General features: G+C 49.9%; 11 protein-coding genes and 2 long non-coding RNA genes across 18 annotated transcripts; 7 read left to right on the forward strand and 6 right to left on the reverse strand.

Moving 5' to 3' along the window:
* Window positions 1–5,488: 5,488 nt before the first annotated feature.
* On the reverse strand, window positions 5,489–14,516 carry LOC122366787 (homeobox protein GBX-2-like). The gene is made up of 5 exons (XM_043339415.1): window positions 13,895–14,516; window positions 7,821–7,915; window positions 7,360–7,515; window positions 6,885–7,024; window positions 5,489–6,498 (listed from the first exon to the last, which is right to left on the reverse strand). The coding sequence occupies exons 1-5, from the start codon at window positions 14,463–14,465 to the stop codon at window positions 6,282–6,284; spliced, it is 1,179 nt and encodes a 392-aa protein (XP_043195350.1). The 5' UTR covers window positions 14,466–14,516; the 3' UTR covers window positions 5,489–6,281.
* A 3,792-nt stretch (window positions 14,517–18,308) lies between these two features.
* LOC122366856 (intraflagellar transport protein 43 homolog) lies at window positions 18,309–19,197 on the reverse strand. The gene has a single exon (XM_043339525.1). The coding sequence runs from the start codon at window positions 19,050–19,052 to the stop codon at window positions 18,438–18,440; it is 615 nt and encodes a 204-aa protein (XP_043195460.1). The 5' UTR covers window positions 19,053–19,197; the 3' UTR covers window positions 18,309–18,437.
* Window positions 19,198–26,368: 7,171 nt separating this feature from the next.
* Window positions 26,369–36,565, forward strand: LOC122366931 (E3 ubiquitin-protein ligase RMND5A-like). Its single transcript, XM_043339646.1, has 10 exons — window positions 26,369–26,703; window positions 28,495–28,632; window positions 29,294–29,439; window positions 29,731–29,871; window positions 30,228–30,365; window positions 31,945–32,077; window positions 32,476–32,665; window positions 32,956–33,058; window positions 33,420–33,574; window positions 35,237–36,565. Exons 2-10 carry the CDS (start codon window positions 28,497–28,499, stop codon window positions 35,298–35,300), a joined length of 1,206 nt encoding a protein of 401 aa, XP_043195581.1. The 5' UTR covers window positions 26,369–26,703; window positions 28,495–28,496; the 3' UTR covers window positions 35,301–36,565.
* A 1,453-nt stretch (window positions 36,566–38,018) lies between these two features.
* Window positions 38,019–39,542, reverse strand: LOC122370569 (alkaline phosphatase-like). Its single transcript, XM_043346304.1, has one exon. The coding sequence runs from the start codon at window positions 39,540–39,542 to the stop codon at window positions 38,019–38,021; it is 1,524 nt and encodes a 507-aa protein (XP_043202239.1).
* An 8,469-nt stretch (window positions 39,543–48,011) lies between these two features.
* Window positions 48,012–49,673, forward strand: LOC122370633 (alkaline phosphatase-like). Its single transcript, XM_043346432.1, has one exon. It carries the CDS (start codon window positions 48,012–48,014, stop codon window positions 49,671–49,673), a length of 1,662 nt encoding a protein of 553 aa, XP_043202367.1.
* Window positions 49,674–50,636: 963 nt separating this feature from the next.
* LOC122366995 lies at window positions 50,637–60,591 on the reverse strand. Its single transcript, XM_043339769.1, has 4 exons — window positions 60,388–60,591; window positions 59,234–59,550; window positions 53,893–58,511; window positions 50,637–53,259 (listed from the first exon to the last, which is right to left on the reverse strand). The coding sequence occupies exons 1-4, from the start codon at window positions 60,390–60,392 to the stop codon at window positions 50,845–50,847; spliced, it is 7,356 nt and encodes a 2,451-aa protein (XP_043195704.1). The 5' UTR covers window positions 60,393–60,591; the 3' UTR covers window positions 50,637–50,844.
* Window positions 60,592–64,167: 3,576 nt separating this feature from the next.
* On the forward strand, window positions 64,168–65,304 carry LOC122367070. Its single transcript, XM_043339892.1, has 2 exons — window positions 64,168–64,444; window positions 64,633–65,304. The coding sequence occupies exons 1-2, from the start codon at window positions 64,218–64,220 to the stop codon at window positions 64,997–64,999; spliced, it is 594 nt and encodes a 197-aa protein (XP_043195827.1). The 5' UTR covers window positions 64,168–64,217; the 3' UTR covers window positions 65,000–65,304.
* A 4,765-nt stretch (window positions 65,305–70,069) lies between these two features.
* LOC122367138 lies at window positions 70,070–71,491 on the reverse strand. The gene is made up of 3 exons (XM_043340007.1): window positions 71,261–71,491; window positions 70,806–71,027; window positions 70,070–70,558 (listed from the first exon to the last, which is right to left on the reverse strand). Exons 1-3 carry the CDS (start codon window positions 71,428–71,430, stop codon window positions 70,351–70,353), a joined length of 600 nt encoding a protein of 199 aa, XP_043195942.1. The 5' UTR covers window positions 71,431–71,491; the 3' UTR covers window positions 70,070–70,350.
* Window positions 71,492–74,106: 2,615 nt separating this feature from the next.
* Window positions 74,107–75,742, forward strand: LOC122367193. The gene is made up of 3 exons (XM_043340124.1): window positions 74,107–74,337; window positions 74,655–74,885; window positions 75,286–75,742. Exons 1-3 carry the CDS (start codon window positions 74,168–74,170, stop codon window positions 75,494–75,496), a joined length of 612 nt encoding a protein of 203 aa, XP_043196059.1. The 5' UTR covers window positions 74,107–74,167; the 3' UTR covers window positions 75,497–75,742.
* A 14,637-nt stretch (window positions 75,743–90,379) lies between these two features.
* LOC122367257 (protein FAM92A-like) lies at window positions 90,380–91,832 on the reverse strand. Its single transcript, XM_043340230.1, has one exon. It carries the CDS (start codon window positions 91,674–91,676, stop codon window positions 90,654–90,656), a length of 1,023 nt encoding a protein of 340 aa, XP_043196165.1. The 5' UTR covers window positions 91,677–91,832; the 3' UTR covers window positions 90,380–90,653.
* Window positions 91,833–114,321: 22,489 nt separating this feature from the next.
* On the forward strand, window positions 114,322–212,264 carry LOC122367310 (NAD(+) hydrolase sarm1-like). 5 transcript variants are annotated; one of them, XM_043340365.1, is made up of 12 exons: window positions 114,322–114,877; window positions 144,504–145,294; window positions 196,018–196,161; window positions 197,633–198,328; window positions 202,626–202,841; window positions 203,547–204,728; window positions 205,581–205,858; window positions 206,642–206,724; window positions 207,159–207,442; window positions 208,433–208,554; window positions 209,016–209,096; window positions 210,826–212,264. In XM_043340365.1, exons 1-12 carry the CDS (start codon window positions 114,814–114,816, stop codon window positions 211,733–211,735), a joined length of 4,851 nt encoding a protein of 1,616 aa, XP_043196300.1. In that variant the 5' UTR covers window positions 114,322–114,813; the 3' UTR covers window positions 211,736–212,264. The 5 variants fall into 5 exon arrangements, with proteins under 5 accessions (XP_043196300.1, XP_043196606.1, XP_043196439.1 ...); XM_043340671.1 differs by having other exon boundaries at window positions 114,686–114,877; window positions 209,016–209,201; XM_043340504.1 differs by lacking the exons at window positions 114,322–114,877; window positions 144,504–145,294 and adding an exon at window positions 148,225–148,384.
* A 3,971-nt stretch (window positions 212,265–216,235) lies between these two features.
* Window positions 216,236–233,066, forward strand: LOC122367553. 2 transcript variants are annotated; one of them, XR_006254076.1, is made up of 3 exons: window positions 216,236–216,415; window positions 230,922–231,066; window positions 231,593–233,066. It is a non-coding gene; the product is annotated as an uncharacterized LOC122367553 (long non-coding RNA). The 2 variants fall into 2 exon arrangements; XR_006254083.1 differs by lacking the exon at window positions 216,236–216,415 and adding an exon at window positions 230,210–230,449.
* A 5,397-nt stretch (window positions 233,067–238,463) lies between these two features.
* Window positions 238,464–240,138, forward strand: LOC122367617. Its single transcript, XR_006254090.1, has 3 exons — window positions 238,464–238,710; window positions 239,183–239,327; window positions 239,854–240,138. It is a non-coding gene; the product is annotated as an uncharacterized LOC122367617 (long non-coding RNA).
* Window positions 240,139–265,442: the final 25,304 nt, after the last annotated feature.

Here is a 265,442-nt window from a genome sequence, read left to right on the forward strand (position 1 = left end):
TACTGATTATACGCTTTATCACGTTAAAAGTTGAACGTCAAACGCTGCCAAACGGGGCATGTTTTCCATCTAAAGGCCGGAACACAGCTTGTCTTCAAATAACCCACAAGGAGTTGTGAGCTGTCACGTATTTACCATGTAGTTGAACCAAATTAAACCATTTCCTGACGACCCACCGTGCCAGCTGGGGCGGCGGTGAGGCACCTGGCGTTTTCTCTCGGCTGCGGGTCTTCTCACGGACTTTCGAGCGGCTTCGGTGGAGTTCCGACCGCCACCGACCGCCGCCACCCACTAATTCAACTGTTCATTGTTCTCGGCTCTGCTGCGGCGGCCTTTTTACCGGCTTTAATCAGCTCGTTTCGTCGGTAAATTATGGCGTATGCCGTTTAGTTCACACTGTCGGAAAGTTTTTCCGACAGATTGTTGGCTTTTTTGTGCTAACGGCTTGACGAGCGCGCATATCCGCTGAGTCTGGCCAGCTACTGGGCACCGATTACATACCTACAACCGGTGGGCTCACACCGGGCGGTGGACGGTGGGCGATGGACGGTGGACGATTGACGAGGAACGATGGAATAAGAGAATGCAGAAACTGACTCCAAGTGATCCAACTTGTTTTCCTAACGAGCTTGCCGACGTCGCGCGAGACACAGGCGACAAGCTCACCGGAGGAAAATTCAACACCCTGCGCTCCGCGCCAACTTCGTCGCTGTCGACGCTGCCGGTGCCAAGTTTGTCACCGTGCGCCATCTGCGCCGCGTCGGCTCGACGGAGCGGCACAGCGGTCTCCTGTTCCGCGCGCCACGCCACGCGACGCGACGCCGCTCGAATCGACGCGGCTCGTCGCCTGCTGTGCACCTCAGCGCGACACTGCCGAAACGCCGACGACACGCAAAAACGTAACGGGTTGACAATGAATCACGGCCAAACAAGGCGGTCGTTTGTATTGTGATTTATGGTCGCTCCGACGCTGTCTCGGCGCGCCTTAATTATGATTATCATGGCCGGCTGGCGACTGCCATGTTGTGTCAGGCGACAAATCCATTGCCGGTTGGTGAGTGGGTCAGCACCGGGAAACTGGCGTCATCAGACAGCTCAGTTTTCACCGCCGCCATCGCCGGTGGGTGATGACGTGAATTAGCTCAGTGAGCGGAACGCCATTGGTTGTGATGGGTGACCGCAGTAAATTAATAAAATTTGCGATACCGATTACCGAGCTATTGAAAACGACCGTCACGAGGAATAATTTCAAATTTCAAATACTATTTTCCAATAAGTCATATATTCTTTACGCATGCATGAAAATCATGAATTATGCCATAACCTGGTTAACTAATTACTCTGCCTTCGAATTAACTTTTCTCTATGAAAAAAGCGCAGTAAAAAGGCTATTTTTGACAAAACTAGGTGTTCTTTTCGATTCCCGCTTCCATATTAAATTGGTTGGACTTTACTTAGCTTCCTGTTCAGATAAGTCTGGGGCGGCATTTTCATGATTTCTTTTCTAGTATTTTCCCTTACCTACATTCCATTCCATTCATCCATTCATTCCATTCCATTATATTTTCCAAGGATTAAAATTTTAGGTAATGCGTGCCTAATGAATCAATGTTTTTTTAGATGCACACATGGCTCGTCCTCATTTCAAAATACTCCCGCTGCTGACATGCGCTTTTTTAAAGGGGAATATTTGTTTCTGGTCCCTAAAAAGCTGTTTCTGGCACCTAATTGCTGATCAGCCCCAAAATGCTTACTCGACCCTAATATCTGAATCTGGCACCTAATTGCTTCCACACAGCCTAAAGTTGCCAGATCGTCTAGTTGAACTCCGTATTTGCTGTTTGCTGATTCAGCACCAAAACCAAAACATCCAGCACCTATTTTATTCCACGTTTGCCTACCTAATTCGCGTAATCTTCCTGATTTTATGTATCCTAACAAACATGAACGTTGCATTCGGTGATGTCAAGTGCCATTTTCGCCAGTGGAGATAATGATTAATGCCATTTCTAGCCAAAAGAGAATCACTAGCCAGCTATGGTGCAGCATAGCAAGACGCTCCTATACCAGCCCGCTATGTAGAGATTATTGCACCCTCAGCCATTTTAACGTGAAAAGTTTGGATCCGTCACTTCCAGCCAGGCTCTCAGGTCATAAACTGGAGTAAAGCAAAATGTCAACTCTGAACAGACATGCCACGCAACCGGCCCTCTTTTCAATAGCTTTCTGCAATCATCGTCTGACTCCATCTCGATCAAACGCAGCATCCGGTTTCTACAGGGGCGTTTGACTGACCGGCCACACAATAACCAAAAACAAAATCAAAGCTTCATGCACACATAAGTAAGAAACGGATGAAAAAGGCACAACCACGGCACAACTCTGCGCGGCAAACAACGGACAATGTCCCACGCAAGATCTCGCGTTTCTTCAGCGGCCTTGAACGGAATGAAAACATTACATTTCTTTTTTGGAGCTATTTGATGACGTCAAAAAATGCAATACCCGTTTTAATGGTGAAAATCGAGACAATTACTCACAAAAATGTTTCCCTTTAAGCATTACAAATAAATACTTTGAAATATTTAAATGACATTGTTTTTTTCGAACAAATCAATATTATTTGCTTACTTAAACGTCATATACAATGCTGAGATCACTACGGGGCTGTCTTAGAGTGTAGCTGCACTGGCAACCTTTAGGCTAGACTCCAGGGGTCATTATACCAGAACAACATGATTCTACCAGCCACTAGTTCATTTTTCTACTAGATTGGTGCTACGCTCAGCATTTAGGTGCCAGATTCAGAAAAAAGAGTAAGGCGTACCGATGAATAGGTGCCAGAAACAGCTAATTAAGGTCATTTTCCATGATTGGTGCTGGTATCCACCAAATAGGTGCTGAGGACCAATTTTGGGGCGAGTCAGCTTTTAGGTGCCAGAAATAGCTTTTCTGGGACGCAATTAAATGGCGTCCTTTTTTAAACAGGCATACGAGTACAAGCTTCACGTCATTTCCTGTCAGATATAATTCAATTCCTCGGCATTAGGGCTAATGGATGTATGCCCTCCTGTACCAAAACAAATCAATGCTCCCGCCCAGCGCGATAAGAGACTGCCTCGGTCGGCAGGCGGGTGCAGCCGCACCTGAGCACCACCACGTCACGCAGTGTGCCAGTGATCTGACCATCTCTCCGCGGCGTTTAGGGTTGTCTCGGGTGCCGGGTGCCGACTCAGGTGTGCCCCCGGGCCGTGGCAGACGCCTCTAACTGGCGCCGGCGGCCCGGCAGAGGCGTCCGCTCGGATGCCGCCTTCCGGGCCGGCGCTCTCTGATGTGGACGACCCGAGCTGGCGCCACGAGACCGGTGTCGCCGGGGGCTTCTGATAGCCGAACCGCCGCCGCCGCCGCTACCGAGCCGCCGCCGCCGCTCGGTCAGCGCCGGCAACGTCCCCGCCCTGTGGTCACCTTACCTACCCGACTGGACCTGGATAGTGGATATACATACTTGACCATGCAAAATGCGTCAGAATTTATTATTTCTAAACTGAAAATATGAAAATTTATAACGGTCATTGGTCACATCAAAAGTACCTACTCTCTCCGCAGTCATGAAATCGCATGCGCGACTGCGAGAGCTGCGAGAGTCTATTTCAATCAAGAGTACTAGATTCCAATACATGGAAGCACGCTCGCATCAATCGCAAGCACCTCCCGCATGCGATTGGTGCGGACAGAACGAAAATGTATTTGAATAGGCTCTGAGCCCATGCGATTTCCTGAATGCGGAAAGAGTCTCTTTCTGCAGAGGCCTCTTGCACCAATGCTTGGATTATTTTGCATCGCATACCCAGTCCAAGTCTCAAATGTAACAATTTGCGTGCAAAATTTAGCAAGCACATGTAGGATTATGTATTGGGCTATTGCAAACAAATTTACCACTGTTAGATTAGCTTATTCTGAAACCGGTTTTTCGATTTTACCTAGCTAGGTAGTTTGGTGCAAGAGGCCTCAGCTTTAAGATTGCCATTTATGAGTTCTCTTCGCGCTCGTACGGATAAGTCACACCGGCGCGGCGTTCCCGGCCCGTCGCCATTGTTCCGTGACGGACGGAAAAAGATTTCTTTCCAGGCTGCTCTTAGTATCCCAATATTCTTATGGTTTTTGCATGACATCCTACTCCATAGCGTTTGGAAGCTTATTTAAGCATTCTCACTCATGCATTGGGAGGCTATCGTACATGTCCTCTGCCAATTTTCATGCGTTTTGTCCCACATGATAACAAAGCTGAAGCCTGAAAGACTTTTGTCTCGGACGGTATGGGAGGCAAATGTGGACAGGGCAGAGTGGACAGCTCCAAAGTCCATAAGTTGTTACTACTTGGACAACAAACGCTATAGATATCAAAATGTATTGTAATGCGTTTATCTCGGCCACTTCTCGGTTTCATGATTACAAAAAAAAACAATTAAATGTTTCTCAATGAATGTCCTTTCATTGTTTACCTACGGGTAAGAAGATGACAAAATAAGCATCCATCTTCATTTCAATCTTGTCACCATCAGATACTTGATAGTCGTACGTGAGGCAACTATCCGGTTTCTGATATCGGGGCAAAGAGGTCGTCGCTGTCCGCTTTGCCCGGGTTTGGGGCAAAGTGGCAAAAATGCATAGGTTTAAAGTTATCATTATCTCCCATATGTGAACGCAATTGGAACTGAAACGTAGTTGAAATTGAAGGCAGTTTAGTTAATAAGGATCATATTGGTATGAGCAACATCTTCCTATGTTTAAAAATGAAACGTCGGCATCGAAAAAAAACATGACGGTGGCCATTTTGCCCCAGTCTCCCTTACACAGCAAGCCTGCATAATTATGCCATGCAATTTATTCCGTAAGGCATATCTAATTGGTAATTTCCTATCACTGCTCACTGCTCAGTACTTAAATAAGCGAGTGCTGATGCTGTTCAGGCATTACTGTTCTCATCTTCGGACTTAAATCTTAAGTGAACAACGATTCAGTAGACCATGGACAATAGATGTCGCTGTCGGCTCCGACGAAGCACTCGCTCCCTGAACCATCTAACCGCAGGCTGTTGGCAGCCCTTTGTCGGCCGGCCGCACATGTCAGAAACTTGTGACGGCCCACCGGGGGGAGGAGGGCTCGTTTGCCGCTGGCCGAACTGACAAACTCTCTGCGTGGCTGAGTTGAGCGTTTGGTCGCCGGTCGGCTAACTCGCTGACTTATGGTCCAGTGGGCTCTGTCCCGAAAAGGTCTATTGTGTGGCATATCCCATAGGTCACGCAGTCGACTGCACTCTCAAAAGCGTTGGAGTTGACTTCATGGCAATGGGCTGCGTATCGTACTTGATTTGTTTTATGTGGAGTCACTAACTCAAGCGAAATTGTGTTGAAATCTGTCTGCAACCATTAGTTGTACGCACTTTTCAACTCACACTCACACGTCATATCTTAAAAAAAACTGCATGTAATCGTATATGCATAGGCTATATATTTCACAAGATTAAAAATCACCAGTTTTCTTGAACCAGTTTTCTACCAACGCCGCTTAATAAAACAAAGCTCATTACTTTCATTAGCTACACAGGCTCCTCTTCACTCAGATTCCTCACGTGGGGCGAGGTCATGAAATTGTAATCTGCCATGCATCAGTAACCTGCAACAGCAGACTCTCACATTGTCCGCAGACCCGCGCCTCTCACTATATTTCTAGATAGTTATATACCGACTACAGACACATGTTAGTTGGGATTGCACTCCGTTGCCACCACTCTTTCCTCGGCAAATAACAAAACAGCAGCCCTTGCCCATAGGAACAGGACCGAGGTCTTTGGCGGGTCAGGTCAAAGATCATCAACGGGTCACCGCCAGGTCACCATCCCCTCCTGTCATCCTGACCCGGTCACGTGTTACGTCATTCGACATCTGAGACAAGAGAGAGCGGACATCTTTGCAGCTCGTTTGCTGATTGGATACAGAGCAAATTCAGACTCAGCTGAACTGAATCATTACAAAGAGCCAACACCAAATCCTTCAGGAACAGCCATTTGGGATGGTGTTACAGAAAGTCGATCTACGTATTAAAACGATCAGCTGATACTGCCCGATCTGTGACGTCATTAATGTTCCCATCGGAGGTTCACGATGCGTCAGACCGTGCACGTTAGAGCGACCATCAACACAATCACTGTCGACCCTGTGATGTCCACATCAACGTCCATCACCCAGCGTCATGACTTGAGTCCGACTCGTCTGCTGACGTCACTGCTGGGCGTTCGATGACGTCACGGGCGGTCGGAGCGCGTGCAGGCCAGCCAGACCCGCGGCGAGGTGGTTGGACGCTGCCAGACCGTGCATCGGGGGCAGAGGTTGGGAGGGAGGCAGAGGGGTCCGGCCGACTCCGCCGGAGGCCGGGCCGCAGCCGGGTAGCATGTGACCCGACTTCTCAAACTGCTGGTGCTGACTGCGCACCGCGAACCTGCCGCCAGAGGTCACAGGTTAGCCGGGACAGGTCACGGGTCACAGCGGGCAGACTGGTATTGGCTGGCAGGTCGGGATGATTGAAATGGGAGCACCAGTCGCGTGGGTCAGCACAGGCAGATCAGATGGATGAGCGGGGTGTGCAAATTTGCATGAGCGGCATTAGGAACGGCTTCGCAATACCTGTCGAAATTATTTAGATTGGTTGACAAAAAAAGCACAGTTCAGCGATGTCTGACTTTTGAAAGCAGAAACAGCAAATTGTTTCCGCTTCAATCGCAACCCTCTTGGAGAACAAAATACGTTGCTTATTGCACCCCGGGGCACCGCCATACCGCTATGCTGCAGGTTACATGTCAAGGGTCGGGCCTCGGGGTCACTCACCGGTTGACGTGTACGGGGATCGGGACGACGATCTTGGTGCCGCCGCCGCCGCCTCCTGCCGCGCCAGAACGGCTGGAGGTGGTCAGGCCCGCCTTCACACGCTTCCACTTGGCTCGCCGGTTCTGGAACCAGATCTTCACCTGTCGCGAACGACAGAGAGAAGAGGATGTGACAAAGACACTCACTTACCGGAGTTGTCAGTGTACACTGTACAGAACGACGGAGAAAATGCTTTGGTGCATCGGGCAGCCAGTGCGTGCAAGACTTAACTACGGTAGCTAAGGAAAAAGTATGGAAAGTATAGATATCGCTCAAATGGACATTATCACAACGTTCAGTTTATACTTTTTAAATGAATGGATTCAATTTTTCACACCTCTTCGATGAGTTTTAAACCTGATACACACTCAACACCGTGCCAGCAGGGACGTGGCTCACGCACTCCCTGTTCGGCGTTCAGCCTGGCCGTACGTACCTGCACCTCGGAGAGTTTGAGCGTGTGCGCGATCTGGGAGCGCTCGGTGAGGCTGAGATACTTCTTGCTGTGGAACTCCTTCTCCAGCTCGAGTAGCTGCTCGGAGGTGAAGGCCGTCCGCCGCCGCCGGGCCTTGTTGCCATTCATGCCGCCCGGCTGCAGACCGGGGAAATGTTAGAATGGTAAAAAAATATATATCAGAGTAGGCGGCAGCTCATTTCGTCAGTGTTGGGTGCACGAGCATTTGCTGTGTTTCCTGTTTGTATCAAGTCTCTTATCATAATATTCTAGTCATAATTCAAGCCATTTTTTATTATTAGGTAGGTAATTCAAAATGAAATATTTTGAAGTTTTCATAGTTCGGTTATGACTCGATTTTCCTAGCGACATATGTATGTGACTGCCAAGTGCCAGCCACATAAGACCGCCGAAGAGCAGCTTCATCCATCTGTGCGTCTCACCTGATGTTCGGTGGAGCAGTCCATGCCCTCGTCACCCTCCTTATCCGAGCCACCGTCTGGTGAAGAAGCGCCGGGACTTAGCTCCCGGTCAATGTCTGAAACAAGAGAGAGAGGGTTCGAGGTCAGAGAGAACCTGGCTAGAGAGGAGGCTCCAGAACTCAGCTTCCGGTCAATGTATGGAATGCACGGAGGTCCGGAAGTCAGAGAGGTCACGAGAGGAAGTGGGAGAGTCCGGGACACAGCTTCCGGTTAATGTCTGGAATGTAGCCAAATCGGGAGGTCAGAGAGGTCAGGAGCAGATGCCCAGAAACTCATCTCGTTTCGTGTCCGGAATGTAGAGGGATGTTTGACTTCAAAGAAGTCGCTACTCGTGATGGGTGAGGCACTGCAACATAAGAGCCACGGAAGGTGCGCCTATGGAGTATGGAGAGCGAGAATGGAATAAAGCATAGCCTCAGCATTGTTGGCAAAAACGAGTATAACAAAGGCAATATCTTTAATAGTTCTAGAAAGAAATACATCAAAAACCTTATGAGCTTGGAGTGGAGTCATGGTCGGCTCCCACCAGACGCGTAAAAACAAACGCGCATTGTGCACCTAGATAAGATTAAGGGCTAGGCCAAATTTTCTGCGGTTACAGGGCAAGCGCGACAAGCTCTGAGTTCAAATGTCACCAACTAGGAACCTCTAATTGCTCTTCATCCATCTGTATGAAGGCATTGGTATAATTCAATACAAAACAATATGTTTGCTTCGTTGCGAAAATATTATCCCTAACCTACCTCAGCATCGAAGCCACTTCACTGATCCTGAATAAATAACTGAGTGCGATGGCACCAAAGCAAAGGTCGGGCACCGGTATGTATGAACGCTGCGCGGCCGCTCGTATCGGTGTCGAGCGAGGCCGCTGTGGCGCCTATCTCATTAGTCGGCATGCATAAGTGATCGTGGGTCAATACTGCGGGTGCGTCCGACGCCTCGGCACGCCCACCCCACCGACACAACCCCACCTCGCCCTGTCCCACCCCACGACACAACCCCCACCGACACTAACCGACCCCACCGACACAACCCCCACCTCGCCCTGTCCCACCCCACGACACAACCCCCACCGACACTAACCGACCCCACCGACACAACCCCCACCTCGCCCTGTCCCACCCCACGACACAACCCCCACCGACACTAACCGACCCCACCGACACAACCCCCACCTCGCCCTGTCCCACCCCACCGACACAACTCCCATCACGCCACCACGGCTCGCCCCGCCCCACCGACACAACCCTGCCTATAGCCCTGTCCCACCCCACCGACACTAACCGACCTCAGCCCGCCCCACCCCACCCTTCCGGCCCCAGCCTAACGCGCCGCCTCAGACCGTCCCACGGCTACGACGCAGCCCCACCACGGCTCGGCACATCCCAGACACAACCCCATCTACACAACCCCACCGACACATAATCAACCTCAGCCCACCCCACTCTACCGACACAACCCCACCACGTCACCACAACCCACCCCACCCACCGACAAAACCCACCACGTCGCCTAAGACCACCCCGTCCTCCTGGCGCAGCTCTTACCTTACCACCGCCTTCCCCTCTCTACCAACACCTGCCGGCAGCCTGTGCCTTTGACATCAGCTCTTTTCTTTCAATTTTAGTTTTTTTTTTCAATCCTTGCAAGTCCTGCCCCCATCGCTTCCATCTAAACTCAGCTTCCCTTTAGCCCCGGTCTAAGCTCTTTCTTTCCGGTCACACTTTTCGCCTAAGCCCCAACCGACGCTGTCCCTTCCTTTTAAAGTCCACTCAAACACCTCAGTTAAGCCCGCTCCGCCATTTTCTCAAACAGGCACTTGACGTTTCACCGATGTGACACCGTTTAGAATGCAAGTACTGGGAATTGGGATCAATGCATGTGATGATGAGGTCGATTCTAATTGCAGTCTGAAGCCTGTGGTATTGGAATTTATAATTGATAATGCAGATAATTATCATTAACTGATCAAAACTTAACGATATGGCGTGGTACCGAGCAACACTTCGATACACATCTACACGTTCGAGTAGTTAAGCTACTCGTAAACGTTTTTAAGCTATTCGTAAACGCATTAAACCAGATAGGTTCCACTTAATTTCTGCAACATATCAACAGGTAAAATTTCAACGCCGGCAATTGCTCTCGAGTGATTACCAACCTTTCCTGTGAAGTTGCTGATTTGCTGTTAATTTGCCAAAATCAGCTCCGCGGTGTGATAATTCTAGGTCTGGCCGGCCCAGCTATGCCGTGACGGCAGCTCGGTAGCTCCAGCTACCAACTGGGCCGGCGCCAGCAGCCGCCAATTAATAAACAGCAAATTACGCAGGCATTTTCCGGCGAGCCCTGTGTCTAATTGGTTGTGTATTAGCTCGTGCGCCGGTGGCGTGCGGCGGGCGGCGCGGCGCGGCGCGGCACGCTAGCGCGCGTGCGGCGGCGCGGAGGCACGGCTCGTGCCCGCGGCTCACTTCAAGCGCCGAGCGATGGTATCAAAGAGTGGCGGACGAACGGCGAACGGACGACAGACGGGCGGACGGCGGGAGTCGGGCGGGGATGGGGAACCTGGCTGGTTGGGTTATGGCTTGTGATTTCTATCGGTTAGTGGAAGATTGAATAGACTGAGATTACTGCGTTTGGCTCACTTACTTGGGTTTCATTACACCACTTGCAGTGTCAATATCAGGCATTAAATGTACGCCTCTGCCTGTGTATGCAGACTGTAGAGGTCTATATGTGCATCAGACACCTAAAACGAAATTTTTGATCAACGACTTTTATCCACCAACATCATTTAAAGGTAGTGTGCCACCTTTGAAAGATTTCCCATTTTATTTTTCCTAGGATAAGAAGCTTCTGTTTTTACCTAATATCGCAAAAAAAAAAATCAAAAATGGGCCTGGAATAGTGCCTTTTTCGCCTAAAAGTTTATCGGTTTTTAGATATGTATAACAACTGTAGTGGGCTCACCTGCAAACAGGCGTCGGGCAACAATCGCGAATGCGGCGCACTTGTGACAATAAGCAAAGGTCATTATAGTGTTACGACCATACGACGTACGGGAATGAGTTATCAGCTGTCTAATCGTAGACAACACAATGTCGAGCCTTAAACTGTAAGCCCGTATTGGTATTGTTTCTTTTATTTGGCTGTCGAACATTATTTATGGTTTGAAATATGATTTTATGTAAAATAATTGATATGAAAAAGCCGTCTTATAAGTTATGACCCCATTTCACCACACGCAAGTGGCAGAAATGACCATGATCAGCTGACGCATTTTTCTTGGCCGAAGTCAGAGCGCGCAGCCCGACGCACCACCACCGCACCACAAAGTATGAGCAGAAGCCGCGCCCAAAGCCAGGGCCCCGGTAACGTGAGGTAGCCGAGTCGGGGCAGCGTGCGCTGACCCAAGCCGGGGCCGCAGCTTTGGGCGCGGTCTACCGCATCCCCGCGGGCAGCCCCGGGCTATCACATGACACCGGGAGGCCGCGCGGCTCCGGCTTGGGTCAGCGCACGCTGCCCTGACTCGGCTACCTCACGTTACCGGGGCCCTGGCTTTGGGCGTTGTCTACCGCACCACCTAACAGGCGTGTTCGAAACCGCAGGAGCTGATGATGAACGGGTTTATCGAAACTTGATTGGATGAGCATATCGGTAATAGCGATTTCAGTGTGTGCATTTATTGTTCATAGTGGTGTGAAATGTGGTTGGGGTACGACCGACAACCCGTCGGGGCGAATTTCGCACTGGGGTACTCAAAATTTGAAGAATTTAAGACGTTTCCATGAGTTTTGAAGGTATGGATAAGTTCTAAAAATCCGGTTCTCCTTATCTGGGCCATTAACTCCATACGGTCCAAGAAAGCTGGCACACTACCTTTAAAGATGGTGATACTGCCGCCGATCATCGCAGATACAGCTCTATCCATAGACTTAACGGACGCTCTCCTGAACATACGAGTATTTTGTTGTGTCTAGCCACTGCTCTTGTTCATATAGGCGGCGGAACGGGGAGGGCATCGGGGCACCGTGCCTCCCCCCTTTGATTTTGGCTTTTAACATTAGCCCTATGGGCGTTGCATGGAAAGAATGGGACCAAAAGTCGGCAGTGCCGCCCCCCCCCTTAATTGAGGGTGTTCCGCCGCTACTGCCATTGTTGTGTTCCCCTTCAGAAACAAGTGGGCCTACTAAGGTCGGAACTCGGAAATGGAACATATTTGTTCTGTCCTCCAATTGCAATGCTACGTTGAATTATATACCGATTGCCCCGTGTTGATTGTCATTCAGGCTGGCACGACGTGAAAGAGGAGGCAGAAAAACGGTAGCAATGGCGGAAAAGTCCAAATGCAGCAAGATACCTTTTTTGCAGTTTTTGTGCTGACACACGTTGCTAGGAATGCTCGTCAAAACAGGAACTACGCCTCTTTGTCATTTTTCTTTTGCCTTAAAGGGACTATCCCACCTACTAAAATGTTGTTAAAACCAGTTAAATTGTGCCCGACTTTATAGATTGGATGACCAGGAACACGGTTCTGGCATTTATTTTTCATTAAACATCTTAGGCTTCCCATATTCCAAACACAAACTTTCAAATATGTGACGTCACAGCCCAAAATTACCTCCTTCCCCAGGCCACATTACTGTCATAAAGCTGATTCTTTTTACTCTGTAGGCACCACAACAAAGTTCAGACCAAGTTTTAAGCGATTATTCAACGAACAAACCCATTTAAATCAGAATGACTAAACGAGGTGACGTCACACTAACGGTCGCTCCATGTTGAAGATAGGGCCTTGTACAAGGCCCATTTTCAAATGAAGGGAACGAATTTCTTCAACACCAAGAGGCCGCGGGGGTTGCAACCTAGATAGATAGTGGTTTCTGAACCTCGCCGCAAACTTGGCTATCTCAACTCAACCCCCATGTTAAAGGTGGGATAGTCCCTTTAAGGTCTATAGACAAGATGCTTCGTTAAAACTCGATTGCTGGACGAGTCCCGGCGAATTGGAGCACTGCACAATGCTTTTATGAAGGTGTCTGGTCTAGAAACGAGCAACAACTGATGATTTGTTATATAATATCAGATGAGGCTTTGATGTTGAAACTATCATATCCTCCCACACAAGAGTATAAAAGATGTCATTACATATTCGCCGATCGGTATTATTTGAATTGGTAATGAGGAATAACTAACCCAATTATGGCAGCATGTTCCAAAAATGTAGAAAATAATGAATTATAAACATTTTGCGATGGGTGTTTAGGAAGCATGCATTCCTCCCCCCCCCCCCCCCAAAAAAAAAACAGACGATAGTCTAAAGAATATTCAAACTCATGCAATCTCCGGGAGCTTAGAAAACATAAAGATTCCAGTTACTCAAGCTCGCATTGAAAAATTGCCACTGCCCATTATGTAGGTAAGCGTTTCCACAGCATTAAAAAAAAACTGGCCTGACGTCCTGGGTGAACCCGCTATCAGCGCTTCTTGCCGTGCGTGTATGCTTGATTTGGGATAAAGAGGGCAAGTATGTGCATAATTAATGTTGGACACATTTGTTTGTCGATAATCAGTTCATTATAGTGCCCGGCGAATCTTCTTCATGTGCTCTCATGTGGGGAACAGAGGTTCACGCTCATGAAATCATCGCGCGGTTCCAAGACTGATTGAGTTGCTGCCAGCCGATTATGCCGGCTAACCGATTAGAGATGGGTCATATGCACCCCGGGAGTAGTAATCCAGCATTGTTGGGCTTTTCTAGAATCTACATCATGCGCTCACAATGGAAATAAATGATTTTACGTGAACAGCATATCTAAAGAATAAATGTAGTTCCTAACTCGATCTGATCATGAATTATCGGAAACGGATGTAAAAACTGATTTTTTGAATAAGCATTCACTTGATATTTCAAAAGGTTAGAAAATTGCGTACTTCCTAGCAGGTAATCGGGGCATGAACACCAAAAATCAGCATTTGCCTGCATGAGAATACACTCACATTTCCACAGACAGATTATTTAGCGGAATTCCGCTTACCGTGTGGCCGCGGTGAGTGTGCGGGTGGCTCCCTGGGCTCGGCCTGCTCGCGCGGCTCCCTGGGCGGCTCCCGCGGCTCCTCGTGCTCCTGTTTGAGCCGGAGCGCGCTCTCCACGTACTCGCGTCGCACCTCCTCCAGCTGATCAGCCAGCAGGTCCAGTTTCCGGTCGGCCTGCCACCTCCTCTCGCCGGGGTTCAGGCCGGCGGCCGGCGGCGGCGGCAGTGACGACTGCAGAGACACGGGGATAGACGTCTGCAGCGGTGGCGGCAGCGGCTCGCCCGGAGGGTAGCCGGAGGGTGGTTTCAGCTCCCCGGGACACGGGTAGCCGGGGAGGAGGCCACCCTTGAGCGGTTCGTCCCGCGGCGGCCGCAGCGCGGGGGTGAGCAGACCCATCGGGAACAGCGGGTGGGCGGCCAGGGAGAAGAGGGGCGGCCTCGGCTGCAGCAGGTAGGACGAGTACAGCAGCGGCAGCGACAGCGTCGGTACCGGCGCCGAGCCGCTGACGGCAGAGCTGCTCAGCAGAGAGTCGATCGTGAACGGCGCCGGCGGCGCGTCACGGCTGGACGTCATCGTGAGCAGCAGGCACACCCACTTTCAGCCGCGGATTTACAGACTACTGGTGCTCGCTCCGGCCGCCGCCGCCGCGGCAGCCGCTCACGTCACGTGACTCCGCAGCGAGCTCTCATTGGTCGACGGCCGATTATCATCAGCGTCCGTCGGCGGCGGTAATCGACGGACGAAGCTGATTGGTCGGCGCCGCGCTGGCTCCTCCCAGCCAACTTCGCCATAATTTGCGGGTTAATAGCGGCGGATGGTGATATCCAGTTGATTATGATGTGATGTCGGCCGCTAATCGCGTGCTGACGCGTCTCAAATGGGGCAGCAGCTCGCCGGTCAGGTCGTAGGCCGGCCCCGGGAGAAACCGGGGAGAATCGGAGGGTCAGCAAGAGCAGGAAGCTTTGCACCCGTCGTGACTCGTACGCCTAACCTTTGAAGTCGACTTAAGATATCGTTTGCTCCTAACTACTGGATAATCGGTTGAGTAAGAAATCAATAAGTTCTCAACTTGTTTTGCAGCTACATATGTCCTATTTCCATCAAACAGCTCAAAATATCGGAAAAGTAAAGCTTGTCTCCTCTTGCGTATTGAGCAATGTGCATGTCTTACCTTGATCCTATTGTATTCATAAAAAAACGCCAACAGGTATAACACGCACTTACAGGCACAGTTATAAACTGAGCTAGCCGTTCCGTCAAACTTGTCATCATTCGATTGAGTTATATAGAGCAGTCTGTAATTGAATTTATGCGACAGGCGATAGCCAATTGGCGTTAGAAAAATGTTGAAAAGCATTACGAAGTACCGCGGCCAATTTCAGGTTAGCTTAAAGGTCAAATAAAAAAGGAGCGAGGTCATTCGATGTCGGAATTCCATGGCTTTAATTTTGTTTTGCAAAACAGCTTGTCAACTAATGAGGCTACGCCTGCGTAAATTATGGTTCGACAGAGGGCTTCTCCACAGCTTTTCACTGAGCCTGCGGTCAAATTCAACATCTACCTATTAGTCAACGACTTGGCAGTCAGAGTAAAAAAAAATCAATGTAAGCACTATTGTGGAAATAGCTGGTTTTCTACAATTTCTTTGAGCCACTGAGCATAATAAGATATCAACCTACATGATATCGGTTGGCCGTAATTTTAAATCTATCGTCGAGACGCGTCCAAATTTATAATGTATAAACTTACAGGTTTACGAGAAAATGTGGCCTTATATCAAAGTAATGCATCTGAAAAGGCCTTTCTCGCTTTTCAGCGTCAGTCGATCGGTGTTTCTTAGGTGAGCGAGCACATCCCCGCCGTTCTTTCTCTCCGGGAGAGCCTCCATTTCAGGATATACTTGGCCTTGAATCCCAGTTAGAGGGTGGCATGGGCATTGGGCAATTGTCCCTGTGCCTCGATGTGGAAAAGTCTACCGCCACGGCAAGGATTAAATAAAAATTCGGACGTTTCTGAATCATATTCGGTTCCAGAGAGATGGTCTTGGACGCTGCAGTCGAAAAGATTCTCCTTTTTTCCAAAGCTCGTTAACGCTCGCCTGATCTATCGCTTTTCTACGACGCCGGGCCGAATGGGGCTGTAGTAGCGCTCGCAACTGTGAGAGCATGCCTTGTGTGAGAAGGCGCTTACAGTATGTAGTGCTGTACCGAGGTTCACGTGTAAGAAGTTACGTAGCTGCCGCTAGATGTCACCACAGTTTGCGCCTGAAGGTATACTGTACCGCGCATTCGCGTACCTATGTTGTATCGCTGCCGCTAGATGTCACTACAGTTTGCGCCTGAAGCCATACTGTACCGCACGGTGCACGTCTCCAAAGCTATGTCGTACATATCACTGCCGCTAGATGTCACTACAGTTTGTGCCTGAAGGCATACTGTACCGCACATCTCCAAAGCTATGTCGTATCGCTGCCGCTAGATGTCACCACAGTTTGCGCCTGAAGATATACTGTACCGTATTTCATGGGAGGAACCCTTCAACTAAATCTGACTGTGCAAAAAAGATGTCCGTTGTTCGAACTTGTAGATATTTCGCCAAATAAATGTGTGATCTGTAACTTTGCCATTTTGCTCCTCATTGATCATAGACCTTCACGAAAAAACGAGTGTGTGCAATAACGCTCGTTTTTTTTTGCAATAACGCTCGTAGCCATTTTGTTAGTCTCAGGTCAGTGGTCACCCAATGACTTCTGAGGAGTGAAGTCAGGTTAAGTGCCCCAAGGCATGGATTCATCAGCTTTTGGTGAATAACTTCGCCAAAAATTGCTGCATAGCCGCTTCACATAAACAATCCGATTTCCGACTGCCATTTCCAGCCGGCACAGATGTTGGCAATGAGCACCAATCGGCCATACGAGATCATCAGCGCTCAATGATGTGTCCCGACTCCCCGGCTCCCCCTTCCCCTGCCGACGGGCGGCGACCCCGTGTGACTGGGAGCACAGGGGGAGGACCAGGGGAGCCGGGAGGACGCGGCGACCATCATCGATCTCGGAGGTAATTGGCGATCATCGGTCTCACTCGCGGCCTCGGAGAGCGACGGCGACACGGCCTCGCCAGATTGGAGCACGGCTCTAATTAGCCATCAGTCTCGGCGCCGGCCGGCCACGGGCCACACTGGTGGAGACGGAGTAGAGCGGGACGGGACGGGATAGAGCGGGGAGAGACCGGGATAGAGACGGGGTGGACGGAGACGGGACGGGACGGAGATGGGACGGAGGCGGGACGGAGACGGGACGGAGACGGGACGGAGACGGGACGGAGACGGGACGGAGACGGGACGGAGACGGGACAGAGACGGGACGGAGACGGGACGGGACCAGAATGGAGACAGGACGGGACGGGAAGGAAAACGGGACGGAGCCGAATGCGGCAGCGTTACGGAACCGGTCGGTCGTTCAATGTCTATACTCATGGGAAGTCCCAGCCTCAGGGATGAGACTGATGAGTGCTGCACATACATGAAGCTAATATTGGTTGGAAAGTTTAATTAAGAATCTGGAAATTTTGAACAGTGATGATTTGAATGAGTGATGATATTTGCAGTTAGCGATATCGACTGCAAAATCTAAAACTTTTTGAGTCTTTACGGAATCGACATATTTGCGGGATAAAAGCATATTTGAAGACTACATTTACACATTTCCTACCAGCTGCTGTACAATATGCTGTTGTTCTCATCCACAATAGTCTTCTCGACTTATTGGTCTAAGCATGGGTCCATGGCGAAATAGCAGGATCGAAGGTCTCGAAGCTTGACTTCGCTATCGTCGCGTCCTGCCAGCCCGCCTAAATCCGTTCAGCGTCCCTGGTAGCGGGCCTCAGCGCCATTTCCATCTGAAAGCGGCCCGGGCCAGAGGTGCTGGCAGTAAGCTGGTGGGCGGGGCCGAGTCAGCCGAGTCGGCGCCGGTCAACAATACATGGCGCCACCTGGCTTCGACACAGTGCCGCCCCTCATTGTGCACGCCCATAGGAGTTGCCATATGGTGTGGCATTAGCACCAAAACCTTTGAAATATTCGTTTTCCAGTGCTGTCGGAGTCGGTCGCCGACAAACCCCATAAATCCAGCAGGTGAGCCGACTGATGGGGTCGGCCGAAATGCGATAGCTGAACCATGGATTGAGCTAAAACGGGACGTGTAGTGCAAAATGAAACTTGGGGCTGGGTGGCCTGTCCTCTGGACGGGCTCAGCCCCGGTGACTCACTAGGGTGCCTGCCCAGACCAATGTCTCCCCCTAATTCCTATCATCCTTCCGGCTCTGCAATGGTCTTGTCAGACCGAAAGGGCCTAACCCAACAAAACAATAAAAAATGAAAAGTAACGGGGCGTCTGTTTGGGCTGATCACACAAAAGTGTTTCATAAACTGAAGGCGTTTGTTTTGTTTTTATATAAACAAGTGAGTTTCACTTATTATTTAGCTCGTAGCCTATATCATTTCGGGATAGACATTCATGGCTTTCTCTGCACTGCTGTGGTTGCTATCTCAGGCCTTGGCGGTCGTGGTCGACCTCTTATCGACGGCGGTGGTGCTAGGCTGAGGGGTGGGATCGGCGCTGACCGCCTCTCGTGCCATCTCATCCTGCACCTCCGACATGATCTCCGTGAAGAGCACGTCCCACGCCCATGGCTTGTCGGGCTCCTCCACGTCACGGCCGTCCTGGACGCACTTTGCAATCAGCTGCAGGTCCACGCCGTCCAGCGTCATGAACGCCGGCCTCTTCTGCAGGTCCTCGTTCAGCTCCTGCATGGTGGCAACGCGATTGACGGGTGCCATGGGCGCCGGCGCCACCTGCAGCGCCAGGTCCTCCTCCATCACCTCGTCCAGGTCGGGGATCATCGGGATGGCCTCGGCGTCATCGTCGTCCCAAGTAGTCACCCGCGGCTGCAGGTCCGTCTGGCTGTCCGGGGCTTTGGCTGCCGGCTCGTCAAAGTCCGCTCTGCGACGGCGCCCGATGCCCTGAGGTGCTGCGGATGGGTCCGGCGCCGCGGGCGGTGGACCCTGCGGGGGCGGTCCGGGCGCCGGCGGGGCGCCGGCGGCGGCAGCTGCAGCAGCTGCAGCAGCTGCCTCAGCCTCCGCCTTTCGCTTCTTTTTCCCCATTTTTAAGTATCTTTAATCACAACAGGGTCAAGCTATCGATCCTTCAAGTTCTTAAAAATATAAAACTGCAAAAAAGACCGAGACACAGAATACGCTTTCGCCGCTAAGGCATCACTAGATTCTAAGTATTTTTTTTAGCACTGAACCACACGGACAATCAAGTAAAATACGATACACATTACACGTGCACAATGGTCGACAAGACTTTCTTCAAAAGTTGCATCGCACAAACTTACTTTACGCCATGCATATTTGGAAGAATGTTTTGTCGACCATTTTACACGTGTCCCTATCGTAGTTACCATGATTCATGTTCGTTTGGTGCTTCAATTGCATGGGGCAAGATATACGATTATTCACCTGGCGGATAAGCTTTCCAATATATTAATTTTGGTAGGTGCTATTGGAATACTGTGGAAAAAAAATCGAACGGAATGTCAAGATTGGAGGGCTTGGAAGTGCTGATGCTAGAAACCATACTTGCATGCTGACAGTGGCTGTAGAGTGTAGAATGGTACCGTGTCATCTTTTAACAGCTCCTGATAAGCTACTAAGCTACTGCACTGGAAATGCGCCAGCAGGTATATTATTCGGTGGTTTTGGCACGTCGGTGCTATCCCACCGCCACCACGTGCAATAATCGCGATCATCGGTCTCATACGGGAGCAGGGGGGGGGGGAGCAATATCTCGCGCAGCACCTCTCACCCATAGCCAGCCATTTCTCCCCGCCTCAACCCCGTGAATTTGTCCTGTGAAGTCAGGTATGTAATATCTTGAATAACAGCAGCCCAAATGAGTTAAAAAGTCCTGAAGAGAGCGGTGAGATGTGTCGTATCTCCACAGACACGTGCCCGAAACTACGATAAATAAACTACGCTCTGACTTGTTGCACTGTGCTGTAGCTCGCCCAATTTGTGAATATCGGTGTGGACGGGGGGACGCATTCCCCATGCTATCACGACTTCAAGGCTACTCTAAACGTGCAAACGAGAAAGGGACGTTATTTGGTAAATCCACACATTATGCGCACCTGAAACGGACGTGCGCACGTTTTGGCGGACTCTGTACGCTGCCTAGCACAAAGCGTTACATTTTGGGCTCGATAAAGCAAAGGGACTCGCTAGTCGCCCATGAAAGCGTGCAGTGAGACGATCTGATCGCACGAACGACCTCAGAAGCCCCGAAGTCGCTCTTTGCGATCGCTTCATGTCAGCCTCACGAGCCAACGAATGTAATGTGTAATATCCTGAACAAGCAGTGAGACTTATGGACCATCAGAGGCCAGTTTGCGTCTCCAAGAGTTCAGCGTGGCTGCTGAAAAGTTGTGTGCAGTTTATTACTTTCAGAAGCCCTGTGTTATTCCATAGGTTCTGTTGTGTGTTAGACCTTGCAGTTTTATCTTTCTGGGCTTATGACCACCGCGACTCGAAAGTCAAAACGCCAAATTTCCTATCGCCGATGATGAGCTCCACTCCCTCATCTAGCATATGCCGTGAGCAAAACCTCACAATCCTCGTTAACTGGGAGTGTTTGGCTGTACTGACGAGGGGAGCGGCGCGCGGCGGTGGGCGGTACCCAGACTACCACCACCGCCGCCCGCGGTCGCCGATGACGCATTCACTGCGCCGTAGCGCCAGCGACATAATAGAATCTAGATTTATGTCACGGTCCATTTGCCGGTTGCGGCCTTTTAGCCGGCATTGTGACGGATCGTGGAGGCTCCATTAGGTGACCGGCCGAGCGGGCTGGCCGCCGCGCGATCGATCATCACTTCTGCCGACCAACCGACCGACAGCAGACGCCATCCGCCGCCGCGCCGGCTCGTCATCGGCGGCTCTTAGCGCGTCATCGTGGTGTGCGGTCCGCGTCACTTCCGCTGCGGAAGTGGTGTCTTCCGCGCGTTCTCCGCGCGTCTTCCGGACGGCGGCGGGCTGAGACGTGACAAAGAGGTGATGCGGGAGGGGAGCGCGGACGTCACTCGGCGAGCCAGGAAGCTGCTCTATCTAGCGCTCTGGCGCTCACGTGCCGCCCGGGATGTGGTCCGCTGATTGTTGTGTGTCGTTATCCGGGGCAGTTAGCCGCGATAATCAGCGCTAATGTAGTGGATGAATCACCGCTGGCGGGCGGTCGATGCCTGATGGGTGAGATGGGGTGCGTTATTCTATGGTACACGGATATTTTAATCTGTTTACGCTACCTGCATGACGTGCCTGTTTCTGACTCATACAGCGTCTATCGCTCAGCGCTGTAAGATTGAAATACTGAGCAACAGCTGCCCGCTATCGCTAAAGACATCACAAACAGGATCCCATCTCTCTCCCCACTGCACTTAGATACCATCTCAGACACCATTCCAGCCAAGGTTGAAGGTAGCTCGTTGATAGCTACATAACACAACTTGCAGTTCGCCCTCCCCGCGCGCAGCAGCCAGCACCGACTCCTCACCTCTCGGTTCCCGCCCGGCCCGCTCTCAGCCTGGCAGCGTCTCCGGGTCGGACACAGCCCCCCCAGTCAGTCGTAACTCATCCACCAGACCGACAATGACCCGGGATGGAACGCGGCGACGGCCCGGCGCGGACCCCAGTGCGCCTAAACGGTAGTTAGAGCGCCACAATGACTGACATTTGCATCTGAGCGGGCGCTGCGGCCAGCCCCGAGTCGTTAGCTGGGCAGTGATAGTAATTTGTACCTCATAACCCGCGCCGGTACAGCTCACACCGTTTTACAAACGCACGCTAGGCTGAGAAGGAAACGATGCACTGAGGAGAAAACACACAGACTTCATGATGAGATCGACCTACGAAGCGCGTGCCCCCAATTACTTACAGGGTAAGTGATTCAACCTAATTACGTGCAGGGTAATGAGATGTGTACCAAAAAAAAAATGAATGCCAATATCGATAATCAGAAGCATTGAAGACCATAGACTGTAGATGTAACTATAACTTCAAACCAGCTGCATGAAATACGACAGAAAATCAAAACTGAGCGGCATGATCCGTAAGGTGAAAAGTCATACATCACAAAGACATGCATCTTGAGCACGTCATCTTTATATAACCACAAAGAAGGTCAAAAGCGGTGAAATCAGCCACCCATCCCGTGCAGCAGTTCAGTAGAGCGTTGGGATTCACGATGATTAGAGCCCGAGTTTGAGTCACTCCGGTGCAGCGTTGCACATATGGTCTGGAGACTGGCTGGGGCTGATATGTGATTCGTGCGGAGGAGCCGTGGTCTGGTGAAGGTAGTCAGCGGCATTCACTGCGTTCGGCTCTGAAGGCAAGCTAAATTTTGGCGTCAAACCTCCTCCGACAAGGGCGAGACTAAATGCTTACTTCGAAATCTAAGCTGCGTTGCGGCATTGGCGGTTATGTGCGGCGTGTATGCCGCATGATTAGTAAGCGGCGACCACTAAATTAAAAACTCAATAGCTTTGACCTGTTTTCAATGGATAACACTGCATATCAAAAATGTCCATCGCTCTCGTCATAGGATATTTAGATTTAAATAACTAACTTATCTACATCATTGTTTTGAACCAAATTAATACTCAGCCGCGAACGTATAAGGTATAACCCCTTGCCGTTTCGCTCCTGATCAAGCTACAGCTTCGCGGAAAAAACGAGCGTGTTGCCCGTGACGGGAGAAAGCCGATGATACCCAATTTTAAGGTCCTAGGTCATCGGTTGACCTTCCAGGTCAGGTCAATGACCCAAAAGGCGGGAAAATTGGGACCTGTTAGAACGTCGTAGTGTGGCTGCTATGGGGTTTTTCGGGGTGCTGATCAAGAATATCATGCTAGTTTTGATCACAGATGATGTCTTCATTCATTTAGGTCAGGTCGGGTTAGGTCAGGTCAGGTCAACCAGTAGAGGTCCTGCCAGGTATTTGTAGTAGGTGTCAACCGCCTCTGGGGTCATGAAATTTTCAGGGTGGGTGTTAAATTGATCAATGCGAGGGTACTGAAAGTTTCGTCGCGATCAGCCGCTTTTTAAGCGAGTTATTCGCGAAAAACCTTAGGGGGGTTGCATCAACCCCCCCCCCCCTCTGTGCGGGCGAGGTCATGTTTTGATAGCAAGACTGAAACAGACTTTTTTGGGTAGCCAGGAAATCGCATGCCAGAGCCTATTCAAATTCTTTTATCGGCCTTTATATGCACCAGTCGCATACAGGTACGGGATTTAGCATACGATTTCCAGACAATCGAAAGACTGTTTGTAGCCAACAAAGGAAGGAATGAGTGAGTTAAGTTGAAAGTATTAATTTGGTTCAAAATGATGATGTAGATAACCTAGTTATTTAAAGCTAAATATCTTATGACGAGAGCGGTTGGCATTTTTGGTATGCAGTGTTATTCATTGAGAACCGGTCGGAGCGTTTGAGTCTTTAATTTAGTGGTCGCCGCTTACTAATCATGCGGCATACACGCCGCACATAACCGCCAATGCCGCAACGCAGCTTAGATTTCGAAGTAAGCATTTAGTCCCACCCCTCCGACAATCCAGAATTATTTAATGATTTCCGATGTTCAGCAAGAAAGGCGAACTAAAAAATTGCATAGACTCGCGCATTAAGCATGCATAAAGATAATCTAGGTTCCTAAGACAGACAGTCATGCGCTATTGGATGATCTTAAAATGAAATTCAGCATCCTTGCAATCAGCTCATTCGTCACCCAGCATATCCATTTTTATATGTGTAGCGAATGATCGTTTAATAAAAGGGCTTTTATTAATTTCACTCATTTATGCAGACCTGTATTAAATGTTGTGAGTTAATGAGCGTGAGTAGGTACACGTATGCCGAATGCCGATTCGTTGAGCTCGTCTGGTAGTCGGTACCTACGTCATCTCAGTTGAACTATGACTCATCTAAAACATTGACAATTTTGACAAATATGAAGTGTTATTGCACTCAATGAAATGCATGAACATTCAATGTCTACCTCGAGCTGCTTATTCAATGCCGTATCAAAAATCAATAGCAATGATGAGCAGATGCTCGAAGGCATTCGGAGGACGTTAATATCACCTACCAGCTAAGTATGATAGTGCAATAATTGTTACCTATACACTTAACTGCATGGTTCACTACACGATGCACCCAAAGGGCTCCCGCAGTGATGTAGGGGCAAACATTGAATCCCAATGAAGCATTCCCATTGTCCAACAGCCAAAGTATGTTTGCATATTTGCATGGTGAGCAAATGCCAACGAGGCTCATTCAGAATCAGGTCGGTCACAACATAATGCTGACCACTGATAGAGAAAAGTGTGTAATTCAACGCCCGAATAAACACTGTCCAGTGAATGCATCGCTAGTCCGAATCGCTACTACCACTAATCATTCAGGGTATCAATTGGCTGCCATCGCGGCTGTTAGGTCGTTGTGACACATGAAGCATTTATAATCGCCATGACCATACCGCAAGACACCGTCCTTTCGTCCGGCTCACGGCTGCCCCATTGAGCGCTGGTAGTTTAGGTAGCGCTGGTCGCTGGAGCAGGTCGGCAGACTGTACAGTTGGTTTGGCGGCGTGGTGGACCGTGGACTATAGGTATACGCCAAGGCCGTATACCTTTAGCATGACGCCCTCCCCTCGCCTGTAGCTCCCGCCGCTCCCGCCATTGTCATGGACCTCTGTTGTGCTCCCGTCCGATCCCCTACCTCCGGCTGGTCGACCCCAAGATTACTTTATAGTCGAGTCGACCCAAGGCTATGGGTCGACCGGTCACCGGGGGAGCGGCCCTGCCTCCCGCTCCGTTTTAACCCTTTCGAATGAAAAAGTTTTATGTAGGAAATGTATTCCTCACTTTTGTCAAGTTTCCTTTGTAAGCATGTTTTTACACTAGATGCCGGCAGCGCTCGTGCGTTGCCTTGGGCCAGAATTGGAGGGTATGGACTGCAAAACCAACTGAAACATCCATGAAATGCTTGAAAGCACGTGAGATTCGTGTGGAGATCTACCTACAGTAAGATATGAATTAACTGCACGTGCATAGTTCATGTCCCAGGCACCACATTGCAGGCATTTTCATAACATCCTGTAGCGTGTGTCTAGTTCTATCAGTGTACCGACTTTTGTGTCGCTAGCTCGACGTTTCCCGGGATCAGAGGATCCATCGTCAAAACCGTTATCCGCCCCCCGCACGCGCAGCTTGCACCCCTCGGATATTATCTCGCCGGAATGTCATGATCAAATGTATTCTTCTTATGACCTGCAAGTTTTGAACCAGTTAGAGCTGCCGTTTACCCTGCAGGCGTGGCAACGTACGAGGGGGTGCAATCGGCTTGCACGTGCATAGCTCATGCACCACAGAGTTTAGCTCAACCAAATGTGCATTATTTTGAAGGCCTTGCCTGGGACTACCATTGAACCGATTTTGAGGTTGATAGCTTAAAATTTCTTTGAGCCAGAGGACCTCACGTCAAAACGGTTTTCCGACCCCAGCACGTGCAGCCTGCACCCCTCGCAGACGGTGACCCCCCTGGAAACTGGTTCAAGGTGTTACCGATGTGTCCCGCCAGTATGGCTTTGCCCGTGACCTCGGGTTGTCCTGTAGCCTTGACAAAAAATTTCGTGTCACCGAAACTTTGAAGCGGAATAGCATGTGCCACGAAGCACCGAGCGAGCCGAGGCCAGCACCAAAAGTTTACCTCGCCGGAGACGAGTCGAACGGTCCCACTTTCGTCCCGATCGGTCCACCCATTTTGACTCCAGGTCCAAAAAAGCTTGGACAAACTCACTCACATACTCACTCACATACTCACTCACATACTGACAAACAGGCTTGGCCGAACTTTTCTTCAGCGACCCACCAATGGGAATTTCCGGATGCAAAAGCATGCTATCGCATGCTTTTGGTCCTCCAATTCTGGATCACTCACATACTGACAAACAGGCTTGGCCGAACTTTTCTTCAGCGACCCACCAATGGGAATTTCCGGATGCAAAAGCATGCTATCGCATGCTTTTGGTCCTCCAATTCTGGATTAGGTCTTCTCAGGCATATTTAAAGTGTAGGTTTTTAGATGACGTTGTCGCGTGTTTTGTATTGTATGTGATTGTCGAACTACGAACCGAAACTTTGTGCGCCATTTCACCGATGAAGGTACCACAACGAGTACCGAAATATCTGAATAAATGTAATATTTGTACTTATACTCTTGAACAACTCCGAAAAAACATAAACATTAATTACATATAGTCCTGAGGAAAAGTTTTTTAATCATGACACTCAAGTCATATCTCAATATACTTGTCATTTCGTACGGTAGAAAATATAAGTATTGTCTCAAGAGCGTCACTTATGTCAACAATGCTTGGTTTATTGCGTTGTGGTGTCTTGTGAGTTATATTGGTTTATTTATAGTCACCGTGTTGCAGACGACTCACGATTGTTGCAGAAAGAGCGAAAATACGTTGCATTGCACGCAGTTGTCGAATTTGTATGTTATCACCAAGCTATCACTAAAACTTTGCTGGCCTACAGAGTGGGAAAGTGAAAGAGAGAAGTAAGATAAAACGTCAACATATAGGTGTAAGGTGCGCACTGCGCATGGTGCAATATAAATTGAAATTGAAGTAGGGGGCGGCTACTCAAGACAAAGAGGGCCTACTTGGGCGGGCAGCTTCTGCCAACATCAGAGGTGAGTGCTCATGCTTTGGTTTGTTCATACTATCCAAGGCTTAAGAGCTCCATAATGCATTTCATGCTCAAAACAACTGCCGCACTCGGCACTCTCCACACATGGCGCATAAGCTTAACCCGGCAGTTGCTGGGGTATTTCGCCACCCACCGTTTGCTGGGGTATTTCGCCACCCACCGTTTGCTGGGGGGGGGCGTTAAATGCCCCCAGCCGATAACTCGAGAACCAATAGGTGCAGGGAAACGCACACGGCAAATGAAAGAACGCGACGAGACGCTTCAGATGAGTACTTTAAAGTTGAATTTTGAGGTCACAGGTCGGGTCAAGGTCAGGTCAAACACCTGAAATCGGGCTTTCAGTAGCACGGACTTCAGGACTTCGTAATGGGCGCCTCTCGTCATTAAATCTGTCAAAACGGTGCACAATCCATCATATAAGGCCTAAAATAGTGTCAGCTCCATGTAGGGGTCAGTCAAGCATAGGTCAGGGTCAAGGTAAGGTCAACCGGGTAGGCAAATATCCCTGAAAATCAAAACTGATATTTGCAGCCTGTTACACATGTTTTGTGGGTAATTTGGGGCGTAGAACACGATGGTGACATTCATGTTATCATATGTTTACGTGTTTGGCTCAAAAAGTTCAATTTAAGAAATGCATGTAGGTATCATGGTCGTGAAGTAGTCACGAGAAATTGCCCAGATTCAGTAAAAGATTTTGGAAAATGCGGAACGATAATCAATAATCGAAGATAGCCATTTGATTGTTCATGGTATTGGGAGTCTAATGGCGTTTACAGCGTGTCTGTATGTCTATTCTGTGATTTTATATGATTTTTTGAACATATGCCGTTTTTGGTCGAAAACTCAGAAATCATGACATCACCAAAACCTCGATATCTCAAAAAATTTCCGGCCGATTTTTTTGAAACTTTGTCACAATAAACTTCGATCAATTTCCTACAGGTACTCAAAATTTGGCGCGCCTGCGGCATGCCGTTTTTATGCTATGGCCCGGCGAAAAAGTGGGGGTGTTTAAGCCCCCCCCCAGCAACTCGCGGGTTAAACGTGGCGTCGTTCCTGTAGTTTCCTTGTTGGAAATACAGTTGATATAATTGTGAAAATTGAAAATAATTGTCCATTTCAATATTTTGATTTTCATAATGGTTTCCACATCATTTAGCATGGAGAAGTAGATTTTGACTGTAGAAAATGCCTTAGGTACCTAATGTAACATAATAATGTGTGGTTGGGTGTTAATTTTTTCAGTTTTTAAAGGTTGCAAAAGGAGGAATCATGGTAGTAGTAAAGCTGGCTAACCAATGCAATGGTGATAGGCTGCAGGTCAGCCAATGCTTAAAATCACTGCTTAGTTAGTGCTTAATATAGTTAGGAAGTGGTAAACTGCAAAAGTGGTAATAATTGGGAATGATCATACCTTTCCTCCACAATTTTGCAACTGGAACAGCCCTTTGCAACATAAGAAATGTTCGTCCCAGATTAAAAGATATGTTTCGTTAAAAATTGTTGATACAAATCTTGTTTTTGGACAGCTGACGTGCTCAATTATAAAGCTACCACCATTTGATGCCCAACATGCCTATTGCTTAGATTCACTGCCATTCATTATTCATATGCTCCTTTTGTGCCCAATTTTGGTTATGTTCAATTTCATTTTCTGTTTCAATCAGCAGCTTGTTGTTTGTTGCTCCATTTATAGCAATTTTACCATGCAATTTTGTGAGTTGATATTCGTTTTTGCAATTTAAGCTTATGTCCACTGCAATGTTTGCAGCAATGGAGGCCTGCACAGCTGTAGAGAAGGAGCTAGACAAGGTCTTTGAGAAGTTCAGAGACCTCGATAAAGAAAATCAACGAAAGGTGGAAGAGATCATCAACAAAATCGAAGAATATGTGGCCACCCTGAATGACAGTAAGTACCTACCTTGTTGGTGTGTAATCAGGGATGCGGAGCCGTGGAAATTTCAGACGGCTCCGGCTCCGGGTGAAATGTCATGGCGGCTTTGGCTCCGGCTCCGGCTCCGACTCAGTGCATCCCCTATGCGATCAAGTAAATACGGATGGAAGTCGCAGTCCACTGCACTGGCTTCAAAACAATTACCGTCACCTGATAACCGGTCCTTAGGTTATGGGGTTGCAGTAGACGTGGGGAGGGAGGAGCAGACAGGATGTTAATTGCGTACTGTGGGTCGTAGGACGCTGGGGATACGTATTCAGCTTTTTTCATTCACGTCGTGATGACCCATGTCTTACCCACTACATGTTTTACTGCCTTATACTGTCAAAACCAACTAGGTCAATTAACTTTTTTCCTCTTCAAAAAAAAAAGAACCAGAGTCTTCTTTGACGTTTTCTTTGACCCTTTCTTCGCCCCTTTCTTTGACTTCTTTGACGTTCTGGGACGTTTTTAAGTTTCACGGAGAGTTCCTGAAAATGCACATGGTACACCCCTTTTAGACGTGTGTAATGATTTTCTCCGAACGTCCCACCTGCCCGATATCCGTGTTTGGTGACGGCGACTGTCAGATCAGTGCCGTAATGTGCCTGGTGTATGCTTTTCCTCGCTGTTACAGGTGACGGTGACGGTCAGATCAGTGCCGCCAAGGCCGTGAAGATTATGGAACTGCTGGCCGAGGCCCGGGCTATCGCCACAAAGGCCTCCACAGGCCACAGAGAGCTGCACAGCACCGTCTCCAAAGTCGGAAAGGCCATCGACAAGGTGTGCTCAGTAAAAATATATCTGTGAATAAAAGCTATGTGTCAGGCTTTTATTTTCTTTTGCCGTATTTTTTTGTGAAATCTCTGGCTTCTTAGTAGCCAAGCTATGGAGAATATTAACTATGAATTGAGAATGTTGAGTGTTGTAAAGAGAGCACAAGAAGACGACACTTAAGTACATCTAAGCTCTTCCTGCAACTTTTACTCTTTGTCATCGTGTCGTTGACTTCACAGGATATATTCACGGCCTATTATTCGTATTACCCCATGCAACCCTTCTCACGTGTTTCAGAATTTCGCGGCCGACTACTCGGTAGCCGCTCTGAACCCCGACTTCGCTACCTCCGAGCGAGACGCCAAGCTGGTGAACGAGGTGATCTGCCGGCACTTTTACCGCACCGGTCTGCCGGAACTGGGCGCCCTCCTAGTCCAGGTGAGGTGATATGACCGTGTGCTGTTCAAGGTAGGGCGGCGCGATACGGGTGGGGCTGATGGGTGTGTGTGTGTGGGGGGGGGGGGGGGGGCTGGGAACAGAGCTTGTAGCTCAATGAGTCGGATTTGTGAGGCATTTGTAGCTAGACGCACTCTTTCGGTTTATGCTCAAATTTGTAGTGAGATAGGTACTCGAAAGTCGCGACGTCCTCATACAATAAAGTGGTATTTGACAAAGATCGAGCTGTTTAGTTAGGAGCTGAGCTCAGTTCTCAATGGATATCTGTCATATATGTACCTAAAAGTACTTCCTGACGTGGCCTGACCTGACCTGACCTGTGCCTCTCTGACCGTCAGTCGGCCCAGCTGGAGAACACAGAGTCGGTGGTGGAGCCCTACATGGTGATCAACAGTATCGTGGAGGCTCTGCGGCGCAGGGACCTGGGCCCAGCGCTCTCCTGGGCCGAACAGCGCACCGACCAGCTCCATCAGATAGTGAGTATTTGAGTTCCTTGTAATACCTGGGGTAGCGTCAAAGAGGCGTACGTCGAGATACGTCGAGATAGCTGACGCATGTGGGATGGAAATGTGAGAAACATAAACTAATAATTGGTCGGTGAACGTAATAGTGAAGTTGAAAGATGGACAGACACTAGAAATGCCAGAGATAGAGAGGACGGGAGATGAATAAGAGCCTTAGTTTATGGGTAGAGTGGACTGAGGCTGTTAGTCCTCGTTAAAGGCTTTTGAAGCAGAAGGCTAGAAAGGGCTGTTAACCCGCGCCCCGCTGGGCTATTCAGCCATACGCGCCCTGCTGGGGGGGGGGGGGGGGGCAGATTCTGCCCCCCCCCCTGTCTAACTTCCGAACCGATGGTCGTAGAAAGACGGGGAAAACGGCAATCGAAAGCTCTCAACAAGGCGGATCTTAAGAGCCCAAATTTTTTTGCTTAAGTAGGTCAGAGGTCAGGTCAAGGTCAGGTCAAGGGTACAAAATGCAAGTTTCTACAGTATCGGCCTTGCACCGTAGTTGCCGAAGAATAGACTGAGACTGATTGCCCAAAACGTGTTCTTAGACTACCAAGACAATATTCGTTGCACACAATGTCATTCAAAGGTCAAGGTCAAGGTCAGGTCAGGTCAGGTCACAAAAAACAAAATATAGAAAAGGGCATGTGCGACACATGTTTTATGGGTCATTTTACTCATGGAATTCAATAGGCACACTCAATAAGTGATATGGACCACCTCTGGATGAATTTCAGGTCGAGGTCAGGTCAAGGTCAGGTCAAGTGAGGTCAAATTTTGAAGTTGGTTGTTAAGGCCTAAAAAGGTGTCTATCCGATGCAGTTTTTCACGGCGAATCGAATGATGCTATTTTTGTTTCCGTACGAGGTCTAGAACTTCCAAAAAAATCATTTTTCAAAAAAATTGTGTGTCGTGACGTCATAAAATTTTGAATAACTCCCACATTTTTGAACCGATTCTTCTCAAAATTGGTATGTAGGTGCACATTGACCACTTCTTTGACATATATTCCGGTTTTTTCGATAAACTCAAAATTTTGGATTTTATAAATATTTTCCCAAAAAAGTCAGTTTTTTTGAAAAATTTTGGCCAAAATCCAAAATTTTCAAAAAACCGAGATAGCCATTTGATAGACAAAGTAGAATCACGTATAACCTTTTTTGTTACGTCTTGATTCCTTTGAAAATGAAGAAGTTAGCGGCATTTGAAATTTTGCCGTTTTTGAGGCGAAAATGGCGAACATGACGTCACTAAAACGTCAATTTCTCAAAAATTTTCCGACGGATTTCGCTCAAATTTTCAGGGAACGTGTCAAATTGATGTATGATAAGGTACTGAAAGTTTGACGTCGCTGGCGTAACGCGTTTAGAAGTTATTGGCGAAAAACGGGAGGGGGGGGGGCAGATTCTGCCCCCCCCCCCAGCGGGGCGCGGGTTAATTGGTTATTCAATCTAGGAGGTAGTCTTAGCGTCTCGTTTGATAAATAACTCGGAACAAGGATCACAACCCGTCCAGTTGTAACGTCCCCTCCCGCTCGTGTGCTCCCCAGGGCAGTTTCCTGCTGTTCCGTCTACAGAAGCTGCAGTACACCACGCTCCTGCAACAGGGGAGGGTGAAGGAGGGTATCCTGTACGCCCGACTCCACTTTGGCCGCGTGCTGCAGGCCTACATCGACAGAGAGGGTGAGATATGTGAAATGAGTACATTGATAGAGGGGATGAGTTCTATGAAATGAGTACATTGACAGGGAGTGAGAACTGGCCTACATTGACAGAGAGGGTGAGTGGGCAGGGGGAGGGCAAACTGGCGTAGTTACGGGAAGGGCGAGCACTGCCGGTGCGGGTACAGGGTGGGTGAGCATTGCCGGCGCAGTTACAAAGATAGTGAGCAGTTCAGCACTGCCAGCGGAGTTTCAGCTGGTGGGCGAGGCCCGCTCGCTGACCCGCCCCCTCCAATTCCAGAGATCCACACGTTGGTTAATTTCGCTCAGTGATCTTCCCTCCCTCTCCCTCCAGAGATCCACACGCGGCTTGTCGGCGAGATGCGCTCCCCTGATGTTCCCTCCCCTCTCTCCCTCCAGAGATCCACTCTCAGCTAGTCGGCGAAGTCCGCTCCCTGATGGGCGCTCTGGCGTACGTACACGTCGGCCTGGAGAAGTCGCCGTACGCGCCTCTGACCAGCGACAGTCTGTGGATCGAGATCTGTGACCTGTTCACCAGGGATGCCTGCGCGCTGCTCGGTCTGAGCGTCGACAGCCCGCTGCTGGTCGTGTGAGTATGGGAAGTCTGTGCTTCGGTTCTGTTTTGCATTCTATTAAAAGCTGACATTTTGTTAGTCGTGTTTGGGCTATTAGTCAGGTGTCTAATAATTCAACACTCGACTTCAATGCGTGTGCAATATTGCGTTAGCATGGAAGAGTGTGTGGCGGGGATGCTCGTTTCCCTTGAGTGTTGCTTGCAACTATCCCTAATCCACAACTGTTGTCACTCACTTGTCTTTCATTCTTCCTTCCTGCGCGCTCCCTCAGTGTTTCACCATGTTCTCTGTGACCTGTCCTCAGAGTGAACGCCGGCGCTAAGGCGGTGCCGCTGCTGATGAACATGAAGCAGGTGATGCAGCAGCGTCAGGTGGGCGGCATGTGGAGCTCCAACGACGATCTGCCGGTGAGTGCTCGTTAAAGTGCGTCGGTCCGGGGGAGCTGGTCCGCAAGGACGCGCCGCTGTGGTTACGGGTGAACTGTTTTAGTCACTGCCTGCTGACAGAGACCCGATTGTTTATCGACGTTTGGTTCGATTATGCGGGCAGTTTTGTGTAGTTAAATGGCAGCCTCTTTCGTATTGATTTGTCTAGCCTTGTAAGATTTGCTTCATCCCACTAGGCTGCTTTTCATCGGGAAATAATGTTTTACCATTCCGAGAATCTGTATCCACTTATTGCAACTAACTCAAAGAAACTATCGTTATTGCCATAACAAATCCGCTTGTTCATCTGACCGTCCCTACCGCCGTTCTCTCTCTGCGACAGATCGAGATAGACGTGGACCGCGAGTTCCGCTTCCACAGCGTGTTCGCCTGTCCGATTCTGAAGCAGCAGGCCACCGAACAGAACCCCCCAGTGCGACTGGTGTGCGGTCACTGCATCTCCAAAGACGCCCTGCACAAACTCAGCCACGGAAACAAGTGAGTAGAGGGACTGGACGGGGGAGGGGAGCCGTGTTTGTGATGGGCGCTGTGGTAGTGTTCACGGAAGGCGAAAGGGGAGAATGGTATCACATTAAGTGTGGCGACTGGGGATGTTTATTTTGATATTGTGTCATGGCCTAGCTATTAAATGGTATTGCGAACTGCTGCTTCCACGGAAATCATGCTTGGAGATGATTTTCTTGTTTGTCGTAGGGTAGGTTGGGGTAATTTGAACATGTGGGGCAATTTGAACATAGTGTGAAAAACACAAAATTACGGAAAATCCATAAGTGGCATGACAATAAGATGAGGGAAATCATCGTAAATAAAAGGGCTATCATATGAACGGGGTTTAAGGTTTCAGGGAATGAAGATGTTGACGCACACTGTAAAAAATCAATTTCGGAAGTAAAAACACCTAAAAACACGTCATTGCAACTTCATTGCAGCGCTCTTGCATTGCTAGCGCCTAATACGCAACGGCTTTTGTTGTACAATGACCTAATCAGTGCCTTCAATCCAATAAATTTGCTTTTGAAACCTGTTTTTAAATATGACAAAATAACTTTTAGCGTGAACATAGTGTAAGAATTTCAGTGAAGACAGGGATAGCTCCGAAAAAACAACGCTCGCAGGTTTTTTTTTTGCCAATATTTTCGACCCAAAGCAGTAGCAGATTAGTGATGCCAGTTTTATAAAATTTACGTCTAATACCCGTCTAATGTCCGGCATTTTCGTTGATTTCCGTTTAAAAATATTAAAGTCAGCCATTTGTCCAAATATGTCCGAAACTTACGGATTAATTAACACTCAAAACTGTCATTTAAATTGCTTATAATGTAATATTACCAGCGGAAAAGTGTTCATTATATTGAGAGCTTAACAAGCTTTCCATTCGCCAATCAATGCTATGCACGATTACTTTATAAAAAGCGCTGAAGTGTAGCAAGCCATCGTCCAATGTTGTCCAGTCTGCTACCTTTGTCCAACCGATTCCGAATTGGACATTGTACAAAATCAGAACTCCAAATGTCCAGGTTTCGATTGGCACCAATAACAGATGCAGTAAGGTTGGGAGAGTTTTTATCGAACAAAAAAGATAGCCGTTCTGTTAATTGAAGAGAGGCGAATTCTGTCAACTGACCGGTGTGCAGCGTGCAGATATTGATACTCTGCAACTGTTATTTTTGTTGTTGTGTTGATTTTTCAAGTGAAGGTTTGTTTAGAATTGTTCTGCCTATTTGTTTATGGGTCAAACAACATCGGTGCCGGCGAGACTATCGTTTTTATGCCAGGTAAAGGCAGTATGTTCAAATTACCCCACAGTGGGGCAATTTGAACACACCGTGACTTGGTGGAGAAGTTAGGCTATGCTATTCAAGGTATGCTCGGCTCGTCCAAAAATGAGGCTTGCATGGTGAAAGCAAGTGACACTTGCGCTTTTTTCTTCATCCAAGGTTGAGCTGGAATTTGGTACAACGGAGAAGACGTAAAAATATGTTCAAATTGCCCCACACTACCCTATAATGTGAAACACTTATTTAACGTGGTTTGTCGTTTTTTGAACTTTTCTATCCCAAGTCCGCATGTATTTTGTCGGATATCTTTAAAAGTAATGCGTATATCCCGTAGCTCATACCCGTCTTATCTGCATTTCAGGCTGAAGTGTCCCTACTGCCCCATGGAGATGAACACAGCAGACGTCAAGCAGATCTTCTTCTGAGCGCCGCTCTCTTCGCGATCTCATCATCTACATCCAGTAGGCGCCGTCTCTCTTATCCATCGCTTCACGCCTCCCTCCCATCATCAGTCGTCACTACGAACCCCGCTGGCTAGTAGTGCCCGCTAGTGCCCGCGTAGTGAGTGCGCCAGCGCGCAGTAGTGCTCCGCGGTTTAGAACGGCCTACTATACACGCTCAGGCATGCTGTGTGGGCTTTGGGTGCCTTTCAGTAGACTAGTGCGTATTAGTGGGCTTTATGTGGGGCAGTACGGTGCTATGTAGTTTGTCAGATAACATTAGTCATGCTATAGATTCATGTTATCTATGATTCTGCATAAGCCGTGCTGAGCACCATAGCACACTAAACGCACCGTAGCACGTTGTACTACAATGTCGCTGTGCTACGCAAAGAACTAGCTACTGTAAGAAAGGCCTGAAACATGCAAGATATGATACAATAAGCACCATACAGTACTCTAAGCTGGGGCGAACCGCACCGGCCTTCGCTACACGAATGACTACTGCGCTGCCCTCTGGTGGCCGTCGGACACAGCTCTCACTCGTCCCACTGGCTATAGGTGACGCGCAGATCGCGGTCGGCTTTGTGTTGAGAGCAGAGTAGCTCTGTCATGTGGCGGAGTCTGGTATGGTTGACCAGCTGTGGCTTTGCGGCTGAGGATGTGAATCCGGTCAGGGCCGTGGCTGGTTCGCAGCAGGGTCATCTTGCTGTCCGAAGCGGTGCCAGAAGGCAAGGTCGGTGTTGGAAGTGTCCGGTCTAGCGAAGGCTTGCATCCTCTGGGTCTGAAACTGTTCAGACACTGCATTCGGTATTCATGGCAGGCGTTATAAGGCAGGAAAGGTCCAGGCAGCAAAGGTCCTAGGTAATTTCTAATGTGAGCTGTGGGAGCATTGCACGTTAACCGTGGAAGCTCTGCCGATCTGGCGGTCAGGTGCGCCCAACTACTCGCTTTCATGTGTATGATAATATCTGTACAGTATCTTCACTTCACCCATGAGGAGCGCACGACTCGGAGTGTTGGTTGGGTTGCCCCGATCCCCAGGGGTCGTGACGCGTGAGCTGTACTTATTTAACCTGGCGGGGTTATCCATGGGTAGATCCATAACCGAAACTACGCCGAGGACGCTTTATCGAGCGAGAAGTGTGAATTGCCCTAGGACAGACGGCAGAGTCCGTGGAATGTGTTGTCATTGTTCTGTACATGCGCTATCGGGTTCAATTTGTAATAAACCAGTATTGAATATCCGACATTAGATAATGTTTGCGTTGCGATGTTACCAGGTCACGGCTACTGTATGAAACGAAACGTTTCAATGAATGTCATGTGCGGACGCCTACTAAAGCGGTACATAACTTCTACCCTTGCAAGACAGATGCACTTTGTGCCTAAGCATAAAGGTGTAAATGCTTTTGCTGACCCAATCATGAACTGAGTCATGGCTGAAAGGAGGCCTATCATACGCAACACCACGCATTTCTCTTGTGTCTACAACAAAGTGTTATTGATTCTTTCCCGTAATTCTCAATTGGCCGTAACCCTTCGATCATTATGCAGAAGACGACACAGATGAGAGCACTCAACGTACAGCAATGCCCAGGTGGTTCTCATATGTGAAAGATAAAGATGATCCACGTGTCCTGAGTCCCTGACTTGCGATGCCGCATAAGTGGGAATTGTTGAGAATTAAACTTCCATCGACGGAAGAGCTAACCTCGTTCATTGTCGTTCTTCTACGGCACGGCTAATTATTTTACACCGATATAAGTGTGGGACGACTGTTTGCGATTTGTCTGAAAACCAATGATGTCGTGAGGTGCTATAAACCAATGCTCGTGTTTCTTTCAAGCGGACGTGAAATAATTTTGACATGGCTCTGGCTTGTGTTGAGTGCGTTGATAACCTTTTCAGTTTTTGGTTGTCAACTTATTGTTGGTCTCAGCGTCGTCCTAACCCACAATGACCCTTCTTATAGACTTATATGTGGGCATTGGTGTCACTTAGGTACTAGTTAGTTACTAATACGTATTAGCTTATTTTGATTACATCCTGGGACACGTATTCAGGATTTGTTGTCGTTACTGCCTAGTAGTGATGTCAATCGGAACTTGAATCTTCGTAATTCCGAATTTGTCCAATGTCCAATTCGGAATTCGGTTGGACAATGACAGCAGGCTTTGGACAACTTTGGACAATCGCTTGCTACACCTCAATTTTTTTTTAAATAAAGTAATCGTGTTTTACATTGATTGGCTATAAGAAAGCTCAGCTTTCGATATGATTATCACTTTTGAGCTGGTAACGGTACATTAAAAGCAAATTAATTAACAGTGTTGAGTGTAAACTATTGCGTAGGTGTCGGATTTCTGTTTGGACAAATGGCTGGCTTGGACATTTTTGGACGGACAGTCAACGTAAGCATTGGACATTGGACGGACATTGGACATACGTTTTTTGAAATTGACACCACTACTGCCTAGTGCTCTGCTTTTGTGGTTTGAATGCTGTTTGACACTGTTACTATTCATCTTCTGCTGTTCTGCAACATTCAAGCTGCGCTCCAGACATAAAACATTGAGTGCAGCCGGAAAAGTATATTTTATTACAACATGAAACTAAACATAAGCATGCCGAAAGCTGAGAGTTGAAGAGAGCTGAATTATTCAAGAGAAGTCCTCTTACAGCTGGATGGAGCCTCAAGTTTTACTCGTCGCAGACGGTGAGGTAGTCTCCCTGGCAGAGGGCCCAGTTGATGACGTGGTGGATGTAGTTCTCCTCCAGACTCCCACGCAGCAGGTGGGCGCCCGGACCGCGCGCGAAGATGCCCACGTCGTCTCCGCCGTGGGTCTCCTTGGGCAGGTAGATGCCGGCGAACTGTTTGTAGTGCGGGTCGCGCCACTCGGCGTCGGGGCCGGTCTCGGTGAGGGCGGCGCGCTTGGCGTCCTGCTCCTCCTTGCTGCGGGTGCCGCCCGGACCGTTAGCGTACTGCAGGATCGGGTACGGCAGGCTGGGCGGCGGGCCGCCCTTCTGCATACCGCCGGCCAGGAACGAGGCGGGTCCGTACATGTCCAGGCCGCGCTCCGGGTAGCCGTTGATCTTGAAGGTGTGAGCGTGATCGGAGGAGACGACGATGAGGGTGTCCGACTCGTCGGTGTTGTCCACGGCGTACTGGACGACCTCCTCGAGCTCGATGGTCTCGTCGATGGCCGTGTACGCGTTGCCGTAGTGGTGGCCGTGGTCGATCTTGGCACCCTCCACGAACATAACGAAGCCGTTAGGTCCGCGCTTCAGGATCTCCAGAGCCTTCTTCACCATCTCGGTCAGGTTGACGTCGTCGGGAGTCTGGAAGGCGCGATACTGCATGTGGCTGCGGCTGAACAGACCCAGCACGTAGTCGGCAGAGGTGGCGTCGAAGTTGTTCAGCTCATCCTTGGTGGTGAGGTAGGCATAGCTGCGTCCCAGGGAGGCCTGTTTGTCCTTCCACTCCTGGATCAGGTCACGGCCATCCAGACGGGAGCCACCCTCGACCTCCTTCGGCGTGAACTTGCCCCAGCCGCCACCGAAAGCGACGTTGATGTCGATTCCCTCACGCTCGACGAACTGGGTAGACAGATCCTTCATGGCGTTCTTGCACGAGTCCTTGACGGGTCCGGTCATCCATTCCATGGCGACGAAGTCGGCGTCCGACTCCCAGGTACGGTAGGCGGTGTGGCCGAAAGTGGCAGCGGGAGAGGCGTGCGTGATACGGGCGGTGGACACCAGACCGACCCACTTACCGGCCTCCACTCCGTAGCGGAGGATCGACTTAGGCGAGGAGGCCTCGTTGACAGCATCGCAGTTCCAGATGAGGACGGAGCAGTCGACACCGACCGTGAGGAAGTTGCCCTTGGCGCCGGTCAGGTAGGCGGTGGCCGTGGAGGCGGAGTCGGCCGTCCAGCGGTCGCAGTTGTACGTCTTGGAGAGGCCGGTGTACGGGAATTTTTCCCAGGACAGCGTGGTGTGCTCGGGAATATCAGCTCCGTGCAGCAGACCCTTCTGCTTCCTGGCGGCGGCAAGGGTGTGGATCGACATGCCGTCACCGATGAACAGGATGGCGTTCTTGGCCTGGTGGTGGTACACCTTGTCGTTCAGCTTGGTCTGGATGATTTCCTGGGCGATGCTCTTCCAGAAGACCGAGTCCAGCACCTGACCGGAACGGGAGAGCGAGGCGCCGTTGTTGAGGCCCATCTTCTCCTGCACCTCCTTGTAGGAGCCTCGTGCATCTCCAGCTCATCCTGGTCCTCGACCTGGGAGTCGAGCGGCACAGAGGCCACCAGGGCCAGGAGGGCGGCGGCCACGAACACCTTCATCCTGAGGTGGTGATGTCTGCCCGGCTGCAGACGCTGATGCCAATCGCTCGGCTCGTCTGTCTTTTATACCCCGTGTAATGGCGCGCATGTGTTCTCGGAGGACAGACAAGTGTGGACGCGACGGAATAGTCGGACAATTGCCGACTGTGGCCGATCTGTGGTTTAGTTTGATAATTGTTCATGGGTCAGATGTATTCGATTAAGGACAAGTGTTCATAGTTTGGAAAATCTTCGGCCCCATCAAGTGCGCTGATGGTTTGCGCTATTAATACAGATAAGTTTGTACGTAATAGGAATAAAATGATTGGAAAATAGTAAGAATTGAGAGAAACAAGGAATTATGGCTGGAGCGCATAGTCATATCAATTACTGTGCGACACCCGTTTATGTTACTCAGGAGGTCTCTTCTCTACTCAAGGGTCAGGATCTGACCCTGGGATTCAGCTTATGTGAACTAATACTCGAGACACCTATACATCTCGCGCATCCTCTTGACTTTATTATGTCTTTCGGTAGCTTTTTCTGTCTGTTGTACACTATCGATTGTCTTTTTCTGCGCCATCCTGGCTCTTTCCGTTTATCATTTACGGCGTTGGGTATTGACACTACTGACTACGGTCGGGACTCGGGAAAACGCAAAATTTGAGTTTCGATTACCCGAAGAGGCCTGAGGCCTCATTATTGACCCGGGGAAATGATGTCTATAAAACCTCTTGCAAATACTCTTTCAGGTAGGTACCTCGGATGTTTCTTCATCGTCTTTACTCGTTCTGGTTTAATGTCAAGGTGTGGCCAATTGCAATGTCCCGCCCTCCCACGGCCATGGCGAATTTGCTGAGACCCACAGGCCACAGCCGGGTGCGGTAAGGTGATTTTGTGACGGTAGGGTAGACCGGGGCAAAGCGCACCCCTTAAAGGGACTATCCCACCTTTAACATGGGGTTTGAGTTGAGATAGCCAAGTTTGCGGCGAGGTTCAGAAACCACTATCTATCTAGGTTGCAACCCCCGCGGCCTCTTGGTGTTGAAGAAATTCGTTCCCTTCATTTGAAAATGGGCCTTGTACAAGGCCCTATCTTCAACATGGAGCGACCGTTAGTGTGACGTCACCTCGTTTAGTCATTCTGATTTAAATGGGTTTGTTCGTTGAAAAATCGCTTAAAACTTGGTCTGAACTTTGTTGTGGTGCCTACAGAGTAAAAAGAATCAGCTTTATGACAGTAATGTGGCCTGGGGAAGGAGGTAATTTTGGGCTGTGACGTCACATATTTGAAAGTTTGTGTTTGGAATATGGGAAGCCTAAGATGTTTAATGAAAAATAAATGCCAGAACCGTGTTCCTGGTCATCCAATCTATAAAGTCGGGCACAATTTAACTGGTTTTAACAACATTTTAGAAGGTGGGATAGTCCCTTTAACGTTTGACTCGTAATAGGGAGGGGAATACATTAGGGGACAACGAAGGGCAGCTTAGCGCTTAATGTAAGCCGCTGGACATTTCAGTAGGCGGAACTATGGTCAAGCGTACCCATTTTCGGGAACGCATTTTCGTTCCCATGTTTGGGAACGGTAAACCCAAATATGGGAACGCCATGTAGGAATTATTTAAAACAAGAAAAAGAACCGTTAAATGACGTCAAAAAAATATAAAACGATCGTGAACCGCCTGATATTTGTCTCAATATTGTTGGGAAAGAGTTTGATATTGTAAGGCCCATCGTAGTTTCAAATCGTTCCCCTATTTCTAAAGCAGTCCATCATCCGGGCCGCGAACCCAAATTTGGGAACGCTCTCGTACACTGGCGCTGCAAGCGTTCCTTATTATGGGAACGGCGTACCCAAAATTGGGAACGATTTCACCGACGCCTTTCAGGGGCTCTTTTCATTAACAAGCATCATGTCCAACGCCGCAAATTATTGTTAAGCAACAATCATCAGATGACCTTTCCGGCAAGACCGTCGCATGTTTCGCCCGGTCTTCTGCGCTTTTATTCCCGTCGATCTCGCAGCGGGCACGCCCCCCTCTGCAGGATTACGTAATTCACAACGCTCAGCGATGTTCAACAAGGTCTTCCATACCTATATCCACCGTCCGCGCCGAGGGTGGAGACATGTCAAGCACCTGTCTGTTTATCACCGATAGTTGACGAGCACAAGGAAGTATCCAAAAATGGGAACGCTGAATATGTTACACCCTCAAAACACCTAGTCCCATGGAAAATCTAGTTTTTTCCTTTCTTAATGAGTGTAAGTGGCAAAAGGCCTGGTAGGATGGGCACGAGGAATGATCGAAATCAGCATGAAAATTATAAATAAGCCACACAGAGCGACCTATATAAGAGAAATTCCCCCAAAACGATCATGCCTAGAAACACGGAAGACAAAAACCACGCTCATGACGCTCCTTATAAAACAATGCTAAACAGCTAGCATCCAAATAAAATATGTCTTTCCGGGCTGATAAAATACAGCTGAATAATTTTAAACCACTGAAACTGAGTTTACAACAGTAGTTCGGTAAAATCACTGACGTTCCACGCGGTCGTGCGCCCCGAGACCAAAAGTCAACAATATTACCTCGGGACTGTCCGCGTGTTCGCTTGCATATGTCAGCATCTGGTGTCGCTAGTATGAAACTTCATAACCAGGCGAAAATTATTATACTTGACCTCAAAATGTAAAAAACGTTTCATTTTCCTTTAAATTGCATGTTAAATGTAGTATAACCCATGTTTTCACCATTCCGTCATTTCAAAAAAATCATTAAAAATATCATTCGACGGTCAATTTCCTTGTTCAACGGTCAGATTAAAGATAATTTTATAGAGATTCAGTAGATACTTAAATTAGCGTGCACTTTTTTGAGACGTGATGCACTAATGAGTTTTAGTGGGCGAACGGCCGAAAAATTACCTTCCGTTCCCGTAAATGGGAACGCCCGTTCCCATATTTGGGAACTCCGTTCCCAAAAATGGGAACGTTCCTATATTTGGGTACTCATGACCATAGTTCCACCTACTGATTTGTCCTCATAATCCCACGGACGAAATTCATGACTCATTCACTGGCAACATGTCAAAGGGGAAAGGTGATATAAGTCAAAATGGGTATTTTGCCCCGGTACCGGGGCAAGGCGCCATCATCCGAGGTTTAAAGCGCATCACATAAAGTACTTAGCATAGGCCCGGTCACACATGCATGACGTACGGCCGGCGCATTGCAAAAAGACCAGTGCGTCGTCGTGCGTTGTTGTGTGACCACCTTTTGTCAGGAGTTCGCAGGAAATGGCAAGTTGACAACGAATGCACAACGCGCTACGAACGCGTTGCCAGCGCGCCGGGCACTTGCACAGCGAATGCGAAGCGCATAAAGGGCGCACACACAACGGATGCACAGCGGCTTGCTAGCGCACGGGACGCATGGACTGCGCGTGCACCGCGCATTCAACGCACAGCCAGCGAACTGCTTTTGGCAGCGGTGCAGTAGCCCGTCTTGCCTGCTGTCATATCAGAGTAGGACCCCAAGGAGGGCACATCCTCATGTTTTCAGATGGTTCAACAGCTCCTGAGATAAACAATGACAATGACAAATAATGTATGATTAAAATGACTTATAAATTCTGACATCAAGAGCAGGAAGAATTGAAGAGGAACCCATGCACTATGCACTTGCAGCAATAACGCAGGAGAGTCGCCCATGAGGGTAGAATGAGCAATGAGGAGGTAGGACCTTGTTATGGTTACGATTAGACATACGCCAGACGAACGCTGTGCGCGCTACAGACTCGCTCAGCTCTGGTTTACCACGTCTTTATCCCGCGCCCCAGTGGCGGTCTCCGCCAACTTCGCCCTAGTGAGGGGGGGCATATGTTACCACCCACGTCTAACTCAAAAACTAAGAGGGCTAGAAAGACGCGGTGAAAAGCAGTCGATAGCTCTTGATGCGTACGTTTGAAAGTATTTCGGTCATTTTTCATCTTAGAGCAATATTAGGGTCACCAGAGGTCATCAAAGGTCAAAATTTGCGAATTGTCATTATATTTTTCAGAAAACATGCCATTATCTCAGGAACTATGATAGCTAGAAAAACGCTGGGAAAAGCAATCGATAGCTTTTGAACTCTTCTTTTGATAAGGTCATCATCAAAAATGACCTCAGGTCAACGGTTTAGCCTCCAGAAGGCAAAAACTCCAAAAATAGCTGTTTTTAAGAAAAGTGTTTTTCGACAATAACTTTTGACTAAAAAAAGCTAGGTCATTTCTAATGCCAGAATCGTGTTCCTCTCGCCGAGACGCTTCGAATGAACTATAATTTGACCTTGAAAGGTCAACTTCAAAATTTGACCTCAGGTCAAGGTCATGACCTGACCGGAAAAGGTCATGTTGCATATCAGTCGATGCGTCTCGGCAAGACAAACACAATGAGGCCAACCCCGGCGTTCTATCTCTTTCCAATCGAGAGTTATTGGCAAAAAACTGTTTGTAGCCTCAAATGACCTCGGATGACCTTTCAAGAGGCTATCAGCAAAAAAGACACCTTGGTCGTCACGGGTGGTCCAAATCATTGTTATCCTGAAATATTTGGACTGTTCCAATGCGTACACACGGATCTAGAGGCATTTTCGTTTTTCTCCATTGACTTATAATGGAAAGGTCATGCCACTGACCTGACCTTAGGTCACGCATATAAAAAATCCGAGATATACAAATTGTAGGCATCCGTAACATCATGTAATCCACCAAGTTTGAAACCTCTCTGACAAACACTGCAGGCTGGACATGATTGCAAACTTTTTTTTAGGCTTGGTCAGTTAACTTGACCTAGTGACCTGACCTGACATGACCTGGGGTCAAAAATTTCACACATTGTCCAAAATTGATGTACCAAAAGCTACCCCAAGCGGCGCGGCGCTACGCGCCGCGGTTTTTTATTTATACGAAAAAAACGCGACAGGGTGGTAACATATGCCCCCCCCCCCCACTGGGGCGAAGGTTAATAGTCTATGCGAATCCGTTAGACATGCGTTAGAGGCACGCTATGTCTGCGCTGGGTGTACGCGATGCATCAACCGACGAGAATACAACGATTACCTAGCGTATACAGGGTGCGGAAAAAGTTTTGTCATATGCATGCTAATCTCGCCTACGAGCGCTGCGGTTGAGTTCTGGGCAGCGAATAGCCGCAGGCGTGACCTTCGGTGACCTAGCCACCTGGCCGGAGGGCAGAAACTACCAGCCATTCACGGTCAGTCATGAAAAGTCAGGCTAAACGACGCCTCGTCGCTGGGTGCCTGCGCGCGGCGGCCAAATCGGGCATGACCGATAAGCAGGTTACGGCAAAATGTGGAGTCACCTGGCGAACAGTCATGCGCATTAAAGCCAAAATACGAGCAGGGGAGACCAAGGGGGAGACTGTCGATCCGATGGTTCGATTCAATCCGGTGAATAAACATCCACAGAAAGTGATGGTGCTCGGCGTGGTGGGTTCGGACGGCAAGAAGTGCCCGATGCTCTTCATTGACGCCAATGAGAAGGTGAAGAGGGTGGTGTGCGAACGTCTCCTGAACAATGACGTCATCCCATGGATCCTGAAGACCTATCCACTCGGCAATTTTGTGCTCCAGCAGGACGGAGCACCCGCGCACACTGCAAGTTCCACCCAGCAGAAGCTGACGGAAGAGCTCGGGGGAGGCCCATTTCTGACGCAGGGAGATGTGGCCTCCTCAGTCACCCGACCTGAACTCCCTCGACTACGGCATCTGGAGCGTATTGCAGGAGGAGGTCCAGGGAGTGTCCCATCCTAATGTGGAGGCTCTCAAGGCGCACATCGTGAAGACGTGGGAGGCGATGGACCCCGCCTACATCTTCAAGACATGCCAGTCTTTTCACCCCTGTGTGGAGAAGGTCATCACCGCTGAGGGGGGTTATATTGAGTGAGGGGGGAGTGAAAGCATGTGGTAAGATGTGGCGAACCAGTGTTTGGTGGTTTTATTAAATATAGCTGCTCAGGTTGCATTTGTTTGTGGAAATGCGGAGATATGACAGAACTTTTTCCGCACCCTGTATTCCGCGTGTATCTGGCGCTGGTCCAACGCGCTCCGCGCGTGTCTGGCGTCCGCCTTCGCGCGTCGAGCTCAACGCACATTTTTGAGCATGCACAAAAATTGTCGACGCACGCGACGAATGACGACGCATGATTCCGTTCGCCCAGCGCGCTCGACGAACGAGTAACGAATGCATAGCGCAGGACGACGCACTGGCCAGAATGAATGAATTTTTGGTGCGCGGGCCGTGCGTCGTGTATGTGTGACCGGGGCTATAACAAGCATTCCTGGATAAAAAAGCCTCTGCTGTAGCTTTAGCACTTCGGTACGTAGCTAAAAATTGTTGCTCGTGATTGTAAGCCATAAATCAAGTTTGAGCTAGCCATATGATTGGCAGCATTGGGAATGATCCACTTGTCAACTGCAGTCACGATAAATAAATCAAACTCATGGCAGTTAGGAAATGTTGATATCTGTCCCTGGCTGAGTGACTGCAGTGAAATGGCCCGGCCCATGCCCCTCCCCTTTCCCCTCCTACGCGACGGTTACATAAAGGTGATTTTATGGCATGCTTTGTTACAGTGTAACTGGGGCAAAGCGCCCCCTGGGGCTGATCTTCTTGCCCCTGCTACGCTGTGCCCCATTACCCGCGCGTCAACTAAATCATACTTTGTCACCTGACGCACCCACGGCGTAAGTGACGCAAACTATGTTTGGCAGAAATAAACAAGTATCTCCCATGAAAACTATGGCAGTATGAGTACGTTTGCATGCATCTTTAAACATTAAGTCACGAACTCACTAGTTAAAATGTCGTGAATATTGCATGAAAACCACATAAAAAAACTTACCTTAGAGCAGCTCCACCCTCCGATCAATCTTGTCAAAAAAATATTGGCACAGCAGAAATAATAGTCGAGCTTTCTGGAGCGCTTGTTCATTGGTCGGCAGGATCTTAAAAAATATGAGATATTGACGTGGGGCGCATTACCTCGAGGGTGCGCGTTGCCCCGGTCTACCCTACCTCAAGGGCCAAAAGCTGACATAACACCGTGGTGCGAAACGATGAGGTAGGAGGTTTGTTTGATGAGGAATGCTAAAATGATGCTGAAAGTAGGCTGAATGTAGCTGGCTGAATATAGTAAAAATGTAGTAAATGTAGCTAGCTGGATGAATGTAACAGGGCTAAACAAGGTTAGAAAACAACGTTCACTTCCTTTGGCTTCAGCATTTCTATCGATTGCGTCTTTCTATCGGTTGGACTATGGGTTGCCGTTATTCGGCTATTGTATATTGAAAGAAATAGTAGAAAAACACGGAACGAATAGTGCATAGACGTGTTTCGATTATTAAACCCTCATCAGCATGACATAAGCACAAAGAAAACAAGATGTTTGATGATTTCGGCTAAAGTAATGGGTGGTGGCTGGCGAAAATCCTTCGCTGTTGCTATTTGAACGCTCCGACGGCCGTGCCCTCGGGACACGGGTTGGTACGAAATGGTTTATGAAGCTGCGATTTATTGCTTTGCCTTTCTCAATATCCTGCAGTGTTGTCAACTTGTCATTGTTGCGGATATTATGACCTAACACCCCGCATAACTACATTGATTTTGACATGCTGACTATCACAATTTGTCTATGTTCTAAGGGGCTAAAGGGGAAATGTCAACTTCTTGAAGCGTAAATGTTTAAGAAACTAAGTTTTTTTTTCTAAACGATGAAGCGGTGTCAGCCGTCGGGCCTGTGTTTTTGAAGTGGCTACAATATGCTTTATCTAAATAACATGATGCGTAGCTTTTTTTGTTTAAGTTCCAGGTCACGGCATCGATTGCTTCTTGCCGAGTGCTAGTCGATCTTATTTTTTTTTACAAGGAAATGTGGATGTGACATTCTTGAAAAGGAAAAACTTAAATGAGGAATATTCCTGCTTCTTACAAAACTAAAAAAACTCCCTTTTGCCTAGCTTTATTTCTCAAGTGGAAGCTTCGAACAACATGAATAATATAACAGTCTTTAAAACAGCGAGACATAATTGAAGCCACATCTGTGATGGTGAGACTGGGCTACAGATGTGGTGGTCTGGTTGGACTAATCACTGTCAACTATCCCACCACACAATTATCGACGCACACGCCGTGTTGATGCTAATTAAACCTGTTACCGTGAAGCTAGTTTAACCACCATTGGCTCGTTATACAAGTGCATCCCGTCATTGCCCGGGGGTATAAAACCACCTACAGTGGGAAGGAGGACACACACTCACTGGAGACAGTGAGACTGAGTCATACCACAAGCCAACCCGACAATGAAGCTGCTGGTGGTCGCCGCCTGCGTGGCGGCCATGGCCGTGGCCGTGCCTCTGGACTCCCGGGTCGAGGACCAGGACGAGCTGGAGATGCACGAGATGAACGCGCCCACCTACCAGGAGGTGCAGCAGAAGATGGGCCTCGGTGACGGCGCCTCCCTCTCCCGCTCCGGTAAGGTGCTGGACTCGGTATTCTGGAAGGAGATCGCCCAGGACATCCTGAGGACCAAGCTGGCCGATCCCGTGTACGATCACCAGGCCAAGAACGCCGTGCTCTTCATCGGAGACGGTATGTCTATCGCTACGCTGGCGGCCGCCAGGAAGCGCAAGGGTCTCCTTAGCGGCGCTGATGTGCCCGAGCACACCATGCTCTCCTGGGAGACTTTCCCCTACCTGGGACTGTCCAAGACGTACAACTGCGACCGCTGGACGGCCGACTCCGCCTCCACGGCCACCGCCTACCTGACCGGCGCCAAGGGTAACTTCCTCACGGTCGGTGTCGACTGCTCCGTCCTCATCTGGAACTGCGATGCTGTCAACGAGGCCTCGTCGCCCAAGTCGATCCTCCGCTACGGTGTGGAGGCCGGTAAGTGGGTTGGTCTGGTGTCCACCGCCCGCATCACGCACGCCTCTCCCGCTGCCACTTTCGGCCACACTGCTTACCGTACCTGGGAGTCGGACGCCGACTTCGTCGCCATGGAATGGATGACCGGACCCGTCAAGGACTCGTGCAAGAACGCCATGAAGGATCTGTCGACCCAGTTCGTCGAGCGTGAGGGCATCGACATCAACGTCGCCTTCGGCGGCGGCTGGGGCAAGTTCACGCCGAAGGAGGTCGAGGGTGGCTCCCGTCTGGATGGTCGTGACCTGATCCAGGAGTGGAAGGACAAGCAGGCCTCCCTGGGACGCAGCTACGCCTACCTCACCACCAAGGATGAGCTGAACAACTTCGACGCCACCTCTGCCGACTACGTGCTGGGTCTGTTCAGCCGCAGCCACATGCAGTACCGTGCCTTCCAGACCCCCGACGACGTCAACCTGACCGAGATGGTGAAGAAAGCTCTTGAGATCCTTAAGCGTGGACCTAATGGATTCGTTCTGTTCGTTGAGGGCGCCAAGATCGACCACGGCCATCACTACGGTAATGCCTACACGGCCATCGACGAGACCATCGAGCTGGAGGAGGTCGTCCAGCACGTCATGGACAACACTGACGAGTCGGAGACGCTGATCGTGGTCTCCTCGGATCACTCGCACACCTTCGGTATCAACGGCTACCCGGAGCGCGGCCTGGACATGTTCGGCCCGTCCTCCTTCCTGGCCGGCGGCATGCAGAAGGGAGGCCCGCCGCCCAGCCTGCCGTACCCGATCCTGCAGTACGCCAACGGTCCGGGAGGCACCGAGGACTGGGCTGAGTTCGAGGCCAAGCGCGCTCGTCTGACCGACATGAGCGAGACGGCCGAGTGGCGCGACCCGCACTACAAGCAGATCGCCGGCATCTACCTGCCCAAGGAGACTCACGGTGGAGAGGATGTGGGCATCTTCGCCCGCGGTCCGGGCGCCCACCTCCTGCGCGGCAGTCTGGAGGAGAACGTGATCCACCACGTCATCAACTACGCCCTCTGCCAGGGAGACTTCGCCACTGTGTGCGATAAGAAATAAGTTGGCCCTAGAGTTTGCTCGATGATAGCTCGTTAGTAGATCCGCGTGCAGAAAATGTTACGGATAACCCAAAACATCTGCATAGTGCACTCAGTTGTCAATAAATGATTCCCAGCAGGATTTCTCTCATTATATTGCGGTAGCTACATAACTACTCTCGTTATCAAGCTGTTCACTCAGGCCTGAGGCCATATCCTTTTTTGTGTGACCATCAAAGTGAAGTGAATTTAGTGTGCTAACCTTTGTTAGAACTCATATTGTAGCAATTATTTCCCCTACGAACAAGTAAATTCGTATTACAAATGCGTGTTTTTTTAACAGTTATTTCCAGAATCTGACGTATGTGTATGGAACTCTGTGCATGAAAACATTCTTGAAAGGTATGGGTCCTTGGATGCAAAATTCTAAGGCACAAAAAAAAATCGATTCGCTCGTGTTGAGAATACGTTTCGTTCGAAGCATACGCGGTTAATCTTCTCCCATTCACTTAGAATGGTGGCGTATTTAACCTTTTTTGGGTGACTGATATAAAACAAAATTGAGATTGTTTGCTTTGAACACGTCTGTTACATCATGTCACCCTGATCAATAGCTGAGTCTCAAAGCAGCCGTTTTGTCGGTCTAGCTGGGGTTAACGTGTTTTCTTGAGATGAATTCACTTCTGTGAACTAGTGACTAGGCCCTAGGACCTAGCTAACCCAGAGCTAAAATTTCACAAACACTGTGCGGAAGAAATTATGACAATTGGTGCTAAAAACTTACGAGTAAGCTAAAACCATAATGTGGCGTGTTCGAATTCCCTGCACCTCCTCCACCTGAGGCTGGGGTAGGACAGTCATTACCGACCATCTTGATGATGGTCGGATAATAGTTAGCACGCACTACTGCACACTTTCCCCTTCCCCACACTGAGGGCTAGGATCAACATACCGTTATACTAATGGACCTATGAAAATCACGATATACAAAAGGACATTTTATTTGGTCACTCCTTCCAACGTTAAGACTTCTTTGTACTAACAAATAGATAAAAGAAATTGCAAACGAACTTAAAAGGTGTCAGGGAAATGAAGCTCGAACAAAACGTCACGGCTCAAAGAAAATAATAATCAACCAAACTCTTCTTGACGATTTTGAATATCGAAAGTGAATATAAACAGGACAACTCTTGCTATTTTCTGCAGTCGGTCTTGATTGTTATTTTCTTCCGTGTCTTCGACTCCCTGCCCATCTTGCCGGGCCGACCGGATGGCGAGTCTTTCGGAGACTGGGACAGGTAAGTGTCGATGAACCGCTTACTAATGTCGTCGTCCTGTGGTGTCGAGCGGCTGGGGCGGACCCGCGGCGCAGACCTCACAGACAGTCCGCTGCACGACTTGGGCGTGCGGATTTTGACGTCCTGATAGTTAACGGTGCGTCCGCCGACCATCGTTTCACCCTTGGATATCTCCATCTGCAGCGTGCTGCCGGCAGATACGCGCGATTTGGTCGCCGCCAGGCAGTCGGTCATCGAGCTGGGGTGTCGCGAGATGCGCGTCACCTTGGTCTGGATGCGGCCGTCGGACACCAGGTCGTTCTTGAGCACTACTTGACGGATGCATTCGCGACGCATGAACTCGTCGGTGGCCTGTTTCAGCCACCGTTTGGGATGCCTCATTCGTCGCGCGTACGAGTCGCCTCCGTCGACGCTGGATGCTGTGCAGGTGCTGCTGACTGCCGTTGACGAAGTGTCGTCGAGCAGGTCTCCGACAGAGCGTGTCGGGCTCGTCCACGGTCGCTGCCGCGCTCTCCGCGGCTGCTCCTTTGACTGCGTCGATCGCCGACGCACAGCGCCAGTTCCCGTCAAATCTTCGCTGCCCGAAACCACTCTCTTCATGGCCATGCAGCAGGGACACGAGCCGCATGGCTTGGAGCGGGCAGCTCCCGGTCGCTTCCTCGCTCCGCCGCGCGCTCCGTCCCCTTCGTCATCCTGCTTGACGTCTGTCTGTGTGGACGACTGTCGAATGCGGTAACTCGTGTCCAGAGACAAGGACGACTCGTGATACATACCGGTGTCGGAGTAGGCAACTTTCGGGCTTACCAGGTCGGGCAGCTCTTCGGGAACCTCGTCGTCCGTGTCCCCTTCTTTCATTTCGGCGTTGGATGGAGCCATTACTATCGGTTTCTTGGTGTCTTCGCCGTACATCTCCTTGAGCTTGTCAGTGATACCCATTTCGTCCATCTGTGTGGAGACACGCCTCAGCCAGTCGAACACATTGTCCTTGCTGGTCGCACCTTCATCATCCTTGATGGTCTCCTGAGAGCCGCTGCTGGACTCCGTTGCAGTCGTCTCCTCTTCCGTCTCACCGCTGCTCTCCAGATCCATGTCGTTTGCGTACTGTGCCAAAATGTCGTCAGCGTCTTCGTCATCCTTTGCTCGCGCTCCGTCTGAGGGGCCGAGGTCTAATTCTGTGTCCGTAGCTATTCGCTCAGCGAAAGCCTCTCTTTCCTCTACGGTGCTCCCAGACTTAGTCATTGAGAGCAAGTGAGGTGCAACAATATCCTTGGCCAGGAATGAAGACTTTGTTCGTAGTGACATTTTAGGCACAAGTGCATCACTTTCGTATGCTGGTAAATTAATCAGATCAGGATCTACCGGGTCGTGAGGCTCATCGGCATGCATAACGGATACCTTCACGCCGTCATCTTCGATTCCGCGCCCGTATTCTCCCTGCATGTCTTGCATCTGGTCCGCGGCATCTTGCTCATCGCTGCCAATCTGTGCATCGTCGGCTAACAGATCTTTATCCACATTTTCAGAATCGTCCTGGTCTTCCGCTGCCGCCATCTCGGTGTCCTCCAGCATTTCATCCGCACCTTCCCCGGCCACTTCTGTTCCGACCATGACGGCACCGTCCTCGGGCTCGCCAGCCAGCATATCTTCCGTGATGCCGTCGGTTGATGTGACATTCTGTGTTTGGTCACGAATCTCGCCCGTCTGGTAGCGGATGCGATTCGAATCCATCGTGTCTTGACCCTCATCCATCATCTCATCAGACTCTTCGGAGGATGATAGCGAGCCCAGCACCGGCCCTTCGTCCTCATCCTCTTCTGCCGAGTCGGGCTCGACCGGCGGCTCGGGCTCGGCGGGAGGCTCCGGCTCCACTGGTTCAGGCTCCGGCTCCGGCTCGGCTGGCTCCGGCTCCGGTTCCAGCTCGGCCGGCTCCGACTCCGGTTCGGCTGGCTCCGGCTGCGGTTCGGGCTCGGCGAGGGGCTGCTCGACGCCGGCCGCCTCATCAGACGATTCGGCCGGCGCCTCGTCCGGACTGGGTCCGTCGTCGATTGTTAGCTCGGCGGCCTCCTGCTGGGCTGCGTCGACGACCTCTGTGTCACCATCAGCCGCGGGCTCGTCCACTGGCGACTCCTCGAGGGACGCGTCAGCATCTTCGGCAGCTTCGGCTGCGGCGGCGTCCAGTGGAATGGCTTCGGTGTCCTGACTGTCATCAGGAGAGGCCTCTTCAAAGTTGTCGTCATCCTGATTCGTCTCTGACGTCACCTCAGATTCTTCATCCATGCTAGATTTATGATCCTTTCCGTCTCGTGAACCCTGGAAACGCGATAGTTTTGTCACGTCGATGAAACATCCTAGGAGTTGTAGAGGTGAATTAGCATGCAGGTACTGTGATTGTGCAGTTTTCGAACATCAATTCAAGTAAAAATAAATGTTTGTTTCCTATCTTGGTTTTATTATTGACAAAGCAAGTGGGCTGTTAAACTACGGTATGCAGAAATGCATATCTGAGTAAGCTGCTCCTACTAATTGTCAACATCTAATACTTAAAAGGGGCTCTTTCAAACGCTGAGTAGAGTTAGAGAGAATCTTATCCTTCTCTCTTGCAAATTATGACATTACTAAACGTATGGGTATGAAAATGATGCTGCAACAAAAAGTTTGAGTAACTAATTGAAAATTTACATTTGTACTCTTTGAAATGCTCACAACATGCACGCTCAAAGTTTCGGGCGCGGTCTTTTTTAGAGTTTGGATTACAGAGATCTGATGCATATCGATACGAGTAATTCCACTAAGCATCAACCGTACCTAAATTCATCTTTGATATTTGAATAGGTCTCACATTGCGTAGCATTAAAAAGTAATTGTTAAATGAAGTCATCATCATCGGGCGTGACTAGTTGAAAGGTAACGTCATGTGAAAAGCAAAGCGATATTTGTTCATACCTGTGGAGAGTGGCTGATCGACTGTCTTATGCGAAGTCTTCGAGCAGCCGTCTCTTCATCCTCAACTATGTTAGACGCTTCTCCCAAAACCGATTGGGTGATTGCGACTGCGATGGCAGCGATATCCTGTGATGACGGTCCTATCTTTACTTCATTATCTGCAGACTGCTCAATGCTTGTTTCGTCCAGAGTAGCGGTTTCGTAACTTGCTTTTGTAATCAGTTCATACGTTTCATTTTCATGTAAGAATGGCTTCTCTTCCGGCTGTATGCCATGTGATTCCTCGCTTACATTTTCGTTGATTGTGCTATTTGATTCGTGAATATCCTCGTGTGCTGGATATACTTGAATATTATTGTTTGAATTAACAGGCAAATTTGTGTACACGTCTAATATTTTGTCGTTTACTGCCAAAGTAATTTGTTCTGAACCTGACTCATTTCCAGGATTAATTGCTCCGTAATTACTTTCCTCACTACGATCAGCCTCGTGCCCTGATGAATAAGAGACTCCTCCATGTAGTGTTTGCTTTATGAAGCTTATAACCTTATTCGCTGCAAAAAAGATTTGATCTTCAGCTGCTTCAATCACCCCTTTCACTCTAGCTCCGTGGATTGCTTTTAGTTCTGCTATTGAAGTATCGTGCATTTCTGCTTGTTCTTTAATTTGTTCGTATATTATATCCGATATTGTTTTATCTGAAGCCCCGTCTTCAATATTGGCATAACATTCTTCAGATTGTTCATTTTGACTGATTGTATCTGTATATTTGGTCTCCGCTGAGGCTAAGATTTCTTTCACTTTGTAGCGATGAAGTTCTTTAAGTTTTTCGATTAACTGAGCCCTACTTTCGTCGTCGGGTGAGATTTGAGTCGGTTGTTCAATTTCCTCTTTGTTTTGTTGGTTAAATTCATCAATGCTGGTGTCATGTTTTATTTTTTCTTCACGCTCATTTTCCTTCTGTTTTTGCTGAACAATTTGCCTAGAATTTGTGTTAAGCCGCAGCTCGGAACCTTGCACCTGGTCAACAATGCCGCTAGCCATTGCTATCAAGCTCCATACTAACTTTCTGGCGCCAGTAGTACTTGATTCAATGCCTAACTTGGTGGTAGTTTCCGTTCCGAAAATTTCATCATCATCAAGCGTAGCCGTGCTCTCTCCGTCACTCGCGAGCCGAAGTCTGTACCTGCGATATTCGTCTTCATCCATCTCACTTCCCGTTGTGTATTCAGAGACCTCGGAGCGCAGGTCGGAAAACATCGATGAACGGCTATCCGACTCTTTTAGTACGTCTGTGCTGCCAGTGGACATATAGGATTCACCTTCATCAGATACCACATCCCACTTCCCTGTCCTGGACATGGCGTCCTCCTCCTGAGTGTGCGTCCTTGCAGTACCTTCAGCGCTGGACGCATTTGTTCTTTCACTGTCAAGAAGGGCTAACGCTTCCAGACGAGCCTTTTCATCGTCATCTTGAGACTTAACGTCTGTTGTTGCTTCGTTTGGAACTTCTTTGACACTTGCATGTTCTGAATCATCTTCCGATTTTTGTTCGTCATCGTCAGTATCCGAATCAAATGACTCTTGTCTGGAAATGTCCGATGTAACGGCGCCCAAACCATCAATGTCTAGCGTCAGTCTGGTGGAGGTCTGTGTTGCAATATTCGGTGCTCCTTCTGTCATACTGGTGCTTCCTTCAGGTGCCTTTGGTGCCGAATGATCTATGGCATCTGGTTCAGCGTCGGTAATATCCGATGTGGGACTGATTTCACTTGTACTGTCAGCTGTAATTCGTGGTTCCACGTATTGCCGCGTGCCATCGCTCTCAACCATGACCTGAGTGACTGGAGCGGAGGACTCTTCATCAGGTGCGCCGCCTTCCTTTCGCTCAGATACATTTTCTGTATTTATTTGCCCATCATTTTCGTTCACTGAAGTTTCTTCATCAACATCAATTTTATTAGTGCCGTCTGCTTCGTCCTTTTCATGCATATTTTCTTCATCACTTGTCTCCAATGACGCCTCCTCCAGCTTTTCCACTGCTTCAGTCTCTACCTTTCTGATCACTTCTTTGGCCTCAGTTGTAAGCGCTGTGCTCTCTTCTTCGGATCCAGTGGCATTGTCATCAATGTTTTCTGCACCGTTTTCGATTTGCGTCGTCCCAGCTTCAATGATATTTTCCTGGCGTCCAACTTCAGCTTTTCCAGCCCCGTGAACCTCAGTGTCCTCCTGCGCCTCTCCCTTCTCCTCCCTTTCCGCATGCCCTGTCTCTGTCGTGTGCTGCTCCAGGTCTCCGTGCATGATGATGCTGTGCAACTCTGTTTCTTCGTCAGCCTCGTCTGCCGGTCCAGCCGCATCGGCAGGCTCTGCCGGATTGTGGTCGGTCAGCAGTTGCCCAGAAATGGCCGCCATCGAGTTAGCCGGTCCGACGCCGGAGGGTACCGCGCGGGGCGCATCCTCTTCAGAGCCGTCCCGCAGCAGGCGATCGGCAATGGACGCGAACGAGCGCACCGGCTCGTGGTGCGACATCTCGCTCTCGGAGATTGCCCCGGAGGCTCCGCCGGAGTCAACCGGCGTGGGCACTTGCGACACCTCGCCCGGCGACTTGGCCATCATCTCCATGCTGCCGGTCTGGCCGGGCGATCGCGCCTGCATGTCGGCAGCGGGCGGCAGCAGCTCGCCAGCGGTACCGGTAACCAGGGAGGTGCGTCGCTCCCTCAGTGTGTCCGTGTCCGAGTGGGAGCCGAGCACCTCGACGGCGGGCAGCGAGGCGCGCAACATGCTGCGCAGGGCGGCCGAGTCGCGCCGGCCTCCCTCTGCGCTCGACACGCGACTGGATTGTTCTGATCCTCCTGGAGAAGGGTCAGCTGAAGGAGGCTTTTGGTCTGGAGCGCCGGGAACGTTATCGTCAGCCGGGGGAGGCGGGCGAATGGGCGCTGGACTGGAGTCTCGCTCGCCCTCACTGCTGGCTTGGATGGTCTCGGACGAAGCGGTCTGATGTATTGTCTCGTCTGGATTGGATGACTTTTCTTTATCGTGTACTTCTTTGTCAGCACCATCGGCTGCTTGTTGGCTGTTGCTGGTGTCTGATGAATTGTTGGCTGAAGAAGGAGACGGAGTGGTCGCTTCTGAACTTGGATGGTTGTTTGACATTGCGTTTGGCTCAATATTTTTGTTCTCACTTTGGAAATTACGACTCCCGGCATTGGTCTCAATACTGTCTTCTTCCCTAGAATGTTGTTGCTGATTTTCTGTTTGTCCTGTATCATTTGTGTGATATGTTTCGTCTTGAGCTTCAATATCCTGTTCCTCTGGTGCAGGTTCCACTTCACTGCCACCAGGCTCGTTTGTCGCCACCTTGTCCTCGTCCCGTCCCGAACCATCCTCCTCGCCGTCGGTGAGTGGTGGCGGACTGGTCGGCGGACTGGTCGCCAGTCCCGAGTCCACCTCAGTGGGCACGCTCCCTGCCTCGCTGACGGAGTCGGCGATCTCTGAGTTGGTCTCCGACCAGGCGCTGTCTCCGGCCTCACTGGTCGCATCCGACCCGTCCGCCGGCAGCGGCTCCTCGTCCAGCAGCATCAGCGCCTCCTGGTGCGCCTTGTGGTCCTCGGTGATCACCTGTAGGTACTGCAGGAACTCGTCGATGGTGTCAGCGAAACTGGTGCGCCGCTGTCCGGGTGTAGGCTCACTGGGAAACGCGTGGCGACGCTCCTCGCGGAACGGATAAACCTCGCCCTCCTGGATGTCAGATTCGTCGTCGTCCACCGTCTGCCTGCCTTGTTGCTCGCGAAGGTACCGAGCGACGTGACCGCTCGGATCGATGGCCGAATGTCCGCTGGACTCGCCCTCTTCGTCACTGTAGCTGCCGACCGGTTGAAGGCTGCGCTCCCGCAGCATCTCCAGAAGACGCTGGAAGCTGTCGCCCGGCGTCTCCTCGCTGTCGCTGTCAGTGCTGGCCGTCGCCACGCTGCCTTCATCATCACTACCACGACCACCGCCGCCCGGCTCCGGAGTGAATAACAGAGTATCGGGGGCGTTCTCATCGAACGTCACCCGTCGGCTGCTTCTTGGACTTGCCATTGACACGCTATCATCTTCTCCGTCAGTCGTCGCCACCGTCGAAGTGGGCTGCTGCCTGATGGCCTCCTCGTCATCGTCAGGACCCGAGGAGAATGGCTCGCTGTTGACCGATGTCCGATCTTCGTCTGTGCTCGCTCGATCCCGAGGCAGCTTCTTTGCTGCGGTGTCCGACATCTCTTCTGACTGCTGACTTGAACTCTGCTCGGACGCTTGGGCCGACGTCTCACCGGTTAACTGTTCTTTTGCGCTGCCTTCCGTTTGCTCTTGTCTCGCGACTAGCTGGGTACGGTCAGATGCGTCATTCTCCTGTGTGGCTGGCGGACTGCCCTGCTCCGTCTGCTGTTCTCCGGTCCTCTCTGCCGACTGCTCCGCGGATCCCCCGGCTGCTGATCCCGTCCCGCTGGTGGTGATTGCCTCCCTGCTGGCCGGCTGTCGCGGCGAGTCGCCGTCGCTGACCGTTCGTGCTGTCCGTCGTGGTGAGTTGATTCCGGTACCCGACTGTGTCCTCGGCCGCGCTGGCTGCGCCGCCTTCCGTTTGCCTGTGGGATCAATAATTGTGTTGCTTTATGCGGCGCGAGCCATTCCTGTCATTTTTCGCCATGCGATAAGATTTTGCCCTCGGTCCTGTAAAACGATGCCGTATACATTACTTCAGATCAATTTTACCCGCATAATTCTAAATGGGTCGTCAGTTCAAGAACTGTACCTAAACAGTTTCGATCTTGAATTTGTTGAATTTCAGCAGAAATAGTGTTTCAATGTGCAAATTTAAGTCAGAAATAAGATTGAACTAAGATTGACCTTATCATCATGCACAATAACAACAAATTTGTAGTGATTCTGCTTTATGATAATTTTCAAATATTTCAAATGAAAGTATTCCCGGGGAAAAAACATCTACAAATATCTTCTCTTCTGTGTTTTTATTTGCGATTCCAATGTCAAATTTTATTTCGAGATAGGCCATGGATGTGATCGAGAAATACAGTCACTCTGCTGCCGAAACTGGTGAGTAGTTAGCCACAAAATTAGCAACAACTTTTGCCTAGCAATATCAAGCAGTATATCTCCGATACTATGAAACAGGAAAATAAGACTTTACGTCATATCGGACAGATGGTTGTTTAAAACAGTGTGCAGAGGGGGTTTTCGCCTACCCCCACCCCTCCTTCCCCGCCTCAGCCAATGGAGGCTGAAGCGGCTGTGTCTATGTAGCGAATCTTACCTATAGAGATGTAATATAAGATCTCTATGATCTTACCTTTATTGGGCGTCGACGCGGACCTGGTCCTCTTCACATCTCCGGACCGTTTGGGACCAGCGAACAGCGACGAGACGGCGCTGACGCCGGACCGAATGAACGACAGACTCCGGGAGCCCAGAGACGGCTTCTCCGACGATGTAGAGGCGGCTGCTCTCGGCGTGCCAGTAGCGGAGGAGGTGGAGGCGACCGCTCTCGGCGCGGAGGACCGGCGTCCAGTGGACGTGGAGGGCAGTGAGGCGGTGGCCTGCACCCTGTCCTCGGTCGGCGCCGACCCGCCGGCCGTCGGCTCCGGGTACAGGTCACTGAGCACCGACCTGAAACGGGTAGACCGCCAGAGGTCATCGAGCGTAAATAATAATAAGAATCAAGATACAACAAAGTAAGAATAGTTATGATCATCACCGCACATGTCGTTGATCTCTTATAGGTATCCCGCTGTTGTCTGATTGCCTTCATGCGGCACGAAAAAGGGTATATGATTTAATGGACATTTTTATTCATTGAGTTTACTCTGATGTCATTTGCTTGATAGGACTTCAGAGCATGAATGGGTGATAAGCTCGTCTAAATTTATTTTTATGTGACACGACACCGTTGATACATAATATTCATTAACATTTTAAGTGCCCAATAAAATATCTATCGAAGTATCCGACCGCGTTTGATTTTAGACACTTTCCCGGGCATCAGAATGGCGTTGAACAGTTTGACAAAATATTGACATTTGCTCCATACCCTTTTCCTATATGTGCCTTGCTACAGGAAAAGGGCATTTTATTATTTATTTTACGAATAGATCCGTTCAGCCAGACACTGGCGGATCCACAAAGACAGTCTTGGATGCTAAGGGGGGCTTATACCCCCAAAAGATAGAAAATCCAAAAGCTCAAATATCGATTTTTACGCCCTGCTGCTCAATGTTCAGTTTAAAGCAAACTTTTCCTCATAAAAGATGATAAGGTAACTTTATCATCGATTTCGTGCGCTGTGGGGTGGAGGGAGTGCTTCCCGCCTCAAAGTCAAATGCAGGACAAAAAAAAAAAAATGCAGGACAGGCTCTTCCGTTTGTGCATGTAACTTTTAACATAAGGCATTCAATGTCTCTTAATTGGCGTTAGGTGCCTTACTTTTGATTTGAACGTACTGCTTACCTCATTGAATAATTCCTCTTGTACGCCGATCTTTGCTACATCTCGATCTTCATTCAATTCGAATCATCCCGTAAATGCCTCCATAGCTGTTTAGTTCATGACTACTAAAAATTTATAGGAAAATAAAGCACCATTCATAATTTGTAAAATGTAAGACAAAGTTATTTTCAGGATTCATTTCTAACGCGCCATATGCGCCATATCGTCTTTTTGGTCATTCGTTGACCTTATCCTATTACACGTGCAAAACTTATTCAATCGACCTCTCATACGTACTTTTGAATACGTGCCAGAAACATTCGGATTCGTATGACTCATCAATGGATACTCACTCAGTGGGTACCGGAAATGTACCAATGAAGTTGAATCCATACATTAGTCATAGTCGATGGCCATTTCGCAGAATTTGTCTATCCACGGTCAAATGTTGTTGACTTTAACACTAACAGTAAAACGTTGTACGTAAACGGCACTGGCTACAACCGTTAGCTTTGACAGCTTTTTTACAGTGATACCATGTTTCACTCTCGTATCAATAGTTAACAGTCGTTTTTTTTTTCTTTATGAACTTGATTTGCAGCTTCGTTGAAAAATTAAAGTATTTCTGGTGAAGTTAATTTATTGTTTTTATTGTTGCTGCGATGCTTGTGACATTTTCGTTAATATGCAATGTTTAGGACTGTTCGATGATTTCCTTCCGTTTTCTCGAAGTGATATTTAGCATTCTTATATTACATTTATAATTCTGGTTAACATTGAGTTTACCAAGGCCCGCATAACATGACCCGTATACACCGGCATTTTCTTTTCTTTTTTGTCATCTGTATCTACCCCTCCCTCCGTGCGTATGCGGGTATGCCTCTGCGGTTTCCTGCTCGATACGCTGCTAGACTTCTTTGTTTGACACGATCTGACTCCATAATATAAATAATAACGGGCCATTACCGGACCATACCGGTGTGTCCCCACGTTTAGTGGCGGCGTGCAGTGCAAAATCGTGCGGCCGTCCCTGGCGCGCTGAGGCGAACCATGACCAAGGGCCCATTAGGATGTGCGCCAGATCGCGGCGGCTCGGCCAGCACTGGCGGATCAGGAGCGCGCCGCGGGCGCACGAGCTGCTTCCTGGTGTGACGCCAAGGTCGGCATGCAGACGATCATTGCAGCACCCTCGGGGCCCTGCCCCCCCCCCCCCCCTCTGTCCCCCTCCCCCCCCCGACCCTGCGGCAAAATACTCCACCGGCCGCGTCACGGCCTGGCTTCGTTCCAATTCACGGCCGTAGTCGCAGGCAAATGGCTTTCGTGAGTTTGTGGCCGTAAGTTACGAGTTGTTGTTTTAGGGTTATTGTGGGCTGGTCTTGAGGTAGGTCATGATAAAGAAACCGGCCATTACGTCGTGTTTACGCTACTGATTTCTGCACTGTCACTGTCATTCAACCGCAACAAACTGGAGCATCAACCTGCAGCAGTCTGATTTATTTGAACCCGGCATGGCCGGTTGTGTCTGTAACTCACCTCCCCCATACGGTGCCTTCCGGGGGTAGTCTGGGCTATATGTTCCGGTGCGATTTTATTCGATGGATCAAATTACCATACAAGAAAACCGTGAACATCAGAACCAGGTGAAAACGCAGCGATTGTAGTAGGCCTTAGATGTAGATGAATTAAAAAAAAAGATGAAGTTTCGAATGTGCTTTTTGTTGCTACGTTTTCCAAAGGTAAAGATCGAAACACTTCACTGCACACTGCACAGCACATTTCATTCTCGCAGTCGCCTCCATCTCTAATTGCGAAATTATCATTTTGGCATCGCACGGGGCACGATCCTCCGCCCCTCCTCTCCCCTCTCCCTCCCTGTCACCCCTCCCTCCCCTGAAGGGGTCAGTATCGCAGCGTCATGCCGCGTTGCCGTCCGTCCATTACGGGCCGCAGCCTCCAGAAGCATCACCAGCCGCCAGCCAAGCCGCTTTGTCTGCTCAAAAGTGCACTCGCCAGGAAAATGCCTGATTGAAGGACACGTTGTAATTGCACATCAGATGTAGTCGACCATGCAGTATGGCAATTATTGTGAAGGATTATGTTTCCAAAGTTGATGGAGTTTAAAGTTTAGGACCGCACGTTGCGAAATGCGAATGAAAATGCATCAATGAAGGACAGGTGCGTCGTTTTGGTGATGGCGAGTGCAAGTGCCTGAGTTTTGTAGGCATTTGTTGTAACTGTTTCCTACTCTTGTGTATGCTGTTGTAAATGATGCTTGTCTTGACTGGTGAGCCTGTTATCTCATTTTCAGACGACATTGCATATTTGTGATTTGCTTTCTTGAATCCAGATGACGTGTTGCTAGAGGGTTTTGTGTGGCGTGCTCCTGGCAGAAATGTATCTCCATTGGTCCATCGGCGGCCGTCATGGGCTTCTTGCGGTACTTGTCTTTGAACCGAATATAGGTAATCAAATTTCCTGTGTCCAAATGTTCGGATGAGGCCAGCTAAACTGAGTTCAGGTTCATTGAATAGGCCGTTCGTGATCTAACATGCACCACATTTTGTCAGACAAAGCCTTGAATTCTGTGACGTAATTTTCGCGAGTCACTATTTCATGACTCAGGTGACATGAATCGAGAGTCCCTCGTGCCGCTTCCAGCTCTATCCCAGGCATGGATGGCCGCTTCCAGCTAGCCAACACACTCTGTGACCACTCGACTGGACCTCTTTGGCCTCTGGTGAGGCAACGACGTGACTCGTGGAAATAAATCATCCTGGCAATGGGCCTCGAGAGTTTATCGGTTAGTTTCGTGACTTCCTAGTGGCACTGCTTATCTCGGCCATGGCTCTGCACGAGGTGGTCATCTTCATTTCAAAGCTGTGTCACATCACAAGGTCGTCTGAAGGGAGAAAATTTTATTCTAAGTAGTCACCGGAATTTCCGGCTTAGCTTGTGATGATGGGATAATTTTTTATACTTACCTACGGAAATGAATAATGATGTTAGTGAAGAAGCTGAGTTTAAGCAGTTTTTCACCAGGTTTAACACGCTGAGCTTAAAGGTTAAGGTTAAGCTATCTGTTGTGCTTACTGGGCTGACTCTACGCCAGGACGTCGAACAAACAGTGCCAAGAACACTCCGCAGAGCACCTGACCTGACTAAGCCAATGCCGACCAGGAAATGTGCTGATGACACGAACATGGCTGTGTGCCAGCAACCTCCAGTTGCTTCGTTGGACGTATGAAGGCAATATGGCTGGCCATTGCCTTTTTTGGAGGGTGGTGTTGCAATACGTATAATGCTTGTGCTTATCTTACTTTGCTGACAACCAATTCGATCGACAAAGCTATTTGTTTATATGGAGATATGAAATACAACCGAAGCACTTACACACTGAAATTACTCTTGTTCCATGAATTATATATTGCGTTGAACAAGTTGTTCTAAGTAGCAAGCAGCCTACAGCAGGTGTAACATTGTATTCACAATTGCACATTCTGGTGCACTTCGTGCATTGCACAGGTAGTACGAACCCTTTTGCTCTAAATATTTTTTTTTCATCTTCTGGTTTTCATTTCCGGTTTCTGATTCAATTATGCCGAGAGCACACACTCCCGGGAAATCAGTTTCAGCACTGATGCGGATGACGCTGCCACTCGTCGCCGCCGGCGATGGCCATAACTCTCGTGTCCTCGACAGCGCCGGCCGCGCAGGCGGGGGCGCCCCGCGCTGACCAGAGGCTATGGGTGCGCCGCGCGCCGCCACCCCTATATAACCAGCACGGTCCGCGGCCACGGCAGCACACGCCAGCCGCAGGTCCAGCAGGTCGAAGTGAGACACGTACAGCAGACATGCGGTCCGGGTACATTTTGCTTAGTCTCCTGCTGGCCTGCGTGCTGGACGCCAGCACGGCCACAGTTTTTATCGGCACCTCGGCCGGCGTGGCTACGGCCGCGGCCGTGGCCATCGGTGCCGCGGCCGTGCTCGGTTTGGGCGCCCTCGGCGTCGGAGCCGCCGTAGCCGCGGGTCGCGGCCGTCGCGGACGTGGACGCAGATTCCGAGGAGGACGGAGGTTCAGGTAAGGACGCTAGCGATAGCGTAGACGTGTGAATAGCTGGAATTTTTAACAACTAAAATACAGAGTATTCTGACCGTGTTTATATGCATATTGCCTACGCCAATGGCATTGTTATTGCGTTAGAAACGTTGCATTCCTCGACGATGCACATGCAGAGCCGCACATGACTCGGCCGTCGTGTTTGACAGGGGCCGTCGTGACGCCACCCTGGAGGAGCTGGATGAGGAGGAGGACTCCAACATGTGGGACATGGTCAGCACCAACGATCAGGCCGGCTGCGCGCGCAAGCTCATCTGCCTGCTGGAGGCGGCCGAGGGCCGGGTGGACCAGGACGAGCAGGTGGTGCTGGCCTTCCTGGGCGACCTCAAGGACCTGGCCAAGGCGCAGCGCGCCTCCAAGGTGCCTTACGAGGCGGCCGGCTGGCTGGGCCGCCAGCGCGGCGCCAAGGCCTGCGAGGCGGCGTTCGGCACCAGCTGCCCCTACAGCCGCGAGAACATGATGACCGTGGTGAAGACCATCTGGAGCACCGCGCTGCCGGCCGTCGACCAGGCCTGAGTCTGACCCCCGGCCCCTCTCTTTCCCTCCCGTTCATTGCACTCATCCGTAGACTAGTCCGTGTTACGTGTATGTGCTCATGTCGCTCATATGTGTCACTCACTGTGGCAAAGTACAGTTTTAAAGATGATATCACAAGTGATTGTTTAGAGATGACGTTGTTAAACATCATCCACCAAAAGTGAGGTATCGCCTCTATACCACTTCGTAACAGCTGTGGTAACACTAATCGTTTCGGTGCAGGATATGCTGTGTTGATATGGTCAATGCGTCAATATGAAATACAGTACGTCACACTGATATAATGTTTTTGTAGCTCGAGATGCCGACAAATGTGTGGAGAAGGTAACAGAAAAAGGATTGGTTGAGAAGTAGGGAAGTCAGATGGATATATGGTCGTGCCACGTCATGCTGCACGTAAATAACAAGTAAATAACTAAATTAAAATGAAATCGGACTTACTCCACAAGAGTTCGTTGGGTCAAAAAAAAAAGTAAATAACTAGTTAGTTAGCAAGTTTTAGCCACTCTTTCATGCAAGCAGTGTTAAAGGGACCCTCCCACCTTAACATTAGATTTGAGTTGAGATAGCCAAATTGGTGGCCATGGCCTGAAAATACCGGTTTGGGCACTCACAACATCGAAAAATGCTTTAATTCGGAGATATCGAATTTCAAACCTGCAGTTTTCGGATTCTAAGGGGCTAATGCATTGGTATGCCCCCTTAGAATTTGTGACGTCAGCGGAGATCTAACGATTTTAAATCTTTTACTAAAACGTTTGGTAGCACGCGGTGGTATATGCTGCTTTGCGCGCAACAAATGCCGCACTTTCAAATAAAGTCGCTAGGAACAGCGGAGATCCCAAAAAGTAAACAAAAGTAAAAGTCTAATATCTTGAAAACCGGTGAATATTTTTCGATGAAATTTGGTAGCTATTCGTTTTTGCTCTTTCTGAACCGAGCGACATCACTTTCATGCCAATTCATTAACTTTTTTGAAGGTGGGAGGGTCCCTTTAAGCCATATCATGCCATATCTATCTGCGGATTACGGAATAACATTTCATTAGCCATTAGCCATTTCATTAGCCTCTTTTGCATGCCCCCTGCTCGTCACGTGTGTCGTGTTACACGGCACACGTCACCTTCTACGTCCTCCTTCAGGCTTCCTCCTCTACGACGCCTGGTAAGCTGCACGACTTGTGTGTTTTCAAGTTGGACATTGTCGTACTGAGTTGCGAAATCGCATAAAATGACATTCGATGACTTTGAGTGACCTTAGAATTGGCCGGAGCGAAGCGTGACCTTCATGCATTCAACGTCACTCATGACAGGTCACCGGCAGGGGGTGATCTCATCGCTCGTGGCATGAGAGCCATCGAAAGTTTTTTTTTTTTCTGGGTCCCCTTGTATCTTTCAGCTTTTGGGATGGTCGTTCCGGCCATCCCCTCCCCCTCCGATGACGCCTATGCTGGCTGAAACTCCATCTGAACGGGGATGGTCATGACAAGTGCCTTACTACACTGATACGCGGGCTGCTACACTGATTGACTGAGGCTTTGAAACAATGATCGACTGATCAGAGTGACAGGATGTACAAAAGGTATATCTATCTCTGATTGTCGATATCTGTGACCTACGGTCAAGTAAATTTTGCAACTTCTATCAGATTTATAAGTCAGTGAGAGAAATTAAAACAACGACCCTTTTGGACGATACACTCTAAAATCGACTGGTATGCATCATGCCCTCTCCTGATCACGTTAATCAATTTAAGTTCAAATTATAGTTCATTTCACGCGCCTGAACAAGAGAAGCACGACGCCGTTAAATAAAATGAAAGCATAACTGTCAAAAGCTATTCCGGAGCTTTTTTTGCAAACAATAGGTCAGCTTGAGAGTTGTTGGAATCTCGAAGCTTAACCATTGATAGCTCTCTAGTTCGTTCCCGAGCAATGCGCCGATTTGTCAATAATTGTTGAAGCAGGCGGAATTTGATGTCTGATGACCTCTGGTAACTTAACCTTCCAGGCGGTGGGGGGATTTTTTGTCCCCCCTTTGTTTTTTTTTCTATATATATCTCCAGAACCGCTGCTCCGATCCTCACCAAACTTTTGGTACCCTCCCGTAAACAGCTATTGCACATTGTGACCAAAATTTTTCCAAAGGCTATGATAGGTTGGCCGCTAATGACGTCAGAGCGACGTCATTTCTGCCATTTTCGACAAAAAAAGGTTTCGTGGAAAGAGCTGTCAGGCCTACAACTTAAGAGATACAGAAAAATGTTTCAAGACATAAAAGATGTAGAATTAATTGACAGGGCTATGTTGTGTCCCGCTTCTGTCCACCTCGTCACACGCCCGGGAGACCCCAGAGTGCGGGTTTATTGCAGAAAAGCCAAAGGAAAGCACAACAGAACCGATTGTTTACATTTTCCCAATACCACGTTTCCGGAAGAGAATGAAACTGTAGTGATGGGGGTCCTCCTCACTCGTCATCACTGACCGCGTAAACTACAACTACTACACCTTAGTCTCTTATCAGGGCTCGACGTTAAATCTACGGAGACCCAAAGAACTCGATCCGACATTACAGATATAGGATCGCTTCTTCAACAAGAAACTAAATATACGTAATACAGTCACAGAAATCCAGCACTAAACAGAGTAATAAATAAATACAACTTCGGCGCGCCTGAGACATATTCGGCGCACAAACAAACTCCAACAGGCTACAAAACTGCTATCTCGGATTTTTGAAATGTTTCGATTTTGACCCCCAAAAATAAAAAAATAGATTTTTTAATATGATAGCCGAAAAATCCAAAAAGTTTCTTGAATTTCGAAAAAACGGAATATATGTGATAGTCCCTACCGTTTTCTATCTACATACCAAATTCGAGATCGATACCTCTTTTTGGCCAAGTTATAGCGAAAAAAACTGCTCAAAATTGATGTTGTCAAATTTTCAAACTCAATTTTTAGCAATTCTAGACCTCGTAGCGCAAAACGAAGACCACCATAAGACTTCCCGTGACGAGCTGCATCGAATCAATACCCATTTTATGCAAAACTATCAACTTAAAAATTTTTACCTTTTTTGACCTGACCTTTACCTGACCTCCACTAGAAAGTGACCTTAACTGTACCTGATGGTCTTATAACCAACACCATTGAGTTGGAAATGAAAAATTGGCCATAAAACATGCATCGCACAACCTTAGTAAAGTTGGGTTTATGTGGTGACCCTTGGTGACCTGACCTGTGACCTGACCTGGTATGACCAGTGACCTCTAATAGCAACATATGTACTAGACAACTGACGCCCTATCGCTGATTTTCGACAAAATACGTTTTCCTCGGTGTTATAGCGCTTTCCCTAGAAGACCCGTGAACGGTGAAACATTTTATCTTTGACCTGACCTGTGACGTCATCGGTGACCCCGAGGTCAATGAAATTTGATTTTCTTCGACAAATTTGACAGGGCTATCGAACGCCGTTTGAATTTTCCGGATCCGTCCAGTAGTTTCGGAGATACGGGGGGAGGGCAAAAACAAAATGCCCCCCCCCCCCACCACCGCGCAGAAGGTGGCCGGGAGGCCCACCGCCTGCCGGGTTAACCCTCGCCCGTATAGGGGAGGGGTCGAACGAACCCCCCTCGGTTTTTTCGCGAATTGCTCGCGTAAAAAGTGGCCGATTGCGACGAAACTTTCAGTACCCTCGCGTTGATCAATTTTACACCAACCCTGAAAATTTCATGACCCTGACCAAAATGACCTTTGACCTGTGACCTACTTTTTGAGACCATGTTTGGCCGGAATCGTGATTCGGCGTATGTCCGCTCGCATTAGCCGGGCGTTTGCAGTCTTTTCGTGGTTTCAAGCGTTCAAACATGTGATATGATGTTGCTTCCGTGCATTAGGGTGGGTGTCAAGGTCACCTGAAGGTCAGGTCAGGTCATTGACCCATGCTGACCTCGGCTCACTTTTTTAGATTTACATGTTTCTAAGCTAGTTTTGGGAGCTGAATTCGAATTTAGCAAACATATGAACATTTATGAAGTAGTTTTGGTGTCTTCGTAACATGTTACGAAGCTGTCAGAGGCGGTTGACACCTACTACGAATATCCGGCAGGACCCCTACTGGTTGACCTGACCTGACCTGACCCGACCTGGCCTAAATGCGTAAAGACAGCATCTGTGATCAGAGCTTACACGATATTCGTGATCACCAGCACCCCGAAAAAAATCATTGCAGCCACACTTTACGACGTTTTAATAGCTTCCGATTTTCCCGACTTTAGGGTCATTGACCTGACCTGGAAGGTCAACCAATGACCTATGACCTTAAACTTGGGTATCATCGGCTTTCTCTCGTCACGGGCAGCACGCTCGTTTTTTCCGTGAAGCTCTAGCTCGATCAGGGGCGAAACGGCAAGGGGAGGGGGGTCCAACGAACCCCCCCCCCCCCCACTATGCGTTCGCGGCTGGAAAAAACACCAATACGGGCGAGGGTTAAATTTTGACCTTGGATAAAATCTTTCTTCATGCTTTTTGACGCTCTTTTCAACGCAGTTTATTGTGTGTCGCCAAGTGGCCCAGGAGCCGAGTGAGAAAAGCAAACGTCACAGGGAAAATCCACGCCCGCAACGCAGGAAGTGGGAGGTGCATGGCAATGTGTACCCATGATCAGTCTCTGGTGAGATTTGAGCAAGATTGATCTGAAATAAATGGCAACAGAGGAAGGCAACTTAGCGAGAAGATAAACGTGGACAAAAGTGTTGAAGTGATCAATCAGTGAAGGATGGACCTGCAACGAGACTTAATGACCTCAGAGAATGGAGAAAAAACGCATAGCGCCGTCGAGGCACAACAGAAGAGATAAGGAGCGAGTAGTGCGGAGACCAGAGACCCAGCTGACTGCTGAATCTTCCAACAAAATGTACGGACAGGTGAAATTACGTAGTGCTTCCTTCGAGTCGCAAGCTTGTTTAGCCATTTACTGGGAAGGAAAGCTGCTGAACCTGTGCTATTTAACCTCCAACTTCGGAATGTCGCTCAACATAGATACACACATTTTAGTTCGTTGTATTGTGCACTCATTTTCTATAAAATACCTATGTTGTTATGATAAATCGAGGGATACGTCACTGTGTGTTTGAGAATCAATCGGGTTTTCATCACTTTGTATTGACAGTGCCGATGTTAATGTAAATATGGCTACCGGCTACCACTCCAATGTCCAAATCCCTGTGGTCGTAGTGATGTGCTGCTCAGGTACATCTTTTTATGTCGCTGGATACATTTCCCATGGCATCAGCAATATTGTTTCTAAACATTTTCAACTGCTGCCTCAGGCGGTGAGCGTCTTGTTGACCTCCTTATTGGTGTTGTCTGCCCAGACACTGGAGACGAGCTGCATCATCTCGTCCTTGCCGAACGGACACGAGGCGCCGTAGAGCACCTCGCAGGCCTCGGCGCCGCGGTGCTGACCCAGCCAGCCGGCCGCCTCGTAAGGCAGCTTCGAGGCCGCCACAGTCTTCTTGGTGGCGTCCAGGTCGCTGCGAACGGGACGTGTTAGGTCAGCGAGGGGTCTCCACGCGACACCCACCTCTCCCACAGCTTTGGAAAAAAAATGTATAAATGAACGAGCAGTGTTAAAACGAAGTACAACGAATTATGCCAAGGGAAAATCAACCAAGTGCTAGCTGGGTTCGCCTACAAATGCTGTTACATACGATTCACGGAGCAAATCAGGATTATTGAAGATCCCGTTTCTGTGTTTTATTTGTGGAAGACACCACTGACCCGAAGAAGGTGAGGACGGTCCGTTCGTCGTCGCTGGCCTCCTTTTCGGCGGCCTCCAGCAGGCAGATGAGTTTGAGGGCGCAGCCGTCCTGGTCGGCGGCGGCCACGGAGCCCCAGATGACGCTCTGCTCCTCGACATCCTCAACATCGTCGGCCTGGTCCAGCGCCGCCCGCCGGCCGCGGCCCCGCCTGCGGCCGGCGGAAAAGCGGCGACTGCCACCCCTGGGGGACGCAAAAGGTCACATAGTTGGCACGGGCAGTACACGCGGAGCGGGCCACACCACGAGGACCGAGGCTGGAGGTGAGATAACTTTGCCATAAGAATTGTTATAAGAGAAATGTTATTTTGATGCAACCAACACCGAGGTCATGTCAAGTCAAACACCTACATAATGGCCTCTTTTGAAGAAAGGTCTTTTTATGCTTTATGTAATTTTATGCGTTGCTGTACTTACCTCCTACCCCTTCCGGCGATGGCGGCGCCCAGCACGCCGAGGGCCGCTCCGCCGACGACCGCGGCGCCGAGAGCAGCGGCGCCTGCTCCCAGTCCTACTCCCACCCCGAACTGAGCCTGGCTGACGCCGGCCAGCAGCAGCAGACTGAGGACCACAGACCCGTACTGCATCTTGTCTCAGCTCTCTGTCTGTCTGTCTCTCACTTCTGCTGCCGCCAGAGCCGACCTGCCCTACTGCCAGCCGACGCCGACATTATATACCGACCGGCAGCCCCTGGGGCCGATATTTGGCCCCAGGCGGGGGCGGTGACTGCTCCGTTAGACCTCCCACTGCACCAGGAACTCCCTTGGTGGGTCCGCCAGGGCAGGTGTGGACGTGAAGCGAAGTATGACAGGGACATAATCCACGCCATCTGCTCTCGCCAATAGGAGGCTGGCGCTGTAAAAAGCCTTGTGCTGGGGCCACTGGCATGTGGCATGACAGGCAAATATGATTCTGTCATCAATTAGTCGCTGAGTGTGCAGAACACTCAACCAGAACCAAATCAAGGTAACACAGACGTCTGGCTATTTCAGACGCTAGTGAAATAGCTGGGTAAGGTTGGCAGATGGGCATCGCAGCTGCATGAACATTGATCAAGCAAATCCGTATGTCAAACAAATGTTGTGTTGAACATCGGCCTTATTCAGCCGTGCCTAAGCCTTACCTACATGTTCATTGTCCGTGTCTATGCGTTTTTCCTTTTTGTACCTACCTATGTAATCTCGGTAAATGGCTCTAAATTAGCCCAGAAATAACAAACGGATTGATTTACTAGAATGAGCAATAAGTTGCGGTAGAGTAGCAAGCTTCCGTAACAATTCAGCAGCGGAGGTGAAAATAGGCCCATTTTCCACCAAACAGCATCGTGACTATTCGCAATTAGCCATATCGTTTTCGATCGCATGCCGTCTACGAGTTTGGACCCGCTCGCTGGCCACTGGAGTAAGACAGTCACGATGACGGGGAAGGTAGCCCGCCCAGTGTTTGTCACTCGGGGCGGGCTGCGGACGTGGCCGAAATTTCGATCACCGCGGGGTCACCGGAGTCCGAGAGGTCACCACAGGCGGTGATCTCATCATTCGTGGCATTGGGCGGTGATACGCCGAATTGGACCGGACGCGAGCCGTCTGGTCGGCTGTCCTGGGGCTGTTTGCCGTGCCGACCGGTCAGCGTTCGCTCTTAGCTCGGAGACTGCCTTCGGGCGCTGTGTGGGATTTCATTCGTCATCTTGGAGGGCAAAGAACGTCTAGGCTGGACTGAACGGTGATTTGCGAGGCTGTTTGCGGGAAAACTAGAATAACTGGGTAGGATTTGATATGCGTGGGAATTGCACGCAAGCACATCACGACATCACGCGTCAAAAGATGCTGTCTGGCCCCTGGGTTTTGAACCTGTTGGCTCTTAGTCAGCTGTCGGAGACACTTCCGATGTGTGGTACAACCCAGTTGCGTGGTAATACGTCGTCCAAAAGCGCCTCAGTGCGTTCTGCACCATGACTGGCCTCTTGGGTAACCAAAGCCGAAAACTACCGCCATTTGTCTCGTCTGAAATCCGCAAACGTTCCGGCGGAAACTCGAATTGGCGACGTCATTTCGGCGTGACGATATCTGATGACGTCATGCGTTGTGATGACGTAGGCCGCGTCTACCGCAGTGCTAGCCAACATCACTGTTGACGGGCTACAGCGAAATATATTTTTACTACTCTTTCACCGTTAAGTGATGTGATTTCGGTCTTTAATGTGCGTTTTTTTCGTAATCAATTCATTACCTACCTATCTACATTAGGTAATGTGGAGATAGATGACTAGTAACTAAAAAATTGTACGAAATTTTGTAAAAGTGCCTGGCACCTTCGGATTACTGTGTTGTGCGGTCTGCACCAAAGCAAACTTTTGTAGATGAACATTCATGCAAATCTTTGAAACTTGCAAACTACTATCAACTCCTGTCTCCTCATCAATGACCACCATCGTCAATATGAGGGTTACCTATATTTTGCATAAGTCATGGGCCGCTAGCAACCCCCAGATCAAAAGGTTTCTTGGGACCTGGCTAACCGGGAGGGTACGGGGACCCGCAGTTCCTACTGTACAGCGACCCTGAGTAAATTGTTCCAGCACTATCAGAGGGAACAACGATAAGCTGTCAGAGGGCACGCACAGAAAACCTCAGCTGCTCTTGTACAGGGACCGGCAGTCGATATCAATGTTATCGGTTGTTACTGGACAGGACAGACGGCTAGAGTTGGGGTTCGTGTACAGTAGCAACTGCGGGTCCCCGTACCTGCTGAGTGCTGAAGCCATTGCTAGTTGCTACCTATTTAGGGAACCATCAAAAACGGACGGCGAATTTTGCTGTAACTTCATATTGTAAGTGGGAGGTAGAGAACGGTCCGTATACCTAAGATCTTATTTTTTTGCTCTGAACGTCGAAATACCCTGGTCATGTGTCATTACTCGTCCGCTTCTTTGCCTCTTATCCGTTGATTGATAATGGTTACATGATAAGCTTAATGGGAATCGATTAAATTCGATGACCATAAGGTGTGAAAGACAACTCAGGGCCGTCATGTTCCATATCAGTGATTCCATTCCGAGGTGTCTGCTGTCTAGCCTCTGACTCGTAAGATCAAAAGGCGTGAATAATGCCCCCGTGCCATACGCCACTACACCCTTACACCTGCCCAAGGGTTTCCCTGCTGGTATGCGGTCCAGTAAAGAGTAGTCACCGCCCCCGCCTGGGGCCAAATATCGGCCCCAGGTGCTGCCGGTCGGTATATAATGTCGGCGCCTGCTGGCAGTGAGGCAGGTCGGCTCTGGCGGCAGCAGAAGTGAGAGACAGACAGACAGAGAGCTGAGACAGAATGCAGTACGGGTCTGTGGTCCTCAGTCTGCTGCTGCTGGCCGGCGTCAGCCAGGCTCAGTTCGGGGTGGGAGTAGGACTGGGAGCTGGCGTCGCCGCTCTTGGCGCTGCGGCCGTCGGCGGAGCGGCCCTCGGCGTGCTGGGCGCCGCCATCGCCGGAAGGGGTAGGAGGTAAGTACATCGATATATAGGTAAATAAAACGATGTGTGAACTTTGTCAGTAGGTCATCAATTTGAAATCTTGAGAACAAAGTTTTATCATGAAATTGAGCTTTCGTTTTCAAATTGTATTCCACAATGCATCAGTTCAACGGAACGTAGTCGCGTCTAACGGTGGAGATTATGCAAGTGTCTCATGAATTGTGAGTGATCATTATCAAATCCACCTCTTCACAAATCCCTCAAAACATCTCTCGATGGCAAGATTCATGGCCCGCTCCGTGTAACATGACCCGTGTCGTCTGTGTCACCTAACCGGCGTGCCCCAGGGGGCGCGGCCGCTCGTTCCGCGGCAGGCGGTTCCGTGGCAGACGGTTCCGCGGCCGGCGGGCGGCGCTGGACCAGGCCGACGATGTTGAGGATGTCGAGGAGCAGAGCGTCATCTGGGGCTCCGTGGCCGCCGCCGACCAGGACGGCTGCGCCCTCAAGCTCATCTGCCTGCTGGAGGCCGCCGAAAAGGAGGCCAGCGACGACGAACGGACCGTGCTCACCTTCTTCGGGTCAGTGGTGCTAGTCAACAATGCTATCGAAAAATGTTTATGCCTACCAGGAGATTTATCTGTGGGTTTCTTTAAGTAACTGTTAATTCTGGATTGGTTCGTGACAACTTCAAACATTTATGAGCGAACTCTAAAAGCAGTTCTTTGGTCAACTTGCTGTTGTAAAATGCACCGTTATCGATGTGAGGCAGACGCATCTTCCAACAAAGCAGACTTTCCCGCTCACTTCAATATGATAAGTTATTTTACGACACTTTTTACTCATCATGCCTTATTGACCTGCAATTACCTACGCAAAACGAGAAGGATGGCAGTGGCACGCCCTCCATCAGTCATCAGTTCATTGCAAGCATGACACTCGGACCCATACACTTTCTAACCGTGCCTTTCCCGTCTACAGCAACCTGACCGACACCGACAAGACTGTGGCGGCCTCGAAGCTTCCTTACGAGGCGGCCGGCTGGCTGGGTCAGCACCGCGGCGCCGAGGCCTGCGAGATGCTCTACGGCGCCTCGTGTCCGTTCGGCAAGGACGAGATGATGCAGCTCGTCTCCAGCGTCTGGGAAGACATGGACGAGGAGAAAGAGGTCGACAACACCGTCAACGCCTGAGCTGACATTCAACCTGAAAACGTGTGTTCATGGATATTTCCTCTGCGTTGTCATCGGCTCTAAGTCACAGCTAATAGAGGCGTGAAAAAACCTTTCTTAGTGAGACGTAGCCGCTTGCTCTATGATCAGAAACCATGGAGTATTTTAGATAATTCACCAATAGCTGCGTGGATTTCCAAACATTATTGAAGCTGCACTGCCTGCGTGGTCGAATTCGTGTTGATGACAATACAAAATGTGATTGGATTTTATTGTTTTAGCTGGTTGTTGCAACAATGCACGAAGCAAGATCGTCTGTTTAGTACGTTTAGTATTGGAACGTTTGACTGCAGACATGCTACAAGTCCTCTCGCAGGACATTCTTTCATCCTGCTTCGGTTGGCTTTCTAATCAAAATAGCATGCCATCAAGAGCATGTTAAGAACTTTGGTTAACTGCGCTTTAATTAATTTGCAGCTGAAGTTCCTGAATTTAGGTAGGGGAGAGTGGGGTAATTTGGCCGCTTTTTTTAGAAAACGATGTAACTAAAAATCGACAACACATTTTTGCATTTTCTCAACGCTGACAGGTGTGGCATACATTTTACTTTCTTGGACAGTAAACTTGAAATGATTGAGTAACTACTTATATTGAAATTGTGGCGTATTACAAAGGTCTGCAAAGCGGCCAAATTGCCCCACTAGCAGGGTTATTTGGCCGGGGGGTGTGGGGCAATTCGGCCGGTGTTAGTTTGAGGTCATGATTTTTGTTATAGGCGAGTCAGCTTCACATTCAGCAATGACGCGTGTCCTACGACGCATTTGAAGCATTTTGGAGGTTGACTCAGCCGTCACAGGGGTCGAAAATAGTCAAAATAGCGACTCTAGATGCCATGACAGTTTTTTTTACGAATAACTTTTGAAGTAATCAAGTTAGGCCAAAACTAAAATTACCATCGTAATTCTCTCGTCATTCCGCATCGAAACATGTATGTGTTGACCTCGAGAGATCAAGGTCAAGGTCATAGTCAAGGTTGGCTTCAGGTCACGTTACCTCAGGTCGCTTGACCTCAAGGTTACGTGAGTTCAAGGTCATCATGCATATCATTCGATGCGCCTTGACGAGCTGAACACAATGAGACCATTTGCGCGGCTGTATCTTTTTTCTGTAAGTATTTATTAGCAAAAAGAGCGTTAGGTAACCTTTGATGACGTCACATGCCCTTACAGCTGTCCAATAGGAAATATAGCATCAAGGTAGTCAAAGTTGGTCATGAATTATGTCCTTTATGGTATAATTGACCATGACAACTCGGCCGTCCCAGCATAGTGACTCTGAGCGCACCGGCCAAGTTGCCCCGCTAGTCCCGGCCGAATAACCCCACATTGCCATTCTGAAATTTTTTGTCTATAAAGTCGTCATGGCTGTACAGAACTAGATGACATTGCTCTTGGAACCGCTGAACATCCTAAAAAATGGCGCTATAATGTTGAAATTCGTTTACAGCCCAAATACTACATGTTATACAAATTTTTAAACGGAAGTAAAAGTTACCATTTTCTAACGTAATTCACCTTATATTAATTTTGAATAAAACTAAGAGGGGGAAAGTTTTGACATTTGTTCTCGAGTTAGTTCTGCCGATGACAAATGAATAGAGACTAAAAATATTTCATTCAGTTTTATCAGCTTTCGTACAGGTGGGGGCGGCCAATTTACACCACCGGCCAAATTACCCCACTCTCCCCTACCTTTTTGTTTTTCAATCAAAACCGACATGGAGTCGAAGGTCAAAGAGAAAGCAACAGGTCGATGTGACGGCTGTGAATGTGATTAGACGATAGCTCGCATATGAGTGAAAATGGCTGCCTGGATGCCGCTCCTCTTTTAGTCGCATCAAGTTTGTTCTGTCAATATCAAACACGGCGCATTATAGGTACTGTTTGTTCTGCGTATATAAAGTATACTAGCCATGCCTATTTCTAGATGGACAGCTACTGTTCTTTTCTCTCACCAAGTTGATATTTTTTGCACAATAGTCCATAAGGCCAGCTGTAAACCGCCCGTCAAAACGCCAGGCTCTTTACGCGTCGCACATAAAATGTGTTAACTAACCTAAACAAACCACAGCGCCCATTGCCAATCCTCGTTGAGTCATGCGATACCGCTTCCAGGATACCGCCTTTGAAGGCCGCTTTTCAAGCATGGCGGCTTTACGATCTGTCACCCAACATGACACTTTTCACAGTGGCGCGACGAAGGGCGTTTCGCCCAATTTAGCGCAGACAAGCGTTGGCTTCTCAGCGCTATGTTGCACGATTCTAATTGTTTAACCACGTGTTTGAGTTCCGTGCCACGGTCATAACTTACACAGCTATTGCATTTATGCTACAGCACGCATCAGTTACAGTAGATAAAGTAGACATGCAATCATTTACAGTAAAGCTAGCACATACGTCGCATGTTTTTTAAGGAAAATTGTGTGATAGTTTTATATGCGTGCAGATCAAGATAAGAACCCGTAAGTTTGATAATACATACCTGAAACGTCAGCATTTAGAATGACTGAAATACAGGTCTGCATTGTCGGATATGCCGTAGCTCGGCCACCGACCTCCTATGACCTGCTGTATGACCACTAAACACCGTCATAAATTGTAGTTCATATCCTTCGGTAGGAAATATCCGCGGGGTAACGCCTCGAACAGGGGTCTCACCGCCGCGCCGATAAGCGCAGCAGAGTGTTTTTTACTTGTTCTGTTTTGATAGCTAAAGGGGTGGTTGTGGATCGTGTTGCTTACATAATGCCTATGAGAAGGTAGTGTAAAGTGTAGCAGCAGCTGTGCTGCGGGCCCTCCAGCACCAGCAGTCAGCACGGGACTGTCGGGTCGGTTCGCAAGGTCGCTCGCTCATGGCGCGACCTTCGCTGGACCGAGGCTGCACATGAGCTGGACACAAAGCCGGGGAGGTCGCCCGCCGGGCATTGCAGAGTGCAGATAAAACGGCGCAGCGCGGTGTGGCCAACTAAGGAGAGTTTAAAGTACCGGGGTGGTACAGTCGTGTACAGGTTGATGGTCCTCTACTCTTTATCCACCGGGTTCCTATGGCTCAGCGTTGGCAGCAGCCGCCTGGTACCGGTAGGCTGTGCCGCATGACCCGAGAGTGAAGCGGCACAGCCTACCTGCACACTGTATGACACCGGCTCGGGTCGCCTGGTAAAGCGATTTGACCGGACGCTGCGTTACACCGGCTGGGGGGAGGGGGGGGGGGGGTAAGGGTCAGGCTTGTCAATTTGGCTCGGCTCGGTGGATGAGGCGGGCTGGAGTGTGGTGTGGGGCGGGGGTGATGTGGGGAGGGAGTGAGCGGACCTGGGGCTGGGTGTGTGTGCTCACTTGTCGCATAGAACCGATCGTAATCCACCCTCCAAAAATTCGCTTTATAGATATTCACAAAACCCAGGGAGGTTCAAACACCCATCTCCCAATTAGGGTGCGGAAAGACAGGTAAGGGTCCATACGGTCTCCTCATGAATTGCAGCAAAGAAAGAAAACAGGTCAGTCACCAAATATTCTTTCTGAAAAGTGGACTAATCGCAAAGCCTCCCACACAGAAATAAACATCCAGCACGCGAAGCGTCTCGAACCGGGCCTCTCACTACCGGTCAGTTTGACAGTCTATCACTCCTACACTGAGCTACACCGGATCGCGGATCAGGCCGGGGCAAAGTCCGGCTGGGCGGGCGGCGGGGCAGGGCGGTCGGCAGCAAAGTCAATGAATGTTTTTGTATTAGGTCGTTCAATAAGTAACGAACAATCGGTCATAACTTCTTTATTTCTTTATGTAACACTTTCAAACTTTCACAGATTATAGATCAAATGTTTCTGAATGTATCCTTTGCCTCAAACCAGTCGCCGCCCGCCTGCACACACTTCTCCCAGCGTTCCGGCCAACGCCGGAATTCCGCCCTGAAAAACGCGTTTTCCGTCTTTTTCACCCAGTTCATGACAGCGCACCTGACTTCAGCGTCGGTCTCGAAGTGTTCACCACGGAGGCCATCCTTCAGGGGACCAAATGGTGAAAATCTGAATGAGCCAGGTTCGGATTGTAGGGCGGCTGGGGCATGATATTCAGCCCTGTCTCGCGATCTCCTCGCGTGTGGCGTGAGACATGTGCGGACGAGCGTTGTCATGGTGTCATCCTGGTGGGCTTTCTTGAACCTGGGCGGACTATGGACAGCGGGCCACTACATCACAGTCCCGCAGGAGACTGAGAAAAGCAATCCTGAAGAAGAGGCGCGGCTCGGATGTCAACAACATCACCATACACCATGACAACGCCCGACCGCACTTGTCTCACGCCACGCGCGAGGAGATCGCGTGACAGGGCTGAATATCATGCCCCAGCCGCCCTACAGTCCGGACCTGACTCCTTCAGATTTTCACCTCTGGTCCCCTAAAGGATGGCCTCCGTGGTGAACACTTCGAGACCGACGCTGAAGTCAGGTGCGCTGTCATGAACTGGGTGAAAAAGACGGAAAACGCGTTTTTTTTCCGGGCGGAATTCCGGCGTTGGCCGGAACGCTGGGAGAAGTGCGTGCAGGCGGGCGGCAACTGGTTTGAGGCATAGGCTGCATTCAGAAATGTCTGATCTATAATATGTGAATGTTTGAAAGTGTTAAATAAAGAAATAAAGAAGTTATGACCGATTGTTCGTTACTTATTGAACGACCTAATAGGTTCGGGTGCCGGTCGCTCTAGCTTGGTGGAATGATGATGGATCATTGGCAAAACTTTCAACGTGGAGTCCCGGTTCGAGCCTCATCGGGGCTCCGGCTACTTTTCCGAGTTAGGATCTGGTTTGATTTTAGTGGTTGCGAACCATTTATACGGTTTTATACCTACATGTCGATTGTCGATTGACTGATTGATTCATTCATTCGTTCATTTAATACATGTCGACATTTAGCATACGAATTGACATCCATGATCAATCTACCATTTTCATAAACGTATTGCCTAAATATCATGCATATATGTGGCACAAGACCTATGGTTGCCTCGATACCGTGCCAAATCACGTTTTGCAATATGCACAAGTAAAGTAAATTATATTCGCTGGGTCTTCCGTCCATTGTGCTTAGCAAAAATAGGAATGCAATTGTTAAGCGACGTAAAATGTGCAAGGCAGAAAGTGACCACACACACCCGCCCAGCCCCCATGGTCCACCAACACGCCCCTCACCACTCGCCAGCCCACGCCAACCACCGAGACGAGCCCCTCCCCCCGCGCTGGTCTGACGCAACAGCTGGTCTACAAAGCGCTCCACCCGGCGACCCGAGCCGATGTCAAACGGCGTGGGTAGACTGTGCCGCTTCACTCTCGGGTCATGCGGCACAGCCTACCGGTACCAGGCGGCTGCTGCCAATGCTGAGCCATAGGAACCCGGTGGATAAAGAGTAGAGGACCATCAACCTGTACACGACTGTACCGACCTGTCTGTGGACCACTGAGCAATTCTTTTCAGGTTAAGAGCAATCAACACCTCATTCAAACATGACGATGACACTACAAGGTGGTGTTCTGCACCATTCGATTCGGCTGCTCACTCTGAGCTCATCGGTACTTTTTCTCATTACGGAGCGAGCGAAGCGAGCGGAGTCTTACGTAGAATAACGGAAATTTCTGAGTATGAGCGGCCGGCCGGCCGTGCGGACGCTTTTGCGAGGCTTATATCTCAGCAACCACTTGACCGATTTACATGCGGTAATTTTTGTAGGGTAGCTTCATTCCTTCTACCAAGTATTGGACTATTCCCGATGCATGTGGGTGACCCCTTATGCACGTGCCACGTGCAAAACGAAGAGGTGTCACTTTTGTAATTGTTGCAATATCTCGGTAACTACTTGGCCGATTGCGCTGAAAGTTGGCATGTAGGTAGGCACCCACTAGGCACTGCATATCCATGTGCCAGAGTTGGGGTGCCGCTGCACGTGCGCACGTGCAGGGGTCGTTTCCAGATCTCGAGAACGGCTCGACCGATTGCGCTCAAATTTGGTACACAGTTAGGGACCGGTTACTAGGGTGCCGTGCACAAGTCAGTTGGGACCCATTTTGCACGTGCGCACGTGCAGGGTGCCGCTTCCAGATCTCGAGAACGGCTGGGCCGATTGTGCCCAAATTTGGCACATCGCTAGAGACCAGTCAGTAGGGTGCCGTGCACAAGTCAGTTGGAGGTACCCCCTCGAAATTTCGCACGTGCAAGACTCACCCCCTCGCTCGCTCCGTTAGTCGCCCCAAAAGGCGCTATACTGGTTCAAAATGATCGGGAGCTGCTGACGCAGAAAATCACATGAAGTGCAATGATTTCAGAGACTTCATAAATGAGCTTTATCATGACGTTATGATCATGATCATTAATGATCATGACGTTATCATGATCCCAAATGCAGAAAAGTAGTGTCGTACATACCATGTAAACAGCATACTACCGTTATGATCAGTGTCTGTGAAACGATAACAATATTTTCCTATTCCAAATAAGCAGCCCCCCCCCTCCCACCCATAGTTTTCTGATGGAGAGGTCACCTGTCACGTGACTAACCTGACCTCCGGTGAACCGTGCCATTCGGCTGGGGACGGATGATGCATATTACATTTATAACTCCCTAGTCCCTATCTCTGTATTATGTAACCCAATATTTGAAGCAATGTGTTTTAGATCAACAAACGATAAACCACTTTCTTACAGAGGGAACATAGCGACAAAGGTGGAGCGGCGCCCGAGCCCAAATTGATCAGCTCCCTGCAGTATTCATGAGGCCATGAAGCTGACGTTGCACGCCGACCCTGGACTTGAACCTGCCACAGGCCAGGCATGACGGTGCTGATTGCCTGATTGATGCAAACCCTATCGGTAGGCCATCCTTCATTGTTCGGACGTCAGACTAGCGGCCAACGCTACAGGTTCAAGTTCACGGCAACGTTCCTGATGTGTTGTGTCATTCATGCACATAATGCATCTTGCGATGCAAGATAAATATTTTCAGCTTCTTGATTGATGCTGCTATGGGGAAGCGCGTGATCTGTTGAGAATCAGCCGTCTGAAACACAGTGTAGATAAGGTTATACGGACAATGTGTATTTATAAGGTGGAGAATGTGATTTGTAGCGCAAATTTGGTTCTATGAGTAGATGAAACATGCTAGAAATATAGCATTAGTTGTGACCGTCACATCTGAGAGGGTAAAGACGGGGCCAAAATTACGTAAAATCCACACGTTAATAGGAAGAAATTGTCTATCAACGATTCCAACTGACCACTCCCCCATTTAATACAAACACATCTTCGCTTTTTTGCTAGCCATGCTGTTGTACCAACTGACCAACCGACAAGTCGCCAGCAAAACACCTGCAGCGGTAGCCGGGCAGCGCCCTCCACATCGAGTCGAGTCCTGCATGACGCAGCCGGCTCTCAGCTCGGCCGGTGGGCCTGCATGGAGGAGACCTCACCCTCCCAAACGGCCCCACTGGAAAACCGTCTGAAGGGCCACTCAAGTGTACTGGAAAACACTGAGTGGACTGATCACCGTCATCATCTCTGGACACCGGTCACGAGCTGAGGGGAGCGCTGGAAGACCGAGAGAGATTGGTGCGAGATACCGCAATACAGGATGTGCCGTGTATCGTTTACTACAGATTTATGTACCCCACATATGCACTGATCAGGAACGAGCTGCCATCGAAGCATCAGTGGGTCGTTTGATGTGCTGGTGGAGAGTGAAGAGGGGGTGGGAACGTCTCCACAGAAAACAGCAGGACATGTTGAGAGACCATAACGTGAGCGATTATTTCTGGATTGAATTAATTTCGGGTAACCGTTAACCCTCGCCCGCACATGGGGGCATCCCCCAGGTAGTTTTTCTGCTCTGCACTCCATTTTTAGAGCTAGAAGCCTGATTTTTTGTATAGCTGCTCCTCTATTCCTCCTTGATGTCCACTGAAAATTTCAAGTTTCTGTGGTTTTGGTTTTGGAGATATGATCTTGTTCTTCAGGTCATGTCATGACCCAAATGACAAATATTCAATATCTTGCGTTGGCTATTGGTCTTGTGAGCTTTTGACACCTTGATTTCGGCCTTTTTTGTCAGTCTTACCTCCCACCTATCATGAAACATGTTGTTCGACGATGTACAGATGTCAAGTCAAGGTCAGGGTCAAGGTCAACCTAGGTCATCTAAAAACATTGCGTTTTAAGCAAGCTAAATTTACTTTTCTTGAAGTTTCTTTGACTGTATTTTTGATAAAAGCTTCTCATTTTATGATCTCATGTAATATGGACACATAATAATCGGTGCACACATCAGTATACACACAGACACACACAGACATACAAACACATATTGACCTTGACCTAACTTGACCTGAAATGACCTCAGCAGCAAAAACCTGGTCGGATAGCGTGAAAATGAGGTTCTAGCTGGCTTGGCACCACAATTCGGCATCGTCTTCGTTGTATGATGAGCAGCGCACTTGATATCCAACGGTGACCCAAAACAGCAACATTTTTTAGTTTGACCTGACCTGGAAGGTCAATGACTAACCTGAGGAGGTAAAACTGGGTATCATTGGATTCGTCTCTTCCCAAAGAATCTTTTTGGTTTTTACCGCGAAGCTCTTATCTCCAACAGGAACGAAATGGCGCGGGGGGTGGCACCCCCCCCCCCCCCATGTGCGTTCTAGGATGGGAAAATGGCATGTGCAGGCGAGGGTTAAACTTCCAGGTGCAAATGGTATTGGTATTGCGGACATTGGACGGGGAGTGAAACATTTGCTTCAGGTGCCCGCCGAGGCCAACATCTTGATAAGCTGCCCGCTGCCCCCCACTACTATATCTTGTCCCATGCGCCCCCCCCCCCGACCTTGTCTCTCCGTGCAATGCCAGTCGGGCGGTGGCCGTGGCTTTGACTCGGCCCGACCTCGGCGGCGGCCGGTCTGACCTTCGCAGGCTGCACTCCTGCTGAAACATGTGGTGGATAGCCGCCTCCGCGTCACCTGCCCAGTCTCTGGAGCGTGACGGGCCGCCCCACTTCAAATGGCGTGCCGATAAAGGGATGCAAATGGCAGTGGGACCGAAAATAGACGGGATGGGGAGCTATTTTAGGTCGCGTAGTGCTGGATAAATTGTGAGGACTTTTTTCGTCGTCAACCAATGACGTTCAAGGTGCTTGTAGGTATACACGACATACGTCTATGTGACCATGTCAAGCAAAGTAATTCCGAACGAATTTTGACCCTCGCTGGCACAGGACATTCTGCATTCTGCTACGGGCTTAGGGCACTGGAGGATCTACGACCCCCTCTGGCTCCGTATTTGTCCGCCATTGAGCTGGAGCTGCAAGCGAAAAAATCACTGTTCTCCACGTGTGGAAGCCTATCCAAATCCTGTTTTGAGGCCCCAAGCCAATTCACTTCTCAAGCATGTCGTATTGCATATCAGTAAATGCAGCTTTGCGAGAAAAATTCATCGAGAGTCGAGACCATTCACGAGCCCTGTTTTATCAAAAGTTATTGGTAGAACTGGCAAACTCTGGTGACCTCAGTGGCCCCTCAAATAACGGCTCGCCATCAGTTGCACCCAAACAATTGTGGGTGGTTTGATGCTTTAATCAAATGTCATGAAAGCATTCCATGTTTTGGCACATTTTTACAAAACTTCTCATTGTCAAATAATGGCGAGTTCATCAATCGCATCTGACCTCAGGTGACCTTGACCTAGGTCGCAGATACATCAACAACATTCGAGGCACCCGAATTAGCTATAGCGAGTTTTGTATAAAGTTTTGTTGTTGATGAGTCCTCAATCTCATGCAATAACTATGTACATATGCAAAGTTTCAAACCTTTTGTGGACACGATCGCTAACATTTTTGGAGGCCTTTAATGTCCTCGTCCTGGGGTCGAAATTTGTTGACCGGTTGCTAAAGTGATGCATCATAAGGTCTGGGTGGCCATCCATTGGACAGGCGACACAGCCCCCTGACACTGCACCCGGCTACGGGCGTGCTCCTAGGGGTTAGGGGAGCTTCCCGCATGGGATAAAGTTGCCCATCAAGCCCGTTGGAGGCGTGTAGGCCCGTAGGGGGATTCGTCTGTCCTGAAGATGGCAATGACGGAACGGTGCGCCGTCCCCCCATCCCTCATTCGCTTTCATCCATGCGAGTCCGGGCCTATGGTCGACTACACTGACATCTGTCGTCGAGCCAACGGTGGCTGCAGCGCCACCTTGAGCACTTCGTGACTGGGGCATGTTGCACAGACTAGACGGCATGTTGATGTTGACGTTTCCAAAGTCTCATCAATACGCAAACAAACCAACTTTTATTATTTTTAAAACATGCTTGCTAAACTTAGTGGTAGGAACTGTTTGGTTGCGGAATGAGGTAAGACGACGCGTGTTGAGGTCACCGATTGACCAGTCACCTGAGGGGTTCAAGTCGCGTAGGAACGGCATCTTCTCATGGAACAGCTTGCAGCATCAGCAACAAGTTTTATCCGAAGCTCCAGCTCAAATAACTGTCAAAGGTGAAGATGGATTCGTATTATTTTCCTTCTCTTTCAAATAGTTTTAATAGTTTGAAAAAATAACTTTCAAAAATAAAATTCAGATGTTTTTCCTGTGCTAACTAGCAGAACTCTGTTCAATCAATGTTAGTTTATAGCAACAGTTTTGAGCCGATCGGTCAGAAAAAAATAGGAATAATTTGCCGTTTTGAGCCAGTCGGTCAGATAAAAAATCGGAACGATTCAACGTTTAATGACTTATGACTTGACCATTTGACTCACCTTTAACCCGGCCGGGCCCGGGGGTAACCCTAACCACCGCAGCCTGGGGGGGGGGCGTTTTTCGCCACCCCCCCTTTCTTCCTGGCAGGATTCGTAAAACCGACTAAAATGCATGTGAAACGAAAGAAGAGAATATGAGGATTCCGATGATGCGCTCAACATTCAATGTCAGTGTTAGGGTCATGCTGAAAATTGACCTCAAACTTGGCACTTTTTCGTATATCTTGTATACTAAATTCCGTGTTGTTTTGAAATGTTTTGAGGCTTATCAGACCCCTATTTGTATTTCATCCTACGATACAAGGCTGCTCCAAGGTCAACGTTACGAAGGGATGATCCTTGCATAGAGGCTATTTCACTTAATTCGACGCGGCTCGACAAGACAAATGCGTTGGTACCACTGCCGAAGCTCTAGGGCCATTTTTGTTGGTTATTTGCAAAAAAAAAAAACTAAAGCCCCAGCTCGGGACTGTTGACCTCATACTACCCCAGTAAACATGCCGACGTCGGCCCGACGTCGGGGTGACGTCGGCAACTCGGCATCGGCATGCCGACGTCGGCCCGACGTCGGTCCAACCTCGGCACGACGTCGGCTGGATGTGATGTGTGGATGGTGGATGCTGGATGTGTGATGATATGCCCGCATGTACCGCGATGTCCAGCCGAGGTCCAGCCGACGTCGGGCCGACGTCGGACCGAGATCAATTGCTGAGGTCCAGCCGACGTCGGGCCGACGTCGGGGCGACGTCGGACCGACATCGGCCGCTGTTTTGACCGTTAAAATAATATAAAATATGTACATGATTCATGTTTCATAAAGAGCTTCTGTATTCAAAATATCCTCAGGAAACTCAAATCTTCCTCCACGCCGCAACCCCCTGATCCGGACTGAACGGGAAACTTTATCCCATTTGGGATTGCCCGTAAGCCGAGCTCGCCCGTAGCCGGGTGCGGTGAGTGCTTGGGGGCTGCTCGGCTATCCTTTGGTCAGGCTCAGCCCCGGCAACTCACCAGGGCCGGGCCCAGTTCATATAGAAAGGCCAGTCGGCAAGTGTCACTTTGCCAAAGTGCCACTTATCAAAGGGACACCTTGGGAAACGTTGGTGCAGGTGTGTAAGAGTGGCTATATGAATCCATTGTGGGGTCGCCCTTTCCAATAAGTGTCACGTAACAGCAATGGGACCAGGGACTCTATATGAACTGGACCCAGCGTGCTCGCCAAGAAGACCAATGTCTCCTCTCCCCATCCTATCATCCTTCCGGCTCTGAAATGGTCTTGTCAGACCGAAAGGGCATAACCCAACAAAACAAACGAAATTCGCTATCTGGCTGCGTGGTGTAGTGGTTAGCGCACTAGCCTCGCGTTCAAATGACACGGGGTTCGGATCCCAACGCCGGGTGATGCTTTTGGCGTGTTGTCCCAGTAAACATGCCGACGTCGGCGACTGGGGGCTCGAATCTCGTCGCCGGTTGATATTTTTGGCGCGTTGTCCCAATAAACATGCCGACGTCGGCCCCGTCGGTCCAACGACAAACGATCTCGTCAACCTCGGCAAACGACCTCGGCCCGACGTCGGCTCGACGTCGGCTGGACTTCGGCTGGACGTCGGAACATGCGGGCATATCCGACGTCCAGCCGATGTCGGGCCGAGGTTGAACCGACGTTGGGCCGACGTCGGGCCGAGCCTCGGCATGTTTACTGGGACAGGTCACCAACACTATTTTTATATTCTTCCCTAGGTCTTGACGAAAACTTCAGATAGAACAATGCTAGATCGCTGAAAACACCATGACCATGTGTTTAGCTCAACAATGCGAATCGAATGGCATGCAACATAACCTTTTCCGTGACTTTGACCTGAGATAAAATTTTAAAGCTTTAATTTTTCAGGTCAACTTATTGTTCATTCGACGCGTCTCGACGAGACAAACGCGATGCCGGTAAAATCAGCGTAATACAAGCTTGGAGTCAAAAGTCATGCAAAAACCTTTTCGGCAAATGCGTCAAATTTTGACTTTTTGCCCTCTGGAGGCTAAACCGTGAAACTTATGTCAAATATGAGAATGATACTAAGAAAGACCTTTGAAAGAGCTATCGAATGTGCTTTTTCGCAGCGCTATAGCTCTATAATAGAGCTACAGCGCTGCGGAAAAGCGCATTCGCTCTTACCCAAAATTCGTAAAAATTTGACCTTTGGTGACCTCGGGTGACCTCAGTAATGACCTGATCGAAAAAAAACCTATGTAATTATAAAATATCTTATAGCGAACTACCTTTTCCTTTTTACCGCGTCTTTCTAGCTTTTATACTTTCCTAGATAAGCTGATATGGGCAAAAAGCCCCCCCCCCCACCCACCCACCACCACCACCACCACCACCACCACCACCACCACCACCACCATGGCGAAGTTGGCTGAGATGCCCATCCGGGCACGGGTTAAACCCTCGCCGAACCCACCGGATTTTTACATCGAGGGGGCTGGGATTGGAAACTGAAAACCCCTCGCCGTTTCGCCCCTAATTGAGCAAGAGTTTTGACGAAAAGACGAGCGTCCAACTGGCGACCCCCGAGGTCAGGTCAAATGTCCTGTGGTACGGGCTCGGTTTTGAGTGAATAACTTCGTTAAAAATGGACACAAAGCTTCGATGTAGGTGGCATCATGTTGTTGCCGAGCGAGTGGAGTGAGCAAAGCCTATGTACGTAAGAAGAGCAGAAATCTTTGAGTATGAGCGGCCGGCCGTGGTCACTGGTCACGCTTTTGCTAAGCTTATTTCCGCAAACACTCGACCGATTTACTTGGAGTAATTTTTATAGGGTAGCTTTATACCCTCTATCAAGTATGAAACTATTACCGATGCAACTGGATGACCCCTTACGCACGTGCCACGTGCAAAACGAAGAGGTGTCAGTTTTGCAACAAGTGCAATATCTCGGTAATTACTCGGCCGATTGCACTGAAACTTGCCGTGTATGTAGGTAGGCATCCACCAGGCAATGCATTCCCATGTGTCACAGTTGCGTTGCTGCTGCACGTGCGCACGACTACTGCGTACAGGTGTCGTTTCCAGATCTCAAGACGGCCGAACCGATTTAATCGGGAATCATTCATTGGCGACTCCGATGACCTTAGTGACGTCATAGATAACGTCAGGCAGGGTCAACAATGTAAAATAAACCATGGCAGCTTTCAGAGAGTGTTTGAAATCACTTTTCCATACGCTTGAGATAGTCTTAGACAGTTTCCAGCGCCAAAGTAGCAGCTTTCACATTTACCGAAGTGACTTACAATAATGAGGTCGCTTGACCGACCTGACCTCGGGTGATCTTCATTAAAAAAATCCGAGATATACAAATTGTGAGTGTAAATGCGCCATCCCGGGTCCCAGGCAAAACCTTGGGCAAAACGGCTGGATGCATGTAATTAGTAATGACTAGTGAGCTAACTACTCCCTGTACTTTTCATCTCCTTCAAAAAGACACTGAAGGCGTTCGGATGTTGCGAGATTTTAGCCGGTCCCGTAGCTCAATTGGTAGAGCGTTGGACTCCGCGTGGTGAGAGCACGCGTTCCCGGTTATAACAGTCCGGGTTCGAAGCGCGACGGGCGCTTGACATTTATGGGCCTCCTGACAGGGATGGTTGCGGTTCGTGGCAGGCCGTAGCCAGGCGAAGTCAGTGAGGGGACCGGCCGTGCGCGGCTATGTGCGCACGTTAAACTTTGGACTCTAAATTCTGCCATAGAACTGGAATTGCGCGATCGGAGGGTAGAGGGCAGGGTCACCGCAACAAGCTTCGCTTAGCGGTGGTTCTGTCCTTGTGACTCCTTCCTATCAAAAGGTTCGGACTAAATTTATTAATAAAAATTAGTACGGTGTAAGATTCACTTACGTTATAGGTCAGTGACCTGACCTGACCTGAAAATATTGTTGGTGTCACAAAATCTGGCTCGAATCAGCATCAGGTAAGCCACCTTTCATTGCTTTATCGCCAACTCTTTCTGAGAAATCGTGAAAAGAAGTGTAAGGTTGCATTAACCCCTTCCCCCTGCACCCGCGCGGAAAGTTTAATGAAAAGAAGCGCCCATAGGGTTTATTTCTCGCTTACGTATTCACACGGAGTGACCACACAATCATCACACAACAAGCACTCGTTTCGTTTTGTGCATTCGTGGAGATGGCTTCTTCAGCAACTCCGATACAAATGTCATGGGTTCATGGATACCTCACAATGTCATGTTACATGTTTCAAGCAAACCTATTTTCTTAGCGAACTGTTACCAGCCTGCATGCACTGAAGTCAAGAACGAAAATCGGAACCGTTCTTGAAGAGCCGCTTCTCATGTGGAACGACTCCTAGACCCTCGGAGGCCCACACCGTACCCATAGCCGAAGGATGACGTGGACTGCACTGGGTATGACATAAAACTTGGTGAGAAGTATGTCTGCGAGCCCACCGGCACCCGCAGTCTTGATCCGTCGTAGCCTCTGTCCAGTGACTGTGACCTGTTCGACCGAAGGTCATTCGCTGATGGGCCACCTGGTCCTAGCTGCCGGCTGCTTGCGGCGCCCATCCGCCCGGTGCTCGCTGACCTGCCTGAGTTTTTCCCTCCGCCAAGTGTGAAGTTGGTCAGGCTTCGACTAATCATATCCGGAGTCCGGTACTGCAAGTTTCCAGTTGGGAACATCAATGCTTTTTTGAACTCCTCGACATCAGCTTCTACCTGAATGTCCTCTACCGTGTTATACGCACGGGTGAACAGCTCCAGGCTTCGTGCATGGAAGGTGAGTTGAGAATGGCAAAATCCGATTAATATTTTCCTCAAGTCTCGTAGCTTCTTCATTTCGAAAAATTCGATGCTTTCCTCCAATGCTGCGTGTGTCCTGGCGACATCGAAAGATGCTCGCTGAAGTTTGGATTCAGCTTGTGAAAGTTGTCTGATATCACCTGGGGCCTTTTCTTTCACCAATTCTAGTTGTTGGCCGGCCTTGGCTTCTCTACCTTGAGTTTTGAAATTCGTATCGAGATCCTCTCTGGCGTTCTTGCATGACTCTTCATACACAGCAAAACCTCCCACCACCTTAATCTCTATACTTTGTACCAAAGTCTGCTGCAAATCGGCAATGCCACATAGCGTATCGGCCAAGTGAGTAACTTGCGCTCTCATGGTGCGATTTAACGTTTCCTTGTCGGCGAATGCCACAACTGTCCTAGCAAAATCATCCAAAGCATCGCGACATTTGGCGTTCTTCCTTGCAACTGACGCGAATCCATCACACATCAAACCAAAATGTTCCTCAACAGTGTCAATTCGACTGTGAATGAACTTCGCTTGTGTTGCACTTACTGAATGAGAAGTCATTGCTTGCACTTCCAATGCATATTGCTGGTCACCCTTACCGCTCACACATCATATTATCGAAACGTAGCACTTCTAGTCCATTCATGTGATTTTTAATTAAATTATGACCAAAATTAATAAATTGACAGCCTGCGCGTCCAAACTCCAGAGACGTTTATTTTCCAGTCGATTTTTATATCCTCGCGCTATGTGCCACCTATAAGCACTCGCGATTATTTGGACGTTCAAGATTAGGTGGTTCATATGTGAAAGGGGAAAGCTGTTAAAACAGCGCTTAATGTAGCATTACAAAATTGCGTTATTTCTTTCAAATATGATTGCTATTGCTCTGCTATGGTTTTTGCGTTACTTAACTCCTCTTGCATTTCCTTTTATTTCAACAATTATGTTCTGTTTTCCAATGCAGAGGGCATTCAAATGCTATTGTGGGTTCTAAAAATGTTGAATTTTGAGCATGCATGTTTAATTAAGTTTGAAAAGAAATGTACGGCTCTCCAGTAAAAGTCTTGTTGGTTTTGCTTTTTCGGACATATCTGGTCCTATATAATGTTTAAATGCATAAGTATCAACCCGGATTATGTGTATGCACATTTACCACGAGACTGTGAAATTTCATCGTTGTATGCCAAATACTTTCCGAGATATCCACCAAAAACCTCATTTTCTGCCGTTTGGGGTATTCTGGCCGCAATCTTCCTGGGATCGCCTATGACATCCATGGTGCCACCTAGCGAGAGGGACGCGGAAACACAGAATCATGAATGAATCGAGCGCGTAGTAAACGGTGTATGGAAGGGAGACTCGGCAGAGGCTATCCGGGTGGCCGGCGCGCGGCGCGCCCTTAGGCATCGGCCGACCCTTCGGACCGCGTGGGGTCAGAGGTCGCGCTCGGGAAGTCTCGGCTCTGGGTTTTAGCGCTGTGCAGTCAGGAAGGGAGGGGAGGATAGCGCTAGTCCGACTGACTAGTATCTCGGCTGATTCGTGTGGGGTGGAACGGATCACAGAACGGGATGGTGGCTAGTGGTGGATGATATGATGTTGGTTAGGTTAGTGCGTACTGCGTAGAACGTAGCTGAACATGCTTTTTTCATGGCAAACAACATGCAGCGCGGGATTATGCCAGAACTCATACAAAAAGGAGCTAATATTTCGGCCGAGGGAGTGGATGAGTGCCGTGACAAAGCATGACGATGCTGCCAAAATCGGGATGCTTGTTTGCTCCCATTTTTTATTAAGTTTTAACCCTAACATGCAGCGCTTGATCCAAACTTAGAGGTCCCCGACTGACCTTGGACCTTAAAATCGCACCCGTCCGGTGCGCCACCTTTTCTTCAGGGGCGCTCTTCTTGGTTGTATCTGTTCTTACCAATAACTAAAGCAAATCGAATGTGTAATAAAAAAGGCATACCTCAAACACAGTTTAATTCACATCCGCTCGTGTGCATACCTACTTGTTTTTGCCTATACCTTCTCGCATCATAATATATCACTTCAGTGCTTAACCTTCAACGGAATTTTGGGTTTTCTGCATATACCCCGGCCGAGGGGGGGGGGCGATTACGACCCCTCTCCGTCTTTTTGCCCCTAATTGAGCTAGCGCCTTGCGGATAAAACTGAGCGCGTGCGTCGTATGAGATGCAGTAACTGGTACCCGAGTTGAATGTCTCAGGTCCACCGATAAACTCTGAGGTCAGTATAAGTGCTTCAAGTCGCGGGATCGGTTTTTGGTAAACAGTTTCACCTTAAGTGGTTACAGAGCCAAGAGTTTTGCATGCTCAAACGCGTCGAATAGTTTACGCTTTGTTTTTGTTGAGGTCAATTTAAGGTGTTTACCTCAGGTCATGTCAGTGCAGAGCCACTCAGGCCACGAGGCTGACTCAAGGAGGTCATATCGCTTCTTCGATGCGGTAGGTCCTTACAAGTCCACTGGTGGCTTCCCGACTCGCTAGCTCAATTTGATCGGGACTTTTTGGTGAAATCTCCTGTGACCTTAGTGACGTCATAAATGAAGTCGCCTAACTTTAAGAATGGAAAAGTGAATGCTGGGGCTTGCAAAAATTGTATAGAATCGCGAATTCATGCGCTTGAGACAGCTTTAGATGGCTCCCGGCGCCAAAATAACAGTTTTCATATTTCCCAATTGATTAATAATCGTGAGGTTGCGTGACCGACCTGACTTCAGGTGACTCTTAAGAAAAATACGAGATAGCTACATACAAGTTGTAAGGCCTCTGGGAGATAGTACTAGATCATATAAGCTTCATTCCCCGTTGAAAAGTCCCCTGGCACGAAGGGTGCTGCGACGTCGCGACATTTTGGGGCCTTACAGAGGTTCACTTTTGACGCCATTGGTCAACGGCCTGACCTTAACCTTCGCACTTGTAGGAGGGTGTCGAACAGACCTCCTACCCTCAGTTTTTCGCAAATAACTCGCGCAAAAAGCGGCTGATTGCGGCGAAACTTTCAGTATCCTCGAGTTATTCAATATTACGCCTACCCTATAATTTGCATGACCCTAACTCAAAAGACCTTTGACTTGTGACCTGTTTTCCGAGACCATGTTTGGCCGGAATCGCGTTTTGGCGTATTTCGAGTGGAACGCGTTTTATTGTCTTTTTGTGGCTTTAAGCGATCAAACATGTGAAAGGATGTTGATCGCATGGATTCTAGTGGGTATCAAGGTCACGTGAAGATCAGTCAGGTCACTGACCTTTGATGACCTTTGTTCACTCTTTCGAGTTCTACATGTTTCTAGGGTAGATTTTGAAGTTGATTTCGCATTTAGAAACCGTTTGAACATTTAAGAAGTAGTTTTGGTTCACTCGTAACATGTGACCTGACCTGACCTGACCCGACCTGGCCTAAATGCACGAAAACATCATAAATGATTAAAACTAACTTGAATTTCGTGATCAGCACCCCGCAAAACCCTATAACAGCTTCACTTTACGAAGCTCTAACAGGTCCCGATTCCCCGACTTTTGAGTTATATTGACCTGTCAACCAATGACGTAGGACCTTAACCCTCGCCGGCACAGGCCATTTTGCGTCCTTCGACGGCACAAGGGGGGTTGGTACGACCCCCCTCGCGTTTGGCCCCTGATCGAGCTAGAGCTTCGCGGAAAAAAACGAGCGTGTTGCCCGTCACGAGAGGAAGCCGATGATACCCAATTTTAAGGTCCTAGGTCATCGGGTGACCTTCCAGGTCAGGTCAATGACCCAAAAACCGGGAAAATCGGGACCTGTTAGAAAGTCGTAAAGTGTGGCTGCTATGAGGTTTTCCGGGGTGCTGATCACGAATATCGTATTAGTTTTGATCAGACATGATGTCTTTAAGCATTTAGACCAGGTCGGGTCAGGTCAACCGGTAGGGGTTGTGACGGGTATTCGTAATACGTGTCAACCACCTCTGACAGCTTCGTAACATGTTACGAAGGCACCAAAACTACTTCTTAAATGTTCAAATGGTTGCTAAATTCGAATTCAGCTCCAAAAACTAGCCTAGAAGCATGTAAAACTCGAAAAAGTGAACCGAGGTCACCCGAGGTCACCAAAGGTCAACAACCTGACCTGACCTTCAGCTGACCTTGAAACCCACCCTAATGTATGAAAGCAACATCAAATCACATGTTTGAACGTTTGAAACCACGAAAAGCTTGCAAACGCGCGGCTAATGCGAGCCGACATACGCCGAATCGCGATTCCGGCCAAACATGGTCTCGGAAAAGAGGTCACAGGTCAAAGGTCATTTGGGTCAGGGTAAAAAAAAAATCAGGGTAGGTGTAAAATTGATCAATGCGAGGGTACTGAAAGTTTCGTTGCGATCGGCCGCTTTTTACGCGAGTTATTCGCGAAAAACCTTAGGGGGGGGGGGGGGTTGCATCAACCCCCCCCTGTGCCGGCGAGGGTTAAAATTGGGTATCATCGGCCTCCTCTTGTCACGGGCAATACGCTCTTTTTCCGCGAAGCTCTAGCTCGATTAGGGGCTGAACGGCAAAGGGGTCCAACGGACCCTCCTCCCCCTCTTTACGATAGACGCTGGCAAAACACCAATATGGGCGAGGGTGAAAATACAGCTGCTGTCATAAAAATTCAGCTTGAATCAAAGGTCAGGCTTGCCAAATTTCAGCTCTCGCAGCTATCAACAAAAATAAACATGTGGAAGCGGCAACCGCCTCCCCCCCCCCTCTCCTCTCGGCCACTGCCAGCTAGGTTTTAAGCGTATCATACACGTTACAAAGCATCATATCAAGAGGACACGCCCCAGCAGTCATATGCACTGAACACAAACTTATTACCCACGCTAGTGTATCGGCACCATAGCACATGGTCGAGACTGTCGTCAGCCACGGACTCGCACTCGACCAACCCTCTGAGCCCGTTGACTGCGGGTGACCTTGACATGTCAAGCCTGATCGGCGGCCGGCCGCTGTCGTGCGGTCGTTACACACGGAGGGGAGGGAGACACAAAGCTCTACGTTAAAGCTGACCTCTGACCTTTCCCTGCGCCCTGGTCACTGACCCCGCTCCATGTCGCTGGGCGGTGGCATGGCGGTGGAAACCGGTTCTAGCCTCTACACATGCCACCATTCTAACCCTCCCCTCCCCACGCTACTACGCTGCGTGGAGTACGATCGTGCGTAACTGGGCGGAGCAAGGGGTCACGCGATACAGGGGCGGAACTGGTTGCCCTCCCGCTCGCCGAGCGACCAACGACTAATACCCTGGAGAACCGTAGGTACAGGGACCCGCAGTTGCTTCTGTACACACTAGTATTTCAGCGTATTCTTGGCCTGTGACACCGTTGGAGGCGAATTGGGAAATGATTGTGTGCTTATTTAAACCACCATCTGAAGGGCTTTAAACTGATGTGCTGCTCTCCTAATTCAGTGAACTTTTTATGGCTATACCAGCAAAACATTGTTTTCAGCGCTTTTTCCTGCCCCATTCCTTCTGAAACCTGGAACCGCTTATTCCATTTACTCCTGCCATCTGACGACGGTCGTGCTGACTACTAGTTCCGGCGCTAGTTACTGCTCCAGTTTTGCACCCGGCACAAATTCAGGCGGCACCGTGGCTCGACCAGTGAGGGTCGGACCGAGCCGACTGCCTGGGGCGCGGTTAAATCGGAAGCCCTGCTGGGGAAGGGGACGGGAGTGAGGGGGAGGGGAGGAGGTGGTCACGTGACCCGTCCAAGCTCGCAGACGACCTGTCCCGCGCCCAGCCATGTTCCGTGATCCGAAATGGCACGAGAGCTGTGGAATGCCTGGAGGAGACGCTTCGAAAGCGAAGTTCAGTAGCATTAATTTACCATATTGTGTGGAGATAAATGAATATTATCTTAATGCAGAAAAAATTGTATGCCTAAGCTGTATAAGCTGTATCTTTTTAAAAGCAGTAAATAGGATTATTTTTAGGGAATTATAGGTTTCGTATACACAGTGAATTGTGTTACATTAAGCCGTTTCGCTCTTATGGTTAGTGGTTACTAACTGAAGAGTTAGGGTAGACCGGGGCAAGTCGCCCCGCCGAGGTAAAACGCCTCACCGATGTTTCTCGGAACTGGCAGAGTTCTGGGGAAACATCCTCTCTTCTATAAAACGTGCACTATATGAACATTATATGAGCAGACTGGAAAGACATTGTGATGACTCTTTCGGGAGATATAGCCAAAAATGTGTTTTTTGAGTGATTTTTATGTTTTGTTGTCAGATTATGCATCATAGCGTTCTTTTATGGTCCACATCAGGTTAACGACTTTTATGTATTTTGAACAACTATTGTCTAACGCTTATCATGCCGGGTTGGTTCGTGTTAAATTATGTCTTGCTGGAGTGCAAAGCGTTGTTCTCTGACCGAACTACGTGATGGGGTAAAACGCCCCAGTAGGTCGTGGGGCAAAAAGCCCCATGGGGCGTTTTACCTCATGTGTTGTTCGGGCTACCCACTTTCTAATGTTCGGTAGCTGGCGAACAGTAAGTTTCTATGCCTTTATGTGTATTTTTCTCAGCAACTGGATGGCAAAGGAAGTATTCTGTAAACATTTGCATTGCAATAATTTATTATTTGGTCTTATGAGGCAGGTGAAAAACCTGCTCATACAATAGGTAGTGTCATAGCTGAACACCTGACAGGATGGAATGTGCTAACTTCAGAGCCGTGCCTCCAGAGGTCTAACGGACCTCTCACATAAGATTAAGCCAACTACCATGTTAAATCTGTAATCTTAAGTATGGGGCTAATTGCCCCAGGCCGTGGGGCGTTTTGCCCTGGGGTTGGGGCAAAATGCCCCATTTGCAGTTGCTTCACAAATCACTTCCTAGCTTGGAGTCCGATCATAAGTGAATGAATTTGAGGGGTGCAATTTAAAGTAAAATGTCCAAAGAACGCATTGAGCACAGCTTTGGCCTTCCAGGTGATGTGGGACAAAATTTATGTAGCAAAATAAATTATCTGGGGCGTCTTGCCCCAGGCTACCCTATCCTTTTTTTTCTCACAGGGAATGACAATACAATAACAATACGAATAAAACCAGACGTTTCGCACAAAAAAAGTGCCTCCGTCAGTGGCAAGAAATAAGTAATTAGGCATACATGTTTTCTTTCGATAAAATCGACGAAGTAGTTATCTTTATTTTTTAAGATATATTTTCAACAGTTTTTTAAGCACATCATGAAGCTTATAAACATTTGTGTATTTTATCGGCAACCCGGCTGGCCAGACCGAGACGGTGCCGCATATAGTTCTCATTGATGTTAAACCTACATATATACTTATTTTTCTCCACTGACGAAGGCACGTTGTTGTCCGAAACGTTTAGTTTTATTCGCATTGTTTTTATATTGTCATTGTCCGTGAGAAAAATATACTCATGTGGACTGGTCTCAGTTCATGTAGAAATTGTTGCACATTCATCAACACAGATAAAATGAATATTAACCCTCACCACACATATACGTAGAGGTAAGTAGACCGCACCCCCTGTTTTTCACCAATAAATCGCGGCAAAGCGAAGGATTGCGACGATTCTTTGGTGCCCTGGAGTTAATCAATTTTACAACTTCCCGGAAAATTAAATAGCCTTTATCATTTTTGCATCTTGTCTGAGAATTTTATATCCCTGAATCAAATTACCTTTAACCTGTGATTATTTTTCTCAAGATCATGTCAGGCCAGAATAGCAATTGAAAGTCAGCGCACATCTACTGTGTGTTTCCATAGTCGTTTCGTGATTAGCAACGTGACAACATGTGAAATATACTATCTTATGTTTGTCTCATTGATTGTTGTGGGTGTCAAGGTCACATGAAACTCAGGTTAACCCTCGCCCGCACATGCCATTTTCCCATCCTAGAACGCACATGGGGGGGGGGGGGTTGCCACCCCCCGCGCCGTTTTTAGTTCCTGTTGGAGATAGAGCTTAGCGGTAAAGACCAAAAAGATTTTTTGGGAAGAGACGAATCCAATGATACCCAATTTTACCTTCTCAGGTCAGTCATTGACCTTCCAGGTCAGGTCAAACTAAAAAATGTTGCTGTTTTGGGTCACCGCTGGATATCAAGTGCGCTGCGTATCATATACCGATGACGATGCCGTTTTCTGGTGCCAAGCCAGCTAGAACCTCTTTGTCACACTACCCGACCAGATTTTTGCTGCTGAGGTCATTTCAGGTCAAGTTAGGTCAAGGTCAGTTATATGTGTTTGTATGTCTGTGTGTGTGTCTGTGTGTATACTGATATGTGCACCGATTGTTTTTGTGTCCATATTACATGAAATCATGATCTGAGAAGCTTTTACCAAAAATGCAGGCAAAAAAAATTCACAAAAAAGTAAATTCAGCTTGCCTAAAACGCAATTATCTTAGATGACCTAGGTTGACCTTGACCCTGACCTTGACCCCTGTACATCGTCGAACAACATGTTCCATGATAGGTGAGGGGTAAGACTGGCAAAAAAGGCCGAAATCAAGGTGTCAAAAGCTCACAAGGCCCATGGCAAACGCAAGATGTTGAGAATTGGCCATTTGGGTCATGACATGACCTGGAAAACAAGGTCATATCTCGGAAACCAAAAATCACAGAAACTTGAAATTTTCAGTGGACATCAAGAAAGGATAGAGGAGCAGCTATACCAAAAATCAGCTCTCTACCTCTAAAAATGTTGAGTGCAGAGCAGAAAGACTACCTGGGGGGGGGTGGCAACCCCCCCCCCATGTGCGGGCGAGGGTTAAGGTCATTTACTTGAAATGATCTCGGTTAACTTCCTTAAATTTATACCTTTTTACTGTGTTTTTTTAAGGAAGTGTTGGTTTGAAATTAAGCACCAATTTTAGCATTTGAAAACTAGGCATACTTAGGTATCAGCTATAGTGCCTATTTAATATGTTGCAAGGCTGTAAGTGCTGGTTAACATTCTATGGATAGCCGGCAGAACGCCTAATGGGTGACCTGGCGTGACCCGTCCTACCCCAATTGCTTTGATACATCATCTTTGATCAAAGCAAGTGCAAATTCGGAGTCAGAAGCAAGCCAAGTCCCAGCAAACTTCACTTGTAGAAATTCTAGCAGGACCCAATTTTCCGTGCTTTTGGATTATTAACCTGATCTGGGAGGTCAACCAGTGACCTAGGATCTCAGCATTGACCAGGACATAAAATTACTTGGCTTTCTCTCGTCAGCGATGAACAGGACCCTCAAATCATCGGATTTCTCTCGTCACGAGCAGTTCGCTCTTTTTTTATTTTTCAGCGAAGCTCTGGCTCTTTTTATCAAGGGCCGAATGGCTGAGAGTTTCTACGCCCCTCCGCTACATGTAAGACGCTGAAAAGAAATGCCTAAATGGGTGAGGGTAAAATATCGATTGGTTTTTATGTGCCGAAGCCCGAAGCACTTTAATTTACTTCGATAGCAGTTTTTAAGACCAACGAGCTCGAATACTATAACTTCTTGAACAATGTAAGCACCACATAAAATGAATCGTGAGAGAAGCGGCTCAAGATTAAGGAGCTATGAGACACTTAATAAAAAACGGCATAGATTAGAAACTGCACCTAACTTGCACTGGTTTTTAAACCTTTTCGTTGCAGACTGGTAGATTAAATTTTAGGATTGATTTCAGCTGATGCTCAAATGTAGCTATTCATTCGTTCATTCATGCGACCATCCAATTCCATTCATAAAAGAAGCCAGTGACAAAATTGTTCATTTTCGATAAGTGTGAAATACAAACTCAAGAAAAGTTTAATGATACGGCAAATTTGACAGCTTTTATAATGAACAGACAAATAACTTTAACAAATCAAAGTTGAGAGCCCCAAATGGGGAGAGTGAGGTAAGATGAGCCAAGGGGCAAGTTTAGCCACCCCATGTTTCTCAGCTCCTATGGCGCTAATTGACTTGAGCTTCCATGTGCCGTACGCTTACGATGCTGCAGTCTTTCACGTGAGACGGCAACGTTCTCACGCTCAGCACCCGGTAACATGTGGTATCGCCCCTGATAACTAAGACATGTTTTGCCTTTAAAATGAGATGGTTGTTATTTGCGGTGCATGGTTATTTTCCTTAGCGGGTGTCATTAATCGAAAATGGCCACGGGTGGGGCAAGATGAGCCATTTTCACCTGGGGGAAGATGAGCCGGATAAGCCATTGTTGTCTCCGCTGTCGAAAACCAAACTGAGCTGCGCTTGTTTCTGCTGAATAAAAATGGTAGGAAATTGTTTTTCTTTGTTGATTACACAAGTTGTAAGTAATTTGCAGATTATCTGAAGGATAAAATGATTTCTTCCGTGATAGAAAACTTGACGAGTTATTGGAAGGCTTAAAACAGTCACTTTTTGATGGAGGAATTTTTTTTTTGCCATAAGTATGTATGCTATGGAGTAAATAAAAGAGCCCACTTTTCGCCGCGCCCGGGAAAAGAAGAGGTTCGCTTTTTCTATCCATGCTCAACTTTCCCCACCACGTGTCTCAACTTACCCCGCCCATGGGGTAAGATGAGCAGCATGCAAAATGATTTTTGACGTAGCCTTTTCAGTACAAAAATAAGCGGTATGAAACATTTCTGGCCACCATTACATGCGCAAATGACCACTCTGTCCGTCCAACCCGTAAACGCAGAAAAATGATCAGTAAGTTAGCCTGTAGCTTACGAAAAACAAAAAGCGGCTCAACTTACCTCATTCTCCCCTACGTAACACAATTGAGGGCATTTTTAGGCCATCACAGTATTTGTCAACAATTGTTGTTTGGGGGACTGGGGAGTGTGGTTACCGGCTCAAAAACTGTCCCCACCCCCAAAAAAAGAAAGAAAACGAAACCGATCATCCGCGAAAAGAACTATTGAGCTCGAACCAAGGTGACGAATCGATTTATAGGTATGCAGGATGACTAACGATGCCACTTTTTGACTTCTTGTGTCAAATAACTTCCATCATCTCAGGATAGCACGTCATATTTGACATTTTGCAACAAGCGTATACTATTTGGCGCGACTAGCCTCATAAATGTTCTGAAACTAAAACCATTTCTTCACAATTAACTTGGACCACGTCATCCCAGCTTATGCACGACAAAAATAGAATAATGCTTCAGGATCACTGGCCTGAATTCCAATGCTTAAAGTTTACTCAAAACCGGTGTGACTGAGGCACTCTTCGCTACATCTCGTGACGGCCACCATTGTGTTGCATTTTTTCGGTAAGCTATAAGTTAATAAGGAAAGGATTGGTGAGTGAGTTGAAAACAGCCCTCACCCTCCACCCCCCCCCCTCCTTCTTCTGGAAACATAAGTAACCGAAAGATCTGGCGATGGTTTATCCACCTCCTCTGCTGCCGCGCTGCGAGGCCTCGATTCGTTCGGTATGTGGCTTCCTGAGCGGTCCTCCCCGGAGGCAAGGTGAAAGGTCATGGCCTGTATCAGAAATTTATACGTTGCTGAATATGTTTTATAGTTCTTCCAAGGCCTTGGACACCGTTTTATTATATCGGATAAGCATTGCACTTTCTTGTCAATCAATACATTTAAAGAAAACTTGATCATAATCTTATACTGCGGCAATTGTAGTTCTGCTTACGGTTGCCTCTTTATGATACGGGCCACCACCACCTCCACTGCGCTGGAGCTCTGGCGTTCTACCCCTCCCCGCTACGGACCGGCCCTCGGGCTAGGTGTGTTAGTACTGAGCGCAAACCTGTAGTAGTCACGTGACTTTCATTCACGTAGCGGGATCGGAAGCTATAGGCGATACCAAGGACGGGCTCTGGGGAGGCAACCGGCGCGGAAAAATAGCACGATTGTAGTTTTGGAAGAATATCTGTTGCGGTAAGAGGAATTATACAAAGTATACGTCCTAGGAGCAAACATGTGTTATTCCTCCATACTTTGCGCTACATTTCCTTTCTCCAATGGCCAGCACTTAGCAAATAATAGCGCAATTCTAAATTGGTAATATATGTGTACAGTAGCAACTGCGGGTCCCTGTACCTATTTGATTTTCATTTATATCTTTTTAGATAGGAATGTATATCCAGTGGAATCCGCTTAACCCTATTACTGGTGGGCTCTCTGGATTACGCTAACTGGTGGAGGGGGCCGATTCAGTGGCGGATCCAGCTCAGAGTTTTTTTTTGGGGGGGGGGAACCATAACAATTTATCGGTTCTTTCCATGCCTCGTCCATAGGCGTAATGTTAAAATTATGCCGTTTGGGAGGGGCAAATGCCCATTTTGCCCCCCCCCCCCTGGATCCGCCACTGCACTGGGCCGATTCGGCCCCCCTTGATATCACGAAAACTAAATGTCCGATCTTAATGGGACGAACGCCATTCGGTTGCTCTCATCGTGAACTTTCAGATTGACTTTTAAAAGTAAAAAAAGTTCAAAATTGTGGGTCCTGGAAGCGAAAATTTTCGAGAAAAAAATCGCGTTTTACACCTCATCACTAAAAAGGCTATAACTTTTGTCTTTTTTGACCGATTTTGATGAAACTTCAGGGAACTTTTCTTCATGAACTGGGCCTTCATATATATTTCGGTATTTTGGATATTTCAAAAATCATAGGCGGATTCAGTTAGGCTAACTTGGGATGATGTTTTGAGTTTTTGTCATGACATATCATGTGTCTTATGACATGATGTGTCATATATCATGTAAAATATGCAACGTGAGCACAAAATACACGTTTTCGTTAAGCATAGGCGGATTCAGGCACGCTAAGACGGGGGGGGCAGTACATTGATATTACCCCCTTTCTTAGGTACCTGGATCCGCCTATTCCAATATTTTCATTGTAAAATGACGTCACATAGTCTTAAGGCGCATACATATGACGGGTGGTGCCACTGGTCACCAGTATAAACCTAAGTAAGTCGCTGCTTAACGGCAAATGTCGAAACAGTCAAATCTGGGCCCAAACTACCCCCGAGAAACTCGTCTTGGAGACGCCTCTGCGCAAGCTAGAAACTCAAAAAATTGACACAACGTGCCCAATGAATAGCAAGGAAAAGTCACTAAATTTCGAGCCCCTAGCTTAAGTCGTTTTCCGTCGAAAGCAAAAAAAAAAAACTGCAGGTGGGGGCCGATTCGCCCCCCCCCCCCCCCCCACCAGTAATAGGGTTAACCCTCGCAGGCAATGGCCATTTTGCGTCCTTCGACGGCACGATGGGGGTTTGGTACGACCCTCTCGCGTTTGGCCCCTGATCGAGCTAGAACTTCGAGGAAAAAATGAGCGTGCTGCCCGTCACGAGAGGAAGCCGATTATATGCAATTTTAACCCTCGCCGGCACAGGGGGGTTGATGCAACCCCCCTAAGGTTTTTCGCGAATAACTCGCGTAAAAAGCGGCCGATCGCGACGAAACTTTCAGTACCCTCGCATTGATCGATTTTACACGTTCCCTTAAAATTTCATGACCCTGACCCCAATGACCTTTGACCTGTGACCTCTTTTCCGTGACCATGTTTGGCCAAATCGCGATTCGGCGTATGTCGGCTAGCATTAGCCGCGCGTTTGCAAGCTTTTCGTGGTTTCAAACGTTCAAACGTGCGATTTGATGTTGCTTCCATGCATTAGGGTGGGTGTCAAGGTCACCTGAAGTTCAGGTCAGGTCATTGACCTTTGGTGACCTTGGGTGACCTCGGTTCACTTTTTCGAGTTTTACATGTTTCCAGGCTAGTTTTTGGAGCTGAATTCGAATTTAGCAACCATTTGAACATTTACGAAGTAGTTTTGGTGCCTTCGTAAAATGTTACGAAGCTGTCAGAGGCGGTTGACACGTATTACGAATACCCGTCACAACCCCTACCGGTTGACCTGACCTGACCTGACCCGACCTGGTCTAAATGCTTAAAAACATCATCTCTGATCAAAACTAACACGATATTCGTGATCAGCACCCCGGAAAACCATATAGCAGCCACACTTTACGACTTTCTAACAGGTCCCGATTTTCCCGGTTTTCGGGTCATTGACCTGACCTGGAAGGTCACCCGATGACCTAGGACTTTAACCCTCGCATGTGTAGGGGGGGGGTCGGATGGACCCCCCCATGGTTTTTCGCGAATAACTCGCGTAAAAAGCGGCCGATCGCGACGAAACTTTCAGTACCCTCGCATTGATCAATTTGACACCTACCCTGAAAATTTCATGACCCTGACCCAAATGACCTTTGACCTGTGACCTCTTTTCCGAGACCATGTTCGGCCGGAATCGCGATTCGGCGTACGTCGGCTCGCATTAGCCGCGCGTTTGCAAGCATTTCGTGGTTTCAAACGTTCAAACATGTGATTTGATGTTGCTCCCATGCATTAGGGTGGGTGTCAAGGTCACCTGAAGGTCAGGTCAGGTCATTGACCTTTGGTGACCTCGGGTGACCTCGGTTCACTTTTTCGAGTTTTACATGTTTCTAGGCTAGTTTTTGGAGCTGAATTCGAATTTAGCAACCATTTGAACATTTACGAAGTAGTTTTGGTGCCTTCGTAACATGTTACGAAGCTGTCAGAGGCGGTTGACACGTACTACGAATACCCGTCACGACGCCTACTGATTGACCTGACCTGACCTGACCCGACCTGGTCTAAATGCTTAATGATATCATCTGTGATCAAAACTAACACGATATTCGTGATCAGCACCCCGAAAAACCCCTTAGCAGCCACACTTTACGACTTTCTAATAGGTCCCGATTTTCCCGACTTTGGGTCATTGACCTGACCTGGAAGGTCAACCAATGACCTAGGACCTTAAAATTGGGTATCATCGGCTTCCTCTCGTCACGGGCAACACGCTCGTTTTTTCCGCGAAGCTCTAGCTCGATCAGAGGCCAAACGGCAAGGGGGGGTCCAACCGACCCCCCCCCCCTACACATTAGAAGCTGGAAAACGCCGCACACATGCGAGGGCTAAAATTGGGTATCATCGGCTTCCTCTCGTGACGGGCAACACGCTCGTTTTTTTTCCGCGAAGCTCTAGCTCGATGAGGGACCAAATGCGAGGGGGGGTCGTACCACCACCCCCCCCCCCCCCCTTGTGCCGTCGAAGGATGCAAAATGGCCTGTGCCGGCGAGGGTTAAGGTCCAAGATCATCGGTTGACCTTGCAGGTCAGGTCAATGACCCAAAAGTCGGGAAACCCGGAACCTGTTAGAACGGCGTAAAGATTGGCTGCTTTGGGTTTTTAGGCGTGCTGATCACGAATATAATGTTAGTACTGATCACAGATGATGTCTTTATGCATTTAGGCTAGTTTGGGTCAGGTCAGGTCAGGTCAGGTCAACCAGTAGAGGTCCTGCCGGGTATTCGTAGTAGGTGTCAACCGCCTCTGACAGCTTCGTAACATGTTACGAAGGCACCAAAACGGCTAAAGTTTTCATTTTCCTCATTGGCTTAAAATGGTGAGGTCACGTGACCGACCTGACCTCATGTGTCCTTTAGGAAAAATCTGAGAGGCAAGCTGTGAGACCTCTAAAAGATACTACATCCTGCAAGTTTCATCTCCTTCTGAAAGCTCCTCTGGCACTAAGGGCGCCGCGAAGTTGTGACATCTGAAGACCGTGCAGAGGTTCACTTATGACGTCATATGTCATTGACCTGACCTGACCTAAAAATGCAATTGGTGTCACAAGATCCGCCTTGGATTGGATCAAAGGTCAGGTATGCCAAGTTTCAACTCTCTATCGCCGGCGTATTCGGAGCTATTGCGAAAAAAAAACCTTGGGGGGGGGGGGGGCGGCACCCGATCCCCCTCGGCCGGCGAGGGTTAAAGCATTTCTCGATGTTGTGCGTGCTCAAACCGGTAATTGCGTAATTTGCCGCCCTCTTTAGTTTTTTTTTTCGCATTACCTCGGAGCACGAGCACGGCAGTGCTAGAGAGCTGAAGCTTGACATACCTGATTATTGATTCAAGCCAGAGCTTGTGACACCAACCGCATTTTCAGGTGAGGTCAGATCACTGACCTGGCTATGACGTCATAAGTATGCCTCTGCACGGTCCTAAAATATTGCAACTTCGCGACGCCGTCGGTGCCAAGAGGGATTCCACAGAGAGATAAAACTTACAGGGCCTAGTACTCTCTAGAGGTCTCACAACTTGTATGCATATTCCAGATTTTTCCGAAGGGTCACCGGAGGTCAAGTCGGTCGCGTGACCTCACCATTATAAGTCAATAGTGGGGAAATGTGGAAGCTAGTACTTTGGCGCCGGCGGAATGATAGCTTAACCCTCGCCCCGTTGGGAGGGGGGGGGGGCAATTTGACCCTCCCTTGTGGTTTTTCCTGAATAGCAAGAAAACGGCGGCGCGTTCCTTCCCGGGCATCAATTTGACACCTTCACACAAAAGTTCAAGTCTTAGTTCACCTTAGGTCAGGAGTTATTGAGGTCAAACTGAGGTCATGTTCGAGCAAAAATGAGCAAAAAGTATGCAATCTTGAAACGCTCACCAAATATACAGTTACCAAGCAAGTTCAAAGTTTGTTTAGGCATGTAGACAAAAAGCGGCGCTACAAAACTGCTATCTCGGATTTTCGAAATTTTGAGTTTTTGATCCTCCAAATTTCAAAAAATATTTTTTTTTAAAGAAAAACTAAAAAAAATCCAAAAATTTTCCGAATTTCGAAAAAAACGGAATAGGTGTGATAGTTCCTATATGTGATAGTTCCTGCGCTCTTCTATATACATATTAAATTTCAGATCGATATCTCGTCTTTTGGCCAAGTTATGGCAAAAAAAACTGTTCAAAAATGATGACGTCAAATTTTTGAACCAATTTTTAGCGATTATAGACCACATAGGGCAAAACAAAGACCGCCATTGAACTCCCCGTGCCGAGCTGCATCGAATCAATACCCATTTTGTGCAAAAATATCAACTTTGAAATTTGACCTAATTTGACCTGACCTTGACCTGACCTTGACCTGACCTTGACCTGACCTTCACCTGAACATAATCTAAACTGCCCCCAAAGGCTGCCTGACCCACATAATCGTATTTGGCATATAAAATGGACCATAATACATGCATCACATGATATTTTCATATTGTGACCCCCAGTGACCTGACCTCTGTGACCTGACCTGGTATCAGTGACCTCAAAATGCAAAATATGTGTTTGAAGAACATTTACCCATCGGTGATTTTCAATGAAATGCATTTTACTCGATTTTACAACGCATTTCTTGAAATGCCTGTAAACGGTGAAAATTCGACCTTTGACCTGACCTGTGACGTTATCGCTTTGACCTAGGTCAATGAAATTGGGTCACAAGGCAGTTCCCTGATGGGGCTATCCAACACCGTTTGCCGCTTGTCGCTAGGTTGCGTGGTTCTCGAGATCTTAGGGGGCCAAATTTGCCCCCCAACAGGGCGCGTTGCTCGGCAGAGCCAAACAGGGCGCGGGTTAAGCACGCGGCATCGTGATTTCATGCACTCCTTGCAAGGTCCGATGCCTCACTTAAAATTACTGATCTTGTGTGACGTCATCTATGACGTTAATAAGGTCATTTGAGTTTTTCGTTAATAACTCCCGATCAAATTGAGCTAGCGAGTCGTGAAAGCCACAGTGGACTCTGAAAGACCTGCCGAATCGAATTTTATGCGATATATGACCTCCTTCCATCAACTTCATGACCGACTTGAGGGACCCGAGGTCAGCACCTTAGGTTGACCTGACCCGAACAAAAAGCGTACCAGTCGATGCACCTGAGCTGGACAAACACGATGACGCCAAAATCGCGGTCCTGCGACCATTTTTGACGAAGCTATTTACGAAAAACCAAACCCGTGTCTTGGGCCACTTGACCTGACCTCAGAAGTCACCAGTTGACCTGAGACCTTAAAATCGGGTATCAATCGCTGCATCTCGTAACGTCGCAGTTCGCACACGCTCGCGAGGCTATCTCCATCAGAGGCGAAACCGCGAGGGGATCGTAAGTGTAACCCTCCCCCCCCCTCTGCCTGTATGTAGAAAACCAACTGGTCGGGTGAGGGTAAAAAATAAAACTAAAGATGATAGAGGCCTTTGAACTTTTGCAGTCTTTAAGCGAATATGCGTGACAATACGTCACTAACACGTAATTTTCTAAAAAAAAAACCGCAACGTTATTTGTATAGATTTTCCAGGAGCACATCAAATTGATGTATGATGAGGTAATGAGGTATATGCTGTACCTAAGTTTCAGGTAACTGACATGACGCGTTTTTAAGCTGTCGACAAAAACGTGAGGGAGTCGTTTTTATTTTTAACTTTGATAATTTTAATCACTGTATGAACCGAAGGCGAAGGTCAAACATGTGTGAATCAACCTGAGCGTAGCTGACGGTGTGCTCACTGCTCATGAGTCAACGCGTTTGGGCGGACATCGGCCATGCCAGTATATCGCGGCAGCGTCAATGTAGGTACGGTTCTCCAGGGTATTAGTCGTTGGTCGCTCGGCGGGCGGGAGGGCAACCAGTTCCGCCCCTGTATCGTGTGACCCCTTGCTCCGCCCAGTTACGCACGAGCGTACTCCACGCCGCGTAGTAGCGTGGGGAGGGGAGGGTTAGAATGGTGGCATGTGTAGAGGCTAGAACCGGTTTCCACCGCCATGCCACCGCCCAGCGACATGGAGCGGGGTCAGTGACCAGGGCGCAGGGAAAGGTCAGAGGTCGGCTATAACGTAGAGCTTTGTGTCTCCCTCCCCTCCGCGTGTAACGACCGCACGACAGCGGCCGGCCGCCGATCAGGCTTGACATGTCAAGGTCACCCGCAGTCAACGGGCTCAGATGGTTGGTCGAGTGCGCGTCCGTGGCTGACGACAGTCTCGACCATGTGCTATGGCGCCGATAGACTAGCGTGCGTAATAAGTTTTTGTTCAGTGCATATGGCTGCTGGCGTGTGTCATCTTGATATGATGCTTTGTAACGTCTATGATAGGCTTAAAACCTCGCTGGCAGTGGCCGAGAGGGGGGGAGGCGGGTGCCGCCTCCACATATCTATTTTTGTTGATAGCTGCGACAGCTGAAATTTGGCAAGCATTTGATTCAAGCTGAAACCTTTGATTCAAGCTGAATTTTTATGACAGCAGCTGTATTTTCACCCTCGCCCATATTGGTGTTTTGCCAGCGTCTATCGTAAAGGGGGAGGAGGGTCCGTTGGACCCCTTTGCCGTTCAACCCCTGATCGAGCTAGAGTTTCGCGGAAAAAGTGCGTGTTGCCCGTGACGAGAGGAGGCCGATGATACCCAATTTTAATATCCTAGGTCATTGGTTGACAGGTCAAAAGCCAGTCAAAAGTCAAAAGTCTTGTCAAAGTTGACAGTTCAACAGCTCAAAAGTCGGGGAATCGGGACCTGTTAGAGCTTCGTAAAGTGAAGCTGTTATAGGGTTTTGCGGGGTGCTCATCACGAATTTCAAGTTAGTTTTGATCACAGATGATGTTTTCGTGCATTTAGGCCAGGTCAGGTTAGGTCAGGTCAGGTCAGGTCACATGTTACGAGGGAACCAAAACTACTTCTTAAATGTTCAAACGGTTTCTAAATGCGAAATTAACTCCAAAATCTACCCCAGAAACATGTAGAACTCGAAAGAGTGAACAAAGGTCATCAAAGGTCAGTGACCTGACTGACCTTCACGTGACCTTGATACCCACTAGAATCCATGGGATCAACATCCTTTCACATGATTGATCGCTTAAAGCCACAAAAAGACAATAAAACGCGCTCTACTCGAAATACGCCAAAACGCGATTCCGGCCAAACATGGTCTCGGAAAACAGGTCACAAGTCAAAGGTCTTTCAAGCCAGGGTCATACAAATTATAGGGTAGGCGTAATATTGATTAACTCGAGGGTACTGGAAGTTTCGTCGCAATCAGCCGCCTTTTTTGCGCGAGTTATTTGCGAAAAACTGAGGGTAGGAGGTCTGTTCGACACCCTCCTACAAGTGCGAAGGTTAAGGTCTGGCCGTTGACCAATGACGTCAAAAGTGAACCTCTGTAAGGTCCCAAAATGTCGCGAGTCGCGACGTCGCAGCACCCTTCGTGCCAGGGGACTTTTCAACGGGGAATGAAGCTTATACGATCTAGTACTATCTCCCAGAGGCCTCACAACTTGTATGTAGCTATCTCGTATTTTTCTTAAGAGTCACCTGAAGTCAGGTCGGTCACGCAACCTCACGATTAATAGTCAATTGGGAAATATGAAAGCTGTTATTTTGGCGCCGGGAGCCATCTAAAGCTGTCGCAAGCGCATTAATTCGCGATTTTCTTAGCAAGCCCCAGCATTCACTTTTCCATTCTTAGAGTTAGGCGACTTCATTTATGACGTCACTAAGGTCACAGGAGTTTTCACCAAAAAGTCTCGATCAAATTGAGCCAGCGAGTCGTGAAGCCACCATTGGACTTGTGAGGACCTAGCGAATCGAAGAAGCGATATGACCTCCTTGAACCAGCCTCGTGGCCTGAGTGGCTCTGCCCTGACATGACCTGAGGTGAATACCTTAAATTGACCTCAACAAAAACAATGCGAGTATACTATTCGACGAGCTTGAGCATGCAAAACTCGATGGTGCCATTGTCTTGGCTCTGTAACCACTTATGGTAAAGTTGTTTACCAAAACCGATCCCGCGACTTGGCCAGCACTTATACTGACCTCAGAGTTAATCGGTTGACCTGAGACATTCAACTCGGGTACCAGTTGCTGCATCTCATACGACGCACCCGCTCAGTTTCATCCGCAAGGCGCTAGCTCAATTAGAGGCAAAAAGACGGAGAGGGGTCGTAATCGCCCCCCCCCCCTTGGCCGGGGTATATCTAGAAAATCCAAAATTCCGTTGAGGATTAACCCGCGCCCCGTTGGGCTCTGCCGAGCAACGCGCCCCGTTGGGGGGGGGCCATTTTGCCCCCCCCCCCTAAGATCTCGAGAACCACGAAACGTAGCGAAGAGCGGCAAACGGTGTTGGATAGCCCTATCAGGGAACTACCTTGTGACCCAATTTTATTGACCTAGGTCAAACCGATGACGTCACAGGTCAGGTCAAAGGTCCAATTTTCACCGTTTACAGGCATTTCAAGAAATGCGTTGTAAAATCGAGTAAAATGCATTTCATTGAAAATCATCGATGGGGAAATGTTCTTCAAACACATATTTTGCTAGTTGAGGTCACTGATACCAGGTCAGGTCACTGAGGTCAGGTCACTGGGGGGTCACAATATGAAAGTGTCGTGTGATACATGTTTTATGGTCCATTTTACATGACAAATGCGATTATGTGGGTCAGGCAGCCTTGGGGGCCAGCTTAGGTCACGTTTTGGTCAAGGTCAGGTCAAGGTCAGGTCAAGGTCAGGTCAAATAAGGTCAAATTTCAAAGTTGATATTTTGCATAAAATGGGTATCGAATCGATGCAGCTCGTCACGGGGAGTTCAATAGTGGTCTTTGTTTTGCCGTACGAGGTCTGGAATCGCTAAAAATTGAGTTCAAAAAATTGACGTCATCATTTTTGAACAGTTTTTTTCGCTATAACTTGGCCAAAAAACGAGATATCGATCTGAAATTTGGTATGTATATAGAAGAGCGCAGGGACTATCACATATATTCCGGTTTTTTGGAAATTCGGAAAAATTTTGGATTTTTTTTAGTTTTTCTTAAAAAATCAATTTTTTGAAATTTTTTGGGTCAAAAACCCAAAATTTTGAAAATCCGAGATAGCATTTTTGTAGCGCCGCTTTTTGTCTATTAGACCATATAAAGAACTTTGAAATTGCTTGATAACTGTAGATTTGGTGAGCGTTTCAAGATTGCATGTTTTTTGCTCATTTTTGCTCGAACATGACCTCAGTTTGACCTCAATAACTCCTGACCTAAGGTGACCTAAGACTTGAAATTTGGTGTGAAGGTGTCAAATTGATGCCCGGAAAGGTACTGAAAATTTGGCGGCGCTGCGCGCCGCCGCTTCCTTGCTATTCAGGAAAAACCACAGGGGGGGGGGCCAAAATGCCCCCCCCAACGGGGCGAGGGTTAAGCACTGAAGTGATCTATTATGATGCGAGAAGGTATAGTTCAAAACAAGTATGCACACGAGAGGATGTGAATAAAACTGTGTTTGAAGTATGCCTTTTTTATTATACATTCGATTTGCTTTAGTTATTGGTAAGAACAGATACAACCAAGAAGAGCGATCCTGAAGAAAAGGTGGCGCACCGGCCGGGTGCGATTTTAAGGTCTAAGGTCAGTCGGGGACCTCTAAGTTCGGATCAAGCGCTGCATGTTAGGGGTAAAAAAAATGGGGGCAAAAAAGCATCCCGATTTTGGCAGCATCGCCATGCTTTGTCACGGCACTTATCCACTCCCTCGGCCGAAATGTTATTTCCTTTTTGTATGAGTTCTGGCATAATCCCGCACATTATGCTGCATGTTGTTTGCGATGAAAAAATGCATGTTCAGCTACGTTCTACGCAGTACGCACTAACCTAACCACCATCCCATCATCCACCACTACTCACTAGCCACCATCCCGTTCTGTGCTCCCTTCACCCCACACGAATCAGCCGAGATACTAGTCAGTCGGGCTAGCGCTATCCTATGCTCCCTTCCTGACTGCACAGCGCTAAAATCCAGAGCCGAGACTTCCCGAGCGCGACCTCTGACCCCACGCGGTCCGAAGGGTCGGCCGATGCCCGAGGGCGCGCCGCGCGCCGGCCACCCGGATAGCCTCTGCCGAGTCTCCCTTTCATACACCGTTTACTACGCACTCGATTCATTCATGATTCTGTGTTTCCGCGTTCCTCTCGTTAGATGGCTCTACTGATGTCATAGGCGACCCCAGGAAGATTGCGGCCAGAATACCCCAAACGGCAGAAAATGAGGTTTTTTGTGAATATCTCGGAAAGTATTTGGCATACAACGATGCAATTTCACAGTCTCGTGGTAAATGTGCATACACATAATTCGGGTTGATACTTATGCATTTGAACATTATATAGGACCAGATATATCCGAAAAAGCAAAACCAACAAGACTTTTACTGGAGAGCCGTACGCACCCTCCACATATGACATAACACAATGTCCTCGAATTGACGACAAGCTCACAGCTGGTGCATCACGTGACGACTCGGCTCGTTTCCATGGCGACCGAGCACCGGGTGACCCGGAAACGCCTCCGCTGTGCTGGGAAGTGCCGCGCCGGTCGGTGGGTGCGCAGTCCGTGACCTTCGCCGTCCCAGCTGCACATGTGTCCGCAGCCGGTAGCGGGGTTCGTCGATCCGCACGTGCGTCGGTAACGCCGATCGTCGGTTTAGCAGTGTTGACAGTGTCGGTGTCACGCTCACGGGCGATTGTCGGCGGAACGGACGCTTCCGTGAATCTCCGTCCTGATTCTGTCGAGACGGGCATACACATCTGCACGCTTCCTCTGCAGTCTACGCGCGCTGGGCCGCTGCGATTCGGTGGCCTCAGGCCCGCCGCTCGCGCTCGCGGTCCGCTTCCTGTGCGCCTGCGCGCTGCGTCGCGGCGCCGGCTCCACGTGCGGCAGCCGGGCGCCGATTGGTGGCGGTGGCTCCGCCCCGGGCCGCGCGGCGCTCGGCCCGGGTGGAGGTAAACAGGTCCGGTATTCGCGGCGTGGTCAGTGCGCGAGTGCCGCCGAGTGTGGGCGTGTGATGTGTTAGTGGAGCAGAATGGGAGAGACCCGTCAGGACGCGGTGGCCACGGCGCCGCCCGAGCACGAGGACGCTGATCCAAGTAGGTTTGGTGACCGGGGTGGGCTGGTGATTCGATGGGTCGTGTTGGTGTACCCCGTGGTGTGAGGTGGCACGGCAAAACACACAGTGCTGATGACTGCTTGTTTTTGTAACTCTCGTCTCGGCTGTGATGGATTGTGCGCCCGGTCCCTCCGGGTGAGGTTCCGTGTCGTTAACATGGGCCTACGGCTGTGAGAATTGTTTCAGTTGTGAACGGATTTCGCTTGTAATGACTCCCTTTCAGCTGGACTAGCGTGAAGGTGGACTGAAAGCACTTACCATTGCACGTCTACTGAATTAATTGTGATGTTACCGAGTAGCGTCTTCAGTGGTGCAGTAATGTAGAATGAATCCCTACTGCCTACTGGATACTGGATGATTGGATCCTTCAGCGGCGTATTTAGAAAATCGCGAAGGGGGGGGCCAAGGGTTTGGAGGGCGCCACCTCACCCAAGGAGGGCGCCATACGGTCGCGAGATAAAAAATCACTCAACGGGGGGGGGGGGGGGGTTGGGAGGCGTTTTTTACCATGCCACCAGTTTTTTTTTTGCGTAACCTCGTATAGGTCGTGCTGCATTGATTTTGCATCGTGTGTATTCTTTATACTCCAGGTCACAAAAGGTCAAGTGGTCTTGAAATGCTGCGCCGAAGGCGCGCGAAATTTTTGAAAACAACCTTTTCCTCCGCTTTTTAGGCACGCCTTTTATACGATCACTGTTCAAAGCTCCTCTCGCTCTTTTACCAAATTTGAAGGTATAAAAATACCTAAGGTTTGGTCGGGCCGCTGCCACACAAACTGTATAGAAAGCTTGGCTCATGGGTGTCGATGTATAAAAGTTTATTGGCGGTGGCATATCTACGCACCAGATCACCGTATCGGATTGATACCGGAGCGCGAGATGCGTAAACATCATCCAAATTACCTCAGACCAGCCTTCATAGCCTTCTCACAGGTGCATACAGTGTACCCACATAACCAGTTTCAATCACCGAAACTTCAGATGCCTGCTGTTGCGGCCGAACCTGTTGACAATACTTAATCGTAATACATATAGATGCCATGATGCACGTAAAGTAGGATCAATCCGTGTTTTATCCACGTAAAGTAATCCGTATAGATGTGTTTGTTTAGTGACCAAAGACGTGTTTTATGCATCGTAGAGCGTAGATAGTTTTGGTAGGTATAGGTACTTCATTCATTGTGCTGAATGCACGTTCATTTGTGGCAGTTTTCACAGGCAAGACATCAACTATGTGCGATAGAACGACTAAGTTGAAGAACATGCCAAAGGAGTAAATAAATGATAGGAGGGCAGCGATCAACGGATGTTGCCAATAGGTAGAAGGGCTGCGATCCACAGGAGGGCGCTAATAGGTAGAAGAGCCCCGATCAACATCCCGAGTTTCGACAGTAGGGCACCGATAGGTAGGAAGTTGGCGAGCAGCAGGAGGGCGCCAATGGATAGAAGGGCAGCGATCAACAGGAGGGCACCAATAGGTAGGAGGGCCCCGATCAACAATCAACAGGAGGGCGCCACCAGGTAAGAGGGTGGCGAGGAACAGGAGAGCACCAATAGGAGGGTGGCGATCAACAAGAGGTCGCCAATAGGTGGGAGGGCGGTCATCAACTGCAAGTCGCCAATGAGCGGAAGGGTGACGATTAAAATGGGGGTGGCAATGGTGAGGAGGGCGCCTTTGCTCAAGAGGATGACACGAACAGGAGGGCGTCTGTGCGGAGGGCGCTGGTCAACAGGAAGGTGCCAGTATATAGGAGGGCGGTGATCAACAGGAGGGTGCCAGTGGTTAGGAGGGCGGCGATCAACACGAGGGCGCCAATAGGAGAAGGGCCCCGATTAGCATTCAACAGGAAGGACTAGGGAACCAATAGGTAGGAGGGCGGCACTGAACAAGAGGGTGCCAAAAGGAAGAAAGGCGGCCTTCAAAATTTCACATGAGGGCGCAATAGGTAGAAGAGCGCCAATAATTATGAGGACGCCGATCAGCAGAAGGGCGGCAATGTGTAGCAGGGTGGCGACCTACAGGAGGGCGCCTTCGGGTGAGAGGGCGCTTATTTACAGGACAGCGGCTTACATAGGCGACCACCGTTACGCTTAGGCTGGGGGGATCCATGTGATCGCAAGGCACCTCGCAGTTGCGATCAAACGTAAGTTGAATCGGAACAGATATTGGAGGGATCCATCACATCGTAGGCTAAGTAGATACGCAAGTTGTATCGCAAATGGTGAAGATACGAACTAACTTTACGAATCTTCTCGGTCGATCGGAAGGCCGATCGTAGCGAAGCTTTACCTCTTTCTCAAGAGAAAAATATAAGAAATTTTCAAAATTTTCACAAAACCGAAATATATGTTAAACAAATATGGTTGATGAACACGTGTGCAAAATTTGAAGTCGATTTCTTCAAAAATGGCTGCGCTAGAGCGTTTTAAATTTACACGTTGAAAACGGTCACTTTCACGTCATTTTTGTAATCACTTTTTTCAATTTTGAAAATTAAAAAGTGTTTTGGGCAATTTTTCGCGTTAATTGCGAAAATCTGACCAAAACATGTATCGCACCATCAATGATCCGATACGCCATCAGAGGCCGCGCCGCGGACAGGTGGGCGCGGCGATACCTAGGCCGCGTGGGGGTTACACTGGTGTTCGGGAAGGGCTATGTCAACGCGAGGCAGGCCGCGGGGGAGCCGGTTGCGGCGCCGGTCCGTATTTGTCGGCGCCTAACAGTGCAGCGGTGCGTTTATGGCGGAGGGAGGGGAAGCGGTGTAGTGTCGGCAAGGCCGCACACAGGAGAGGGCACACGGGCCTCCCCCCATTCGAGTTGGGGCCCCTAATCTTTAGACCGCCGAAGACCATGTAAAATGAACTGAAATAATGATTGAAAAGACCGGGAGGGCCCATCTCGTTCCCCAGCAGGCCCATACGAGTCCATAAATGCCCAGTAGCGCAGCCAGGGGTATTGTGGTGAAATTTCAATGGCCCTCAAAAGACCTCAAAGGGCCCACAGATGGGGTCACCGGGTCCTCAAATGGTCTCGAAGGGCCCTCGGTTAGCGTCAAATGGCCCTCATCTGGTGTCAAAGGGCCCTCAGATGGCCAAATGAAGGGCCACAAGATGGCCTCAAAGGGCCCTCAGATGGGTTCAAAGGGCTCTCAGCCAACGTTAAACCTACCTCAGAAGACCTTAAAGGGCGTCAAAGGGCCCTAAACCTGCGTCAGAGGGCCCTGAGCTCGCGTCAAACGACCCTCCGAAGGCCTTAAAGAGTCCTTAGCTTGTGTCAGAGGGCCCCCAGCTGGTGTCAGTGAGCCCTCCTCAGCTGGCGCCAAAAGTCCATCTGAAGGCCTCAAACGGTCGTCAGCTGGAGTACAACGGTCCTCAGATGCCGTCACGCGGCCCTCAAAAGTCTCAAGGAGCCCTTATAAGGTCTCAAAGGGCCCTCATTTGGCCTCAAAAGGCCCTCCGCTAGCGTTAACCGGACTTCAGAAGGCCTTAAAGGGCCCTTATCTGGTGTCAGAGGGCCCCCACCTAGTGTCAGAGGGCCCTCAGTTGGCGCAAAATGGCCATCAGAAGGCCTCAAACGGTCCGTAACTGGAGTCCAACCGCAACGGTCCTCAGGTGGCGTCAAGCGGCCCTCAAAAAGCCTCAAAGGCCGCTTAGAAGGCAGCAAAGGGCCCTCATATGACCCCAAAGGGTCCTCTGCTGGCGTCAAACGGACCGCAGAAGGTCTGAAAGGGCGTCAAAGGGCCCTGAGCTCGTGTCAAATATAAAAGCGCCCTTAGCTGGTGTCAGGAGGCCCCCAGTTGGTGTCAGCGTGCCCTCAGCTGGTGTCAGAGAGCCCTCAGTTGGCATCTACTGGCCATCAGAAGGCACCAAACGGTCCTCAGATGGCGTCCAACGGTCCTCAGCTGACGTTAAGAGGCCCTCAAAAAGGCCTCAAAGACCCCTCGGCTGCTGAAGAGGCCCTTAGCCTCAAAGGAAACTCAAGAGACGTTAAACGGCCCTAAAAAGGCTTGAAAGGGCCCTCTGCTGGTGGCAAAGGGCTCGCATATGACGTCAATAACAGCTTTGTCAAAAACGGACCTGAGAGACCTTGCCGGTCCCTGGTTATAAGGGACTCCTGTCTCTTCGTCCTAAATTCCGTCCTAAATTCGTCCTTTTTGTACTTGTAACTGACGTGAAAGAGTGAAAAGCCATGGTGAGTGGACTTCTTTTGAATAAATCTGAATTCTGAATTCTTGCAGTAACCTGAGTGGCCCACGTTTACTGAGGGGCCCCTGGTTATTGAAGGAGTCCCTGGTTACTGGAAGGACCCCTGGTTATCAGAGGGTTCCCTGGTCACCTGGTGGGTCCCTGATCAATTGAAACCTCCCGATCATCTGAGCGCCCCCTGATTGCCTTGGTCTTGGCGTTGGCGTACAGTTTAAAGTCGTCGGCACACTGCGGCCTCCTCTTTCTCAACAAGTCCCTCTATTTCTTCTGCAGCGAGGGCGATTTCGTTAAAATATTCCTCCATCGCGAACCCTCGTTCGCAGACGCAGTCTTCGGGGCGCTCGCTGCGCCAACTCTTGACGCCAACTGACGGGCTCCAAATGGAACAGATGGACTCCGAAACGAACATGGGAATGCCGACACATGATCCCTTCAAATTTACAGAGGAGGAGATGTCCCTGACAGCCTATTTGCAATAAGGGTCACTTTTACACTATAGACGTATGGGGAATTCGACCTTATCGACATGGTACTACGAGGTCAGCTGATCTGCTTGGCATTTAAATCGTAGTAAAACTGGCATTTAAACGCTGCGAAACAACTTACGTACAACGTAGCTCCGATTTGCCGCTCTTTCTTTTTCATCCCTCCGATTTTCTTCCGATCAAGAGAAGTTTCGTACCGAGAGAAGTTTCGCAGCCACGTCCGATATAACTTACGATAGCACGGATCCCCCCAGCCTTAGAGAGCTACAGCCTACAAATGTGGTTGGAGGGCGCCCGAGGGAGCCCTCCAACCGTATTTGGAGGGCGTATTTGGAATGGGCGTCCTCCGAGGGCGCCCTCCATCCGTATTTTCCCTGTAAACACATTCGCGATTGGAGGGCGCCCTCCAGTCGCGATTGTTTTTCGATTCGATTATATCACAATTGCATTTGCGATTGGAGGGCGCCTTCGGCGCCCTCCAATCGCAAAGGGCGCCTTCGGCGCCCAAGGGGGGGGCCATGGCCCAGTGGCCCCCCCCCTGCCTACGCCCCTGGGATCCTTACTCTTTCAATATCTCGATCTACATTGAATGAATATTGTATCGGTTTTTGTATTTCTCTTGCGCTCATGCTGTTACTTGTGCTTTTAGGCCGCTTAACAGCCTACCATAGATATTATTTCACTGATAAGTTCCAGTTTGAATGCGGGTTTGCCATGGAAGAAACCGATCATATTATTATGACTCAGTGTGTTCGTCATACGAAATAGGAAACATTCGCTTATGAGTCAGTCATCTATTTATAATAATATGGAGCATTGAGTTATCAGTCCATCAAAGTTGTTTCAGTCAATGAAGTCATCTTGACGTTAGCTATAGTTTCCAAGAAGTCTTCCGTAATAGCATCGATGTTCCTCAGGAAATACAAGGCAAATGATTTTCCAAGCCTCTCGCATCGTTCCCTTCCTGTTCAATGTGTATCGCTAACATAAAAATTTACTGACACGGAAGTCATTTGATTGGAATCATTTACATTTTGCTTCCTTCCATGACAAAACTTAAGGAAAATTATTAAATGTCAGCGCCATATTTAGCTGCTCTGCGCCAATGCAACATAATACTAGCCGTTTTTTTTTTTCGTTAAAAATGTTGCACTACGAGGTCTGACTATCTCCATCGGCAACCTCTACATATACCGCTGCGGTAGGTTAGCTTTGGTTCCGCCGGCAGGTCCGCTTTGGTTCCGCCGAGAAGGTCCGCTTTCTTCCGCACGCAAGCGGATGTGGTTCCGTTCTCTGATAACCAGTGCACGTGCACTCTGTTGTACGATTTTCCATCTTATGTCCCCGCAGTCGCCGTGCAGGCTAGATCTGAGCTCGGTCAGACAGCCTATGATTGTATATTGTATATAATAGTAATATAATGTATATTGTAAATAATAGTTATTACTTAGTTAGTAACATTGTATATGATAGTTCACCAATCCTGTGCTGGTGATATGACCATTGTAGTGTCATAATCGTTCATGATGACATTTAATAACCAACAACGCCCAACACACTTGGCATGTCGTTGGGTTATCTATTTTGACCGGAGACGCTAACGATGTGAAAACATGCACACAGAGTGATCGCCCTGCCTCTGCGCAGGTGCCCCTGGCGTATAGCGCTTCTATGATTTTCATACAAGTAACATACCCCGGACAGCGACACACAGTGGAGTTGAAAATGATTTTTTTCTTAACGGGTTAGTGATTTTCAAAATCACATTACCTGAAAACGACAGTCTGGTAAGCTTTAAAATGGTCCTTTCTCTCTGACAATGTAGTTACGTGGAAGACGTCCAATTTCGTACGCTCCACACACAACATAGCCTGCTACTCCTTTGGCTATTCCTTCCGCTGCAACGTAGGCGGCTCCTTCCCCTTCCGCCAACATAGACGGCTCCTTCCGCCAACATAGGCGGCTCCTTCCGCCCCGCCGGCGCCAATCCAACACTTTCTAGTCCACATAGTTGCCTGTAAGATAGCTGGCCGAGGTTTGGTCGACAACAGAGCTAATGACGTCAACAGGAAGCATTTCACCCTCTCCTTTGGACCGATTCCTCGCTCTGGAACCGTCCTGAACGACGCACCACACGACGGCCGATAATGGTGACCGATAGCGGAACGACCGGGCAACTTCCTCGTCCTATTCGGGTCACTGAAACCACGACGGTGTCACGAATCCCCGACGGGTGACGGGTGACTGGTGAGTGGTGAAGCTCAGTGTGGTGACCACCTGGTGACATCGGCTCGACGGCTGCCGTCCGCTCATCTATGCATTATGCTCTGATATGCATCCGAGCAAACTGGGTTTGGGCTTTTAGTGCACTCCATTAGGCTCTGAATGCTGCAGCGCAGTCGCAGAATTGCTTCCTGGACCTGGGGTGGATCTGCCGAAGATCGCGGACCTGTTGGTGGGTCCGCCCGTCGCCCACGCAGCTCCGCTCCAAAACTGTGCGATTCCTGTAACGTCGTGCGATGCATTTGCCGTCCTTGGCGAGGACCATATTGGGCACAGTCTGCAGAGTGCACGCGCACGTTTCCCTCGGTTTGTTTCTGCGGTGATACATTTTGTACAAATTCACATGCTATTTGATGAATGCTGACACCATAGTTTTGCAATCCTTCAGCGTCTGCAGTGTAATGGAACTCTATCTCCGTAGGAAGGACCTTGAAGGCCTCCGAGCTATCCGTCCGCCCACACTGCCCGCCCACGCGTCTGCTCCGTCCCCGGCAGACCCCAACCTCCCCTCCGCGTCCGCCCTTCAGCTCCTGCCCTTGCAACCCCCCCCCCCCCCTTAGTACCCGCTGCCGCCCCTGCCAACCCGCGCCGCCCCCGCCTCCCGTCGGCCGTCGTCTCAAAGTCTGCAACTCAGCACTGGCCGGCATGGGCAATAATAGGATCTCAATTGACGGACGTCTCCAGCTGATTGACCTCTGCTGTCGTCGGTGACCTCTGCTGTCGCTCCAGGTGGTGGTGCATTTGTTGGGCTTATTTGAGACCAATATCCGTCTCTAATCCCAAACACTCTGAAGTGCTTTCTTGACGACTTCCTACATTGTTGATTAGCCAATACCCATTCCATTCAACTTCGTTGCTGAAGGTTGTTGAAAATTATACGTATTTGAATACTTTTAGTCGGAGTTTCGAGCATCTGCTTGTTCACTTGCCACGTCGCATAGGCCTCGCTTCGTTTCCTGCCACGGGCGCCACGCCTTTGAGCCGGGTCTGGCACGGCTCGTGGTAAGGTATCCGGTGGCATTTCGCTAACATCAGTGATGCGTCTGTTGTGCTAAATGCCGTGCCTCTGTGCCAAGCACGCAACAAGCAGCTGTCCAGGGGTGAATGACCGGCACGAGATAAAGCGAGCACCTGCCACAGTCAGCAGATACCCACGCCTGATATCTACGTCTGTCGTACTTGTTTTTATGTAGCTCATTTGAGCCGTGAGGGATCTTTCGAGTCATAGATGGCGTATTTTCGTGAATCTGCCTGTCTTTTTTCAGGTCTGTCCGTTGACGTTCGGGGGTTGTTGGACCATTACAATGCCTTAGAACAGTTCATACATTTTGTGAAATTTTTCATTTTGGTGATTCTGATTCTTTTCCAAAATTTTCCAAAAATTGGAAAAATTTCTTTTCCAAAATTTGCGTAACATAATGACTTCACCCGGACAACGGAACATGCATACGACCATAGGTCCAAATACCGCTTTAAACGGTATTTAATCCTATCTACCATCAGTGTGATTGATGTTGACCTACATAGATATTAGAATGGTGAGGAATTAATGGTTGGAATGAAATCATTGTCTCGTCATGTCCGTTTTCCTTGCATTATCGCGGGTTTCTACAACGGCGATTTGGTGTTAAATGCACCCGTGTGTTCCGGTTCAATTGGGAAACGGTTGCGTGATTTCTAAGTAAATTATTTCATCATGCGGAGGATAATTATTGCACGGTTATGTGCACTTTCAATTTTCAAAACAAACTCTAAAATCCCGACTTCTTGCTGTTTTTGTCTGAATGTTCTTGTTTCTGTCTGAATCTGCTCAATATGGTACTTACCACCAGACTTTGATACTTTAGCCAGGAGTCTCGTTTTTACAGTCTCCTGTTTACTCGATCCTAATATGTACATTGGTGAGCCTTTTTAGATTCTTTCCAAATGTGGACCTTAGTCCGCTACGGTCCCAGAGCTCTTCTCTCGTCAGTCTCTTCTCTCAGCGCTACCCAAACCCGTCCTTAGCGAGCTCGGCGGCAGAGCCTCCAGCCTCCAGCGGCCCCGGCTCGGAGCTCGAAGGCCAGGGGTGGCACGGCTATCTTCCGTCACGGACACGGACTGTCCGTGTCCGTGACGGACATGGACAGGGCAGCAGCGGTCCGGGACTGCTCAACCGTGACAGTGCTGCCGCGCCATCGGTGTCGGATCAGCGCACCTGCAGAGTCAGGGTGCCCCTGAATGCTGCTCTCCGCTGCCAAGCACCGCTATCGCCTGGCGCCTACCTCTGCTGTCTAGGCCGCTCTCTGCTGTTACACGCTGCCACGACCGCTGCCAGGGTCGCCACAGCCACAGCAGCCGTCAGAGCGATCGTGACAGGAACGAACGGCAACTCATGCTCGGAACGGGCCGAGCGTCCGGCGGCTATTTGGAAGGCGTGGGAACCGGCCGGCCGAGCCAGAAGCTCAGCTATGCACGGAGCGCTGTCATTAGCGCGGTAATCCCGCTGATAAAGGTTGATGATGTGCCGAGGTGGGATTTACGAGACGTAATGACATGTCCAGAACACCAGCCTGGCGACTTTTCGCATCGCTAGCATTCCATGGTTGACCACCAAAACGGGCGATGCCTGAGCCTGCCAGTGTTAGCTAACATGTCTGCTGATAAAGTTCCTTTGCATTTTTGTGGCTGATTTTTTGTCGTCCACATTTCAAGCTCACGTGCTCCATCCCACTCAACTGACCGGCATATGAATACAACAGACGACTGATTGCCTGATGCTCAACACTCTTCCGTAACTCCCTCCCCCACCATTAGGGTGTCCCAAATTTCACGAAGTTTTCCAATGCACTTAGGATACACCGGGATCCCGTTCCTTGGTTCATTTGAACCTCACACACCAATTTATAGAGTAAACTACCGGTAAACAAGGTTGCCGCTAGTGCTCTGAAGTTTTATTTGCATTTTGGTGTTATATGATAATGCAGCGTTGTAGTCTCCAAATGCAAAACGGGACATCTGTGTAAGCAACGTAGCAATTTTACCTTCTCCGATGCTCAGTGATGCTCAGATCTCACGCACATTGCACACTGATGAAGATCCGGGTATATGTACGCATACATACGTGTGTAACTGTGTGTGTGCGTGCCCGTACGCGTCCGTATGTGTGTATGTGTGTGTGTGCGCGCGCGACTGCGTGCGTGCCTACCGGAGAGAAGGCAATGCCCGTTTTAATCTTGGTGTGAGTGATTTCATGCGCCGATGATTTTGTTCAGGAGTAAGTGATCAAATACAGGTCTCAGGTTGGTACTTCAAATGTCTCGCTTCAGATCGAACCGTCTGCGGCAATGGCACACCACATAGACGCAGATTGAACGGAATCAAATTTATATTGAAGCTATGGGCATTAACTTCGCCGTACCCTGCTCTGAGACCGTCTACGCGTAACATCACTGTATCATGCTCCGAGATTTGTATAAACAAATATGATACCCTGCTCTGAAAACTGTCTGAAACATCGTACCCTATTCTGAGATGCGTCTAAAACATCGTACCCCATTCTGAGATCCGTCTTAAACATCGTACTCTGCTCTGAGATCCGTCTAAAACATCGTACCCTGTTCTGAGATCCATCTTAAACGTCGTACACTGCTCTGCAATAAATGTAAAACATCCTACGCTGTTCTAAGGTCCATCTACACTCTAGTCTAGTCTACACGTAACGTCATCGCACCTTGCTATAATATCTGTCTAACCACTACAGACCCATGTAGTCCTTCTTCGTGTGACCGTAAAGCGACCTGTGCCATGTCACCACCTGGGCCAGCGCCTGCGGCTAGTCCTCGTCTTCCGTTCTGTCCATCAACTCCTGTGCCGGCTTCACTCCGCGATCCGCTCCATCATTCACAACTGCCAGACTGTTGATGTATTTGTGAACTGCGTTGTAACCTGAGATACTTTTGCATTTTTGATAGGCTCTTGCAACCATTCGAGGGCGCACTCATCCAGAATCTTGATGAGTGCCCCCTCGAATGGTTGCACCCGGCTATGAGAATCATAGTCACTCATCCAGAATCTGGACGAGTGCGCGCTCGAATGGTTGCAAGAGCCTGTCAAAAAAATGGGAAAATATCTCAGGTTACAACGCAGTTCACAAACACGTCAATTCTTTTCCATTATTCACAACAGTCTGGCAGTTGTGAATGATGGAGCGGATGGCGGAGTGAAGCTGGCACAGGAGTTGATGGACAGAACGGAAGACGAGGACTAGCCGCGGGCGCTGGCCGAGGTGGTGGCATGGCACAGGTCGCTTTACGGTCACACGAAGAAGGACTACATGGGTCAGTGGTAGACAGATATTATAACAGGGTGCGATGAGGTTACGTGTAGACTGTAGAGTGCAGATAGATCTTAGAGCAGCATAGGATGTTTTAGATGGATCTCAGCACAGGGTACGATGTTTTAGACGGATCTCAGAGCAGAGTACGATGTTTAAGACGGATCTCAGAATAGGGTACGATGTTTTGGACGGATCTCAGAGCAGGGTACGATGTTTTAGACAGTTTTCAGAGCAGGGAATGATGTTTGTTTATACAAATCTCGGAGCAGGATACAGTGATGTTACGCGTAGACGGTCTCAGAGCAGGGTACGGCTAAGTTAATACCCATAGGTTCAATATAAATTTGATTCCGTTCAATCTGCGTCTATGTGGTGTGCCATTGCCGCTGACGGTTCGATCTGAAGCGAGACATTTGAAGTACCAACCTGAGACCTGTATTTGATCACTTACTCCTGAACAAAATCATCGGCGCATGAAATCACTCACACCAAGATTAAAACGGGCATTGCCTTCTCTCCGGTTGGCACGCACGCAGTCGCGCGCGCGCGCGCACACACACATACACACATACGGACGCGTACGGGCACGCACACACACAGTTACACACGTATGTATGCGTACATATACCCGGATCTTCATCAGTGTGCAATGCGCGTGAGATCTGAGCATCACTGAGCATCGGAGAAGGTAAAATTGCTACGTTGCTTACACATATGTCCCATTTTGCATTCGGAGACTACAACGCTGCATTAGCATATAACACCAAAATACAAATAAAACTTCAGAGCACTAGCGGCAACCTTGTTTACCGGTAGTTTACTCTATAAATTGGTGTGTGAGGTTCAAATGAACCAAGGAACGGGATCCCGGTGTATCCTAAGTGAATTGGAAAACTTCGTGAAATTTGGGACACCCTACCCACCATGCACGTGTTCTATGGGTCCCCGGTAGCCTTCGCCGGCCTCTGCAGAGCGAGTCTCGTGGTCCACGGATAAACAGGCCATCAACTGCGGGTCCATGAGTGCTGACGGGGTCAGCGCTCGTGTCTGCACTATCTGCTGCCGGTTTACGATGCGGGGATAGCGCTGTGGATAGGCCGGCGTCCTCGATGGAAGCTGGGGAGACCATAAACCACGCACGGTCGACCGCGGACGGTTATGTTTCATAGGGACTACGGACGGATCATAGGACTATATTGCACGTAAAAAGCAGGTGTGAGTTGGTGATGTTGCTTAGGGCGTTGTCGAAAGCTCACTCTCAATAATTATTGACAACAATGAGTGATGACTGATGGCTGGTGGTGTAGGATATTTGGAAATGCTTGCAATATTTACTAACTATGTGCTGCCATAAAATAACTAGTCCTACACGGTACAAAAAGCTCCACTGTTTCATGTTTCATAGGTACCTATCCAAAGACAACTGCTCCTTTGGACAGCAGTACCGCCCAAAGCCACATGGCTGCTGCTACGTATGTAGAAAGCGGCGCCCCAGTTTTGCCAGGTAAGGAGCGCCTAATGGACTCCGTAATGAGCCGTCGGCGTGGCGGCCGCCGGCAGTCGCCGCGTTGAGCCGCTTTGGGGATTACCCGTAACGGTCTGCTCAAGGTCTGTACGAACGGAACCAAGCAGCTCTACTCGTACACAAGTCTGGCACAGCGGGTTGGAGCAGACCAAACAACTTCCATAATAAACAGCGCCGAGTAGAGCTGAGCCGTTTCGGAGACACGGTGTGGTTTCGGAGACACGACGTCCATGTCTATCAGACTGCACAGACTGCGCAGCAGGCTGGTCTGGCGGTCAGTCACCTTCAGCCTGTCGGGGCCCTGCACTGGCGCGGCTAACACCACACAATGGACGGCCCGTCCACCGTCCGCCGTCCGCCGTCTGATCAACCTCTGCAGTCGGTGCAGAGCCCGCCGCCGCCGGTGGATCGCTCGTCAGCCTCTAACCCGCTCGCTCAGACGAGATGGAACAAGCTGATGGCTGTGTGGTCTGCACGTGCGGTTCCTACCGCTGAGGGTCGGTTCAGGCGCAGGCAGCCGTCCTGCCGGCTTCGTTAGGCTCGGTTTGGGCCGGCGCTGGTGCGTTTACAGGAGTTGTTCTGGAGCGTTCGGTCCGGGCCGGCCGGCCGGGCGCGTCCAGGCCCGCTCCGGTGTCGCGTGGGAGCCCTCTGAGCCATGAGCCGGTGCTGTGATTCAGACGCGGTGCATATATGTACCGGGACGGCTGAGCGCGGGACGGTGGCACGCGCGCCAGCCGCCGCCACTCCAAATAAAGCTAGGTCACTGTCTGCCCTCCCTCCCTCTCCCATTGTCTCTCCCCCAGTCCACGACAGTGCCGCTCACGACTAAACCAGTCTCACCCGACCCCATGCTGACCTCCGGACCCGGGACCGCGGCCCTGACCGCCCCCCGGGCCCACCCAGTACCGACCGGTATCAGCCGGGCCCGGAAGCAGCGGGCTCCTCCGAGCGCCCGGCGCGGCAGCGGACAAGGCCGGGCAGGGTGGCAGGGCCGCGCGGTGCCACCCGAGACACCCGAGCCGCCGCCGCCGCCGCCAGAGACGGCTGATGAAAGCGCACAAAAAGAGGTCATTCGCCCGCTGGCTGGTCTCGGCGCGGAGTCGCGAGGAGAGAGGGAGAGCGACAGGGCACGGAGAGAGGCTGGGAGAAAGGCTCTCATACCACCAGCCGAGGGCTTGGCTGAGGTTACTTATTTAGCGATTATTTCAGTGTTTCACTTCGTCGAGATCAAATGGGGCACTTTCGAGCGGTCAGCCAGAAGCCTTTGTTGCTGTCACTGTGTTTGTTTGAGCCATCTGTGTCTGACCTTTGACCTCTGGCGGTCACGGTCGGCGCGGGGGCCGGGGCGGTGTCTGACGGACGGACGAGCGCCGGGCAGCCTGCCAGCCGGCTGCTGTGGGCACCTGTCACTCGACTGGCCGAGGCGGCGCCTGCTGTCCCTTCTGACCGTCTGCCTGACTCTTCTGGGACCGAGCGGCTAGTGAGAGTCGCGATAGGCCGCTCTGCAACGGTCACACGGCGCCATGTCCGGGTCACATGGCGCTATGTCCGGGTCAGCATGGCGCTATGTCCGGGTCACATGGCGCCACGCTCACTGCTCAGGTTACACGGCGCTCTGTGAGTCGCTTGGCGCTTACGGGCTGGTCACACGGTGTCTCGGATTGTTCATCCGACGTTTCAAATGGGATACAGGAAGCTTCAAGATGGCGCATTTGACGCCCCAGACGAAATCGGACTGTTCACACGGTGTCGTTAAGTGACCCGCAATGTTTCGGTTCAGTTTTCGCGGCGTCACTTGGTTCGTACTGCGAACATGTGTCGAGAACTGCCGACTACGATGTCTTAGGCATTCGACCAGAACAGGAAACTTCTTTTGCCGTTTAGTCAGGTTCGTGGGGCTGCAAGTGCGGTGTTGGTACAGCGATCGAAATAGCGGGTCGGTTGCTATGGCCGGCCGGGTCGTTGTCAGTTGGCAATACAGTGCTGTGGCTCGCTGCAGCCTTGAACCTGCTATGCTGTCTGATTGCTGCCCTCGACACCTGACGTCCGACAGACAGCATCCGACAGCTGGTGGTGATGGCCGACAGCTGACAACCGACAGCTGATGACCGACAGCTGATGGGTGACGTCCCAGCTCTGTGATGTGCAATCAGCGAGACCCATCACATTCATACGTCCGTTTAGATGGCCATCCGGCTGGTATCACGCTGAGTCCTGACAGTTTCCCAGCAGGCAAATAGCTGACAATGTTCTTTGATGCTGGAAAATTATTGCTGCATTGTGTAGCTCAATCGCCTTTGTGTGCCGTGAAATGTGACTCTGCAATATGAACAGAAGGGTGCATGAGTGGAATGGCAGCATGACTTTGCTTTGTGGCCATTGTCGGGCACAGTTAGCATCTGGCGCCAGGTATCTTTATAAAGGGACGGCTCTGTCAGGTGGCATCCCGTGCCGCCCATCCGGTCCATGTTTGTTGGTTCACGGCAGCAGAGACGAGGCTGATGGGGTGACATGCAGTACCGCATACCGCTTCACGTGCGCCGCTTCCATGGCACAATGGCGGGCTTTAGGGATACGGGAACTGACCCTCGCAGATAGCGCGTACAAGCGACGAATTCTATAGCGACAGACTAAACGATGGTCCCCGCGGCCCGAGCTGGATTATATATTCCCGACCGGGGCTGGGAAAATGCGTTTTATTCACCGAGGTTTTTGTGCGGAGGACCGAGTGCCGGTAGGCACGAGGTCCGTAGCCAAAAACCGAGGTGAATAAAATTGCATTTTCACAGCCCAAGGTTGGGAAGAGATTTACCACATGCCGTACCGGCGCAACAGTTAATATCATATTCATTTGATATATATTATTATATTCTTAATATTGTGTTAATATTATATTAATACTATGATCATATTTATAGTCACCGTGATTATCTTTTTGTGTTTTTCATTATTGGGCTGCGTTGATTATGAAAGATGAAATTTCCTACTTCCCCCTTATTTAGGGTTTGAAAAGGCTGAGGAGGAAGATTGTGAAGCGTCAGAAGTTAGAATAAAGATATGGAGTCCACTTCCAGCAGGAGTGAGGAAACCGTGAGGAAAACTGAAAATTGGGTGAACCGATTAATCAAACGCGTCTTGGATCCCAGCTGGAGCAATATCAAATGTTTCATTGTGGCTTGTTAAGATGCTTCGCGCATTTAAAGTGTTCGTTTTTTGCGTGCATTATGTTGTAATAAGTGTAATAATCAGTTCGCTGACCATTTTCTGCAGCAATAAATACATTGGCATTTGAACGATACCTATACCACTGCCTTGCCTATACCCTTGTTTAGTTGAATTACGTTGACAGCAAAAGTAAGTGAAAACGCAGTCTTAATTTTGCTCACTTCTGCTGTTGCTGTTAGTGAACACACAATCCGTAAATATCTTTGTAGCGTGACGCAAGGATGAATGTGAGCCGTATAAGTGTGAGTCAGCTTCAGCGTCGAGCTGTGAACCGGTGACCCAGCGTTGGTCATAGCCGCCGGCATCTGATGCCGGCAGGGCCGAGTTACACCCTGCAAGTAGCTGGGCCGGGCATGACGTATGGGAGCATGATTGGCTGGTTATGATGTGAGATATATGACGTATGACAGCGCGATTGGTTGGCGATGATGTGAGATGTGTGTCTGCGAGCTGTGGATGTGCCAGGAGGGGGATTGTGAGTTTAGTTGGCTGGAAGATGTAGAGGAGAGCAGAATAGATCTTCTTCTTGTGCTGGACGGTGACTTTTAAGTCAGTACGACAAGCTATTTCGGCCTTCTCGACTAAGTGTTGTGATTATGTCTGACGTAGAAGAGGGCAGTGGTGCACCGGTAGCTGGTACCAATACCATGGAACCAGAGTTTCCTGCGCCTGCATTCGATCTGCGGGCAATACCGGAGTTCGACGGCAGCGGTGACGTCGTCAGATGGCTGGAGCAGGCGACACAGCTGTGTGCCCTGCGTCGTGTGTCACTGGCCGCTGTCATACCCACACGCCTGAGGGACCAGGCGTACGAGGTGTGGGCCACCCTCTCCTCCACCGAGCAGCGGGATGCTGCAATCGTCCGCCAAAAACTGCATCGTGCATTTGCATTGGGACCCGACGCGGCTATGTATGAGCTGTATCACCGACGTCTACAACCGGGCGAGTCTGTGGATGCCTACCTGGGATCAGTCAAGCGGCTGATATCCCTCATAGGTTCAGTGTCCAACGAAGTGATGACGACGCACTTCCTGCAAGGTCTGCCGCCGGAGGTGCGGCTAACAGTACGTAACAGTGCTGGAGATGAAACTCTCTCCTTGGAGCGAGCCGTCGCCGTCGCTAGGTCAACGTTGGCGATGGCGGCCAGGGAGAGAGCGACTGCATCGGTGGCTGTCGTCCAGCCGCCGCCATCATATGTACAGCAGCAGCGGGGAGCCAGAGGGACGGGTCGCCGTCCACCACTGCGGTGTTGGACCTGTAACCAGGTAGGCCACATCGCCCGGCTCTGCCCAAACGGGCACGGCGACGGCGCTACATCAGCGCCACGGGCTCCGCCGTCGCCAGCTGCCGCAGTGACCCAAGAGCCCCCATCATCGACATCAATGTAAATGGGCGCAAGTGCCGAGCACTCGTCGACACAGGGTGCAGCGAGACAGTGGTGTGGAAGGGCATGGTGTCCTGCTGGGAGCGGAGTGACGCCAGCTTGGTCGCTGTCAACGACAGCCCGGTGCTGTGCTGTGGGCGGGCTGTGGTCAGCCTTGGAGTGCGCGGGGCGACAGTGAGTGTGCGGGCGGTCGTCGTACCGGCCCGGTTGCTGGGCGTAGACGTGTTGCTGGGCATGACCGGCATTGACGCCCTGCAGGGCGTGAGTGTAAGTGGAGGATCCGTTCGCTTCGGGAGCGACAACCCAGTTGCGAGCGTCGACACGGCTGCTGTGGTGCAGCGTGAGGCCCCGCCGGAGCGGGAGGTGTGTCGAGCGGTCGACACGGCTGCGGTGGTGCAGCGTGAGGCCCCGCCGGAGCGGGAGGTGTGTCGAGCGGTTGACACGGCTGCTGTGGTGCAGCGTGAGGTCCCGCCGGAGCGGGAGGTGTGTCGAGCGGTCGACACGGCTACTGTGGTGCAGCGTGAGGCCCCGCCGGAGCGGGAGGTGTGTCGCGCGGTCGACACGGCTGCTGTGGTGCAGCGTGAGGTCCCGCCGGAGCGGGAGGTGTGTCGAGCGGTCGACACGGAGCCGGAGCTAAGGATTGACGAGACTGACTTCACGGCTGTGTTCGATGATGTGTGGACAGTCCGTTGGAAATGGGCCGGTGGCGTGGCTCCGCCCCCGCTTGGAAACTCGATAGCTCAGTACGGTGTGCCGAGTTGTGCGCGTGAAAAATTCGATGCAGAGCTGGCGCTGTGGATTAGTGAGGGCTGGCTGCGCGAATACGATGAGACGATGTACGGTCCCGCACAGGGATTGATCCCGTTGATGGTGGTTACTCAGGCAGCGAAGGACAAGGTGCGGCCGGTGTTAGATTATCGGGAACTCAATCAACACCTGACACGTCACACAGCCGACGCTGACGTCTGCGTGGAAGAGCTGCGAAGGTGGCGACGTCACGGACGCCGGGTCGCTGTCCTGGATCTGAAGAAAGCTTTTCTTCAGCTTCGTGTGGACCCGGCCCTGTGGCCGTACCAGACAGTCATCGTGCAAGGGCGGCGGTACTGCCTGACCAGGGTCGGCTTTGGGCTCAGTATCGCGCCTCTGATCATGAAGGCTGTGGTCAGGAAGGTGCTCGCACAGAGCCCCGGGTTGGCAGAGGCAGTGCTGCCTTACGCCGATGATCTGCTGGTCAACGAAGCGGTGGTCTCGGCTGATGAGGTTGCCGAGCACTTCGCTCGATTCGGGCTCACATGCAAGCCGCCGGAGCGGGTCGCGACCGGTGCACGTATGCTGGGCCTTCGTGTCGCCGAGAGCGACGGGCCGGCACTCCAGTGGAGTAGGGACGGGGAGTCACCAACGCAGGCTCCATCCGTGCTAACGCGGCGATCTGTCTTCGCGTGGGCCGGCCAGCTGACATCTCATGTGCCGGTCGCAGGCTGGCTGCGGCCGGCCGCTGCATGGATGAAGCGGACTGCCAACCGCCTCAGCCCGGACTGGGACACTCCGATCGTCAGCGAGGAACTACAACGTGAGGTGGATGAGGTGTCACGGCGGTTTCGAGCATGTGACCCGGCACGCGGCCAGTGGTGTGTGACAGGGACGAGCGTCGTGGTGTGGACCGACGCCAGCTCCATCGCCCGCGGTGTCGTGCTCACTGACCCTGACACGGGCGCCATCATCGAGGACGCGTCCTGGCTGCGTGCCGAATCGGAGAGGGACGTGCACATCAATATCTCAGAACTGGATGCCGCTCTCAACGGTGTCAACCTGGCGGTAGCATGGGGCTTCCGTCGCCTGACGCTCCGGACAGACTCGGTGACGGTGCACCGCTGGCTGAGTGACGCGCTGTCGGGTAAGGCAAGGCTGCGAACCAAGGCGCAGTCCGAAATGCTTATCCGACGGCGCGTGGCTGTTTTCCGTCAGCTCGTCATCGAGTACGAACTGGAGGTCACTATCGAGCTGGTCGCGTCAGCGGTCAACCGTGCTGATGAGGTGACGCGGGTGCCCAACGCCTGGCTGCAGACTGCCGACCAGCCAACCACTGATTCGTCCAAAGCACAACCGGTGGCTGTCGCTGCCATCACAAGTGCCTCAGCGAGTGACATCCGCACCATCCACGAAAACATCGGTCACCAAGGAGTGAGGAGAACGTTGTGGTACGCCCGACGTGAGCTGGGGGTGAGGCGGGTGTCAAAACCAGCTGTGCGAGACGTGGTCAGACGATGCCAGACGTGTGCCTCGATTGACCCGGCGCCGGAGCGCTGGCCCGGTGGGTCACTCGGAACAGAACGCACGTGGGATCGCCTGGCCATGGATGTCACCCACGTGCACGGCCACCCATACCTGACGCTGGTGGACTGCGGGCCGTCGAGGTACGTCATATGGCGACGGCTTCGCCGGGCAGGAGCTCTGGAGATTGTGAGTGAGCTGGAGAACGTGTTTCTAGAGCGTGGAGCCCCGGCGGAAATACTCACGGACAATGCGACAGAGTTCCGTGGCCGGGTCATGTTAGCGTTCGCGGCTCGCTGGGACGTATCCATCCGGTTCCGCGCTGCCTACGAGCCCGGCGGGAACGGCATCGTCGAGCGCCATCATCGTACCATCAAAGTGATGGTGGCCCGGCAGTCCTGCTCCGTTGCTGAAGCAGTCCATCGATACAACGTGACACCGAAGGATGGCAGTGACCCGGCCACAGCTCCAATCAACGGGGTGCTTCGACACCCTGGCCGAGACGTTGACGTGACGCCCCGCAGAACCTCAGACGAGCCTGGTGACGCCCTGCCGCTGAAGAAACCCGGTGTATACCAGGTAGGGGACAAGGTGTGGGTTCGGCGGCGGGGCGACCGATGTTTTGTAAAGTCAGACGAGGGTATTGTGACAGGCGTCGTTTCGGCCCAGACAATCGAAGTCGATAATGTCCCACGACATGTGCGAAACCTCCGACATCGGTTGACCGTCCCTGAATGTCCGAGGCCAGGGGCTCTGCGAGCGCCAACGGTGGAGTGGTCTGATGACAGCGAGTGTGATGGCGTGTGTGTGTCGCCAGCTCCGAGTGATGTGACGGAGTCGGACACGCGGCCGCCCAGCGTCGCTCAGTCCCCGGACCCCGATCCACCGACTGGGTCCGATGTGTCCGCAGACGAGAGTGAAACGTTCGTGCCTGCGACGCTGCGGCGTGGTACGCGTGTTCGAAGAGAGCCGGAAAGATATGGCGATGGTGTGCCAGAGGATGTAGTTGATGCGTTGATTGAATGACATGTAACATGTAGAGTAATGTGGTTCTTCAGAACCAGGGGGTGATGTAGCGTGACGCAAGGATGAATGTGAGCCGTATAAGTGTGAGTCAGCTTCAGCGTCGAGCTGTGAACCGGTGACCCAGCGTTGGTCATAGCCGCCGGCATCTGATGCCGGCAGGGCCGAGTTACACCCTGCAAGTAGCTGGGCCGGGCATGACGTATGGGAGCATGATTGGCTGGTTATGATGTGAGATATATGACGTATGACAGCGCGATTGGTTGGCGATGATGTGAGATGTGTGTCTGCGAGCTGTGGATGTGCCAGGAGGGGGATTGTGAGTTTAGTTGGCTGGAAGATGTAGAGGAGAGCAGAATAGATCTTCTTCTTGTGCTGGACGGTGACTTTTAAGTCAGTACGACAATCTTCTTTGGAATTGGTTCTTCCGCTTAGAATATTCAGTAAAATTTTGTCTGGGAAAATCAAAAAGCCCTAGGGCCGAATCGTTTCCCAAATACCTTCAACATTAGCCGAGGCGGGCCGAAGCCAGCCCCCGTTCACGAGCTTCAGAATTCCTTTACCGTGACGTCATCACGGCGCATGAATTTTCCTTCACCCATAGAAATGCATGCAAAGCATGGTGTGTTTCAGGCGGGCTAAGGAGAAATCTAAGGCCTACATGTGTTCAAAAGACGTACCACTAAGCCAATGGATTCGTCTCATTACGATAAATGGGGTTGAAATCGAAACATTCGGCCTATATTTATCTAAAATGGGCCAATCAAATGGTCCCTGCAACTCATAATGAAGGATTTCCTCTGCGTTGAAAAATTTGTTTCAAGTGTTTTTTCATCAGCGACAGGGGAAATCCTTCATAATTGCTACCAGATTACTACCATATTCCCTCGCATTTCTGTTGCGCATTGCCTCACAAATCAGAGTTTTGTGAAGTTTATATTAATTTAATTGTCATATTTTGACTGATTTTGGCGATTTTCAATTATTTCAACGCAGCATGGATCAGATAGCTCTCATAGTTTGCTGAAGAATGTGGCTTTTGCTTGGTTATTTTCAAGTTATCTGTGATTTGGTGCGCCGTGATCGTAGCATTATACAACTTTAAAAATTGAATCAACTTTTGAAGTGAAGTTCACATGAAAAATCAAAAGTTCAAGCATAATAATTGTTTAAACATAATGATGCAACATGTGTCTCCCAAATGGAACTTATATTTCAATTGAAATTTGAAAATGGAAAACAGAAGATGGATCTGCGGAGTTACTGAGATCACAAGGTGCTCTTGATTGTTGGTAATTGAAGATGTTGATAGAACTTGTGAATCTGCATACCAGTCCTGACTTGCTTGATTGTTTAAAACTATTTTAATTCTCATAATTGTGTAATGTGTAGTGACTGTGCACACTGCGCAGCACATGTGCGCAGAAATGTGCAGGTGGCTGGTAGGTGGGTTAAACTTCGGAGATGCGAATTTGGATGTCAGTTATGAAATTAATGCTTATGCCTTGTAGAGTAAGCTCTGCTGTTTTTTTGTAATTGTCTTTTTTTATAATTGTAACCTACAATGCTGTTAGTATTATTTTTATTTAAATGCTCGACCAGAATTTGCGCTTGTTCATGCATGGGGGAAAGTGGGGTAAGACGGGCACCTTAACTTTGGAGCCATTTTTCGGCCGGTTAGAAACATCATAGAAACGGGAAACTGGGTGAAAACCTTTTTCAGACATTTTACTTTCATTTGCCAGAAGATGAGACTTAGACCTGATTCAACAAATAAACTGCAGCTATTTTTGCAAAACCTTGCAAAAACCCGTCTTACCCCACCCCATGGGGTAAGACGGTCACATGGGTAGGGCAAGACGGCCAGCTTCTTTCACCGATCAGCGCAGCTCGCAACAAATGCCCGAGATTAGCCGCATTTATACAGTCGCTCGTTGGTCTCAAGTGCTTCGGAAATGGCAGTATACGAGATTCGTGCAGAAGGCGTATGCTCCTATATAGGCCCTAGTTCAGAAGCCATGTAGAACCGTTTTTCACATTCATTATTCGAGAATAAACTGTGCCGAAGGAATATTGCTAACATGTCTGTGAGTATCGGAATCGAACATATTCTTATTAGAAATGCTTCTTTTTTCCTACAGCAACAAAAATATTTTCACCATTACAGACCCATTGGGTTCATAGTTGCCCGTCTTACCCCAAACTCAATGTCAGAAGTTCAGCACGATTTTTCGCTGTGGACAATTTGATGCAGACAAAGCAAATCCGCCGTAAATGAACACTGTTGGCATATGAGTGTACCACAAGTGATTGCGAGTTTTTAACTCTATAGTGCTGTACACAAAAGCTTGCACAATACATTATGGATGTTTTCAATGAAATGAGTGTTTTAAAGAAATCAAAATAAAAGATTATCGACTGAACACAAATTCACCAGACTTGAATGGTGGTGTGTAGTGGGAAAGGCAATTCTGGTCCTAACTTTTCTTGCTCGTAGCGCTATTGGTTTGGTCTGCAGAAGGGGTGCCCGTCTTACCTACCCTGACCGTCTTACCCCACTTTCCCCTGAATGGCTAAGTTTGGGGTGTTTATTCAACCCTGACTATTCAAGTTTTTCAAAGGCACATGACACAGCACGGCTAGATCAGCTGGTACCTACCTGTTGACTATTTTTGTTTTTGGTGGTGATGTGTTTGCTGTTTGTCTTTTGCAAGGTGGTCAATGAAATAAAATAATGCATTATTTTGGAATGTTTCCTTGACAGAAGCCAGGAGCCGGATTGATGTGTGCTGGTGAATGAGATGGTTCAAAAGCATTATCTGATGTTTTTCAATGTGCATAAGCCATAACATCCCTTTCATACGCTGAAGTTTTAATAGCTTCTCAGTCTCTGTCATTTTCCTGAAATATTGGTGTAGATAAGAGATATCAGTACCTTGTCAGAGGTACCTGCCTTCTGCTGGATGAATATTTAATTGGTTGGACGAAATGGACAGGTAGCCTTATGATAATGTAATGTGAAATCTTATTTCTATAAAACTTTGAAAATGAAGTTCTAATTATTCATATGTGCATACATTTTTGATGACTAAGAAAGTTTTCCACAAGAGTAGAAAATGTGGGAAAGTCTATCAAATAACACATTCTGAAGGCTCAATGCTGACAGAGTGCTGCCTCAAAGAATAACTGACTTGCTGGGTTACGGATATTTCTTTATTTTAATTTTCAAATGTAATGTAAAATACATTGCAGTGAAATAACAAAATAGTGCAGTAAAATAGTATTGGCGACGATCAAACAACACGTGCGCCATTGATGTCTGCAAAAATTGCTACCAGATTGCTACCAAATCCGTGACGTAGCTACGGCGCCTTTATTTCCCTAGTGAACCAACCTGAGTAGTAAAGTAATCTTGGGCCGAAGCCATTTCCCAAATGCACGTGCTAATGTTAAAGGGATATCTCGGCATGTGGTAATGATTATAATGTGACATTACGGTCGGTAGCTAACGTCATTCACCTTGTACACCGTTTTAACTAGAAGCTGAAATAGGTATATTGCTCGTAAAATGCTGCACCTGTTTTGAAGTTCACGAAAACAAGGTCTGCCTTGACCTTCACCACAGGTTAAAATGTGTAATGATTGCATGTCTTCATCAGTCAACCTCCAGGCTAGACATGTTGTACCGTAACCGACATAACCACCCCGCATCATCTTCCCACAGAAGTTTCAGTAGCAAATTAATCCCAGTGTTGTGGTAGTTCGACGTTAGTGACGCAAAAGGTCTGGCGGCTCGCCTTCGAGACTATCGGGTGTTTTGAGTTTTTGTCGGTTTTTCGGTCTTCCGACCCATCCATTTGGAGAGGAAAACAAACCGGCTTAACCAAACACCAGCAAACATTTCTGACATCTTGGGAGACATTGCATTTTATACTGAGTGTTATTCTGGATTTGTTTGTTTGTTTGGGTGTCTGGTTGTCTTTATTTGTCTGGTTTGTTTACCAGAAATAAATTGCAACTACTAAGCAACTTTGTGATTTGTTGGTAAATGTAGGCACTAGACATGCATCATTCAATATTCATGCATTTCATGATTACGCCAATGCTACTATCCGATCGTTTAATGGAATCTGAATCCATTGAAATGTGGGCGAACGGTGAAGAGGCTGCAGCATAAAACCATATATCAGTAATTATATCCACATAACATTCTCAAATCAAACATGAACTTGAAGACGTCGACCTAGCCGCTGTCCTCCGTTATCAACGAGAGTCAGCATGTAGATGCTCCCGGCTCCAGTGCGGTCTGGCCCCTGTCGCCCCGATCCTGCCGAGGTGATCATGTTGTTACTCCTGAGCCGTCCATTCATAGCCGACAACAGGAAACTCGGCCATTGACTGGGTCCTGTCTCCAGGCATACACTATACACAGCCACGTGAACGCTGCAGACATTCTAAACACTCAGCGATGCACCTAAAGAGGCCTTTGGGTGCACGACGCACGTCCGGTTGCTGGCTGGAGGGGTAGGGATTCAGGGCGTCCTGCTGATGCTAAGATGTTTGGGCCGAAGCGCCCTGCTGATGCGGAGGTGTTTGGGTCGGCACGCCCGCTCGTGTGAGGGGGCGGTGTGAGTCAGAGGGTCCTCCAGAAGCTGGAGATGAATGGGCCATCCTGTGGGAGTTGTTGTGGGCGGGAGGCGTGGGAGGCGGCCGGCGGGATGCTGATCTCCGGCGACGGAGTGTGGGCGGTCGATGCATCGAGGTTGACTACATCAGGTCGCCCACGAGTCTGATGATGGCACTATGGATGAGTTAGGGGTGCTGTCTACGATACAGTCATAGCGCTACTCGTGGGCGCAGAGATGCCAGGATTGGAGCGTTTCGTGTTTGTTCAGACGCCAGAAAGCGACGTAAGCCGTGTGGTAAGTAGGTGAATTACTTATTATGGAAGGGATTAGGCAGCAGCTACCATGTCTCACCATCCATTCTGGCCTTCTTAGGAGATTTGTCTGAGGGAGTGTCTGACTAGAGTTCCTCGGATTAAACACAACTCAGACATATGTCCGCTGAAATGCACAAGATGAACAGCAGATGTCAGATGACATCATGAAACCGCGTAGCTTGCGGGGCCAGGTGATGTCAAGACCTTGGCAGTCGACTCAAACCCCCACTTTCAGTTAGATGTCAACGCCTTCTTCTCCAGGTTCATTGCTACTTCGCCTGACACGGCGCATTCCCACCGATGGCTTTGATGCAGGTCAGAACCGACATTAATCTGCTCACAAATCTCCAAAGTACTCTGAATCACCATCACGAACAGGACTCTCCTCGGAGAGGTGCCAGCTGCTCGGCCAAACACAGTCGTATACACACTCAGTCACGCCAGTCGTGCAGTCTGAGTCACCATTTAGTGACACGGTGCTGAGCGTCTCGCCGCTGAGAGCACGAGCGTGACGCCGCGGTGACAGTGTGTGACGCCGCCGATCAGCACCGCGCCGGGTGGCGAGTTACCTAAGTGTGGAACTACAAGTCGATTCTAGGGCTCTGATTGGTGACTTTGGTCGGAGGATGACGCTTATAGCATGACGTCACTCGCGTACTTGGCCGGACCAACGGCGCGGCGCAGGCGCGCCGAGCCAACACAGAGGCTCTCAAACTCAATTGTACAGATCCTGCGCATTGAATGGCGAAACTTCGGCGAGTTCGCTTGAGTTTGGAAGCCCCTGCTAGAGAACTGGAGACGGCCGGATTATTTGCTGGACAGTGGGCAGCGCAGATGGCGATTGACGGTGCCAAAAAGATGATAGGGAAAAAGGGGTTGAGACTTGAGCAGTGAATTATAAGCCTGTTGCATAGCTGAGTGGTAAATTGTAAAATACCTAAGGTTTGAAGAGATGCAGTGTAGTTTAGCCGACTCAGGGGCATTCTGCCGAGTTATGTAAGGCGGAAGGGTCGCAACTCGCAAGTCGTTTCTTTACATGATTGCCTGATTAAAATGTAAAGCGTACCTAATGTTTAGTTGATAATACAGCAAGGTTGGGCATCTGCTCAATCCATTTCTTCTCTGCAATAGTGCATTCGCCACTGTAATTCATTGTAAGAGGCACTGGGCTGCGCCGCCTGTTAATTATTCCGAAACCACCAGTGAATTGTCACAGTCACTCACAACAATACGAATCGTTCAGTCGTGCGCTGGGGGTCCGCCAAGTTTGAGTGTGCTGCAGAATGCAGACTGGAATCTGGACCGCCGAGAATATAACTCTTCCGTCTCCCTGGGCGAGCGGCGCCCGAAGTTTTTTTGTGGGGAAGATACCCATGTTTGAAAATTATGTTCTGGAATGATGCGATGAGGAAAAGGACGGTTTCTTGAATTGAGGGCTGTGGAGAAGAAGCAGATTTTCTCATTTGCTACCCGATACAACGCGAAAAGACGCAAATGTTGCACATTGGCGCAAATGTTGCACATTGGGCTTTGCACATTGGGTCTAATAAAAGATAAGGGACTTCGTGAATCATGCCTAACTGACCGCGACCCAGTTATTTGCCACTGCAGGTAGGTACTAGGTAGGTAGATACTCATTTGTAAACAGAGCGTTCTACCAACCCTCGCCAGAAATTCAATCAGCAGTTGCTTATCTTAAAACGTTTGCGTGCACCTAACAACCTTTAAAAATGACGTCCTCCCCTTCAATGGTTCGTTCGAAGACACAAAGCCAGAATCAGCCAAGCAATATCGGAATCCATTGCGCAGTGTGTCGACTGTCGGATGTGCCCATCCACATAGCATAGCACACACTGCTAAATGCAGGTACGCTCACCTACACATTAGGTATTCATAGTTCATAGTTCATAGTTTATTCGTGGTTGCATCCATTCTCTCATGTCATCCACATCCATATTCGAAGGACTTGATAGCTCATACACATGGAAGAAACGCATGAAATGTGATTAATAGCTGCAGCAGAAGTTTGGCGTCCGATGCCTCTTCGCCAAGTTAAGACCATGCCAATCTCGGCCAGTCTGCCGCCGCGCCGGCACTGGCCGTGGTGTGACGTCATCCGGCCGGCTCGGCGCTGGGTAGTTCCACACTTAGGTAACTCGCCGCCGGGTGGGCGGCAGACGAGAATAGTCGCCCGGCTCGATGACCTGGACTCGTGGGAGGACTGGAGCCTGCTGGACTCACAGAGCTCTGACTCTCGCTGAGTCAGTCACGGAACCCATTGATCGCTGTGGTGAGACACCTGATCTGGTAAGCGGTACCACCACCTGATGCAACAGCTGCCCTTCACAGCCACGAAAGGTATCGTTCACGGCATTTGATCAACGATTTCCGATGAGAATGCGTCGTTTGGTTTCGCCCCGCAGGACGTCTCCAAATATGGAGGGGTCGATATGATGTTGAAAACCCTCGACCGCTTTTGACTGTCAGTGGCGTCGGTTAACCAATCTACACCGAATTGTTTTTCCTGAAATTCGACCTCCTTTCAAACCCAGCGCCCCGAGCCCATTCAGACGTCATCGCAGCAGGCTCGGACGTCAATCCTGGCCTCCATTCAGACCATGCAGTTTGCCGGGCCTCCGAACCCTCCCCCTCCGCGGGGGTAGGTCACCTGGCGCGGCAGTCGGCGCCGACAGCTGACCGTCGCTCTCGGCGCTCCGACGACCTTCGGCGGGCGTCGGCAGCGGCGTCGGCCGGGCTGTTTACCCTAGGGGCGTCGCGTCGCTCATGCCGCCCCCGCAGATGCCGCTCCCGCCGCCCTTCGCGGGCCCTTGCGCAGTCTCGGAGTCTGTGTTTGTCTTACAGGCCGGGTGGGCCGCGGTTGGCGGCGACGGGCCGCGGGGGGCAACACTCCCAGTGCGGCTCGGGCGCTGACCAGAATAGCGTCTGGCCACCAGTCGGCTGAGCCGCTCCAGAGCTGGTGACGGGGTCAGGGGCCAAGTCGGCTCCGGCGCCGATTCTGTGTCAGTGGCACGCGCGTCGGCCGCCCGAGGAGCGACCATGGGCGCCTGCTGGAGTCGGCCAGGTGCGACAGCTCGTGTGTCAGTGAGTGGTGTCGGTGGTGTGCTTTGAGGACGCTGCATGAGGTCACGTGAGGTCACACGAGTCGCCACGACCCGTACTGTTACTGTCTGGCTGTGTGCGTCTGGTGTGTGGGTTCTGCGCTGTGTCAAAACCCCGAGTGTGCGGACCGAGGCGGGTGCTGGTCTCGAGTAGGATGTGTCGCCATGTGGATTTGTCGTGTCTTGTGAGGGCTTTATGAGATTACCTGGGTCTCTGCAGGACTGTCGCCGATTTATGGCCTGCTGTATGCCGGGTCTGGTCTGCACTGTGAGTAGTTTTGAAGTCTGATCCCCCGAGGTCAGCTGGGGGTCACGCTCGTTAATTCCGGTCATGTTCGGAGCCGGGCAGCCGGTCGGGTTGAGACTGGGCTCAGGTCCGATGGTGTCTCGGTGTCGGTGTCGGGTGGGTGCGGCGGTGCGCCGTACCGCGCCACCCGACGGGCCCGGATGTGTCTGCAGGTGCGGCGCAGGGCCGTGTCGGGCTATCAGAAATCACCGTACACCGCCGTGGTGCCAATGGCGCCACTGTCCGCCATAGCGACCTCGGCAGACCGGCCGGCAGTCGGCCCGCTGTTCGGAGCGCGCCCGCTGCGGCACTGAGAGCTGTGCAGTGCAGAGCTGGTGTGTGGTGTGTGAGTGACGAACTGTGACAAGCCACGACAGCCGTGACAGTCCTTGTGTGACAAGCTGTGACGAACCGTAACGCAGTCTGACATGTTGTGATCCTCCGTGTCTCGATGTAACGTGCTGTGATAGAAGGTGTTCTGAGGCGTTGTGAAGTCTCTGACTGTTTCGTGACGTGTGTCTCCTCTGCGTGTTGCAGTGGCCGGGCAGCCGCCGTCTCCGCCACCCCCTGCCCACGCTGCCGACACGGAGTCCCCGCCGGCGGCCGGCGATCAGGCGAGCACCACCAGTGCGCCGAGAGCCGGTAGCGAGGGCCGTGCTGCTAGTGAGGGGCGCCCGAGCACAGCTACAGGTCTGCGGCGTGCAGGTAGTGAAACGAAGAGCAACCTTCCCGTCCCCATTGGTTCCACCATGCCCGGCAAAGAGCGTCCTAAGAAGGACGACAAGAAACTCCTCAAAGGCCTCCAGATCTTCAAGCGGTCCAAGAGCAAGCCGTCGCTGCACCCGACGCCGTCGATCACCGCTGCGGTGGACGCTGACGCTCCCGCAGCTCCCGGTGCGAGTACCCCGGTGTTCACCCCCGCCTCCCCCACGGTGACCAGCGCCGCCAGTCTGGACCCGTTGATCGGCTCCGAGTCGCCGCCGGCGCCGGCTCCGACGCGGCGCAGCAGTGTCACCCCCATCTCGCTCTCGAGGATCGTGGGCGACGTGCCGGAGCCAGAGCCGGTGACCTGCGACGCGGCGTCGGTCGACGGCTCCTCCGCGACCCCGAGCACGGACACTGAGCTCAACGGCTTCCACGGCGCCATCAACGGCGAACTGGCCGAAAAGCTGCGCAAGGTGGAGGAACTCGAGCGAAAGATCAAACGCATGAAGGAGGACGTGGATCGCGCGACCGAGCGCAAGCGGCGTCAGGAGGAACTCGACAGCAAGATCATCGAGGCGCTCATCTTGGAGAAAATGCAAGGCATGGGACTACTCAAAAGTCAGGTGAGTCCGAGCCTGCGTGGCTCGCAGCTGCTTGTTTGTTTCGTTAGTGTATGGTTTCTTGTTGGTCTCTTAGGAATGGTTGGTATTCTAGCGTCTGGGTACCTACCGAAAGGTTGGTAGTGATGGCTAACTGGAAGACGACAGAAGAAAACACAGAGGCGTGGCCAAATTTAAGGAGTTGCGGGAGGTGTTTTTGTAAGGGCAAGAAAAGCAATCTTAGAATAGTTTATTTCTCTTTTCCTCGTATTTCATCTCAAAAGCTCACAGCTCTTACGGATAAACAAACATCATTCGTCCTCTCTGTATGCCTACTCAAATTCATTTCAGTTGATCAAGGCCACGAACTGCGCTGGCAGGGTAAAGTGGGACAAGGTAGCTGACCGAGCGGACGGCCTTCCATGAACCCGGTGCTGGCCAATGGCCATGCACGGGAGGCCGCTCCCAAATGCGTGGGCGTCCATTAAACACGGCTACCCTGCCGCGTGTTCGGATATTCTGCACGAGCTGGCGTGTGGCTAATCGTTGAGCAATGCTGGCAGTGGGTACTGAGCTAATTGGGTAATCTTCTTTGAAAATGCAGCTAAAAATAATCAAGCTTTATCTAAAGGCTAAGTACTTCTTTGAAAATGCAGCTAAAAACCAGTATAACGCCTTTTGGGGCGACTAACGGAGCGAGCGAGAGGGTGGGCCTTGCACGTGCGAAGTTGCGAGGGGGTAGGTACCTCCAACTGACTTGTGCACGGCACCCTACCAACCGGTCTCTAGCGATATGCCAACTTTAAGCACAATCGGCCCAGCCGTTCTCGAGATCTGGAAGCGGCACCCTGCACGTGCGCACGTGCAAAATGGGTCCCAACTGACTTGTGCACGGCACCCTACTAACTGGTCCCTAACCGTGTACCAAATTTGAGCGCAATCGGTCCAGCCGTTCTCGAGATCTGGAAACGACCCCTGCACGTGCGCATGTGCATTAGCACCCCAACTCTGGCACATGGATATGCATTGCCTAGTGCAGTGGTCGGCAGGTCATTCGGGGTCGTGCCCCCTTTTTGGGCGCCAGGCAGGGCCATTACCCCCACCTACCAGACCCCATTGCTGACACAACTATGTTTACTGAAATTCCATACCGTCCTGGAACTCTTTGGGTATTTGTGCATTTCCAATGCATCAAATTTAAAACATGACACTTCCTCCACAAAACATTCAATGCCTATATCCCAGTAGCGGCGGAACACCTTCAATTAAGGGGGAGGGGGGAGCACTGCCGACTTTTGGTCCCATTCTTTCCATGCAACGCCCATAGGGCTAATGTTAAAATGCAAAAATCAAAGGGTGCACGGTGCCCCGGTGCCCTCCCCGTTCCGCCGCCTATGCTATATCCCATTTAACCCTTGTACGTATAGGGGCGGCGGGTGGTTTTTCGTTAAAAGCTCACGTAAAAGGCATTGGATCACGACCAAATTGTACCCTCGAGCCCATCTTTTTTTCACCAGCCCGGAAAATATCATGACCTGAGACCAGTTTTACCAACAGAAAAATAACCGCCTGCCGGAATTTTTGCCTCAAGACCGCTTCACATACGGAGCGTAAACGCGATGGGCTCGTAAGCGGATAGGGCTTTACCGTTTACGCTCCATATGTGAAACGATCTTTAGGCAAAAATTCCGGCAGGCGGCTTTTTTTTCTGTTGGTAAAACTGGCCTCTGGACCCATAATGACCGTTGGCTTATGAGCTTTTTCTGGAGATCATCTTGAGCCATAAAATCTCACTTCAAGAAGTTATAGCGGGTCCCGATTTTCTCGACACTTTTCATTGCCCTCTTGAATGAGACGGAATGACCAAGGACCTTAAAAATGGGCAGCAGCGGCTTCCTATGGTCACGGGTAGCACGCTCGTCTTTTTTATGCACAGCTCCATATCAGAGTCCGAGAGGCCGCGGGGGTCCGATCGACTCCTCCCCCTTACGTTAGCGGCTGTTGAAACTCCAACAGACGGGCGACGGTTAAAAGTTGCAGCTGCTTTTGAACGACTGTACGGAGGGGTGAGATGGTGAGGCGAGCAGGTACGTGAAAATTGGTATCTAATCAATAGTGTGCTGTGCCTTTGGCCTGGGCTAATCTTTGAACCCTGGGATGCAACAGTCACGATGGCTCCATCACTGGAGCTACAAACTCTAAAAAGATAGGCTTTCTCAGAATCCCTCATTACCCCCACCGAAAGGGCTCCATTACCCCCAAAGGGGGCATGCCCCACCATTTGCCGACCCCTGGCCTAGTGGGTGCTTACCTACATGCCAACTTTCAGCGCAATCGGCCCAGAAGTTACCGAGATATTGCAGCTATTACAAAAGTGACACCTCTTCGTTTTGCACGTGGCACGTGCATAAGGGGTCACCCACATGCATCGGGAATAGTCCAATACTTGGTAGAAGGAATGAAGCTACCCTACAAAAATTACCGCATGTAAATCGGTCAAGTGGTTGCTGAGATATAAGCATCGCAGAATCGTGACCACGGCCGGCCGGCCGGCCGCTCATACTCAGAAATTTCCGTTATTCTACGTAAGACTCCGCTCGCTTCGCTCGTTCCGTAAATAACCAATCTTTATCTAAAGGCTACTATGCTATAGATTTAGAGCTTAGAAGTATTTCTCCACAAGACACAACAATGCACGCTCATTGTTTGTGATGGAGCCGTCAACAGATCCCTCCACAATCACGGAGCCGTGTTGGTCACGGGGTCTCTATGGCAGCCGTATGGGTCCTCAACTTCTGGCGTTGCGTCAGGCGGGTCGCTGAGGGCCGGTTGTGCCAGTGACCTGACCAGCTCATCACCGGTGGCTGGCCAGCTCATCACCTGCGGCGGAGAGTTGGGCTCCGGTGGCGCCGGTCTGGCACGGGCTCCTCCCCACGCAGCGCGGCCGCCGGCAGTGGAGCTGCGCCAGCCATGTGGGTCGCCTGGCTGGCGCGCCTCCTGCGCGCGATCCTCGATATGGTGGAGCGCTGGTGGGTGGGAGTGCAGCACGCCTGGGTCGAGCGAACCCGACTGACATGGATCGTCCTCGACAGCCGGACGTGCGCCCTCATGACCGTGAGTGTCCCGTGGAAGGGTTGTCTTGGTCATTATAATGGACATTACCTCTTAAATCTTCTGGAGACGAGCCAAGCGGTGTTTCTCTGTAAATAGCGTGTCGTGTTGGGGCTTGCTGACGTCTATCATGCAAGTTTTCATGCTAATAAGTTGGCTGCCGATCCGTCCAGTGTCGTGTAAAAGTATAGCAAAAGTATCGGTCGTGCAAAAGCATCGACGGACGTCACAATATGTCGTGCCATCGAGCTGTGGTCGTGGCTATAGGTGTCTACAGATAGCCGGGCCTGTGACTGCATTGATCGCTATATACTGAGCCAAAAATGAAAACACTTTCCTCATGCATTGGTCGTTTTTTCACTAAGCTAGATTGCTTTTTTGAAACAATTCACCAACCACCTAACTGATCAATAAAAAGCAGGAGTATGTAAAGCAAATAATACTCGTACCCTTAAAAATACCGAATTCACCCAGATGCCTAGCAACTGTATGTACCGTTATGTTACATCATAGCGGAATGGGGAAGGTTACATCAGTCGATGTATTTACTCCGGTAGCTTTTAGCATTCGCCGCCTCGCTACGTCAGCGCGCCTGCCATTCTTTCTTGAACTTCGAAGAAATGTTTGCCTTCGTAAGCATGACATTGCAAGCGTAGTTATATGAAACGGGCATTTTTCGCCGGTGGGGCTTACTCCTATAAACATTAACCTTGTTCCGGTGTGGCTGGGTGACCAGCATTGCATCACCGCATTGTCAGTTTGCCGCATTTACAGCATTCCCGACCGCATTATATGAATGCCCCGCCCCCTACTTGTTTGACACTTCAAAGGGCACATGGAATTCATGGCAGAGCTAGAGACGGCGACTCACAAAATTGTCATGATGATGCTTGAACTGTTGGATACCACTGCCCTCTGATAACCAACGAGACATGTTTGGGAAGTTCGCATGTTGTTGTGCTTTAACTGAGTCCCTAAAATTTTCAATGAATTTCCACGATATTACGAATGGAAGCATAAAAGTTTCAGACTGCAGGCCAGACCTGCAAAGTTGTGTCACCTGTGCCACCTCCAAGTCACATAACTTTGAAGCATGAAGAGGAATACGTGACGGTGGCACAGAATTGTCGTCACGCAACATTTATTCAACATATGACCTACTCTGTAGACTGGCAATTTCAGTGTGACATCACGTGACCTGAAGGACAGTGGTCACAGAGCACGTGACCATCTGGCGGCATTTCCGGCGCGTGCCGTGCCGCCGCTGCTGGCGTCCTATCAGATCCTGTGAGGCGCCTCCTGGCATGTCGGCTGTCTGTCGTCTGATCGGAGAATTCTGGTCTCTCTCGGTCGGACCTTAGATGGACCTCGGCTTGATGCTGATGACCGAGATGAAAGGGGCCTTGAGGGGTACGATGCTCCTCGTCCTTGCAGGATAGAAGCTGCTTCGTCCTTGCAGGGTCCAGTGAATGTCGACGTTGTATGAGTGCAGTAAAGTTAATACCGACATCTGTCTACAGATCACTAGGGGAGAGTTTGCCTCTCGTCCAGACCTCATCCACAAATCGCTTAGAACTCACGACCCTAGTCCTTCCTGGCCCCGAACTCTCCTCGGCTCTGTTCAGTCGCCATGCGATGTGGTTGGCTGCCCTGATTCGGTTATCAGGGCGAGACCACCGTACCTCGATCGCATCCCTTATAGAGCGTCTGATGCGCACATTTGGCACCATATCACGGTCTTTGATCCCCAAAACTGGGCATACAGAGACAGAGTTTTATCACGCTGCTTTTTCGCTGCGCCCAAAAACAGCCACGCGGTGACGGTGTGACCCAAGCTGAAAACCTGGTAAAAACGCTGGTCTTAGTCGCATACCGGGACGGTCTGCGGCTGGCGAGAAGGGCCGTCTACCGTTGTGTGCTTCCTGGTCTACCGTTGTGTGCCTTCTGTAGGTTCGGCGAACTCAGCTTCTTGGTTCGACGTCTAAGAACGAGGCCCGGCTCTATAAATGAAGCACGCTCCTTCATCTGAACTGTCAGTGGCGCTGCCAAAGGCCGGTTTATTTAGTCTTGGTCTGAATAACAGCTGATTTCTTTTCGGACGTCGCCAATAGCGTCTGCTAAACGGACAGGAACAGCGCCGTCCGCGTCTGGGTCAACTGCCGTGAACGATAAACAACTTTGCTATGTAAATTGTGGTCGCATGCGAGCTTCTTTTCCTGGGCAGGGTTTGGAACTAAGTATTTACATTTCTACGAAGCCAACGTACCGGATGTCCCTTGGAAGTACAGTTGTTCCTTTTTCCGCCGCCCATCAAAACAACATCATGTGTGGCGTGACCAATGTCGCGACATTCTACATTCTTTACTGTAAGCTCGGCAGAGCTTCAAAAGCTGAGAACTGTCAACTGGAGCTGTTGACCCTTTTGTTGCTGTTGACCACTGATGCCTATCTAGGAACTACGACCGACCCGACATTCAAAACTCACATTCTTACCGCACAGCGCCGACGAATTTTTCACATGTTCTATAGTAACCAGTGAAAATTCTCAATGACACAATGTTACATGACGTAGTGAACCATTCTTACGAGCAGCAGTCATTCGTAAAGTTTGTAAACCGATTAGAGTGCCAGCCAATGACGAGCCGCACGTTGTGTGCCGTGCCAGCAGGGAATTTCAAAGGTCCCAAAACATTTGATTTAATAGAACCTGCAGCCGTCCACTGGTCAGTGGTCAGAGCGAGAGCCCGCCATCCTTTCCCAGCGCCCAGAGTTTATTGGGTGAAGAGCCCAGCGCCCACCTCTGGCCGGTCGTGGCAGGTCTCGTCCCGTGCCGCACGACACACCTCCCTGCCAGCCGACCGACGTTCCTCACATTCCCCGCTCGCCACCGCCGACAGTCGCTCTCCCCTCCCCCCTCCGCTAGGTGCGTCATCCCTTCAATGGGCCACAGCGTCCACACTCCACAGGTCACCTGAAGGTCGTGTGCACAGTAGTCGCGCGGCTACCTCTCTATCTGGCTGGCTTGTCTCTCTGGCTGCCTAAATGCCTAGCTGTCTGGCTTTACCTTCCTGTCTGTCTGGCTGGCTTGTCTCCCTGGCTGCCTAATTGCCTAGCTGTCTGACTTACTTTTGCTGGATGGCTAGGTGGATGTGTGTGTGATGTGTCTGGGTAGTTAGCTGCTTTTTGCGTTTGTCTGTCTCTCTCTGATCCTGTTTTGTCCCTTCTGTCTTCTATTTTTGTGCCTGCTATCTGTATAAAGATTTCCTCCCGCTGAGTCACCCTTTCCTCTTTGGGCGTTGATTGGAACACAGCCTTACAGAACGTTGACCGCTTCTCCCTCGCCCCCGGGGCGGGCCAGTTTGTGCGTGTGCGTGGCCTTGCATACCTGCGTGTGCTTGGGCGTGCTTGTTTGGCGCCCCGGTGCGGCATTTTACATGCACGCATACATACACGTCCGTCGTTCTTTGCACTTACCTGACAGTGTATGCCGCACGCCGGAGTAGGTATGCCTTATGCAATATGCATGCATTACTGGCCAGTGTGCACAACAGTGCTGAAATGTTTTCGTTCCGTTGATTTCCACTAGCCCGTTAGTTAACTAACCCCTCCCCGGGTCACTGGTGGCTTTAAGAAGAAAATCAACCTGCGTGACTTGGTCTGGACATTTGTTGCTGAAAAATGGCGGCTATGTTTTGACTTGAATGCCCTCTGGTGTGTAGATATGTATGGCATATGGCTAGATATTTTTCGTTGGGTTTTCCACGCCGCTTTATGTGTCCATTGATTTACGATCGTACCTTTTGTGGAAGTCATGAACAGTTGGCTTTGCACAGCATCGTTCCATGGAATTCCTCTGGCATTTAAGTTGGTAGAACCTGGCAAGGCAGTTAATCATCGAGTTCGATTTCTTGTAACCGTTCACTGTAAAAAATATTGACGAGCTATGTGTCAAAACAAGGGTCTCGAAACAGTCACCAGGTTGTCAATGCTTCCGGTACCTATCACTTGACTAGTTACCGCTTAGTTAGCTTACAGGCTGAGAACTATCCAGATCGTTATGATCCGGTTTTGTAATGATACCCTAGGTGTACCTTTGTTTTGAAGTGCTGAATTAACTATCAAGGTTGTTTGACGTTTGTTTTCGCCTCAATCCGAAACGAGGAAGACCCTCATCAAATTATTAGGTGAAAGCCAGCCTCAGGATGATCAAAATACTAGGGGTAGTTTTGTCATAGTAATCTGTGAAGGGTGAGGAACAAGCCGTAGCAATGCACTCGTCACTAAACCAGCCTGAGATTATTCGCCTGGTAGCTGCTGCGTTTCCCTACTTGCTGAATCATGTTTGCAACTTTCCATTTCCAGACACTTTTTACGGCAAATAAATTGTTGGGTTATTTGGAAGGTGAATGACAATTTTATTTCTATAAGTCAATACATTTGTATTTCCGATTGCCCTAAAACTTTTTTTTTAATCGTTTGCGGTAGGTTTTTATTGTTCGCAATAAAGTTGCGCATCTGTGAATCCTTCACTTAATGCGTTCCCGGCTTCCCGGCGCCAGTTGCGCTGTGCCGTGCCGCGTTCGGTCGGGGGTGCGAGTGTCTGTGAAGTGCGAGTGTTTATCACTGGGCAAACCTGTATCGTTTCCATTTGTGCAGTGTCTAGTTATGAAGAATTGCTTGCCGATATATGACCTGCAGTGATCGACGTTCTGATTCAATATACCTTGCCATAAGCCATTATTCTCAACCAAATCGCGCAGAGACGTTTGCAAAGTTGTCGAGGGGGGGAGGGGGAACAAGAGCGATTTTAAATGAATTGCTCTCCATGCAGTGCAATAGGACTTAGGTTTAATTTTTCGAAAGTTGTGGAGCCGCCCCCGGTGTCCGGCCTGGCCAACTCTCTCAAGAACCGACAGCTAACGGAACACTGAAGTTTCACTACGACGATTTCCGCCAAAGTTATGAAGAAAAGGCAAGTGCAAGAAGTACAAAACTTCTCTTGGTAATCAAAATTTAGGTTTGGCAAATTCCAAACCCTAAGTCACTACAACTGTGGATATAAATAAGCTGGTTATTGACGGCCAAGCTCTGGCCAATCTGAGGTTCAGACCTATCATCAAGTTCATGAGGCAGCTGCGGTTGGGCGGCTCACGGGCTCCACTGCATAGGCTCAGACAGGTACATACTCTACAAAATGTCTTCTGTGTTCTTAGGTTCAGATCTATCGATAGGTATGTGCATGCTTCTGATTCGATTGATAACTGTAAACGGGCGCTGGAAGTGAAAGGTTCGCTTGATATACGAAAGGTGCATTGCAAGAAAGCACATTATTTCCGAAATACACTTTCATTTTATCTTGAGCGTTTTTGGAATGGGCCGGATGAATTCGTCATCAAACTGGTAAGGGATTTCGTTTGAAGACCACCGATATTTAATAATATGATGGTCTTCAAACGAATTCGCTGGCAAATTCGATGACTGGATTGGGCGGTGTAGGATCTGCTGGTCATCTGACTATGGGTTGATTAGGGCCTAGTTGGGCCCCTAGTTTTGACCTAGTTTGAGCTTCATTCGTTAAGTAGGAACAAGACGATGCTTCTTTTGAACATCGTCACTAAACAAGCCGCCCTCGTTTTGACATTGTTTTTCGTTATTATTGTTACTAGGTACTTTGTTATCATACACAGCATTAACGAGGACCTGCTTCCAAAACAAGGCAGAAACGCTCCAGCTATTTTTGGGACGTGGTAAAAACTAACCGACACCTGGTAACTGTCATCTGACGAACACAAAACAAGCCAGGGGCTTGCAGCGTGTGTCAAAAGTAGGATGCAAAACTAGTCTGTACCCCCGACATTTAGCGTTGAGAATCATTTGACGAGGGGCTAGTCAATATTTTTTACAGTGTTGCTTCAGACATCTGTATAACGGAATCTCACTCTCCTAATAATATTAACGAAGGTACTCCAATGCTTTTGCTGATTTGGTTGATGTTCTTCCTTGTCCTCCGGTGATTAGTTGTCAAATATGTGCACAGGTGGCACACAACCCGCAAACTACCGTAAAGAAGAGAAAGTGGACGTGACATGACATCCAAAAGCCAATAGCCTGCAGAAGTGTCTGGTTACGGAGAGGAAAAGAGCAAAGTGCTTCCATCATACGGTGCTGAATTTGTAGATGTACATGTTCGCTGTCCACATTTTCCCATCTACATGGCTATAAGATGCCCCAAAGTTAAGTTATCGAAGTCAAGTTATCGACGGCCGTATATGCATTTAGGCATATGCAGCCAACCGGCTGTTGGTAGTTGTTTCTCGCAGATACAGCAGAAGTTAGTTCTCTGTTTCTGTGAACTCTTGAAATGTGCGTTCAGAAGAAAACATCCGGGTCATAGCAGATCTATTGCATTTTTAGCTCACTAGGAATGTCTCCCTTCGTTTCGAATCAGTCTGGTCACTACTGGAGAAAACTACTATGGGGTAAGAAAGAGCCAAAGGAAAGCGTCCCCATTTAGGTACTGAGTGAGTTTGCTGGCTTCTTTGCTATGTTAAATTTCACTTAATACCTAGATAAATTTCCTATTTCATCAATTTCTATCCATTAATGAGTGGGCTCACCTCCCATCTTTTCCTGTCACAAAACTATCCTCAGCTTGGAGTAGAAGCCGTCCTTCTCCATTCGGAAGCCTCTGACAGTCATAGACAATCAATTACGATCGCGCGATACCGCATAGCAACCGGATCCTTATCTGCTTTCTTGTAAGAGCCGAAAGCAGGCGGCTCCAGCCTCGCATTTAATCATTCCCAGAAGTCCTTTGTGCGTCTCGGGTCCGCCATGGGTCAGCTACTGATCCTTATGGCAACATGGATATCGAGATAGGCACCTGGCACTTGACTTAGGTAATAAGGAACACCAACATAGGTGACAGGCAGGTGACCTCGCTTCATTTACTCTTAGATACTATACTCGACTAAATAATTCGCAATTTGTTAGCTGGGCCGTTGTGTACTGATGTCTTGAAACGAGAGATTGCAATAAATGCTAAACGGATTGGTCTTTAAAGTCAGGTGAAACCGACTGTATCGCGGCACTGTAAAAGAAGATGATTTTGTTCAAGGCATGTTTTGTTCCGACAGTCACCTTTTGTGATTAAATTGTCGTTCTATGGAGCTTGTCTCAACGAGGAAAATCAATTAGCTATCGTGAATGCAGTTGGTAGCTCGATATGAATCGGTTCGCTGTTTACTTCATTGTTGAAGTCTGAATTCGAGCGTCATAGTGATTTTGTGCCGGTTCCATGTGCGGCAGTTTGCGTCATACACTGCCGATGATAAGAGGTGTTTTAAATCTTTATCGGTTTAATTGTTATCGGACGATCGATGCGCCTCTAGCAAACCGCTACGGTCTCTGGCGCATAAACATGAATGCTCGAGGGTTGGGGCCTACAGCGAACATGGACAAAGCTCACAATCCTGGCATCAGTTTCATACCGACACGGCTGCAGACGTGTAGAAGCAAAATACACAGAAGCGACAGAGCCACGACCGCATCCCGCTCTGCTGCGCTTTGCTCGTGCCCGTGTGCGGTCACACCAGGAAGCCGATGTGCCAAATACGGCGGCAGTCGTGACGGGGCGCCCCGCTGCCCTCCGGAGCTATCTCGGCAAAGGCGGAGCCCGTTCCCTCTACGTCGCACATGAGTGAATTCAGCCGCTGGTTCCAACCCGGAATCTGTGACTGAGCGGCCTCCATCCACAGCAGGCGTCCTGGCTCGTGGGGCCATTCTAGATCCTACAGCCTGCCTGGAGATGCAGCAGACTGTCTGTCTGGATCCCTGCCCGGCCTGCAGACTCGGCCGTTAGCATGCCGGTGCCTCCGCAGTCCGCATTAGAATTCAAAGGCGCCCGCCCATGTGTCGTGGCTTATCTCCGAGACGCGGACCCACACCGTCTGAGGACGCTGCAGTGAGATGTTCAACAGGCCTATGAACATGCAACACTTAATAAATGTGTTAAGTAATGTCTTTTAGCTCAGAGAGTTTCTTTAGGGTAATGTAAAGGTTTCAACTGAAACTTGTGTGAACGACTTTCGACTACGAGCGGTTCGAATCATGTTTATGTTTAGGTCCCGATGGACTGCTCGTTGCCTTACCATTGCTGCTAAATGCGGCTATTTGCTTTTCCAACAACCCTGGCGATAGTGACACTCGTCACAGTCGGCTACTTTGAGTTCACTGCGCTTACTTAATGCTATCGTTGCTCCTACGTGATAACATTCGCTCATTAATTCAGCGAATTCAAAATCACCCAGCGATCCTTCCTTTAATGATAGCCATTTTCCCTTCATCTGATACCTATCTTAGCGTGGGGCCATCAGCTCAGGAAAGTTTGTGCGATGCGGATGTCCGCCTGGAGGTGGTGCGTTCTTTCCGAGCGAGTCACTGGACGCTAGATCCAGACTGGAGCGAACGGGTGGTCAATACCCCAGATCCGGCACACGCAGCGCGAGCAGGTCAATGGAGGGCAGTCGTGACTGCCGACCGCCCCACCCTGACCCCCAACCCACCCAGCACACCTCTACACATAACGGCCTGCTCCACACCCACCCTGCCGGGCCCACATCCGGAGCACATACGCCCACCGAGCGAGCACAGCCGCTCCGCTCCACCCCCACTGTCAAACAGGCTCCGCGCTGTGGCCCGCACCTACCGCAGAACGATGACCGCGGTGCACCGACCGTGGTGGGCTGAACTCAGCAGGTGACCGCAACTGAGACCGCAGTGGGATGACCCGTGACCGCAGGGTGACGGGCGCAGCTGCAGTGCACCGTTCACAGCCCATGAGGGTATCGATGGACCGTGTCCGCAGGCAATGTCCCTCATGATCAGACCGTTACGGTGGTGAACGAGTCGCCGTGCGGACGACTGAAACGGACCGTGACCACGGCTGTCCTGCTCCAACTCCTGCGGTCGTGTTTAGGGTTGTGTGTTTAGAGAAGGGTGGCTGCGTTGATTGCTGACGATTTAGCTCATGACGATGACTCATTGATGTGCAGACTGCAGAGGTGTCCAGGCTTCAGACTTCTTCCGGCGCTGGTTGCATCAGCGATTGCGGTAACCGGAAAGATAGCGGAAGTTACCGGAAGGGTAGCGGAAGTTACCGGAACAGCTGCCGGAAACATCTGAATAGCCCGGATATTGCAGGATTCCGTTTGTTTTAGGAAGATCGACGAATCGGCGACAGTGTGGCGCAATCATAACTTCTGAACACTTCCTTACGGAAAGTGAACTTGGTGAAGGAGTGGTAGGCATAGACGATATGGTTATGAGGTGAACATGCAGTCGGGTAAGCCCCGATTGGCAGCGATTCAGATTGTTTAAAATGTAACAGCAAAAAGTTACGCTTGTATCCAATGCTCACACCCTCCGGTATTGAATTCATTTCGCAATCTCTTTCATTGCACACGACTCCACCATGCTTGCTCGCAACTGCACGGTGTTCGGGCACGTCGATATGCCACGCTGCCAACTGGCTGCTCCACCGGCTTGTTTTTACAGCGCGTTTGATCAGTTTTGCTTGGAGTTCCGCCATCGCTTCGATCAGAAGTCAGATGCCCAGCCGTCATTTCGGTCACAACAGTGCTGCTCTGGTTGAAGCGGAGCGAACATTCCTGTTGCCACCGTTCTCGGGTGCTGGACTTGCTCCTGTCGAAATGTGGCGGCGCTTTGTCGTGAGTCATTGCGTCGGGAAGTTTTTGGGACAGCGCTGTGGACGTGCTCCATTGTAGTACCTGCACGTTCCGGTGTTGTTCGTGACGTTGGTGCATGTTTTTCGGTTCCCTTTTGTCGTGCAACATGTCAAACATGACATCGCCAATAGGTTTATGTGATTGGTGACAAGGTTTTGAACGTTTAACATTGAGGAAATCTTAGCTTTCCAATCTGACCGCAGTACCATGTTTACCCTATTTATACCCAACCACAAATTATCACGTTCGTAAGCAAAACCACTACATGATGACTCTGCCGGATGCGTGACAACAGCTTGGGACTCGGGTCTTCCCTGGGTGCTGACCCGTCTTTGTGGTTCCCCTCCAATTCCATTGTTTTACCTGACCAAGTGTCCCTCTCCTTCCCTCCCAATGAACTCACTCAGTAGCTATCTGTAGAGCCCGCCTCCGGACCGGATCTCCCCCTCCCCGGGGACCGGTGACCCTGCCCGAGAGATAGTCCCCCCCCCCCCCCCCCGAACCGATGATAGCTCCCTGACCTGTGGATGAGAGGGCCCGCCGTGCGGCTGTTCTCTGTCAGCAGATATCCGGTCGTTGATGGCCTGCCACACCGTACGAGGCTGAAAATAAACACGCCTCCCGACGTGTACCGTCCACGTGCGCCGTGCACCGTGCAGGCCCCTCCTGACCGGCGTGCACTGACCGGTCCGGTCCGGCCTGGACCCAGCTCGGCTCTGTCGGGCCATGTGGCGTACGGATCAACACAGAGAGACAGGCCGGCTGGGAGAGACCCAGGAGCCAGCGCCGGAGAGGCTTTGCTTTAGCCCGAGTGGCTTTAGTAACAGACTGCGCAGCTGTGACATTAGTCGCTGTGATGTGGCTGCAAGACAGCGTGCATTAGTGACTCGAGAATCTTTGACGTTACCAAAGGCTGACGTACGAGTATGTAAGTCTACTTTGCATTCAGACAGCGTCCCAGGACCTGAGCGCACGTCCGTTCAAGTCTGGCCCGCCCTCCCGTTGCCTTTCAGTTCAACCTTCAGGCTCCGCGTCGGACTGGGGACATCGGGCACTGGGCTCGCTGCTCGGCGCTGATTATAGGGCTGATAATCCCGGGACTTTTTGGCAATCCCGGGATCCCGGGATTTTAGAAATGCAATCCCGGGATATCCCGGGATCCCGGGATTGAGCAGTTTTTGTTTTAACCTGTCTACAAAGCAGAATTTTCTTGCAATATCGTATGTATATGGCGCATCCTTACCATCATGAACACAATACCAGGCATACACCTTCACCCCGAACAAATATAAGAGCATGAATGACATTGATCATTGTATTTCTTGTTTATATTTCGAGTCAGGATACAGTAGACGTGCCTACGGATTGTGGTCGTCTGACCAGCAGCATGTCCTGGTCACATTCACTTGTTACGGTAGTAGCACTTGAGGAAGCAAAGTGCATCAACGACTTCGTCGCCGAGACTCGACCGCACTTTTGTGACGATATTCCCGACAGTGGAAAACACTCGTTCCGATTCAACGCTCGTAGGAACCAGGCGCGGATACAAGGGGGGGGGGGCCATGGGGGCCATGGCCCCCCCCCCTTGGCCGATTTTTTTCAAAAATAAAATAAAAAGTTAAAAACTTAAAAAGCTGAAAAGGGGGCCTCCTGAAAATAAAGTGGCCGAAATCCGATGAGTTTTTTTTTACCTACCCACTTAGTTATTTCTTAGAAGACTAGCTGAGAAGACTTCTTTGTTAGAAGATTGGTAAAGCTTTTCATAACTTGGAGGTCTCTTATACTCACAGAGATGACCACTTTTACAGGGCCTCCTAACCTGCACAGAGGGCCTCCAAGCCTGCACAGATGTTGAGATGTTGCCTGAACAGCTAGATAAGCTCAATAGACGCAGTTTTTTTTGGGGGGGGGGGCCAACAAGTGGGAAGATGGGGCCTCCAACAGGTGGGATTATGGGGGGGGCCTCCTGGTTTCTAATGGCCCCTCCCTTGGAGATTTTCTGGATCCGCCCCTGGTAGGAACTATGCCCTTCAGCCAGTTGTAGGACAGCGCTACCATGCCTGTCCTTCCTGAGATAGGTAAATTTTCCAATTCTTTCCTTATGGCCTTCGTCATCATCAGAGAAGATTGCGAAAAGTTAACCCCAGACGGGCATGAACTGGTGCCTTGCTCTGGAGCTCTAACCTCATCTAGAGCTTGTTGAAGCATCGACTGAAGAGACGGCGCTGATTCAGGATCATCAGCGTCCATCACTTCTGTATCTACACCTACTTCGGTATCATGCATCTGTTCTCCCAATCTTTCCATCATGTGGACAACTAAGTCCTGTGCTTCCTTGCGAGAGGCACTAGGAAAAATATCTTTCCAGTCTCTGTCTGCCGACATTTTGTTATGGAGCGATTGTAGGACTTTAGCCGCACGTGACCGTCTCTGTCGGATGCGCTGTTTCAACGCATCAGACAGTTTACATGCAATCGCGCAGTCCTCCTTGTCAAGCGCGCTTAAAGGGACTATCCCACCTTCTAAAATGTTGTTAAAACCAGTTAAATTGTGCCCGACTTTATAGATTGGATGACCAGGAACACGGTTCTGGCATTTATTTTTCATTAAACATCTTAGGCTTCCCATATTCCAAACACAAACTTTCAAATATGTGACGTCACAGCCCAAAATTACCTCCTTCCCCAGGCCACATTACTGTCATAAAGCTGATTCTTTTTACTCTGTAGGCACCACAACAAAGTTCAGACCAAGTTTTAAGCGATTTTTCAACGAACAAACCCATTTAAATCAGAATGACTAAACGAGGTGACGTCACACTAACGGTCGCTCCATGTTGAAGATAGGGCCTTGTACAAGGCCCATTTTCAAATGAAGGGAGCGAATTTCTTCAACACCAAGAGGCCGCGGGGGTTGCAACCTAGATAGATAGTGGTTTCTGAACCTCGCCGCAAACTTGGCTATCTCAACTCAAACCCCATGTTAAAGGTGGGATAGTCCCTTTAACATAAACTTTAGAGCAGCTTCAGCCTCCAATAGTCCACTTTCTCTCCTGCATAGCGCTTCTGCTCCGAGTTTCATGATTCTCAGGCAGCGAATGAGCGCAGGTATGGCGGCGTATTCATAATCATCGATCATTTTCATACGTTTGTCTCCTATGTCAATGAGTGCTTTGTGGACAGCTGCTTTGAGGTTATCAAATCGTTCTAGCATGTCATACAAACTATTCCATCGGGTTTTACAGTCTAGCACTAGCATCAGTTCCTGCCCACGCTCCTCTCTGACGTATTTCTGAAGGACTTCATTTCGTACGGGCGATTTTCTAAACCAGCGGACAATGTTTCTAATGCTTTTAACGACTGGAGAGAGCGAACTATGTAGTTCGTGGTGACCAGTAGCACCAGTAGTGTTTTCTTCCACGTTGTCGTCCTCATCCTCGTCATCACCGTCGGATTCATCTGACGAGTTCACCTGCAAGGCGACAATATCCTTACCTTATTAATCTATATAAGATGTACATATATTAAGGGGTCATCCTGCTGTGTTGGCTCCTCGGATTATTTGTAGATGAAGATTTACGACTCTTTATGCTTTAAGGAGAGTAATTGCGCGATGCGGATGAAACTGAGCTCGATGCTCTTAAGCCTTGTTCTCTGGGTGAAATGTTGTTTGTTCTTTGACTCTTATGAAGTGAAATCGCACAGTAAATGATACGAACTTTGGTGCACAATTTTCTACCATTTCGTCACTGTTATTCTATTTTCACGCTAGGTGCCTATATCAGATGTATGCATAATTGTATACTAAGCTCACCTGGTTAGGTCCACCACCACCACGGTCGTCATCTGCTTGTTCAGAGGTCTGCCCGGCGTCACCCGAGTACAGAGCGTCGACAACGGCGAGGTGAACACCGTGTGCGAAGCAGAGTTGGTGCTCACATGGCAGTGACTTCCCGAATTTCACCATCACCGAAGCTCCGTCGGTTGTGACGCAGGTGACGTGCTTACTGAGTTCAAGGCCAAATTCTGCCAGCTTGCCCTGCAGAAGATCCAAACCAAGGCCATAGAAACCAAGATTACTTTACTACTCAGGTTCGTTCACTAGGGAAATAAAGGCGCCGTAGCTACGTCACGGATTTGGTAGCAATCTGGTAGCAATTTTTGCGGACATCAATGGCGCACGTGTTGTTTGATCGTCGCCAATACTATTTTACTGCACTATTTTGTTATTTCACTGCAATGTATTGTGCATTACATTTGAAAATTAAAATAAAGAAATATTCGTAACCCAGCAAGTCAGTTATTCTTTGAGGCAGCACTCTATCAGCATTGAGCCTTCAGAATGTGTTATTTGATAGACTTTCCCACATTTTCTACTATTGTGGAAAACTTTCGTAGTCATCAAAAATGTATGCACATATGAATAATTAGAACTTCATTTTCAAAGTTTTATAGAAATAAGATTTCACATTACATTATCATAAGGCTACCTGTCCATTTCGTCCAACCAATTAAATATTCATCCAGCAGAAGGCAGGTACCTCTGAGAAGGTACTGATATCTCTTATCTACACCAATATTTCAGGAAAATGACAGAGACTGAGAAGCTATTAAAACTTCAGCGTATGAAAAGGATGTTATGGCTTATGCACATTGAAAAACATCAGATAATGCTTTTGAACCATCTCATTGACCAGCACACATTAATCCGGCTCCTGGCTTCTGTCAAGGAAACATTCCAAAATAATGCATTATTTTATTTCATTGACCACCTTGCAAAAGACACAGCAAACACATCACCACCAAAAACAAAAATAGTCAACAGGTAGGTACCAGCTGATCTAGCCGTGCTGTGTCATGTGCCTTTGAAAAACTTGAGCAGTCAGGGTTGAATAAACACCCCAAACTTAGCCATTCATGCATGAACAAGTGCAAATTCTGGTCGAGCATTTTAATAAAAATGAAACTAACAGCATTGTAGGTTACAATTATAAAAAAGACAATTACAAAAAAACAGCAGAGCTTACTCTACAAGGCATAACCATTAATTTTATAACCGACATCCAAATTCACATCTCCAAAGTTTAACCCACCTACCAGCCACCTGCACATTTCTGCGCACATGTGCTGCGCAGTGTGCACAGTCACTACACATTACACAATTATGAGAATTAAAATAGTTTTAAACAATCAAGCAAGGCAGGACTGGTATGCAGATTCACAAGTTCTCTCAACATCTTCAATTACCAACAATCAAGAGCACCTTGTGATCTCAGTAACTCCGCAGATCCATCTTCTGTTTTCCATTTTCAGTTTTCAATTGAAATATAAGTTCCATCTGGGAGACACATGTTGCATCATTATGTTTAAACAATTATTATGCTTGAACTTTTGATTTTTCATGTGAACTTCACTTCAAAAGTTGATTCAATTTTTAAAGTTGATATAATTTGTATAATGCTACGATCACGGCGCACCAAATCACAGATAACTTGAAAATAACCAAGCAAAAGCCACATTCTTCAGCAAACTATGAGAGCTATCTGATCCATGCTGCGTTGAAATAATTGAAAATCGCCAAAATCAGTCAAAATATGACAATTAAATTAATATAAACTTCACAAAACTCTGATTTGTGAGGCAATGCGCAACAGAAATGCGAGGGAATATGGTAGTAATCTGGTAGCAATTATGAAGGATTTCCCCTGTCGCTGATGAAAAAACACTTGAAACAAATTTTTCAACGCAGAGGAAATCCTTCATTATGAGTTGCAGGGACCATTTGATTGGCCCCTTTTAGATAAATATAGGCCGAATGTTTCGATTTCAACCCCATTTATCGTAATGAGACGAATCCATTGGCTTAGTGGTACGTCTTTTGAACACATGTAGGCCTTAGATTTCTCCTTAGCCCGCCTGAAACACACCATGCTTTGCATGCATTTCTATGGGTGAAGGAAAATTCATGCGCCGTGATGACGTCACGGTAAAGGAATTCTGAAGCTCGTGAACGGGGGCTGATAGAAACTACATCCAGACATTTCTCTGCTGGCATCGATCCGTGACAACGCGCGACACCGAGACCCCACATGTTACCTTCGCAGTGGACAGTCACGCTCATATAGCGACGGTTTTTCAGGGACGTATACTCGTCGATCGTAAGTGAGAACCGTTTGCCATTTGACAATTCTTCGGCCAGCTTCGCCTTCACGTCACACTTCAGGCGAGCACAGTGTTTGAGGACACGCCGGCGGATCGTGTTGTGATGGGTTGGAAGGTTTTTATATCCTTTAGCAGCCAAAAGTCCGCGTAGGTCCGGTGAGGTACAGAAAACTGTAAAAGGTATCCCATCACTCGCGCACATTCTAGCTAGGATAGCATCCAGGTCGTCGTCCGTTTTGGGAACATAGTAGCAATCTAAGATCTTCATTCCTTTTAGATGCGGTGCCGTGGTTTTAGCGCTCTCACCTTGACCTTCGCCGGACACGTTTTGCGGCGTCTCTCCGGATCGGGATGGTCCAGCAACACTCATACCACCATGCTTGCTCCTGAGGTGGACGTGAAGTCCTTTGGTGGAACCTCCAGATATTTTCAGTACCTTTTTACAAAGACGACACTTTGCTGTGTGGCCATCTTGACTTCTTAGATAATGTTCCCACACCGCACTGCCTTTAAATTCAGCAAAATCCGACATTTTGGCAAAGTTAGCTATAGCTTATCACAAAGGCACGTAATTAATAATTATTCACTAACGGTAACCATGCCCAGGGCGCCCGGCCAGCCTCATGGATCGTCCAGCCACGGGGCACTGACAGTAACTGAGCCACCAGACGTGCTCCCACAGTCACACAGAGAAGACGGCCGACCTCCTCCCACTCGATGGACTCGAATTCGATAGTCGGCATAGTATGTCATCGTGCAAAATGATCTGTTAAACCGAGTACGCGAGGGACGTCGCGGGGAGCGAGAGATGAGCCGAGAGAGAGCTCGTCTCTCGCCACATTGTGAAGGCTGAGACGGTGTGAAACAATGTCAATTAGGTATATATGTAACCAATACTTGTGCATAACGACTTTGCACGGCGTAAGTAAGATCTTTGGACATAAAACTGCACTGTAATGCGTTGTTACTCACTTACCTTTTTTACATACCTACTATCAGCTACACTTTATGAACGATGTTTCTGTACGGAAAATATCGGGATCCCGAAATCCCGATGCTTCTAATCCCGGGATTCGGGATTAATACAATCCCGGGATCCCGGGATCCCGATCCCGGGATTATCAGCCCTAGCGCTGAACTCTCAGCCCCGTACTCGGCTCATCTGCGTCGGACGATGGCCCCGGCCACACACGTGCTCCTCTGGGCCTGACAACTGAACTTGGACGCAGTACTACCAGCCGGTCGGCCAGCCAAGGTCATACACCGCCGGGCGACGATTGGGGGAGGTGGGGATGGGGCAGTGGCGAACGTTGGGCGACGGAAGACGGCCGGTTGGGGCTGTCGGTGAGTAGCGGGTTATGGCGGTTTGGGTATTGGACACTCAGCACTGATTGTTGGCTGTCGGCGGGCTCCGGGGGCGAGATCAGACGAGGGGAGGGTGCAGCCCGTGTGTTCAAGAGCTGCAGCACGCCTCCAGAGGCTTCCTTCTGCGCAATGCCGCTGAGGCTCGGCGCGCGAGCCGTTACGACACGCAGTTGAATCAGACGATAAAATCGCTGCCACCTTCGGCCCGATTGACCGGTTCCGGCCCCCAAGCCAGACTCGGCGGCGAGGAGCAGAGATGACACGCGATCGACACATTCCCGGACAGTTCAATTATCCTATATGCAACTAGGCCGACGGGGCCGTTCCAGGCAGCCTTGGCACGCCGGGCCGGTGCACAGGAATGCGCATCCGGCTTTTATCGCACTCAGCACGTGCGGAATGCAGTGACGAGGACGGTCAGAGGTGCCCGGTGGTGGGACACGGTGTGGGTGTGCTACCCGGCGGCGGGGTGCGAGGTGCAGAGAACAAACACCCTCCACAGTGGAGCTGGGGCGGACGATTTAGCACGCCCTTCAGCCGGAAAGCTGCTCGGACGGGCGTTATTGAGCCAGTACCGAGTTAATGTGCCACGTAAAATGCTAATCCAGGCTGGAGAGGGTGAATGTTGATTAGATGGGAGCATAAATGAACTAGCGGCTTGTGGTTTATACAAGGTCACTGAGGTTTTTGATGTGATGTTCGATTCTAATTGCGTTGCATGTTCGTAAAACGTCACACGCTGTTTACAATGCAGTGGTGTTTTGTTACTTTTTCCGGGCGGATTTAGATTTCATTAAAGTGTTTGTGGTTTTCATGCATGCAGCTATCTCGTCATGGCTTCTTAGCTTTCACAAAAATGAAAACAACCTACCACGATACCTCTCTGTTTTACGACACTCGTAATCCGATGGCTGGTTTACGCCGGAGACGCTTGTCGGTCGGAAAGGAGCGCTCGCCGGCTGGACGCCCAGCTGGGAGCGTGGGAAGGAAGGTCTGGCGGAGACGCGGAAGGTCAGGGGTCGGGGTGGGACCGGGAGTCGGTCGTTTCCGGGTGCCGGGTGTGAGTGGACCTGACCCGCTGCTACCACTGCCCACCGCTACTGCCACGCCTTCGAAACGCGCGAAATTCTCGTGATTCGTGAACTGTAGGACAGTGTCACTTGGCACCAAGACTGCGCGCTGCGTGTAGGTGGTGTAGGTACTATGCCGTTGGAAGCAAAACAGTACAGGTAATTTACGTGTGTAACACGTCATCTGGGCGCCACTGTGACTGGCTTCTGCATTACGTCACTTGGGCACCTTCACGGGTAACCACCGTGGTCCTCTGAGTTTATTTGGAGTGAGTACCGAATGTTGACTCACCCACCGGAGCCGGTGTTGATTTGTTATCGGTTAGCTCGTGCGTGACCGCCTCACTCGACCGGGGGTCTGTCGCGGGCCTCACCCCTTCTGAGACAGCACCAAGACGGCGTGCATCATCTGTTTGACACTGCAATCGGCCCGTGGCCGTGACAAACAGATACGGTGTGACGCGGTCTCCCTTTGAAGTTAGCAACCCTGCCTCGCGGGTGGCTTCAGCTGCTCTGGCTCTTCTTCCTCACCGTCTCAATGTTTCCCAGTCGGCCCATGTGATGCCCACTATATGTGTGGAATAAAAAACGCCGCTTTCCACCCACGCCAGCTCTCTCTCTCTCTCTCTCTCTCTCTCTCTCTCTCTCTCTCTCTCTCTCTCTCTCTCTCTCTCTCTCTCTCTCTCTCTCTCTCTCTCTCTCTCTCTCTCTCTCTCTCTCTCTCTCTCTCTCTCTCTCTCTCTCTCTCTCTCTCTCTCTCTCTCTCTCTCTCTCTCTCTCTCTCTCTCTCTCTCTCTCTCTCTCTCTCTCTCTCTCTCTCTCTCTCTCTCTCTCTCTCTCTCTCTCTGCCATCACCACCACTCTGCCGGCTCCGTCCTACCGGGCACAGCTGGCGCGTCGTTTGTTCCCACGGTCGCAGACACGTGGGGTCGGTCGGAGTGTCGACAGCGACGGCGGCAGGTGGGCGGTCGTCGGCGGCGACGCTGCCCCGACAAGCTGTCTGGTGTGCAGCGCTATCACGTGCAGTGTGCACTGCACACATACCAGGCTTTGGGGAGCTGTGCAGGGCGGGCGACATGGGCGCGGTAGACGAGGTACGATGGTTTGTGTATTAGTTCCAGATGTGGTTGAAAGACATGATGTTTTTCTCTGTTGTTCTTACACTACACTGCACGGTAGCCTACGAGTGCACTGAAACGAGAAACCAGCGATGCGGGAGGCACAAGCTCTCCACGTAGGAGGCCGGTGTGAGGCAGATCTCTTTCATACAGCATTCCAGCAGATCTTCAATGGTGCACGCTGCATTGTGCAGTTTGCATACGCCGTGAGAAGGATTGTTGCAGGCTGCATTTCTATTATTACTGTTTGGTTGAACAGCTTGGCAGCGGATGTCACGTTCTGCGTTGTGGATATTGCGCTGTTGCGATAATGTATGCTTAAATTTGTACTTTAATACGCACATTTTGAAATCTTAGAAATAACTTAAATAAATAAACGTAAAAACAGTCCTTGAGATGAATATTTTAATTCAACATCAACATTTTCCATTCAAAGTTAAAGGTGCTGCATTCTATCAATATTTAAGAAATGACAAATTCAAACATTGAACCTTTCGAATAAACGCCCAATCCATGCTCGAGATCATTCCTGGAACAAATGTTAGCAATGTCTCTTTTCATTTTCATGCGGCGTCGCAGAAGCTCCACTGCCGGGTTTTCCATTGTGTTCAGCGTGGTCCCACGTGACCGCTACACCATGCTGCTTTCCATACTGTCCAGACCAGACACACATGCCCTTTCGTCTGGCCCGTCTGGCCTCCTGTGCGCCGGCTGGATCCGACCTTTGACCCCAAGGTCACCGGTCGCCGCCCAGGGTCGCCCCCGCTCAGTTTCCCCGCCCCCGGCCCCTCCCCCGGCGCGGACAGCCAGGCAGCAGAGACGCGAGGGCGACAAAAGTGGTGGTGAAACGGTGTAATTTGTATCTGTTCAGTCATTGCGTATTGTGTGGTCCGACAGTCATCATGATGGCTGTTTTTTATCATCCATTTAGTATACGGCATACACGTACAATATACTACATATGGACAATTCGCTTGTTAGTGAGGCTTCATTGTTGGCGTATTAGACATATAAGACACTCGACTAGCTTGATAATAACTATTCTACCCAGGCCTTTGAGGCGCATGAACCGCCACTTTCACTCCGCCGTCAGATGTTGGGTATGCGGTACGCGCTGAAACTGCGCCAATTTCCTATGCACCCGACGTACCCATACGTTTTTTCACGGCATGCCACCCGATGTAACGGAAGGTTACGACCCTCGTTCGGAGTGCGCATGAAAGAACTGTTTTCAATAGCTGACATAGCATTGCGTAACGTTCGTCGTACCTGGGCTGCGCCCCCTCCACCGTGGAAAAGTGTCAGCCCACAGGTGGATCTTTCGCTTTCTGCAGTTCCAAAGGGCAAGTTGCTGGCTGCAGAGGCACGAGTCCGAGCCTTGGAACACCTTGCCTCTTACGATGGTTTTATTCCTGTATTCACAGACGGCTCTAAAACACCTGAGGGAGCGGGCTGTTCTTTCGTCGCTGGCGACGATACCCGTTCATTTTCGTTGCCATCTTTCGCCTCGGTGTTTTCATCGGAACTTGTTGCCATCGAGAAGGCTTCATGTTTTATTGAGGTATCGGACGGACCTTTTTACTTGATTTTATCGGACTCCCTAAGCAGCCTGTTGGCCCTACGGAGTTTTAATCCAGCCGACCCGATCGTTCAAGACATTTTAGCTCGGCTTCAGTCAGTAGAACAATCGGGTAAATCTGTTCAGTTCTGCTGGATTCCCAGTCATGTTGGCGTTCATGGCAATGAGCTGGCAGACGCGGCTGCAAGGCGTGCTGCTGCAGCACCCTGCACTCGTCGGTTGCCATTGCCGGCGCGTGATTTTTACCCTGCTGTACGATCTTTTATTCTTACGGAGTGGCAGGCAGAGTGGCGCCTGCGTGGAGGCAGGAAGCTCCGAGAGGTGAAGCCGACTCTGGAGCATTGGAGGTCTTGCTCGCAAGACAACAGGTCAAACGAAGTGATTTTATGCAGGCTCCGCATCGGTCATACGTATGCGACGCATGGCCACCTTCTCCGCGGAGATGAGCAGCCCGTTTGCGGCGGGTGCGCCGTGCCTCTCACCGTCGCCCACGTGCTTTTATCTTGTCGACGCTTGGAACCGGACCGGACTCGCTACCTGGGCCGCATCGCTCCGGATATCACCGTCCGCCACTTGCTGGGTGACGAGTCACCCTGGGTTTTATCTGGCAACATCTTTTCCTTTATCCGTTCAATCAAATTCCAAGTAATCTACTCGATCTGATACCAAACCAACTAGTCCATACGTCTATTCTAATCTAGTCCTTACGCCTAGTCAGCTGTCTTTTACGATACGCTTGGAGTATTTTACCCTTCTTTGCTCTTTTTAACCAGCTTTTAGGCTTTTTTAAGCCTTTTATCACGTCGGTTTTCTTGTGACACACTTGCTTTACTTGTATATAGTTATGGGCGCAAAATGACCTTGTAGTCGGCGCGCCCTTAAGCCCCAATAAACAAACAAACAAACAACACGGCTTCTATAGATAGGGAAAGGCCCGTTACCTCTTTACTTCGAAAGGTGATCGAGCATGTCAAGCAATGTAAGACAAGAGTCGGTCTCAGAAAAGCGCTGTTCGGGCCAGCGGGGCCCATCGGTGACATGAGTCGGTGGTCAGACGTTTACATTTAATGTCCTTCGCTAGTGGTCTCTGTGTATCTCATGTCCTTGGCTGCGGTCATATCGGGTGATAACCAAAACAGACCCGTCAATTTATTTATATTCATTGTAAATGTCATCGTTACCTTGCCTGACGATGAAATATTACCTTTTCTGGTGTTATTTTGTGTGACAAACAAATAACGGTTGTGTTGTATGACTAGCGTAATGGGAGCGATTATGTGCCGTTCGCATTGCTTACACATGCTAAGTAAATCTGTCAGCACCTCATCTGTCGTCTGTCGGTAAAGAAACATCCGTTTGAGGTCGTAGCTCTCTACGTGATGCAGCTACGACCTCACGTCTTACATACACTTCCACTGGCCTACGTAAACATTATCGGCTCACTATAGGTTGTCACGTGTGATTTTTTTTTAATGAATGCGTTTTAAATGCAGTAATGATGTTTCGGTCGTCTTATAGTCCCCATGAATATCGTCATATGGTCCGTGTCTTTTACTTATACGTCTTGGCTGATGCTTCATGGTTTGAGCCCAATTATCGGTTGTTTATCATGACGAATGATATGAACATTTAGACATGCAACGATGCACTTGAGCGCACTTTTGCAACTTTCAAAGGAGTGATGTTCTTCACGTGTGGGCCACTCATTCGCAATTTTATGTTGACTGCTGTCTTATACGGTTTCATTGCATTGCAATGAAACCTTTTCCCCATCGGTAAGCATCATAATCTCAATCGTCTTACCGTTTAGCCGGTTATACGAGCAATGACTTACTGCCTTCAGCTGCCTTTTTAATGTGTTTACGTCGATAACCAGCAAGGCGTCAGCATGGCGCTATTTTTAGCCTATTTATTGGCCACTGCACTGGTTTGAAGATCGTCCTTCATGAATCCCGGCCATGCTTACTCAGCTGTTTAGTAGTTGTGGTCATGCAACTGGGCCCTGGTTCAACGTTGGGCGTTTCGGAGCTGGAATGCCGTTGCTTGGGGCTCTCCTGCCTCTTGCGGCCTCTAATTGTAGCTTTTCAAACTCAGGCGCGCCACATTAACGGCAAGGTTACCTGGCTGACTGATCTATGCACATTGCACACCGGTGAGGGGACCAGTGCGACTGATGACATTCGCGATATTGAATGTCATTGTCATTATTCATAGCCCGAGGACTAAATATTTATTTTCCATAAGGTAACTATTTTGTTACAAGATCATGGATGCTTCAGGGTTGGTTTAGTGTGCTGATATTTGTTTCTTTGCTTAGCCGGCTGGGAGCCTCTAGTCTATACTCTGACGCCATGACGGACCGCTTTGAACATCTCCATAAGACCGCGGCGTGTTTCGCGTGTGTGATACGAGCGCGGCGGTTTGTCGCCGGCCCGGTGCAGGTGATGGGATCTGCCCAACACCTGTGCGGCACCGGTCCGTCCCGGTCCGGCTCCATACAGTCTGAGTAGGCGGTGCAGCCAGCTCCATGCCATGGCTTAGCTGCAGCAGCTCCACACCCGGCAGCCGGCGATGGGCAGTGACCTCCGCACCCAGTCCCCGCTGCACGCTGCACAGTCCCGACGTACTCCACCCAAAACCCAAGCTCAGAGCGGCCACTTTGCTGTCCCTTAATTTGGACGGCACGGCGCGCGCCGCCAGGTCGCCGCCGATGCGTCATCGGGGGGTCACCGCCGCGCCCGTGACGCCAGCGCCTCCTCCGCCGGTGCTCCGCCGCCGCCGCCGCCGCCGCTCGCCCCCGCGTGAGCCACCAACATAACGCGCCGCCAACTGGCCGGCGGGCCAGAGCGCAGTGCGGCCCCCGGGCAGGCGAGCGCTGCTAGTCGCTGCCAGCACGGAAGGCGGTGCGCGTATTTTCGGCGGAGGCTGGCCCGCCGACCGCGACGAGTGGTATTTTTAGCTCCTGTGACCGGTCGGGGCGGCGCGCCGGGTGCCCCGGGCAGTTCTAGGGCAAGGTCGAGCGGTGGTGATTGTGACCGGTGCGGAGGGAGCTCAGTGGGACGGCGGGTGGCGGCCGCCGGCCAGACGCGTCATGCCGGAGATCGTGGAGCTGTTCGAGCCCCTGATGTGCACGCAGCCCCTGCACGCGGTGAGTGTTGGGGGATGATTGGCTGGGATATAGATGTGCTGGGAGTTGGTTTCAGGCCGACCGTCCCGACGCCCGCCTGTCCTGAGTGATCTATCGGTATCATCTGTCTTTGTGGGGCTGTGTTGTAGCTCGGTTTACCTGCCACAGATGTCGTAGGGTTGCCAAAACATTACCAGCTTATTAAAGCTACACTGCCTTTGGCTGTGCTAGTTTCTTATTCTGTGGTCGTTTTGTGGTGTGTTACTTTCACAGCCATCCACTAATTGGGATGTTTATTACAAAAACTCGGGAAGTTTGAATGTCCAACAAGGTCCGTTATATAAACCAGTGCTACTGGTGTGCCCAACTCGGGAACTCGTGTGTTTGGCTTTGATAAGAAGCCGATGAAGTAGGATCTCAGCTGGATGGCTCATACATACACAGTCGCAACTGCGTACGAACTTCGTCAGCACCTGTGTGCAATTGAAGTTGACCTGTGTGCCTGAACACGTGTCCAGTGCACACAATGAGTTCATCATATTGACACAACAGCTGGCACTGTTCTGCTGACGAAACTGGCACCCTGGACACCCCCACCTAATCTGACAAATCAGCACGCGGAATGCGTGCTTCAAGGAAAGTCACCGCGCGGTCGCTGCCGCTTGGGCTATGCCGCATTTTCCATCAAGGACATGCACGCTGCCAGACTTGCGAAACGCGCGAGCAGCGCTCATTTGCGCTGCTCTGTGGCGCCGTCTGATTGAAAGGAATTATCGCGAGGCATTCGGCCACCCGGTTTGGCCGCATATCAGTCGCTCGTTTGTTCGGCGGCATGTCCGCTGGCCACTGGACCACCGCAGTCGTCCCCTGGCGACCGGTGCGACGCTACGCGGACCGCTCTGCCACGTGGGCGCGACGCACGCCCACCTGGAAGCTCGACGCCTAGAGTGACGTCTGCAACGCGCACCTGGCGCTCAAATTTGGCACTTTACTGCCGCGTCGCGTCGCGACCTGGCGTGCCTGGCTCGTGCGATGGGACATGCGCTTGGCCTTACGTGCAACGCCTCCGCGCGTGGTGCCGGGTCGCGTGATGGCGTGTGCCCAGACAGGGGCGGCGGCACCTTCCACGGGTCGTGGGCCTCAGTGCGGCGAGTGACCTGGGCCGGTGGAAGCACGGCTGGAGCTCTTGAGAGGCGTGGAAGGAGGTCGTGGTATGGGCCGGAGATGTGACTCTGTGGTGGGTGTGTTCAGAACGGTGAAGGAGGAGACTGTGTGGACTGTAGTGATCAGAGTGAGAAGAGGCCGAAGGGGGCCAGGACGACAGGACGTGGTGGTGCTGGAGCCAGCTGGACGAGTTCGTGGTTCGGGGAGGTCTTGTAACAGAGGCCACAGTGTGGTAGGTGGACCGCGCGGGCAAATGCGGACGAAGTTAGAAAAAGTAACAATCGCATACAGCAGAAGTACTAAACATCGTGATTAGTGGTAAAGAGAAACGTTACTCGCATCTGTAGTGGGATTGCCAACGCTATTTAAAAGATTCTGAATGTTTCAAACCATGGTGAACTTGATGCCCAAGGTGGAAAAAGTTCCAACGGGGCCACGGTGCATCTTCATTCATACAGTCTCCTTATAATCCGTACAATCCAAAGCCGTCGCTTTGGCCATGCATCCATCAAGTTCATAGTCAACATCCCCATGACGTTATCGCACACGTGTGGTCGGCTTTCCATGATATATCAGTGGGGCTTTCTCCAGATAAGCGATCTCTGATGTTTCCACCGGTAGTGCGTTACGTCATTGTCATGATTTCCAGTTTCCTGCCTCCTCTATCTAGGGACCTTTCGGAAAACGACCGCAGACAAGTGCGTTCAACAACTGCAGTGTCCCAAGTCGGGTGGTTTGCCTTACGTGGGAATCCCTCTATTTTGCACGATTCAGCGCTGGGTTTGCCCTTCAGATTAATACGATATCGAAGTGCGCGCTGAGCAATCTTACTGGGATCGAACATTTGGTACTGTTGTTCGTCCAAACAAAAAGACATATAGATGCTTGTGTTTACTTGTGTTTAATTGTGTCCTTTACTTTGTGTCCTACTCGTGTTTAAACAATAGAAAGCAGTACGACTCTCCGATGTTGATGTCCAACTTTTAAATGCCCCAGCCCATCTGTGTTTTTTTTTTTTGCATGTAAACGCCTGATTGGTGGAGTCGGTAATTCTAAATAAAAATTATCTCGCCCTCTCCATCTGTTTGAAATCTTTGCAATCAACTGCCTCTCATTGCAACTTTAAAAAGAAAGATGCGCATTGCTTCATATGCTGATGGCCACCGCGAAGTCGCTGATCAACGGCGGCTGTACGGCGTGCTCCGTGGGTGAAGTAAAATGGTGCTTTGAGTCGGGCATCAAGCGCCGTTGCTTCGTCCTTGATTGCTTCATATGCATCACCAGCTCTTCAATCACTCGTAAGACGGGCTGTTGCCCCAGCCCATGACACTTTGATGACCAAGATGAGCAATAGCATAAACGAATGGTGCTCCATGAAATCGTGTTGCCTGTAAGTTGTTTAGGCTGTTGAACACACCCGATGGGACTGTCGTTACGATAGGACATCTACTGATGCTGCTTACAAGATCTGCTCTGCTTTCGGTTCCGGCGGCTGCTGGTCACATGTTGAAGAAGGTGCAATTTGTCCTTAGTTGGGGGTGCACTGCTTCGTTTCCTCTGATCATGATTTTGCGAGTCATTGGTTGCGCCATATACGTTTTCTGCAGGATTAGACCGAATGCGTCGTGCATGTCGTTTTATACAAGCCTGGTTTTATGTAGGCCCGAGCCCCACCACTAATTTTGGAGTAATTTCATCATTGGTTCTATGGCATTGCATGGCATTCTTAAATTATCCATAATGAAAATACCCTTCCAAAATGAAAATGTCAGAAAGTTACGTCTATGTATATACTATTGCGGTATTTCCGCCTGGGCTTATATTATACAGGGTGATCCAAAAAAATTGGAACCCCTAACTTAAAATGTCCGTAAGTCCGAAAGTTTTCACATTATTGACAAATTGCATACAACATTAGAAAGAGCGTTCAATTTTCTATAAAACCAAGCTGATTGAACTTAACCATTATTACAAATATTGCCCTAGTTATATGCCTATAAAATTTGTGTCACGAAACTCACTGAAACGGTTTCGAACATTATGCGCAAATCAGTGATTTGCGGTTGGCTGTTCTGACCATGTCGCATGTTGGATGTTCATGAATAAGAATAGCTCATTCACGTGCTACTGTAAGGAATTCAAATTTCAACAGTGCAGGAGCAAAATAAATAGTCATTCGGTGCTCCGTGCCACACGGCCCACTCAGTGGTCGAGTTTCTGGAACAGGCCTGCCCGGCCTTCATCGAGCCAGATGCCTGGCCACCGAAGAGTCCTGACCTCAACCCTTTGGACTTCTTCGTGTGAAACGAACTGGAGCGAATTATGTATAGAGGTCAGAGGATCAGCAGTCAGCACCATAGAGGAGCTGAAGGAAAGGCTGACGGCCTGCTGGGATCAGTTGTCCCAGAGACTGCTGGCCTGCGCCGTCGGAGCCGTCCCGAAGCGACTGCAGGCCTGCGTGACGGCCAACGGAGCTCGGTTTGAGCACATGCTGTGATGAACAGCGGAAGCTAGGACGCGTGTATCTGTTCTATTGTGTGCTTCTGTGTAAGCTTTTATGTAATAAAATTGAAATTGGATGTGGTGTTATTCGCAAAAAAACAACAGATGGAGTGCTAACGAACTTCAGTGCATTGTTAACAATTGGCGATTTCGTTTCACCCAGTTTTCTGACGCTCATTCCAAAAGGTAATAGTGTGTCAATGCTTTACAACATACATTAACTAATTTGACGTGATTTTACAGAGGATTTAATGCTCTTTCTAATGGTGTTTGCAATTTGTCAATTAAGTGAATACTTTCGGACTTACAGACATTTTAAGTTAGGGGTTCCAATTTTTTTGGATCACCCTGTATGTGTTGTCATTCTCCTAGATTTTCAAACTAATAATCTTTTTAATGGAGCGTCCTCCAACTAAGACCTTTAATCTTTTTCCGTTGGAACTATAATTGCGGCGAAAGATGTTCAGAGGTCATGATGGGCTCCCGCGCCGGGTTCTGTCACGATTGGCTGATTGCGAGTTGTTGGTTTGGAGACGACCTTGCCTCTCACCACTAAGCTGAACGAGGTCACAGCGACTCAATCAGCATGGCTCGCAGTCGGTCAGATCCGGCTACCACTCGGCTGACCCACTGACCGCCAGACTAGGCGGCGGGGACGGGAATTAATTAATTTTTATTTGAATAGTGGTGAGTTCCTGTAGTATTTGTGAATGGGTAATGACTAATGGCATTACTTCATTTATTTTTTCTGCAATATTTATGGTCAGTAACTGATATTTAATTGTTGCTTTGCAAAACACTTAAGCTCATTCAAATTTTCATCGTGCAGGCAAAAAAATTATTACACATATTAAGGTTTTAGGACCACAAAACACGTCTTTCAATTCGATTACCGTTACCCTCCTATACCCAATTTGCATAGTTCATAGCTCTGGTACACTTCTTACTCTTGACTGAAGCTCTAGAACTTTCTCACGCGACGGATTCGTGATTGGGCTCGAACACCCACTCCATTTTTGGACCTAGAAGCTAGTCAGTGCGACCATATCGGCAAATTAACCAAACACTCCGCCCGCGTTTAGACTCCATGACATCATACATGATTTCGTCACTCAGTGCTATCTGGAACGCACATTCATATGCAGACCTGTCCCGGCTCTCAATGGGGCGTGGATCATTCGAATGGATCGATTAGGACCATTTATGTCCCGGTGGCCGGTATCGTGTGGGATAATACCCAGCAAAGGTGTGGCAGAAACGGCTGAGTGATGTTTCGTCACAACTCAGATACCGGGGGTGAGGGTGGGTGGGGGGGGGGGGGGAAGCGAGCTGAGCTTACGCTCGTCACCATAGGCGCGGGTGTCCCAACGCTGCCCTTGGACTCCTGAACTCTGCGCTGCTCACTGACTTCCTGTTCTGCTGAGGACACCTGTGTGACTGCACCTGTTACAGAACATGTGTCCGCGCTGTAGCGTACAACACTGAGCCGAGTGTTAATGTCCCGAAACTCCCATTGAGGCTGCAGAATGGGGATAACGACCGGGCTACTGTATGGGCGCTGTCCGAATGGATCATGTCTTGTACAAACAAACATGAGCCTATTTGACTTTGCAGGGTGCTGTGATAGCAACTCGGACTTATTCCTTGGCCTTTAAAACGAGCCCCAATATCTTCAGGCTGAACGCTCTCAGGCGTAAACACATCTTGGCTCATTCTCATATCAGCATGTGTCGTCTCCATCAGCACAGTTCTGCAATGTTACTCTTTCATGTATAGATTGTAGAGTATGTAGACAACACTCCCGGGAGGCATTTCAATATTTTGAGCCGGTTATCAATGCATCGTTCCATTTGATCTTGCATTTGATGACCAAACACCGGAGTTCGAGGACATGCTCTATGATAATAGGTGGTCGGCACGAGCTAGTCCACGTCGACAATTTTAAAAGCAACTCCGATAGCAAGGAAAGTGATAGATGTGCAATGTGCATTAATGGCTTAAGCTTGGTGTGTGCACTGTGCAACCATGCAGTGAAGTTACGAGGAAGTTATGCATATGTTATGCATAACTGCATATGTTATGCATAACAGGAAGTTATGAATATGCCAAAAAAGCTCTTTCCTTGCTTATTTATCTGCAAAGTTTAGTGGTTATGATGAGTAGCAACCTAATTGCCATGCGCTCTTAGAGACATAATATTTGGCCATGTTCTAGAACATCATCCATGACAGCGCATGTGGTTCATTCAAATAGCATTCCTTTTAAACATGCGTGGGCCTCGCCTATAACACGATCAAAGCGTCTAACATCGTCGTTACACGAGTGTGCCAACTGCCATGTAATATGACGTGTGACATACGGCCTCCCTTCAAAGGCGCGCAGGCCGATCGGTTACATGTAGAGATTGCAATCCCGGGATCGGGATCCCGGAATCCCGGCGGGATTTTAATCCCGATCCCGATCCCGAAATTCCGCCAATCCCGGGATCCCGAAAAAAAATCAGTTTTTCGCCATAAAAAGAATGCAGCCGCTGCACGAGTCTTGTTTACATTGTTCATGGTGCTTAGTGACATAAAGCAGAGAAACTATTTAGCTGGCACCCCGTACCGGCCGTCCACAATTGACCGTGTTGGTAGCTCCCGGGTATCACCCACAGCGGATAAGCCGCTTAAATGTGTACGAAAAAGGGTCCCGAACGTTAAAGAATTGCAGCATCAGTGCAGCAACATCTCAATCAGGATCACGGATCGTGGAGTTAAGCGATTCTGACTTGTCCGTCCGTGGCCGGAACAAAAGAGGTCATCAAGACAGTGTTTGAGCTCGTGTCGCAGAAAGATGCCACAGATGTCACGCAAGTGACGGCAGAGCTCACTGATTCAAACGTTGAAGACGGTAGAGTGGAACTCTCCCAGTCAGTGACTCTGCCCTCAAAGCGACTTTAGAGCAAAATCTGAGAGACATTAGTGATGAAAGCGGAACCGGAAGGTGAAGTGACCAATCGACGTCTTGAAAACATTGTGAAATAGGGAGCTGCCAAATTTTGCGTACACTGGTCGCGAGTTTTAAAATAGACAGACCTACCAGCAATGGCTTAAAACTGTCGCGTTAATACGAGTAGCGTAGACGAAGAGTGAGTGTGGCGTGGATGTGCTGGAACCCGTCTGAATGACGAGATAGTAAACGCGCTGGTCGGCGCACAGTTTTATTAAGGCCAATTGGGGTAATACTAATCAAATCGAAACGTTTCTTTCGCAAATTCAATCGTGTTTATTGCAAATGACATGGTCTAAGGATGGCTTTTGGTTGCCTCTTTGTTTGTGGTAAGCTAAAAGACAGACATGTGCTTGGATCCGAGAGCTGGATCTATGATCTCAGTGGATCTCTCGACAAAATAGAGGGGTTGGATCTATGATCCGAGTGGATCTCTCGACAAAATTCAGGGGTTGGATCTATGATCCGAATGGATCTCTCGACAAAATTTAGGGGTCGGATCTATGATCTCTGTGGATCCAGCGGGCAAAAATTTGTGGAGGACCTATGATCTGTATGGATCTCACGACAACATGTAGCCAATGAAACTCTTATCCTACATAATTGTACACCTTACAGTGCAATACAATTGAGAATTATCACTTGTGGACATGGTTATTGGTTAAGACCACTTGTAATCATTAGGTATCATCATTAAATTTGAATTTAAATAAACAACATTTGTACTACATTTAAAATAATCCAAGAACATGCATATTGCTACTTTTTGTGACCAATTGTAACTTTTTCACAACAGCACTGATGACAATCTTATCAACAAGCTACAGCCACTTAAATTCAATGAACAAACAGTACAGACAGATCAAGATGCAGTGACAGCAGGGCACTGCAGATTTTCATTTTGGTCCCATTCTTTCCATGCAACGCCAGTAGGGCTAATGGTAAAATGCCAAAATCTATGGGGGGCACTGTACCCTGGTGCCACCCCCCCCCCTGTTCTGCCGCCTATGGACAGATGTTAGGAAATCAAACCTGGAAGCCAAATAGGTCAGTTTTGTTAAAAATAATCCAGCAATCCACTTCTGCCAGGTATGAAATCCCAATCCAGAATGTTCGTATGAGCTATTAGTATGTGCAACACAATTTCGATTTAGTAAGAATAGCAACCAACCTCTAATACTTTCCTAATAAAATTACAAGTTCAAAAATGGCATCAACTTTACCTACTTTTGGCACCGTGCCACGTGGATTGGTGCCATGCTGTGCGTTTGTTATGAGAGAGCCTCCCAAAAAAGACAAACGAAATTCACAGCTCACCTTTTGGTAATATGGTTTTATTACGTCATTATCGTTTGACCAATGAAAAATCTTAATTTGACCAAAACCGTAATGATTCCAAAAAATTCCCCGTAATAGACCCTTAAAACTAATAACGTAAGATATTGTTTTTCTTTTGAAAAGTGAATAAAATGAAGATGCAAGGCGCACACCGTTCAAGGCCATGTAAAACCATTTCAGCTTACGTTTACGTCATTAAATTCAACGCTACAAAGATGATATTCACAAACAATCGTATCGTAAAATTATGTGAGGCAGATAAAATAAACATACTTGAAAGAAAAACTCCAGACTTTTGAATTTCCAGTTTGATTTTTCATTTATTTTCATTATACTCGAAGGTAGAACGCCTAGCTCATTTGTTATTTGAAATGACGTCACGAGTTCTATTTAGATACTGAATAATCATTTTACGGTAAATATCCAAGGCCATTACAATTGATATTTCGCTTCATATCGCTTCCCCGCAGGCTGTTGAATATTTTTATACTTTTGTTTATATCTCAGTTTATTTTATCAAATATTTCTTTCGATAGATTGAAATACCTTAACCTAACCAAGCCACATGTGTCAGTATCATCTTTTATTGTTTATCAATCAATTGTGGTAGCTGGAAACTGGAAAGCCTCATGGTTGTCTAATGCAAGATTGTCTTATCAATATCATTATGTAGATTCTAACATGAATTGTGATGTGGTAGGTACCTAGTTATGTATTGTTCATTAGTCATTACTTTGACTTAGAGGTGTCTCAACGAGTTTCGATGGTTTCAACTATTTACTTTGACTTACCTCTATGTTAATTGTTAATGCAAACTTTTCTGTTGGTATGTGAACTGTGAACAATCTTCATGTCACTCAATTCTCTCAAGTTGTGACCGTCATGAGCCTCCTTTATTTTGTATTCTGTATAATGTAACTGGATGTCTTTACTAATATGGCCTTTGTATAAGATTGTTTGTTTCTAACCATACTTTGGTATTCATAACTTCTTATGAAAGAAAGTTGTTAACATTTTGAGCACCTATGAGCTATGATCCCAATGGATCTCACGACAAAATTGGGGAGCCAGATCTATGATCCGAGTGGATCTAGCGACAAAATTGAAGGGTCAGATCTATGATCCCAGTAGATCTCTCGACAAAATTGAGGGGTTGGATCTATGATCTGAATGGATCTCGGATCGGGATCCATGGGATCGGATCTCAGATCCATTTTTCCGGATCCAAGCACATGTCTGCTAAAAGACGCAAAACATGTCAGTAGGAAATTATTCTTACGACCTATAGTGACAAGACCGGGATCCCGGGATCCCGAAATAAAAACTTTCGGGATCCCGGGATTGTCAAAACGTTCCGGGATTGCAATCTCTAGTTACATGGTAATGCCTTGCGCCGGGGCCCGCCCCACACACTCGAGAAGCCACCAGTTGACGCTCGGGACTCGGGGCTCGCTTGAGTGGCCTGTTACGTAACGATGGATGACAGTGTTGTGATGTGCATTGCAGTTCTATGGCTTCAATTAGGGCACAGGATGTCAAATCAACACAAGAGCAAAGTGAGGCAGTATGAAGAATAATGATCGTGTTGTGTGTGCTATGATGCTGGTAGTAATAATTGTTAGCGAGTGCTGAGGGCTCGTCTCTTAGCGAACTGATAATGAAATTACTTATCTAAAATTGGTGGCCTCGGGTGCCTCATAAGTAGAGCTTGTCGCGGAGCTCCACGGACCGACCATCCGAACCCCAAGCGCCAACCGCCGCGCCGGGGCAGAGACAGCGTCGTGCGTGGCAGGGGCGGATCCAGAAAATCTCCAAGGGAGGGGCCATTAGAAACCAGGAGGCCCCCCCCCCATAATCCCACCTGTTGGAGGCCCCATCTTCCCACTTGTTGGCCCCCCCAAAAAAACTGCGTCTATTGAGATTATCTAGTTGTTCAGGCAACATCTCAACATCTGTGCAGGCTTGGAGGCCCTCTGTGCAGGTTAGGAGGCCCTGTAAAAGTGGTCATCTCTGTGAGTATAAGAGACCTCCAAGTTATGAAAAGCTTTACCAATCTTCTAACAAAGAAGTCTTCTCAGCTAGTCTTCTAAGAAATAACTAAGTGGGTAGGTTAAAAAAAAAACTCATCGGATTTCGGCCACTTTATTTTCAGGAGGCCCCCTTTTCAGCTTTTTAACTTTTTAACTTTTTAGGTATTTTATTTTTGAAAAAAATCGGCCAAGGGGGGGGGCCATGGCCCCCATGGCCCCCCCCCTTGTATCCGCGCCTGGTGCGTGGTCATGAGTCCATCTCCTTCTGTCTGACTCGAGGCCAATGCGTCGCCCACCGCTCAGTCGCTCTTCCGCGACCATTCACAATGTGCGTCCTTCACGGCCTGTGCTGCTAATTGTGACACCACCAGACACCCTGCGGCGGGCTGAGTAACCACTAGTTGCCGAACTGGTCTCTGGGCGGCGCCACTGCTGCTTCTCACCCTGACGCCCTGACTGACGAACGTCCGATGGAGGGTAACGAAACCGTCCGTCCTTGTTCTTCTGAACCATTATGTGTAATATGACGTGCACCTCCGTTCCGTCGCTTCCATCCTCAAGATGCAGTCAAATCCTTCTCCACACCTCAACCCCCTGTTCCGGACTGGACGGGCAACATCCTAGGAGCAGGTCCATGGCCAGGTGCGGTGACCGTTAGTGGCGCTTGGTGGCCTGTCCGTGTGATGGGCTGGGCCCGGTGGAGCACCAGGATGCCCGCCCAGACAAATGTCGCCCCCCCCCCAATTCCTACAATCTTTCCAGCTCTGAAAAGGTCTCGTCAGACCGGGAGAGTCCAGCGCAAGAAAACAAATATGAAGCGGGCATATCTAGGGAATGATTGCTCTGCTTACCGAACAAAATGCATCAATTCTGTGGACCGTGTTGTGTTCTTAAACATCCCATTCCATTATGGGTAACCTGAAATTTTTGGATATCAATTCCTATTTATACCTACTCACAAGCTCCATATGTATGCTGATTCTTTTGTATGTAGAGCTATAAAAGTCTTGAACATCTTGTCTTTTCCGGGACAATTACCAAACATTTGGCGAATTTCTTTTTGCGGCTCATAACTCCAGCGTTAACGTTTACATAACTCCAACATTCACCGAATCTTTCTTCTTTCCTTCGAGCAAAATGTCACGTCTAAAATATAATCTGCCGGACGTGCCACGGCCTTTCCCCGCTGTGCTGTCCTGTTTCTGAACTCCGTCAACCGCTCGGGACTCTCCCCTCACTAACCGCGCCTGGTCCTCTCACAAACCGCGCCTGGCCGCCTCGCTAACCGCGCCTGGCCGCATCCTTCCGCCAGGGACAGTCCTCCCGACGCACCCCTTCCCGACCCCGTCACACCCCGTCACGAAGCGTCACGGAGTGTTTCACCATGACCGTTGTGTCCCGGAGACGCGTCCGGAGGGTTCGTACCGTCCGTCCGCTGAGGGCCGTAAGGGGTCTGGCGTCATTCACCGGTGACTATTTCCGACCGATTGATAAGCAGTTGATAGGCAGAGCGAGGGCTTGTTGGTCAGAGAGCCGGGGTGTGGGTGGGTGTGGTTGCTGGTCGTGGTTTGTCCCATGACGCCAGGTTGGGAAGGGGTGAACGTTGTTTTGAGATGACGATAGATGGCGGTTGCTGAGTTTGGATGACGGCTGTCGGCCGATGACGGTTCAAGTGACGGTTCGTGGTGTAGGGTGACGTTAGATGACGGATGGTGATGCCTGACGACAATTGTTTGGCGATTGATGGCGTTGAGTGATGTTTAATGGATTGGAATGCCGTTCGGTGATGTGAAGCGAGGATTGCTGACGGCTGCTGACGGAACATTGCGTCGGATGGTGGTGAATGCCGTACATGTACCCGAGGATGGTGGTATGGAGGGGTTGATAATTGAGAGTCTGAGACCCTAGCCTAACTGGTTACCAGGCGCTGGTCGTGACACGTTGACAAAAATCGTGAGTTCGTGACATCCGTGACGTAGGAGAACGGGGTGGTGCTGCCTGTTCGTGACCCAATGACGCAGGAGACGGCTATCTTCTGAAGCTATTATGACGGCTCAGAGAGGAGAATGCCTGAGAGCCTGTGTGGGTGGGTCATCACTTTGGATTCCTATTACAGTAAAACAGTATGGTGATCCCTTACGACCCGTAAAAAATCATGTGAAGTTTTTTTTTGTACGGTTGTCCCAGTACAAAAAGCTGTTTTAAATCCCTTCCGGGACAGGCTTTTATATTGTTATAATTGTACCTATTGGTAGCGCTTTTTGAATTACGCCTTAGTTCAATTTGGATCCGTTGAAATACAAATTCATGGAACACATTTTCTGACCGTTGGTATCTTTTCAATCGGAACGATTTGGCTATTCTATCCAGCTCGCGAGTCAGATATTGCTCGGTCTCTCCCGGAAAACGGAAACATTTTCCCTTTCTTCGAAGTTCGATTCCAGGCACAGCTAATTTTATCCATCCGAGCTGCTCGCTCATCCGCCTTTCGCTAGTCCTTTACACGACTCATCTCAATACAATTTCCATTATCGGCTTTCATCCGTCTGCCTTTAGCGCTACAAGATGTGACCTGACGCCCGATTAACATCGCGTGAGGTGCATTGCGCAAATTGAGGATGTGGTGAATCGGTTTCGTTTGTAGCCGCGGCTGGTAAAAAGGAAGAGCGCCTGCAGGTACTACCCTGCTCGCTAAGCACGTTTATCTCGGAGCGGTTCCCAGGACAGGTGTGGACGAGCCGTCCGGGTCAGTTATCTACGCTAAAATATCGTGGGACGAACGGGATCAAACGATAACACTCCATGATCGGAAGCGGCCGTGGGAACTGCTTCTCTGAACGGGGGTATTAGCGAGGCGGCGGGCCCAACTGCCCCGGGAACCCATCCGTCTCTGCATCCCCCTGCCAGCGGCCCGTTCCGAGGGTGGTGCTAAAAATGGGGACCGCAGTGCTTGACTGACAGCCAGCGCCGCTCCCTGCCAGGCCGACCCGTTTGGGCTGAAAGGATCGCCAATGGTATTGGCTGTCGTTACACGGATACGACGCTCGATTGAGGATTAACCGATCACTATGTCCCGGATATCGAAAGCGGCTCGATCAGCTCGTGTGGTTCCTGATGTATGTTTTTGTTTTATTTATGTACCTTTGTGAGTGCCCATACATTTTATGTAATCTAAGAGCAGAGCCAGAGGGGCGAATTAGGGCAGTTTTTTGTTAGTGCCTTTTGTTGAGTGCTCACTGTTGAGTGTGACTGTATGAGTGCTTACGTAACGCATGCTCCACTTTAATTTGTACTGCTTATGATTTTTTTGGACTTATGCCTGCTGATAGAGTTTGTAAGCAGTAACACTGCATTCAGCATTCTTCATATGACGTTAGGAAATTGCTCACCAGCTATATGTGCAACATTCGTGACTTTTAACGACAAAGCTATATGCGAGGCGATTTCGGTTTCTTTGATGCTCGCGATGCATTAGCCGATGGTCACGGACAATATTCACTTAGTCTGGAGGACTTAGCACGATCTCAACGCTGCCTTTTATGGCACTCTAAACAGCTTCCAACTGAGCGGTTTCCGCCCAGTCACTCCAGCCGAGCGGCGAACATACCCAGGCGCAACCACGTCCGGTGGCAGCCCCTTCTGCAATCAGCCCGTGAGTCAAACGGGCACAGGGCGGTCCTAACCCGACAGCACTGTGTCGCGACAGTCAGAGAACAAACACTCTGCCACCGTCAGACGCCGGGCAGCAGGGCAATCAACCTGTGCGGCCCAGACCGTTCTCAGCTCCTTCTGGGTCAGCCCGGTCACCCGGCTCCTGAGAAATGTCCGCACTGTTCGGGGTCATCTGACGACAGTTCCAGGACGGTGTCGTTAGGGACACCGTTTCACCATCGGCACACGTGGCGGCTTCCGTAACGCCCCGCTCACTGGACGCATCTGACGTCACTGGGGCGGGGCGGCGGTGACGTCACCTTTCTGACATAACCGGCTGACGTCATTGGCGAGAGCCGCCGCTGAATGGAGTGACTCAACGAGGCGCCGCGAGGTCACGGGTCATTGTTCGCGGAGGATGACCCGCTCCGCGCGACAGCCAATGGCCTGCTCCGCACGTCGGCGAATCACTGGAAGTGTGACCGTCTTTCCAGGTAAACGGGGCGGCGGTATTTGTGTAAGCTTTCGTGATGCAGTCACAGAAGTAGCCGCCGACTTCCGCTGCAGTCCGCTATCAGGGGCTATCAAAGTGTTGCAGCTCACCGCCGGTGGACTTTGGTGGCCCGGCCAGGTGACGTAGGCGTCTCTATGTGCTCTCTGACGTCGGCAGGACTGGGCAGCGTGGAAGCAAACACTGCATTGTGGTGTCGCAATGATAGCGATTTTGGCACCCGAAGTCAATTAGGTGATTTTTATTTAATCGTAAGTCACCCTCGGGATGGGTTTCCCCTACAGATTACATTGAAGCAAGTGACGTGCCCAAGGCAGAGCAGCCCTGCAGAACGCATTGCTTCTTCTTCCCAATGGATAATTATTGCCGTTCTTCATGATTCATCCTCCTAGTTATAGCTAAAGGCTAAAGCTCATCTGCAAAAGCAAATGCAAATAATGAACTGTTTTTAGGGTCACCCTATCCGGTTCCCCTGCAATGTTAAATGGTGAGGGCCTCGATGGAAACTCGTGTTCACGAACTTGATAAAAAAGTTCACGAACCGTTGTCGGCGTTTTACATGAGCTGCAGTGAACGTCTGTAAGTCAAACACTGCAAAGGTCATTGCAATGTCATGAAAATCAACAACAGTGTTCTGAAATTAGTTGGGCACAAATCATGACCTTTTATGACACCTGAGGACCGCATTGCAGGCACTGCATCTCGGATGGATGTCGGGTCATGGACCTTTCTGACCAGGTCGGGTCAGGTCAGGTCACACAGATCAGGACCGTGGATGCTGACCATGTGATCTGTGACGTCACATATCGTTGGTCCCGGTGGAGTGGGTGGGCGGCGGGGGCGGCGGGCCGGTCCCGTCGTGCCGCCCCCTGGCGGACCGCCGCCCGCCGCGCGCCGCCTGCCGTCCGTCGGCCAGTCAGCAGTGGACGGTGACGGTGTGCGGCCGGCCGCGCGCCGAGACGTCAGTGCTCCGTGCCGCGTGTCCGTCCAGTCGCGTACAGCCGAGTGTGTGCCGCCGGAGGACTCCGCTGCCGCCGCCGTGGAGACGCGCACAGCGGGCCCCCTGCGGTGGGAGCCGCAGGTGGGCGCCATGGCCGGACCGCAGCCCCGGCCTCACCAGCCGCTCAGCAAGCGGCTCAGCAACTCACTCGACTCGATCCTCACCTGGGTGGCGCAGGTCAACTTCAGCATGAACGTGCTCACCACGACGAGAACGATGCGCCCGGGTCTCAGCCATAACGCCCTGGATACGGTACTGACACACTGGGGCCGCCTGTGGTCTCCCGCGGCTGTCCTATCTTATCGCGCTGATGTCGCGAGGTCAGGTCGCTATAAGATCTCTGCTAACGCACTATCGGGATTCATTTGGTGGGTGGTCCTTGGACTGACTGGGCCCAGTGTTTTCGACGCACTGCGCTGTGCTCAGTCCCTATCTGGTAGGTACGGACTTGCTGATAGTGTTGTAGCTCGACTGACCTTGACAAGCGCTAACTTCATTCATGGTTTTGGCTGGGCTGACCTTCGCCGTAGCTAGCACGCCGTCGTTCTTGTGAGCCTGTTTGACCTCTAACCTTTGGAGCTGTCATGTCATTGTCACAGTGGTGTTTGGTTACTATATTCCCGGGTTGCATGTGGAGAGTCCAGTACCTATGGTGACCTCAGTACTGCAGGAGAGAGGGAGGAGGGGGGAATAGAGAGTTATCAAATGGAATGTGACCGGTTTTGTGGGTGGATCTTGAGCCCCTGTCCTCGCCTTTTGTCTGAGTCAGCTTATACCGGCAATCCACGCTAAGGCAGGGTGAGGTTGGGGCATTAATTTGCGAGGTCATGCGCGGGCGTTGGCCCCAGGCGATGCCGGGGGCTGGTCCGTGGAGATGATGGCGACTGCGGGGGCGGGAGACGGCGCCGTCAGCCTTCACAGTGACGTCTAAATGGCTGCGCCGACGGCCTGTCGGGCCTCAAAACCGCGGCGTTACCGCAGCGCGTTCAGTGCTCACGCTCCCGGATAGCGTTAGGTGGGTACACACTACACAGCGACCACCGCTCGATCTCCGAGTGTGTGCTCGTTGTCTGAGGAGAAACAGGATGAACTTTCACGGGGAGCTGCTGCCACTGGGCAGACGGCTGCATCCGTGCGGCTTCTCCGTCCATCAGAGCGCTCAGCTCAGCTCAGCTACTGCCGTGCTCCAGAGTACACCCAATTGAGCTAATCAGACGCCTGGCTGACGTGGGGCAGCGGGCTGCAACGAGATGCAGCAGCATGCATGGGCCTTATCCTTCATAGCAGCGCCCGTACTCCCGAATCGGCCCACACCCATGACCTTGAAGAGCAGCACGTGTTGCCGGCTTTCCATTTTGGTGTTCGACAGACAAATACTGCGCTCAAAAACGTCATGAATTGCACGAACTTTTACCTACACTGCAACTGGATGGATGTTGGCGATGATATTCGACTAGATAGTTTTCATGTTGGTGCCAGGTCGTAGCTGTTTTATTTCGAATAATGGAATGCATGGCATGTCCAGGGTTCGGCTCAATGTACATAGGTACTCGGGTTTATTCAAGACTTGTAATGTTTATTGATGGCTGAATGTCATACGGTTTAAACTAAACTTAAAGTACCCAAGAACTTCAGTATGATTGAATTGAACTCTGCATTTGAATAATTGGCGATAGTAATCCTCATCATGAGCGTTAACCTGCGGGTAAATTGTTGGCTTTTTAAGTTTTAGTTTCACTCCTTTCCCACCTATGTTAGTTTTTGTAATTGCTTTACTGAGCCATACCAATTCGGTGCAAAAAGTCTACCTCAAAGCGCCTTGGTCAATGCATGATGCCAGTCTAGTTCGAAAGGATTGTACCCAATTCATTCCCATGAAGCGCTTTACCTCGATAAGACTTACATATAAGTCTTATTCTATCTGGTACGGGAGCATCTCTTCTCAGCGGTTCATTTTCTGGATCGCTGCTAATGCCGATTTATCGCAAACGTGCACCTCTGACTTTTGCGTCGCAGACGGCGGGTTTTCCAATCATCCGATCGGGCCCGAACCGGACACCCGAATCGCAGTCGGCCGTCTGTTGACTCGACGGCTCCCAGTGGCCTCGGACCGGCGAGTCATGACTCGACTCGGGCTCTCTCCACCCGGACCTGACTCGAGTCCTACCGGAGCTGACTCGAGTCAACACAGGCGGCCTCTGGGTCGGTTTCTCCGGAGGGGCGCGGACGAGCGAAAATCCGCGGCGCTGACTCACACGGACCCATTGTGGTGTCGGTTTTTGCGTCGTGTCTCCCCGCTGAGCGGCCGTGGGCGCTCACGGTAATATTTATCCCCACGGGGGGATCTTGAGGCGGAGCCTGGCACCGACCTGGCGGCGGCGACGGGCGGATGTGCTTCCAAAGGCTAGCTACCGCGCCTGCCGCCGCCGCCGGAATTGATAGGCTGGTGATCCCACTCGCTACTATACCCGCCGCATCCCACTCCAGTGTTTGAATCGTCATGGCATCGACAGCAACGCCAGATTGTCGTGCCGAAGAGTCTGCACGGTGACCAAACCGTTTGACTGATTTGAAACTTCCGTTCACTCTCTGGTACATTCTCGGTTTTCGTCATTGATAGCTTCACAACCACATCAATGACACCTTATCAGCTGACTTGCAGAACCATGACGATTGTCGACCGTAAGTCTTATCTAGTTTTGACTCTCAATGACTCTGTGTTAGTAGACTCCCTCCTATCCGCCCTCTCAGAAGAGCTAGAGCTAATTTTAGCTGGCGTCGCCGAGCATGATAAACACTGGACTAATTGTGATTCATTGGTTGATATTAGTTGGTCTGATTCACTTCCGCTTCTGTTGCGAAAGTGTGCATTTCCGCGTGTGCAGCAATGTGTCACCTCGTTCTCCAGCTCGTTTATTTGCTTAGGCGCTGCAACAGAAGACGTATCTCCTTTCGGGTCGCCCTGTTCGGTGCAGCTTCCGCACAGTTCCGGTGACATAAGTTTCAAGAAAACACTGCGTACCTAGCGTCTGGACATGTGACCTTGGATATTCCGGCAGAGTACATATTCATGGAAGATGTCCTGTCTGCTTGATGATGACAGAGGAGGTCGCTAGAAACGTCCGCATGAGTTTAAAAACAGACAGCTCCTGCTTCTTGTGGGTTTCCATTAATAAGTTCTGAATATAAACTGACAGGATCTCCCCAGAGACGTTTCTACATGGGGTACGGGTGTCTGTAGTTAACCGGCACGTCATGCGCCATGGCTTGTGGGGGTGACTCAGTGGGGATCTTTAACGCACGGGTCGCCCGCGGAACTCCCATCCGTTTGTTCCCGAGGCACGCCTCTGGCCCTAACCGCTAGTCCACCGGGATGTGGTCGGTCTAAGTAATAAATTGCCAGTTAGCGGCCGTCAAGGATAACGTGTTTTCCCGCTCACTGCACCCTTCATTGGTCAAACCGACCGCCAAGATATGCGTGCATAAGAACTGCAGGAACGCCACGGCTCCTACGTAGCTGCATACTTCTCAGACAGCGCTATTCCTTGCACTGCAGTGGTGCACAAAAGCGCATATCGACCCCTTCGCAGTTGGCATATCTGAAACACCCCGCTGCGCTATCGGGGAGCATTGCTACACCTTTCCGCTGTACCGTCGGCGCCACCTCACCTTAGTAGCACCTACCGCACCCTCCGTATCGGCTGTCTGTCCCGCTGACGATCGGCGGCGAGCCGTGTGTTGCATACTCGCGTGATAGTGCGCTATCTGCCCGCCCCCTCGCGACGGAGGCCAGACTTGATAGCGCGCCACTCCACTCTTCAATCCGCCCGCCCGCGCCGGTCGACCCGACGACGCCCGAAGCCCGTGGATTCGTCCGAGGCAGGGCGGGAACGGGACGGTGAAATGTTTACGACATCTAGCCGGGGGCGCCTAAACTCGTGAGGTACGATTACCAGACATGAGTAACAGTGATCCGCAGTGGCGGAATTGTGGCTTACATTGACGGTCGGCAGATTTGAAGCACTGCAGTACGACGTGATGGTCTGAAACACGCCCATTTTCGTGATCTGGGTTTTAACCTGGAGCCCTTGAGAGACACTCCGTTGTACGTGGTACGTGAACGTGGGCCGCTCGTGTGTTGGGTGAAAACATAGGACGTGATAGGTGAACCGCACGTCTGTCTGATGGGGACGTGCAGGGCGTGAAGTGCACGTGTGTCCGGTGAGGGTTGGACGTGAACTGCACGTCTGTCTGGTGGGGACGTGGAGCGTGGACCGCACGTGCGTCCGGTGAGGGCTGGACGTGGACCGCACGTCTGTCTGGTGGGGACGTGGGGCGTGGACCGCACGTGCGTCCGATGAGGACGTGAGGCGTGTCCGGGCCGTCGCCGTCGGAGACGTGAGACCGGTGGCTGTCGGGAGACCGGATGTGTCGGTACGATCAGAGCCGACCTCCATCAGGATGTGGCCATGTGTGATATCCGCCAGCGCGCGGCGGCTCGGACCGAAGCCCGCCTACCCGGCCCTACTGTCCGATTTGATCTAGGTTATGGGTCCGTTTTTGTGGGTTTGCGAGATACTGATCCGGCCAGCTGCCCCGTTTGGTGGGACCGGAATGTGCGAGAGAGAACTCGGTTCGCTGAGCTCCGTTATCCGGGGAGGGATGTCTCCGTTCGTAGGTGACTCAGACTGCGGTTTGAAATTATCCCACACTCGCCATACGGGTGGTTAGTGGTGCGCCAAGGTCGACGTCAAGGATATGTGGTGATGCCAAGGTCCATTTACACCAGTGAAGCCAAAGTTAATCGCATCTTATGCTGTCACTCCACCAGAAACGCTCCGATTCTGGTAAAACCGCCCAAGTTTCGCCGACGTTGCATCACAGTATGAACCTGTAAATAGCCTAAGTGGGGGTGGAATGTGGCTCACTGCGGGTGGAGTGTGGCACGCTGCGCATTCCCGCGCTTCCACAGGTTTTCCGGCGGGAAGCACGCCGTCGATAAGCAGTCTGTCCGGCTGGGTTCCGGCGAGTGGTCATGCTGAGTCGACTGGTTTCGATAGGCCCGTCGAGGGGCCATTGGTGAAACACTGGGGAGATGGGAAAGGAACGACGGTGACCCACAAATGTGGCGCAATCTGGAGACGGTGGGGGGGGGATGTGCAATGCGAGACCATCGCCTTATTCGACAGTCGGCCACGTCTGTGGCAGTTGCACGCTGTCTGATCGACGTCTGCTGTCCACTATCCACCATCCGCCATCCGCCGTCTTTCGCTCTCCGTCCACTTTCCACCGTCCACCACCCATTGTCTTCCTCCGCTCTGGCCACTTCCTACTGTCAACCGTCTACCGTCCAAAGCTCTCCATCTAACCTATCGCCTTCCGCCTGCCTCCATCCATCCCCAAGCGTCCACGGCGTTCACCTGTGAGCCTGAATGACCCCTCGGTGGAAGGAGCTGGGGAGGCAGACAGGGATGATGTCACTGTTCAGGCACGCTACCTCGGCACGCGGGCCCACCGATGACGTGATACGTGACCGGCGAATGGCCGCCAGCTGATTTCTCCGAAAAACGCCCCTGAGCCTGTGAACAGGTGTCATCCACGGGCCTAGGTCATCGATGCCGGAAAACCCACGCCCGGGGCGGGCAGGGCATCCTGCGCAATATTCTCAAACGCGGCGGTTCGGCGCGGCGGGGCCAGTACGGCAAGGCACGGCACGGCGAGTTGATAGGTAGACACGCCTCACCGGTGTGTGGCGATTGTTGTAGGATAGTGATGTTATCTGCCGGCTTCTGGTCACGTCTGGACTGAGGCGGTAGCAGGAACAGACCGAGGGGCGACTGACAGCAGCTGTCAGACCGGCCTCACGCAGCCGACAGTCAGGAGGAAACTCGGCAGAGCTGCATGGCGTCCGGGTGCATTGCCCCGTGTGGCCAAGGTCGACAGCCGCCGCTACTGCCGCTGTCGGGAGCGCTGGCCGGCAGTGCCAGGCGACGACTGTGGTGGCCACCGCGTTTAGAAGTTTGGACAGGCGCGTTGGGTTACGGTCATGGCAAACAGTGACACTGCCGGGTCGCTGGGTGGTGTGCGGCGGTGCAGTTTTGCTGCGCAGTTTCAGACTGCTGGTAAGGTATACCGTTGGTTGCTGGGCGCTGCAGTTGCGCCGCAGTAGTGTCAAGGAAGTGGGACATGTTGTGGTAACAGTCAACTCCCATGCCAGGCGCGGCGGATTTGATCCAGTATCATCTTTCCGAGCTGGTGCACCCAGTTACTAACCTCTGGTCACGAATAATGGCACACATGCATCGGGTCCTGACTTTGGTGACCTTAGTCCGTACATGAACTGAACCAGACCTGCCTGGAATTCTGCTCAGTCGAGCGGCAGCCGTGGCGGAATTCTCTCGAAATTCGCCCGATTGCGCTGCGACGCCGGCCGCTTTCACAGTCACGTCATATAGTGGCGTCACACCACAGCGCGTGTCCGTTCTGTCCGTGTCCGGATCCGTTACCATGTCCGTTTGTGCGCGGACAAATCCGGCGTCGAGGTCACGCTTTCAGCCCGCTGTTCGGAATATTCGGTATCCGTTGAGGTATGCGTTGACCTTGCGCGACCAGTGTGGGTCACGCGCACGGAGCGGTGATAGGGGAGGGGTAGCGGAGGGGCAGGTGGGTTTTCCCGTGTCACGTGCTCCCCCGGGACGGTGGAGGGTGTTTACCTATCCGTCCCGAGCCGGCCTGTCACTGCAGTGTCAGACAGACTACTGAAGGTCGCCTCGCCGCGCCGCGCCGTGGTAACAGAGCCGTACGGAGGCGCCGGCATGTCGCGCGGACTCGAATTGGCGCGGCCGTCATGTTTGGTTAAATTATGTCATCGTTACCGCCATGTTGATTGTCGTGTCTGGTTTTGGAGTTGGAGTATTGCCAGTTCAGTGTGTCGTGTCGGCTGACTGGCATGCTGCCTGCCGTGTCGGCTAATCGTGAAAAATCGTTTACCTAATTGTCAATTGTTTTGTTATGTGTGGGCTCTTCCAGTTAGGTCCAAATTGGTGGTGCTCTACTTTTCTGACAGTTGTTCTTGCCATCACAAATTGGTTTCACTTTGTGCTTTTGAAATGAAATAGGTTGTAGATGTTATCATTCGCACGTATTTCGGTTCCGTGCCGTGCGGTACAGTCTACCTTCAGGCGCGCACTACTAGTGACATCTAGGGACGAAACTATACAACACCCTCCGGCTTCTGTAAAACTGGGAAAGCCTCCCTGAAGTAAATTATCTGCCTATTTTGTTTTGTGAAATTATATACCGATTAAGTTGCGAAGAAAATTAAATGATGGGAATCAAGGGAATTACGTTTTTGCCATTTGCCGTGGTCAGATATGACAATAACAGTGGCGTTCCAAATAGCGTTAGCATTGCACTTTTCAACTGGTTTTATTCTAAAAATGAAAAATAGTCTTACACCAATATAAAAAAATGCAGATGATTATTGTTCAAGGAAGATCGCGGTAAATTTGTTGAAAAGATCCGTCCACTGTAGGTAGCGTGCTGCTCCATACCTGTCATTGCCATTGCGTGCCAATCTTTTCCCGGATGGCAGTGTTGCATGGAAGAGCTACCAAACTAGCAGAGAACCGGCGGAGTATAAATTCCGCATTGTTGATAATCTGGATACCACTTGCCAGCATATGACATCTCGCGCAATCGTCAACGGCCAAACGAGCAAAATAAACATACGAGCTTAAAGTAACTTCGACGTAATTGACTCGTGATACATTTTTTGTGTTCTTCCTGGGTTTGAATAAGTCAACTGATATCTGCTATATTTATTATAGTTTGTACCACGACTTCTTATATCTCAGGGACATCAGTGATGGACTTTCATAATGTGTTTGCAATGTTACATAATTTGGCCGAATGAGTGGCGCACCTGTTTCATTTCCGTGGGCTATGTGCGCCTTCAGCCTGATTACATAGGTACCTGTAGTGGTCATAAGATCTATACCAGATTAGGTACGACGTATCTGTTTCATGTGCCTTGAGTACCGACTTAAAAGCGCAGTCGAGCACCTTCCGTAGTGCTTAAAGGTAGGTGCAAGTAGCCGGGTCAAACCCTATCAACTCTGACCTTATGTAACATCACGCTATTGCTCCTGTTGTATGATATCAAAGCTTCAACCCATCACCCAAATTCTGTTTCACTTAGAGCACATGGTCTCTGATCTTACCCGCGTGCATGACCCTATTGGTGACCCTGTGACCTGACCTTTATCTGTTTCTCTCTGACAGATGACGGACGTTGAGCCAGAGATTACTCAGCCGGAGACTCCGACCCCGCCTAACGGCCTCTCCACTACAGACGGCAAGCTGGGACCGCTGGCCAAGCTGGGCCACCTGACCAGCGCCGCCGACACCCTCAGCGCCAATACTCAGGTCAGGGGTCAGACGGAAGGTCACCGCGTGAGGGAGGGGTAGGGTTATAGTGATTTGTCGGGAAATGCCTGCGGAGTATTCGCCGACATTGATAGATGTCTCGCTGGCTTTGTTATGGCGGTGAGGTTTGGTTTGTTGTCACTTTGTCACGGTGTTTTGCTGTGGGCTGTGAGTTTGTTGTGGTGCTGCAGAGCACACTGTGCTGTGAGTTTGTTGTGGTACTGCAGAGCACACTGTGAGAGAACCCCTCTGTCCAATGTCTGCCGGCACAGTGCCGAGGCTCGGTGCGGTTTAGAAAGTGTCCGGTACGCGCGATGGGGCACTGCATGGCCGATGTCTATCACCGGTATCAGCGTGGGAACGCTGCGGTCTCCGCCGGTCGGCCGGTCCGCCGCGACCGTCGGCTGCAGAAGTCCTCCCGGGACCGCGGTTATCCTCCCGGGACGGTCACCTGGCACTGGGGCACCCATCCAACCTTCCCCTCTTCCCGATCACCCTCTCTGCCTCAGCTCCGTAACATACCTTTGGAGAATCCCACCTGTTACTTTCCACCTCCCCTGCGACCATTCTGCCGGCCACACTACCGCTCCCACCTGTGGGGCGTGCTCCATACGGCTGCAGGCCGGCCGACGGCGCCGGTATAGAGCGTATTTTCCCGTCTGACGGGGGTGTGTCGACCCGCACCAAGGTGCAGACTTGCGCCGCACCGTGGTGTTGTTTCACATGGCTATGACTCAGTCAGTTGTGGTCGGGCAGGCTCTAGCGGTTAACGGCGGGACCTGCCCGCCAGTGTAACGCCAGGTGATCTAGTTTTTGTGTGTTGACAAGGGTGTTGCTGGTTAACCGCTGTCAACAGGTGTTCATTTTTCGTGCTTTGATGTGTTTGATGGTTTCGATATCAAATACCCGCTATGATCCGCGCATCATACGTTTGTTATCAGCTGATCTTTTGGTGTTAAACGGAACTAGATTTAATCAGCTAGCTGCTAGAACAAGATAATTCAGTGCCGGACCTAAAGAACGTGTTCGGGGGAACACCGCTTGGTGTAGGGTTTGTGTGAGCTAATGATGTCGACATTCTTGCGTTATCGTGATTTTACCTGGCCCAAACTGTCAGATAACCACTCATCATGCCAAGATTTGGTCAAAAATGCTTATCTCCGGTGAAAGCTCACAGACTGAACAATTGAGCTCTTCAAGGCAGTCATCAACAGCTGAAATTTTGACATCTACTTACAACTTAAAATCATGTTATACCTATTATGATACGTACTGCTTGGTATTAGTTATGGACTTTGGCATCGATCTTGAGTTTGTTTTCGACCAACAGATTAAAGATCTAATCACCATATTGACTTCGTACTTCGTCCTATTGTAACCTGATTCCGTTCTACTCATTTTACAGAAAAGCAATGCAACCAGACAGGAGTTTCAGTTTCGGTCCTTTTACACCTTGTCTCTCTTCCCGCAGATTTCTTCCGCGAACGCCGCCAACGCGTCGGCGCGGATCGCCAAGCGATCCAACATGGTGGCGCGCGCGACGGCTGCCTCCACCTCAGAGCTGACGGCTCAGCTGGGCGGCCAGCTGACTCAGGCGCTCACCACGCAGAGTGAGCAGCAGAACTTCAACCGCAAGGTCTCCCAGTCGAGCATCGCCAACGGAGCCATCAGCGACGCCTCGCGGCTGGCGGCCACCACCACCAAGGCGGTGGTGGCGCCGGTGACCACCGCCCTGGAGGCGCAGGCGCAGGCCGTCAAGGCGCTCCAGAGTAAGGCGTCCGCCACCTCCATGGCCATCTCGGCCGACGCCCGGCAGCTGGCCGACAGCTTCGACTCGCTGAAGAAGCTGTCCGACCGGCTCCCGGACTCGCTATCCATGGAGAAGCTGAACGATCGCGACCTCCTCAACATCAACCTGACCAGCGGCGACAACGCGCCGCGCGACCCCAACGTCAAGGTGTTTGAGCACAACCAGACCTTCTCCTCCAGTAACAAGAAGCTGGTGACGAACGACTTTAGCACCGAGGAGGCGACGGCGAACCGGGAGGAGACCACCCACTTGCAGGAGGGCGACAACTCGTACAGCGAGAAGCAGGCCAGCTCCGACATGCGTGCCAAGCTCGAGATCAACGGCATCACGGCCGAGAAGGGCCTCTCCACTAGACAGGTGAGGACTGAGGATCACGGCCCGCCGGTCGCGGATTCCCCGCTCGCGTGTCGCGGTGATGCAGGCTCAGATTTAGTGTGGTATTTCCGTCGACAAGTGGCTATCCCGTGCTGTTCCGTGGCGTCGTTCTGAATGGAGCGACCTCCACCGGGATTCCCGCAGCGGTGGGACACCCGGGCGACTCTCTGATTCAGAGCTCGATATTACATAATCGCCACTGTAAATGGCAAAACAGGCTGACGTCTGTGATACGAAGCGTAGCTAATGTCCCCTTTCAGTATCGAAATTCGTGTTGTTTCGTGGGGCGGTGCATTTTTCACCACACCGCGTCACAGACTGCCCGGATAGACACGTGAGCAGCTCAGCTGTGGGCAGTCGAGCGGTAGTGGCCGCGAGTGGATCCCCTCTGCCGTGACGGCAGCCGCAACCTGCACGAACACGTTGGGGTCAAGGAGGCCCCGAAATCACGCCCAGTAATGATGACTGGGCTAGCCCGACACCAGAACTGGCTGCGCGTTTGGCTTGCATAATGCATAGGCCTATGCCGTTGGGAAGTTTGGACGGGATGCCCAGGAATGCGCCTCTCGGTCAGTGACTTCCTTCGTGCAGGTGGTGCAAGTGTTGGAGGTGGTGGAAGTGATGCGAACTGGGAGGTGAGGTAGGTGGTCGAAATCTGCTTCAAACGAAAACCAGTGAAGGGCGCCTTGTGATGAGCTGTGATGAAGTTAGTGAAGGTTCAGGCTCAGTGAAAACATGCTGGCCAACGTACGTTTTAATGAGGGAGATACCATTCTAATTGATGGCTTAATCGGTATTCCACGGTCGTATTCCTATGGGCATGTGACCATAATTTCCCGATTATGTGTCATGAAGGTCGGCTCTCACGAACCAAGCGGACGGCGCTCACGGAATGGCTAGCCCCGCCTTCGGTCGATGGTTACGGGGCGTGGACACCGGACACCTTCGGCGTGGCTGGAACAAAGAGTTGTTCACGTGGAGTGGTCACCAAACAGGTGTAACTCCTTCGGTCACAAACTGCAGCAAGATGGCCAAACTGGATGACGTGATTCGATATCAGTGGTTTTGGATCATATTGTGATTCGTGATTTAATGACCGGCTTCTTTCTGCATGTGAAACATTCAGACGCCGTTATGGAGGCATGGGTGCTTCAGCTGTCCGTGGTAAGTCAATTCCCGGACACCCACTCGTCACTCACACTAACGTTCACTCCACAACTACGGAACTCTCCAGCGTGAGATGGCTCACAATGTCACGGCAGAGATGACAGTGCGATTGGTGGGCTCTTTCAGCCAGCCGCGTCGGTGTGGCCTGGGCCTGGGAATAAAAACGCCACCTCCGGCTAATGCGGCAATCATGCACGGAGAGTCGTGAAGGCTCGCGGCCGCCGGCCGTGTAGCCCTGCCTCCGTGAGTAGATGAGGCGATTGTCGCCCGAGCATCTCCCAATGTGCGTCATTGGGACGGAGACCCTTGGTGCGCCGTTCGGAGTTAGCCCTCTCCCGGCCGGGTCCGGCCCGTCTCGGCCCGGCTCGGCACGGGGTAGGTACCAGCTCTGTGCCGTGCCTGCCGATCCCAGTAATGGACGGTGCGGTTCCGCCTCAGCGGTTTTCATCCGCCTTTTCATCGCCGCGTGCTCCGTCCGGGTTCTGACGCCTCTGACGTGGTGGCACATAGTTCCGTCCCTCATGTTTTGAGGCTTTTCAGCGACCGTGTCCGGTTCCGGGCCCTCCCCTTTTCCTATTTTCACGGCTCGGTTATTTACCTCTTGCCTGGCGCTGGCTTTTTACCAGCGAGTCCCAATATCATTCTAAGTCCCCTGGTCCCATGCTATGCTATAACTTAGTCGAATGCAGTACCGTCGCACCGGGTCGATCCCCTGCAGCCTCAGTCATAGTGCGACGAATGCTCCTTCCGGTGGGCCGTCTGGACTGCGACTGTTTGCATATGGTTCCCGGCCCCAAGGTCGCAGCCTGTCATCCTAACACACGGCAGACTGCTGAGTGGCCGGCCTGTGAGTCCCATGCCAACGAACCGTCCGTGATGCACCGAGTGGCCTGCCATGGTCGTTCATCTGGGTTTTCTCATCGGAGTGTTGAAAGCAGTGTTTGCGCGAGGAGGAAATTTCCTCTCCCGCTGGCTACCTACAGTCATGGCTGTGCTATTTTTGCACACGTTGTCAGATAGGGTGTGTTGTGACTACTACTGTTCCATCTTGGTGCCGGTAAAACACCGTCTCAATAACGGGGCAATTCTGCTCCGATTTGAGGACTCAAATGGATGAGCGATTTGTCCGCGTTGGTGCCTTGTGATGAACTGATATCGTCATCATATACCTCGCCCGATTGTCATTTTAATCATTACTGCAGGTGCGGAAAGCATGCAATAATGCATGATATTTGGTATAAGTCGTTCAGAAGATCAAATTATTCACCGGCTTCTCCTTGGCTACAGCTGCAGATCGCTCACCCAAAACGCCCCACAATAGCGCATCACCAGACTGGAACGCCACGCCGGGACCGCAGCATTACAACATCGGCGCGCGACCGGGCGCGACCACCACACATTGCGACCGGGCCTCGGCCCGTCAGCGATAAATATAGGCCATGCAACCACTGGCGAGAGGCGACTTTGGTTTGGACGGGCCCCAGGCGGCGGGCTGGAAGGGCTGGGGCCGTTCTGCTTACTCGGTCTGAGCCCACGGTGCTGGGCGGGTCGCTGATGGAGGCCGGGTTCAGGTCGGGTCAGGTCACCTCAGGCTCGGACAAGTGACTGAGTGGTGTTGTAGGCGAAAAGGCTTGATGCGAGTGACGTGCGTGTGAGGTTCACATTGGACGCGTCATGAGTTCTGCATCTTCATGCTCTTTGTAGCGACATCAGAATGCAGGTGAGACGTTAGTCGTCTGACGTTGAAGGATCAGTTGAAAGTGTGCTGTGTATCGTGTGTCTCGATATCTGTGCGATAAGTAAGACCACTGAGCTGAGTTTTGAGAGTTAAGTCGAGTTTATCATCTGGATGAGTCCCAGTGGGGTGTTTACCAGCTTCTTCGGTAGACAGTGCTGCGTGCCAACAATGCTTCCGAGCCGTAGAACCGAACTGTCATCGGCAAGGCAAAGTCGCGCTCACAAGAAACAATAACAGTGTCCGTTCCGAGAAGACTGAGCGCTCTCGTAACAAACGGAACCTTTAAACTCGTGTTCTCCGAAGGAGCTCATTACTATCGGTATCCAACCACAACAATTCTCTCCAGTCCCTTGATTGTTCTCTTCATTGGAGCAGACTTACAGTTTCACTGTTAAAATCCAGCCACAGCCACAGTAGGTATCCACTGTTGAAATCACACCACTGCTGTGGGCCTCTCTCGTTCCATGGCGGTCCAGTGTCGGCGATGCGTGTCGTGTTGCTTCCAACCCCACTCGGTAACCTCTGGCACCGCCTGGCGACTCGTGATTAGCCCGCTCGTGGGACGGGGAACAGACGTCAGCATTAATCTCCATAAATGTTTACGTTTTCAGCTCCTGAGTCATAAGTTGTCGGGTTTGGCCGTGTTGATGACATACGCAAACTGAGCGAGTCGGTTTCTATGGTTTTTACTTCTGTGATTTATGTAGTGCTGGACATCCTCGACCTTGGTGATTTGGTCTGATGTCAAAAGCTCAAATGATCTCATGGCTAATGAACTGTCACGTCAATGAATGTCACATCTTGACGGCCTATTAGGTTTAGAGGAAGACGTGACTCTTCTTCACTATTATACCTACAGCTTGTGCCAGTTCAGTGAATTTGAACCACCCCAATGTGAAGTGACAAATCACCTGATCTCCCGGGTCCCTCGCACCTCTAAGAGAAGAAGCGGCACATTGCCACCGGTGACCTGACCTCTGACCCCCCCCCCCCACAGGAGGAGCGGCACATTGCCACCGGCGACCTCTCCCCTCCCCTTCTTCAGGAGGAACGGCACATTGCCACCGGTGACCTGACCCCTGACCTCCCCCTCCCCCACAGGAGGAGCGGCACATTGCCACCGGTGACCTGACCTCTGACCTCCCCCCCCCCCCCACAGGAGGAGCGGCACATTGCCACCGGTGACCTGACCTCTGACCTCCCTCACAGGAGGAGCGGCACATTGCCACCGGTGACCTGACCCCTGACCCCTGACCCCCCTCACAGGAGGAGTGGCACATTGCCACCGGTGACCTGACCTCTGACCTCCCCCACAGAAGGAGCGGCACATTGCCACCGGTGACCTGACCTCTGACCCCCCCCCCCTCCCCACAGGAGGAGCGGCACATTGCCACCGGTGACGTGACACACGACGAGTCGCGCTCGGCGGCCGTGGCCGGCGCCAAGATATCGACGGGCGGCTTCAGTGCCGAGAAGGTGTCGATGGCGGACGACCAGCAGAGTCAGACGGTCACCTCCGTGGGTGTAGTCAACAAGGAGCAGCGCAGCACGGCCGCCACCCGCTCCCGAATCACCATCAGCAAACAACAGGTGGGAGAGGGAGGGATAGCCGAGGTCGAAAGGTGCTACCGAGTGCGGGGCCGGGGACCACGCCGGTGATACTATATATTTTTGTGTCGTTGAGTGTAAGGTGAGTGAGTCAAGTCAAGGTGATGAATCAAGAAAGGTCAGGATTAATTGATAGGGTTGCTTTTACTGTTTCCATTACATTGATGGGCAAATGATCTTGAGTCGGCTGATTTTGTAGGCATTGTAATCGTGCAGCCTAATCCCTATGTGCAAGGAAATCGTTGACAATTTATCTCACGCTGAAATGCGTGACCAATTACCTGTCGCTACCAACTCATCACCACCGTGTGCGTCTACCCTCGATTCACCAGTGCTCCCTGGCGACCAGTGACGTCACCGGCCCTGCTGACGTCACCGTGTGTCTGACTTGGCACCCGTCACCCGGCCGAGGACGGTTCTCTGTAGTACCGGTCGCCCAAACGGCGGCCGGGGATGTTTCGAGACGTCCTTCGGCCTTTGCCAGCGTGTTTCCCAGGGAGGGTAGCTGTTGGCCGGGTGCGGGGGTGACGACCGCCTTCCGCCCGCGCCAACCATGTCGGTGGCCCACCGTGCGTTTGGGGCGGCAGTCTGACCGGCGGGCGCCGGGGAGGGCGGAACGCTCGCACCCCCTTGCTGCAGACCCTCGAGTGACCTGTGTGACCTGACCCGCCCTGACCTGACCGGCAGGGAGTGACGACGCCGACCAGCCCGGCGGTGGCGCAGGCAGTCGAGGAGCTGGAGTGTCTGGAGCGCAGCACCGACCCGCTGGAGGCGGCGCGGGTGCTGAACCGCTGCTCGCAGCAGGTGTCGCAGATGCTGCGCGGCGTGAAGGCGTTCTCGGCGTCCCAGCCGCAGCAGAAGGCCAGTGTGATCGATCAGATGGACGCGGTGATGACCCGCGCCTGGACGGTGCCCTCGTACGGCCAGGAGCTGGGCAACTCGCTATGTAACGTCATTCGCGACAGCGGCGGCCTGGACGTGCTCATCAGCTCGGTGAACACGGGTGTCAAGGAGATGGACCTGAAGAGTGCGCGCGTTCTCGGCCAGTGTCTGACGACCGAGAACCGGCGGTACGTGGTCGAGCGAGGACTGGACAGCGTCGTGCAGACGGCGTGTCGCACCTGCTCGGAAAAGTCGGACAATGAGGAGTCGCGCGTGGGCTCGAATCTCCTCGAGAACCTGTTTAGGCACAGTGAGGACACGTGTAGTGCTGTGGTGCGGATGGGCGGTCTGGACGCCGTCATCACGCAGTGCAAGAACAAAGACGTGGAGACGTTGCGGCACTGCGCGTCGGCGCTGGCCAACCTGGCGCTGTACGGCGGGCCCGAGAACCAGCAGGCCATGATGAAGCGCGAGGTGCCCACCTGGCTGTTCCCGCTCGCCTTCCACAATGACGATAACATCAAGTACTACGCGTGTCTGGCCATCACCTCGATGGTGGCCAACAAACAGCTCGAGGCGGCCGTGCTCAAATCGGGTACACTGGGGCTGGTCGACCCGTTTGTCACATCACACGACCCCAGCGAGTTCTCCAAATCAGCCGTGTCGCAGCTCAAGGGCCAGGGCCAGTCCAAGAACTGGCTCCGCCGCCTGGTGCCCGTCCTCTTCTCCAAGCGGGAGGAGGCCCGCAAGCTGGCCGCCTTCCACTTCTGCATGGAGGCCGGCGTCAAGGTGCAGCAGGGCTGTCCGGAGATCTTTGACGAAATCGGCGCCATCGAGCCACTGAAGCAGGTGGCGAGCTCGCCGAACGCTGTGGCCAGCAAGTACGCCGCCCAGGCGCTGCGCACGCTGGGCAAGGAGGTGCCGCACAAGCTGAGCCAGCAGGTGCCACTATGGAGCGTCCAGGACGTCAAGGAGTGGGTCAAACAGGTCAGTGACGCACGAGGCTGCACGACCGTTCGGGTTCCGTGGGAGAGCGTGCTCTATCTTTTTGTCGGTGCTCCCTTCTGCGTCAGAGATGGAACGTTAACACCCATTGTTGTCCCGGTTTCAAGGACAGCATAGCTCTCTCTCTCTCTCTCTCTCTGTCTCTGTGAATGTCGGTAGCGTTTGCGATCTGCTACCGCGATGAAACTTCATTTTATTTGTCCTTTCATAAAAAAATGTTGCGTCGTTCTACGGCCTCCTCAAGATTGTAAATATTGTTCATATAAATGTCCAATATGTTGCTAGTGCAGTAGGTTTGATAATTGAAAAAACGTTTTAAACAGTGTTTGCGTTCATTCATTCACCAGTGCCGCGTTGTAGGGCTCATGACTAGTGTGATTGTACGGTTTATCGGGCGGTTTTTACGTGTTGGCTGGGTGACGCCGGTGGTCCTTAGCGGCACGGCTGATACGGCGTGCACCATCGCACGTATACCGGCGGCATGGTCCCAAAGACAAACACCGCGAGTGACTGATAATCGCGGCACAATCGGCCCTTGCACCTGACTGCAAAGGCGGCGCATGACTGTTCTATGTGAAAAGCACGACGCCACAACGGGCTTTGGCGCTGGTCCGAAACCGCAGCTCGATTCCAGATTTCTTTGATGGACATTGACAATGGATAACGACCTTTGAGTTCATGACTAGGGATTGCGGTACTCGATGGCCTTACCTTTCGGCCCGCTATAATTTTTGATGTTCACAAACCAGTTTAAGTGTTTTACGTGAGTTTCAACACGACCAACCCGACGCAGTGTGCTGCTACACATGTAACACAATGCTGCATACCTTCCAGATCGACTACGCCTCCTTCTCCGACGCTTTTGAAGAGTCCCGTGTCGACGGCGATCTTCTCCTGCGCATGTCGGAGAACATGCTGACCAACGACATCGGCATCTCCAACAGCATCTTGTGCAAGCGCTTCATGCGCGAGCTCAACAACCTAAAGAAGATGGCCGACTACGCCAGTTGCGACTCCACCAAGCTGAACGACTTTCTGCGGGAGATTAACCCCGAGTTCAGCACATACACGTACCCCATGCTGTCGGCAGGAGTTGACAGGGACTACCTCAGGTGAGTGACGCCTCTTGGAGACACGTGACAGCTTAATGACAGCATTGTGACAGCAGGGGACTGTTGGGTGACATTCATTGACACTTGTGTCTACCCCATGAGCATTAGTGCGGACTGTGTGAACAACCGGTGTCTGACTTTGCCAACATGTCGAAGGTCAGGTGACACTGTTGACACGCTGTTGACACGTTGTTGACACCGGAGCAAACCCCGGTGACATCAGAGCGCACCATGACTCCGTACCGGTGACACGGGACACACAATGACACACATCCGGTGGTGGCGTGGTCCCCGGCTCGCTCGGCGGGCCGCCGCTGTTGTCGGTCTGTGCTCTGTGATAGGCCGACGGGGGTGTAAGAGCTACAAACACACAGCTCAGACGGGTGAACAGCGCCGCAGGCTCGGTCGACTCACTATTTCCGGGCGCCGGAAGGACTATGTCGTAATGGTGACACCGGAAAGCCACTGTGTGGGTGGTGGGAAGTCCGTAGAGCCAGATGCTTCTTATTTTCTTAGGGCACTTTCGATTGCCCAATGTGTTCAGATATAAGCTTCTGTTCATGTTTAGTTAGCCAAGAAGCTGCAATAATAGATGTGATATGCCTGGCGTATTGTGCGATGACCTGCTGTGAATGTCTGGTGTGAAGTTAGCCATCACATGAATCATGCACCCTTGTCATTAGTGGTTTAATCTGTTATCCTGGTGCTCCCTGTTATCCTGATGTTATGCATGTTTGTGAGTAGGGCAATTTCCTTTCTAATATCCATTTGTGCTTGCTGCAGGTATATCACGGATGATCAGCTGCTCCATGAATGCAGTATAGCCAACTCAATACACCGAAAGCAAATACAGCAGGCCATCTTAAGTGAGTACCCCTGGCGTGACAAGCGTTTGTCGTTGCTTCCGGCTTCACATGAGTGTCGATGGAAGGGGCTTAGAATTAAGATCTGAGAGATGAAGAGACAATGTCCTTTATTATATAACGAACTGCAATGGCCTGACGAAGTGTAGCAGTGTAGTACACGAGTCATTGTGTTCATGATCGGTTAGGTACGGAATCACAAGCAGAAAGGATTGTCCTGATTGACAGGCGGTAGCTAAATGCACACAATCTTACGCCTGTGAGTTAGTACCTAAGCAATACTAAACTGCAGTCCATTCTTTGTGATGTCGGAATTAACAATCAGTGTGTTGATAATTTGTTAGTTACCGCGGTACTGCTCCGTTACAATGCATCCGTTTGGTGACACCTCTCCAAACTCACCACTCGACCCTAACTCCCCTGTTCTCTACCCCCAGACGAGAGCGCGCCTCCGGAAACCGAGGGCGACATGAGCAAAACGCTCGACTGTTTCATCTCGTACCGTCGCTCGAACGGCTCGCAGCTGGCCTCGCTGCTGAAGGTGCACCTCAACCTGCGCGGCTTCTCCGTCTTCATCGACGTGGAGCGGCTGGAGGCGGGCAAGTTCGATAACAACCTGCTCAACTCGATCCGACAGGCCAAGAACTTCATCTTGGTGCTGACTCCGTCGGCGCTGGATCGGTGCATACAGGATTACGACCAGAAGGACTGGGTGCACAAGGTGGGTGGACAGAGCAGCTTCTTAATTTTCCAGACTAGTTTATGAGATGGGTTTTGTTGGTTGTCGTTTATCAGCTGGATCACCAGCGGCAGGGACAAGCCCCACTGACAGCGAATTCCATCCATTTTTATTTGGCATTGACGAGCTGGCATAGTGGCATGCTAGCTATGGTATACCTGGAAGGATGGGAATACAACTGGGAAATTTCATTCGACACGGACATTGTGGAATAATTGGCGCAGTCGTGCTCAAAGCGCTGCATTTCTTCGCTTACGTGCTTATTCTCTGTATGGCGATAACCAGCCTTTTTATACCTATAACTGACGCCCTTCTGTTAAATTGGATCAAAAACCTTTGAATTCTTACCTGTAGCAAATGACGTGTTAGCGGTATAGCATGGGCTTTCACGTAAAATGCGTTTGCCTCTTTTGTTTGGGGATTCGGCCTTGACTTTTGTCGGCTTTTCCAGTGACATGGCTGGCTGTAGTAAAGACAATGAGCTATTGGCCAAACGTTTGCGTGACTAGGAAACTTTAGAGCAGAAATACGGGCCCAATGTCTGTTTGTGCGCTGTTCAAACCTTTTTAAGTCGTTTAATGTTATGTTTGTCATCGCATTTTGTGATGTGAGGTCATGTTCGTTGTGTTGATTTTCATGCTCCATAAACAACAGTGGTTATTGGTTAGTCGCACTGAGTCACGATGTTCTTCAGCTTAGCCTGAGGCGTGGTTTGTAACCATTACTGGTTAACAAGGCATTTTGTTACCATGTCCGTAGCTCGTTCTCAATCTAGCTTGCTCAATTCGCGTTGTTTGAACGATTGCTGATCCGAAGATGTAACATTGATGTGCATATCGTAGGCTTGGTGGATGCGGCTACCCGATATTAATCAAAGACCATCACCGGATCCTTCCCATGAAAACTCGCCATCGTGTTGTGGGTAGTCGATGCCAACTCCGTTATAACCCTGTTCGGCTTTCTGTTCAACAGGAAGTATGCGCAGCGCTACAGTCCAAGTGCAATATCATTCCAATAATCGACAACTTCCAGTGGCCTGAAGCGGAGGAGCTGCCGGAGGACATGCGGTCCATCGTCACCTTCAACGGCGTCAGGTAGATGAGAGGCTCCCCTTGCGCCAGCCACAGAGTTTGTACTCATTTCATTTTGGGATGGCGGCAGTCTGGACTTCGCACGATGAAGCTGGGAAGTGTGTTGTCAGTAACGGATGTCTCGTCTTTGTTATGTGAACTTGTGTTGGAAATGCCTGGTGCAATTTAAAATTAATGAGACAAAAGCAATTCGTTAGTTCTTTTGTCGGAAAATCATGCGATTCATTTTAAAGTTTTCCTGATTTGAGCGGTATTGCTGCTTGCTAGTCGTTGTACTTACATACACCTGGGTGAGGCTACAAGCAGTAGCCAGTAAGCACGTTTGGACGATTTCTACAAGAAATGTTTAGTGCTAAAACTAGCCTCCACCGATCGATGGCCGCTGTATGGTTGTTGGTGCCCTGCTCCACGCACGCCATCTACCCACCCTCCTCTAACCCTCCCATCTCTCTGTCCGCCGCCAGCTGGATCCACGACTACCAGGACGCCTGCGTCGACAAGCTGGAGCGCTTCATCCGCGGCGAAGTGGACCGACCCGACGGCCGGTACGTGAGCACCGCGGCGGGGCCGGCCACGCCGTCGGGCCGCCCTCTGGCGCACGCCTTCCAGCGTACACAGAGCGCCGACTCGGCGCGAGACTCGTAACGCAGGTATGCTGCGTGGGCCGCGCGCGGCCGGCCGGCCGGCCGGAGGGGCGCGCGAGCCGCCCGGCAGCCGCCGCGCCGCCGCCGCCGGCCGCGCCACTCTGTGCCGTGCAGTTGCACCTCACATAGATCGCATGCCGACTCACGTCTCGTTGAGTTCCGGTTGGTTTTCAGTTGCACTCACGCATTGAACAGAGTTTCACGGTAGTGGGTAGTGTACAGCGCTTGCTGTTAAGCTGCATGGTGGTTGTAGTTAGTGTTCTTTGGCGCCTGCCGACGGTTGTTCGGTGAGGAGTTGCGCGCGATAGCTGCTCTCACGCCCTAACACCTTGGCCATATCAAGCTGAGCGGGCGCGCAGGGCTGGCTGACTAACTCAAAACACACGCCCACGGTAGATAAGACTCTTCCCAAACTGCGCAACTGAGGTACCGCTCGCATCAGGGTCAGATTCTAGGCAGACTCCGTCTTGCTCGCACGAACCATCGCTTGGTGTTTTGGTCGACAATCGGTGGAAGCTCCACGCAGGCAGGGTCTTATAAATTATCGCTCAAAGATGCTGCAGTTTGTAACATCGTCAGCTCCAGTCCTCCAGAAGATGACGGTCGGTAGCACTAGCCGTTGAATCCACGAACTCCTGCTAGCAGCCGATGCCAGTTGTCTGCGTCGTTGGGTGCCTCTAGCAGTTCGCATCAACCGTCAGGCGCTAGCATCTGCCTAGGCGGACGGCAGCTGTCATCAGCAGCTATCGACCATTTCCAGCGGCTCCTAGCAGCTAGGAGCAGCTCTCAGAAGCTTACAGCAGCAGCTGCCATCCACAGCAGCTGCCATCAGGACACTGCCACGGTTGACTTCGGGTTGCAGCTGCATGGGGTGCGACAGCCCCTGCAAAAAACCTCAACCGACTCCCAAGAAGAAGAATGAACTTCTGAGCAATTTTCTTTGAGGATCTTCATCAAACTATCCTTGTATACCAACTCTCCCTCTATTTCAAGGGTTTGTACTATACTAATTATAATTTTCATCTCAACGGCACATGGGTTTCTTAGGTATTTCATGGCGCTAGTGATCATATACTGGGTAGCAAATGGGTGACTGGCTTCATACAATTTCTTAATGTGTGTGGACCTAGTTTGTTTCATGCTTGCCAAACTCATTGTATATGCTTGGTTTTGTTTGGGTTGTAGTTGGCTGACCTATTTTTGTTGGTATTGCTAACATTGGGAGCACGCTTGGTGTTGGACCTGCAAATACATTGGCAATTGATTATGCTATATAGAGTAGAATGACCCCTTGGCAATGCACGATTCCGTTCAGAATGTCCTGTGCCGTGCCGATTTCGTGTGCTTACGTAGTTGTTTTGTCCTCTTACTTCTTGTCTTCGTGTTGCTGGTAACAAGGTTGCAATGGTAAGCTTCATGTGACTAGTTAAAAAACCCAGCCTTTGAGCGTGCCTCGATCATGTGGCGCACATCCCAGCGATGCCATAGTCTTGCCTTGTGCTCAGGTCAGCGGGGCTTTCGGTGTTGGCCGTAGTCTGTGCCCTGCCGCTGTGTGTGCGCTGTGACCCTGCGCCTCGCTCTGCCCGGCCTCCACTGTCCGCTCTGACGTGGCGCGTCTCTCCGCCCGCAGGGGACTGAGGTCACCGCGGCCGCTGCGCCACAGCCCGCTGCTGAGCGGCCTGCAGCACCCGAGCCGGCCCGGCTCCCGCTGCCAGAGCCCGGCGCGCCTCACACCGGCGCCGTCGCCGCTGCCGCGCCGGCCGCGCCGCTATCAGAACCGGCTGGACGTCACTGCGGCCGCCATGGCGCGCAGCAGGAGCGTGGACGCCATCCTGGACTCTGACCGGCGCGGGCGGCGGCCGCCGGCGCGCGGCGAGTCGGAGGAGAGCTACCAGGGCAGCGGCGGCGGCAGCCCCGCCCAGAGCCGCGAGGGCACGCCGCCGAGCGTCACCGACGGCCTCTCCTCCGAGGACGGACTGGACGAGGTGGACCTGCCCTCCATGAACGGACGCTCCTCGGGAGAGGAGTCTGAGGAGGGGCGCCGCCTGCCGCGCGCCGCCCCGCAGGAGGAGGAGTCGCCGCCGCGCCGCCTCAGCCAGCGGCGCTCCACCTCCCTGGCGTCTCACGAGGACGTGCTACGTGCCGAACTGACCGACAGGCGCGCCTCGGAGGACAGCCCGCGGCTCGTGGAGGCGGTCGGACCGGCCGCCAAGCCGGCCAACGGGCTGCGCCTGTCGGTGCCGGCCGCCGGCGGGGCCCAGCAGCGTCCCGCGCAGCCGCGCACCCTGCCCCGCTCGACGCGGCTCGGTCGCAGCCGGCAGCCGCCCAAACTGACCCTCAGCGCGCCGTCGCCCGACTCGCCCAAGTCGCTGCCGTCGTCGTCGCCGTCGCTGTCTACCGGCTCGGGAAGAGCGCCATCTACCGGCTCGCGCGGCAGTAGAAGTTCGGACATTTTTCGCCAGAACCGGCTGCGTAAGTCGAACCTGGTCGAGCGTGCGTTCGATAAGGTGCGTTCCAAGATTACCAAAGAGAACAAATAGCCAGATGGGTGTTGCAGCTGCTCGCCCCGCCCCTCAATTCCACTCCTCAACACCGCTCGTAACTTTTGCACGGAGCGGTCCGCGCCGGCCGCTGCCTCTTCAGCGCACTGGCCATTTTAATCGTGTATGTTTTGGTGTTAGCGTTACCTGGCAAAGCGCTAGACCGAATGGCAATCGTAAAGCAATGATGCTTGTTAACGCGCGGGTCGCAGGCTGCGAACGAGAACGCTGTGCCCCTGCGCGGCTGTACAGTGGTGATTGCGATTATTATATGACGTTTATATTTAAACTCATCCGACTCGGCGAAATGCGCGGCCACTCAGTGCGAAAAACAAACGCCGTGTGTGTTGGCGCCGCTCCGAATCACGGAGTCATGTGCCGCCGCAGTGTCGGCCGCCGCGGCCCTCCTCACTCATTCGTCGTCGTGCCGCGCATCCATGCCTTTCACCGTGTGACCTGTCATGTTCATCCCACTCGCATGCATAGACCGTGCCTGTATATCATCGTGAGAATTAAATCGTAATGTGTACGATGATTTTTCGGTGATTTGTGTTTTGATTGTGGGGAGATGTGTACTGTGCTCAGAAGTGAGTCACGTGGGGATGAAAAGGCCAAAAGACGGCATTCGCGTGCTAGTGAATAGAGGGCACATTCACTCAAGCAATAAGTTCATTTTGCACTGGTTGTGTATTCACTATTCCATGACGTTCATTGTTCAAATTAGTGTTGCATCGAATATTGATTTCTATCATAACTTCTTTTAACTCATGATGAAGCTGATCAAAAGCCGTTGAGGTAGAAGCGCATATATTTATTGCCGTTCAAGATGCATGTGGCAGTTTTTATAACGCCTTTGTGACAGAAATCAGTAGCTTATCACTAGTGTTTATTTACGGAATGTATTATGCATTTATAATATACCGAATTAAAAAAAAAATCGATACTTCTGTAGGTAAGCTTTGCATTATCAGCCCGCAATGATTCCTAAGTCTGTCAATGCGGTAGCAAGTTATTTTGCAATTCCGTATACTATTCTCGTTTGGTATTAAATTAATATCTGGTAGATACCACGCTCATATGCCTCAAAATTCAAACGGCAAATTTCAGTGCGGTACTGCCTATATGACATTTTGCGTCTTTTAAGTTCGAGGTCTCGGTTACTATCCTGAGAAACTGGAGCTTTCCCAATCCCACCTGGTGGAAGCTGAAACTATCCGCCTGTCGGTGACACATCTCCTCTCCTTCCTGAACGCTGATTGGTCGGACGGTGGGTCATCTCCGGGGGGAGGGGAGGAGCGACGGCGGGAGGTGGGGTGATTCTCACGGGAAGGAGAGGCCGCAGCTCCGGCCTATGCCTCTTGATGGTAAGCACACTAGGGAAGCGCCCTATAGACATAGATTTTTAGATACCGAAAGTTATTTGCCATTGGGTCTACACTCTACAGGGCTTGTTATCTTTACGGACTTGCATGGATGTGGTGTGAGCCACTCCCAAACGTCTGCGCTAACTGATGAATTTAGTAAGCATATACGGAGATGCAGGCGGGTTGAGGACGAACTTTTGCACTTTCCGCGGGTAGCGTGTCGAAGTTAGAGCTGCTAATTGGTGACTGCGGATTTCGTCAGCAGCCGGTTCACGATGCCCATCATAGGCGGCGGAACGGGGAGGGCACCGGGGCACCGTGCCCCCCTTTGATTTTGGCATTTTAACATTAGCCCCATGGCCATTGCATGTAAAGAATGGGACCAAAAGTCGGCAGTGCCCCCCTTAATTGAAAATGTTCCGCCACTAGGTACTGATGCCCATTGTCCAGGTCAAAGTCTGCCGCCGCACTCATGGGGAGCCAGAATCACAGCAAAAAACGTCCACGGTGGGTACCTCATCATCACGCCTCCCCGGCTGACGGCTCGGACCCAGCCGCAAGGAAGGAATCATAGCTGGTGCTTGCGAGCCGGCGGTGTTTAGCTGGACGGTCGTATCAGATCGGGGTGCTGTCCATGAGACGAGATGCAGGGATAAAGTCTCGAGGGTGTGATAAACTCTCGTGAATCAAAAACAAACTATTCTACATCTATTTTTTTTAATAAATATATTTGAATATACAGGGTGATCCAAAAAAATTGGAACCCCTAACTTAAAATGTATATGTTGCAGGTACTTTAGAAAATCAGTCATTTTGTAAAATTATATAAGTCCGAAAGTATTCACTTTATTGACAAATTGCGAACACCATTAGAAAGAGCATTAAATCTTCTAAACAATCACGTCAAATTGGTGCATGTATGTTGTAAAGCATTGGCACACTATTAGCTTTTGGAATGAGCGTCAGAAAACTGAGGGGGCATTCCACGTCAAATCGAACAAAAATCGGCTGTTTTGCACCTTACCATCAGCGATTTTATTATAAATTTGTGAGCGAGTTCATGTGTCGCCCCGAACATTTCATTGATGTTTTTTTGCACATTCTGACCACAGGTCTTCTAAATATGTATAGGGCATCGAATTTTTACGAAATGTTGCATCTTTATATTTTTGAACGACCATAACTTTGGTTGTACTTGTTTGATTTGAATGAAATAAACCTTACTGTTTAGGTAATTTCTTAAGCATTTGTTTAGAATTGCACCTACTTAAATATATGACCTTGAAATTTGCTTAACTCTGTTCTTAAGCACATAAATTGAAATAGCAAAAAACACGTCACCTTCGATTTGGCTAATTTTCATATATTTTATTGCCTACCATATTCTTAACAACCTGTGAAAAAATTAGAGTGGGCCATTCATAAGTTTTGAAGAAAATGGCACATATGCAAACGTAGGGTAGACCGGGGCAAGTCGCCCCGGCGAGGTAAAACGCCTCACCGATGTTTCTCGGAACTGGCAAGGTTCTGGGGAAACATCATATCTTCTATAAAACGTCCACTATATGATCATTATATGAGCAAACTGGAAAGAAATTGTGATAACTCTTTAGGGAGATATAGCCAAAAATTTGTTTTTGGAGTGATGTTTATGTTTTGCAGTCAGATTATGCATCATGGCGTTCTTTTATTGTCCACATCAGGTTAACGACTTTTATGTATTTTGAACAACTAGTGTCTAACGCTTATAATAATGGGTTGGTCCGTTTTAAATTATCTCTTGCTGGAGTGCAAGGCGTTGTTCTCTGACCGAACTACGTGATGGGGTAAAACGCCCCAGTAGGTCGCGGGGCAAAAAGCCCCATGGGGCGTTTTACCTCATGTGTTGTTCCGAATACCCACTTCCTAATGTTCGGTAACTGGCGAACAGTAAGTTTCTATGCAATTTTATGTGCTTTTCTCAGCAAATTAATGGCAAAGGAAGTATTTTGTTAACATTTGCATTGCAATAATTTATTATTTGGCCTTATGAGCCAGGTGAAAAACCTGCTCATACAATAGTGTCATAGCTGAACACCTGACAGGATGGAATGTGCTAACTTCAGAGCCGTGCCTCCCAAGGTCTAACGGGCCTCTCATATAAGATTTAGTCAATTAGCATGTTTAATCTTTAATCTAGAGTATGGGGCTTCTTGCCCCAGGCCGTGGGGCGTTTTGCCCTGGGGTTGGGGCAAAATGCCCCATTTTCAGTTGCTTCACAAATCACTTCCTAGCTGGGAGTTCGATCATAAGTGAATGAATTTGACGGGTGGAATTTAAAGTAAAATGTCCAAAGAACGCATTGAGCACAAATTTGGCCTTCCAGGTGATGTGGGGCAAAAGTTATGTAGCAAAATAAATTATCTGGGGCGTCTTGCCCCAGGCTACCCTATGTTAGCACGCGCAGTGGAGGGGGAAGAGTGAATTTCGCCCCACCCCTCCTGTTTTTCGCCAATATCTCATAGTATTAATGCGAAATTAATTATAGCTACCTGTCCAAAATTGAATTGCACATCTCATCGTGCAAGCAAGAAGAAAATCGGTTCACAACTGGTCTAGTAATAGCGGTGTAAAGTGAACATCCTGTCGCCGCGGCGACGCGGCGGCTCGGCAGCCGGCGCCGACCGCTAGCCGCCGCCTGAATTGTAGACTGTGCCGGGACAGAACGGAACGGTTCCGTCTTTACATCGCGCTCCTTACCGCTGATTACGTTCGATTCGCGTCAAATTTTGTGAGAAGACTGAAAAATGTACAGGCAATCTTATGGTGTAAGAATTTTGAAAATCGGTTGGTAAACAATTAAAATATGAACGTGTAAACACAAAATTGTGATTGCTGCGTTTCCCGCGTCGGCCGATCCCGCCTCAGCCGGCGACATGTTACTCTTAGCCATAGATATAAAGACATATCTATGCTCTTAGCAGGTCTCCAACTGCCATATTTATTATTGGATTAACTAGAAATGGGGATGTTCGGCTTATTTCCTCACCAGGTGGCAGCACTGCCTTCTTTGGACACAGAAACTGTGGCGGGCGGCGGCGAATGCGCCACTGTGTTTTGCACTGTGTGGAGTCCGTGGGGTGTCGGGCTTAGGGACTGAATTTCGGTGAATTTGATAGCAATTGATTTGAATTTTGCTCAGATGGGTTGTGAATTTATATTCAGCAAGTGTCACAAACATGGAAAGGCAAGTTTACAAAGGACAGGAGACTTAGAAAGGCTTCAATTGACGTAGCCGAAGAGAGGCGAGAAGCCGAAGATAGACCGACTCCAAACGGTAATTCCATCGATGTAACACGTTTCCAGACATTTTTTCATAGGCGTAGGAACAGGGGGGGCCGGGGGGGCCATGGCCCCCCCACTTTCGGAGGTGGGGGGGCCAGCAATGTTAACTGGCCCCCCCACTTTTTGCTGACTTAAGTGTCTGTCTGTACCTAGGTACCAGTGCTACCACCCGGTAACTTGACAACAATTCAGCTTGCCCTTTAATGAAGATTCCCTTTTGTTTCTACAGCGTTATTGACCGCAATTTCCTTCACTCAATGAAGGAAACCATATCAGAGACAAGACTGTGGGTCCTGGTGACAGCATTTTGTTGAATACGAGGCACGGGACAGCGAGCACTGAAAAGGTATAAGACAATACTAGCACGGTGCAGGAGAATGCGTATACAAACGACCAACGCTTGACCGGATCTGCTTGGGGTCGGCATAGTTCGTCAAAGGCGTACTAGCTGGGGGCCAGGGTGACCATGCCCCCGTCTCGGCTCAAACAGGCTGGGGGCCAGCAATGTCTGTATCTGCCCCTTCCCTTCCACTTTCAGTGCAGTGGCGGTCGCAGAGGGGGATCAGGGCCATGCCCTTCCCCCTCCAAAGGCTAATCAGGGGGCCATCATATCATTTGCCCCCCCCCCAACAACCAATGGGCCCCCATGGGCGTATGGGGCTCTGGCCCTTATTCGATTGTCACGAGGCTCAAGAATCCCACGCTAGCTATTAACAGCTCCCAAGCCAGTCTTTGAGGGTCCTACACTGACCTTGGAGGGCACTTCAGTGGCGGTCAAGCGCCGACATTGACCGCTGAGAACCCACATTGACCTCATTTGAGGGCCCCTAAACCGGCCTCAAGGGCCCAGTCGGCGTCTGAGGGCCTCACACCGGCCTCTGGTGGCCTCATTTCTGTCTCTGGGGTCCCAAGACTAACCTTTAGGTGCCTCTGAGGGTCCTGCACTGAATTCTGATTTCTGAAGACCCTATGCCGGCCTCTAAGGTCCGCATCGGCCTCGGAGGGTCCATCTTGACCTTAGAGGTTCAACGCCGGCCCATGCCGGTCTTTTAGGGCCCCACACTGACCTCTAAGGGCCCATGCTGGCCTGTAAGGACCCGTCATTAGCCTATGAGGGCATTGTACGGGATTCTGAAGACCTGATGCCGGCCTCTGAGGCCCATCTTTGTTTTTGAGGGTCTTCTGCTGGTCTCTGGGGTCCAACACCGGCCCATGCTGGTATTTTAGGGTCCCACATTGACCTCTAAGGGCCCCGCACTGGATTCTGAAGATCCTATGCCGATCTCTAAGGGTCCGCATCGGCCTCTGAGGGCCCACCTTGGCCTATGAGGGCCTTCCGCTGGTCTCTAGGTTCCAGGTCCCGCCCATGCCGGTCTGTTACGGCCCCACACTGACCTCTAAGGGCCCATGCTGGCCTGTAAGGACCCGCATTAGCCTCTGAGGGCCTTGCACTGGATTCTGAAGACCCGATGCTGGCCTCTGAGGCCCATCTTGGTTTTTGAGGGCGGCCTTCTGCTGGCCTCTGGGGTCCAACACCGGCCCATGCCGGCATTTTAGGGTCCCACACTGACCTCTGAGGGCCCATGCTGGCCTGTAAGGGCCCACATTAACCTCTGATGGCCCAAGTCGGCATCTAAATGTCTCATCCTGCCCTTTGCAGGCCCTGTACTGGTCTCTGAGGGCCTCAACCCTCACCGGCCGATGGGGGGGGGGGGCGGGTGCCGCCCCTCCATAGTTTTTTTTTTCGCGATAGCTCCGAACACGCCGGTGATAGAGAGCTGAAGCTTTGCATACCTGACCTTTGAATCAAGCCGGATCCTTTGACACCAACCGCATTTTCGGGTCAGATCAGGTCACTGACCCATGAGGTCATAAGTGAACCTCTGCACGGTCTTCAGATGTCGCAACTTCGCAACGCCCTCACTGCCAGAGGAGATTTCACAGGGAAATGAACCTTGGAGGACCTAGTATCCATTAGGAGTCTCACAACTTGTACATCTCGGATTTTTCCTAAGGTCATTTTCGTGACCTCACCATTAGGTATAAGTCAATGGGGATAAACTGAAAACTTTTTCTGGCGCCGTAAACGATCTTCAACTATCTCAAGCACACTGAATCTTTCATGCACTCCTTGCAAGGTTCGATGCGTCACTTTTGCAATGTTGACCTTGCGCGACGTCATTTATGAAGTTATAAGGGTCATATAAGTTTGTCGTCAATAACTACCGATCAAATTGAGCTAGCGAGTCGGGGAAGCCATCAATGGACTCAGGAAGACCTGCCAAATCGAATGATATGCGACATGACCTCCTTTGACCAATTTCGTGACCTGGGGGCGCTGACCTGACCGTGACCCGTGGTCAACACCCTCAGTTTACCTCACCCAAACAAAAAGTACATCATTCGACGCGCCTGAGAGAGGCGAACACGATGCTGGCAAAATCGCGGCTCTGCGGCCGTTTTTTGCGAAGTTATTCACCAAAAACGGAACCGTGCCTTGAGGCACTTGACCTGACCTCAGAGGTCACCGGTTGACCTAGAACCTTAAAATCGGGTATCGATCTCTGCGTCTTGTAACGGCGCATACGCTCGCTTTTCCGCGACGCGCTAGCTCAACCTGGGGCGCAACGGCGAGGGGGGTCGTACCCGCCCCCCGCCCCCTCGACCGGCGCGTATGTAGAAAACCTATAGGTCCGGTCCGGCGAGGGTTAAACTGGCCTCTGATGGCCCAGACCGACCTCTAAAAGTCCCACACCGGCCTCAGATAGTCAATCAGCCCCGTTGCAGTGGTCGCTGATGTAAAACCTCTTAAAAACGTTATAGGTCTGGCTGAGCCTAGCTGGGCCGTTCATGCTGATTTTTATAGGTATATTGAAAAGACTCGCTTTGCACGTTTCACGCTTGCTCGTAATGAAAAAGTTGCTGGATGCCTCTGGAATTTGCATGGGTGCCAACGGCTGCGGAGGACAGGGGAACGCGTCCATCAGTTTGAGTTTATGGACGGGAGTCTCCCTGAAATTTTAACCAATTTTGTTTTTGTTTTTGTCTCGATTTTTTTATCTCTGATCATGTTTGCGAAAACAAAGTGGCCGAAATCCGAGGAGAAATCGGATTTTGGGGGTAGGTTAGGTTTTGGACCTCTGGGACCTTGGCCCCCCCACTTTCGAAAACGTTCCTACGCCTATGCATTTTTTTATGGCGAGCATAACTAAGAGTATAAAATAGTCTAACTTAACTCATAGCTGGATCTTGTATTGCCCATATGCAGTGGCGTATCCAAGGGGGGACCCTGGGGGTCCTAGGATCCCCCCTGGAGCAAAAAAAAATATTTTTTTTTACTCGAAAAAAAATTGAAAACACTTTGAGGGCCCTTTTCACCACTTACATTTTTTTACATAATTAAAAGTATCAATTACATTTTTAGGGACCCTTTTAGGACTATCAGAGGACCCCTTTAGGCCAACGAGGGACCTTGTAGAGTAAATTAAGGGCCCTTTACAACGATCAGGACCTTCTCAGGCACATAGAGGGCCCTCTCAGGCTTTCAGAGGGCCCTCTCAGGCACTCAGATGGCCCTCTCAGGCACTCAGAGGGCCCTCTCAAGCACTCAGAGGGCCCTCTCAGGCCCGAGGTCCGTCTCAGACATCTCGAAGAGGTCGAAAAGAGCCCTCTGAGCTCACAGAGGGCCCTCTGAGATAAAAAAGGGCCCTCGGAGGCAACAGAGGGCCCTACAATGCAACAATAGAGCCCACTGTGGTCACCAAAGGGCCCTCTGAGGCGAATAGGGGGTCCTTTTAGGCAAACAGAGGGCCCTTTGAGGCAAACAGAGGGCCCTTTGAGGCAAAGGGCCCTCTGAAGGGGCGAATAAAGGAACCCTCTGAAACGAACGGGGGCCAGAGCCCAGAGGGCCCTCTCAGGCACTCAGAGGGCCCCCTCAGACACTCAGAGGGCCCTCTCAAGCACTCAGAGCCCAGAGGGCCCTCTCAGGCACTCAGAAGGCCCTCTCAGGCACTCAGAGGGCCCTCTCAAGCACTCAGAGGGCCCTCTCAGACATCTCGAATAGGTCGAAAAGAGCCCTCTGAGGTCAAAGAGGGTCCTCTGAGATAAAAAGGGCCCTCGGAGGCAACAGAGGGTCCTCCAATGCAACAATAGAGCCCCCTGTGGTCACCAAAGGGCCCTCTGAGGCGAATAGGGGGTCCTTTTAGGCAAACAGAGGGCCCTTTGAGGCAAACAGAGGGCCCTCTGAAGGGGCGAATAAAGGGACTCTCTGAGACGAACGGGGGACAGAGCCCAGAGGGCCCTCTCAGGCACTCAGAGGGCCCTCTCAGGCACTCAGAGGGCCCTCGCAGACCCCGAGGGCCCTCTCAGACATCTCGAATAGGTCGAAAAGAGCCCTCTGAGGTCAAAGAGGGCCCTCTGAGATAAAAAAAGGCCCTCGGAGGCCACAGAGGGCCCTCCGATGCAACAATAGGGCCCCCTGAGGTCACCAGAGGGCCCTCTGAGGCGAACAGAGGGTCCCCTGAGGCGAATAGGGGGTTCTTTTAGGAAAACAGAGGGCCCTTTGAGGCAAACAGAGGTCACTGGGCCCCCTCAGACACCTCAAAGATGTCAAAAAAGCCCTCTGAGGTCAAAAAGGGCACTCTGAGATAAAAACGGCCCCCTCAGGCACCTCGAACATGTCAAAAAAGCCCTCTGAGGTCAAAGAGGGCCCTCTGAGATCAAAAAGGGCCCTCGGTGGCCACAGAGGGCTCTTTCATGCAACAATAGAGCCCCTGAGGTCACCAGAGGGCCCTCTGAGGCGAACAGAGGGCCCTCTCAGCCACCTCAAAGATGGCCCTCTGAGATCGAAGAGGGTTCTCGGAGGCCACAGAGGGACCTCTGATGCAAAAATAGGGTCCGCTGAGGTCACCAGAGGGCCCTCGGAGTCGAACAGAGGGCCCTCTGAGGCGAATAGAGGGCCCTTTTAGGCAAACAGAGGCCAGAGGGCCCCCTCAGACAGCTCGAAAGGGTCAAAAAAGCCCTCTGAGATCAAAGAGGGCCCTCTGAGATCAAAAAGGGCCCTCGGAAGCCACAGAGAGCCCTCTAATGCAAAAACAGGACCCTTTGAGCCCACTGGAGGGCCTGCTGAGGTGATTTCAGGCCACCACATGAGCCCTACGAGGTCATCAGGCCATCTCAGATCAAAGAGGGCCCTCTCAGCCATCTCAAAGAGGGCTCTCCGAGGACTCAAAGAGGTGTAATGATGCAAGTATAGGGCCCTCTGAGGGCATTGGAGGGCCCTCAGAAGTGAAATGAAGGCTATTTCAGACCACCTTGGTCCTTGAGCCGTATGACAGGCCCTCTGAGGACAAAGAGTGCCCTCGGAGGCCACTGAATGGCCCTCTTAGGCTGACTCAGGGCCTTTAAGGAGAATAGAAGGCCCCTTGGGACTATTGGAGGGCCCTTTCAGGCTAACGGAGACCTTATGACGCCAGCAAAGGTCCATCTGAGGTCGATTGAGGCCTGAGGGTTCTTTAAGACCACCAGAAGGGCCCTCTGAGGGCAGGCTATGAAATAAGCATGCTTATTTTGTTTAAAGCTCAATTTTATAGCACAAAGCGATCTGCTAAGCCTTTAATGGGCTATCAGGAGCCCATTAAAGGCATAGCAAGGCTATTTTGAATACCACATGTTTTACTGCCTTGTACTGTCAAACCGAACTAGGTCAATCCTCTTAACCCGCGCCCCGTTGGGCTCTGCCGAGCAACGCGCCCTGTTGGGGGGTGGGGGCATTTTGGCCCCCACCCTAAGATCTCGAGAACCACGCAACCTAGCGACAAGCGGCAAACGGTGTTGGATAGCCCTATCAGGGAACTACCTTGTGACCCAATTTTATTGACCTAGGTCAAACTGATGACGTCACAGGTCAGGTCAAAGGTCCAATTTTCATCGTTTACAGGCATTTCAAGAAATGCGTTGTAAAATCGAGTAAAATGCATTTCATTGAAAATCATCGATGGGGAAATGTTCTTCAAACACATATTTTACTATTTGAGGTCACTGATACCAGGTCAGGTCACAGAGGTCAGGTCACTGGGGGGTCACAATATGAAAGTGTCGTGTGATACATGTTTTATGGTCTATCTTACATGACAAATGCGATTATGTGGGTCAGGCAGCCTTTGGGGCCAGCTTAGGTCACGTTTTGGTCAAGGTCAGGTCAAGGTCAGGTCAAGGTCAGGTCAAATTAGGTCAAATTTCAAAGTAAATATTTTTGCATATAATGGGTATCGAATCGATGCAGCTCGTCACGGGGAGTTCAATGGTGGTCTTTGTTTTGCCGTACGTAGTCTAGAATCGCTAAAAATTGAGTTCAAAAATTTGACGTCATAATTTTTGAACAGTGTTTTCTCTATAACTTGGCCAAAAAACGAGATATCGATTTGAAATTTGGTATGTACATAGAAGAGCGCAGGGACTATCACATATGTTCCGGCTTTTTTGAAATTCGGAAACATTTTGGATTTTTTTTAGTTTTTCTAAAAAAATCAATTTTTTGATTTTTTTTTGTTCAAAAACCCAAAATTTAGAAAATCCGAGAAAGCTGTTTTGTAGCGCCGCTTTTTGTCTACTAGACCATATAAAGAACTTTGAAATTGCTTGATAACTGTAGATTTGGTAAACGTTTCAAGATTGCATGTTTTTTGCTCATTTTTGCTCGAACATGACCTCAGTTTGACCTCAATAACTCCTGACCTAAGGTGACCTAAGACTTGAAATTTGGTGTGAAGGTGTCAAATTGATGCCCGGGAAGGTACTGAAAATTTTTCAGGAAAAACCACAGGGGGGGGGCAAAATGCCCCCCCCCCAACGGTGCGAGGGTTAAAAAAGCAGCCGGAGTCGCCGCCTTTTTTTAACCCTCGCCCCGTTGGGGGGGGGCCATTTTGGCCCCCCCCCTGTGGTTTTTCCTGAATAGCAGGAAAACGGCGGCGCGCAGCGCCGCCAAATTTTCAGTACCTTCCCGGGCATCAATTTGACACCTTCACACCAAATTTCAAGTCTTAGGTCACCTTAGGTCAGGAGTTATTGAGGTCAAACTGAGGTCATGTTCGAGCAAAAATGAGCAAAAAACATGCAATCTTGAAACGCTCACCAAATCTACAGTTATCAAGCAATTTCAAAGTTCTTTATATGGTCTAGTAGACAAAAAACGGCGCTACAAAACTGCTATCTCGGATTTTCAAAATTTTTGGTTTTTGACCGAAAAAAATTCAAAAAATTGATTTTTTTAGAAAAACTTTGAAAAAATCCAAAAATTTTCCGAATTTCGAAAAAACCGGAATATATGTGATAGTCCCAGCGCTCTTCTATATACATACCAAATTTCAGATCGATATCTCGTTTTTTGGCGAAGTTATAGCGAAAAAACTGTTCAAAAATGATGACGTCAAATTTTTGAACTCAATTTTTAGCAATTCTAGACCACGTACGGCAAAACAAAGACCACCATTGAACTCCCCGTGACGAGCTGCATCGATTCGATACCCATTTTATGCAAAAATATTAACTTTGAAATTTGACCTAATTTGACCTGACCTTGACCTGACCTTGACCTGACCTTGACCAAAACGTGATCTAAGCTGGCCCCAAAGGCTGCCTGACCCATATAATCGCATTTGTCATGTAAAATGGACCATAAAACATGTATCACACGACACTTTCATATTGTGACCCCCCCTTGACCTGACCTCTGTGACCTGACCTGGTATCAGTGACCTCAAATAGCAAAATATGTGTTTGAAGAACATTTCCCCATCGATGATTTTCAATGAAATGCATTTTACTCGATTTTACAACGCATTTCTTGAAGTGCCTGTAAACGGTGAAAATTGGACCTTTGACCTGACCTGTGACGTCATCGGTTTGACCTAGGTCAATAAAATTGGGTCACAAGGTAGTTCCCCGTTGGGGCTATCCAACGCCGTTTACCGCTTGTCGCTATGTTGCGTGGTTCTCGAGATCTTAGGGGGGGGGGCCAAAATGGCCCCCCCCCCCAACCGGGCGCGTTGCTCGGCAGAGCCCAACGGGGCGCGGGTTAATGCTCCGGCTCTGGCTCCGGCTCCGGGCTATATTCTTTCACGGCTCCGGCTCCGGGCAAAATATGCCGGCTCCGGCGGCTCTGCAGCTCCAGCTCCGCACCCCTGCTTCTAACTCGGCTTCTGAGCCACGACACGCCAAAGGCAGCGTTTGAAGGGACGCAAACAATAATGACGAAATTACTCTGGTCACTTTTTAGATCAGGTCAAAGGTCAGTTCACATAGGTCATCCAAGGTCAAATTTCGCCAATTTTCAGATCCAATTTCGACAATTTTCAACAAACCATCGCATGACTCGGAAATGAGGAGCTACAGTGCCGGGGAAAAGCGTAGTTAATAGCTCTTTCAACACCCGTTTCGCCGTTTCCATCCTCATGACATTCAAATCCTTCTCCTCCATGCCGCAACCCCTGATCCGGGCTGGACCTGGACGGGCAACTTTATTCCATGCGGGCGGCTCCCATTGGAGCGCACTGCAGCTCCTAATCAAGCACGCTCGTAACCGGGTGCAGTGAGCACTTGGGGGGCTAGTCGGCCTGTCCTGTTGGACAGGCTCAGCCCCGGTGGGCGGTGACTCACCAAGGTGCCCGCCCAGACCAATGTCTCCCTCAATTCCTTTCCTATCATCCTTCCGGCCCTGAGCTCTGTTCGCACCCCGTTCATTTATCAGCACGCTGTGAGCATGCTGCTCATAGGCGTAGGAACGTTTTTGAAAGTGGGGGGGCCAGGGTCCCAGAGGTCCAAAACCTAACCTACCCCCAAAATCCGATTTCTCCTCGGATTTCGGCCACTTTGTTTTCGCAAACATGCTCAGAGGTAAAAAAAATCGAGACAAAAAAAAAGAAAAAAATGGTTGAAATTTCAGGGAGTCTCCCGTCCATAAACTCAAACTGATGGACGCGTTGCCCCCCCCCCCTCCGCAGCCGTTGGCACCCATGCAAATTCCAGAGGCATCCAGCAATTTTTTCATTACGAGCAAGCGTGAAACGTGCAAAGCGAGTCTTTTCAATATAACTATAAAAATCAGCATGAACGGCCCAGCTAGGCTCAGCCAGGCCTATAACGTTTTTAACCCTCGCCGGACCTATTGGTTTTCTACATACGCGCCGGCCGAGGGGGGGGGGGCGGGTACGACCCCCCCCCCTCGCCGTTTCGCCCCTGGTGGAGCTAGCGCGTCGCGGAAAAAACGAGCGTGTGCGCCGTTACGAGACGCAGAGATTGGTACCCGATTTTAAGGTCCTAGGTCAACCGGTGACCTCTGAGGTCAGGTCAAGTGCCCCGAGGTACGGTTCAGTTTTTGGTGAATAACGTCGCAAAAAAACGGCCGCAGAGCCGCGATTTTGGCAGCATCGTGTTCGCCTCGCTCAGGCGCGTCGAATGATATACTTTTTGTTCAGGTCAGGTCAACTTGGGGTATTGACCTCAGGTCAAGGTCAGGTCAGCACCCTAAGGTCACGAAGTTGGTCGAAAGGGGTCATGTCGCATATCATTCGATTCGGCAGGTCTTTCTGAGTCCATTGGTGGCTTTCCCGACTCGCTAGCTCAATTTGATCAAGAGTTATTGACGAAAAACCAATATGACCTTGATGACGTCATAAATGACGTCACGCAAGGTCAACATTGCAAAAGTGACGCATCTAACCTTGCAAGGAGTGCATCAAATCACGATTCTGTGTGCTTGAGATAGTTGGAGATCGTTCCCGGCGCCAGAATAGCAGTTTTCATTTTTCCCCATTGACTTATAATGGTGAGGTCACGAAAATGACCTGACCTCATATGACCTTTAGGAAAAATCCGAGATATACAAGTTGTGACACTCATAATGGATACTAGATCCTGCAAGTTTCATTTCCCTGTGACATCTCCTCTGGCAGTGAGGGCGTTGCGAAGTTGCGACATCTGAAGACCGTGCAGAGGTTCACTTATGACGTCATAGGTCAGTGACCTGACCTGACCCAAAAATGCGGTTGGTGTCAAAAGATGCGGCTTGGATCAAAGGTCAGGTATGCCAAGTTTCAGCTGTCTATCGCCAGCGTGTTCGGAGCTATCGCGAAAAAACCCTATGGGGGGGGCGGCACCCGCCCCCCCCCTCGGCCGGCGAGGGTTAAGAGGTTTTATATCAGCGACCACTGCAACTGGGCTGATTGACTATCACTTATCAGAGGCCGGTGTGGGACTTTTAGACGGTCTGGGCCTTCAGAGGCCAGTTTAACCCTCCACGGCCCGGTCCTATAGGTTTTCTACATACGCGCTGGCCGAGGGGGCGGGGGGCGGGTACGACCCCCCTCGCCGTTTCGCCCCAGGTGGAGCTAGCGCGTCGCGGTAAAACGAGCGTGTGCGCCGTTACGAGACGCAGAGATCGATACCCGATTTTATGGTCCTGGGTCAACCGGTGACCTCTGACACCGTTCCGTGCTTCTATCCTCAGGATACTGAAATCCTTCTCCTCCACACCGCAACCCCCTCCGGGCTGGACAGGCAACTTTATCTCATGCGGGCTGCTCCCTTGGAGCGGCACCGCTGCTCCCGAGGGAGCGCACCCCGTAGCCGGGTGCAGTGAGTGCCTTGGGGCTGGGTGGCCTGTCCTCTGGACGGGCTCAGCCCCGGCGACTCACTAGGGTGCCTGCCCAGACCAATGTCTCCCCCTATATCCTATCATCCTTCCGGCTCTGAAATGGTCTCATTGGACCGAAAGGGCCTAACCCAACAAAACAAACAAAAACCGGTGACCTCTGAGGTCAGGTCAAGTGCCTCAAGGCACGGTTCCGTTTTTGGTGAATAACTTCGCAAAAAATGGCCGCAAAGCCGCGATTTTGCTAGCATCGTGTTCGCCTCTCTCAGGCGCGTCGAATGATATACTTTTTGTTTGGGTGAGGTAAACTTAGGGTGTTGACCTCGGGTCACGGTCAGGTCGGCGTCCCCAGGTCACGAAATTGGTCGAAGGAGGTCATGTCGCATATCATTCGATTCGGCAGGTCTTCTTGAGTCCATAGGTGGCTTTCCCGACTCGCTAGCTCAATTTGATCGGTACCTAGTTATAGACGAAAAACTAATAAGACCCTTATAACTTCATAAATGACGTCGCGCAAGGTCAACACTGCAAAAGTGACGCATCGAACCTTGCAAGGAGTGCATGAAATCACGATTCGGTGTGCTTGAGATAGTTGGAGATCAATCGTTCCCGGCGCCAGAAAAAGTTTCCAGTTTATCCCCATTGACATCACCTAATGGTGAGGTCACGAAAATGACCTGACCTCATATGAACTTTAGGAAAAATCCGAGATATACATTATACAAGTTGAGAGACTCCTATTGGATACTAGGTCCTCCAAGGTTCATTTCCCTGTGAAATCTCCCCTGGCAGTGAGGGCGTTGCGAAGTTGCGACATCTGAAGACCGTGCAGAGGTTCACTTATGACCACATGGGTCAGTGACCTGATCTGACCCGAAAATGCGGTTGGTGTCAAAAGATCCCGTTTGATTCAAAGGTCAGGTATGCCAAGCTTCAGCTCTCTATCGCCGGCGTGTTCGGAGCTATCGCGAAAAAAAAAACTACGGAGGGGCGGCACCCGCCCCCCCCCCCGGCCGGCGAGGGTTAAGGCCCTCAGAGACTAGTACAGGGCCTGCAAAGGGCAGGATGAGACCTTAAGATGCCGACTTGGGCCATCAGAGGCTAATGTGGGTCCTTACAGGCCAGTATGGGCCCTCAGAGGTCAGTGTGGGACCCTAAAATGCCGGCATGGGCCGGTGTTGGACCCCAGAGGCCAGCAGAAGACCCTCAAAAACCAAGATGGGCCTCAGAGGCCAGCATCGGGTCTTCAGAATCCAGTGCAAGGCCCTCAGAGACTAATGCGTGTCCTTACAGGCCAGCATGGGCCCTTAGAGGTCAGTGTGGGGCCGTAACAGACCGGCATGGGCGGGACTTGGAACCTAGAGACCAGCGGAGGGCCCTCATAGGCCAAGGTGGGCCCTCAGAGGCCGATGCGGACCCTTGGAGACCGGCATCGGAACTCCGGAATCCAGTGCGGGGCCCTTAGAGGTCAATGTGGGACCCTAAAATACCGGCATGGGCCGGTGTTGGAACCCAGAGACCAGCAGAAGGCCCTCAAAAACCAAGATGGGCCTCAGAGGCCGGCATCAGGTCTTCAGAATCCCGTACAAGGCCTCATAGGCTAATGTGGGTCCTTACAGGTCAGCATGGGCCCTTAGAGGTCAGTGTGGGGCCCTAAAAGACCGGCATGGGCCGGCGTTGGACCCCTCAGGCCAAGGTGGACCCTCAGAGGCCGATGCGGACCCTTAGAGGCCGGCATCGGGTCTTCAGAATTCAGTGCGGGGCCCTCAAAGGCACCTAAGGGCTAGTCTTGGGACCCCAGAGACAGAAATGAGGCCACCAGAGGCCGGTGTGAGGCCCTCAGACGCCGGCTGGGCCCTTGAGGCCGGTTTAGGGGCCCTCAAATGAGGTCAATGTGGGCTCTCAGCGGTCAATGTGGTCGCTTGACCGCCACTGAAGGGCCCTCCGAGATCAGTGTAGGACCCTCAAAGACTGGTTTGGGAGCTGTTAATAGCTAACGTGGGATTCTTGAGTCTCGTGACAATCAATAAGGGCCAGAGCCCCATACGCCCATGGGGGCCCATTCAGAGGCGGATCCAGCACAGAGGTTTGGGGGGGGGGGGCAAACCATAAAAATTTATCGATTCTTTCCATGCATCGTCCATAGGCGTAATGTTAAAATCATGCCGTTTGGGGGGGGGGGCAAATGCCCATTTTGCCCCCCCCCCCCCTGGATCCGCCACTGGGCCCATTGGTTGTTTGGGGGGGCAAATGATATGATGGCCCCCTGATTAGCCTTTGGAGGGGGGAAGGGCATGGCCCTGATCCCCTCTGCGACCGCCACTGCACTGAAAGTGGAAGGGGGAGGGGCAGAATTCAGAAACAGACATTGCTGGCCCCCAGCCTGTTTGAACCGAGGCTGAGGCACGGTCACCCTGGCCCCCAGCTAGAACGCCTTTGACGAACTATGCCGACCCCAAGCAGATAAGGTCAAGCGTTGGTCGTTTGTATACGCATTCTCCTGCACCGTGCTAGTATTGTCTTAGTATTGCCTATACCTTTTTAGTGCTCGCTGTCCCGCGCCTCGTATTCAACAAAATGCTGTCACCAGGACTCACAGTCTTGTCTCTGATATGGTTTCCTTCATTGAGTGAAGGAAATTGCGGTCAATAACGCTGTAGAAACAAAAAGGAATCCTCATTAAAGGGCAAGCTGAATAGTTGTCAAGTTACCGGGTGGTAGGTTAGGTACAGACAGACACTTAAGTCAGCAAAAAGTGGGGGGGGCCAGTTAACATTGCTGGCCCCCCCACCTCCGAAAGTGGGGGGGGCCATGGCCCCCCCGGCCCCCCCTGTTCCTACGCCTATGAATTGCTGCTACTTCTTGGTTCCTCATTGGTCGAATTCAAGTGGTCTATTCGTTAGAGGCCAAGAGAGAGGCCAAGAAGCGCCAGCAATAAGTTCCTTATATGGGGAAAATCGACAGCACGCTGATGGACACGTCAGACCGAAAGGGCCTGGGCCCAACCCAACAAAACAATCAAAGCTCTTTTAATGCTCTTTCTGTAAACTGTGCTCAGATTTGACCTAGGCCTGTTAATGGGGATGTTCGGCTTATTTCCTCGCCAGGTGGCAGCACTGCCTTCTTTGGACACAGTAACTGTGGCGGCGAATGCGCCACTGTGTTTTGCACTGTGTGGATTCCGTGCGGTGTCGGTCCGAGGGGCTGAATTTCGGTGAATTTGATAGCAATTGATTTGAATTTTGCTCAGATGGGTTGTGAATTTATATTCAGCAAGTGTCACAAACATGGAAAGGCAAGTTTACAAAGGGCAGGAGACTTAGAAAGGCTTCAATTGACATAGCCGAAGAGAGGCGAGAAGCCGACCGACTCCAAACGGTAATTCCATGGATGTAACACGTTTCCAGACATTTTTTTATGGCGAACTTAACTAAGAGTATAAAATAGTCTAACTTAACTCATAGCTGGATCTTGTATTACCCATATGAGGTAATTTACCTGTATAAGTTTATGGGCATATCAATGTAGGAAATTGACCTGCCCTTTGAGAAAGGCATTAAAAGATGATACATGCTGCTGAGAATGATTATATAAATTCAATGCATTTTTATAAGATTCATTGCAAGCATTTTAGCAGTGTTCTACTTGATTCATTGCAAGCATTTTAGCAGTGTTCTACTTTGTCTGGTACCAAAGATATTGCATGCAGATAAAGGTTATGATGGAAAAAGACAAATTGAAATAGGATCTATTTTGACACCAGCAACCAGGAGGTATATGTAATAGAACACTAAGCTACCTACTATTTATGAATTGTTACAAGTATTGATCATCCTACGTGGTGTTACAGATGCCCAGTGCAATCATGCTTCTGGTGCGGAGTTGTCAGGATGGAGTCCGAGGAATCAAAGAAGGCAGAGGACCTGCGTATGAAGGAACCAGCCCTGCGGATGAAGTTCTGAGGTGCATACAGAGGGATCCCACTGAAAGACCAGGTAGGAGTTGGTGAACAGCTTGTGCACTGCAGTATATCATCCAGAAGTAACTGATAGCCTTTCTTGCAAAATGTTTTTTTTAACTCATCACCCGTCTAAAGCTACTTATTATTGATATAATATCTTCATTTCATCAGGTCAATAATTGTTTACTCTAATTTTTGATTCACACTGAAGTGAACACTATTTTAGAATATTCACTCAGCTTTTTAGCAACTAAATACGGGCAAGTTTTTTGTTGTTTTTTAAAATAAATTTTCACCTTCTAGAATATTTGTATAGGTACCTAACTGCAATAAAAGTGCATTTCAAAATTGCAAATACTTTGTGTAAAGTTCATGGGTCTTGATGATGTCACTGTATCCAGTTCATCATATCAGATTTCAACTGTGCTTAAACTGCAATGTTTTGCTAATTGCTTCAGTATATAATGTCCTTTTATCCATGCATGTTAAACATACGTATCTCATTATGACTTGCCAAGATATTTCCCTACTGTCATATGCCATTTTTCATTTATTCACAGGTGCAATGCTGCATTGATAAGATCCAGATTCAAGAGCATGGATGCTACGAGATCCTGTGATTTGAAGTTACCAGTGTCACTGCTGCTACAAATGACATCAGCAACACTTCCTTTGGTGAAAGTTTAGAGGAGCAAACAGTTGATGCTCTGTGTAGTCAAGCAGTGGAGTTTTGCCACAATCATGAAGCTGATTAAAGGGACCCTCCCACCTTAACATTAGATTTGAGTTGAGATAGCCAAAATGGGGTCCCTGGCTCACAATTTTCGGTTTCGGCACTCACAACATCGAGAAATGCCTTAAATCGGAAATATTGAATTTCAAAATTGCAGCATTTTGATTCAGAGGGGCTAATGCTTAGGAATACCCCTCTGAATGTGTGACGTCAGCGCAAATATCTAACGATTTTTAAATGTTTGACTAAAACGTTTTGTAGCACGCGGTGGTATATGCTATTTGCGCGCAACATCTGCCGCAAACGCCGCACTTCTAAAATAAAGTCGCTAGAAACAGCGGAGATCCCAAAAAAGTAAACAAAAGTAAAAGTCTAATATCTTGAAAACCGGTGAATATTTTTCGGTGAAATTTGGTAGATATTCGTTTTCGCTCTTTCTGAACCGAGCGACATCACTTTCATGCCAATTCATAAACTTTTTTGAAGGTGGGAGGGTCCCTTTAAGGTGTCAATATTTTGCTCTGGCTTCTGGGACACCTTGGATCTACATTGCAACCTATGCTAGTGTTCAACATTTCGTGTCATAGTATCACTGATGCAAAGCGTGTTGCATCATACACAAATGAGAGCTAACAAATTGTCAGATATTTTCTAGTGATGAGAACTGAATGCCTTAAGCAATTGTTGAAGGTGATAAGTGGTGAATGGTAGGGCTCAGCCACTCAGCTCCTTCCTTCAAAAGCTATCAATCAGCTCTAGAAGAGTAGTCATAGCAATGCTTCATATGTGAAGGCTACTTGCCTGAACAGAACATTGTGGATTTGTTAATTAAGTACCTCTTTATTACAAGTTTGTGCCCATTACAAGCCGAGCTTAGTTTACTTAGTTTGTTGTAAGTTTTCCAGGCAGCCTTCACACTTGTGTCGCTGAATATTAAACTTTAACTGATAGACCGACGAGATATTGTCCCTCATCAGATTGTAATCAGTCAGTCGTGTTGGTAGAAGGTACATCTGTCTTAAAAGTACCGCGGAAAGTGACGGTGGATCCATCAAGCCTGACCGAGGATGTCATATAGAGCCACGCAGAAATGGCCGGTGATTCTTTGCCCATCATTACAGAATGAACGCACGCCGGATGAAGGGTTAAGTCAATAGTCTACAAACTACAGGGATGTGATTGACTTATCTGACAGTGACGGGCGCTAGAGGTCAACTTAAGTCCGTAGGTATGCGTTCTTGTCATGGAATGTGTGCTGTAAATCGATTGTTTCATGCGTGTGAATATATGTCTGAATGTAATAGGGTTTTTAATTTCAACTGTGTAAGTTAAAATATGTGATAACATCGTATCTTTCGTACTCCGTAGCTTTTGGTGACCATTCGATCAGCTCCCTTTCCTTCCGCTCAATGACGATGTAGTAGTTTGCCTTTCACACGCGTCATTGTCTTCCTAATATCGAAATCAACTGTAGCTACTCGTTTTAGCAGAATGATGAACCTGAAAAAGACATGAAACGCAGTTTCCGTTCGCGGCGCGTCGGCCGCCGTCGCCGCCCGCAGTGTTATCCCCGGCCCGGCCGGCGCCCGGCCGGCGCGTTGTGTCCAAAGCATACCGTGCTGCCACCTGGCGAGACTTTTCGGAACTCTTAGCGCGAACATCCCCAAATGGGGATGTTCGGCTTATTTCCTCACCAGGTGGCAGCACTGCCTTCTTTGGACACAGAAACTGTGGCGGGCGGCGGCGAATGCGCCACTGTGTTTTGCACTGTGTGGAGTCCGTGGGGTGTCGGGCCTAGGGACTGAATTTCGGTGAATTTGATAGCAATTGATTTGAATTTTGCTCAGATGGGTTGTGAATTTATATTCAGCAAGTGTCACAAACATGGAAAGGCAAGTTTACAAAGGACAGGAGACTTAGAAAGGCTTCAATTGACGTAGCCGAAGAGAGGCGAGAAGCCGAAGATAGACCGACTCCAAACGGTAATTCCATCGATGTAACACGTTTCCAGACATTTTTTTATGGCGAGCATAACTAAGAGTATAAAATAGTCTAACTTAACTCATAGCTGGATCTTGTATTGCCCATATGCAGTGGCGTATCCAAGGGGGGACCCTGGGGGTCCTAGGATCCCCCCTGGAGCAAAAAAAAATATTTTTTTTTTACTCGAAAAAAAAAATTGAAAACACTTTGAGGGCCCTTTTCACCACTTACATTTTTTTACATAATTAAAAGTATCAATTACATTTTTAGGGACCCTTTTAGGACTATCAGAGGACCCCTTTAGGCCAACGAGGGACCTTGTAGAGTAAATTAAGGGCCCTTTACAACGATCAGGACCTTCTCAGGCACATAGAGGGCCCTCTCAGGCTTTCAGAGGGCCCTCTCAGGCACTCAGATGGCCCTCTCAGGCACTCAGAGGGCCCTCTCAAGCACTCAGAGGGCCCTCTCAGGCCCGAGGTCCGTCTCAGACATCTCGAAGAGGTCGAAAAGAGCCCTCTGAGCTCACAGAGGGCCCTCTGAGATAAAAAAGGGCCCTCGGAGGCAACAGAGGGCCCTACAATGCAACAATAGAGCCCACTGTGGTCACCAAAGGGCCCTCTGAGGCGAATAGGGGGTCCTTTTAGGCAAACAGAGGGCCCTTTGAGGCAAACAGAGGGCCCTTTGAGGCAAAGGGCCCTCTGAAGGGGCGAATAAAGGAACCCTCTGAAACGAACGGGGGCCAGAGCCCAGAGGGCCCTCTCAGGCACTCAGAGGGCCCCCTCAGACACTCAGAGGGCCCTCTCAAGCACTCAGAGCCCAGAGGGCCCTCTCAGGCACTCAGAAGGCCCTCTCAGGCACTCAGAGGGCCCTCTCAAGCACTCAGAGGGCCCTCTCAGACATCTCGAATAGGTCGAAAAGAGCCCTCTGAGGTCAAAGAGGGTCCTCTGAGATAAAAAGGGCCCTCGGAGGCAACAGAGGGTCCTCCAATGCAACAATAGAGCCCCCTGTGGTCACCAAAGGGCCCTCTGAGGCGAATAGGGGGTCCTTTTAGGCAAACAGAGGGCCCTTTGAGGCAAACAGAGGGCCCTCTGAAGGGGCGAATAAAGGGACTCTCTGAGACGAACGGGGGACAGAGCCCAGAGGGCCCTCTCAGGCACTCAGAGGGCCCTCTCAGGCACTCAGAGGGCCCTCGCAGACCCCGAGGGCCCTCTCAGACATCTCGAATAGGTCGAAAAGAGCCCTCTGAGGTCAAAGAGGGCCCTCTGAGATAAAAAAAGGCCCTCGGAGGCCACAGAGGGCCCTCCGATGCAACAATAGGGCCCCCTGAGGTCACCAGAGGGCCCTCTGAGGCGAACAGAGGGTCCCCTGAGGCGAATAGGGGGTTCTTTTAGGAAAACAGAGGGCCCTTTGAGGCAAACAGAGGTCACTGGGCCCCCTCAGACACCTCAAAGATGTCAAAAAAGCCCTCTGAGGTCAAAAAGGGCACTCTGAGATAAAAACGGCCCCCTCAGGCACCTCGAACATGTCAAAAAAGCCCTCTGAGGTCAAAGAGGGCCCTCTGAGATCAAAAAGGGCCCTCGGTGGCCACAGAGGGCTCTTTCATGCAACAATAGAGCCCCTGAGGTCACCAGAGGGCCCTCTGAGGCGAACAGAGGGCCCTCTCAGCCACCTCAAAGATGGCCCTCTGAGATCGAAGAGGGTTCTCGGAGGCCACAGAGGGACCTCTGATGCAAAAATAGGGTCCGCTGAGGTCACCAGAGGGCCCTCGGAGTCGAACAGAGGGCCCTCTGAGGCGAATAGAGGGCCCTTTTAGGCAAACAGAGGCCAGAGGGCCCCCTCAGACAGCTCGAAAGGGTCAAAAAAGCCCTCTGAGATCAAAGAGGGCCCTCTGAGATCAAAAAGGGCCCTCGGAAGCCACAGAGAGCCCTCTAATGCAAAAACAGGACCCTTTGAGCCCACTGGAGGGCCTGCTGAGGTGATTTCAGGCCACCACATGAGCCCTACGAGGTCATCAGGCCATCTCAGATCAAAGAGGGCCCTCTCAGCCATCTCAAAGAGGGCTCTCCGAGGACTCAAAGAGGTGTAATGATGCAAGTATAGGGCCCTCTGAGGGCATTGGAGGGCCCTCAGAAGTGAAATGAAGGCTATTTCAGACCACCTTGGTCCTTGAGCCGTATGACAGGCCCTCTGAGGACAAAGAGTGCCCTCGGAGGCCACTGAATGGCCCTCTTAGGCTGACTCAGGGCCTTTAAGGAGAATAGAAGGCCCCTTGGGACTATTGGAGGGCCCTTTCAGGCTAACGGAGACCTTATGACGCCAGCAAAGGTCCATCTGAGGTCGATTGAGGCCTGAGGGTTCTTTAAGACCACCAGAAGGGCCCTCTGAGGGCAGGCTATGAAATAAGCATGCTTACCTATTTTGTTTAAAGCTCAATTTTATAGCACAAAGCGATCTGCTAAGCCTTTAATGGGCTATCAGGAGCCCATTAAAGGCATAGCAAGGCTATTTTGAATACCACATGTTTTACTGCCTTGTACTGTCAAACCGAACTAGGTCAATCCTCTTAACCCGCGCCCCGTTGGGCTCTGCCGAGCAACGCGCCCTGTTGGGGGGTGGGGGCATTTTGGCCCCCACCCTAAGATCTCGAGAACCACGCAACCTAGCGACAAGCGGCAAACGGTGTTGGATAGCCCTATCAGGGAACTACCTTGTGACCCAATTTTATTGACCTAGGTCAAACTGATGACGTCACAGGTCAGGTCAAAGGTCCAATTTTCATCGTTTACAGGCATTTCAAGAAATGCGTTGTAAAATCGAGTAAAATGCATTTCATTGAAAATCATCGATGGGGAAATGTTCTTCAAACACATATTTTACTATTTGAGGTCACTGATACCAGGTCAGGTCACAGAGGTCAGGTCACTGGGGGGTCACAATATGAAAGTGTCGTGTGATACATGTTTTATGGTCTATCTTACATGACAAATGCGATTATGTGGGTCAGGCAGCCTTTGGGGCCAGCTTAGGTCACGTTTTGGTCAAGGTCAGGTCAAGGTCAGGTCAAGGTCAGGTCAAATTAGGTCAAATTTCAAAGTAAATATTTTTGCATATAATGGGTATCGAATCGATGCAGCTCGTCACGGGGAGTTCAATGGTGGTCTTTGTTTTGCCGTACGTAGTCTAGAATCGCTAAAAATTGAGTTCAAAAATTTGACGTCATAATTTTTGAACAGTGTTTTCTCTATAACTTGGCCAAAAAACGAGATATCGATTTGAAATTTGGTATGTACATAGAAGAGCGCAGGGACTATCACATATGTTCCGGCTTTTTTGAAATTCGGAAACATTTTGGATTTTTTTTAGTTTTTCTAAAAAAAATCAATTTTTTGATTTTTTTTGGTTCAAAAACCCAAAATTTAGAAAATCCGAGAAAGCTGTTTTGTAGCGCCGCTTTTTGTCTACTAGACCATATAAAGAACTTTGAAATTGCTTGATAACTGTAGATTTGGTAAACGTTTCAAGATTGCATGTTTTTTGCTCATTTTTGCTCGAACATGACCTCAGTTTGACCTCAATAACTCCTGACCTAAGGTGACCTAAGACTTGAAATTTGGTGTGAAGGTGTCAAATTGATGCCCGGGAAGGTACTGAAAATTTTTCAGGAAAAACCACAGGGGGGGGCAAAATGCCCCCCCCCCAACGGTGCGAGGGTTAAAAAAGCAGCCGGAGTCGCCGCCTTTTTTTAATGCTCCGGCTCTGGCTCCGGCTCCGGGCTATATTCTTTCACGGCTCCGGCTCCGGGCAAAATATGCCGGCTCCGGCGGCTCTGCAGCTCCAGCTCCGCACCCCTGCTTCTAACTCGGCTTCTGAGCCACGACACGCCAAAGGCAGCGTTTGAAGGGACGCAAACAATAATGACGAAATTACTCTGGTCACTTTTTAGATCAGGTCAAAGGTCAGTTCACATAGGTCATCCAAGGTCAAATTTCGCCAATTTTCAGATCCAATTTCGACAATTTTCAACAAACCATCGCATGACTCGGAAATGAGGAGCTACAGTGCCGGGGAAAAGCGTAGTTAATAGCTCTTTCAACACCCGTTTCGCCGTTTCCATCCTCATGACATTCAAATCCTTCTCCTCCATGCCGCAACCCCTGATCCGGGCTGGACCTGGACGGGCAACTTTATTCCATGCGGGCGGCTCCCATTGGAGCGCACTGCAGCTCCTAATCAAGCACGCTCGTAACCGGGTGCAGTGAGCACTTGGGGGGCTAGTCGGCCTGTCCTGTTGGACAGGCTCAGCCCCGGTGGGCGGTGACTCACCAAGGTGCCCGCCCAGACCAATGTCTCCCTCAATTCCTTTCCTATCATCCTTCCGGCCCTGAGCTCTGTTCGCACCCCGTTCATTTATCAGCACGCTGTGAGCATGCTGCTACTTCTTGGTTCCTCATTGGTCGAATTCAAGTGGTCTATTCGTTAGAGGCCAAGAGAGAGGCCAAGAAGCGCCAGCAATAAGTTCCTTATATGGGGAAAATCGACAGCACGCTGATGGACACGTCAGACCGAAAGGGCCTGGGCCCAACCCAACAAAACAATCAAAGCTCTTTTAATGCTCTTTCTGTAAACTGTGCTCAGATTTGACCTAGGCCTGTTAATGGGGATGTTCGGCTTATTTCCTCGCCAGGTGGCAGCACTGCCTTCTTTGGACACAGTAACTGTGGCGGCGAATGCGCCACTGTGTTTTGCACTGTGTGGATTCCGTGCGGTGTCGGTCCGAGGGGCTGAATTTCGGTGAATTTGATAGCAATTGATTTGAATTTTGCTCAGATGGGTTGTGAATTTATATTCAGCAAGTGTCACAAACATGGAAAGGCAAGTTTACAAAGGGCAGGAGACTTAGAAAGGCTTCAATTGACATAGCCGAAGAGAGGCGAGAAGCCGAAGATAGACCGACTCCAAACGGTAATTCCATGGATGTAACACGTTTCCAGACATTTTTTTATGGCGAACTTAACTAAGAGTATAAAATAGTCTAACTTAACTCATAGCTGGATCTTGTATTACCCATATGAGGTAATTTACCTGTATAAGTTTATGGGCATATCAATGTAGGAAATTGACCTGCCCTTTGAGAAAGGCATTAAAAGATGATACATGCTGCTGAGAATGATTATATAAATTCAATGCATTTTTATAAGATTCATTGCAAGCATTTTAGCAGTGTTCTACTTGATTCATTGCAAGCATTTTAGCAGTGTTCTACTTTGTCTGGTACCAAAGATATTGCATGCAGATAAAGGTTATGATGGAAAAAGACAAATTGAAATAGGATCTATTTTGACACCAGCAACCAGGAGGTATATGTAATAGAACACTAAGCTACCTACTATTTATGAATTGTTACAAGTATTGATCATCCTACGTGGTGTTACAGATGCCCAGTGCAATCATGCTTCTGGTGCGGAGTTGTCAGGATGGAGTCCGAGGAATCAAAGAAGGCAGAGGACCTGCGTATGAAGGAACCAGCCCTGCGGATGAAGTTCTGAGGTGCATACAGAGGGATCCCACTGAAAGACCAGGTAGGAGTTGGTGAACAGCTTGTGCACTGCAGTATATCATCCAGAAGTAACTGATAGCCTTTCTTGCAAAATGTTTTTTTTAACTCATCACCCGTCTAAAGCTACTTATTATTGATATAATATCTTCATTTCATCAGGTCAATAATTGTTTACTCTAATTTTTGATTCACACTGAAGTGAACACTATTTTAGAATATTCACTCAGCTTTTTAGCAACTAAATACGGGCAAGTTTTTTGTTGTTTTTTAAAATAAATTTTCACCTTCTAGAATATTTGTATAGGTACCTAACTGCAATAAAAGTGCATTTCAAAATTGCAAATACTTTGTGTAAAGTTCATGGGTCTTGATGATGTCACTGTATCCAGTTCATCATATCAGATTTCAACTGTGCTTAAACTGCAATGTTTTGCTAATTGCTTCAGTATATAATGTCCTTTTATCCATGCATGTTAAACATACGTATCTCATTATGACTTGCCAAGATATTTCCCTACTGTCATATGCCATTTTTCATTTATTCACAGGTGCAATGCTGCATTGATAAGATCCAGATTCAAGAGCATGGATGCTACGAGATCCTGTGATTTGAAGTTACCAGTGTCACTGCTGCTACAAATGACATCAGCAACACTTCCTTTGGTGAAAGTTTAGAGGAGCAAACAGTTGATGCTCTGTGTAGTCAAGCAGTGGAGTTTTGCCACAATCATGAAGCTGATTAAAGGGACCCTCCCACCTTAACATTAGATTTGAGTTGAGATAGCCAAAATGGGGTCCCTGGCTCACAATTTTCGGTTTCGGCACTCACAACATCGAGAAATGCCTTAAATCGGAAATATTGAATTTCAAAATTGCAGCATTTTGATTCAGAGGGGCTAATGCTTAGGAATACCCCTCTGAATGTGTGACGTCAGCGCAAATATCTAACGATTTTTAAATGTTTGACTAAAACGTTTTGTAGCACGCGGTGGTATATGCTATTTGCGCGCAACATCTGCCGCAAACGCCGCACTTCTAAAATAAAGTCGCTAGAAACAGCGGAGATCCCAAAAAAGTAAACAAAAGTAAAAGTCTAATATCTTGAAAACCGGTGAATATTTTTCGGTGAAATTTGGTAGATATTCGTTTTCGCTCTTTCTGAACCGAGCGACATCACTTTCATGCCAATTCATAAACTTTTTTGAAGGTGGGAGGGTCCCTTTAAGGTGTCAATATTTTGCTCTGGCTTCTGGGACACCTTGGATCTACATTGCAACCTATGCTAGTGTTCAACATTTCGTGTCATAGTATCACTGATGCAAAGCGTGTTGCATCATACACAAATGAGAGCTAACAAATTGTCAGATATTTTCTAGTGATGAGAACTGAATGCCTTAAAGGGACCCTCCCACCTTCAAAGAAGTTAATGAATTGGCATGAAAGTGATGTCGCTCGGTTTAGAAAGAGCAAAAACGAATATCTACCAAATTTCATCGAAAAATATTCACCGGTTTTCAAGATATTAGACTTTTACTTTTGTTTACTTTTTGGGATCTCCGCTGTTCCTAGCGACTTTATTTGAAAGTGCGGCATTTGTTGCGCGCAAAGCAGCATATTCCATCGCGTCCTACAAAACGTTTTAGTCAAACATTTAACGGACGTTCGAAAGCCTGATGACGTCATCAGATTCCCGTAATGGTTAAGAGATAGGGACCACGCTGGTCCCACCCTGCAAGTAAAGGGAAGAAATTTCTTGAACACCATAAAGCTGCGGGGGTTGCGACCAGGATAAATGGTGGTTTCTGAGCCTGGCCGCAAACTTGGCTATCTCAACTCAAAACTAATGTTAAGGTGGGAGGGTCCCTTTAAGCAATTGTTGAAGGTGATAAGTGGTGAATGGTAGGGCTCAGCCACTCAGCTCCTTCCTTCAAAAGCTATCAATCAGCTCTAGAAGAGTAGTCATAGCAATGCTTCATATGTGAAGGCTACTTGCCTGAACAGAACATTGTGGATTTGTTAATTAAGTACCTCTTTATTACAAGTTTGTGCCCATTACAAGCCGAGCTTAGTTTACTTAGTTTGTTGTAAGTTTTCCAGGCAGCCTTCACACTTGTGTCGCTGAATATTAAACTTTAACTGATAGACCGACGAGATATTGTCCCTCATCAGATTGTAATCAGTCAGTCGTGTTGGTAGAAGGTACATCTGTCTTAAAAGTACCGCGGAAAGTGACGGTGGATCCATCAAGCCTGACCGAGGATGTCATATAGAGCCACGCAGAAATGGCCGGTGATTCTTTGCCCATCATTACAGAATGAACGCACGCCGGATGAAGGGTTAAGTCAATAGTCTACAAACTACAGGGATGTGATTGACTTATCTGACAGTGACGGGCGCTAGAGGTCAACTTAAGTCCGTAGGTATGCGTTCTTGTCATGGAATGTGTGCTGTAAATCGATTGTTTCATGCGTGTGAATATATGTCTGAATGTAATAGGGTTTTTAATTTCAACTGTGTAAGTTAAAATATGTGATAACATCGTATCTTTCGTACTCCGTAGCTTTTGGTGACCATTCGATCAGCTCCCTTTCCTTCCGCTCAATGACGATGTAGTAGTTTGCCTTTCACACGCGTCATTGTCTTCCTAATATCGAAATCAACTGTAGCTACTCGTTTTAGCAGAATGATGAACCTGAAAAAGACATGAAACGCAGTTTCCGTTCGCGGCGCGTCGGCCGCCGTCGCCGCCCGCAGTGTTATCCCCGGCCCGGCCGGCGCCCGGCCGGCGCGTTGTGTCCAAAGCATACCGTGCTGCCACCTGGCGAGACTTTTCGGAACTCTTAGCGCGAACATCCCCATTCTACACATTTTAAGTCGGAACATTTTTATGTTTCTACAGCTCTGTAGGCCTGGGGCTTTTCCTGCGAAACCTTTTTTTGTCGAAAATGGCAGAACATGACGTCATTCTGACGTCATTTGCGGCCAACCTATCATAGCCTCTGGAAAAAAATTGGTCACAATGTGTAAAATGGATGCCCAGAGAGCTCCTGAAAGTTTGGTGGCGATATTTGCAGTCATTTAGGAGATAGCTACGGAAGAGGACAGGGGCCGTTTTGCCTCCCCCCTCTCCCTACGGGGCGCGGGTTAACGCCCTTTCAACTCAGGCTACAAGGGCCCTTTTGCCACTTAAGGGCCCTTTCAACAAAGTCAGGCAAGGGCCCTTTTGACTGCGGATCCCCCCTGAGAGAAATCCTAGATACGCCACTGCCCATATGAGGTAATTTACCTGTATAAGTTTATGGGCATATCAATGTAGGAAATTGACCTGCCCTTTGAGAAAGGCATTAAAAGATGATACATGCTGCTGAGAATGATTTTATAAATTCAATGCATTTTTATAGGATTCATTGCAAGCATTTTAGCAGTGTTCTGCTTTGTCTGGTACCAAAGATATTGCATGCAGATAAAGGTTATGATGGAAAAAGACGAATAGGATCTATTTTGTACCAGCAACCAGGAGGTATATGTAATAGAACACTAAGCTACCTACTATTTATGAATTGTTACAAGTATTGATCATCCTACATGTTGTTACAGGTGCCCAGTGCAATCCTGCTTCTGGTGCGGAGTTGTCAGGATGGAGTCCGAGGAATCAAGGAAGACAGAGGACCTGCGTATGAAGGAACCAGCCTTGCAGATGAAGTTCTGAGGTGCATACAGAGGGATCCCAGAGGGAAAGACCAGGTAGGAGTTGGTGAACAGCTTGTGCACTGCAGTATATCATCCAGAAGTAACTGATAGCCTTTCTTGCAAAATGTTTTTTTAAAGTCATCACTTTCTAAAGCTACTCATTATTGATATAATATCTTCATTTCATCAGGTAAATATTTGTTTACTCTAAGTTTTGATTCACACTGAAGTGAACACTATTTTAGAATATTCACTCAGCTTTTTTAGCAACTAAATACGGGCAAGTTTTTTGTTATTTTTTTAAAAATAAATTTTCACCTTCTAGAATATTTGTATAGGTAACTGCAATAAAAGTGCATTTCAAAATTGCAAATACTTTGTGTAAAGTTCAGTTCATGGGTCTTGATGATGTCACTGTATCCAGTTCATCATATCAGATTTCAACTGTGCTTAAACTGCAATGTTTTGCTAACTGCTTCAGTATATAATGTCCTTTATCCACGCATGTTAAACATATGTATCTCATTATGACTTGCCAAGATCTTTCCCTGCTGTCTTATGCCATTTTTCACTTATTCACAGGTGCAATGCTGCATTGATAAGATCCAGATTCAAGAGCATGGATGCTACCAGAATATCCTGTGATTTGAAGTTACCAGTGTCACTGCTGATATATACAAATGACATCAGCAACACTTCTTTTGGTGAAAGTTTAGAGGAGCAAACAGTTGGTGCTCTGTGTAGTCAAGCAGTGGAGTTTTGCCACTATCATGAAGTTGATTAAGGTGTCAATTTTTGCTCTGGCTTCTGGGACACCTTGGATCTACATTGCAACCTATGCTAGTGTTCAACATTTCGTGTCATAGTATCACTGATGCAAAGCGTGTTGCATCATACACAAATGAGAGCCAGCAAATTGTCAGATATTTTCTAGTGATAAAGAACGGCATGCCTTAAGCATTTGTTGAAGGTGATAAGTGGTGAATGGTAGGGCTCAGCCACTCAGCTCCTTCCTTCAAAAGCTATCAATCAGCTATAGAAGAGTAGTCATAGCAATGCTTCATATGTGAAGGCTACTTGCCTGCAGGGTTGTGCTCGACTCAAAAAAAATTTGCCGACTCGACTCATCATTCAACTTCAGAATGCCCTGACTCAACTCTGACTCAAACAAGGAGCTGATTTTTTCCCTTGACTCGACTCATGACTCAAGCGGCTCAATGAAAATATGAGTTGACTCAAACTTGACTCAAATTTTTTGCTGAGTTAAGTGTGTTGACTCAAAATTGACTCAGATAAAAAAGTTGTTGAGGGGGGGGGGGGTGAAAACATCCGGCAGCCAGCCCAGGCCTAAGTTGTTAAGCGGGGGGAGAATGAAAAACTTATACTATATATTGTTTCTAGAAAGTTGAGTCAGCTGACTCATGTTCCTAAATGTTTTTGACTCAACTCAAAGTCAAAAGTTATTTTACTGACTCAACTCTGACTCAACTCAACACCTTCATATTTTTATCCGACTCAACTCTGACTCAACTCAACAGCTCAACATTTTATCCGACTCGACTCAAATCTGACTCATTTGAGTCAGAGTTGAGTCAAATTTCTGACTCGACTCATGAGTCAAGCACAACCCTGCTTGCCTGAACAGAACATTGTGGATTTGTTAATTAAGTACCTCTGTAGCGGACTGAGCCGGAGCGGGTTGGCCTGTGCGTTGCTCGACAGGTGGCGCTAGTTGTGGACACAGGGGGCGACGATGTTCGTACTGACCATTGGATGGTGGCGCCACCCTAAGCCAGTGGTGGCGCAGAAAGTCCAGTGCGCCGCCCATCGACGTGGCGTTTTTTATGTAACGGAAGTTGGCACAGATTCAGCACAGATTCAGCACAGCACAGATTCGGTAGGGGAAAAAAGGCCCCGGTAGAGGGAAACCTTTATGACCCGTTTTCCCCTAGAAATGACGTCACAAACGGGTAAAAAACCACACCAATCGAAAGCTCTCGTTTACCCAGACACAGTCCTGCATGAAAATTTCACTTTTTCCCCATAGGAAAGTTTTTATGGGAAAATCAAAATTTTGGGTCAATGGGGGGTCCCCCCCGATTTCGTTCAAAATCGGCACACAGGTGCCCCACCACCAGCCGAGAAACTTTCCCCAAAACGGTCCCCGTTGCATTGACGTTTAAGGCCCGTAAAGCCCCCTAGACTCGTAAAATATCCGTAAATTCGCCCTTGTACGGCCAAAAAAGTGGTGCTATGGTAAAAATGGGTATCAATCGAAAGCTCTTGTTTACCCAGACACAGTCCTGCAGGAAAATTTCACTTTTTCCCCATAGGAAAGTTTTTACGGGAAAATCAAAATTTTGGGTCAATGGGGGTCCCCCCCGATTTCGTTCAAAATCGGCACACAGGTGCCCCACCACCAGCCGAGAAACTTTCCCCAAAACGGTCCCCGTTGCATTGACGTTTAAGGCCCGTAAAGCCCCCTAGACTCGTAAAATATCCGTAAATTCGCCCTTGTACGGCCAAAAAAGTGGTGCTATGGTAAAAATGGGTATCAATCGAAAGCTCTCGTTTACCCAGACACAGTCCTGCAGGAAAATTTCACTTTTTCCCCATAGGAAAGTTTTTACGGGAAAATCAAAATTTTGGGTCAATGGGGGGTCCCCCCCGATTTCGTTCAAAATCGGCACACAGGTGCCCCACCACCAGCCGAGAAACTTTCCCCAAAACGGTCCCCGTTGCATTGACGTTTAAGGCCCGTAAAGCCCCCTAGACTCGTAAAATATCCGTAAATTCGCCCTTGTACGGCCAAAAAAGTGGTGCTATGGTAAAAATGGGTATCAATCGAAAGCTCTCGTTTACCCAGACACAGTCCTGCAGGAAAATTTCACTTTTTCCCCATAGGAAAGTTTTTACGGGAAAATCAAAATTTTGGGTCAATAGGGGTCCCCCCCGATTTCGTTCAAAATCGGCACACAGGTGCCCCACCACCAGCCGAGAAACTTTCCCCAAAACGGTCCCCGTTGCATTGACGTTTAAGGCCCGTAAAGCCCCCTAGACTCGTAAAATATCCGTAAATTCGCCCTTGTACGGCCAAAAAAGTGGTGCTATGGTAAAAATGGGTATCAATCGAAAGCTCTCATTTACCCAGACACAGTCCTGCAGGAAAATTTCACTTTTTCCCCATAGGAAAGTTTTTACGGGAAAATCAAAATTTTGGGTCAATGGGGGGTCCCCCCCGATTTCGTTCAAAATCGGCACACAGGTGCCCCACCACCAGCCGAGAAACTTTCCCCAAAACGGTCCCCGTTGCATTGACGTTTAAGGCCCGTAAAGCCCCCTAGACTCGTAAAATATCCGTAAGTTCGCCCTTGTACGGCCAAAAAAGTGGTGCTATGGTAAAAATGGGTATCAATCGAAAGCTCTCGTTTACCCAGACACAGTCCTGCAGGAAAATTTCACTTTTTCCCCATAGGAAAGTTTTTACGGGAAAATCAAAATTTTGGGTCAATGGGGGGTCCCCCCCCCCGATTTCGTTCAAAATCGGCACACAGGTGCCCCACCACCAGCCGAGAAACTTTCCCCAAAACGGTCCCCGTTGCATTGACGTTTAAGGCCCGTAAAGCCCCCTAGACTCGTAAAATATCCGTAAATTCGCCCTTGTACGGCCAAAAAAGTGGTGCTATGGTAAAAATGGGTATCAATCGAAAGCTCTCGTTTACCCAGACACAGTCCTGCAGGAAAATTTCACTTTTTCCCCATAGGAAAGTTTTTACGGGAAAATCAAAATTTTGGGTCAATGGGGGGTCCCCCCCGATTTCGTTCAAAATCGGCACACAGGTGCCCCACCACCAGCCGAGAAACTTTCCCCAAAACGGTGCCCCGTTGCATTGACGTTTAAGGCCCGTAAAGCCCCCTAGACTCGTAAAATATCCGTAAATTCGCCCTTGTACGGCCAAAAAAGTGGTGCTATGGTAAAAATGGGTATCAATCGAAAGCTCTCATTTACCCAGACACAGTCCTGCAGGAAAATTTCACTTTTTCCCCATAGGAAAGTTTTTACGGGAAAATCAAAATTTTGGGTCAATGGGGGGGTCCCCCCCGATTTCGTTCAAAATCGGCACACAGGTGTCCCACCACCAGCCGAGAAACTTTCCCCAAAACGGTCCCCGTTGCATTGACGTTTAAGGCCCGTAAAGCCCCCTAGACTCGTAAAATATCCGTAAATTCGCCCTTGTACGGCCAAAAAAGTGGTGCTATGGTAAAAATGTGTATCAATCGAAAGCTCTCGTTTACCCAGACACAGTCCTGCAGGAAAATTTCACTTTTTCCCCATAGGAAAGTTTTTACGGGAAAATCAAAATTTTGGGTCAATGGGGGGTCCCCCCGATTTCGTTCCAAATCGGCACACAGGTGCCCCACCACCAGCCGAGAAACTTTCCCCAAAACGGTCCCCGTTGCATTGACGTTTAAGGCCCGTAAAGCCCCCTAGACTCGTAAAATATCCGTAAATTCGCCCTTGTACGGCCAAAAAAGTGGTGCTATGGTAAAAATGGGTATCAATCGAAAGCTCTCGTTTACCCAGACACAGTCCTGCAGGAAAATTTCACTTTTTCCCCATAGGAAAGTTTTTACGGGAAAATCAAAATTTTGGGTCAATGGGGGGTCCCCCCGATTTCGTTCAAAATCGGCACACAGGTGCCCCACCACCAGCCGAGAAACTTTCCCCAAAACGGTCCCGTTGCATTGACGTTTAAGGCCCGTAAAGCCCCCTAGACTCGTAAAATATCCGTAAATTCGCCCTTGTACGGCTAAAAAAGTGGTGCTATGGTAAAAATGGGTATCAATCGAAAGCTCTCGTTTACCCAGACACAGTCCTGCAGGAAAATTTCACTTTTTTCCCCATAGGAAAGTTTTTACGGGAAAATCAAAATTTTGGGTCAATGGAGGGTCCCCCCCGATTTCGTTCAAAATCAGCACACAGGTGCCCCACCACCAGCCGAGAAACTTTCCCCAAAACGGTCCCCGTTGCATTGACGTTTAAGGCCCGTAAAGCCCCCTAGACCCGTAAAATATCCGTAAATTCGCCCTTGTACGGCCAAAAAAGTGGTGCTATGGTAAAAATGGGTATCAATCGAAAGCTCTCGTTTACCCAGACACAGTCCTGCCGTAAAATTTCACTTTTTCCCCATAGGAAAGTTTTTACGGGAAAATCAAAATTTTGGGTCAATGGGGGGTCCCCCCCGATTTCGTTCAAAATCGGCACACAGGTGCCCCACCACCAGCCGAGAAACTTTCCCCAAAACGGTCCCCATTGCATTGACGTTTAAGGCCCGTAAAGCCCCCTAGACTCGTAAAATATCCGTAAATTCGCCCTTGTACGGCCAAAAAAGTGGTGCTATGGTAAAAATGGGTATCAATCAAAAGCTCTCGTTTACCCAGACACAGTCCTGCAGGAAAATTTCACTTTTTCCCCATAGGAAAGTTTTTACGGGAAAATCAAAATTTTGGGTTAATGGGGGTCCCCCCCGATTTCGTTCAAAATCGGCACACAGGTGCCCCACCACCAGCCGAGAAACTTTCCCCAAAACGGTCCCCGTTGCATTGACGTTTAAGGCCCGTAAAGCCCCCTAGACTCGTAAAATATCCGTAAATTCGCCCTTGTACGGCCAAAAAAGTAGTGCTATAGTAAAAATGGGTATCAATCGAAAGCTCTCGTTTACCCAGACACAGTCCTGCAGGAAAATTTCACTTTTTCCCCATAGGGAAGTTTTTACGGGAAAATCAAAATTTTGGGTCAATAAGGGGGTCCCCCCGATTTCGTTCAAAATCGGCACACAGGTGCCCCACCACCAGCCGAGAAACTTTCCCCAAAACGGTCCCCGTTGCATTGACGTTTAAGGCCCGTAAAGCCCCCTAGACTCGTAAAATATCCGTGAATTCGCCCTTGTACGGCCAAAAACGGGGTGCTATGGTAAAAATGGGTATCAATCGAGAGCTCTCGTTTACCCAGACACAGTCCTGCAGGAACTGTGTCTGGGTAAACGTACAAGGGCCGTACAAGGGCGAATTTACGGATTTTTACAAGTTTACGGGGCTTTACGGGCCTTAAACGTCAATGCAACGGGGACCGTTTTGGGGAAAGTTTCTCGTCTGGTGGTGGGGCACCCGTGTGCCGATTTTGAACGAAATCGAAGGGGACCCCCCATTGACCCAAAATTTTGATTTTCCCGTAAAAACTTTCCTATGGGGAAAAAGTGAAATTTTCCTGCAGGACTGTGTCTGGGTAAACGAGAGCTTTCGATTGATACCCATTTTTACCCTAGCACCACTTTTTGGACCGTACAAAGGCGATTTTACGGATATTTCACGAGTCTAGGGGGCTTTACGGGCCTTAAACGTCAATGCAACGGGGACAGTTTTGGGGAAAGTTTCTCGTCTGGTGGTGGGGCACCCGTGTGCCGATTTTGAACGAAATCGGAGGGGACCCCCCATTGACCCAAAATTTTGATTTTCCCGTAAAAACTTTCCTATGGGGAAAAAGTGAAATTTTCCTGCAGGACTGTGTCTGGGTAAACGAGAGCTTTCGATTGATACCCATTTTTACCCTAGCACCACTTTTTGGTCCGTACAAAGGCGATTTTACGGATATTTTACGAGTCTAGGGGGCTTTACGGGCCTTAAACGTCAATGCAACGGGGACCGTTTTGGGGAAAGTTTCTCGTCTGGTGGTGGGGCACCCGTGTGCCGATTTTGAACGAAATCGGAGGGGACCCCCCATTGACCCAAAATTTTGATTTTCCCGTAAAAACTTCCCTATGGAGAAAAAGTGAAATTTTCCTGCAGGACTGTGTCTGGGTAAACGAGAGCTTTCGATTGATACCCATTTTTACCCTGGCACCACTTTTTGGTCCGTACAAAGGCGATTTTACGGATATTTTACGAGTCTAGGGGGCTTTTCGGGCCTAAAACGTCAATGCAACGGGGACCGTTTTGGGGAAAGTTTCTCGGCTGGTGGTGGGGCACCTGTGTGCCGATTTGGAACGAAATCGGGGGGGACCCCCCATTGACCCAAAATTTTGATTTTCCCGTAAAAACTTCCCTATGGGGAAAAAGTGAAATTTTCCTGCAGGACTGTGTCTGGGTAAACGAGAGCTTTCGATTGATACCCATTGTACCATAGCACCACTTTTTTGGCCGTACAAGGGCGAATTTACGGATATTTTACGAGTCTAGGGGGCTTTACGGGCCTTAAACGTCAATGCAACGGGGACCGTTTTGGGGAAAGTTTCTCGGCTGGTGGTGGGGCACCTGTGTGCCGATTTTGAACGAAATCGGGGGGGACCCCCCGTTGACCCAAAATTTTGATTTTCCCGTAAAAACTTTCCTATGGGGAAAAAGTGAAATTTTCCTGCAGGACTGTGTCTGGGTAAACGAGAGCTTTCGATTGATACCCATTTTTACCATAGCACCACTTTTTTGGCCGTACAAGGGCGAATTTACGGATATTTTACGAGTCTAGGGGGCCTTACGGGCCTTAAACGTCAATGCAACGGGACCGTTTTGGGGAAAGTTTCTCGGCTGGTGGTGGGGCACCTGTGTGCCGATTTTGAACGAAATCGGGGGGGGGACCCCCCATTGACCCAAAATTTTGATTTTCCCGTAAAAACTTTCCTATGGGGAAAAAGTGAAATTTTCCTGCAGGACTGTGTCTGGGTAAACGAGAACTTTCGATTGATACCCATTTTTACCATAGCACCACTTTTTTGGCCGTACAAGGGCGAATTTACGGATATTTTACGAGTCTAGGGGGCTTTACGGGCCTTAAACGTCAATGCAACGGGGACCGTTTTGGGGAAAGTTTCTCGGCTGGTGGTGGGGCACCTGTGTGCCGATTTGGAACGAAATCGGATGGACCCCCCATTGACCCAAAATTTTGATTTTCCCGTAAAAACTTTCCTATGGGGAAAAAATGAAATTTTCCTGCAGGACTGTGTCTGGGTAAACGAGAGCTTTCGATTGATACCCATTTTTACCATAGCACCACTTTTTTGGCCGTACAAGGGCGAATTTACGGATATTTTACGAGTCTAGGGGGCTTTACGGGCCTTAAACGTCAATGCAACGGGGACCGTTTTGGGGAAAGTTTCTCGGCTGGTGGTGGGGCACCTGTGTGCCGATTTTGAACGAAATCGGGGGGGACCCCCCATTGACCCAAAATTTTGATTTTCCCGTAAAAACTTTCCTATGGGGAAAAAGTGAAATTTTCCTGCAGGACTGTGTCTGGGTAAACGAGAGCTTTCGATTGATACCCATTTTTACCATAGCACCACTTTTTTGGCCGTACAAGGGCGAATTTACGGATATTTTACGAGTCTAGGGGGCTTTACGGGCCTTAAACGTCAATGCAACGGGGACCGTTTTGGGGAAAGTTTCTCGGCTGGTGGTGGGGCACCTGTGTGCCGATTTTGAACGAAATCGGGGGGGACCCCCCCATTGACCCAAAATTTTGATTTTCCCGTAAAAACTTTCCTATGGGGAAAAAGTGAAATTTTCATGCAGGACTGTGTCTGGGTAAACGAGAGCTTTCGATTGGTGTGGTTTTTTACCCGTTTGTGACGTCATTTCTAGGGGAAAACGGGTCATAAAGGTTTCCCTCTACCGGGGCCTTTTTTCCCCTACCGAATCTGTGCTGTGCTGAATCTGTGCTGAATCTGTGCCAACTTCCGTTACATGCGTTTTTTGGCTGTGTGGCGCCGGCGTGAGACGCATGAGCCCTGATCGGCGGCCGGCTAGTACTCTTGCCCGCGCTCACATACGTGCACGTTACCCCGGCAACGGGCTATTGACCAATGAGAAGCGAGAAAAGTGTTACGTCACTGCGATTTTTCATATACCTGTGCCCCCCGGACGTGACGTAGTGTGCTCGCGCGCGTGCAGGGTCTGTGCGATCGAAAAAGAGCGCTAGCAGCGCGCCACTCGACCATGGATTAGGACTCGCTCAATATGCTACTCCGCGGTTTATGCCCCGAGGGTGTCCGAGGGTTCCCGTTAGTTTGTCGTTGGCGCTCGGCTCGCGCGCGAGCCGACGTCACCGCCTGTGACGTCGGCTCGCGAAATACGTCATACCCTGCACACAAAATAGCCGGCTGCCGAACAGCGCTATGGAGTTTGTGCGCCGCCGTTCGCCACAATGTGATTCGGTGGAAAAACTGGACGCCGGTGAAAACAGGGCGCCGGAGGGCATATTAGTCACGTGACATTTGGAGCTTCTCCCCCCTCCGTGGGGCCTTCTACATGCAAAACGTCACGTGTGAATTTCACGAACCTTGATCAAATCGCCCCAGGCGCCCTGTTTTCACCGTCGTCCGAAAAACTTTGGTATGTTCTTTCATTATTTTATATTATTTGCCGTTTCTATTGCATTGTTAATGTGATATGAGCCTGATATGATATTAGAGATATTTCGGCGATAGGTAGACCCATGTCTATCGGATAGAGAGTGAAAATGCGTTTCTGGCTGATTTCAGAAACCTACCTACATTCTACATTCTACATTCTACGTTGCTACACTGCTACTACTTCTATCTACGGTCCGCATTTCTCCGCTATGCCGCTGTCTTATTTGTCCGTTCCTACCACCAATTGTTCACCTAAACAACTTCGCCTTACCATATTGTTTTCGCCGTTGGCACGCTGCCAGATGACCCTTTTGCCATGAAAGCCTGAATATATTATTTATTTGTTTTTATTTGTAGTGTCTCAAAGCCCTAACCGTTTCCCACAACAGTTTCAAAGTTTCCACAGCCTAGTGATATGGTTGTAGGTCTATGCAAAAGTTTGTCGGAATGCCCAAGGACTTTCCGAACATGATGCTGTTGTTATGAGTGTATCTCATTTGAAGATTCTGTCTTGATCGCCCGAAGAGGCTTCTCAGGGTGTAGGTCGTGTAAATGACAGTTTCTTGTGGCGAGAAGTTTTGTACTTGCTGCTGAGAATTGCAATTGTGACTCAGTTCCTGATTGGTGTTGTGCTGTTAAATCCAGAACATGTCTGTAGCACAATTGAAACAGAAGCGAGGCAGATTGTTAGCTGCACTGACCAGGGTCAGGAGGAGGGCTTTCGTCTTGATTGATACCAGAGGTAGTCGGACTCAGCTAGCGTCAATCGTCCATGAGCTTGATCAGGCACTCGAGCAGTTGGAGGAGATGACAGATAGTTTAGTTTCTGTGCTGACATCTCAAGAGGAAGTTGACCAGGCAAGAGTGTATCAAGCAGAAGCAGACAGGCAGCATGAAGAAGCGGTGAGCCGGATTGAAGTGCATTTGAAGGAGAGGAAGGATGATCCACCATCAGTTGCATCAAAGCAGGCGTCAGACTCTGCAGCATCAGACAAGACGTCAGCATCCCGGCTGGCAGAGATAGAGGCCAAGGTGAAGCAGCTAGAGCTGGAGCAGCTGCACCAAAGGCTTGAGACGGAGAAGGAAGAGCAACAGATCCAGAGGAAGATGAAGCTACAAGAAGCAAAGGATGCTCATGCAGCTGCCGAGCTGCGTGCACAGTTGGCAAGAGCAGCTGAAGATGACCTAGCGTGGGACCGGAGAAATGATTTCTGTGGTGAGACCAAGGTCTGGGAAGCCCAAGGGGCACCTAGTGAAGAAGCTGGTTCGACTCATCTCAGCCGAGCCATCCCACCAGCTGCACGAGCTGTCCAAGGGGCAGCCACTGTTGAAGTAGCCGGTCCGTCTCGTCCCAGCCACACCATCTCACCGGCCGTTGGAGCTGTCCAAGGGGTAGCCACTGTTGAAGTAGCCGGTCCGTCTCGTCCCAGCCACACCATCTCGCCGGCCGTTGGAGCTGTCCAAGGGGTAGCCACTGTTGAAGAAGCCGGTTCGTCACGTCCCAGCCACACCATCTCACCGGCCGTTGGAGCTGCCCAAGGGGCACTCGGCGCCGACACAGCTGATTTGTTCTATTACAGTCATGTTCCCCCACCGGCTGTTGGAGCTGCCCGAGGGGCACCCACTACTGAACTAGCCGGTCAGTTTCGACCCACAGCCAGTGATGCGGTCGCCCAAGGGGCGCCCCGTGTTCCATCGCTGCTGCACAATAGTCTTCCGCGCTTGACTCTGCCGAAGTTCGGCGGCGAGCCGGCCGAGTGGCCGAAGTGGTGGGCTTCTTTTAAAGTTTTAGTACATGAACAGATCTCACTCTCCCCAACAGAAAAACTGATACACCTGCAAGCATCAGTGGTGGGTACTGCTAAGCTCACCATCAGTGGGATGATGTTTGATGGGGCCCTATATGAAGAGGCGGTGCATGCTCTGCAGGACAGGTTTGGCCGCCAGGAAGATGCCGTACACGCGTACCTGCAAGAGATCTTCTCCTGCCCTGCGCCCTCCCAACTAGATCCTGTTGGACTAGAGCGCCTGCACGCATCAGTCCACTGTGCTGTCATGATATTCAGGAGTCTCGGCTACGATGGGGATCTGAATAGTTTCGAGAACCTAAGACGAGTTGTTCAAAGGCTCCCATCTGAGATGAAACGTCTATGGGGAGAATATGTCTTGAACCTGGGAGGGAGGCCGACACTGGTGCACTTTGACGAATGGCTTCGCAGGCAGGTCAGGGTGGCCCTCAACTACGCTGCCGTGTCTCCACAGCAGAATATGGCGACTGGCAAGAAGCCGGCAGGACAGCCTCAGCGGTGGAAGGGCGACGTGAAGCTGAGGCCCGTCCAAAGAAGTGCTCTGGCCACAGAGATTGATACATCAGGCACGACTTGTGTATGCTGCAAGGAGCAGCATGAGGTGACAACGTGTCCGATCTTCTTGAAGAAATCGGTTGATGAAAGAGCCCACTTCATCGCCAGTGCGAGGTGCTGTTTCTTCTGTCTGAAGGCTGGACATGGCGTTCGGCACTGTCGCTCGGCAAGGCCGTGCGGCATCGACAGCTGCAAGATGAGACATCATCAGGTGCTCCATGGCAGCAAGAGGGTCGACCTCAGGAACACTGGCCAGCGCGTGGTAGCAGCAGCATCAGTGAAGGCGGGCGCGACCACAACCCTGCTGCAGGTCGTACCAGTCACCGTCCTTGCCAGTGGTGGCAAGGAAAAGCAGGTTTGGGCTCTACTAGACCCTGGTTCTCAGACTTCACTGGTGTCCGAAGAGGTAATGACACAGCTGAATCTTCAAGGGGAGCCACAAACCCTCCGCCTGCAAAACGTGGAAGGATGCGGGCGCCTCCAGAACTCCGTGAAGATGAAACTGGAGCTCAAGGCGTCAGGTGGCGACGGATCAAGAATAGTGGTCCCTGAAGTTTTCTCCGTCAGGGACATCAACGTCACGGTTCCAGAGCTCCCTGACAAGAGGATCGAATGGAAGCACCTGCTGGACCTCGACCTTCCAGACTGCTCAGGGAAGAGGGTCGATCTTCTTCTCGGCGCCAACGTCCTTGAAGCGGTGCTTCAGCTGGAAGTGAGGACAGGGAAGGCGGGCCAACCGGTGGCCATCAGAACCGTCTTCGGGTGGACGCTGACGGGCACGGTGAAGGGATTCCTGCCAGAACGAACGCGCCAGGTGATGCTGATCAGGAAGATGGCTCCAGACGATCAACTGTCAGCAGCACTCCAGGAGTGGTGGAGCACGGAATCGTTTGGGAGCAGGTTTGAAGGCCAGGATGCCAAATCTCCCCAAGACGTCAGAGCCGTGAAGATCATGGAAGACACAACCAGGAGACTGGACAATCGCTACGAGACGGGACTCCTGTGGATGAGTGATGATGTGTGCCTACCTGATAACAAGATGATGGCGGCCAACCGGCTGTACTCCCTGGAGAAGACCCTGATGCGACAATCTGAGAAAGCGGAAGCTTATAAGAAGGTTGTCGAGGGTTACGTCGAGCGCGGATTCGCTCGCAAGCTAACCCCAGAAGAAGATCAAGAAGCACACCCCAGGAAGTGGTACCTGCCACATCATGGTGTAACGAACCCCCGGAAGCCCGGGAAGCTCAGAGTAGTGTTTGATGCGGCCGCCAAGTGTGGCAACACTTCTCTGAATGATGTGCTGCTCACGGGACCTGACCTTCTTAAGAACCTGCCCGGCATCCTCCTGAGGTTCAGAGAGGAACCCGTCGCTCTGACCGCTGATATCGAGTGTATGTACCACCAGGTCCAGATAACTCCGCAAGATCAACCAGCACTGAGGTTCCTCTGGAGAGATTTGGATGCAACGAAGCAACCAGAACCATACACCATGCAGGTCGCGATCTTCGGGGCCAGAAGCAGTCCCGCATCAGCAAACTTCGTCCTGCAGCAGACCGCTAAGGACTGCAGCAGTAGCACCCCGGCAGGGAGAGCAGCTAGAGAAGCGGCACTTACAAGCTTCTATATGGATGACTTCATCCACGCTACGAGAACCGAAGAAGAGGCAGCTGAGATGCAAACCGAGGTGACAGAACTTCTCAGAAGAGGGGGGTTCAGGCTGACAAAGTGGATGAGCAGCTCGCGGAAGGTCTTGGAACGGATCGAAGCCGCAGAGCGCGTTCAAGACATCGATGTCGCGGTTCAGAGTGTGCTAGGCTGCGCCTGGAACACCATCAACGACACCTTGGGAGTCAGAGCTGTTGACTCACGTGTGCCGTCAACGAAGAGAGGAGTAGTGCAAGGAGTAGCTCGACTATTCGACCCTCTGGGGCTAGTCGCTCCGTTCTCTCTCCAGGCTAAAGTTCTCATTCAACGCCTCTGGGCGGGGAACTACGACTGGGACGATGAGCTCGAGGGGACGGAGCTGCAGAGGTGGTCTCAGTGGCTCTCGGAGTTACACTATCTGGAGCGGGTAACCGTCCCGCGATGCTTCGGAGGCGTGTCGGCAAGTGACGGCTGTCGGAGAGAGCTTCACATCTTCTGTGATGCTTCTCAGGATGCCTTCGGTGCTGCCGCGTACGTCGCTACGACGATGCCTGATGGTCGCCGCGTCTGCTCCCTGGCTATGGCGAAGACCAGGGTGGCACCCCTCAAGCAGATCTCAATTGTAAGGCTGGAGTTGCAAGCGGCTGTGCTGGGCGTCAGAGTAGCAAACGTGCTACGGACGGAGCTGTCGGTCAGGGTGGATAGGGTCCTATTCTGGACCGACAGCACAGTTGTTCTGCAGTATGTGAAAAATGACAGCCGCCGCTTTCACACATTTGTCGCTAATAGGGTGGCAGAAATTCGAGAGTCTTCTTGCCCTGATCAGTGGCGACACGTGCCGTCGAGTCTGAACGCAGCTGACGTTGTTTCCAGGGGAGCTACGTTGTCTGACCTGTCATCAGATTCTCGCTGGAGCGCGGGTCCTGGGTTCCTGCTCCAGGAGGAGAACTGCTGGCCGGAACAGCCATCTCTCACGAGTACGGCTGTACTGAAAAACGACCCAGAAGTGAGGACGGAATCAGTCATGCTCACTGTGAAGCATGACTCTGATACTACGGTGCTTCCCGACGCTTCGAGATTCTCTTCGTGGACGAAGTACAGAAGAACCGTGGCATGGGTACTGAGGTTTGTGAAGAACTGTGCCCCAAAGTCCTGTCAGGAACGAGCAGACTGGAGACGCGCAGGACCTCTGTCAGCAGAGGAACTGAAGCAAGCAGAGACGAAGGTACTGAAAGACTGTCAAGCTAGATGCTTCGCTGAAGAACTGGCAGAGATCCAAGCTGGCAAAGAAGTGAAGACTGAAGGGAAGCTGCGACAAGTGACACCTTTCCTGGATGGTGAGGGTGTGATGAGAGTCGGTGGGCGTATCGACAAAGCGCCCGTGGCCTATTCGACTCGCCACCCGGTGATCCTGCCATCGAGAGACGACGTTACTCGCCTGGTAGTAACGCACTGCCATGTGAAGGTTCTTCACTCAGGACAAGAAAGAACGTTGACAGAAGTCAGGAAGACATATTGGATTCTGAAGGCCCGCTCGACAGTCCGGAGGATCCTGCACGAGTGTACCGTGTGCAAAAGACGAAGAGCGATCGCGCAGGTCCCAAGAATGGCAGAGCTGCCGGCCAGCCGGTATGACACGTCCAGAGCCTTCAGCACGGTAGGAGTCGACTACTTCGGGCCAATGTTCGTGAAGAAGTACAGGAGGACCGAGAAGAGATACGGCGTCTTGTTCACCTGCTTCTCGACCCGCGCAGTACACCTGGAGGTAGCAAACGCTTTAGATACGGACAGTTTCGTCATGGCACTGAGGAGATTCATGGCAAGGAGAGGGAAGCCAGACTCAATGTACTCCGACAATGGGACGAACCTCGTCGGAGGTGAACGTGAGCTCCGTGAGTCTCTACATGAACTCGACCAAACTCGCATTACTGACGAACTGAGTCAGGAGAACATTAAGTGGACTTTCATGCCTCCCAGCGCCAGCCACATGGGCGGCGTATGGGAAAGGCTGGTGGGCAGCGTAAAGCGCGCGCTCAGAGTAACTATCGGATCTCAGTGTGTGACCGATGAAGTACTCCACACTGCTCTGCTCGAGGTGGAGTCAATGATCAATGGACGGCCGCTGACACACGTCAGTCCTGACAGTACGGATGTTGAGCCACTGACGCCAAATCACCTTCTGCTCGGGTGTGCCAGCGCCAACATGTCTCCTGGCCTATTTCAAGACAGAGAGATCAGCAGCAAACGACGTTGGCGTCAGTCACAAGTACTGGCAGAACATTTTTGGAAGAGATGGCGAAATGAATATGTACCAACACTAGCCAGTCGGCAGAAGTGGTTGCGCGAGAGAAGAAATCTCAAAGTTGAAGACGTCGTGCTGATGATTGAGGCAGACTCGCCACGCGGGTTCTGGCCCCTGGCCCGAGTTACAAGAGTGTTCCCAGGCTCGGACGGAGTAGTTCGTACCGTGGAACTGATGGCAGCGGGGGGAGGCAAGTACCGGCGCCCGGTCAGCAAAGTGTGCCTCCTGGAGGAGGCTGAATAAGCTCAGAACTGTTCTGTGTCAGAGCTGAGTTGAAGGATGGCTGTTATGTTGGTGACGACAGTGTTGTCCTATCACGTATATCCCAAGTATCCTATGTTTTCCTTTTGTTTCTTCCTAACAGATCCCTCCTGATGGCGGCTAGCTGCGGCGGAGGTGCTCGTCGGCTGAGGCGAGCTGGAGTCCTCCGAAGCTGCGTCCGGGGACGCTCATCGGCGGCGGCGAGCTGGTGCGCTCGTCGGCTGCGGCGAGCTGGTGCTCTCCGAGGCTGCGGCGAGCTGGTGCGCTCGTCGGCTGCGGCGAGCTGGTGCTCTCCGAGGCTGCGGCGAGCTGGTGCGCTCGTCGGCTGCAGCGAGCTGGTGCTCTCCGAGGCTGCGGCGAGCTGGTGCTCTCCGAGGCTGCGGCGAGCTGGTGCGCTCGTCGGCTGCGGCGAGCTGGTGCTCTCCGAGGCTGCGGCGAGCTGGTGCTCTCCGAGGCTGCGGCGAGCTGGTGCGCTCGTCGGCTGCGGCGAGCTGGTGCTCTCCGAGGCCGCGGCAAGCTGGTGCTCTCCGAGGCTGCGGCGAGCTGGTGCGATCGTCGGCCGCGGCGAGCTGGTGCTCTCCGAGGCTGCGGCGAGCTGGTGCGCTCGTCGGCTGCGGCGAGCTGGTGCTCTCCGAGGCCGCGGCGAGCTGGTGTTCTCTGGAGCTGTGGCGGAGACGCTCGTCGGCCGCGGCGAGCTGGTGGCAGTGGGCGGCGGAGATGACTGCTGCTCTCCGGAGCTGTGACTTCGGCAGCGAAGCCGATACCATGCGAGGCGTGGTGTCTTCAGGATGAACGCTGTATATGTGTGCGCGCGGCTGTGGCTGCTGAGTGGGCAACGTACCGAAGAGGTTTTGTGTTCAGGCTTCCGTTATCCCCGCTCAACGAGGTGTCATTACGACACCGGGGGGAGGATGTAGCGGACTGAGCCGGAGCGGGTTGGCCTGTGCGTTGCTCGACAGGTGGCGCTAGTTGTGGACACAGGGGGCGACGATGTTCGTACTGACCATTGGATGGTGGCGCCACCCTAAGCCAGTGGTGGCGCAGAAAGTCCAGTGCGCCGCCCATCGACGTGGCGTTTTTTGGCTGTGTGGCGCCGGCGTGAGACGCATGGAGTTTGTGCGCCGCCGTTCGCCACAATGTGATTCGGTGGAAAAACTTTGGTATGTTCTTTCATTATTTTATATTATTTGCCGTTTCTATTGCATTGTTAATGTGATATGAGCCTGATATGATATTAGAGATATTTCGGCGATAGGTAGACCCATGTCTATCGGATAGAGAGTGAAAATGCGTTTCTGGCTGATTTCAGAAACCTACCTACATTCTACATTCTACATTCTACGTTGCTACACTGCTACTACTTCTATCTACGGTCCGCATTTCTCCGCTATGCCGCTGTCTTATTTGTCCGTTCCTACCACCAATTGTTCACCTAAACAACTTCGCCTTACCATATTGTTTTCGCCGTTGGCACGCTGCCAGATGACCCTTTTGCCATGAAAGCCTGAATATATTATTTATTTGTTTTTATTTGTAGTGTCTCAAAGCCCTAACCGTTTCCCACAACAACCTCTTTATTACGAGTTTGTGCCCATTACAAGCCAAGCTTAGTTTACTTAGTTTGTTGCAAGTTTTCCAGGCAGCCTTCACACTTGTGTCGCTGAATATTAAACTTTACCTGATAGACCGACGAGATATTGTCCCTTTCGCATCAGATTGTAATCAGTCAGTCGTGTTGGTAGAAGGTACAGTCTGTCTTAAAAGTAGGTACCGCGCACAGTGACGGTGGATCCATCAAGCCTGACCGAGGAAGGGCCTGCTATAATTTGAAAGTCACCGAACCAATTGATCTGGGGAAAGGACGAGGATGTCATATGGGTGTTTCACTAAAAGTGTCAAAAAGTAAAAGGTCATAGTGCACATAATAACAATGTTTTCTACGGAAATTTGCATACCATTTCATCCGCAATTGTTGGACATTTGAATATATAAAAACGATAGCACCGTCACTCAAACCTATTCCACATATCCGCCCCTTCTTTTGATGCACCGTTTCGGCACGTGTCCGGAGGTGCCTCACAGCCCGTTTTCATCTTCAGCGTCCAGACTGTCGGCAAAGCCTTGAATGGTGCTCTTCAGCTCCCGAAGAGATGCGACTTGAGTCTTCCTCAGCTCTGCGAGAGCTACTGAACAAAACCAGAAGTAAAGCGGTGACAGATCGGGGCTTCGCGCTGGCCAGAGGCGGGCGGCGAGGCAGCTGATTTTTCGGCGCAGGAACTTCTGGTCCAGCCAGTTTCTGGTGGTTACAGCCATTATAGTGGCTGTTTTTGATAACTTGTAAGGCCTTGGCTCTATTTCTGATATTGAAATTAGCTTCTTGTTATCTTCAAAGACCCTCAAACAGACCCTGACCTTTTCAACGGTTTCCGCCGAGAGGTGTGGGACCCCGCCTTTTTTGGACTGGGACCGGCATCGAAGGAACCTTTTTAAACCACACTCAAGAAGCCCTTTGAACCTTTTATAATCTGGAACGTAGCGAGGTGAGATAATAAAACGTTTCCTGAAAAGTCGGCATACGGTTTCAATGTTTCTGATGGCACCAAAAGTAAGTGTAATTCACCCCTCCTGCTGCGGTGTAAATAACCTGTTCTTGTTCTGCATAAGGAAAAAACGACTAGTAACTTTGGCCTCCTGCCCTCGCTCCGTATGAGTGTAAAATATATCTTAAATGGACAAAGCATAAATGTCCAAAAATTTGCATCAAAGCCACGTGCGCAACCACGTAATTTGCATATATTATATAACTTTAATAGGCATTTACTTTTTGACACTTTTAGTGAAACACCCGGCGATTTCTGCTACGCAGAAATCGCCGGTGATTCGTTGCCCATCATTACAGAATGAACGCATGCCGGATGAAGGGTTAAGTCAATAGTCTGTACAAACTACAGGGATGTGATTGACTTATCTGACAGTGACGAGCGCTAGAGGTCAACTTAAGACCGTAGGTATGCGTTCTTGTCATGGAATGTGTGCTGTAAATCGATTGTTTCATGCGTGTGAATATATGTCTGAATGTAATAAGGTTTTTAATTTCAACTGTGTAAGTTAAAATATGTGATAACATCGTATCTTTCGTACTCCGTAGCTTTTGGTGACCATTCGATCAGCTCCCTTTCCTTCCGCTCAATGACGATGTAGTAGTTTGCCTTTCACGCGCGTCATTGTCTTCCTAACATCGAAATCAACTGTAGCTACTCATTTTAGCAAAATGATGAACCTGAAAAAGACATGAAACGCAGTTTCCGTTCGCGGCGCAACGGCCGCCGTCGCCGCCCGCATTGTTATCCCCGGGTTACGGACAAAAGTACGTATCGCATAAGTACGTAGGACAAAAGTACGTAAGCAAAAGTACGTAGGATTTAAGTACGTATCGCAGAAGTACGTAGGTACAGTATAAAGTACGTATGGACAAAAGTACGTCAGGGACAAAAGTACGTATCGCAGAAGTACGTACAGTATAAAGTACGTATGGACAAAAGTACGTCAGGGACAAAAGTACGTATCGCAGAAGTACGTACAGTATAAAGTACGTATGGACAAAAGTACGTCAGGGACAAAAGTACGTATCGCAGAAGTACGTACAGTATAAAGTACGTATGGACAAAAGTACGTCAGGGACAAAAGTACGTATCGCAGAAGTACGTAGGGTATAAAGTACGTATGGACAAAAGTACGTCACGGACAAAAGTACGTATAGCTAATGTACGTAGGGTAAAAAGTACGTATGGACAAAAGTACGTCACGGACAAAAGTACGTATGACAGAAGTACGTAAGGGTATAAAGTACGTAAACGTATGGACAAAAGTACGTCACGTACAAAAGTACATATAGCAAATGTACGTAGGGTATAATGAAGGATAAAGACGCAAGGTAAAGACCTTGGGCAAGACGCCCCAGATAATCTATTTTGCTACATAGGCCTACCAGGCCTACCTAAATTTTGTGCTACATCACCTGGAAGGCCAAATTTGTGCTCAATGTGTTCTTTGGACATTTTACTTTAAATTCCACCCCTCAAATTCAATCACTTATGATCGGACTCCCAGCTAGGAAGTGATTTGTGAAGCAACTGCAAATGGGACATTTTTCCCCAACCCCAGGGCAAAACGCCCCACGGCCTGAGGCAAGAAGCCCCATACTCTAGAGTCTAGCTTAAAGATTAAACATGGTAGTTGGCTAAATCTTATATGAGAGATCCGTTAGACCGCTGGAGGCACGGCACTGAAGTTAGCACCTTCCATCCTATCAGGTGTTCAGCTATGACACTATTGTATGAGCAGGTTTTTCACGTGCCTCATAAGGCCAAATAATAAATTATTGCAATGCAAATCAGTTAACAATACACTTCCTTTGCCATACAGTTGCTGAGAAAAATACATATAAATGCATAGAAACTTGCTGTTCGCCAGCTACCGAACATTAGGAAGTGGGTAGTCCGAACAACACATGAGGTAACACGCCCCATGGGGCTTTTTGCCCCGCGACCTACTGGGGCGTTTTACCCCATCATGTAGTTCGGTCAGCGAACAACGCCTTGTGCTCCAGCAAGACATAATTTAACACGAACCAACCCGGCATTATAAGCGTTAGACAATAGTTGTTCAAAATACATAAAAGTCGTTAACCTGATGTGGACTACAAAAGAACGCGAGGATGCGTAATCAGATGACCAAACATAAAAATCACTAAAAAAACAACACATTTTTGGCTATATCTCCCAGAGAGTTATCACAATTTCTCTCCAGAATGATCATATAGTGTGCACGTTTAACAGAAGAGAGGACCTTTCCCCAGAACCCTGTCAGTTCCGAGAGATATCGGTGAGGCCGCCAGGCGTTTTACCTCGGCGGGGCGACTTGCCCCGGTCTACCCTACGTGTGGACCAAGTACGTCACGGACAAAAGTACGTATAGCAAATGTACGTAGGGTATAAAGTACGTACCCCACCCATGGGGTAAGTTGATCAATGTGTAATACCTTTCTTATTCTTTATTTAATGAGCATTTGTTACAAGGCATAGCAAAATTTCTCGATGAGTAAATGGGCGAAAGGAACAAAGCTATATTATTTGGTACCTACCTATATGAATTTATCATGAGTTCCCTATAGTATGGCAAGAGGGCAGCAATAAAGAAAAAGTGGCTCAACTTACACTACTATACCCTACTTCTAGCATACGTACTTATACACTACGTGCTTTGGCATACGAACCGTACGTACTTTTGGCATACGTACTTTATACACTACGTACTTTTTCATACGAACTTTTGCGTACGAACATTTGCGTACGTACTTTTGGCATACGTACTTTATACACTACGTACTTTTGCAAACGTACTTTTGCGTACGAACATTTGCGTACGTACTTTTGGCATACGTAGGGGAGAGGCGGGAGAATTGGGACTTATTTCTCAAGCCATATTTACTGAGATATTATTTGAAAAGTATTGTTGCCAAGCTGCTTCGTGCAGCACCAATAAAAGGTAGGCCATTTCTCTGCAGCATACCATCATAAAAAATCGAGCCTATGCAGTGGTGTGGTTATGTGTGGAGAAAAACAAAAACACTCATTTTGGGGAGAATAGGGACACACGCAGGAGAAAAGGGACAGACACGAGGCTGAATTGGGACACATAAAAATGAGATATTGGGACAACATTTTTATCTCGAATTATTGATCTGTCTATGTCTAGGCAATCAATTGATACGTTGGAACTTATATTCACACTATCTGCTTCGTTAAGGCGGGGATTGTCATTCACGATCACGATGTTCCCATAAAATGTACATTTTCAGACTTCTTGGTCTTCGCTTTGATGTATTTGTGGATAGGGGGCGCAGATGCAAACCCGTCCAAAACATGAAGGTAAATACACATCTTTTGCACCATTTTACCATTTTCACCATTTGGTGTCCCAATTCTCCCACACCACCGCCATATCAAATCGCGCAATTTTTTTGTCATTTGTCAGTTACAGAGCGTGTTCATGCAAACTGGCAATCGCATAAAGACGGTGTTTAGCTAGCATCGCAACATCTTGAAAGAAAGATAGTTTGTCATATGCAATACACAGACAACTCAGAATAACACTCGAAAAAAACAAGTTTTTTGGTGCTCAGACAGCACAGCCCAACCGACGGACACAAAAGGGTTGCTGAGGCTTCCCATCGTTGCACGACACATCGAATCAAAAGGTAAAGGCAAAAATCGTGCAAGGACGCTGCCCATTTTTTAAATATTGGCGTGTCCCTATTCTCCTGCGTCCCAATTCTCCCGCCTCTCCCCTACTTTATACACTACGTACTTTTGCATGCGAACTTTTGCGTACGAACATTTGCGTACGTACTTTTGGCATACGTACTTTTTACACTACGTACTTTTGCATACGTACTTTTGCGTACGAGCATTTGC

Source organism: Amphibalanus amphitrite, unplaced genomic scaffold, assembly GCF_019059575.1.
Source record: "Amphibalanus amphitrite isolate SeventyFive unplaced genomic scaffold, NRLGWU_Aamphi_draft 000003F_arrow, whole genome shotgun sequence".
NCBI lineage: Eukaryota > Metazoa > Arthropoda > Thecostraca > Balanomorpha > Balanidae > Amphibalanus > Amphibalanus amphitrite.

Bases quoted from the DNA above. Each gene is read 5' to 3' on its own strand.
- LOC122367070 (XM_043339892.1), top strand. From the start codon at position 64,218: ATGCGGTCCGGGTACATTTTGCTTAGTCTCCTGCTGGCCTGCGTGCTG. The intron at 64,445-64,632 runs GTAAGGACGCTA...CGTGTTTGACAG, and splicing joins CGAGGAGGACGGAGGTTCAG to GGGCCGTCGTGACGCCACCC.
- LOC122367193 (XM_043340124.1), top strand. From the start codon at position 74,168: ATGCAGTACGGGTCTGTGGTCCTCAGTCTGCTGCTGCTGGCCGGCGTC. The intron at 74,338-74,654 runs GTAAGTACATCG...GGCGTGCCCCAG, and splicing joins ATCGCCGGAAGGGGTAGGAG to GGGGCGCGGCCGCTCGTTCC. The intron at 74,886-75,285 runs GTCAGTGGTGCT...TCCCGTCTACAG, and splicing joins ACCGTGCTCACCTTCTTCGG to CAACCTGACCGACACCGACA.
- LOC122367310 (XM_043340365.1), top strand. From the start codon at position 114,814: ATGGGAGAGACCCGTCAGGACGCGGTGGCCACGGCGCCGCCCGAGCAC. The intron at 207,443-208,432 runs GTGGGTGGACAG...TCTGTTCAACAG, and splicing joins AGAAGGACTGGGTGCACAAG to GAAGTATGCGCAGCGCTACA. The intron at 208,555-209,015 runs GTAGATGAGAGG...GTCCGCCGCCAG, and splicing joins GTCACCTTCAACGGCGTCAG to CTGGATCCACGACTACCAGG.
- LOC122370569 (XM_043346304.1), bottom strand. From the start codon at position 39,542: ATGGGCCTCAACAACGGCGCCTCGCTCTCCCGTTCCGGTCAGGTGCTG.
- LOC122366787 (XM_043339415.1), bottom strand. From the start codon at position 14,465: ATGACGTCCAGCCGTGACGCGCCGCCGGCGCCGTTCACGATCGACTCT. The intron at 7,516-7,820 runs GTGAGACGCACA...CCCGGTCTGCAG, and splicing joins ACTGCTCCACCGAACATCAG to CCGGGCGGCATGAATGGCAA. The intron at 7,025-7,359 runs GTACGTACGGCC...CGTTCGCGACAG, and splicing joins TCAAACTCTCCGAGGTGCAG to GTGAAGATCTGGTTCCAGAA.
- LOC122370633 (XM_043346432.1), top strand. From the start codon at position 48,012: ATGAAGCTGCTGGTGGTCGCCGCCTGCGTGGCGGCCATGGCCGTGGCC.
- LOC122367257 (XM_043340230.1), bottom strand. From the start codon at position 91,676: ATGACTTCTCATTCAGTAAGTGCAACACAAGCGAAGTTCATTCACAGT.
- LOC122367138 (XM_043340007.1), bottom strand. From the start codon at position 71,430: ATGCAGTACGGGTCTGTGGTCCTCAGTCTGCTGCTGCTGGCCGGCGTC. The intron at 71,028-71,260 runs GTAAGTACAGCA...TGCGTCCCCCAG, and splicing joins ATCGCCGGAAGGGGTAGGAG to GGGTGGCAGTCGCCGCTTTT. The intron at 70,559-70,805 runs GTCAGTGGTGTC...TCCCGTTCGCAG, and splicing joins ACCGTCCTCACCTTCTTCGG to CGACCTGGACGCCACCAAGA.
- LOC122366995 (XM_043339769.1), bottom strand. The intron at 58,512-59,233 runs GTAAGATCATAG...TTGATCCCACAG, and splicing joins CGCGTCGACGCCCAATAAAG to GCAAACGGAAGGCGGCGCAG. The intron at 53,260-53,892 runs GTATGAACAAAT...TCGCGTTTCCAG, and splicing joins CGATCAGCCACTCTCCACAG to GGTTCACGAGACGGAAAGGA.
- LOC122366856 (XM_043339525.1), bottom strand. From the start codon at position 19,052: ATGGGGAAAAAGAAGCGAAAGGCGGAGGCTGAGGCAGCTGCTGCAGCT.
- LOC122366931 (XM_043339646.1), top strand. From the start codon at position 28,497: ATGGAGGCCTGCACAGCTGTAGAGAAGGAGCTAGACAAGGTCTTTGAG. The intron at 28,633-29,293 runs GTAAGTACCTAC...TCGCTGTTACAG, and splicing joins TGTGGCCACCCTGAATGACA to GTGACGGTGACGGTCAGATC. The intron at 32,078-32,475 runs GTGAGATATGTG...CTCTCCCTCCAG, and splicing joins GGCCTACATCGACAGAGAGG to AGATCCACTCTCAGCTAGTC.